Source organism: Vanessa atalanta, chromosome 9 (assembly GCF_905147765.1).
Source record: "Vanessa atalanta chromosome 9, ilVanAtal1.2, whole genome shotgun sequence".
In the NCBI taxonomy this organism is placed as follows: domain Eukaryota; kingdom Metazoa; phylum Arthropoda; class Insecta; order Lepidoptera; family Nymphalidae; genus Vanessa; species Vanessa atalanta.
Window position 1 is genome coordinate 10,466,718 of NC_061879.1, and position 288,358 is coordinate 10,755,075.

General features: G+C 32.4%; 3 protein-coding genes across 4 annotated transcripts; 2 read left to right on the forward strand and 1 right to left on the reverse strand.

The window, feature by feature from the left end:
* Positions 1-584: 584 nt before the first annotated feature.
* On the reverse strand, positions 585-125,681 carry LOC125066436. Its single transcript, XM_047674506.1, has 9 exons — positions 125,573-125,681; positions 98,709-98,859; positions 43,068-43,180; positions 35,470-35,565; positions 29,412-29,547; positions 20,970-21,103; positions 11,408-11,624; positions 8,989-9,081; positions 585-712 (listed from the first exon to the last, which is right to left on the reverse strand). Exons 2-9 carry the CDS (start codon positions 98,764-98,766, stop codon positions 585-587), a joined length of 975 nt encoding a protein of 324 aa, XP_047530462.1. The 5' UTR covers positions 98,767-98,859; positions 125,573-125,681.
* Positions 125,682-136,640: 10,959 nt separating this feature from the next.
* On the forward strand, positions 136,641-146,661 carry LOC125066410 (zinc finger protein 99-like). The gene is made up of 8 exons (XM_047674476.1): positions 136,641-136,861; positions 137,065-137,193; positions 137,342-137,675; positions 138,836-138,982; positions 141,115-141,241; positions 142,791-143,012; positions 145,014-145,122; positions 146,144-146,661. The coding sequence occupies exons 1-8, from the start codon at positions 136,721-136,723 to the stop codon at positions 146,615-146,617; spliced, it is 1,683 nt and encodes a 560-aa protein (XP_047530432.1). The 5' UTR covers positions 136,641-136,720; the 3' UTR covers positions 146,618-146,661.
* Positions 146,662-190,652: 43,991 nt separating this feature from the next.
* Positions 190,653-252,549, forward strand: LOC125066411. 2 transcript variants are annotated; one of them, XM_047674478.1, is made up of 8 exons: positions 190,653-190,726; positions 225,794-226,008; positions 241,870-242,081; positions 246,054-246,189; positions 248,035-248,168; positions 248,987-249,217; positions 250,046-250,217; positions 250,679-252,549. In XM_047674478.1, the coding sequence occupies exons 2-8, from the start codon at positions 225,945-225,947 to the stop codon at positions 250,822-250,824; spliced, it is 1,095 nt and encodes a 364-aa protein (XP_047530434.1). In that variant the 5' UTR covers positions 190,653-190,726; positions 225,794-225,944; the 3' UTR covers positions 250,825-252,549. The 2 variants fall into 2 exon arrangements, with proteins under 2 accessions (XP_047530434.1, XP_047530433.1); XM_047674477.1 differs by having other exon boundaries at positions 225,834-226,008.
* The last annotated feature ends 35,809 nt before the right edge of the window (positions 252,550-288,358 follow it).

The window sequence follows — 288,358 nt, forward strand, 5'->3', positions numbered from 1 at the left end:
AAAAAATGCTAAGCACGTTAGTAAATGTATGTACGTTATCACAACACGAGTAAATCGCAAAAACAAGCAGAGCGTGTAAGTTCACAATGAATAACAAGAATGATGCGGGCCGTAATGAGATTTTCGTCGGGACGCGCAGGATAGAAACAAAGAGGTCAATTTGTCCTCCAAACGCCTCAGTGATCCACGGGTTATCCCATGAAGCTGGAAATACGAGTGTCTATATCACTCGAAATCTGGTGGGACTGTATAAGATAAAGGTCGGATACTCGAGCGACGAAATATAGGCTTTTTGAATTCTTATATGTTTTCTCTTCACTTGTTTATTGGGTTAAGGTGAATTTATTTGAGTTTTATGTCGCACTTGGTTTAATAACAAGGTCGAATTATCTATCGGTAAGTGTGAAAACAGAACGGTTTCATTGTGAAATAAAAATAATATAGTATAAAAAATTAAACAGTCCTTTTATTTTGTCCCAGATTGAATAGGTTTTTGTAATGGCAAATAATGATCTGTATTCGATGGAAAACCAAAATTATTATATTTTTTGATACTTCATTATAGATACCTTTTTATGACAATGCTATCTTCGACAACGATCGGCGAGGCTGCGGGATCGACATACGCGTCCGTGGTCCCCATCCATGCCTATCTCCACTCGTGGAGCTTCCTTAGGAGAGTCCTTAGGCGTTACAGCATACTTAGTGCCATCTATGTAATTAAAACGAATCTAATGTACACATACACATCATATGTCTATACCAATACAGCGCTTGTCAATGAATTATACTTCTATACACTCGAATCCTCCCTCGCGGGGATGTCAGCAGTCATGTAATGAGATGATCGATAGGCTTTTAGAATGTTGATAACATATTTTTTTGAACTTGTCGGAATTGACTGATGCCTGAGCGTACAAAAAAATTGTCTTGTCTATGGTTTTAAGCTAATGCTTTTTGAATGATAGACAATAATTATGATGTCTTAATTAAACATTATCGTATTAATATTTGATACTTCAATCTTAACCTTTTTTTATATCTTATTATTATTTTATGTTTTAAGTTATTTGATTGTGATTTTAATAAATTTATGTTATAAATATAAGTAGTATTGAGGTAATGAAAGTCTTCCATCAACTATTTAAAAGTGATGCATATATTGTTTTACATAAGTTATAATAATGTAATTAACCTTTTAGGTTACTGTATTTTATATAGTAAGCGGTTAAACTACAATTAAAATACAATAAGAGAAATACAGTACATAAAATATATTAAAATACTATTGCAATTTAAAAAAAATTGTAATATTCCATTATAATTATACATTTGTGTATATGTAATTATGAAGTGGGTATAAAAAATAAAACCTTTTTTTTAAATCCTAATAAAATATTATTTTATCTGTGATTAAATATTGCTTAATAAGTTCCATATTAATTTCTGCTTTCTTTTAACTCAAATTACGTCAAATTTCAGTAGCTTTGTAGGAAAAGTATAAATATTAAAATAAATACTTATTTTGCAGACGTTACGATTCCAAGTAGAAATTGTAACGTCTGCAGAATAAAAAAGATGAAATAAAACACATTGTCTTGTGTAAATTGAACGTGTAATACATTTATATTATAAAGAGATAAAATTTCACATTTTGTAAATATTAGACATTTTCGTACAAACACAGCTGACGCACACGAATGAATAATGTCGTAAACATTCATTACTAATGCTATCCAAGTGTCGTGTCACTTACATGATATTTAATATTAACATCGATTTACATGCTCCATAAAACGAATTTCTCCTATACTTTAGTACATTTATTGAGGAGCTTTGTTTAAAAAGGTACAGTCAGCTACTTTTACTTTTAAATAAATCTTACGTTGTTTCTTATAAAAAAATCTGACAGTTGCTTCAATGAACGGATATAAAATGATGTATCTGTTCATACAAGATACTGAAAATAAGTTAATATGTATACATGTATATAAGGCAACTGTAACAAAACATAACCTGAGGCCTTCACGAGTCTTAAGAATAAGTTAATTTTTTGACAACAAGAATCACACACAGAATCTTATTAAATATACTTAATGATCATTATAATGTCCTTTTATATGTTTTTTTGCATTCGCAAAGACATTTATATACATTTAATTAATTGTTTATATATAATACATTTAGTTCACAAGTACAAGCAATGTGATTGACTTTGTAATGCCTTAATTGACGTACAAGAGCAATACATACAAAAGAGCAAAAAATAAATTCTCATGACCACAAACATGGTGAGAAAACTCAGGACTGAGAGTAAATTAGAAATGGTATCAATCATAATTTGTCAAGACGTTAAGATATTAGTCTCGTTCATTTTTAATTTAGCACAGTTTTATTTAACACTTTTGGAGTATGTGGTGACTGGTGAGTGATGAAGCTATTGATATATATATCGCACGAAATTATATTAATAATTTCGTGCGATAGACCCGATCGAACCTATCCACAATTATATATCTTTAAAAATAATGTTTTTTTTATTCGACAACATATATCCGAACAATTCGTATAATTGTGATAGTTCAATATTAAATCTATAAAATTCAATGACATGACAGTTCAACTGGCGGCCATGTTTGACGTTTACAGGTGACGTTTTAGATGTTTAACTATCACACCGTTTAAGAAAAAGTTATATGTTATATGAAAAGTAAATGATAAACCGTATTTGTTTCGTCCTATTTATTTTACCCGAGCAAGGCCGGGTTTTCATCTAGTTTACAATATTTAGCAGCAAAATTATACTTGCGCTAAACCGTATGCCATTTCTATAGTACTTTCGGTTCTGAGCAACTAGTAACCAACTATAGTCTAACTTACAATAAGGTTTATATAAGAGTGTATAGCAATAAGGAAGACATCGATAGCCTGCATGAATTTTCTCACAATAAAGATATGTAATTCTATATTTATATTTTATTTTAATACAAAATATTCACGAACTATTAATGGATAGATATGCCAGGGAATTATGTTAGGTTGGAAACACACAATATTTGCTAAATTTAAACAATTTCAAGCTGAATTTTTACATAATATTTTTTCAAAAATATAATTTTGCATCTCTCATCAGAGAAGAAAGTTAAATAATATTTTCTTGTTTGGATATTCTGTAAGTTAATCGATCTCTGGAGTCCGTAAAAAATGTGTTACATTCATATAGTTAAATCAAATTGTTTTCTTGTACTAAATATAATGTGATGCGTCCCATAACAAGGAAATACGTAACGGTATGTTTTGTAAATAATAAGTTAAAAACATATAAATATTTAACACATTATCTACACAGATTGAAAGAAATATTCCACATCTATTGTCCGCTGTAAAGCAAAGTGGAATAAACCACAAATCTCCAAATCTCATGAATAGTAAAGAAGGTCTTTGACCAGTTACTCCACTTTTTTATAATTATACACATGTCACGGGTATCAAAGCCGTGATATTATAATTCACTAGTTACGTTGTAGTCGCACGAAATTTTGACAATTGTCATAATATCATATTACGGATCAATTACTTCTGATTATAATAACAGCAATGTTACTTTTATATGACTACTGTGAAGGTGGCGATATAAAAAACAATATAATGTTAAAAATACATTAATATCCTGATAAAATAAGTAAGCGGAATTTATATATACATTATATGCTTAAGCTTTTAGTGGTATATATATGTCTGGATAGATTGTCAAAGCTGAGAATACATCGAAAAAAATAGTGGCCAACATTTGGACTTTGAGTACGCGCACACTATTAGTCGCATGACGTCTGACGTTTGACGTGTGACGTATGCCGTATGGCTTACTTGTATGTGAATGACGTTTAGTGAGTGTCAAGCGTATCACGCACACCAAGATATAAAAGTTGACTCGTTTGTTTTAGTTATTTTGAGCGACACTCTATTAGATATATAAATAGTCTAATATTTATTAATCATTTAATTATGTTGTTAATAATGATATGAGATTGAATAATTAACACACATTAAGATGAAGAAAAGTTTTTGTATCGAGTCTATTTTAAATGAATATATTAGTGATTCTTATAAATTAAGATTTATACGTAAATGGTTGAATAATATTTTTTACGTAATACTATAACCCGGATAATAGATGGACAGAATCAAATCTATTAGACTTACAGTCTTGAATCGAAATTTTAACAAGATAAATAAAATTTAAAACTAAGACACGAAATTTAAATTCATTTACAGAACCAGCAAGCACTATTTTTCATCAATAAATAAAAGAAAAAAAAAATTAGTGATGCAATATGTTAAATATTTTTAATAAAAAAACTACTTCAGTAGTTGACTATTTTAAGATTCACGAATGTTGTATTGACTGAAATATTTTAAGGTCTTGATAAAAAACAACTTCATTAAAAAAGGCCGGTGACCCGCTTTAAACTTTACAACCAAATTATCCGCCTCTGTTACATTTGGCATGTGTTTAATTAAAAGAAGAATTCACCAAATTAAAATGTACTGTCTCGTGATTCAGATTTTCAACAAACTTTATTTTGCTATAAACTAAAATTCCAACATTAATTATGCATGACGGAAGTTATAAGAAACATGACGGAAATAAAATTGTAGTAATTTAAAGCGAAGTCGTATTTTATGAAACTTTCCACCTCGGCCGTTTCTTAAAGTGTGATATTATTCTGAAAATATTTAGAAAAGCAAAGAGAAAAAAAAGAAGATGATTGAAAATGGTTATAATTATAAAAATCCATTAAACTATACTAACTATATATTTAGAGTAAAACTAAATAATAAAATATTTTTATATAATATGTTACCGGAAATGTATGAAATCTAGGAATTGTATATAATTCTAATATCGTATTAGGAAATAAATAAAAATTATGCTTTAACTTTGCTTTAACTTCAATTGTACTAATTTCCTAGGATTTGTATACAATTCCCAGATTTCTTACTTTTCCGGTAACATATACATTAAGTTTATATATACGCGCCACGCACAAGCAAGGGGTAAAAGAGCGACAGAAAAGAGGTACATTGTAGGCAAAAAAGAGCGTCATGCTGTTTGCCGTCATTTCACACGACTGACCCCTAACTCGCACTAATAGATGTCGATCGAAAACGAGTATGTTAATGACGGTGAAAGCGATTCATGAAACTATAGCTAAAATTTATGCAATTTATTTTATTCATTCAAGCTTGAAGCCATCTCGCACAACATTTATATATCCTTATAATTTTACTCACTTCCTAATATGATATGTTTTAGTTACGCCATTATACCTAAAATGATTTGCTATGCAACGACCATCAGTAGCGCCATGATTGGATAGACTTATTCAGTCTATCTCGCTGTTTCGCGTTTTATTTTATATCATTCGTTTCGCTCGCCAACATGAAAGAAAATAACGCAGTTAGAATTGAAGGACGCTAATTCTCTTTGAAGGAATACAACTTTGTGAAAGCATTTGAAAACGTGTCCGGGATTCCTTAAATGGAGTTTGTGTTACTTTGAGTGAACTCACAACCGTTTGGACATATCGATATTTAAATTTGCATGCAATGATAGAATTAATGAAGTGACAATGAAATGGTCAAATAATCCTCTAATTGACTTTATGTGATATTTTTCAATATCATAGTAAGTATATTGTAATCAAACAATATATCTATTTTACACCTATGTTTATATCTAAGTAATACATTCTGTGCTAGACTCTCTGGGGAAATCGCAAATATGAGTTATGAGACACTTAAATGACATAAAGGCTTAAGTGCCATGGTTGGCAGCAATTTTATGGTATAATTAAAGATTTGTGTTCCGCAATGCCTATGATTATTAGATGCAGAAACCACATTCGCTCAGGTAACTATTACTGCCTTCTTAAAAAAAAAAACATCACAGCAAAAATTTAAAGACATGATATATTAACTATACCCAAGTTAATAGTTATTACGATTCTCCAAAAAAAAGCACTGTAATGGAGTCTACACAATACCAGTCGACTCGTCAATAGCCGGCGGGCGTTATTTCAAGAGAATCATCCATATCGTCTGTACTATCCCTGCAGTCATATCGACTGATATTTCCACGACTTATAAGCGGAATGCGGAACTTAATACATATGTTCACGCCGCTGACAGTGTTTTCTTACGTCGACTCTTGACGGCGGATCGTTGAGTTTGTTGCGCTAAGATAATTTACGTCAAAAATGTACAAGTATATAAAATTTAAAAAAATTAAAGAAAAACTTACAAGGTCACCGGATGTCAGCTTTCATTTGCAATTAAAGACAAATATTTTTTACACAAAAAAAAGTAGATTGCGGCAAATATTTCATCTTTATCATACATAAAATTAAATATACATTAGTATTAAGATTTTCATAAAATTTAATTAACTTAGGTTAATGATTATTAAAATTATTTGAATATTTTAAGCTAAGAAATATATTATAACGGAAATTCAATTATACAAAACTTATTCGTGAAAGAACATTAATTGACAATGTATCTTTAATTTTTAGCCATACATGTTTTAAAGTATATACTAAATATTTCATGAAAATTTAAATCAACGATTTACGGGTGTATTATAGAAAACAATTCAATATCACTTACACGTCCTGTGACGTCATCTGTTAGAACGAATGAATGAATGAATGTGTTATCAATACTTTAATTTAATTATTATAACATATTAAAAAATGGAAATTAGGAAAAGTATTGTTACGCTGGCGCTACTCAACTAGTCATTTTTAATTATCAATAATATTTAAAGAGCCAACTATTAAGACGTCTAAAGGTATATCGCAATTGTAAAACATATATATATATATATACTATCTACAAAATAATTTTAAATAGAACACTCTAGTACAGTTACGTTATAATAATTTTTGATTTCAAGGGTATATATTTATATTGTAATATGATAGACTTTTGAATTGAGAAAACAGCTAAATTACTTAAAACATTTTATAAATACTCCAAAGTTATTTATTAATATTTTATACAAAGTATGTTAATATTTTAATTTTCGTTTAAAAAGAACTAATTTATGCCTACGCGTATAAAAAAATATAGCCGCTACAAGATTTGTATCTTTTTTTTTTAATTTAAAATGCTTAAGGACAGACTCAAAACAATTAAATATTCAATATTAATTGTTTGGATTCAAGTGCTTTCATGTGACTCGTGTGAAGTACCTACCTACGCGAACGCATTTATAGTATTTTGTTTTTTAATTTTAATTAAGAAGGTTATTTAACGATATATATTCAAAAGAGATTTGAAAGGCTCTTAAGTTTAAACGTAGTTTGCACTCCCTAGCAGCGGTAGTTAGTGGGTTAAACGACCCCTAACGTCCTAATTCAGTCTCATAATTGCGTACATAAGTAAGTGAAAAATTGAATATACAAAGGATCCAAAGAAGCTCCGCATTGTGTTAGGATGAAAAAATCAGGAGTAAAAAATCGTACTAATTTTTACATCAATATCAATCATGCTTCATGACTGTATGTTCGTTCAAAAATTGCCTATCAATTTATATCAGACATTACGACCTGCGCACACAATGATACGAATAGACGATCTATATTATATACTGTCAATGTAGGAGTTTTGCCACAGCAGCCAATCACAAGGACTAGATATATTACATTGCATGTGTGTGCGCCAACACAAGCGCATTATGTATGAACTCTACAAGTATACCTATCACAAAAATAATCATTTTAAGGTTTAGAATAAGTTTTGTTTTCTGAGAGAATTAATGGACCATGTTCAGGTAAGTTTCATTTACATATCTTTTCGTGTGTGATGAACGAAAACATGCTGCTTATTTTGGTAGTAATTCTAAAACATACAAAACTATGGTTATTTGTAGCCACTTAAATTGCCAGTATTTCTCTATCGTCGTTGGAACCTTATACGGGATATATACATATAAACTGTGGCACCTTTGTTGTTATTCTGTTCGTGTAGTATGCGCAGGTCTTATTACATACAATATCGACAAATAGATTCTTTTAAGCTCTATTGGACTATAATAAATTACAAACATTTATATTTGGTAACATTCTATACAAGTAGTTAATTTTATATTGACTTAGCTTATTCTATAAGTATAATATATTTTATAGAAAATCGTTACTATTATATATTTATTAAGGTTAAAGAAAATATATATACAGAATTTTCTGGAAATATTCTGATGTTAATAAAATGATATGTTCTACACAGTTGTTTCACATAAGCTGGATTGTTGGAAGTTTAATTATATACCTAAATATAGATTTAGAAAGTACAATTACATAAAAATCGATAAACATAATTATCTCTTGTGTAATAATTGACAAAATACTAAGTAAATTATATAAATGATTCTTCATTTATAAACAGAAAGAAAGAAAAGCTACGTCTTTACTGTCATTACTGACTTCTTTAATTAACATATACTATGTTTACGAATTGTATTTTTTTATACAATCAAAATTTTTACAATGTTTTTTCCAGTGCTAACTCACCTTAATCGTAAAGACGAACAAAAATACGAACGTTGATTTTAAACAAATGCCGGTTACACGAGTATTAGTTCGTTCGTAAAATTATCAAATTATGTAATATATTCATATATTATAACATATATTTTAACATACAGTTGGAATTTCTATTAACTTTTATCCGTTGAGTATACTTTTTCAGTAAACACTGAAAAGTTATTCACAGTATAAATTAACTCTTTACGTTAAATTATATAAAATATCAGAACACGAGTATATTATAATATAATCTCGATCTACGATAAAAATACAACGTCGAATTTTATAAAAACATTTATAGCAACAAAATAATCGTGGCATATAATATGTACACGGCTCTACATATAGTTTCTCATCCCATTTAATACAGCGGTAATCAATATTATAATAATACTACGGCTTATTATTAAATCGTTTGAGTGATTATGTTCTAGAGTAATTATCTTAACAGGTAGCTGTGTCGGCGCGGGTTCCATTCGTATAACGTTCACTGTGAAATAAAAATAACGTATTAATAATTAATATTAGTTAACATAAGTTGTATGTATCGTACACGTAATTATGACTAACATAGAAAATGAAAGAATAAAGGGCTTAATTATATTGTTCCTGTACAAATAACAACCAATATGAACCAGCCCTCTTATTAAGTGTTTTTTTTTTTTAAATCAATAAAATTTGATTCGATAAGTTTGAATAGAATTGGGTCTGCCTATGGTTAGTACTGTAAGACGTTGTCTATATTTATACTTTTTTTAAAGCATTACGACAAGCAAAAGGGCCAACTAAAACTTTGGTCCCGTAGACATTGGCGCCTTGAAAAATTTTATTAATTCTTTACATCGCCACCAATCTAAGGTGCTGCGGTTATATGTCTCTTATATCTATAGTTTCACTTGCTCCCTCACCCTTCAAACCGGAACACAACAGTACCAGGGCCGATTCACGCCGGAACGGCAGAGGCCGTCAACGACCGGTAGGATATGACGAGGCAATAAAATCAGTTCCGGGCAATACCGCTCACAAGACGCGTGCAGCCGCGCGCCCTTTTCAAACTTCACAAGCGATTTTGGTCTCTTAGTTATGTAGATAAAGTGAACTGACACACTGAAAATGCTCGCCGCGCTGCTGCTCTCCCGGTATTAATTGAGCCCTAAGCATTGCGTTTTAGCTGTAGAACATATGATGAGTGGATGGTACCTACCCAGTTGGGTTTGCACAAAGCCCTACCAAGTTCTCGTTACAAATTTTAGCAAACTAAACATATTCACTAAATAACTTTGATTGACTGGGTCCTTTTACATGTATCATACTTTTAAAATAATTATGTAGATGATCAAATTTAATTTGAAATGAGATTGCTTAATTTTAAACTCTACCTCTTTGTAATGACAGGCCAAAGTACTCAATTATTATGCGAAGTAAATTAAAATAGGCATTGAAACATAAAACTTTGTTAAACAAAATTGATGAGAAGTACTAATAGCAGCAGTTCTTTGAATCATGACACTAGTTCCTTTTATCGTTTACTTAGTCCATTTATATATACCTATAGATAGATTGCCGCACTACAAAAGAACTACATAAGAACGTCATACTATAAATATTATATTAGTGTGCGTGACTTAGTGGCCAGTCGATGGTCACTTTTTTTTTGACGCGTCTTCTGCTTTGACCGTCTATCATATAAATAAAGTTTACTCATTCTTTTTAAAACTATTTGAAAACTAAATTACCGTATGGCAATAAATATTGTTTTCGATTTTTTCACTAACATAATAATGTTCAATGCAATGCCATTGAGACAATTAAAATGTCCATAATATGACATAACTGCAAAATGTATTAACATATTTTGATTCATTGATTCGATATTATAAAAACGAAATCATACGAATTCATAATAGCTGTGTCTCTTACATAATTATATATGTACATCTCGACACGCGTTCGGCAGCTGCGGACGTCATCAGTACTAATTCTAAAATATATATTTAACTAAAATATTTTTAAGTTAATTTAATAATATTAAAAACGTTTTTATTTTAAATAATAATCTTGTATAATATTATGATCTTGCAGTTTATATTCATAAAATTTTCATTGCGTTCAATGTCCAATTGTGTATCGTCATCACGAATAAATTCAGTTTGAACGCGATTGTGATTGCAAGTTATTAAATTTTGGAAAAGTATTTTCAACACAGCGAGAGTTTTATAGTATAACATAATATAGTAGGGCCTTTTGCAAGTCCGTCTGGGAGGGTACACTCACACTACCACACTCACCACCTACAAACAATCTCAGCAGACATTCTATCGCTAAACAGCACTAATAATTGTTTTTGTGTTCCGACTTGAACTTAAACTCCTTAGTTCTCGTTGTCTTAGTTCCTAGAATTGTGGTACATTGGCGATATAAGGAATTGTTAATACTCTAAAAACACCAATGTCTAGGCAATATAAATTGGTGCTGGCGACCACTTACCTTATGGCAACATTCAGGTGAAATCATACATCAGATAAGAAATAAAATATATACAGAATAAAACGAAACGAAAACATACGTTATGATTTCGTTTCGCGAGTCTCGGAACTCCGACTTTTATATATATGTATACATGTGGCTGCTCGTCATTTATAATAAATATTTAAAAGAACAGTTAAAATAAAGGCAAAATATTATGCAGGAAAAAGAATATCAAGATTCATTTCATTATTATTCTAGCCTGTATTTAGAAAAAGTATAAGCAATAGATAATAATGGGTGTACAGTGATAAAAAAATCAAAGGCAAAAAATATTTGCACTAACTTACCCGTAACTGTATGGTTTTGCACATCCGCAAACCCGTCGTTGAGGTTTGCGTAACTGGGTATGGTGCTGAGACAGGTGATTTCAACCGTCTGATTCGGGAACAGTTGCAGGTTAGTGAGGGGAAACCGTAACGAGGAGTTGGTTAAGGAGAGCGGCATACCGTGATGATGGCGGTGGACGTTAACCGTCCCGTGAGGAATGGTCAGCCTTTCATCAACCTGGTGGAAATAAAAAAAAACCATTTAAGTGGACCCCTTAATAATAAACAAAATAAACAACGAGACAAAATGTTGGTCAAAATTATCTCACAGAAAATGTAAGTAGTGGTTATCCAATTTTTTTTCTATCCTCCCTTTTTTTAGGAAATTCAATAAGGATTATCCATAAAAAATACTCATTTAACTTATTTAACTAAGATGTAAAATAAAATAAAAAATAAATAATATAAGCAAATTATTACGACAATTCACAACTAGATGGCGTTAGTTGTACTTTAAATCGCGCTATCGTTTGGTATAAACCGATCCATATAGTGTCTGCGATGCTTCGTATCTGTCCTCACGATTAAGTTTTCCTTCACCGAAGAGTACGGTATTTACATACCGATAGAATTTTTGTTCGTCTAGTACTTAGGTACGAAGACGTCTATAATGAATAAAAACCGAATTCAATATATCTATATATTTATGTATATATATATATATTAATGGTATGAATATTTATTATAATGGTGTATGAAGTTATGAATATGAATAATTGGAGTGGCTAGTATCTGCAACTCTAATAATAAATATTCATTACCCTCTCTGCAACTAATTTTTGAGATGTGATGCTCTTTTTTTAGGGCTCTTGGACTTGGAAGGTTTCCATTGGAACCGTAATTGATCTGAACGCTTTCTTCCAAATTGAAATTTATTGTTGACGAGTTTTTAAATAATATGATATACTGATTACTTCACACAAAACTGTCAAACAGAGATTAATTAAATATTATAAAGCTAAATCCGTCACGGCATATAATAGATGTTTCACCAAAAGTAAAATTAATTTGATTTAATTACCCTTTAACGCAATGTTTTCGTATAATATTAAGTTACACATCACAATATAAGGCGATATACCTTATATTGTGATGTCTTCATTTAAATTACTGTAGAATCAAATATGACTACACTAGAAATAAACTATTTACGATGATTAGTTATTTTGATTTTTTTGGCAATAAATCAAAATGATTGCATAATATGGTGTTCAAAAATGAATTGGTAATTTTATTTAATAGTTTTATTTGACGAAATAAATTTGAGCTAACTTAAATTTGTTTTAGAGTAATTTTTTTATTAGACAATACAAACCGGTATGTCCCTGCATTTTGAAACCTGTAATATTTTTGTAAGTATCCATTTAAATTACATGCTGTAAAGGGTCATATTGACCTATATTAAATGCATGATGTACCTAAGGCATTTAATTGGATAGACATATACCATCATGGACTTTTTTGAAGACCTTTGTAAAGTGTACTATACTGTAGTACATTATCTTGATAAATCTTGTAGGGTCCAGCCAGTGTTTGCAATGTAAGCTCAAAAAAAGTGTTTACGTACGATATCACAGTAGAAACCTCTAAAATTATCAATTTTCTCTACTATACTTAAAAAAAACCGCATCAAAATCGATTGTGTGATTTGAAAGATCTAAGGATACACAGGGACAGACAGATAGTGGTAAGTGAAAATATGGGTTATCTATAAATATTCAATCTATAAACTTCGACGTATAGAATTCTAAATATAAAAATGTCTGCGGATTCTTGTTACAGAATTGTAAAGCAAGTTGCTGAAATGTATTGACTTTGCGAAGTCGGAAAATAGAAGGTCTTGATTAAAAATATAAAAAGCACCATAACAACTCCTTAAATTTAACAATTTAATAAGATTGCCCTGAATTAATGATTAAAAAATTTACAGCGAGTGTCACTCGGCATCATTTAGAGATCTAATGATACCCAATAAACCCAAACCTGTTTGTGCATTTAAAAGTCATGTTATGATATACATACTCATAGCTCTCATACTGATAGGGCTCATCATTAGGGAAAAAACATCTTCTAATTGTTTACGTGAAAAATTTGTAACTTATCACGTTGTTAATTGTGCATCCCTTTCATTATTTATATGTCTAGACAGACTGTCAAAGCTGAGGACGCGGATTATCTAAGGTGTTTTTTTTTAACTTGTAACCTAAATGGATATGAAGTATAAGTTTCATTAGGATTTAAGTCCTTTGTTTACTACGTTTTATTAAATTAATGAGCATAAATTAAAGGTTGTTTGTAATACAAGGGTATTTTCAAAATTGGAATAATAAGAGGAGGTCACAATAAATAACGTAAATCTATTCGCTATCGAACAAATCACAATAACGTAAATGGGTTCATTAAAATTGTCCGTCGCGTCCCGCCTCACACCACCTCCACCTGTTATTAGCCGCAAGACGTTCACGACACCCAATATTATACCGCTGTTGTGGTACAGTGTTGAGTGAATGTCAAATCCAAACAAGTACAGTACTAAATTTTTTAAAACGGTTGTACTTGTATCGCCAAGATGTAACTTTCTAGTTTGGCTGCACATATAAAAACAACTATATGTACATATGTTTGCGTGGGTCGAATTATTCAACCATTTTGTACGTGGTCCAATCTCGAGTAGTTCCGGAGTATGCATTAAGTTTTGTTATAAAAATACTTGGTCTATATTTTAAATTCATTATTTCCCAATAGAAATGGTTCGTCAATTTTACGACAGTAATTGTGTAAGCAAATGAATGCCGCTTGATTCATAGTCCATTGCGGTATTGTTTCAAAGCAATAGACGCGTTGTGTTTTGTTAACACGGAACGTAAATGAACGCAATCGATATTGTTGTGTGTATTTTGAACATTTCGCGGTACGGATGATTTTGTCATTTCCTTGTCAAATGGAGCATTATATTATTTTAGCTTTTGTTTGTCTTTATTTTAAGATTGTTAAGGATATTTTCTGGTGGATTAAATTTAGATATTATTCTTTGTTGTTTTTAATAAAGTAGTTCAACCCAAAATCGTCTTAATGATAAAGATCATTTATTTTAATATATTTTCTGCGATATTATTACGCATAACTTAAACTAATTTTAACATAAATTGCGAACTCTGTATATTTTGACAATGCAATCAACGTTACGAATGTGTTAAAAGCTCGATTTCCATTTATGTGGTCATTTATTAATCTATAAAATTTTTATGGTCGTACACCGCTGGAACAGTGGTAGGCTGTATAATTTTAACAACCTTGATATCTGACGTTTTGTTTGAATAAATCAAGAACTGAAGGGATGTAAAAATTTAATAGTTTCCGGCTTTGTTCGTAAAACAGCTTACTGGGATCGGATCTCATTACTTACATAATACTCGGCTGTTGCCCTCTGCTAACGAAAAATTAAGATTTATTCATTAGGATAAGTAAAATGTACAATATAAAATGTTCAAAGCTATTCTTATAGTATTTTGTTACGAATTAGTAACAATGAGGACGTAAATAAATATTTACAGATAATATAACATATAAATTTAAAATACCTTCCATATAAATCAAACCCGTGGGGACTGTGCCAATAATACTAGCAGCATTTCCCTGTTGAATCGCAATTACGATTTTCGGGGCGAAAAATGATCCAAACCCTCCTGTCACCAGTGAATACGTTGGGGGTGGAACCGGTATATGTTTTAGAAATATTGATATTTTATTAAAGAAACACATGAGAGAAATGTTTAACTTTATTTTTTTTTTTATATATATAACTTTAATGCTTTAATTTTTCTTCTACTAAATAAAATAAGCATAAAAATATATGATTTGAAAATGGACGACACAAACAGCTAAGTAATATTTTATTTATTCAAATACATGGAAGACTCCGATATCGGTATCTAGTTGTGCGTGAGCGAAGAATCTAGACTGTTCCATATCGATTATCAAAATTGGTTTAATAATTACGTATTTAGACGATATGAGTGTCATACACACTAAATTGTCACTATTAACAATTTCGATTTATGGATAATTTTTAGTGATATTTTAGTTTATTTTAATAGTATTCTTATATTAATGATTGGTGGCGATGTAAGGAACTGTTATCAAAAACCAAAATATACTTTAATCAAGTAAGCAGTAAAAACCCCTTTTTAATCGTTATTTTATAGTTACCATCAAAAGTTAATATTTATTACAGCGCCATTGCAGAGGTGACCACATACCAACAGGTTGCATTTGCCTGTCCGCCTTATTATATCATAAAAAAAGTATCTCGGGTTAGGTACCTTTCCTAAAGATAATACTACTGTTATTATTGCATCAATTGTATTATAACGAAGTAATATGCGTTAAAACACATGTTCATGTAAAATTATAGCAAACACGCAAGATTAAATAAACATTTCATGATTTTAGGATATGAGCCGGAAATGCAAAGCGACGAAATCATTAAACGGACAACAGTAATGAACGGCCGATTGATTTCAAATTAAAACAGTTGGTTTCAGCTATAAAGTACAGCAATTACTGCGTTGCTCGTGTTATTTTTATATAACAGCTTTATATAAAATTTAATTCATTTAATACTGTTTGGTTCTTGTCATTTTAAATGCGTTAAATTTGTATTATACGTCAAATAAATACGTAAACTTCAGTTGTTTAAGTTTTGATAGACTTTATCGATTTTTATGAAAAAATACAGAACGGTTATTTGGTTTCACTTACAAGCAGATAAATAATAAATTGAAGGAGTCATTAATTTTGAAACCACAAACGGAAATTTCAGTGTTATTTGTATAGATCAATGTTAGTCGATGAGAGGTAATGAAATGATCAGAAACGATGCAAAATTAGATCCGAGCCAAGATAGTAAACGAATTAATTAATAAAATCTTACCCCAAAAATCATTTCATTGAAACGTAAAAAACGAGAAAAACAAATGTATTATTTTTTTTAAATTTTAATTATAAGAAAATGGCAATATTAGCAATTTAGTTAGCAACAACAATATATGGGAAGTAGCATACATACAAACATTAGCAGCCTGTAAATTTCCCACTTGGAGCATATTCCACCACGCTGCTCCAATGCAGTTTGGCGGAAATATGGGAAGTAAGAGTTAACTGATTCCAGCGAGTTAACACTTATTATTCGTTTTAAATAATTATTTAAAAAAAAAAAAAGTTATTGAAATTTTTTTTGAATATAGCAAAGCAGACTTTGGACACAAGTCATAGAAGCTAACTTAAATCGATTATATAACTAATTAGTATAGCTTTAAAGTCTATTTATTAATAGATTATATTAAAGATTGTTTTTTAATTATTGTGTAAATACATTTAGTATTTACACAATAATTATTTACATTAAGGCATTGCATAATTGTGTACAAATAAAAAATATTATTATTATTGCATAAATTATGACCACTGTGAATGGTGGCAAGATATACTATGTATATAAATATATAGCATCGTTTATTTTTTATACTTAATTAAAAGACAATTTAAATAAAATTATGTTGCGATCAGTTGCCTTAAACTGACTGCCTGACCTGACTGACTAACTGCCTGAGAGGAAGATAATTATTTGCATGTATACAATACATACAATATACATAAGCTATTCTCAGAAAACATTGAAATGATAATATTTTTTATAATATTAAATGGCGGACGGTAATAGGCGACACTTAATCACCCGATGGTAAGTCGTCACCACTACGTACACATTGACGCTGTAAGAAATATTAACCATTCCTTATCCCCAATGATTTTCTAAACCATGTGCACTACTAATACTAAGATGTTATGTCCCTTGTGCATGTATCACTGGCTTACTCACCCGTCAAAATACAATATATACAGAAAACAAAGTATACTTTCAAAATAATACATTTATAAAATAAAATGATTAGTATGTATGTATTTTTTAACTTGACTTAAAGTTATAAATGTCATATTGCTTAATTGCTCAAAAAATGCCTAGGGACCGTTTTAATTTCAAGGTAAAAATAAGTGCGGAAGAAATATAAAATAAAAAAGTTCCTATCGTCCTCGAAAGTTAAGTTACTTACTTAATTGAACCCCTTAAGAGGTAAGAGAAATCTCCTAGGGGTATTTAACGATACTTGTATAAATAATAAACAAGTAATATATACTAATAGAGCCGAGATGGCCCAGTGGTTAGAACGCGTGCATTTTAACCGATGATTGCGGGTTCAGACTCAGGCAAGCATCTCTCATCTCAGGCAACACTCATGCGCTTAAATTGTGATAATTCATCTCGTGCTCGGCGATGAAGGAAAACATTGCGAGGAAACCAGCATCTTCTAATATCGACGAAATTCTGCCACATGTGTAACCACCAACCCGCATTGGAGCAGCGTGGTGGAATATGCTCCGAACCTTCTCCTCAAAGGGAGATGAGGCCTTAGCCCAGCGGTGGGAAATTTAAAGGCTGTTAATGTAAAAATGTAATATACTAATATTATATGCGAATATAACGCCTGTCTGTTACTTCTTAACGCTTAAACCGCTGAACTGATTTAGATGAAATTTCGTACGGAGATAGTTTGAGTTTCGGGGAAGGCCATTGGCTAGTTTTTCCTTTTTTTAATTCAACCAAAGATTGTGGGTGACAATAGGTAAAGTTTTTTAGAACTCGCGCAGGTATAGCCGCAGGCTCATCTAGTGATCAAATATAATATAATAAGCAGTCCTATCAAAATACACACAATATTCAAGTAGGATTTTACAAGCACGTTTGATTCTACATTTCACATAATTATATTAAATATAAAGTCCATCGGGTACCATCGGTTCGGAAGAAGATTCTATCGAAAAAACCGACTAGAATTACGGTAGGCACAATATTCCAAAATCTAAATTAAAAAATTATGTCATAGAAATGGAATTAAAATATATATACCGCCTGATTTTCACCAAATACTAACTCCACGTTTTTACATTATTAAATATAAACAGACGTTTTAAATTTAAATATAAATAAATATAGCAACATTCAAAATATCCACGATCTTTTTTACATAAGAATTGTTTCCATTAAGTCCAATTAATTAATTCCTAACGTAAATTACTTTATTTGATTTTATTATTAATATAAAATAATTCACATTTCTATATACTATTTCGCTTAAGTAAGCACGATGCACAACATCATTACACCGAGAAAAGTTACGATACGTTTCATCACAATCTTCGTATTGTTGCCCATTTAACCTAAATGCAGTTTAAAACGAAGCCGTGTTCGAGAACTCGTTTATTAAGACAACCTAATTTAATGTTTAATCCGTTGTTGGATTCAAGTTACCTGCTAAAATGCGAGTAACTTTATTACCTTTGTTTATTATCAAATTTTAGGTTTGTTAATGCATTTACTGTAAGCGTCAAGAACTGGTTGTAATTTCAATAGTATACCCCAATATGAGTTGTTTAGGAATAAAAATAGCATAAAGAGGTAAAAAACTTATAAATGTATATCTATTAATATCTTAAGGCATACCAACAATGATTTCATAAACCTATTTATAAGTTTAAAGACAGGCGAAATATTTCGTTCTGTGTGAACATCATTTACAGGTACAGATATAAAGTTTAAACTATTATAATGTATTACATAAAATAGTGCAGCTCATTCATATACTTCCAAGCTGGTTGACCGAACTGCGCTTCCACTGGGATTATTTGTTACGATCGATTTATCATCTCACAAGAAATATACCATAATAGTATACCACTTATAGAAATCTTTAAGCGGTTCAGAAAAAATAAAATATATTTATTTATAAATATTATCTCCGAAATAGATTAGTAAACAGTGTGATGAATGATGACAGATGAACGTGAATATTAACGGAAGATTCCGGATTCAAACCAGGGCAAGAACCAATGACGTTTTCATGTTAAGTACATGTAAACATTTACGTTAATAATTCATCTCGTACTTAGAAGTGAAGTAGTGAAGTGAAGAACATGAGGAAAATAGCATCTGTTGGATGAAATTACGCCAACCTGCGTTGAAATATCGTGATTGAATAAACTGAATATATATATACTATATATACTCTTCAAGACGAAAAGGAAGTATTTGACAAGATTTTATTTACTGTTTGATAATTACTTAATGATGTACTAATTTCGTTCAAAACATGATTGATTATGTCGTCCTGTCCAATTTTGGTTACAGAGTCTAATCTCAAGGGAAACCAGCTAACTAAGCAGGGTATTAAATACTTAAGTGTGTGCGCAAACACAGAAGAACTTTCTATTCTCTCACTCTAATAGGTTAGTTTAGGATAGGATGGCAATCCGACACGACCGGGTAGAGTGAACAAATCCAACTTCCAGACTTTGGGCTATTACTGAGAACTTTTCGACTGAAAAACCCAATAACTTTTTAATAGTCTGACTTAGGGTTTGAACTTCGGGATCTTTGTCTTTATATCTAGTCACTAGACCAATGAGGCAGTTGATCATAATGGTATCACTGTAACCTGTATCAGGGTATCAGGGTTAAAAATTTAACAGATCATACAACATTGGTTTTATACATCAAATAACATAAATAATAAAAGCAAATCACTTCAAGCGTTCAAATGCACCATGGACGTCAGGCCGATGATGCAAAAGGCTGGTTAAATTTCGCACATAGAATCGAAATTTCAATCGAAATTTCATGATGTCACCACTCCACGCGTTAAAATTTGTAAAGTTACTAAATTAACATTTAGTTAAGTTTCAGGTACAATAATTATAATTGATGTATTTAGTAATAGCGGGACCAATCACAGATTAGACCATATCATATCTACTAATATGTATAAAATCGTTTTGTCTTCACTGTCTATCAATGAACAGACAAAACTATTGAGTTTAGAAAGCTGAAATTTAAAACATAGGTTTATTACGAAAATAATTTTTATTTGAAAATTTTAAGTTTAGGTAGATATATGTTGTTGAAATTGCGGTTGAGCGTTACCGATAAACATGCCTTGCGAAAACCTTCCACCCCCTTTGCTCTGTATTAGCGGGGAAAAGTGTCATAAGTCGATAGGTTCATTTATTAGGCGAAGGAGGGATTGCATCGTGATTTACGCGCATCGATTACGTTTTTTTTTTTTTAATAATAAAAAAATATATTCTGCAAATATAAGACGAAGGTTCCCTTTGTAATTATTGTGTTATTGAAAATATAAATGTAAAAGAATCCTATATTAGAAAAATAGCCAATAATAACAAATCCACAAGTTACTTTGTGTAGTTCTTTCTATTACTTCTAATTATTTTTTTAAGAAATAAAGAGGAAATGCTACATATGATGTAAGGATTACTGAAAAATTAATAATCAATATAACTAAAATGATGGCACAGATATCCACGTCTTAAAGGAGTAATGGGTATGAATTTTATTCCTACGAAATTGGGACAGCCGGCTAGTAGGTAATATTGTATACATTATACTTACTTTTACATTATTGATGAGCCACGTTAGGTGTGGCGCGGGATGCGCCGGTGAGCTCTGACAGATAGCCTCTAGATCGTCATTGGACGAAAGTTTTTTATGTTTAATCTTGATTTTTGGACGGTATTTTTGCCGAACTGAAATCAGACAAGAATAAAATACAGTTAAAACAACAACAAAATCATATACAATATTGATATATCTATTATAATAATTCTGATATAGAGCATAACATAATACCAAACAACGGAATCCTAAGGTTTTGCGTAATAAACATTTTCTTTGTTTAAGTTGGTTCATTAGCTATGCTATGAAAAAAAAAGACGAGTCAATACATGAACAAACGTAGTCTTTTAAAGAGCGACTCATAGTAAATACTAGAAGCATAGTGTAAAATAGCACAAAGGCTATCACTGGACCATGCAAAACTCAAAGCCGATTTTACGATCGCGCACTTTTATTCCACTTCTATCGTTAAAAACGTACACATTCTATTCACAATAAAGAGATTTAAAAGCTTTCAATTTTTTATTCAGTATTGACAAGTGGACCTGATCATGACTAACAGCGGTATTGTGATAAGTAATCATTCATTAATTGTCAATCTTCCAACTCCTATGCAAATATGTATATAAAACACACGTATTGTAATGACTACTCAGTTCTCTGTGGCTCACTTAATAAATGGACGTGTATTTGTTATAAGTTCTCATTTTACTTGCGAACTGTCCCTCATAATACAATCTCTAAAATGTTATTTCAACGATATGAATCTTAATACGTGAACATTAACAATTCAATCGTATTTGATAACTTTGGTTTATTCACAAATCGTAAGGCGATATCCGTGTATTGGATGAATTTCAAATACATGGAAATAGACAAATCAACTGTAAACTATTTGCGTGTGGAATAAGTTCTGGTTTTCGAACATTTACAGGATGGTATTAGTAATAGTAAAGGTAATTCCGATATTTTATTCTAATGTAAATAAATGATACATTTAAAAAATAATCGAATCGATCAATCGTTTCAATTAATATTTTTGTAATCGAATATTTTCAACAATTTTAAATTAAAAGTTTTAGACAATCTATCTTTCTAAGTAGCATTTTTTTATTAATTAATGGCTTTATATTGTTTAAGGAGTCATTATTTTAACGTTATGTCTTTTTCTGAGTATCAAATCTAGATGACACAATGAGTGAAATAGGTTTAAATAGAACAGAAATTTACTTGGTGGTAGGGCTTTGTGCAAGCCCGTCTGAGTACCACCCACTCATCAGATATTCTACCGCCAAATAACAGTACACTGTATTTTTGTGTTCCGGTAAGAAGGGTGAGTGAGCCAGTGTAATCACAGGCACAAGGGACATAACATCTTAGTTCCCAAGGTTGGTGGCGCATAGGTGATGTAAGGAATGGTTAATATTTCTTACAGCGGCTTTGTCTATGGGCAGTGGTGACCACTTACCATCAGGTGGCCCATATGCTCGTCCGCCAACCAATGCCATAAAAAAAAACATTATAAGTAAAGCCGTTAACTAATATAATAAATACTTTGTTCCTCTGAGAAATAAGTTTACTTCATGAAATAATGTGTGGGCTCAGATAAGAACATATTTTCCTTTAGTATTTTTCTGTTTCAGTGTAAGTAAAATTAAAATTCAAACGATAGTGTCCGATTCAGAAATGAATACCAGTATCTCGTTAGTTTTCGTTTTCCGTGTGGAGCTAAAATACCGTTTACATACATATGTCTACATAAAGAATTCTAAATGAACTTCGAACAAGACTAGCGCAAACATTGTGCAGTGGAACGCACGATATTTACGACTATAATACCCAATTAAAGCGGACATGTATTGAAAATACATGCATCAGATTAAAACAGTTGAGACAGTTCTCATTTAATTTACATTTCCAATATCCTGATAAAACGGCCAATCAAAATGCGACGAACACCGTCACGGTATAAAAATAAGCTTCCCTATTACGATAAAATCAAAATACTAACAAACAGTACAGAGTCGAGATTCAAGCGAGACTGGTCCACCTGCTTGTACCGTCACTTTTTTTAAAGTAATTACGGTTGTCTACGGCTTATTACGAAGTTTCCTAATTCAGATGACGTCATCCAGTCCCATGATCTCGACTCTTTTCTAATTGTTAAGAAACAAACTGACAGCGAACAATGTGAAAATATACAGTCAAGCATTAGATTCGTAATTTAGAAATGTGAGGCGCAGTCGACGGGATGAGGTAGCTCTCCAGGCTGATTAGTCTTGGAAGAAAAAGAAACGCGTGATGTCGGCGGCTGCACCTTACATTTTTAAATCATGACTCTAAAGCTTGTTGCTCTTTTAACCTACTTCAAGAAACGTAGAATGTTATATTTTATACGTATGTTTTTCGCAACGAAGTTCTTTTACGCGCCTTACAGTAAAGTGAACTGATAGCCCCTTTCTTTATATTTTTCTTTCTCTCTCTTTCTATTTATTATTATCTCTTTCTCTTTATCTCTTTATCTATCGATTTATTATATACGTTTTAATATAACATTATTTAAACTTATTTTTTGTTGCTGTACTTGACTCTTAATTACGACTAGTAGCTCGCCCGAAAAACTTTGCGTTTATTCAACAGATTACTAGGAAATTCGATACCCACGACATTTAATTTAATTTTAAACTGACGACGTCTGTTCGCACGTTTTATATATTTTTTATTCCGCCATAGCGCCGCTTTCTACCCGGAGAGTAACTTCGTCCGCTCTCTAAAATCATAATAATTTAGTAAATTGCAAATAAGAATCCTCTATATTTTTCTGCACATCTACGGCTGGCGCTCTTCAATATAAGCTCGCTCTTCATAACAATTTATTATGTGCAGCTCGATAGCTGATTGCAATTTACTAAATAACAGATACAATGGAATAAATAAACAACGGTTTTGTCCGAGTGATTATGGGACGATTCCCATAATCACTCGGACAAAACCGGCTTACGCTATTAGTATATAAGACATTGTTCCTTATCATTTAATTATTCTCAAACGTTGTTTTTTTATTCCATTGCATCTTAATAGATTTTTAATACATAATATATAGGAAAAGCAACTTCGTTCTAATTGGGTGAACACAACCTCTATTTTCTTAATGTATTTTCACCGACTATTTAAGAACGATTTATAATTTTCATTTGAGGTAGATCCTCAAGTTAAAAGATACATTTAACACGTACAATAAACATAACTATACCGTACTTTGTTATTTAGTACTTTCGGATATATTTAGTTTAATAAAACGTTTACAAAATTACGTGATGCATGATTATGGTATTTGTACTAAAATTTAAAATATACGAATCCTATCAATTCGATATTTATGTCAGTATTCGTGTTATTGAGTGTTAATGGTATTTTTATACAAGAACAGAATACGCCTTCAGTCAAATGTTATAATACAATTGCACTGTTATTATTTTAAACTGCTTTCTTAGACAATACGACTTCACATCGTTTACAAAGTATTACAGGCTTTTAAAAATAATCTTGCAATTTTTGTTTTTAGAAGTTACCAATGTTATCTTTGAATTAATGTTAGTTTAATAGGGACATAGATACATACATCCGTGATATCCCAGTGGTTAGAACACGTTAATCTTAACCGATTATTGCGGGTTCAAGCCTCGGCAAGCACCACTGAATTTTCATGTGTTTAATTTGAGTTTATAATTCATCTCATGCTCGCCGGTGAAGGAGAACATCGTGAGGAAACCCGCATGTGTCTAATTTCAACGAAAATCTGCCACATGTGTATGTAACAACCTGCATTGGAGCAGCGTGGTGGAATATACTCCAAGCCTTCTTCTCAAAGGGAGAGGAGGCCTTAGGCCAGCAGTGGGAAATTTACAGGCTGTTAATGTAATGTTAGCGGGGACAGGATGGGATAGTCAGGATTTAACTTGCTGGATATTATAAATTAGCATTATATGTACTTTATAAGCCTAGATGACCTATTGTAAAAGTACGTAGACCTATGACGTGTAGGACAAACCAGTCATTATTAATAAATCACGCAGGCTTATAACTCAATGATATATACATTATTTTAAGGTGGTTATCCACTCCAGTCAAACAGCTCTCTGCTGTACAACACACGTTATTATCTTGTGATTTGCAAAGCCTTGACGTCTTATGGTATGGTATATCCGATTGGGTTATATTATTAACTGTGTCGGTATCTACGGACAATGACCTAAAACTAATTAAAACAAAATTAAAACGTTTCAAAGATTTTCTTCGTTCAACAACAAATTAGTGAGGATGGTCGTTCGTGCTTAAGTTCCGCAGTCAGGAGATTGTCTAGTTTCTAAGAAATAGTGACTCGGCGAACTACTTTGATCAATGTGTAGTGGTCTATAACTTTGTAATTTAAGTGCAATTTGTTTGAAGATATCAAGTGTTACATAATAGGTTTGAATAAGTCTGAGGTACTTTCTGATTCTTGTGAAAATGGTCACATTATTATCACCCTTTTTCAAAATGGCGGGTTTAAATAGTGTCCATTCTTCTCCGCCGGAATTTAAACAACTGAATATCAAACATGATGGTGCAAACAAAATTATCGTATCGCAATGTTATTATTATGTTATGAAGAAGGAAACTTGGGGTAGAAAATAGTTGAATGTTTTCGTTACGAAGGAAGCTATATAGGAAGGGCAAGTGAAGGTCTCAAAAATGTGTTACTGGTCTTTATGTAGAACTAATAACCTCTCTTGTCGTCACGCAAGTAAGATGTGATCTTTATTAAAAATACATTTTTAAAGAAAATAAATCGAAACAAATTTACTTCAAAGAAATCTTTGATCTAAGCTGTACTGTGCGAGTACAACCGACATCTTTTTTGATATGTTTATACTAAAAAGAGTGAGCCTTACAGTAATCGCATATGACATAGTGTAATGGTGACATAGTATCCTGATAATTGACAAACTTTGAGACTATCCTTTCGGAAAATGGTATCGTACCATCTGACGTCCAACTCTTGAGCGTTTATTGGTCAAATCAAATAGCGCGCGCTTTCCCAGCTTCCTGTAATAAACTTCAGTCCCTTTTTACGAAATCACACTTATAAAATAAATCACTTTTTCTTATTATTAAAAAAGTAAAGCTATTCTATAGTAACAACCTCGAATCTCACAGCACCTTGAATTGTCAGAAAATGATATGCGACATTAACTATAAACTAATACAATTAGATATAATATTTCTCCAAAATATAGAATGACGTAAGTCGATTTCCAGTATTTCACGAATCAGAAACAAGTGAGTTTGAAATTGACGATATTGACCTAGCATCAGCAATGCTATTATTAGTATCCTCAAATTGCAAGGAATAAACTACAATTTTGACAGAACGGTTAAAATGGATTTGTAATAATATATATGGCAAATAAATTAAAAATAAAAAAAAGACCGAAATTATTTATGAAGTCTTTATTCTAAAACGCAGCGATTAGGAACGGGAAAATTGCTGGATATTTGCATTGTTTACTCTTGTATTATTATTATTAGTATACAGTTATACTAGTAGTTACAATAGTATTATACAATTGATCTGAACTTTAATCCTAATGATATGATCATGAACAAATAATACACCGAAATATTCACAACTTCATGAACTTTATCTAATATTTCTGTATGTATATTTGCTACGAATTATGACACCGTTTCATTTCTATAAATCGGGGTCGCTTCTTGCACCTGACGCCTTCCTAGGCACGTGATATCTTAGTATGCATCAAATGCGCTCACCTGTTAACTAGTACGTTTGTTGTGATAATATTCAAGTTTTAATTGAAAATTAAATATTAATGATCATGTGCCTTGCTATATAAAGTTATTCAAATTTTAAAAATACTTTAAAATAATCAAGTCCATAAAAAAGACATTAAAAAAAAAGAGAGACACGTGTTTTTATTTTGTATTGTAATATAACTAGGACTAAACAGGAAATATAACGTCCTAACCAAATAATATTTTGACAAAACGGGTCATAAATGACGGAGTCCTAAGGTAATAAACATGATAAAGAAATTACAACCGAATTGAGAACCCCCTTATTCTACAGTCACCAAGTCAGTTAACAACATTTTATAAATGAGATACGGAGTGAGTTCTCAGAGAATAGCACGGGTGTAGAGAAATTGTAATCTTGACATAAACATTATACAGACAATGAGATTTTAACAAAGGAATTTATGTTATAACAAATTTTACGACCTCCGTGGTCGAGTAGTGTGTATGCCGGTTTTCATGGGTACGCCACTCTGAGGTCCCGGGTTCGATTCCCGGCCGAGTCGATGTAGAGAAAGTTCATTAATTTTCTATGTTGTCTTGGGTCTGGGGGTTGGTGGTACCGTCGTTACTTCTGATTTTCCATAACACAAGTGCTTTAGCTACTTACATTGGAATCAGAGTAATGTATGTGATGTTGTCCAATATTTAAAAAAAAAAAAAAGACTCCGTTTGGGATTCCTTGCATCAAAACCGAAATTATGTCAGTGTGACATGAGTCTTTTAGCTAACGAATACGTAACAGAATTTTAAAACTAAAACTAAAATTAACATGATGCTACATTTGTCTATTTACGTATTTATCATGTCCGTTTGACCGATTTTTGCTACGGCGGCTAATATCAAAGATACCAACATCATATATCAAGACGACTGGCAACTACGTAGGACATATAGTACACATGTACGTAAACACATGTGCATTCTCTATTCCGAACCCGTAATCCGATGTAACGGTAAATCGCACACGACCGGAAAGAGTTCAGGCACCAGGGACGTAATTTCTTTGTTCTTTATTCCCAAGATTGGTGACGCATTGGCGATGTTAGGAATGACTAGTACTTCATACAATGTGTATGGTAATGACCACTTATCATCAGTTCCTTCGAAAGTCCAACTTTCTATTATAAATGTAAATATATGCAAAAGAAAGTTATTTGTTAATTAATTGCTGCTAATTATTTGTACGGTGTATTTATATGAGATGTATTTTTTTTTTCGAAATTAATTAATAACGTTTTTCTTTATTGGTTAAGTTAAGCAATTAATGTAAAACAATACAGTAATGTAAAGTAATGTTATTACAACATTCCAGCGTATCCAGAAGAGAGCTTAACTTTCCCGCCAATGTTTTCTTTTTTTTTTAATGTTGCCTGCTTCAAAAATCATGGCGACAACATATATATGTTAGTATTATGAATAACAGCACCTATGGAGTCAAATAAATAAACAAGCTAATCTTATATACATTAATAGCGTAAGTTGTTTTTGTTCAGTGATTATGGGACGATAGCTGCTAAAAAATTTGTTATAGATTTTCAATAGCCTTAGACGTGCGAAAAATAAAGAGGATTCTTGATTGCATTTTATTAAACTGTTATGATTTAGAAAAAAAATAATTTTAGAGGATGATGAAAGTTTCTGGCCACGCAGAGAGCGGCGCTATGGCTGTATATAAAAAAAATCAAATGTAAATCGTGCGAACAGACGTTGTCAGTTTACAATGAAATTAAATAAAAAAAAAATCCTGTCGTAAGTTTCGATATTTGTAAAAATCTCTTAAATAAACGAAGAAGTTTGCACTACTAAAAATAATCGTTGTAATATATTTGCATTATGAGATGCACTGGCTTTACATACGATGTCAACACTATGCCTTATATTTAAATTTCGCATATGAAAAATGACTAAAATATGAAAGATATTTGACAGATACCGATTTATAAATAACTATCTACCCCGATGATTCACCCCCTTTTGTTTAATACGTGTCCACGTCATACCATTTCTCGTGTTGGTTAATGTTTAATTATAGTTCTAATGATCGTAACGTGAAGATTAATAGCTCTCTTCATTCACCATCCAGACTTGTTTTACGTAATTGTTAATGCCTTAAGGCGCGCTCCTCCACGTGAAAATATGTACGTTTTAATAAAATAAACTTAAACGATATAATCTAATTTGTATTTTTTGTTCATTACTCTTAGTCGTCTCACGGGCACTAAGACATCTCGTAAGCACGCCGATAATTATTTTATTATTTTATTAAAATAATTAATATACGCGATTAAATCTATTAAAAACTAGTTTTATTTCAATGTGTAATAATCGCGAAAATCTAAGTAAACAACGTACTAGTCTATAAAATATTTAATATCTTAACAAATAAAATAGAATCGTATATCTTAAATTAAACTATTGTGTATTTGCCTACTTGAGTTTCATTGTACCTTACCAACCGTACGTTAAGAGGTCTATATAAATAAAATGGGTGCTTAGTAACTCAGAAAATAACACATCACTCGAGATCCTTATATAGCTTTCCGAGGCAAATAGCCCGAAATAAAAGTAAGTTTTACTCACCAATAACGCTCACTTCATGTATTTTGGACGCCTTTGAATATAGAGGTATTTCCAAGGCGATTTCGCACGCGTAAGGACCGGACGCCGGAAAATCCATTCTCTCCAACGTTAGGGATGTTGGAGTCATTTTTACTAACTAGAACAAAAAAGAATTGTTAATTAAGAATTACGAATACTTAGGCGACACTGCTGCAAACATTAAGATACACTTTTATTCCAATTCTTCAGTAGTACTCCTTTAAACAGGAACAGTCTCATCGATTTGGACGTTACGTCAAAGATACTTACAGGAATGTTTTTGTTCTTTTTACTTGGTAGTTGGCTTTATACAAAGCTCGTCTGGGTAGGTACCACGTGAGCCCGTGTAAATACAGGCACAGGAGACATAACGTCTTAATTCCCAATGTTGGCGGTGCATTGGCGATGTAAGCAATGGTTAATATTTTTTACAGCACCAATGTCTTTGAATGATGGTGATCACTATCTACCAGGTGTTACTATTGCCTTCCTATATCATATAAAAATACTATTGTAAAGTAAGTCATAGTTAAATTGATCAAGATTGAAAAAATCAAGTGATCCCTTCTTTCCCAAGATACGCTATCATCTATGGACTGACTTATTAAATCTTAAAATAAAATACATTAAAATTATCTTATATCTGGCATCTTAGAATCTATTATTTTATCTGATTCGATTTCCGCTAAAATATTCACCGTGCTCAATTGTATAAAATACGTTTTATATTCTAAAATCTCCGAAGCGCGCTGCATTTACAGGCATAAGTCTTATGTATATATTGTCTGAAAACAGAATCAATTTGAATTTCGGGCCTTTAAACAACTCTGTCTTTGCTCTGGTCCGTGACATTGACACGCGAGTGTTAATTTAAACCTAAATACTGAAATAAAAGACCTTTTATTGCTAAACACAAATTTATTATTATAATTTAAAATTTTAATTTATAGAAAGCAGGATTTAGAAACGATCTTTCCAACAAAATATTAATTGATGCGTTTAATTATTTGAACATTGTCAAGTATGATATTGCAAAAGTAATTATTATTTATTTTGAACTTGGAACGCAGATACATGTGAAACACGTCTGTGCATTGTGTTTTAGTTATATCACACTCAATTCTAATGGAATTTCATTGTAGTTCGAAACATCTTATTTGTATTCCCGTATTCAGCGTATTTCGTAACACATTCAGCATTTCTCCAACTGTTTAACATTCGTTCTTTAGATATTAATTCATATCTGTGCAACAATATTTTTCTCTTAATAATAATTAATAGATTGCGCGCGGTCGTTTTTTCATTCATTAATGTTTCCGATTTTAGTTATTTTTGGTTGAAAATGTATTTGAATGTAAATTCTGTAAAGTGACGATTAAAATAAAATGTGTTTGTGTGTTAAAAATAGCGGTTCCAATAATTATAAAACATAAATAAAAGTATTAAGTAATTAAAACTTTATTATTAGCATAAATAAGCATAAGCAGCCCGTAAATGTCCCACTGCTGGGATAAAGGCCTCCTCTCCCTTTGAGGAGAAGGTTTGGAGCATATTCCACCACGCTGCTCCAATGCGGGTTGGCGGAATACACATGTGGCTGAATTTCGTTGAAATTAGACACATGCAGGTTTCCTCACGATGTTTTCCTTCACCGCCGAACACGAGATGAATTATAAACACAAATTAAGCACATGAAATTTCAGTGGTGCCTGCCTGGGTTTGAACCCGAAATCATCGGTTAAGATGCACGCGTTCTAACCACTGGGCCATCTCGGCTCTATTAATAATAATAATAGTTAATTTGTTTTGTAACTTTTCAAATATCAATAATCAAAGTTAATACTTTGTAAAATCGTTTATAAATTTGAACATTCTTGAATGTATCGGAATGAATGAAAACTCGTTATAAGATAACAGTTCTTTGTTAATGTTCCAAGTTTGGTCAAAGCGAAGTGTAGCTGTATTCGGTAAATCGGCTAAGTTGTTTTACACTCAACCGAATTCGTCCTTTCGTCTTTTGAAATTGTATCATTTAAATTATTTAAGATCTTAGCTGGATGAATATATAACTCAGCAATTTTGCCCATTTTTGGGGAAATTAGACAACTTCCGTGGGTACTTCTATTTACCTTTTATATTTAATACTAATTGTCACTCTAAGCTCTGCTCACGTTTGAAGGTTTGATCATCAGATGTTCGGAATAGAACAGTATCCTATGCCTTTTCTTGTAGATCAAGCTTCCTTCATACAAAATTTCATTAAATTCGGTTCAGTAGTTTAACCTTGTAGTAAAAGCTAAACGGACAGACAGAGATAGAGAGATAAGTTTTATTGTTATATTTTTGTTATAAGTAACAATAAAACGTAAACTTTCAATTCAGGTATTATACATATTTTTGAAGAAGTGTTCTTGGCCTTGGATAACGCTTGATGTTTGGGTATCTTTTTAAATTATATTCCTTAACGCATTATCCCCATCAATTAGCAATCGTTATTATATTATAACAATACACTCGATCGGTCAATGACTAGCCTGTTTGGCCACGGGTCTTATTCCGAGTCATGCCATTAACAAATGAATGAGTTTTTCTGTCGAATTCTTAGTGACAGCTTAGCTTCGAAGTGTTATACTAAGTAATACTAATTTTCCAGTTGCGTGTCTTGGTAATGCACGTGATCATTAAAACGTATAGTCATCTCATCGGAGTTCGAGAGTAATGGAAAAATCATTGCATACATCTCACGCACAGAATGGCTTCCTGCGTATTTGTCCCTTAATAAATCGTTCATGAAGACATATACTACCTACCGATACCTGACAACACAATACTTTAAAAATCTTCTATATATATAATACTGCCAACATAGACGCGAGGTGAACATATTAAGAACAAAACATAGATCAGTGTGGCTGTAGCGATCTCAGTTGATTCGCTATCTGTATGTTGTTTCCGAGAAGTGTTTCAATTTTCATTTTTGAAATTGCGACAAAAATAATCATATCGACTGAACTAACAAAAGATTTTTTATTCGATCGCACATTTTTCTCGAAATAATTTTTATTTACAATTTGTAATAAAATATAATAAATGTGAATCTTTTATGCTGTCTTCAATGAAATATTTTAATATATATATGTGTTATTGCATTTTATTTATATCTTATTTTATTGACTTATGTTATAGCATTAAATATTTATCATTTTATATTTATATAGTCAAACTTACATATGTGTATATTTAAAACAGAGACGGTAAGAGAAATGTAATGAGAGAGAATAAGTATCTATTGAGTTTCCTACGGTTACATAGAATACAATTCGAGACCGGTAACAATACGTCTGACCAATGATTCAAAGCTTCGATTCAATAGTGTTTTGACGAGCAATGTAGACTTAAATATTAATACGAGCATATGGGCCACCTGATGGTAATTGGTCACCACCGCCCATAGACAAAGGCGCTGTAAGATATATTAACCATTCCTTACATCACCTATGCGCCACCAACCTTGGGAACTAAGATGTTATGTCCCTTGTGCCTGTTATTACACTGGCTCACTTCCTTCCTTCCAACCGGAACACAACAATACAGTACTGTTATTTGGCGGTAGAATATCTGATGAGTGGGTGGTACCTACCCAGACGGGCTTGCATAAAGCCCTACCACCAAGTAAAGATAATATTTTATTATAATATAATTTATAATTTTAAAATGCCATAGATATATATAATTTAGAATTTTTTTTTTATTTATTTACTGATGAGCGTTGTAAAATTGTGAATTTTGATTTTTTATCACTAATTTTATTAATACTAATTATAAAAGTTAGTATTAGGTAATTAAAAAATTAAGAAGTTTCCAAAACTCCTTGGATAACTGAATATATTTGCAAACGTTGGAAAAACTATAAAATATAGTATAAATATGTATTTAATAGTCTATGGGATTTGTTGATGTTTCAAATTTGATTAGGATAGAAGTTTAAGTGGGGAAATAAGAATAAACCCGTTTTTCAGCTCTATTTTGGCTCGTCCATCTCGTGCATGTAAGCCTCAACCAAACAAACAAATTTCCCTTTGAAACCATTTTCAAAGATATACCATTAGATAGGTCGGAAAAGTCTTGCAAATCATTTAGTATCAGAGTAATGCACTGGGCATTGCTCTGATACTAAATAAACTCTGTATTTAGGCGTTTATAAGAGTAATGTAATTAATAAAAAAGTTAATAAAATTAAGGACAGAATTAAAGAAAGTATAATACCATCACTGTTTTATTCTTAACTTATAACCTTTGAATATATTTTATATAGAAGATAATTCTATTCATTTGTAAATTGTAATATGTACGGTAATATTTTTTTTTCATTCTTAGAGTTCATTTTTATAGTTCTGTCACTTTGGTAAATGATGACAGAAACTTATCATTAAAACTGCATTCAGTTAAACCATTGCTGTATATATATCAATATACTTATGTATATGTAAAAGGTAATTACTATCACCCGTAATAGACATTTTGTATCAGCTACATTAATTAGGTCCAAACGTTATATATAGTTATATCTTCATAATAAATTATGAAAGGGACTTTTGAAGGTGATGCAAACGATTTGACATTTCATAAATCGCGGTAACTTAAGACGCGTTCACACAAAACCTTTAGATAATAAGACAAAAATAACATCTCTAATAGTAAAAGGATATCTTATTTTGCGATGTCTAACTGAATAAAAAAAGGTAGTAATTTTATTTCAAACTTATATAAAAAGATGCAGCGCTTTTCGGAGAAGGTTTATATAAAAATAAAAAGCGTTATATGTTAAACGATTGCTTATACTACAACATATAGAGCTGATATATAGAAGATTCCGTCGTATTTTTGTACAGTTAGCGCACCTCGAATATATTTTGTGACATTTTGATTTTAAGAATTGCGATGGACGACTATAATCGTATGTAAGATCATTATCTTTAGCAACTCGCATTAAAGCATCGCTATGTCCTCTGTCTGATATTTACGAGTTCATAGATTACTATTGAAATTATATTTTTAAACCTTATATTAATTTTATGACACGTTTTTTAATGCCTTAGAATGTATATACTAATTATAATAGACATTTTATTTATACCTGCATTATTTCATATGTTAAATTACTGTGTAAATATAATGAAAGAGCAACAGACAGAGTTACTTTAACAATATTAGCATAGAAGTATTTATTATTTATTTAATTTAAATTTATATGAATACAACTGTTAAGTCTCTAATAAAAGTCACTATTTTTTACAACACAGAGCTCACTACTTATAAATATTCACTAAAAATAATGATGTGTAACGTATCATTTGAATTCCTTTAAATATCTTATTTCGCGATATGATCGAGCCCTTACAAATTGTTTTCGAATATAGCCTTTATGTCAAGAGTGATAAAAGCTACAAGCGCTTACAATGTATTAGGTAAAGGCAATTTTCGATCCGTGACGGTTATGGGTCACGGATAACGTGATACTCCTAAGACCTGGCTTTTTCATGTTAGGTATAAATAGGTTGATATTAAAAACAAATTGGTTTATAAAAACTTTTCCTTCAACTCCATACTAAGAAGAATATGATTATATATTATTATTATATTATGTATGGATCCCAATTGGATTTTATGTTTAATAAGACACATATATTAATTATGATGAGATGAGCACGTTGAAATAGGATCCAAGTCTTTTTCTTAAGAGAAGAAGAGCCTTTACCTCGTGTGACATTTAAGGGAGATATTATTTATTCTAACAGATAAAAGTAAAATTTTTAATACGTATACATGTGATTAATTAATCAAACTATCAATACAAAGAAGCTTGTAATTTTATTTTATTTAAATAAATACATTATTGCTGTTTACGATTTCTATGTGGTTGTGTCATTTGAAGGGTTATTGATCCCAGCGGGATTTCGGATTTCTAGAATGATCTGGATAGTATTTACACTGTTTGGAAGATGTATTAATTTATTTGTATAGATATATATTTACTTACACTTATATCAGCCCCTGTGAAGTTGTACAGCTCGAAGGGCGGATCTCGACCCTGTACGTACTGCATGATACGTTGTCCGTTCTTGAAAAACACCACCTGCGTTGAAAATAGATTTTAAATACGTAATCATTAATTATGTATTTATTCATTGATTTGTGATGTCATCAACTTGTAAAGTGAATTGTTTCAATTGTTTGAAATCCACTATTTTTGTTTGTTTATTTAAATGCTTGTTTATTTATTGAAAAAAAAATATATATTTTTGAATGAAACTTAACAGTCATGATATACAAATTGTAGGAAATAACCCGCCGTCTAAAAGATAGTCCAGTAGCATTTGCAACCACTTGGGTCACCAGAAGCGTGGACTAGTTATTTAGAATGCTCTTTTATATTTTGAAGTACTTATTTGCTACATTGTTTTTATTTGTTCAGACAAATAAAATTAACATTCTATATCTACGATTCCTCAATAAATAAACATATACATATTGTATACGAATTAAATGTTTTATTAGGATCACTTTTAGTTTAATTGATCTGGAAATATTAAGTAAATATAATAGAATGTATTCGTTTTTCTTGATCTAATTTTATATATTTTTTATTTTTATCACCTTCGATATTCACCAAACACAAATGCTATATAGATTATTTACTGCTATATAGATTATATACAGATTGGTGAATATTTAAGTCTTGGTCCGATGATTAGCAACCTGTGAAATCAAGTGTTCGGGTCCCACGATACAGGTCTCCTAGTGTGGGGTCCAAAGATAATCAAAATTTTTAAATTGCTAAAACCATAATGCAGCTCAACCAATGGAAAACATTGTAATAGTTTAAGTTAAGTTTAAGACGGTTAATAGTGTCATATGTTAATCTATTATGTAAGCATTGTGTTTTTTCAACAAAGTTTTATTATTATTATATTATTATTATTATTCTTCAACTCACTTCTCAACTCAATATAGGGGGATTATAACGGGAGAATATTTAATTACTAATGTGTTAAAAGAATAAAGTAAAGTAACAGCTTGTAATGGTCTCCTGGGCTAAAGCCTCCTGTCCCTTTGAGGAGTTGGTGTAAAGTTAATTTCACCTACGCTGCTCCAATCGAGATTGGAATGGATACACACGTGACAGAATTTCACCGGAATGAGATAAGATGAGAAGAACCGTTAAGAAACTTAATAGTAACTCTTTTACACAGTAATAGTTCTCCACAATTTTAATTTATATTTACAGTTTATGGCAATTCAATATAATTAAATGTATGTATTCTCGTGTCTGGAAATCGACAAATACTAATTCCACGAAATTTAATACACGCTTGTATTGATTAATATGCTTCATTTTTTAATGTGTTTTTGTCGTTATACATATTGACGTAACTGAATAATGATTGTTGATTTCTTTGTAAATGTTTAAATAGATATTTTATTATCGGTTCTATGATAACCAATATATTGACGACCTCCGTGGTCGAGTAGTGTGTACACCGGTTTTCATGGGTACGCCACTCCGAGGTCCCGGGTTCGATTCCCGGCCGAGTCGATGTAGAAAAAATTCATTACTTTTCTATGTTGCCTTGGGTCTGGGTGTTTGTGGTACCGTCGTTACTTCTGATTTCCATAACACAAGTGCTTTAGCTACTTACATTGGGATCAGAGTAATGTATGTGATGTTGTCCAATATTTAAGGTTTACTTATATGTCTTGATGCAGTTGTTTTTGCAGTAATGCTGGTATTATCGTATCCTTCATTGGCTTGGAAAAGGGGAATTAAAAGTTATATTGGAGGTTCAGACGTGAAAACACGCGTACAAATGTACTAGTATATACATGGAACTGTGGTTTCTAGAATCGCGTTAATTGAAGTTGGTAGCTAAAAATAAAGCTGAATATTCATTGCGGTTTTATTTCGTTGTTTATAAGGCCATATAACATTTCATATAGTGAAAATAGTGATTCCACAATATCCACATGCTTGGCCACCTTTGATACGATACGGACATAATATTTTAGTGTGCTATATAGTATGTGAGTAAGCTATATATTATACGATACGAACATAACATTTTACTGAGTAAGCTATATAGTATGTTTTTATATGAAAAACGATATATTATTCCTTTACCGATAAGTGGACTAAGTCCACAAATAAAAACAATAAATAATTATAATATACTTAAAAAAATACTTTAAGGTCAATCTGTATAGTGCGAATGAAATACGTACGTACATACGAAACATAGTTAATATATATTTTTTCTGATATAGCGAGGCCGTCGTACAAATAGCCCACTTGACGCCCACACCACCATACATCGCCAATGCGCCACCAACCTTGGTAACTAAAATTTGATATAATTTGTACCTGTAGTTACGTTAGTTTTATTGAGCTGCTTCTTATTTATTCGAAATGTGTTTTTTTTCTTTTAAATAAATAAATCAATTCAACGTCTCGAATAAATGGGCTAATTCATAGTGCCTTCTTTAAATCGGTTTGATAGTTCCTGCTATAAGAGTTCAAACAATGAACAAACTCCAGCTCCACAATAATATTGATAAATATATAAAGTAAATAGAAGGCAATCAGGCTAAAATCATCTGAGCACAGGGCTACGACTGCAAGGAGCTGAATCTGACAGGCGATATACCTCGCGTTCCGTTTATCTCGGTCCACTAGCCTCTTTCACCGTATAATACTCAGCTTGTTTCGCTTCATGATGTTCAAAGGAATTAATACTATATTAATACTATATTAAGGAATTAATACTATTCTGTTTGGATTCAATTCAAATTTCATTTTAACCACCCAAAGTGATAATTATTATTATTATTTGATTTAATAATTTTTGGTTAAATAATCCGTAAAGGTAGATGAGGAAATTGGTTATTTCATGATAATTGGTATTGTACGAATTTAAAAACATTCCATGCACTGTCAAATCGCTACCCCCATGCAAACTATATTGATTTCATATTGTATATTTTACGAATATAGCAAATTATGTCCAGCCGGAAAGTATTACTCCAGGCGCTTTAGCAAACGCAAACAAAGTAGCTGAACCTCGGAAAATTAAGGGATATGTATTTTTTTTTTAAACTGTATGTGGAAATGTCTTAAACATATTTCAAACTTTAAGAAATAAGTCACAGTAATTATATATATACAAAAATGAATTAAATTTTACGGTTAATTTAATTCGATATTTAAATTGTGTGTTACGGTTTGAACGGTGAGTGGATCAGTGTAACTACAGGCCCAAGGGATATAAAATCTCAGTTGGTCCCAAGGTTGGTGGTGCATTGGCTAAGTAAGTAATGATTAAAATTTTTCACGGTGCCAATCTATGAGCACTGGTGACCTCTAGTCAGGTAACCCTTTTACCCGTCAGGCGAGATATACATATATTTCTTATAAAATTATATTGTTCGTACAAATTAGGAATACAGTAGAAAAATCGTCTGGGTACGTACAATACGTATTCTTGGAGTTTAAAAGCGAACAGATTATGCGCGGTCGTAATTGTATTATAATAGGTATTATGTTTAGATCTCTTTTTCATTCGTTCGAGGTCATGCGAGGTAAGCCAAATATATCTTCGCCTGTGCAGAGTCAACGATCCACGCCTACGCCACAACGTCAGACCTCAGAAGGTGGTTATATTATGATTTTGATTTTCCTATCGTTTTTTTCTTTTGACATACATAACTCTAATTGTATTTCCAGAAAATTACGGTAATCAGTGGCCATTTAAAATATACATCTGGTTTTACACTGCGTTTGTATGAGTTAATTTTACTTGCAATTTGAACCGCCTGTTCAAAATTTCAACCGAGTTGAGCAAAAAGTATTGATTCAACATAATTATGTTTCCGTTTTTCATGTTACGTTGGACTATTTCATATTTTAATTTTAAATTTTTACGAACCACTAAATTTAAATAATTTTCGGCTATCTATAAACTGCAGAGTGAAAACTGGCCATTTCGAGTTACTTTAAATGAAAACAAACAACGTGTTCTCTTTACAATAATATATATAAATTTTATTACAGCATAATTCAATCTTATCATAAGAAATAATAATAATAATAAAAAAATTGACAAGACGTTCGAATTTTGATTTATTTTTAATATAAATATGTTCTCAATTTCATACTGAATGATGACATTGTTAAACCGAGATTTTTCCATTTATTATCCATCTCGTGGTCGGCGTTAAAGGAGAACATCGTTAGAGAACTTACATGACGTGTCGGATAAAGTTCTGACATAATACGTGTATTCTGTAACATGGATTCGAGCGGTATGGTGGAATGAGCTCCAGGCCGTCTCGATAGGAGATGAGGCCGTTGTTGAGTAATATTAATAAATCAATACAGCAACGAATCTTTTTAATATTATTAAATGCAAAGAATATTAAAACATTTATATATTGATTTTTAAAAGTAATAAAAAATAAGTAACTGTCTGTTAGTGTCTGACTAAACTCAGGCCTTCGCCTGGAGCTTATTTCCTTTTGAGGAGATAAAAAATCAGCAAAGTTTAAAGGGATGATGAAGTTTGACTGACAAATAATTATTTTCAGTTTGATTAGATTTTTATTTTAATTAACATCTGACTTAATGCTAATAGTGTATATATACCGACTAACTGCCCGTCTCGACTTCGTACTGAAATTTCCAAAAATCCATTCTTGGTGAGTCTATATCTTGTAGGGAGTAATTATGCTAAATTTCATGTCAATCGTAGATCTCATTATGTGTGATATTTTGCTTATATATATCACCGTAGAATTATTAATTCCGTTAGATTATAGTATATCTCGCGAGATTGTAAACTGTCGAAATATTGTGAACGGTGATTTAACTCAAAATTTCGGTTAGGTTAGAGTTTTTATAATGTAACATTAATTAGTTTCGGCAGATTTTAATCTACCGAAAAGTAATGCGTTAAATTGTAAGCAGTATGTTACGATTCACAATCTTTCGACAGTTCACAATTTCGCGAGATAGATTATTATCTAACGGTATTTACAATTGTACGGTGACATATATATATAAGAATATAAAAATAGACATATACATATACATATAAATATTATGGTAATCGCTAGCTACAATGTCGAAATCTATTATTATCGAACAGATCATCGGTATCAACATATATTTTTATTCTCTCCTGTTTGAATAATACTATTTTTAATATCTTTTAGTATGCTATATATCTCTGTAACTCACTGTGCTCTTTGTTAAAGCTACATATTTATAAACATAATGTATATGTCTGTAATAGTTTGCCGTTATTTTTATCTATAAAATAATATACTCGTTGCCTTTTCAATTTAAGTAATGCGTAGTGTGAAGGTTATCTGACAGCGGGTTTTTATCTCGCGTTTCATTTTCTACCTCGTTATATTAGATTATCTCAACTTTTATGCTTCACTAGCAATAAACGCGTCTTCGTCTATTCTGATATCAACTAGGGCGATCTTTGTATATATACAGTTGATCTGGAGTCTGGCTGGAGATAAGGCGATCCTAGGTTCCCGTGTCAGACTAACAAAAGATATACGGTTTTTCTGTTAAGAAATATCATTGCCTATTTACCCAATGACTACTGAGAAAATAATGGCAATAATATATTCTTAGATAGCACGTAAAGTCACTGACTCTTTTGCTTTTTGGTCGGGTTAGTTACCGTTTTATTGCACTGAGTGTTAACGCACAACCGATATACACTAAAATGGTAAACAAATATTATCGATTTAAAAAAATATATCGAATTATTGAAATATTTATAGCAATTAAAAAAAATTTTTAACAGTTGATTTTCTGTTAGTCATGTACGAACGGATCTACGGAATCCAGTTTTTGAATCGGTTACAGTTCCACGTACAGTTATTAAAAAAAAAAAGATTTTATATTCTATTTTATTACATTATCTAAAAAAAGACGATATGGTTAGAAAGAATGTTACTTGTGAGATGACGTCTGACAGAGAAGTATGGAAGAAGAAGACATGCTGCGCCGACCCCAAGTAAAATTGGGATAGGGGCAGGAGGATGATATGATTTTATTACATTATCTATTTTTGCGACTTCAGCTATCAGACTTGTTGCGTCGTCAAACATCCAAATGTAATATTTCTACACGTCTCTCTCAATCGGATAGGTGATTTTGCTGAGATAGGCGTGCAAAATACACTCTGATATCTGTTAAAATTATATATTATTTGTGCTGACCGCTATGAATAAATTTATGCTTAAACGTTATTATACTAATGGCTTTTGTCCAATTATTTATATTTTTTTAGAATCAGATTAATTATTTATGTCTGTTTGTAAATAATCACGGAGGCTATTGGCTTTCACCAGGATTTTTATATTTTATGTAACTAATAACACCTCGTTAATGGTCAAACGCAAAGACTTCTTTCTCTACCTGAGCAGAAGATGTGAATATTTTATCCGATTCATGTAGGTTTCCTCACGATGTTTTCTCCACTCTTGAGCATGATATATTTTTAAGGACAAACATGAAAACTCAGTGCAGTTAGAACCTGCAAAATTAGTTTAAAATTCATGTACTTTATAATATTCTGAATAATTTGTCCACAAAATATTTATGAAAGCGTTTTCAGTTTTCGTGTAAAATAGAGGAGTTTTATGTTCTTGTGTAGCTTTAAAACATTTTGAGAGTCCCACACACAAAACTACGTTTTATGCAAAATAATTTACAGTTTACGCTATGCGCGTTTGGTTCACTATCTGAAGTATTATTTAAGAGCGATCTTTTATACTTATGAAGAATATAAAAAAAAATAAGCAAGAAGCACTAAACAGTTTTGAATTTAAATTTATACTACGACTTTGTATGTATATATAGAAGAATACATTTCAATAATTAATGTTACTTTTTCTTCTATTCTTCGTACTCCCACTAGTACTCCCACGGTTGTTAGAAAATATTTCTTAAAGGTGCTACGCTAACATTTATACAAACGTTTTCAGTATTAATAAAAGAAACTTTGTCAAATTAATGAATACATAAATATAAAATAAACTTCTCCATTCGCTCAATATAATATCTAGACACGCGGTAGCGTGTCAAGCCAAGTTCAAGTAAAAGAACTGGCGAGCATCACTGCGAACTGAAATGTGAATATAACCTAATTAAAATCAACAACGTATCACTTTTAATCGTTGAAGTCAACAATCAAGGCCTATATCATAATATATAACTTGGCTCTCATTTCACATTTATGTTTTGATGGGATAACCTCTTCTTCTTCTTTATCATAATTTTCCCATTACGTACAGTGATACGTTGTTGATTTTATTTAGGTGATATTCAAATTTCAGTTCTCTGTCAAGTTCTGATTCAGCGCTTGCGGTTGTCACTTCTGTAGACGAGACTTAGCGCACGGGCTTGTTACGTCACTTCTGTAGACAAGACGAAACGTACGGGATTGCTACGGCGAGATTGTAACTGTATTGTATGTAGCGGTTGGTTCTGCGGTATCCCTTACCGCATGGTTAATCCTGTCAGATTATTTTGTTAAAATTAATTAAAAAAGAGAAGCTTACCTTATACAAAGTTTGGGGGTCGACATTGTGTTCGCAGCGCATCACAGCGCTGTGGCCGTGCACCACAAACCGTGGCGCTCGGAGCTCTACCCAAACGTCTTCCATACTCTCAACTGAGGACAAAAATGTTATCATTTTTAACGATTTCAAATATAGAACAGTTCTATTTTCATAAACAAAACAATTTATCGGCGTAGACATTGTTATGAATACAATAGATATAATTATTTTTTTAAATACAATGAATGTTGTTTTCATTTACATTGTGTCGTGTTAACACAAATTTGAAACATATATTACTAGTATTATCAAATAAAATTGGAAAAAAACCTTAACTAGAACATATTTTGTACAGACTAAATGCCGATTTGTGAATATAACATAATTTCTTTGCAAAGATAACTAAAACCATAGCATAATATAAGTTAAGGTCACGCGTAGCATATTATCACCGGCATCATAAAGAACACTACAAACTTTCTACTACGACTTTGAAAATAATAAACATACCTTTAAGTAATTATTTATTAATGTTGATGTACACTTATATAAAAAAAATAATTGGAATATAGTAAGTATGTTAAAAACATTATTATTATTTATTTATGGCATTGATTGGCCTGATGGTAAGTGGTCACCACCGCCCATAGACAAAGGCGCTATCAGAAATATTAACATTTCCTTACATCACCTATGCGCCACCAACCTTGGGAAGTAAGATGTTATGTCCCTTGTGCCTGTGATTACACTGGCTCACGCTTACTGACAGACTCCATCAGTGTTGATATAATTCATTATATTAAAAAGTGCATAAAACACATTCTCGTAAATGTTAAAGTGAATAAATTTTAAACAGTATTTTGACTTATTAATTGAATAGACATTTTAAAAATAATAAAATACCATAGAAAGTGTTTATAAAAAGCCTGTTTTATTTGAAGACTTTTTTGTATTAGCGGTGTTTAATGGGTTAGTTAGTTAGTTAGTTAGTTAGTTAGTAGCTATGGTATGTTATTATGGTGATGATGATGAGCCCCAAGACCGATTTAGCCAATCGCTGGAATCTAGTGCAGGTCATAATTATATGGTACGTTACGAAAATTATTATAGTACGCTTGTAAGTAACTGTATTATTTCACTTTTTAATTCTATGAGATGGCAAACCCGATACAATCGAAGAGTTTAGGCACAGGAGCAACAATTCTATAGCTTAAGAAAACCCAATAACTTGTATCCGCCCGTCCCGTAAATTTGCAGCGAATCTCTCATTTAATGTAAATTTTTTTGTCACTATTTCGGAAAGGCTATTCAATTATAGACTAAACTTACTTTCAAATGTGAAATCTAGCCCATCAGTATTTCCGCTCATTGATTTGTCTGTTGCCATAGTAGCTTTCGTATCAACGTTGAATAAAGCAAGTTTTAATGGTAGATAATATGTATATACATATGTATATTAAAATACTTTAGTTACAATTTGAAATTTAATCGAAGGAAGAAGTAACTGCATTGGATTTTTTTATATTATAAATTACATTGTATATTTTTATTATATTTAAATTAGGAACCCATTCAAGTAAATTTACCACTTTGCAAATAATAAGAAAATACGAAATTTATATGAATACTATTTGTATTATCTTAATGACTGTCTTGTTGGTCTAGTGGTAGTGGTAGATGATATAAGCCGTATTTAGCGAGGTTCTGGGTTCTAAAACCTGGGATGATGAAATGTTATTGGATCTTTTAGTCGAAAATCTGTCAAAAGCAGCCCGGAGTCTGAAAGTTGCACGTTAAGCACTTGGTGTTGCGCCTAAACTCTTTCCGTACTATTGGTCGTGCTTTGTACATATAATAAGTCCCGCCTAATTCGCCAGTTTCCCTTGAGTTTGACCACCAAGACCAAAATGTATGAAATTATCATCATCATTATATTCGTCATAATCATATTCTTCATCATTATATTTATCATTATCAAAGTAGACATATGACTCCACTCCACCTGATGGATCTGATATAATTATAATAATCATCATCATATTCATCATAATCATATTGCACATGCACATGAGATTGCGCCCACACTTGTGCACTACAACATGACTTGCATAATTGGCTAGTCTCCCTTAAGATTGGCCGCCGTATCTGAAATCGGTAAGGAAGACAATATGATCGACGTCCACATTAGTCCCTTAGAGATTATTGGAGCACATTGTAATTGTATTACATACATTCGATAAACCGTAAATTCTGAAATTTACAAAAAGACTCATTGTTTAAGTTTAACCTTGACACCCTAAATATATTTTAATTTAATTCTAAATAGGTGTAGTCTAGCCAGACTGGCAAATGTCCCCTTCGTCAACAGACCTTGACACTAAAGAATAACTAATTCCTTTTGTTTTGTGATATGTTGTATTCCATAGTATCTGTAATACCATACTGCTGGGCTGAGGTTTCCTCTCTGTTTGAGGAGAAGGTTCCACCACGCTGTTCCAATTCGGGTTGGTGGATATACTTGCGACAGGATTTCATTGAAATCAGATACATGTAGGTTTCACAAGATGTTTTCCTTCACCTCAGAAAATGATATGAATTATAAACACAAATTAAGCACACGAAAATTATTTTTCGATGTGAATAAAAGTTTCATTTTTGTTTAACTTTTAGAAATTATATTTTAAATTAAAATTAAGAACATAAATTTTATAGATAATTAAAAAGGTAATTGGTAATAAGTGCCAACAAATGGAAGAAGGCTCATTATTCACTCTTAAGGAAAATTCTTTAACAACTCCTTTTAAATATAATTTAAAAGTAAAGTAAATAATCTTTGAAATAAAACTAGTTTTTAACGGATTTAATCGCGTATATTAATTATTTTAACATCCCGACGTTTCGAGCACTTTGCAGTCTGCCCGTGACCACGAACACTGCAAAGTGCTCGAAACGTCGGAATGTTAAAATAATTAATATACGCGATTAAATCCGTTGAAAACTAGTTTTATTTCAATGTGTAATAATCGCGAAAATCTAAGACAACATAAATAATCTTATTATTGATTTAGAGGTTACAGTTTTTTTTTTATATAAAGCCTATTTGGAATTGAACGACTTAATTCGATAATTGGGTTTTACCCTATAACGTAATGGGATGACGTAATGGCATACCTTTCATATGTTTTTTTTTAGAATATATATTTACATTAAAGCTGTAATTATATAAATACAAATTAATTAATAGTAAAAAATACAAAACAGTAACTAAAAACGAACCATCCCTCCTGTCACCAGTGGGGACAATAAAACGAGGTACCCATTATACTTAGATCACGCAAAAACTGATGAATATTTTGGTATTAAATTAATACCATTATATTCATTGTGTTTCAGAGAAGACTAAACATTTACGTATAATGTAACTAGATGCTAACATTACTAATTCATGAATTCAGATCATTTGTAAAAAATACATTAGTAAAAAAGCATATACAAGATTATATATACTTGTTGACTTCAAGGCAGGATATATTATGTACATATATAATTGTATTGAAGTAAAATAACTTGTATTTTAAATTTTGGAAAAGAGTAACTACTGAGTTTCTTGCCGGTTCTTCTCGGTAGAATATACATTCCTAAACGTTTGTAAAATGACGATTCAAATGTGTTTGTAAAAGCCTACTTGAATAAAGTATATTTTGGTTTTGATTTTGATTTTGACAGCAACACTAATGATAAATTGTTTACTCTCTCCTATTATTAGTAAAGGAATTGTGTGACTTATTCTTGAGTAATACAATACACACAGTTTTTTTCTTTAAATATCTTTAAATATTGGACAACATCACATACATTACTCTGATCCCAATGTAAGTAGCTAAAGCACTTGTGTTATGGAAAATCAAAAGTAACGACGGTACCACAAACACCCAGACCCAAGACAACATAGAAAACTAATGAACTTTTTTTAATTTATTATTTATTTATTTATTCATGTACCGAAAACAAGTAACACAGAAAAAAAAAGAATAACAAAGAAAGAAAGTGATACATAGGAAAGCTTATCTCTATGAGAGATCTCTTCCAGCCACCCTGGAGTGTGAGTAATATTATGTCAAATTACAGATAAGGTAGGTACATCTTTAATTTTGGTGACAAAGAGAATAATTAAATTGCGTTTTATTTATTACTTTACATAAACATACTTAAATATACATAAAACTATTATAAACTACATATTAATTTAGATAAATACAAATAATATATACATACATACATATACAAAATAAAATACACACATATATATATAATATCTAATGTTGTGATGAAATTGTAAGATAACATTTTTTTAATCTGAATTTAAATGTATGTACTGAATTACAATTTTTTATAATATAGCCCGGAAGAGAATTTCAAAGTTGAGCAGCAACCACCGTAAAGGATTTTTTGTAGAAAATACCATTATAATATATATAGTAGTAGTAGTAATATATAGGGTATATCAAAAACTTTATTCAAGACACAAGATCGAAGTGGTCTTTCACGCGGTGCAGAAAACTTGAATCGTTCGGAAAGATAGGGTGGAGTTGAATGATTTAATATATTAAAAAGTGTGGTCAAAACATGTACATTACGGCGAAAACGAATCGGAAGCCACTTTAACTGACGTCTGAAATGGGAGAAATGATCAAATTTGCGCAGTCCAAATATAAATCGAATGCATAATTTCTGAAGTCGTTCGAGTTTGTCGTCGTTTTACATCGAACCCGGGACCTCGGAGAGGCGTACCCATGAAAACCGGTGTACACATTACTCAACTACGGTCGTCAGGACGTCAGAGTCGTCGTAAGTTGTTAAGTAGGTAAAAGTTTAAACATTTTTACAAGTTGCATGTTAACTATAAAAAACCAAGCTCTAATATAATTTACACCTCGTAAAAATATTTTTCCTATTACAGGCAACATCGAATCGCGTGATCGTAATAGCTCGTACAACATAATACGAATACTGGTATAATTTGTACAAAAAATATCTGTACTTAATATATTTTTGGACATTATATATAGTGTTTTTTTTTGGATAAGTGATATAAAGACAACGAAAAATATTTACGACTTATACGAAATAAATACATACTAAGTTATTATGTATACTGAAGATGCTTTAAATCTGGTATCGATTCCAGTTGAAGTATATTGTATATAAATATTTTTATAAACTCCAAGTACCGGCCATGTTTTGGAAGCTGGGTGTGTTAAAGTCGACGTGCCTCGGAAAACACGTAAAATCCAATAAAATGCACATCGATCCTATCTCTCAACGTGTCAAATAGTCATGTTGAGTAGCGAGTGAAGTTGAGTTCTCATAGACATGTGCAATATAATAATAATCTCCTAAGTAGATATAATATATATCTCCCAAGTTATCTAATCACACATAATAGTTATTATATGTGTTATTAGATAACTTGGACGAAAATTCCTTAGAAGGGAATTAAAAATATCATATGCATTTTACTTAAAATTGGAATATTTTATTCAGGTGGACACTGTCAAGAAAAACATTTTTCCAAAAATGCGAATATCTCAAAGAGAGTATTTAATAGCGTTACGAGTTTTTTAAATCCCAAAATCTTTATTCTAAGAAGAATTTCTTGACTTAAATGACCATTAGCATAGCCAAAAATATTTATTTGTCTATGTTGAAAATAAATTTAAAGTGCTAGTGACGTATGGTGACCACGTATTGATCAGGTGACTCATATAGGCTATGAAAAATTCTACACTCGATATAAAACTTCATCGTGATAAGTCAGAAAATGATACAATTAAGGTAGGTAGTATATACGTCGATCCCGTGGCGCCCACCGATGAGACGGAGAGGGTTCCGCTGGTTTTTTAGTGGGTATTCCGGTGTGCCGCTAACATCTTGGGCACCGGCGAGTTCCACATACCACTCCACTTCCACGTGGGGGAAACGCGTAACGCGTTTTTCCAGCGAAAATAAAAAGGAAGTATATACGCACTCATCGTAATATCATATAATCCTAAGTCAGTTTTTATCATTTAACGAAGACTTACATTTAATTTTTAGAGGACCGTTAAATTTCGAATGTTCTTTCTATTCTTATATCGGAATGACGTCGCAAGTATAAGCTGCCGCTAGTGTAAAGTTTGTTCTCATATCATGTACCCCGAATTATCGTGTCGTATCGTTATCATATCGTCGACATAATCAATAAATATCTTTAAGCTGTGGCTTGGATGAATTAGTGTCAAGTATTACCAAAAGTTCATTTTTATTTCCTTCAAAGACTAATTAATTACTAAGATCTGTGAGGTGTGAGATCTGAGGAGATCTGCGTGTACTGAAGTCTATTGTAAAGTTAAAGTAAAACTTTTTTTACTTACCAAATAAAACGAAACTAAAGACAACGAGTCCATTAAATTTTTATATTTGTACAAATTACAATGAATACTTCATTATAAGTTCTCATTATAAAGAACCAATTATTTTTATTTTTGAACTAGATAAAGACCAAAATATTTAACATTTACCACCAGAAGTAACAGAAGTGCAGAAATATAACAGATTTTTGATAGTAGAAATGTAAATTAGTTGCAAACCAAACGGAGACTAGCAAATCCTATCCACAGGGAACGTATTGAATATCGAGGCAATAAATTTCAATGTTTTCAAATTTAGCACATTCTTGAAATTTTCAAGCTGGTATATACGTTCTCAGAGTTAAAGAAATTGCTGCCACAGTTCTTATGCTACCGTTTGTTATGATCAAGGTATAAATGATTTTCCGGAATAAATAAAATATAAATATATAAAACGCGCTAGATAAAAGCGACTGTTGCATACTATATTTAAGCTAATTTTGTTGCAGAGGAATCAAAATTACTTTTTCTTTTAATTTCTTGACGTGTTTTGTCTTGTAATTTCTTACTTAGGTTTTGCTATTGAAACACTTGGACCTTCGAGTAGTAGTGCTAAAAGCTTAATTAAAAGTATAAAACCTCGCCTTGTTGCCTCTACTGGTGATAGAAGAGCTGGTTCATTTTATGTCCAGAGGATCCGAATTCGATTCAATGTAGAAATACTGCTGGCATTATTGCCACCACTCCACGCAGTCAAGATTTATACAGTAACTATTTTAAATTTATATTGTTATACAGTAATGGACTTAATGTTATTAATTCTAATGTAACCATAAATATTTCTATCTATGTAATTATTGAAAGGTTTTTTTTCGTTCTCTGTTTTACTTGACTGTGACTTGTCACAAAGAACTGCGTTGAACTTTAAACGTTTCTGTTGTGAAGGAAATATCAGGTCTTTAACAGAACAATTTTATTTTATATAGCTCACATAAACTGGCGACTAAATTTGAACTGGACTGGACTGGAAAATGTAATTCTTAACAAGCAAAGAAGCCTTACGAGTAAACGTATAACTTTAGCTTTGTAAACATCAAGAGCAAAGTTTTAACAAACAACTTGTTTACTTGTACTAGAAAACTTTATGAAGTTTTTTTTTTCAGTTTTATAATAAATTGTTTTTTAAGTACCAGACATTTTTTTTCAGTAATATATAAAACTACGTTCTAGATTGAAGGTGAGTCGGTTCCTATAATAGGTGTCATATTGGCAATTGATAACATCATCAACCACGTCTTTCAGATCATTCACATCCAAAAAGATCTGGTGGAATAGAATCCTTTTTTGGACATACAAATACAAATAAGCCTACTGAAGGTAAGTGGTCATCGGTGCCCTTAACCCTTCAGAAACATTTACCATTCCTTACATCGCCAATGTACCACCAACTTTTAGGAACCGTTATGAGAGATTTTTTGTCCCATATTTAGTTCCGAACCTGTGCTGACTTTAAATTAACTTTAAGCGTGTGGCTTCAATGTTGCAATGCTTTTTCCCGGATATAAGGCAGATTTTCATTATTCCTTCTTTTTTAGCCACTGATTCCTATATACAGATAGATTATAAACACAAATTACGTACATGAAGTATCAGTCATAGATAGTCCTACATTTGAGCCCAATCTTAGGGGTTGAACTCTGTTCACTTGTTCTAACCGTTGGGTTTGCAAAATCACTAGTCATGTTACTTAAATTTCATGCCTTTTATAATAAATATAAATAAATTTATAAGAAGGGTTCGAATTCTGGGTCGGTCCAATAAAAAAAAATATTGGGTTTTCTGAAAAGGATTTCTTAATAGAATCTCTCTTTCTCTATGTTCGTGAGTGTGAGTAGCGAGGGAATAGTGAATAATATCTCGTACACGGATGGCTTATAATTTATTTTCTGTTGTAGGGTCAAATGTGCAAGAGATCCACCTGATGGACTATCCCGCCGATGAACATCTCCATCACCGAAAGTCAGACATTTGCTTTGCCGGCCTTTGTGGTTAGTAGTAATATTATAATTTACAAATTTGTTGTTTAACGATATAATAATTGCAGTACCTATTCCGACAATCACGCGATGCTAAAATGCAATGTTCAAGTAATTATCGAATGTCTAAAAATGTTTGTGTCGTTACCACAACACACTATATTAGTTGAGGGTATGATGTTATTCGGTTCGGATTTGTTTATAAGAGATAGGGACCAGACCCTACGTCTCAGGACCGCCATAAATTAAGAGATAAGTGTATATTACGGATCCCGAATAAGCAATGCGGGCAAAATTATAATCCAATATAAATACGCAAACGTCATACAAAGTTTCAAACGGAATCGTTTTAGTTGCAACTTATACTAAAAACTTAATTGATAGTGAAAACTCGGGATTGTGTTAAACTAATATATAATCCTGCTAAGAGCGAAAAATAGTGTTGTATATCTTTTCTCGTGTATCTATGCGTAAACTGCTGGATTAGGCTATTGATTTTTAAATTTTGAAATAGCCCAAAGTAACATAAATAACCTTCACTTTATCTGATAAATATAATTAATTCGATTGAAGATTTATTAAACAGATACGAATAAATATTTTTGGATTGACTTATTACGTTTAAAATATTGAGTGATAATATTAAAGGGGATTTGAATGATAAAGACACTGTAAATGAAATATTTTTCAATATCAACATCGTTTCAGCATGACTACTGTGGGTTTTCCTATCTGCCCTAGGTTAGGCCTCCCGAAAAGAGCAAAGTCAATTTAGCCTAGAGTTCTGAATCATGCATATATGTATTTTTATTTACCTATATAGTTTAGAACAGCACAATAAATAACTTCGATCATATCCGTTGGCGTCCTATTCACGTCCTACACGATTCTGTCGACAGACTTACGTTCGACAATATTAATCTGTTAGGAAACACACACAACACACATCGACCCAGCCGGCAGGGTCGAGGTACCTCATTCGTTACGACTTGTCAAGGACGTGGCGTATGAAGATGTACAATGCACACGTGATTCCTTCCGACTTCGACATCGTCATTGGCCTCACTGGAGGCACTCACCTCTTCACCAGGTGATGCTGGAAAGGTACTACACAGGAACCGCAATACACAGTCCCAAAAAAAGTCATGATAAATAACAATTGTCTTTATGATTGGTCTCATGCTACGTAATTGATTCATATTTGATAATAATTTTCGTTGAAGAGATAACTGAGGTTGAATTAATACTATTTTATAATAACGCTCGAAGTTGCAAATAAATATGAGCAGGTTCTAACAGGTCTAAATGCCAATAAGAAATTTTGTTAGTAACAATATTTACAATATGTTTTAATGTAACTTTGGAAAATATTATATAACATGGCGCGAGACACCTGCGAAACTGTTCTCTAGTTCGTAGTAGTAAGAACCGGTGCAAACTGGTTATTACTTTCATCGAGTGTACGGAGCTGTCAAATCTGTCGCTCTCGGATACATAAACACACATACATAAACACTATATATTTACGTATTTGTCTCGATGCGATTGTACAGGCAGAGCGATTCTTCCGGTTCTTCCGCGTTTCTTACGCGTCGAATATTGGCGTCTTTATTTTGGAAAATTATTTTTCCTAAATCAAGCATATTTTAAATGATAAATAAGAGAAGAAGAATAATATACGGGCATACGACTTGCATTTCAGAAGAGGCTTTGCAAAATTCGTTTTGTATATTTCTGAATATACACAAAACTAGTAATCAGAGTAATGCACCGATTCGGGTTCTTTTCAGGGAAAGATATTGAAACATAATAAGAACTATACTTACATTAAACGTAAAATATGTTGATTTTTTTAAAGCTATAAATAGACACGACGCTATTCACGAGGGAGAGGTACCTAGCTTAGCGCACATTATTTATGTGCAAGTGAACTCTGATTTAAGAGCTGAGATGGCTCAGTGGTTAGATCTTAACCGACGATTGCGGGTTCAAACCCAGGCAAACACCATTGAATTTACATGTGCTTAATTTGTGTTTTTAATTTATCTCGTGCTTGGCGGTGAAGGAAAACATCGTGAGGAAACCTGCATGTGTCTAATTTCAACGAAATTCTGCCACATGCTTCAAACCGTCTCTTTGGAGGGAGAGGAGGCCTTAGTTCAGCATTGGGAAAATTACAGGCTGTTAACGATACCGATAGAACGGCAAATGTGACCAGACTTGAAAGAGGACTTCGCGTATTTTCCAAGGCACATATAAGCACTACAAACTGCCGAGCTCCGGCTGTTACTAAGAATTACTCGTCTGAAAAACCCAATAACTTTTTATTGACCTGACCCGGGGCTTAACCCTAAGACCAGGGGATCGGTGACGTTATAAGATAGCTATTAGACTAATGAGGCAGTGCGTCTGTCTTTCAATCTGTCAGTTTCAGTGTATAGATAACGGGAAAAGTAGAACTGACTTCTGATACTGTAATTTACTTCTGACGCATAATCTATTGTAATCCATAACAAAGGAATAATAATATTTTTATTTGTATAATATTTTGATCTATATTTATAAAAATGTATGTTTTAGGTTTATTTATAAAAATGCAGGTTCCGTAACTGTAAAGAGACAAATGAAACCCTAATAAGATCACTTCGTTGTCCGTCCGTCCGTGCGTTTGTCTATCTGTCAGTATGTAAAACCTACCATGTCAATCTCTCTCGCAAGGGAATCAGACCCTATAGGGTACTTCCCCTTGATCTAGAATCGTTGAATTTGGCAAGAAGAAGTGTCTTATAGCACAAGTAATACGGTACGGAACCCTCAGAGCGCGAGTTCGACTCGCAATTACGCAAGCAGAATCGAATTGTTTTTTTTTTTATAAACGTTGCCGTCACTTGCTTAAAGGGTGCCATCTTGTTTATGTAGATAGTATTGTAGTATTGTAGGTATTGTAACGCTTGCATTGCTCATATAAGTGTAAAAAATTCTCTTAAATAAGAAAGCATATTATTATTTATAGGACCACTTTGACTGATACTCAATGTCTGCTTCTAAGAACTGGTGTTGAGGGCTACTCATCGTATCTAAAGACGAGAGGTAATTCCTTTTGTGACAGTTCTCCCTTACAAATCATTTTTGTTGTCTTAGTTTAAACGTTTTTTTTCTATGTTACATGATTTATTTATTTTGGACTTAAGGGATTTCTATATATTGTTAGTTACAAATATCTTAGCATAATTTAAAACAATATTGATATTTTACTAATATAAAATGTTTTAGAACCGTTTAGGAAAATAGAACAACTGATAAATTTATTTCTACGTTATACGCTTAAAACAACATAAAGGATTTGTTTATTCGTGTATGTCCAAAAATTCGCATTTAAAGACGCTAACATAAGTGGTCTCAAAAATGGGCCACCTGATATCATGTGGTCACCACTGCCAAACGTTGGTACTGAAATATTAATAATTTTTGCCTGTTTTTCTGTGTCACTCGTCCTTCAAACCCGAACAGAATACTAAGTATTACTGTTTGGCGGTAGAATATGTATATGACAGTATATGACATACATTTGTTTTTTTATTGTACACAATCCAAACAATTAACCAATAAGTATAATTATTTTACTTTAATCATTCTATTTGCAATTTAATTGCGGGTTCAAATCCGATCAGGAGGAAAATTACCACTGAATTTTAATGTGCTTGATCTGTGTTCAAAATTGATTTCGTATTTGGCGGTGAAGGAAAATTTCGGATGATACCACATGTGTTTTAACTAAGCCGTATTGGAAAAGCTTGGCTGAACCATTCCAACAGTTCATCATCATCTATACCTTAAAACAAATTCTATAATAAGATCTAAAGAATCAGAATCAAACCTGTTAACCTAATATATAGCTTAATGGTACCGTTTAGCGTTGAACTATTGAGATTAGAGTTTTGCTTAAAACTTATCTCACGTACTGTTCAAAGTAAGTTCGATTGCTACTAAACTTCTTTATACGTCGAAACTTGAAATATCTTTTTGTAGCACAAACATATTGCACTATGTAAGAATACTCTTAAACATATTGAAATAAAACTAAAATAACTGGTCACGGGCAGACTCAATCTGCCCGTGACCACGAACACTGCAAAGTGCTCGAAACGTCGGGATGTTAAAATAAAATAATTAATATACGCGATTAAATCCGTTAAAAAACTAGTTTTATTTCAATGTGTAATAATCGCGAAAATCTAAGACAACATTACTCTTAAACATATCGACGTGTAATTAATATCACTTATATTATTTAAAAGCTGTTGCGTCCCGCTATCTAAGCCTTGTCTAACTTTGTATTGCGAAAACGATAACGAATGAAATACTTTACGAATATATACATAGTTACGTAAATACTCGTAATTAGTCAAAATATCTGAAAATATTTATATTTTAATATATATTGCATGAGACTATTAAACCGAAAATGAAAACTAATCAAATTATTCTTTTTGTTATAAAATCGAGATAAGCGATTACAAGACATTTTTCAACGAATACGTATTGCTGTTATGACTTTTTGATTTTAAAACTACTGCAGTCCTTAATCGGATTAAACAACTATATATACTATACATTTTATATAGTAAAATCTTGTAAACTACAATATAAGAGAAGATAGCCGATGCATCCGAAACTTTAATGATTACTGTTCCTTTTTAAATATATACACACTGTATATATTACACACTGTTGATTAAAAGTAAGTTTTATTTAAGCTGTATACAAAACAAATTAAATGCAATATATTACATTGAGACCAGCTCCCGAAATTTGGCTTCAATCTGTTTGGAACTGGCTTAAAATTCAGTTATGAAATTTTGACAGTTACAAATCAAATCAAATAAATTTTATTCAAGTAAACTTCACAACGAAGCGTTTTTGAATCATCGATATTAAAATACTAACACCGTTTCGGAAAGCAGCCTCCAGCGAGAAGAAACGGCAAGAAACTTGCCTTAAGCAGGCGCATACATTAAGCGGGAGTTATATATTTTAACTTATTAATAAAATAAATATTACGTGCTATTGTATATATAACACACGCTATATTAATAGTTTATGTAGAAATAAAATTAGATTTGAAGGACGATTAATATACACTAAAATTAGGTAGCCCGTTTGCCAATCTGCCTACCTATTATACTAAATATGATATAAAAAAAATAATCGGGACCGCAAAAACCATCGATGAAATAAAATTATTAATTAAAATATTCGCCGAATGTTTTAACAACTAGTAACTTTAGCAATTATTTACTTCGAAACTAGATTTAGCTTTAACTAATAAGTTTAAATATTTGCAATTATCGAGTACGTTTCGAGGAAATTAACTTCTCGCTGAGTCTCAAAGATTAAATACACATTTTAAATCCTGAAAAACAAACGAACAATATTTACCTCATTATAATGTCAGTGGGATAATTTATCAACGTCTCAGTGCGATTAACAAACTGTTTACTTAACTAGGAAAAAATAGCCTTAATTATACTAAGATTACGAAGAAAGCACCATTAAATTTTCATTTGATAAATTTGTTTTTAGTAGTGTTTTGTGCAAGCCTTTCTGGATTGGTACCACCGACTCTTACATTCTACCGCGTAGCAGGATACTTGTGAAGAGAGTGTTGTTGTTTCGTTTTGAAGAGTGAGTGAGCCAGTGTAATTACAGGCACAAGGGACATTGGCATTGGCGATGTAAGCAATGGTCAATGTTCTTTATAACGCTAATATCTAAAGGAGGTAGTGATCAATTTCCATCAGGTTAGGTAATATACACGTATGCTCATCTCTATATTATAAAAAAAATATATCACGTTCCGCGGTGACTAAGCGTTTTGCAATGGGACATAAATACTATACATGGTGTTACTTAACTATGTATATTAAATTGTATTAATATTAAATATTAATACAATTTAAAAGTGACTTACTGACATACGCCGTACAGCCTAAATCGATGATCTAATACAGTAGTTCCCAAACTTATTTATCTCGTGGACCACCTATTGGCATGTGTCCGTAACCACAGTTTGAGAGAAACACTAAAATATGAACTAAATTTGAATTTGTTTAATATTGGTGCTTTTAATTCTACCCTTAGTAACCCTACGAGTATTTCAGCAATTAAAATCTTATGAATTTGTTAGTGATTGTCTCAAACTGATGAAGAAAAAAAAAGGTACCTTTGGCATCAAGTATTTATAGTGGTGATCAAGTTCATGTCTGAACAAGCATTAAGCATTGTCGGGCGGATAGCGCTTTGCAAGTCTGTACACGAAATTGTACGTAATATAGAATACGCAAGTTTGGACAAGTAACAGTCGTTTGCCTTATTAAAATATTATCTGCTTAGTTAGGTACTTAAAACAATGTAGGTAGGCCCTTATAAAAACTATGCTTACATTTTTGCTCTTTACTATCAAAAGCAGATAAATTTTCGTGGACCCCCATTAACATCTTATGGACCCCCATTTTTTATTCACGCCTACGTAGATCCCCAGCAAGTCTCCCGTGGAACCCTGGGGGTCCACCTGGACCTCTTTGGGAATCACTGATCTAATAGGATGATTTTTTACACAGGAATTCCTGGTAGAACGTAGGTAAGCATTAAGAAAGGATTTTTCATATTTGATATTCTTAAGGGGTTAAATGAGGGATGAAAGTTTCTAATTTTTGAAATAAATAATCGATGTATAGACTTATGTCAATGACATAAAGACAGTTCAAGCTTTTTTGAAAATTCATCACCTAAGTTCGTCATTTCGATTAATGGTGCAATAATGATTTGAGTGCAAAACATTGTTTTTTATAGTTATTTTACTGCAGACTTGTTAGTGATATAGGTAAAAGATGGGTTTGGGGTAATTCCGATTACCAAAAATAACTACTACCGCGGGTAGGTGGCCTTATAAGCCATTGTACATTATAATATTCGATAATAAACAAAGATTAATAACATTGTTTTGATTGTCTTCAACATTGTTTAAGTTATCTCCGCGTAATGTTTACTTGATATATTCAGTTTGGACATTTACCCAACCCATGTATACCCCGTTTATATGTGTCATGTTTCGGATTGAATTTAGCCTCATGTGTATGTATGTCTTAACACTAAACCTCTATACACAGTTAACCCTAAACATTTTGTTTAATAGCATTATTTTGCAGTCGGGGAATTTCGAGACTAAACCATGATTTAATGGAATCTAGGATTAAATCATTTTTATGTCATCAGTTAAATTAAAACATTTGTAAAATTATCATATAAACAAGACGCACATCTTACATGTTGGTAATATTCCTTATTAGGGGTTCGCTATTAGGAGGGTTGGCTGACTTAATATTTATACTCAGCCTGGGGACCGGAATAGTTGCTTTATGAAGTAATCTCCATATTACAGCCGTAATAAATTCCGCCTTAAGATAAAGCACTCCTTCTAGAACAATGCGATGATACTTAATTTTGACAAATTCATGAACATTAAAATGGGAGGATGTGTTCAGCTGTGCATGTGTGTTGATATCGATTTTTGTATATCTTCACACACATTTAAACAGTTAATCTATATGAGTAAAATACAATTACTTTTACAGGGAAATCCAGATCTGAAATTGTAGAATATTGGTTCTCGATTAACGAGAGGCAATTATCATAAATCATGACATGATATATACAATGAGCCGAGATGGCCCAGTGGTTAGAACGCGTGCGTTTTCGGGTTCAAACCCAGTCAAGCACCACTGAATTTTCATGCGTTTATTTTGTGTTTATAATTCATCTTGTGCTCGGCGGTTAAGGAAAACATCGTGAGGAAACCTGCATGTGTCTAGTTTCAACGAAATTCTGCCTTACGTGTATTAGCGTGGTGGAATATGCTCCAAACCTTCTCCTCAAAGGAAGAGGAGACCTTAGCTCAGCAGTGGGAAATTTAAAGGCTGTTAATTTTATTTTTATCTACAATACATGATATGTTAACAGACATTGTTATTATTAGAACTTGCGTGTTTAACGTAATTTTTGGTAAAATGTTCTTGTAATGAAATAATAAGAAAATATGTTGAAAATTTAATAATGACTTTACTCGTACAATCTTCACCCGCAACAGTCCTTTAGAAATTTACTTTGAAGGTTTTCGGAGTACATTTATCGAGATTGCAAAGGTGTTTAGCTACATTCTTATCGTTTCATTTAATTAAATTCGACGCCGTGATTTTAATATTGTATTATGGATGTTTTCATTCCCATAGAATTATAGACGAAATTGTAATTTATTTGCGCATTTTTAAAGTACACAGATATTTTTTTTTATGTCAAAAGATGGCAAACGAGCGGGAAGCTCACCAGATGGAAAGTGACTACCACCGCCCATGGACATCTGCAACACCGGGGGGCTTGCAAGTTCGTTGCCTGCCTTTCAGGAAAGAGTACGCTCTTTTCTTGAAGGTTCCCAAGTCGTATCGGTTCGGAAAAACCGCCGGCGGAAGCTGGTTCCACAGAGTGGTTGTGCGAGGCAGAAAATGTCTTAAAAATCGCGCTGTTGTGGATTTTCGGACATCTAGGTGGTGCGGTTGATATTTGGAATTTTGACGAGATATCTGAAGGTGAAATTCAGCAGCCAGGATTAATCCGAACAATTCCTCGGAACATTCGCCGTGATAAATTCTGTAGAAGATGCAGAGCGATCCAACATCTCTACGCAAAGCCAAAGGATCAAGCAGATCGGAAAGGGCTTGATCGTCGATAATTCGATCCGCTCTACGTTGGATACGGTCAAATGGAAGTAGCTGGTACTGGGGAGCACCCGCCCAGAAGTGAGAGCAGTATTCCATGTGAGGCCGAATTTGCGCCTTGTATAGTCTTAGACGATGGTCCGACGTGAAATACGGTCTTGCCTTGCTGAGCACACCGAGCTTTTCTGATGCCAATTTGGCTTTGCCTTCCAATTGACCGCGGAACTGAACGAGGCTCGATACATCGACTCCAAGTATTCCGATACTAGCTATGGCAGCTAACGGAATGTTCTCGAATCGTGGAGATACGACAAATGGTGTTTTTTTAGCAGTTAACGCGCAAACTTGCGTCTTTTTGGGGTTGAAATCAACTAGGTTTAGCCGACCCCAGTTCGAGACTTTGTTTAACGAAGACTCGATTTCAGACACAAGTTTGTTCCGGTTTTCTTCGACGTTTTCCCGAGAAATATTAGCACGGCCGGTGTATGAGGTGTCTACGGTGCTGTCGTCTGCATAGCAGTGAATATTACTGATTTGCAACAAGTCATTGATATGCAGAAGAAACAGAGTGGGTGATAGAACGCAGCCTTGTGGAATTGCAGCATTGACGAATTTTAAGTCAGAGAATGCACCGTCGACAACGACCTTCATGCTCCGATCTGCCAAAAAAACACAAAACACTTCGCTATGTCCAGACTGGCTGCTAACGCCTCCCCCTTGCTCTCAACTGCTTCCGCCCATCTATGAGTAAGGTAAACTAGAAGATCACCGGCTGAGCGACCCCGACGGAAACCGTACTGGCGGTCGCTAAACAACTGGTACTCCTCTAGGTACCGCAGGAGCTGGCAGTTTATAATGGACTCCATTATCTTGGAGAACAAGGAGGTGATGGCTATAGGCCTATAATTGGACCGGTCTGAGCGGTTGCCCTTATTAGGGATCGGATGCACAAATGCAGTCTTCCAGGAGTTCGGGACGACGCCGAATGCATAGGACTGCCGGAAAAGACGCGTTAAGACCGGCACCAACTCGGGAGACAAGTCCGTAGCACGATTGGAAGGATGCCATCGGGTCCACTCGACTTATGAATATCCAAGGAAAGAAGTGCTTTACGAACTGCACTTTGCCGGAATTTAACCTCCGGCATCGTGGTATCACACCGCGAAAATTTACATAAAGGAAATTTGGAAGGTTTAAAGATTTTAGAGATACATGTATTTGTTTGGCATCATACATGCCAGTAGTTGAGAGAATTATTGGGACTATTGTAACTTTCTGCAACTAGCACATACGTGCTATTTCTTCTTTTAGTTCCGTGTATATTATAAGTTTTTCATTTATGGTGCTTTGGAGATTGTGTGTGTTAGGTATGGCAATGTAAATTATAAAAGCTGTTTTTTGTATCTTGTCGACTGTTGTTATATGCGGTCTATTGTAGTGAACTGTTCGATCTGTAAGTATTGCTCTGTCGTAGTATAATTTGTGAGTAGTGTTCTCTAGTACAGTATCGAGTTATTATTATATATGGATGAAAATGTTATACCTGCGTATTATATGTGTAAGTAAATCAGAAACACACAAGAATGGTCCAATTATTATTACTTTTTAATTTAATTTACATGTATAGATCAACCAATTACAGCCCAAATAAAAACGATCTCAATTAATATATTAGTTATTTTAAATAAATAAATAAAAATTTAGTATCTAATTACATCTTGCTTATATAATAGATAACTACTGCATTAATTGAATAGTTATTTCACTAAAACTTTTTTTATCAAAATCTTGTAAGTTATTTCTTAGTTATGTAAAGATTTTGCATCTTATAAAATTTTAGTGCAATTATTTATAATCAATATTGTGAAATATAACAGTCTTATTAATTATTAGGCTATTAATTAAAACAGGTTATTTAAAAAAAAACTTCAAAAACAAATTATCGATTACACATAACAATGTTGACTAGTACTTTCGGCTATATTACTTTAGACAGTTTTAATGTACGTTTAAAATTATTTACATGCTAGCTGAAACCGCGGTTTCATCCTCGTCAATTTGGCTTGTCACGAAAATTCATCGTTGTCGTGCTATTTTAACAAGGTAAATTTTATATAAGTGGATATATATTTATACCCCTAGAAGGGTTAATTAAAAAAAAATCGATGTCCGTCGTAGGGTTCAAGCTTGTTTTGTATCTCTCCAAAATCAGGTCCGTGGCTTAGCCGTGAAATCGCAATAGATATGTATCGTGTCTGTTTGAAGTATTTTTTTTTTTTATATAATTTATGACTTTAATAATATTGTGCAATAAATAATAATAAAAAAAAACAGTTGCATATATTACATAATAATGATCTTTTAAAATAATCAACGCTTAAGAAAAGCGTCTTTCAAGCATTACGAATAAATACGGAACACTTGAAAGCATATCATTTTCAATGTAATGGCGAAACTCGAAGTCAATTTAAAATCAAAGTACATCTGATAAATAAAAGACGTTGGGAGTGTCCTGAAGCAATATCCGTTTCCGTAAGATCGAATTCTATCTTGTTCCTAGGAAGCAAGGCGACCTGAATTTGCATTCCTTCGGTTTAACCCCTCCATTGTCTTCCCTTTGAACAAACAACCCGTTGAATGCCGACTACAGAGATAAAACACGGAATGTGTTTTTGTATTCAAATCGCAAATAAATATTATTTATTAAATTATATTCTAATTTTCGGTTATAGAGATGAATGTTTTGTTTGTTCGTTTTTTAAATATTCTAGTTTATGGATATGGCGTTTTTACATTTTTCGTTTGTTTATTTCACAATATATTTGCAACAATGTTATGTATGTGCATAATAATTTTGATTATTTTGATAGAAACAGTGGCAGAAGTAAAAACTTGCAACTACTGGTTTCCGAATCCGCAAAGTCAATTCATGCTTCTTTGGTCAAGATGTTCGCTTCTGTAATAAAATTCGTCAGATACTTTTAGCTTTGCCAAACATAAAAAGGCGAATTACTCGATAAAGTATTATGTATAATATAGATGATAAAAACGTGTACAGTATTCGTTCATTTCGATGTTTGATAAGTAATCATTAATTTTTGGTATATTTTTTATCCTACAGGTGGCAAACGCGCAAAAGGCTCAAGTGACTACCGCCTCCCATGTCTATGTCCGAAAGTGAAATTCAGCAACCGGGATTAATCCAAAAAAAGTCCTCAGAACATTCCGTGCAAAGTACGATAGAAGAGTGATAAAAAATCTCTTTGTCAAAGAATCAAGCAGATTAGAAAGAACTTAACCGTATAATTCGAGCCTATGCGTTCAATTTAATAATTTATATAAATAAATGTCGGAAAAGAGTAGCTCAGTAGTTAGTAGTAAGAAGTTTTGCTGTTTCTTCTCGGTAGAAACTGCATTCCAAAACAATGGTAGTTTCAAATTTAATTTTATCATAATGATTCAAACTATTTGCTTAAAGGATATTTTGACACACATATACTATACCATCTTTATCACCAATTCATGTAATTATATCTCCGTTTATGGGGACGCAGCTTTACAATAATAATAATTATATATACAATACAACTACTAATATAATATAATCATTAAATGAGCGATATATACATATACAAATTACTTGGAAACTTCAATTTGAAATTAAAGTTGGTAAAAACAAAATGATTTAGGAACAAATTCAAAATATTCTAACACCAGTAATCCTACCCCTATTATATCATAAAACCATTTAGGTAATTAATAAGGGTGCTAAGGTTGACTTAAATTTATAACTAATTTTTCCTCTCGCAATTACGTGCCACATCAATTACCGCTATTGTACGTAACCAGTATGACAAAATTAGTAATTTAATAATTATTAAATATTTATGAAATTTGAGCGAATATCGTTTCAAGCGTTTAATACGATGTATAAATAATTGCTTATATAATTTATCACACACTTTAATCGAATTGAATTAAACGTACGACGGTTACATAAAACCTTACGACTTAAATATTACAACTTTTTTTGATAATTTCGTTTAGTATTATTTTGAAATATTGTAAGTAGTTCAATCTCTTGGAACTTGGAGTAATAGAGAAGAATTAAAAAAAGAAAGTTTTTTTTTTTTTAAAGACACGGTCTTATTACCTCCCCCGGTGAGAAGAGGGTTAGTTCATTTTGTTCAGAGGCGAGATTGCGATAGAACTTAGAAATGCTGCTAGGATCTTTGCTCTGATTCTTTGCGGTTACGATTTGTGAAGCAAATTATTTTAAATTCTTACCTTTAGATATTTAAATAGCTGTATCCTGCGTTTTTATCTCTGAGAGATTTGGGTGATAGCTTGTTTCAAACAAATGATGAGTATTTGTTACTAAGTTTGTCGTATTGGTTGCCTCGGGTTGTGTAAGTTCCGTACTTTTTGTTTTTCATACTAATTTATAGCCAAAAAAATATCTACCAAAGAGGCCATTTCTTTTTATATTTTTATTTGAATAGTGTCTGAAAATGTTTTATGTATACATTCGAAATAAACATCCAAAAATTAGAATTTAGATTTTTTTAACATACATCTATCATAGAGTCTCTAGCTACAAATGAATATCAATTTCCAACTAACTCCTTCCAGTGGATTCGGAGAATATAGGCTGCAATTGTCGGTCCGTCTGTCTGTCCGAGAGACACGAGATTGATTCCACAAGGGTTCTGTGTGTTCATTGAATGGACTATACTAACTAACAAGGGTTCTGATTGTTCACTATGTGGGTAACAATAAAAATAAAAGATATTGTCAAATGTATTTAAATATTGAAAAAAAAAACAAATGCCGATCGTTCGGTGAGATTTATTCACTCTGTGATGGATTGGCAGTGTGTGGACGTAAGTTTAATTTCTATTGTGGAAACTGAATATATATTTACATTTATTCTTACAATATAGTATTTATTGGAGCTCCAAATTAATCTCATGGTGGTTTGGTGATGGTTTTTTTATTATACCTTATTGTTCTTTGCTCAACAATTTTAAAGATAATTTACAACATAGTCGATTGTAACTTGCATCAAAACATATATTAAAACATAACGTTTTCTAAAACGATGGAAAATGTTTCCTAATTCAACATAATAGATCACACACGTATACGTTCCTTTTAACTTTTCCGTGTAAATGTTCTGATCACAATGTTTTATCATTGAAGCATCGATTTCCAATTCGGTGTCCTCACGGCAAGGGGCCATTAATTCTCACCCGACCAGTTTACCAGAGCATAATCCGTTGTGAGTAGCGCCATGTTTCCTGCCTTAATGGAATGTGTTTGAATGATGTACAAGCCTTAAGCATCACGGAGATTATAGTTGTGGTATATATACTATACGTAATTTACTATCTTAAAATGTGATTTTTGCCAGTTTGTATAATATAATGTTTGAGATAATACTCCATATAATAAAGTTAAGCTCTGATTAAGGTCCAGCTGGGTAGGTACCACCCACTTATCATATATTGTACCGTCAAGCAGTAACACTATATTGTTGTGTTCTAGTTTGAAGGGTGAGTGAGTCAGTGTAACTACAGGCACAAGAGACATCATAACTTAGTTCTCCAGGTGGTAGTGGTACATTTTAGATGTAAGGAATTATTAAAATTTCTAAAGGCGCTAATGGCCGATGACGACCACTTACCATCAGGTGATACACCTATTTAATTAAAAAAACTAATATAAATACAATACTTATTATAAAAGAATATTTATTTCTACCGCATCTTAAACCGTTCATTTGACTCACATGGAGTACAATTTTTGTGGTCATATGTATGAAGTTTTATGGTATAGTACCACCACGTGCACGTTAAGTTTAACGTAGAATTGCAACGCTTGCCGACATAGGAAGTGGATATTAAAAATGAGAATTAAAACGTTATTAGAGGAAAATATAAATAAGATCATATACATAGTATCCGAGTGATCTCATCACTCATCACAGTGATGAGATCACTTAGAATCATTCAATAAAAATTTGGTAAATGTATTATGATTGACTGTAAAATAATTTTCTTATTAAAACATTAACAAAGGCGAATATTGATTTTATAAAGCGGACTTAGGAAGACAAAACAAATTAAATTAAATATGACGTCGAACGGAAAACGTAACTCAAAGCGGGTATATCGCTCGACCAAATAATATCATAAATATACGTAGATATTTAGAGAATATTCTTAAGCGTTGTATCCATAAAATTTTCTACCTTCTAACACGTTCTAGGTAAACTATTTTCAATTTCAATGATGGTTTGATGTCATTCTCGTGTATGTATGTATGTATTGTATTATATATATGTGTGTATGTATTTGCAACTGTGTTTGTGCACACGGCTTCCGACAAGACCGGAAAGAGTTCAGGCGCAGGAGCAACGGCTTGTGCACACTTTTCGACACAAATAAATAAGTTGTTTTTGGGGTTTAAACCAATAACATAGGGATCTGCGGTCTTAGAGAGACCAACGAGGCAGTCAACGAGTCAAGGAGTGAGTCAATTTCAATAATATAATACAACTATTACATACCAGTATAGTAAGTCCATTTTAATAATATGCAGCCATTTGTAAGGTATCATAAAAATAACTACTAGTACTAGTGGTTATTTTGACTATGACTTTAACAATGATTATAGTATTGAAAAAGTTACGTAACTGTATTTGACAGTTTCGTAAAGTGATATCCAAATGAATGACAAAATTCATTATCACCAGATTTTAACATCTTTTTTTTTATGGCATTGGTTGGCGAACGAGCACATGGGCCACCTGATGGTAAGTGGTCACAACCGCCCATAGACAAAGGCGCTGTAAGAAATATTAACCATTCCTTACATCACCTATGCGCCACCAACCTTGGGAACCAAGATGTTATGTCCCTTGTGCCTGTGATTACACTGGCTCACTCAATCTTGCAAGTATTTCATAATTTATTTCGTATTTATCTAATATTCTGTGATTTTTGGAAAGCGTGCGATTATGTGGCACTCTAAGCATAGGACATTAATTTATAAACGGTATCCATACCTAAAAACCGGGCAAGTGTGAGTCGAACTCGCGCACTGATGTTTCCGTTCCAACCAATAGACAAACAAACTGATACTGATGCTAATAAAAAAAATACGGTTTTTTGCTTGCTGACAAATTTTATGATTTTAGGTGAACGGGAAGTTCCCTATAGGCTTGACTCCGTATTTGAATGTATGGGGAATGCGACAAAACCGCCATATCTTTTGATTGCGTAGATTTTTTCACAGCTCCAAGGGACCGCAGAACTCAGTATTTGGTATCAATTTTATACCTCTACGTGTTCCTGATAAAAAGTGTCTGCGCTGGATAGACAAACAGATACACGGATAACGAAGTAGTCTTATAAGTGTTCCTTGTTTTCCTTCAGAGGTACGGAACCCTAAAAACAAACTGCTCAGGCAATTTATAATTTTCGGGAAAGATTGTTTCTGGAATTTTCCGAAATAAGTAGTGATACTTACGGTAACGTCACAATATAATGTATATCCACATAAACAAGATTCAATTATTTTGATAGAAACAGCGACATTGTGTAAACACGAGTAGATGAACTTGGTGTAACAAGTTTATCTTTCGCAATGTCAATACATCCTTCCTTTGGCAGTGTGTTCGATTCTACAGTGGAATTCTCTACATAATTTGACATTTACCAATATATAAATTTACAGCCATGTTAAGGAAATATCAAGTAATTAGGCTAAACTTTATACAGATAATAAAAAAAAATTAGTTTTATTCGTTGATTTTTATATTTTATATATAAATTTGTAGTACTAAAGTATTAAAATACTATTACATGTATATGATTATAACAAGATCTAAATGTCTCATTTCTGAGTTAAGATCTACTCTTCCTTTGAGGAACAGATATGTAGCTTCCACTACGCTACGGTGGAGAATCCATCAACCCACATTGGCGTTCTTCAGCTTCAGCTTCTGTTATTTAAATTTTTCTTGCTTTTATTTTATTTGTGATTTCATTTTGATCCATCAAATGTCTTCTTTAATAAAAAATCCAATATTTCTTAAAGCTGAATAAAAATACGAAAAATAGATTATTTTTTGGCCTTGGATTCATAAAATTCTCGAGCGTTCTAGATAAACTTGGTAAAACGAGATCAAATAATGTTGTTTTCGAGATTAAATAAAAAGTTAATCATCAAATCTTGTTAATCTTTGTACTTAAAATTTATTGGAATACTGGCTTCGTTAAATAAACCTTTCACCTTGGAAGCATTAAGCTGCGAACAAACTTCGAAAACATCAATAAAATTACTAAAGACGATATCTTTAATTACAAATTATCGTGTGTGTTAAATTAAAGATATTTAATGTATTAAAAAGCTGCTGTGAGCAAGATTTCTATTGTCTCGTTTCTGATATCTGGAACAATATCACATACCTTATCAGTGTGTTAAATCACATTAAGTCTTTGTTGTAATTTGAATCTTGACGACAGGCAAATAAAATTCTCTGACATTGACACAGGCCTTGAGATCATTGGTGACATATTCCCTCCCTTATTATAATATAAATAAGCAAGCATATCAAAGGCGTGTTTGTTTTTTCTATGATTTTTTAAGGTACGGCAAGTAACCCACCTGATGGCATCGCTCATAGATATTAGCACCGTATTAAACATTCCTTAAAACACCAATGCGCCACCTCCCATGGAAACTAAGATATTATTACCCTTGTACCGACACAACTATAGTAGTAGAATACCTAATGAGTGAGCTACTGTAACTACTACACATGAGACATAACACCTTACTTCCCGAGGTTAATGGCGCATTTGTGATTTAAGGAATGGTTAATATTTCTTACAGCGCTCTTGTCTATTGGCAGTGGTGACTACTTACGATCAGGTAGCCCATTTGCTCGTCCAATAACTTGCCTTGTTTTTTATTTTATAATTAGGCACCTTTAAGGTGACAAGCTATTGGATCATTTGAGGGTAAATGGTATAAGTCACTTGTCCCTTTAATTACATTGACATTCATCTTCTCAGATTGGTATACAAAAATTCAAGGTAAAATAAACAAAAAAAAAACCTTTTCAATTATTTTATTCCTCACAACTTTGATTACGTTCATTTATTGATTAGTTTAATAATAACTTAACTAGGACATAAGCGGAGGAATACCAAAGTTACTTTAACTAAATATTACTTTACAATCACGATTTGAGAAACCAAAGCGTAGTAACAAAACAAACAAACTGTATAAACGCAATTTTCATTAAAATTTACTATGAAAATGTTATGCAAACTATGGTTTCGAATTTGTTTTGTTTCCAAGATTATGATTCGATATGATCACATATTTGTATCACCTCAGTACTAGTGCAGAAATATTACAGACGAACAATGCAATTGAAATTTACGTAATTCAATTTTTATTAACACTAACTGCAGTGCGATTCTGTAAGAAGTCACTTCGTATCTCACTCGTGAAATATTGTCAGCCGACGTAATGTCGTACGCCATTTTGATACATGTATTATATAAATTTTATAATTATTTTACTAATTTTTATGTAAATAATTTACGAGTAATAAAATTAAGCTGTATATAAATGGTTTTGTGTTTGTTCTTATATGCTATGTTAATAACTATATATATATATATCTAATTATTTATTATTGTTTTGTTTTAAGGTATTTAAAGTCTACTACATGCATAAGGTTATGGGTTCACTTGAAGTCTACTACTATTATGCATTCAAAATTAAATTGATCTTGTAATTTCGACCGTACCATTCAATCTTCATTGTGTCTTCTCTATTTACGAACTCCTTGGTCGAATAGTGTGTACACCGGTTTTCATGGGTACGTCCCGGGTTCGATTCCCGGCCGAGTGGATATAGAAAAAGTTCATTAGTTTTCTATGTTGTCTCGGGTCTGGGTGTTTGTCGTACCGTCGTTACTTCTGATTTCCATAACACAAGTGCTTTAGCTACTTACATCGGGATCAGAGTAATGTATGTGATGTTGTCCAATATTTATATATTTATTTATTATTTATCGCACGTGACATTGGCAAAATAATCTGTACACTCTCGGCAAAACTAAATGCCACAATAAAAAAAAAAATTACTCATTGTCATATATCACATTCTAACATTTCAAACTCGTGTTCTGCAGTGAGTATCGAGTTTTATGTTACAGAATAGCCTACCTCGTCTTAAAACAATATTCGATTGTTTTTATATTTAGCCTTAGAGATGCAATTGTGACTACTGCAAAGAGTTTGTCTGTTTTACGAGGCATACGATTTTAAACACAATACAATTTTACTTTGACAATAATTCTAGCATCACAGCCGCTCAAAGGGATCATAATCCGAATAAAAAGACTTAACAACAGTTTTTTACTTTAGCCTTACGTTTCTTATTTTAGTAAAAATATTTCAAAGACCTTGACTAGACGTTTATATATATAAAACAAATACGTTTTTATTGCCTTTATCAATATTGTATTATATTTTCATTGTTTCGTATCAAAAGATATTTTTTTTCTGGACCAAAAATCTATTTGACTTTACCTTTAAAGAGCTCACATTCGGCTCTTGGACACTGGCATTGTAAGATATAAAAACAACTCCTAACGGGCTTACATGTTACGGGCATATTCTACCGCCATAAAGTAATAGTTCGTATTTATGTCCTTCGGTATGAAGGGCAAATAAGTTACAAGGGACTTAAAGATGATGACCACTTACCGTCCGGTGAAAAAATTCCAGTTAGCCTGATCTTTACCTCGAATGTGTTTAAGTAAGTACAACCCGTATATCAACGTAACACGTAAATAATAATGAAATTCTGTAAATGTGAGCTGAAGTAATGATTACAGGTGAAATGGGTTTCCAATGTTAGCCCGCACTGCGTGCCCGTCTGATCAGGAACCGCACCCTCATCAGGTATTCTGCTGCCAAATAGCTATACTAAGTATCGTTGTGTTCCTTGTTTGGTGAGTAAGCCAGTATAACTACAGACACAAGGGACATAGCATCTTAGTTACCGAGGTTATATCTATGACAACTTACCATCTGGTGGCCCTTTTTACCCGTCCGCGTACTTATACCTACTATAACCATACCGTTTTAATAATGCCAATATCATAAACAGAGACGACATCCTTGCATTGGTATCATGTATGGCCTAAGCATTATCCACACAGAAAAACAATATACTGGCCAATTTTGAAAATAAATTAAAATGGAAAGTATAAAATATTTACTATGAACCAAAAACTTTTAATATCATTTTTGTACTCTTGTTTTTCTTGTTCTCTGAAGATATGGGTGGTATACATTACCGGAGCCATATTGAGCCAAGATAGTTCAGTAACAACAAAAGTAAATCCTAAAAGAAAATAATGGAGGACAAAACGTTACCTATCGCATATATACTTTTCGATCGATGGGATTGGCTTACATTTATGTATATAAACATTCAAAACAAAATCATCTAATAGGTATTTTTATCTTAATCTGAGTAAATCCACGGTTAGTAGTACTATTTTTATATTTTTTTATTTGAATAGGCTTCAATATATTTGATTACTTCATATCGTGTCAACGTGACAAGCGTACGGTATTGAAGAATACGTTTCAAGTCTATTGTGTTTGAACACAATACATCATAATTATGAGAATTTTACAGATGTGTAAAACTTCTTACATAGACAAAATACGTACAAAATATTAATTAAATGACGTATTCGACATAGATACAATTATAGTTTTTTAATGAAAGACGTTTCGCAAAATGTTTTCTTGCGTCCATATTCAGTCTACTCTGAAGACTGTATTTACTAATATTTACTTCCATTCGAGTGTCAAAAGGATTATAGCTCTTAAAGTCTATACATTTCACGCTGCAAGAAAACCTATAAATCTGTTGAGACATTGGAACCTTAGAATTATTAACGGAAACAATAGTAAATTTACAATAAATTATACTTGTAATTGATACTTACGACTACAGAAGCAATGATAATTTGATTATCGGCTAAGTAGAAGACTTGGTCTAGATAAATAATAAGTAGTATTATCCCGGTTTAAGCCCGTAATCTTCTCTCCTTCTTCTTCTTCTAGATCTTTAAGTATATAATGTTGACGTATAATAACTACACCTCTTTAAATCTCTTTCACTGTTCTTAAAGAGAGCGCTGATTAATTACAAAGAATTAAAATTACAATTCAGCGCGAAAAGGCTACTTGCGTTCCTACCAGTATTCCACAAGAACATAATTCACACTGCAATTATTACTTGGAACACTTCGTTTGAATTTAAATTTATAATTAAACTAGCTGTTACTTGCCCGTTTATTGGGCGTAAATTTGAATAATTTAATAAAATCTCGTGGGATAACATTTTTATCATTACTTAATCGAGGGATTATAATATAATTATTATAGTTGAAGCTCGTATCATATGACGTCACAATTTTTTTCTAAGGTCACTCTCGACCTTGTTCTTATGGTTCTACTGCGTCATATTTTAAATAACAACTGTTCATGGCAGGAAGAGGCCATGAAAATTTATAGGCATGTCTTTAACGTACAAAAATGGCATGTCCTTTGCTAGGGTACCGGGCGTGCGTTTTTTAATGCGTTACTAACTAAGGGATTTTATAGAACATGACAATACGAAGTTTTGATGTTCGCTATAGGATAAATGATTAGTCCGTTTTAACACCTCCCCCAGACGCAGAAATACCTATTAAAGAAATACATAAAATAGCTATAATTTTCATTTCAATGTCACATAATCTATACAAATTAAGTTTCCGAAACTGCCCGTATTATAATCTCGTATATATAAAGACAAATGTCCTAAGCATTCATCTGATTGGAATGGAACTTTGGTTTGTTGTTTTGCGTACGCCCAAAGGGTGTAGGGCCAAATGCAAACAATTTTTTTCTTTCAATATTTGTCCTTCAATAAACATATTTTTTATAGACCTTTATTTATCTGTGCAAGACCGGGGCTTGTAGTCTATATTCGTATCGTATAAATGTAAAATTCAGACTTTGAATATTATATCAAAAGTCAAATATAGCAATATTCAAAAATCATGGTACGATTCTCATATTTGAGCAGCATACTCGTATATCAATTCAAGCTAAACTAAACATAGTTTAGCTTGAATAGCACAAGGGATGCGATTCCCGGGGGAATGCGGGCTGTTCGAACTTCAATATCGTTCGAAATTTTGATATTATATTCAAATTTTAAATTTATTTTCAGCATATATTATGTTTTATCAACATTTTAATACATGGAAGTAAATTTATGTAATTTTAGGGTAAAGTAAATACACACATAAAATAGAACTTTTAAAATTAATGCCCCGCTTTGAAACGACGAAGTTCCGTGATTTATACCTACAGACAGAATAAATATGATTTCTTTCATATACCTTATCACAGGAGTTAAAGAACGACCACCGAAAGTCAATTGTTTGTTTAATTAGTATCTAAAATGACAATCACGATAGACGATTGCATATTCTTAAAACGATGGCCCAGTGACTAGACAAAATTGCTCCTAACTGAAAGTGAGTTCAACCTCAAGCCAGCACCATCGAATATTCACGTGTTTCATTTGTGTTTATAATTCATATCGTGCTCGGTGAAGGCAGCATTACATGATTTTGTAACTTGGTCTATTAACAAATTTAATTGATTAAAAAGTCATATTACTCAATACGAGATTAGTATTCATTGATTTCTAGGCAATATATATAAGAATTTAATTGAACTTTACTGACATACTCTGTAATTAAAATGGCGGAAAAGACTACTGAGTTTCTTGCTTAACTACTACTTTGCGAACCGGTGGTAGATTACATTTAATTCAACACTGCAACATGACGATTCAAGAGTGCTTTTATGAGCATACATGAATAAACAACATTTTCATTTGATTTAGATTTAGATTTTGTTCACTGTGAAGAAAGGTGCTGTATTTATGTGTGAATCCACCAATCCGTAATATAACTGTATGATGGAATCATCTTCAAACAAAACCTTATGAAAAGTTCTTATCCCAGCTTTCTGATATTTTTAGACTGTTACTTTTATATTTGGGACAATACTAGGCGGGTATCATTTGCATTATAACCTTTACCAGTGGTAGAGCTTTTGCAGATCCACCAGGATAGGTAACGTCTACTCATCAGATATTCTACCGCCAAATAGCATTTGTGAGCAATTGTGTTCCAGTTTGTAGGATGAGTGAGCCAGTGTAACTATAAGCACGTAGCATATACCTATAAGCTTCCTAGGTTGGTGGCGCGTTAGCGATGCAAGGTGTGGTTGGTGGATTTAGGACAATAGGCCTGTGACCTGTAAGAAATATTATATACATTGGTGGATGAGACACCTACATATATTATAAAGATATTTTTGCTTTTGATCTGTATTTACCTACTTAAACGCAGCAACAGAGGAAGGAAAAGGATTATTTGTTGCATTAGGAGTGTTTATGGACCGCAAAGCGACGTACGTTTATTTATATCCCGGAAAATTGCGAGGAAACGAAGCTGTGGATGAAGTTAGCGTGATAAAATACATATATACTTTCGTTATATGATGTTAATATTACAATTATTATACATTTTTATTTGGTGGTAGAGCTTTGTGCAAGCCCGTCTGCGTAGCTACCAACCAATCATCATATACTTTAAAGACGTATCACTTTGTATGTTACCCAAGTCAGATATTAATTTTAAGTGCTTAGCGATAAGTTGATGGTGTAACTTTTCCAATAAATAAATAAAAATATATTCTACCACCAAACAGCAGTACTTAGTATTGTTGTGTTCTGGCTTAGAAGGGTGAGTGAGTCAGTGTAACTACAGGCACGAGGGACATAACGTCTTCATTCTCGAGGTTGGTGGTGCATTGGCGATGTAAGAATTGGTTAATATTTCTTACACCGCCATTGTCTATGGGCGGTGATGACCGCTTACCATCAGGTGGTCCATATGCATATAGCATAAAAAAGAAGTAATCACAACGTGCAATGATAAAAAGTAATACAATCCTGTTTTTCTTAAATTTAAAAAGACGAAAATAAAACATATATCCTTTATCGGTTAGGTCATGAATCATTTATCATTATTTATATTGTTGTTTAGCCGTGATAGCCTAACATACAGACAGAGCTAGTACATATTTTGAAATATCAGTGTTTTAAGTTAGCCCATTTGCTCGTCCGCACTTATATCATAAAAATAATAATAATAATATTATAACTGGGAATGGAGTTTCATATTAATAAATGCGGAGATATTTTTTGCCTTCCCTGACTGAATAGAAATATTAAACCGAATTATACAACTTATACTAGAAGATGCAGCGCAATTTCGGAACAGGTTTAATTGCATTATATTACTATGTAAAAGCTTTTCGCAGCTCCATCTGCTTTGAATTTAGACTATTGACGTGACAAGCGTGAAATTAATGTTCTCGGGGCTTGTGGAAACCATGTAAATTTGAGACTATGCGCTTTCACTCCCTAAAGTCGTGCCGGCCGTCCCATCAGATTATGGCTGAGGGAATAGAGGGTGCGCTTGAGTATGCGAACATACTTATGAACTAGAATTAATATGTCCTGCGCTATTGACTACTGGCTTTTTTGATCGTTATCTATTTTATCGATGATAATAATAATGATGAATATGGTGGTGATGAATATGATGATGACCTATAAGATGATGATGAAAGTAAAAATGACGAAAATGATGATGATGATGAATATGACGATAACGAATAAAATGTCGATGATAATTTCCTACTAACCCATTTTGGTCATGGTCAATTTCAAGCTAGCCAACTGCGCATGACTTATTATATGTACAAGAATGTGTGCAACACACAGGTACACTCTCTATGCCCTCAATCTTATAATCTATGGTGATAAGATTGGAACATAGAGCTCAATCTTATGACCGACGGAATCCGATACGACTCCAGTTCAGGCGAAGCCCACAACTCTACGTGTTTTCCGAGGCAAAGAAGTGTACACACTTGCAATTTCCAGACCCTAAACATCTACTTAGTGTTTTTAACAGAAAATATCAATAACTTCTTATCCGCTGGGGTTTGCTCTCAAGTCCTCGGGGTCTGCAGATTTATACCAGACCACCAGAAGCAGTCAGTTAATTATTCGATGTGTGAATCATTAATTTGGATCGTGGATTAATTTTTATTTGTAACCGTAATTTGACGTTTGTTTACGGTGGTCTTCGCAAAAATAATATATCTGTATATTATAGGGCTATATGGGCAGACAAAAAAAAAAACGCTGATTTGAGAGCATGCGGGGTATCTTCTTTTCCTAATCGATGTTAGTCTATAATTTGACAATCAATAACTAAAAGCTTCTATATTCAATAAAGGATGAACTTGGATTTAACCTAACATGTTTAGTCCAGCAAAAAATATTATTAATGTAGATTACAAGAAAGCCTTGAAATACAGCATGGATTAAATTATGACAAGATTGTTTCTCGAATGGAAAACTTTACGTTAGTTCCCTCAAAGTGAGTTATTCGAGGAGCTCAGTCATTCTTGCTCTAGGTGAAAGGGCTTCCAATGTCTTATATAATGAAGTTCTCGTATAATTTAACTTCAAAAGTTTGCAAGGTTTTTCATCTTTAGTGATACGAGATTATCATGTTACTAAATTTTTTTTTTAAATTTACAATTGATTACTAGAGATACTTAAGACGAGTACCATAAAAGTCTAAAAACAACTTTAAGATTGAAGAACAAACATAAAAAGTATTTTGTTTTTTGGGCAGTAAAGTCGAAATTATTTTCTACTATAATATACATGTATACTATGCAGTCACAAATAACACTTTTCCCATTTACAAATGACCAAATTATTTATCACTGTTTGATTTTGTTTACAGAATAAATATCAATTTTATTGTCATAAGGTTTGAAAATAGTTAGCCAATTATGACGCTCGTAATAGACAAAGTCTGTTTAGTTCAAGATAAGAATTCATTCTATAAATTTCCGATTTAATAAAAGCAAAAGATACTTATAAGAGCAGTAGCCTTAACCAAGTAAGTCAGGATATACGACATTTTTGAACGGCGGCAATAACTTGTCATTGTTCCTTTAATAAATATTAATAAAAGTATATTAAAGAAATATTGAACACGGAAATAAAACTCCTTATAACTTTGTATTGTTTCTTATATATTCGCTAATAACTTCCTTATCCGTTATATTTAACTAATGTTTTTATTTCACCAACGAATTTCAGTCAACATAATGGTTATATTACAATTGATTTTGACGTTTTATGTCGATTGTGTTTTGATGCGAGTTTGTTTGAACACCACTGTCTGAGATGTTTTAGAATCAATTATAATGATATTATTACTATGTTTTTATTTCGTACTAGTTGATCGGTGTTAGGCATTTAATGATATTATTACTATATTTTTATTTCGTACTAGTTGATCGGTGTTAGGCATAAAAAGGTTTTTTAAATCAAATTTGCTTCATGGGTTTGGCCGTGAAAGAGCAACAGACAGACGGACAGACATAGAGATAGACTGTCAGAGAGATAGGACTGTCAAGACTTCAAGAATTATATATAATACTAGTATAGATAATTCCAAATTTCTTTATCTCAACGTTTTTTTTTAACCTGGTGTTTGTTTTTAATTGTAGCTGCAGTTAACTTTTATAGTGTAACATTTAAGCACCTTTGTTTATTATTCAGTAAATTGAATGCGAAGTGATTAAATAATTTAGTGGGCAGTTTTACTATGACAAGTAATCTTACAAGTAAGGTCGCGAAATATCGCGTGTGGCTGTAACATTACCCATATATTACGAACCCATATCAAATTCTCAAGTAGCTTAAATCTTATCAAGGCTTAAAGGCCTCGAACCGGTGATTTTATGTAAATTTAACACAATTTGGAATTCGTTTACAAAGTCGTTGAGGATAAAATATTAAGTGTTTCCATTGAAATCATTTAAAAGGAAAATACTCACGCTGGAAGTTAGGCTTTTACGGTCTCTTAAAATTTTGAAACTAACCGTAAAAATAATTATTTTATGGAATGTATAGTATGAATATGTGGATTAAGAAAGTTAAGTTTTTTATTTTGACTTAATTTTTTTTTTGATCAATAATATTCACGAATACAGCTCAATTTGTGCTCAAATGCGGAACCAACCACAACGCTTTGTCATAGTTTCGAAATGTATATTAATTATATAAAGAGTAAATGGGATCCTTATTTGTGTTTTTGACATTACATAATTAGTTCAAACAAATTAATTTTATGTATACAGTGACGGTCCAAAATCAACGTCAATATATTTTTCAATTATCTTTTCAAAGAGCGAAATCACAATATAAATGTGCAATACTGGCTTCCTGTGTCTACTTATACCCTTATGTGGTAATTACAAACAAAGCTGTATTCAATACAATATAAGAACATCTTACGCTAAATATTGCTAGGTTTAACAATATTCATGCATTATTTGACAAAGAGTTTGACTTATAATTTTGATATCTTTCGCTCGCTTTGTCGGTTTGTCATTACTGTCCGTGATTGTTGGTTTGTCATTAACGAACCAGTGATCACACATCAACAAAGCCTAGTGTTTTTTTTATTTAAATGGATAGGTAGACTTACAAACTAGCCACATGATGGTAAAGTAAAGTGGTCATTGCCATAGGCATTGGCAGTATAAGAAATATTAGCCATCCCTAGTGTCTGTAATACCACTGACTTACTCACCTTTCAAAATGGATTACAACAATATTGAATATTGTTGTTTTGTTGATTCTTGATTGTAAGCTATCCTACAAACAAATATAATTGCGTACAGACCTACTTCTCAAGTTTTCCATTGCTTCCTTTCCATTGCATCCTTTAATCTATTTTACATATACATAAGAAACAAGTCCTGATTCTTCGTATTGGAAATGCATTTTATTTCGACACAGTTCCGCACCACTTGCGATCTTTGAGTACCTTTTGACGCGAAACGATGTCGATATTTTTCGCTATGATTGCTGTTCGAATGACATTTTCGCCTTTCACTACCTGCTCTCTCATTTTAAATGACAGTAAGTAGAGTAACAGCTTGTAAATGTCCTGCTGGACTACCTTTCCTTTGAGGACAAGGTGTAATAAGAATTAGTGTATATGTTACTGTAAAAGCTCGAACTAATTCAAATCTTAAGATTTTCCAGTAAAACCTAAGATTTACCGACATTAGTTGGTAAATGTAAGTATTTATTCTAAAGGGACGACTTTTTCGGACTTTTATTTTTCGGACTTTTACCATTCCAACCTAACCTAACATGTAAATCCTAAGATTTACCAAGTGAATGATGGTAAAAGTTCGAATCCGAAAGTTTTACGGACATTTACCATTCATAATCGGTAAATCTTAGGTTTTACTGGAAAATATTAAGATTTACCGTAGTTCGAGCTTTTACAGTAACATATACATATGTTGCAGAATTTAAGTGAAATCAGATACATGCAGTTTTCCTCACAATGTTTGACTACTTCGCTGAGCCTAGATAGATTATTAATTTAAATTAAAATTAAGTTCATGATTCAATTAAAACAGTCTTAATGGCATTGACACCTGTAAAACGATCCGCTTAATTTATCGAAGCAGATTTTTAGAGATTATCTATTATTTGGATTATAAGTCAACTTAATGTCAACGCCTTTAAACTAATCTAAGATGTAATCCTAATTCAAGGAAAAGCGACGAAAGTCGATTGTAACACAAGTACAGATGAGTAAAACAATTCTTTAGAAAATATATATAATAAAAAAAATTATTTACATGACAATAATTCTTATGTAAATAAATTTTGTTCATTAACTATGATTCTAATTTATTCAACTTGTAAATCATAGAACAATAATAACAAAACAAATATTTACGAATTTATTTAAATTTTAACATAATTGTACGAAATATGTTGATGTTTTCGTAATCTACACGATTTTAGAGCTAGCCGTAATTGTCTGTAATTAAAAGTGTAATTAGTATATTATTGCAAAGAATTGTAATAGTTCATGTTTTATCGTGCTGTTTGTTTTTTAAACGTATTTTTTTTTCAATACTGTCGTTCGTTTATTAATTTATATAACGTTAAAACAATGGTTTCGTATAACATTCAGCTTCGTATCTATGAATAAACCCGGTTCAGATAATATGCTCTTAATAAATCGTACGTTACATAAAATATAATTATCGTCATAGTATTATATGTTGTAATTTTAAAAACTGCAATAGACTCAGCGTAGTCGTGAAGAAACTCACCGCTCCCTAAGCTTTTGTGAAAATAAAACTTCAACGATTAAACAAATATACGTATACAAAAAATATTTTCTATGGAAAACAGTTTATCTACAAAATTCAATACAGAAAAATTCATGGTAATTTATGTACTGATGGGAAAATCTTGGGTGGGGTTCCACCGACCGCTACGAAAATAAATTTAGTTTTCTATTGCCGGTCGAATATACCGACGAGCTGTGTTGTTTTATGTATGACGTATTTAATATAAAACTGTATGTCGGTATATACATTTGTCGGAAATCTACAGAGTTCTATAAAAACATGGAGATGGTTTTTATGCTATCTACTTTGTTGTAATTTACCGCTAGATGGCGCTGAACTACGTCGATAGCCGAAACAATAGGTATTTATACAAAACAACTCTTGGGATTTTTTATATACGAAATAATTTTACTTCGTAGATTGCTTCTAGTATTAAATCCTGGAACTCGTCTACAAAGTTTGTAGATCACATATATATTCATTTTGATTTTTTAAATACTCCAGAGTTCTCTGTTTGGTACTTATGAATTTTTCACATATATTTTTATGGCAACGCCACCGCACGTTCAAGAAAGTTCTTCAAGTTGGTACAAAAGTTTGCCGTCGTTTGGTCAAACGATATCCCAATAAGTAAGAGGGAGACGAAAAATATATAAAATTGTATAAGTAAGAAAGAGCGAATATTACGAATTAAACAAGCACAGTGAACATATATTTTTAGTTAAATTAAAGTTACGACTATAATATAAATGTTGTAGGTAATTAAAAATATATTTTTCGTAAATCGGAATTTTGATCTAACCGGGAAACGCATAGTCTTGCCAATATTCCGTGGTCATGATTTGTGTAGTCATCTCTAATTCTCTTGAACATAAACCTTTATATTTAAGACTTCACAGTTTTTATATATATGATGTATATATTAACTATGATAGTTAGTGACTCACTCGTACATACTTCGAAGGAGAGAGTGTTAGAGCTCTGCTATTATCAATATAAAATAAAAACCTCGCTTCGCTCAGCGTTTTCTTTTACTACTAATTCGAAAATACGACAAAGAGAAAGCTCATAAGTATTTTTTTACACCAGCATTATTCTTCAGTGTAACAAATAGTTTGGATAGACGCCAAACTTAGCGGAATATTTAATATAAAATTACTAATTACGAGCAGTGCGCCGCGCTTCCTGATACAAAGGGTCGGCTTATCTGTAGACATTTTCCTTTGCTGTTGTTTTTTCTTATTACTGAAACCATGTGTTCGCGACTTTGATAAAAGTTTTATTAAATTGCGTGGCAACTCGTTTCGGATGCAATGTATCGTAGTTGACTCATCGTTTCGCAATATTTCGTTTTATTAAAAAATATCCAGTAGTTTGAGTGGAATGGATGTATTGTAGTTTCATTATATTCTTGCTGAAATATTTTAAACAGTTATTAAAGTGTTAACAATTACATACTTGTTTCAATAATTTGCTAATTCATACGTGATTAAGTTTGTGTGTCTATGCCAAATATCTAAATAATGGCGCAATTTTTTGGCTTAAATCTAACATAATTTGCGGTAAAACAGCATTGTAGTCAAATGTTCAGATTTCTTCCGAATATGGGCGAAAGTCACCGATTACCATAAGGCTCAATTATCTGGACGGCTTTTGTAAATAGAATAAATAAATAATAAAAATATTAACAGCTTGTAAATTTCCCATAGGGCTGGGCTAAGGCCTCCTCACCCTTTTTAAGGAAGGTTAGGAGCATATTCCACCACGCTGCTGCCACGGGTTGGTAGAGAGTCCCGTGCTACTAGAGATACCAGTCTTTGCCTAGAGCCGGGTTAAGCCTCCGGAGTCTGAATATGTCCTTTATCTTTAAGACGTCATATTGTATGGACTTCAAAGTAACGAAAAGAAGGTGATAAGAAAATAAATAAATAATTGTCATCAAATAATCGAACGATAAATGAGAGTAAAGTTTTGCAATAGTGTACAGCGAGTTTTAATTTAAACATAGCTGTTTTGTACTTTCATTTAAAGTTTGCCTCGCGGCAAACAACCGCGGCTGTTGCTGTGAAAAACAATAGGCGATTTTTGCGAAGTTTACGCTCCAACGCGGATTAATAATACGTAATTTTGAGTATGTTCTCAATAACAAAAACTTTATGAGACTTTCGGGACACAGTTTATATTATATAAAACGCTTTGTTGATAATTCTTAAATTATGCATAAATTATTTATTTTTAAAGTTATATTATTTCATATACGATTTAGACAAGACTGTCTACTGACATACATAACATACATTTACATTAACAGCCTGTAAATTTCCCACTGCTGGGCTAAGGTCTCCTCTCCCTTTGAGAAGAAGATTTGGAACATATTTCACCACGCTGTTCCAATGCGTGTTGGTGGAATACACATGTGGCAGAATTTCCTTGAAATTAGGCACATGCAGGTTTCCTCACGATATTTAGAGCACGAGATAAATTATAAACACAAATTTATACTGACATATGTTTACAATTTATCATTGTAACAACCCTAGATTAGAGTTTTTTTAGTTGTAATTATTTCTTTAAGGAGCTGACGATAAAATTCTGCTAAAAACTTCATACAAAACATAAAAAAACCTAATTTTATAAAATATAAAATAAAAAGTAAAAAAAAAAATCTTTATTAAGTTAAGTTATTTATAAAATTCGAATAATAATCCTCACTCCATTATATCTCAAGTATCTTAAATTGAGTGTAAAGCACTCGTAACGAGAATTATATGAAAGCGTCTCATGAGCGCGCCCATATGTAGAACTATTCTTTAAGAACAAACTGATACTAGCCGCAAAATCTGATCGCGAAATTTCGGAAAACGTTAACCGGCATTGGCCATAATAATTAATTATAATATTTAAAGATACAGACTACTAGCGCAATCGCCATAAGTACGTTTTCAGCATATTTCAACCGAGATACGAACTGAAGTCTAAATTTATGGTGTTCTATCAAAATATAGCAAGCGACTCCGGAAAGTCACACCTGCAACTCGCTATGTTGTTTTTACATAGCGTGCTATTTATATAGTGACAATGAGAAATGGTTCACTCTTCCGACACAAAATTTATAGCCGAAATTAAAACGGTATTTAAAATAGGATTCGTGCGATGAGTCCCACAGTACTAAAAGTATTGAAAATAACGATTAAGAAAAATCCATAAGAGAACGTCTCTCGCGAAGAGTGGTTGAAAAATCGGTTCGAAGTAGAAGAACAACAGATTATTTTTTGTTCGCTTTAATTTTTGCTTTTTCAATAATATCGACAGTAAAATTAATTTCGGTAATGGAAGTATTTAGCTTGTTTGGAGATTCTGGATATAATGGTTAGTGCTAACAAATACGCTGCGGGCGCTTGTTATCTCATGAAATATATTAAATTTTGTTTAATAACTTGAGCAAAAGAGGCTCCTCCATTATTATTTTTTTAGGTTACGTGTAGGCGGACGAGCAAATAAGACACCTGATGGTACGTGATCACCATCGCCCATAGACAATGCCGCTGAAATAAATATTAACCATTCCTTACATCGCCAATACGCCACTAACCTTGGGAACTAAGATGTTATGTCCCTTGTGCCTGAACACAAAACTTACACAAATAAATAAGTAAATAAATATTGGACAACATCACATACATTACGCTGATCCCAATGTAAGTAGCTAAAGCACTTGTGTTATGGAAAATCAGAAGTAACGACGGTACCACATACACCCAGACTCTCCTCGGAGGGTCCTCGGAGTGGCGTACCCATGATAACCGGTGTACACACTACTCGAAAACGAAGGTCGTCACACAATACTAAGTATTGCTATTTCGCGGTAGAATATCTGATGAGTGGGTGATACCAACCCAGACGGGCCTGCTCAAAGCCCTACCATGTAAATATTCTCCATTAAAAATACCAGTAGCTTAAACACAAAAACCTATCAAATTATTGTCGTAAAAGTATCAAAAAAGAAAGAAAAAGTATGTCGATAAGTAGCACGAAGCACACTCTTGCGATTAGATTAGCTGTTAGCATTACATCGGGCAGTGACGTCATCCTAATGTAAATAAAGACCGGTTCATATTATCAAAAAGCTTAACGCTTTTGTATAATTAATGGCACTCTCGAAATTGAACTAAAGGAATTTATTTTCTTTCCTGATTTTTTTTAACGATTTATATATTGAAAAAAAAACCTTGGGTGCTTTTCATATCGTGTCCTAATAGAAAAACTTTTTTTCAAAAACACGAGCAAAAATATTCTTATGTTAAAAACCAGACGTTCAAAACAGTCACTAAACTAAAAAAAAAAAACAAGTTACAACAACATTCGGTCATCGATCCGAAAACTTTTCACTCACGTATTCTTTCCTAAAAAGTTGACGTACGCGAGGTTTTAATGAAATTTATTCGTACGTCTCGACCATTAGCGACTTTATCTTAACAAACATAATCTCTTTAATTCGCGGTACAAAACTTCGTGACTGAATTTCAACAGCAGATTATGGTTGTCGAATTACATTTGAAAGATTACCTTAAATACCTTCTTGTTACTAAACTTTGTGACAGATTATAATTGCCATACCATCATGAGTAGATTATGCGTTTAAAGATAATTGGTTGGTAATTTTTATGCTCTTCAGATCCAAGAAGTTCAAAGAGTTATTGGGTTTTTCTGTTGACAAATTCTCCATAGCAGCCCAGATTTTGGAAGTTGACAGAGTTTACACTGCCTCGGAAAGCATGTATAGGTACATCATTTCCTTTTTTTTTGGTTTGCCCATGAACTCTTCTCGGTCGTGTTGTGTTCGTTTGGATAAACAGAATGAGGGAAAAAGGCCGGCACTTATGTCTGCGCACATACTTCTGCACAGTTAGCTAGCCTCCTTGGAAAAAGGAGGTTAGTTTTTTAGGGTATTTCGGCGTTTGTGAGTCCTACAGACTCCACTTACTCGGTCCATTATTTTCTTACTACTACTTTTCGTCATAAGCTAACTATTTTGACGTTATCCTTTACTTTTGAACAAATTAGTACCAATGAAATTTAGAACAAAAGAAAAATTAATATTTGTCACGGATCGATTAGCGAAAATAAAAATGCAAGTATTCTTTTCTTCCACACTAAGATAGAAAAATTGCAAATTAAAGCATTTGCGTTTCTCCGATGTTTTAGTATGAGAAAAATGAAGACTAATAGGTTTGACAAAGTGCCATTCACAAAACAGAGAAAAAAGTCTTAAATGCGTTTATTATACCGAATGAAATTTAGGTTTGCTTGGTAAGTAGGAGAAATCTTTTACATTCTCGTGTTTAATTGACAAATTAAAATAACTATTGCTCTAAAACATTTTGCTGAATTCCATGAATTCATTAATTTATTCCTTTGTATTCTTTTAAATTTAATTTATTATTGACTTCTAATTTAATACCAATAAATTTTACGAATTTAAATTATTTCGAGTGGGTTCTTCTAGACTTTCTGGGTAGCACTAGTGACTAAGATTCCTATTTATAGCCTATTGTTAAAAGTTTTCAAAAGAAAATTATAAAAGTTTTCAAAATAAAATACGTGATGTGGGTACTTTGTAAGTTTATTAAGAAAAATATTACTCAAAACTGTTTTAACTTAGAAGTAGGTAATCTTAAATTTAAAACATAACACATGTTCTCTCTATCTATTGGGTTTCTATTTAAAAGCTTTTGTAATGTGTCTGATTTTACGGATTAGGTATTTGATTATTGGTATATTAAATAATATATGTCCTGAAATTCTACTGATAAAATTCATAAAAAGTTTACTGACTTAAGAAAAGTGTACAAGAGAATGAAAAAGTCAGTGTCTTCAAATATTTGCCACCGTGTTTGGCAATGCATGGCAATTTTGATCCATGTATCCAAAACACAGACAGCTTATTACGGTACCACAAATTATCATAATATAGTTCATCCAAACTACAATTTAAGTACATATTAGAAAATGTGCTAAAAAAACTTTTGATATATTTAAAAAGCGGTAATAACCAGTACCGTAATTTGACACGAGATACCGTATTTTCAGTATTGAATAGACTAATTCTATTTATTTATTATATTACGTTATGTTATAGCCGTCAGTAATATCTCACAGCTGGGCACATGTCTCCTTAACAGCTTAAAATAATCTTTAGGTGTTACGACACATGTGCAGGTTTTTTTTTGATGAAGTTTTATTTTACCATTGTCCGAAATAAATATAAACACAACAGAATCAATGTTGTTGCAATCTACGTTTTCCATTATTACCTACCAAGACGTCCCCGTGGAGAGATCACGAACCAAAAGGTGTTGTTTGCAAATATTTAGTCGTTAATTCGAAGTACCCGAAGACGTGGTCACAGTAATATCCAGATATTATCTTTGATCGCACCAGTCGTGCATCAAGAAATGTTTGTTCAGGAAGTGATGGCTAATAAAATTACGTCCAATTTATTTCCTACTGCCCATTTCGAAAACCTGGCGTCGACTGAAACAGGAAAATCTTTCGAAACTTAGCTCTTTAGCACCGTCTGAAAGTATTTTAACTTTTATAGTGGAATTAATGGCTTTAAATTCTTTTTATTTTTTGAATTCTAAATTCGACGTATATAATATAAAATATAATCAATGTTATATAATGAAATATATAATAAGTACCAATCGATAGCATTTAATATGGATGAAAATTTTGAATATTTGTACTGCTATTATTTAACTAAGTCAAAATAATGTGTTTGTTTTTGTACTACCTATTTCGGTAGGTAGCAACTACGAATATTTTAATATTCACATTATTTGCCATAATATCATATACAAAAATGAGTTGCAAATAGTACATATATAAAAAAGCTTATATACCTAGTCATTACAACAGAAATTATAACTAAAGATCGTTGATTCAAATCCAATTTTGGAACAAGATTTTTTCAATATATTTGTTTATGCTTTTAAATATTTATGTATGGGAAGAAATTAGGACATTATCTCAATTTATTTATTATAGCCAGACGGGTCACGTTATGGTAAGTGATACAAATGATTGCTTTTTAGTGGTAAAATAGTGGAAAAGTAGGTGGTACTTAAATAGATTCCGTGACGTGCACGGGACGGTGAGGATACCGCTGGTTTTTTTATTGGTTATTCCGGTGTACTAGGCGTCCTGGGTACCGGAGAGTCCCTCATAATATCCCACTTCAAGTGGGGGCTTTTTTTCAGCGACAATAAGGTGGTACTTAAATAGCTCTTTAAATAAGCTCCTTACCGTACTCTTAATACTAGCAACAATTAAAATAGTTGCTATATTGCTACTTTTCTTAAGTATTATACATTAACATAGCTTTAACAGAGATTAATTAATTTATGTTCCTTGTGCATAGTGTTCACACTAAGAGCTAGACTAGACCGACGACTGGTCATCTGCAATTTTAGTGTGTTTTATTTCAACTTTTTGCAAGCTCGTCTGGGTAGTTCCTACCCACCCATAAGATATTCTACCGCCAAACAACAATACTTAGTATTGTTGTGTTCCGGTTTGAAGGGTGTGTGAACCAGTGTTACTAGGCACTTAGGACATAACATGTTAGTTCCTAAGGTTGGTGGCTTATGGGCATATATAGATTGGTAAATATTTATTACAGCGCCTATGTATATGGATAGTGGTGACCATTAACTATCTGGTGGTCTATTTTCTTGTCTGTGTATCGTTATAATTCTTGAATACGTTGTCTTACAATTATAATTGTACTGAATTTATGATAAAATTACTAGATAAATATGATTAATGGGGATTTACTCTGAGCTTAAAATCACCATGGTTAAGTTCTGTAACCGTAACCTGACATAATTTTTTCTATTGTATATGTCAAAAAAATTATATAAAAACTGTTGAATAAATAAATGTATATAGTAGATCATATGTATCTTTGAAAATGTATTTATGTTTGAAGTTTAAGTTTTCTACCACTATGGCTTTATTGTTCCTCAGAGATATAGCACACTTAGCCTGTGGACACGTAGTATCATTTTATAATCTGTAATATACATAATTATACCAATAATCAATCAAAACTTTATTTAATGTTAATAAAAATGAGCCGAGATGACACAGTGGTTAGAAACAATCATCCTAACCGATACTTAATTCGTGTTTATAATCTTGAGCTCGGCGGCGAAGCAAAATATCGGAGGAAACCTGCTTGTGTCTTATTTCGATAAAATTTGGCCACATGTGTATCAACCAACACGCATTGGAGCGTGGTGGAATAAGCTCCAAACTTTCCTCAAAGAAAGACGACAGCAGTGGGGCATTTACAGGCAATTTCTATACTTTACTTTAAGCTGTTTAAACATTTTTTTAAAGAAATTAATATTGTTAGGGATACAAAAGTCTCTTCTCAAATTACCCATCCTATATAACGACCAAATTTTAGACGTCCATGCCGATGTAATCGGTCATTTGTGTATCAGTATTTAATTTGCCCTCCATCAAGTTTCGTAAACTTTCTTCCCTCTTTGTCGGAAGGGTCGAGCGAACCCTTTCACTTTGGGAATGATAAATGACTCTTTATTATATTAGTACATCTCCTGTTGTTAAATAAGGTCTATATATTATCACATAACATTTTTATTAATACTATGTAACTATAATGTACTTTAAGTCTTTTCGTACTAGAAATAAAATTAGTTAAATTGAAAAAAGGGTCTTTGAAATATTTAGTTGGCTGTTCCGTACTGTACACACAAACAGAGAGATATGAGGGATGTATGTGTAGGTGTGATAAGCCAGTAAGAAAGCAATAATACTTTATATATTAAGTATATTCATATATATAAGCGCTGTTGAAACATAGCCGGGATAAAACGTAAAGATTTATACTATTTGTGGAGGAAGAGAAAGACATTTTTTATCGTTTTATTAAGCAGATTCTAGTCTCGAGCAGAGTTCTCGGTGTACATAAATCAAAACTGTCTGCGCTACTTCGTCTATGAGAAAAGTTTACATTTAATAACCGCCTAATCAATGAAAGTTTTAATTTAAAACAACAAACATTTCCTCAATTTATAATACTTCTACAGAGATAATAAATACACTCTTTTTAATAACCAATATTTTAGTAATTTCATAATCTGTGGAGAATTTGAATTTTTTGGGATGGTCACACCACTAAATACCGCTAATATAGAAATAAATATATGTGCCAAAGCATGTCCGATTCAAAAAAGTAAAAAAGTATTTTTATTTAGTAAATATATTAAGTGGGTAGACACCGAGGTACCTAATGAATCTCTACCGCAGGTAAATTATCCATGAAAAATTGTAATATAAATTGTCTGGAGAACCAAAAAAAAAGTGTGACACCCGGTTGAAACGAAGTTGCTTCCACACACAATGAAATAAATTGACGATATTTGAAAATAATTCAACGAAAATGTCTTTTTTAAAAAGGAGCAAAAGAGATAACGCTTTTCCCTATATACCGGTTTCTGCCAGTTTACTCTAGTGTAAACCGCGTAACAGAACTTTGTTCCATAAAAGTAATGTAAACGTAATTATTCTTAATACTTTTATTAACTATACTGACTCGACTCACGCTATTATATCGATACATTCCCTTCTATTTGTTGATTTCTATACAGGACATGTCATATATTTATTTTTAGAGGTATTACATTTAAAAAAAAGAGTACTCAGAAGTAATTTAGTAGCTATTTATATTATTTTGTAACAACACGATCATTTTTCAACATAAAGACAACAATGATCTCGTAGGAAAATGTATATTAACTGCTAAAAAGTAAATATTACATTGTGTATAATCGTTACTCGTTTGTATACTATTATTATTTAATTCTATTTTATTTAACCATAGAGTTGCTCAGTAGGGTAAGAAGTTAGTCTTAACTCGGAATAAAAAAAAATGTTTATTAGGTTTACTTACATAATTTGATAAGAATTTTAAATAATTTTTACTCGATACGCAGTTAAAAGTGTATATTCGGGAATCAATTTTCCCGCCATAACGAGTATCTGTCAATGTTCATGTCAACAGATTAAAAATATATATTAAAATGTTTAATAGACGAAGTGACAGATACTCTTCTGTAATTTACAGATAATAATAATTCATTTAATATTTAATATAAGGTAATACATTATAATTGAATCTTACAGTAGTTACTAAGTCACACGTAATGAGTAATTAGTTAAAGCTTAGTAAATATATATAGTACTAACTGAGTATTAACTAAGTATAACGACAACGAGCAACATGTTCAAAGAAATTCTATGTAAATAATGACGTAAGGAGGTAGTCGTAAAGCTGACAATAATTTCATGGCTGGAACTTATAATCTTGGTAGATTATACGAGTTTAAACCGGTACGAGCTATCTTGTTAGCTTAGATGCGTTGCAACTTGCAAGCCATTGGATTATCTTCTAGTGAATTTCTGACATATGGCTCTTGCTGGTTGTATTTTTATTTATTTTACAAGAGCTTTTGTTTCTTAACGGTTGTTTGGGCTTTGTGCAAGTTCCTCTGGGTATGTACCACCTAATCGTCATATATTCTACTGCCAAGCCATTATTCTGGTTTGAAGGGTGAGTGAGCCAGTGAGGTCAAAATAAATAAACGAATAGACATTTTGGTATAATTCAAACGTAGTATTTTTAGGGATTACTTTAAATTAATAGCTCTATTGATAATATCAATTTTAATCATTTACAGTTAGACATATATGCTACAATATATAAAGTCATTTAGTTGTCCGAGTGGGAGTTTGATTAATGAATGTAATAAAATAATATATCTTGACAAATTTACACCAATTTAACTTCTACTACATACACTAACACTAATTCTTTACTTTAGCGAATGACTTTAAAACATTTCGGAATATACATAAAATATACACAAAATCGAAATATTCTTTATTTAAGTAGGCTCATAAAAGCTCCCATGAATCGTCATGTAATAGTGTTAATTTTAGTTAGTTAATTAAATGTAAATATTTCACCGGTTCGGAAAATGGATTCTACCGAGGAGAACCGGCGAGAAACTCAGTAGTTACTCTTACAATTAAATATTTATATATTCTGTCTAGAAATCAATAAATACTAAGTCAATACTTTTTATCTTTAATAAAATTTCAATTGCAAAAAAAACGATTGCACGATATTTTATCTTTGCTAGGTCTAAAAAAAAAAATTAATATAAAGAAAAAACGTAATTTATGAATCGAAGAATAATGGTTTATGGTAATCCTTAAATATTTCCAACAGATGACAGTAATCGAAGTAGAGAGACATACGTGCTTTCTCCGACACGCAGAGGATCAAAGAGTAAATATAAATTATTCAGGAAACTGTTTACAGCCTTCATCATTGTAACTAAACAATCTTCGTATCTTATGTTTATAGAGTAACTACATGACACAAAATAATTTAATATTTGCATAAGTTCTGTATTCTTGACAGGATTTGATATGTTATAGATATAGAGGCGTTTCTTTTGTATTTTTTTTTATATCGGTAGGCGGACGAGCTAATGGGCACTTGATGGTAGGTGGTCACCACCGCCCATAGACAATGGCGTTGTAAGAAGTATTAACTATTCCTTCCTTCCTAACTAACCTTGGGAACCAAGATGTTACGTTCCTTATGCCTGTAGTTACACTGGCTCACTCACTCTTCAAACCGGAACACAAAAATGCTGTTTGGCGGTAGAATATCTGATAAGTGGGTGGTACCTACCCAGACGGGCTTGCACAAAGCCCTACCACCAAGAAACTGAACTCTGATTTCCAGATACATTTGAGGATCTCTGAGGTATAGTGATCGCTTTTAATTCATTGCGTTGCATGGTCTTTTCTCTAATATTTGACCTTATTGTTTGTATTCATATAATATCAGAAACTATTTTTGGTTAAGTTTTAATGTTTTCTATTCTATTGAATAATATTAACACCGGCAAGTCCTACATACCCCCCCCCCCCCACCTCAATAAAATAATGAAGTTAATGCGGTTGTTGTTGGTAAATAAATAAATTTAACGATTGGAAATTATTGTAAAAAGAAAAAAAAATAACCAGTTTCTATTTATATTTGTATGTATTTATGTTACGATATCACCCAAAAAGTTTCATATATGAAATAGCATAAGAATCTCATAAATATGTATTTATAAAATTGGGTTACAAAGACAATTTAAACTGTAAATTAAACCAGGCTCGTGTTATTTTTATATAACAGTTTACTTTGTACTACCCGATTCATACATACTTGGTGGTAGGACTTTGTGCAAGCCCGTCGAGGTAGATACCACCCACTCATCATACGAGTGTATTCTATTGCCAAACATCAGTGCTCAGTATTGTTGTGTTCCGGTTTGAAGGGTGAGTGAGCCAGTGTAAAAGGCACAAGGAACACAACATTTTAGTTTCGAAGGTTGGCGGCGCATTGCGATGTAAGAAACGGATAATATTTCTTACATTGTCTATGGGCAGTGGTGACCACTTACCATCAGGTGGTCCAATTGCTCGTTTGTTTACAACATCATATGAAAAAAATGTGTATACATATGTACATACATAAGATAGGATAGGTAATGAAGGCTTAGTGTTTAATATGTAAGTCAGTCGGAACATTTCCATTTGTATCTGCCATCGGGTTATTTTCAAAGCCACGAAACTATAGTTCGGTGACATTACATTTGTACGGAACTTCGAAGACATGATTAATTTTCTTACACGTCGTAGATTAATTGTAATTTCATTGGACGGATTTAGCGCTAGTATTATTCTGAGTATTATTATTCCAAGTTTTTGTTAATTTCACTAAATGTACAATACAATGGGAAATAATGCAGTTTTAGCAATCAAATTTAATATTAAAAAGTCTATTTATTTTACTTGAGAGGGTTTTGTGCAAGCCCGTCCGGGTATGTACCACTAGTATTGTTGTGTTCTGGTTTGAAGGTTGAATGAACCAGTGTAATTACAGGCACACCGGGCATAACACCTTAGCTTAGTTGGTGGCACATTAGCGATGTGCACATTTGCATGTCACCTATGTATATCATTAAAAAAAACAGTCAAAAGGTTAATGACCTTCGTTGAATGAATTATATTGAAATTTAAACTTTTCTAGAATCGACCAATCAAACAGCTTTGATTGTTTGTATGCCTAAATAGACTGTTTAAGCGCCTCCGCTTTGAAAGTCTACCGTCGCGTCGAAAAACATAGTGACCATTAGTTGTCCAGTAAGTACACGCACACTTGTAAAGTAGTATGACGTCTGTTGTGTGTGAGTTGTGTTGCTTCTATTGATGAATATGATTAGAATTATTTATAATGTCACTGAAATGGTGATATTACGAGTATATTATCAAGTTAAAATTGAAGACGGATGGCTTCGTTATATATATGTCACCGTAAGATTACAAACACCGTTAGATTACAATCTATCTCGTCAGATTGTAAACTGTCGAAATATGAGTGCAATTTAACGCATTATTTTTCGCTTCTTTTTAGATTACAATGTAGATTATAGATTTGACGAGATAGATTGTAATCTAACGATATTTGTAATCTTACGGTAACATATAGATTGAATCAATTAAGTCAAATTAGGAGAAACGATTACGAAAATGTCGGCGCTAATTTTAATTCGGTTAGACTAAGTCTCGCCTTTAAGGTACTGCTTAGATAATATGCAGATGCTAAGACGGTAAGCAGGATAAATGATATACAAGTAGGTATAGTATGTTCTTGAGAGATTCCGCACATATACACATTAATTAACGGATTCTACCGTTCCCTGTTAACAAACACTTCAATTAAGAAACTTATACGTAGAATAAATTTTGTAAAGTTATATTAACGGAGCGGTTTTATCAGCTTCAACATTTAACTTGATAACGAAACAAAACGAAAACGAATAAGAAAGATATTGATGTTTTGAATATTTATAAATAAATAATTTATTATTTAAATAATATTCATATTCCAATTATTTGAAAAAATATATTATATGAAGTCAAATTTACAAATGCAAACATACGAATAATGAACATGACGAATTTATGAGTCTATTAGAACTTTGAAAAATGTTTGCTCCGAATCCGAATGTAAAACTATAAAAAAAAAAAAAAATACTCCAACAAGTAATAGCAGCGGCTGCAACAGGCCCTCGAGCTGTAACAATTACTCGTCAGGGAATCCAAGCGGTATAAAAACATAGTCGACCTGCTTTTATCCTCATTTCCTTATAGTAAAAGGGTTTATTTAATTTCAAACTGACGACTGCGTCAAAGGAACGATATTACAGTTATGTAATTACTTGTTTTATTTAACAAGGCAATTAAACTAACCAGTCGTTTTGCGTCTACTTATTTTTATAACTTTATTTTGTACTATGTGTAGCCTGCGGCTTTGCTCTTAGCATAAAAAAGTAGCATTTATTTTTCCTTAGGGCTTCAAGCTTGCTTTATACAATTCCATCAATTTAAGTTCAGTTGGTTGGTCATAAAAGCGTAACAGACAGATAGACAGGCAGAGTAACTTTCGCATTTATAATATTAATATCGATAAATGAAATTATATAATTTATTTTGATTGACTAAGTATACAATTTGGTGGTAGGGCTTTGTGCAAACCCGTCTGGGTAGGTACCACTTACTCATCAGATATTCTACCGCCAACAAACAACAGTAGGTACTCAGTATTGTTGTGATCCCGTTTGAAGGGTGAGTGAGCCAGTGTAACTACAGGCACAAGGGACATAGCATCTTATTTCCCAAGATTTGTGGCGTATTGGCGATGTAAGGAATGGTTAGTTTACAGCGCCATATGTGTGTGTTGTGTGGCGGTGGTGACCATAAGTGGTCCATATGCATATAACATAAAAATAAAATAAAAACAGAAGCAATCACAACCTGCACTGGTAACACTAAAAAGTAATGCAATCTTGCTTTACTTAAATTTAAAAAGACGAAAATAAAGCATATATCTTTTATCGGTTAGGTCATGAATCATGTATCATTATTTATATTGTTGTTTAGCCGCGATAGCCTAACATACAGTCAGACAGAGCTAGTATATATATTTTAAAAATATCAATGTATTTTGTACAGCTACAAATAGATACCAGTGAGATAAGCTTGATGTGTCTAAAAATGTTACCGGTACGTTTAATTCTTATGACCCAATAAAATTAATGTATTCAATCGATTCTCGTTTTCGTATAGTAGACATTCTATTAAAAACATTTAATACTTGTGGTATTTTAGGTATTTTATATACCAACTACACATCTAAGTATTATTCCATTTTCACTTAATATTTGGTCGAAACGAGTATCTCTTGAGTTTCTTGTCAGTCCGTGCCGGTAGGTTCTACATTTCGAACTAGTTTTTCGTTCAATTTAATTCCGTTATATCAATAGAAATGTTTATAAGAGCTTACGGGAACAAACTTTTCGATCCAAATTATATTATTATATTAATGAAACGGTATTTTGTATAATTATTGAAACAAACATTCAAGATTAAGATTATTCGGTTGAAGGTTGAATATTGAACGAAATATATAACTTTTATTGGTTAGAATTTCTTTGAATTACGTAATGTAATGATTTAAAAATAATTTTGTGAGAAATGTTTTGAGAATGGATGTGGATGGATAAAGAGGTAGGGGACGACCAAAGAAACGATGGATGGATTGTGTGAAAGACGATATGGTTAGAAAGAATGTTACTTGTGAGATGACGTCCGACAGAGAAGTATGGAAGAAGAAGACATGCTGCGCCAACCCCAAGTAAATTGCGATAAGGGCAGGAGGATGATGAATGATTTAAAAGTAATTACGAGAGTCTAATTGAATAAATAATGTTTAGTTTTTTTTTCTTTTGTAATATTAATATCAATTCCCATAAATGCTTGTATTGATGTTGTAACTGTATTTTTATTGTACAGAGACATGAAAGGAATAAATTTAACTAAATAAAACAAGATAGAAATCACAAAGATACGCCTTATCACAATAAGATAATTCTTCAAAAAACCTTTGAGGTACTGAGAGTACAATAAATTAAAGCGGTAGAAAGAAAATGTAACCTAAAGTAAACGAAACAAGTAATAAAAAAATAATGATAAAAAATCTAGAACGTCATTAACTAATAATAATACTTCTTGTATTACGATAGAAGTAGATCTTATATATGAATAAATTGTATTAATTTAGGTGAGCCAAGGTAAAATGACAAAAACAGACTTTCATGACTCCTATTTCCTACCGCTGTCCTACCTATCATCCAATATAAGTTTAGATGATTTTACATTTTTAATTTGATGCCAAAAGAATACTTTTAGTACCAATTAAATTGGATTCGAAAACTTTCTTGCTTCGCGATTACTGTAAGAGAACTTTGTCAATTATTTATATCTATGATGTTGATAGCAATTTATTTATCTTTGAATATTTTTGAGTCACAACTTTTTATTTAATTTCCGGTATTGGGTCGTGACAAGTCTTTTTTGCAATTATTATAATCTGTTAATTAAAAAAAAAAAAGGAAATTGAGATGTCACATTGCAATTTTATGGATTTCATTCTCGTTGTACAAGTACGCCAGTCTAAGCAGTTGTTCGTTAATCTTACTATATTGTAATATTTTTTTTTATTTTTATTTATTTACACTAGCTGATCTTGCGGCTTTACACGCACGAAATCTATAAAACTTACATTCGGGATGAATAAAAAAGTAGCCTATGACATTTTTCGAGATACAAATTATCTCTATACCAAATTTAATCTAAATCGATTAAAGCGCGAAGAGGTAACAGCCAGAATTACTTTCTCATTTCTAATATTAGTATAGATTTTTATATTTAATTGTCGGTAGGTATACAATAAATTAAATTTTCATTAAATTCGTATAAAATTTTAAAAGAAAAAGTATTATTTTGATGTCTTTATAACTAAGTTGGTGTCGAGGTAAAATTATCAATTTGGTCAGGTTAATATTTAAAGATATTCAGTAGCTCTGCTGAGATATTTTGTATTATATGATTGACAGCGCTGTCATGTATCATTTCTTTTATATCTTTATTAGATAATATGTTAACAGATACTTCAAACGATGTTCAACCTCTAAAACCGATAAAATATGCATACAATAGTTAAGGTGCATACAGGCGAACCTTTGAACTTAACTTTACATTTCTGTGAGTATATAAAAGTATATTCATAATTTATACATGATCTTGTTAGTATTTTACTAACAACATTGTCGCTGTAACTGAAGTATGGTATTTTAATTTTATGCTCTATATAATATATTTTTAATTGAACTATGTAAATATCAGCCGAGATGGCCCAGTGGTTAGAACGCGTGCATCTTAACCGATGATTTCGGGTTCCAACCCAGGCAGGCACCACTGAAATTTCATGTGCTTAATTTGTGTTTATAATTCATCTCGTGCTCGGCGGTGAAGGAAAACATCGTGAGGAAACCTGCATGTGTCTAATTTCAACGAAATTCAGCCACATGTGTATTCCGCCAACCCGCATTGGAGCAGCGTGGTGGAATATGCTCCAAACCTTCTCCTCGAAGGGAGAGGAGGCCTTTATCCCAGCAGTGGGACATTTACGGGCTGCTTATGTATGTATGTTATGTATGTAAATATACTAGATCAACCAATTAAAGTAGCGTGGGGGAAATAAGCTCCAATGGAGGTTCTTCTCAAAAGGGTGATGTTTGCCCAGCAGTGGGACATCTACAGGCGGCTACTTTATTTTTTACATTCTCAAATGCAGATCTCACAGTTCAAGATTACTATTTTTATTAAAATCTGCCACAGTAAATAATTATTGCAAATAAAAAAAGACAAATTCGTCATCATAAAACATTATAAAAAATAAAATATTATAAACTATGAAATAAGATTAAATGAAATAACTTACCTGAGACGAGTCCGCAGGAAAGAAACAGAAGGAGCCACTTGAAAGCACGTAACCTCATTTCGAACGGATTTCACAAACGGCTCACAGGAAGCGACAGTCAAATATGATCACTATTATGCTAAAATAGCACATACTTCTACTCAACGACGACCTGAAAAGATGAAAAGATTTTATTAGAACAATTTGTTAAGTTGCCAATTCTATCCTGACGTAGGTTTTAGTTTTAGTTATTACATCAATTTGTGAACTTGCCAAGTCTAACCTTATGTAGGCTTATAGCTTTACTTATTGCAAAAGATTAATTTACGTTAGTTAATTTTAAGAATGATACATTTAGTAAACAGTTTAGAATTATTAGAGGGTTTAAGGAGATAGAGATTTTTTTTAAATAGCTAACACGGACGATTGTACCGTTGATCGTAAGTTGCCAATACAATATAATTAAATTAAAAAGAATTATATTTAAAGTTACTTGGATATATAGAAATTATTTAGTATAATACGGACGAACTTCAGCTATTCGAGCAGCGTAGTTGTTACGCTTGTAGTACCAAGAAGTCAAGACTGAGGATACTAGACAAACACAAAGCTAAACTCATGCCATTAGCGGCTATTTACGTTACATTACATAATTATAAAACTACGTACCATACTGAGTACTAACTATTTACATATAAGTTTAAAAGTTAATTTCTATAGCTAGAATTTTAATATGAATGTACTCGCACATTGAACCTTATACAACGTCTTAACGTTTTAATGTACTTTTATCTGAAAATTCTTAATGTAAGTATAAAAAAAACATCGATAAGCCATTATTTTAATTCAAACGAGAGGAAGGTATGAGGCCAATTATGAAATCGATAGGATTTCCCGAAAAAATAAGTAAATTTCCATTGAAAGGGCAGAGTCCATATCTTCTCCATATCTTTTTCCTCATATAGTTATTTAATCATAAGTTAATCAAGTAGTGTAGTATTTAAAGATTACTTTACTTAAAATAAGCATTCAAGATAAAATTGTGAAATTAATCAAAATGCCTAAAAATCAGAATATTGGCGAGTAACTTTCGGCTATTCATCTCGTATGCTCTTTTTAAATAAAAGTATATCACGGAAGCCAACAAATAAACAAGCGAATGATATTATATTTTCTTTATTAATTTGTTAAAAACTAAATTTGACATTTGTTAACTTTTTTTTACTTTTGACATTGACAAATGCTGCGTGAGGGGCAACAGGCAGCGTTTGGGCTGTATGAGAAGACTGGTTGTAAAATAAATGTGGGAAGGGGTAGAATTATATTAAATTGCAAATAAGTAATGTAATGCATATAAAATGCAATATTTATTAAACTATATAGACAATTATTAGTTTGAAATTTACAGTCTGCAACTTGTACTCAATAAATTTATCATCTACTAAAGTATCTTCATTTATAATACGACGTAATTATACGATTAAGGTATAGTTCACTTGTGATAACACCACAGTAATCAATCTTGTATTTGTATCGATCGACTGAAATGACCCTATTTCAGTCGATCGATACAAATACAATTACACAAACAGTAATTAGTATCACTTTTGGCAGTTCAGAAATTATAAGAATATCCGCTTCAGAATGTGAATAAGATTTTCTTAAGAACCTTTTTATTTTTCTTGATTTTCTTCTTTTTTTTAAGTCTGTTTATTTGATTAACAATATATGGTACTATGACAGGATGAAAGTTATACTAAAATTTATATAATCCGCCAATAATACATAAGAACTTAGAGTCTAGAATAGAGTCAGCTCCAAACTTCCTTGAAAGTATTGGGGTTTTAACTAGTTGTTAATTTATTTCATTTATAATTAAATTAATTTTACTAACTAAATTTGTAAAACGACTTTAACAATTATGCCTTGATGAAGAACGTAAACTGCATGAACTAAAAAGTTAAAAATACTATTTTAATATTATATTTCCAATATCGAATCTGGTATTTTTAGGGAGGCTTGATTTAGTTAACACCGACGCTTAGGAAAACGTAGTTTTCTCTTAGTGATTGAATTTGTCGTCCATTTGATATTTCCATTTTTAAAATTACATATTTACAATTACATATCCACTACTTATCAGGCACATTTTACGGAACCAATTTCACTAATAATTTTCATATTATACTGAAGGAAGACCTTTATAATTAGATACTAGGTATGTAATATTATTTTTTAGTTTCCATTTCTGTTTTTTTTTTCATTGGATTCGAAAACGGCCCCTATTGCAAATACGGGTTAAAATAGCATCAATAAATTATTCAATCCGCGCAGACTACTCGCAAAAAGGAACGATACCCTTAGTTGTAAACCTTAGGGTTTAAATTATTTTTTATATAACGTGGCCCCATTTAAGCCGATTATATAAAAAGTCATAGTATTAAAATTGGTTCACAAAAATACAGAGAAGAATGAGAGCAGAATTGATAAACACATCCATGCTGAAGTCGGCTTTATAAAAATATTTTCATCGTTTTATTTACTTGACCCACTTGAACACGCTATAATATATTTAAAATTAAATTAAATTGACGAGTAGGTACTATTTAATTCATAGCTAAGTTTTTGGTATATTTAAATACACAATCGATTTAAACAAAACGGTATGGTAAGTAAATAGTCCACCTGATGTTATGTGGTCGCCAAAGCACATAAACATTGGCGTCGTAGGAAATTTTAACAATTTCTGACATCGCCAACGTACTACCAACTTTGTGAACCAAAATTTTTACTTGCCCTTCAAAATGAACCACAATAATACTAAGTATTGCTACTTGGCTGTAAAATGTCTGTTGAGTGGGGTTGCGTTGCATTTATATTAGTTTAATTGTGTTCAAAAAATTTATATTCCAAATAAACTAGGTACTCGATACCGATAGTATATTAGAACTGATTTTGATAAAATTTTATATGAGGCAAGCTAGAAACCCAAAGAAGGCTTTGTACCTAACACCGGGCGACCAGCCTCTAAAAGAACCCAAGAACTAGAACAAGTTATAAATATTGAAAAATAACTCAAAGGTGAAATGTAACTTAAGCTATAATTATATTATATTTACTCAATAAATTATCATTATAACACAGCCTCAGTTTACATCTACACACACGCTCGCCCCCTCGCAACATACATGGATCTTATAAATATGCAAGAAGGTAGTAATTATAAGCGTTTTTAAAAAACAAACGCTTTCCATTTCTCATTTAGATTTGTATATGTGTCTCGTTGGTATTAACAGGAATTATAATATATATATATTAACAGGAAAATTAAAAAAAAAACTCAAGAAAAACCTCTTTATTTTTCTTCGTGAAGACTGTTTGTAAAATACAAAAGGAGATAAAAGAGAAAATCAGGTAAGGAGATATTCAAATTGGAGTTGTATGAACAAACTTCGAGGTGGATTTGGTGATCTTGGATTCAGGAATTATGTAAATCGTCGGGGCGCCACTAGCTCGTTCAACGCATTAGCTGTTGTATATGAAGAAGAATTGATTTCAGTTTTAAAATATTTTTCATAAAAGGAACACGAAATCAACCTAATTTATTCTTTTCCATAACCGACTACCTGGAAAAGGTCACTGTGGCTGATAAGACAACCTCTATACTGTATTTTAGAAAGTGTGGGTACCCGGTCTTTTTATGATCTCACTAAATGGATTATATGTTTTAGTATCACAAAAGGACATGAATACAATGAAACTTACACACTCATACAACCAGAAACATACGCATAAACACACATTTACAATATTACGTTAAGAAGTAATGTTAAACTTAAATACACGCATTTCATTCAACGATAAAATTATAAATTGATAGTTTTGCATATTTATCGCGTGTAATACGAGTTTTCACATAGTTCATAATAGTTTTAATTGTATCCATTGGCATTAAAGCTATTGACGTGTGTGTTATTCATAAAAAAAAAAAAAAACATTTAAAAAAAGAATGCTGTGTTCGAGACAATTAAATTAAATTTTAGAAAATATTTTTACATTTCACGTTCATGATTATGAGTTTTTTCTTATATTTTATAATATAGGTACCACCTAGATAGACTACCTGATTGTACGTGGTCACCACTTCACATAGACATCGGCATTGTAACATGTGAGCTAAGATGGTACGTATAAGTCCATTGTGCCTGTTGTTACTGAGTCACCCACCCTTTCAACCAGACCATTGCTGTTTGGTAATAAAATATCTAATGAGTGTGTACCTACCACCACCTACTATTCTATTTTTGTAATAAATTCTAGTAGTGGATTTAACAGATAACAATTTTAGAACTATATTTAAGTACTTAAAACATGATATAGTTGTAAATATGTTGTTTGAATAAGTTTTACGTCCTTATTATATTTGTATAGCTATTTTTTAGAAAATAAAGTAGATTAAATGTGTTGTTGTTTTGATACGTACTGAATATCAAAATGTATGTATATATAATTACTTATCCCGAGACTTGTTGCCATGGAATCAGTGTTGCCCAGTACAATAAATGTAATTACAAAACAGAATCCTTTGTGAGTGATATCAACTCACTCGAATAAAGACCCTTTTATACTAGGGCTTTGAGGGCGAGTTCGACACAACCTCGACTAAAAATTTACATACAACATTGACGTTATCTTTCAGTCTAATAATGTTACCAAAACAAAATAATTACGACTGACACTAATTAATAATAAAATTACATTGTCAATTTCTGTAGGATATAACATTAAATGTATAATGCGGTAAAAATTGGAAGAAAAACGTTTCCAATGTTTATCATCTTATAAATGACTTTTTAACTTGTCAGCATTCTTAATTTGTTTTGGTATACAGATTAGTTCATAACGATCAAATCGATGCAATACTTTTTAGTCATTGTGTATCGCTTGCGCGCCATGTGTCGTTCAAGTAATTTATAGCTTTGCTTAATTACACTCTCACAAAACGCTAGTGTGAAAAGACCGTAAAATTTAATTTCGCGGTCGCACGCCTGACTTTGACAAAATAGTTATTATAAGCTAGTATACAAACTTGTATAACCTCTTTAGATACTTTGTTGCTGTTTCATATAAAGCAATTTAATATTTGTTAATCTTCATTTTATTTCTAACATTCATATCTCTTATCCTGTGTATTATGTAAATGAAAGTAGACTGTATTAAATATCTATTGTGTTTTTTATAATAACATTATTTTTATTCAGTATTTAATTTAAATCATTATATAGATAAATTTAATAAAAAAAAATAATACTACAATTCATTACATAATATGAAAATGCCGCAAAAAATCATCTACGTCGCCATTTTTGTTTTTTTGTATGGTGATTGTTGCCAGCGTCCTGCGTTCGAAATATAAACAAACTTTAAAATATTTTATATGCCATTTTTTAACGTATATTTTTAATACGCTTTGGTATAAATATTAAATAGGCACTATTTAGTATTAAACTCTTATATAAAGCTAAAATTAGTAAATAAATTAAACTTCCGATTTCGACAAAGTTTAGAATATCGTATAATTTCAGCTTCATCTTAATATTGAAGGCATAACGTTAATATATTTGATTGTTATATATTATAAGCCTATATCACACCCAGTACTATCATAAATTCTTGTCAAAAACACATTTAGAGGATTTGTCATCAAATATTGGTCGTTAATAACTTTACATGACATTCTATATAATATCTACGATTTAAGTTAAAATTATTCATTATAATTCAACATGTATTTCATTAACTTCAGATTCATTTTATTTTATTATTTTCTCATTATTTTGAAGTACATGACATTTAACCTTTTTTTTGCTATTGATATTATTTCATGATTTATTATCATTTTATTTAATGACATGATTTTATTTATATATTACGTACAGATTTACACATACATTTTATCAAAATTTATTTGCATACCTGAAAAGTTAAAAAGTTCGAAGCAAAGCAATAATTACCCTTTATTACATGTAGGAATATGTTATATATTTGTAATTATTATTTAATATAGGCATTAGGGTTAACAGCGTCTTAATTAAAGGACAATAATGTCCCGTGATCCTGGGAGCGATTACCGGGTCCGTCCAGTCAAAGCTATTGGGCTTACTGTGAATATTATTTTAGCAACAGCACGGAGCTAGTAATATTAATCCCATCAAAAACATAAATGTAAAAATGAGAGCCAAGTTAAATATTATGATAATATACCTTGGTTGTTGACTTCAACGACAAAAGAAGTGAGATCTAAATTTGTGCCAAGTTAAATAGTCCTTTCTGAAATTTATTTATAACTACATCAAATATCATTTCTTCTTATAACTTGGGATAATATATTGTTGCCTAAGGTCTGACATGGCTAGTTCTTATATGTTTATAAACACAACTTGTAGTTTGTATTTAGAATAACAAATTATAACTCAGAACATCTAAGAAGAATGGAGGACAGCTCAGTATTGCTTAGTTAGGATTAACGTACATTAAGAGCTGCGATGGTCCAGTCACTAGAAAACATGAAAACATCTTAACCAGATATTGCGAGTTCATATCTAGACAAGTACCATTGAATATTTGCGTGCTTAATTTGTGTTTATAATTCATTTGTAAAGGCTTAGAACTTACGAAGGCTATAATATAATTCGTATATGAGAACTAGCCAAGTCAGACCTTAGGCAACAATATATTATCCCAAGTTATAAGAAGAAATGTTATTTTATGTAGTTATAAATAAATTTCAGAAAGGACTATTTAACTTGGCACAAATTTAGATCTCACTTCTTTTGTCGTTGAAGTCAACAACCAAGGTATATTATCATAATATTTAACTTGGCTCTCATTTTTACATTTATGTTTTTGATGGGATATCACTACTTTTTGTATATAAATTATTAGTAGGTACTTATTAATAACAAAATTAATACCAAATGGTTTTTGTTAAGCTATTCTATTTTCCTACGTTTACGGGGTATAATTGTCTTTTTTTTTTACGTTCTTATTTTTCTTGTAGGTACCTCTGAAATGTTCGAGTGAATTGCCCATTCAGTGTCCGGATTTTTTTACGCGTTTTCTGTTTATACTTAATTTGGCCAAGTCGGGGCGATATAACGTGCGCAGACGGTTGTACTCTACAATAGAGCTCCCTTGTGTCTTGATTTGACTTGGACCTAAATTGATAAGATGTACTCTATCTAATGTTTTAATTCTGGAGAGGCCAACGTAAGCCTGCTCTTTACTTAATATAGAGAAGCCTATGTCTAAAAGAGCACCGTCAAGGCGAAGGCGTTGTAATTTGTGTATAGTAGTAGAATATGCTAATAAGCAAATAGAGAATTGTTTCCTTTGAACATATATGTACATTACTTAATATCTGTAACTTGGTTTTGACTTCTAGTTCGCAAATTAAATAATGTTTAAATTGAATTGTAATTTTACGTGCACTATTGCTGTTGTCAACGTCCCCAATGTACCTTCTCTATTTTTCCATTGGACCCATTCACCAGCCCTTTGCTGACATCAGCATGCTTGCTCGATACTGTTCTTCCAAGCAATAAGGATCCCCGTTTGTAGCGCTAGAGTACAAACTTAAATCATTCCAGTTACGATATACATACTCTACTACAGTCTCACGAAACCTATTTTATTGTTGTATACTAGTATACTCAAACAAAAAATATGCAGTCGAATAGACTAGGCAGCTTCCATCGGAAGGCATTAAAATAATTCTTATGAGCGCGGTTGCCACTCGCTCAGACACGTCCGCGTTAAGGTTTAATCGCAACGCTCCTTTCCCGCTGCTCCGGCGTCGCGTTGCGCGCCGTGTACCGAAATGCCTATTATTATTATTTTATGTTGGCTATGTATGGCTGTCATAAGTTTTGATTGCTGGTTCTTACATAATTTTTTTTTATTAAAGTTATTATTACAGGAACCATAAGTATATAAATGTTCCTAATAGACCCAATAAAATGAAAAATTATAATAAAATGATAAAAAATTACCAGTTTCAGATTTTTTCCTTTATATTGGCCTAATTATCTACCTGCATGCCAAATTTGAACTTTCTAGGTGACCTGGAAGTAGGATATAGTTTTGATCTATAGGTCAGTCAGTGATAAAAATGACGATTTTTAGACGTTAATATCTAAATAACCATTTGAGGTGCGTTTATGAAATTTGGAACACATATGTATCTCGCGAGTCTCAATATATGAGCCAAATTTGACACATTTATGTCAAATAGTTTTTGAGTTATGAGGAGGTCAAAAGTAGCTCCAAATGGTTCGTGTAATATTACACACGGTGCTGCTAGCCAGTTCTGTTACTAGAACTTGGCTGACACGCTACCGCGTGTCTAGATGTTATACTGCAAATATCTTGACGGGAAGCATGTAAAATAGTTACTCTTACGTCGATAGTGTCGAGTTGTTGTCCTATCAGGTTATAAAATTTAGTAACGAATGTGCTCCTTAGTGTTGTTTGAGAATTAGCGTCATTCATTGTGTATAAAGAGTTTCGATTCGCTCAGGAGAACATTAATGAATCATTATATATTAAAGGTCAGCTATATTCCTTATGTAACAAAAAAGGATAAAAATATTTAATATATACATCTATAAGAATAATAAATAATATTTAAAAATAATGTGAAACTCGTAAGGCTAATATTAGTACAATATTTGCATATTTCTATTTAATATTGAATTTATTCAAAAACATAGAATTTACAAGTATGCATAAAAATATGTATACTTACGAGAAATGAGTAAATTAATTAATACAAAATGGCGTGTGTAAACTTTAGTTATTGAATGGCCGGTCGACTATTTCTATTTTTGAAACAACATTTTTCTGTAATAATATCGTTGTACAATTTACAGAGAAAATAAGCTTTAAAATGACGACAAAGAAGGTACAATCTTTAATATTGTCTTGTGCACAAAATATATGGCATTTAAGAAATATTTTATTAAAATAAGTTATTTACAAACATTTACCATAGTAAACGTAAATAACTTATTATAATATAATAATTAAAATAATATATTTAAAAGTTATACATATGTACATACATGCACCCTGAAAATATCACACTACTTTTTGGGCAGTCGTGTAAAAACAAATGTAAAAATGTTCAGGTAGATTTGATTAAGTATGAAATTAACTGTGAAATAATACAATTAAAACATCTGTTGAAAAAAAAACTATCCATTTCCGAACAACCTATTAGTATAAAATAACATAACATGACGTCATGTAAAACGTAAGTTTATACGTCATGTAAATGTTACGTGCGAAAACTTAATGCTTCACTTTTTCAACAGTAAGTAGTTGTATAACTAGCTGCCCACCAGTCTTTATACGAGTAAAATTCATACAAAGCGACCCGTCATATTGCCAAAATTTAAAGCTGAAATTTCGAAAAAATCTCTTGTTAGCGAAGACTACTACTTTATAAGCAAACATATATTATAATCTCAGCTTTATATTCTACTAGTACTATCAAGACTAGTTGATTATCTAGTAGCTTTGGTTGTGCATTGATGGCAGACAGGAGATATATTTTATAAATATAGATAAGAGTATGCTTGCGTGATCCGTGTAGTATAAGTTATTATCTATACATATAATAAAATTGGAGTGTCTGTTTGTAATATTAAAATAACCCATTTTTACTAAATGCATATGTATGTATACACGGTACATATACCAAAATAATATTTTTTAGAATTTTTGTTTGTCTGTCTGTCTGTCTGCTTGTTCCGGCTAATCTCTGGAACGGCTGAACCGATTTCAACGGGACTTTCACTGGCAGATAGCGGATGTAATAAGGAGTAACTTAGGCTTTATTTACTTTTATTTTAGAATTATATATAGAATAAAAATAAAATCACGCTACAATATCCAAATAACTTAAATTCTTTTTGAAGCGTGCACAAGTCGCGGGCACAGCTAGTATATCAATAAAGAGAAACCGACGATGAATTGTAACGAATTTCGGCACATTGATAGCATTTATAAGATTTGACGATTCATCTTTTATTTACGAACAACGTGACGCTTATGTTATCGTACAATTTATTGTACGGTAAATATTATACGGTAATCATTATGTATGTACTGTTGTTAAGTAGGAATTTCTCGTATGTATTGTTAGCACTATACCATACCTAACTAGAAAGACACGAGAAATTCCGGACGATGTACTATTTGTTTTTTAATTGTAACTCTTTCATCTGATGTCTAATATACGCATTATTTTACAAAAACATTAAAAGTTGTTATTAATTCAGTCTTCTATATATATATTTATATAAAATGAAAATAAGTAAGCTACTAAGCTAACTATCTATAATATAACAATCATAATCAGCGGTTTAAGCGTGAAGAGGTAACAGACAGACGTTATTTCCTCATTTATAATATATTAGTGTAGTTTAGATTAATTTTTGAATAAAATACGATTTTTTATAAAAAAAAAAATCTTATTTATTATGTTGCACACTCTCGTCTTGTAAAACATACACCACTTGTGGGATTTATAATTATGTGACTATTATGGAATCCGGACTGAATTGAAATGTCCGGTTTTATGTCTGGAATTTTCATATTTGGAATCGTTATTGTTACCAAAATACACTTATACCTATACTATGACTGCTCATAATAGCTCTTTAATTAAATTTTCACGTCATTAAACTAACGATATTGGTACAATAATTATTCATTGCGTCGTTCCAGTCTCGTGCACATATGTTACAATGCAGGACTTAACAAAATGCCATTTATCAACTTAATTAAATCCGTAAAACTTAGCACAACTATTTTATAGAATAATTATTCTGAAGAAGCATGTAATGGGTTAATTTTACATGCGCTTAGTGAAATAGTTTTGTGAAAGATGCTTTTCAGGGTTCTATACCCAAAGGGTAAAACTGGATCTTATTCCTATCCGTAGTCCGTCCGTCCGTTTGTCACAAGGTTCATGAACCGTGATTGCTAGACACTTGAATTTTTTACAGATGATGTATGATTTATGATTTTACAGATGCCGTTTTTATAGACAATGGTACGTAACTACGTGCGCAAGTCCGAATCGCACTTGGCCGGTATTTAATTATTATTAAGCTACTATTAATAATGTAGATATTATTATAGGAATAAGAGAAATACGAACTTATTTCACAAATCTGGTGCATTGGTGATTTAAGAAGTGGATAATACATTAAACGCCAATGTTCAAGGGTGGTGGTGATCATTTACCGTCAGCCAGTTTACCAGCCCATTTACTAGTCAGCCTAAAGAAAAAATAAAGAATAATATGACGACATTTTTATGTTCAACGATTATGTAACGAGATTTCTTGTTTGTTGATCACAATGGGATTTCGTAAATTTAATATCGCGATACTTTTCTGCTAAACTTACTTTTTATTTATGTATAAACTTTATCTTTATTGTATTTATATATAATTATTTCTAAAATGTCTTCATGGTGTTTTTATTATTAATTTTTATTTTATTGATGAAATGTTTCTAAAATCTCAATGACTAATATAAAAATGTGATAAATTTTCACTCACGAATACGTATTTTAAGTACGTGATAAGTATTTTCAAATGTAGGTATCTATTAAAGTAATTTTATAATGTTCAAGTAAGTATAAGACAATTCATTAATGGTCATATAATTTTAATGATTAGTAAATACGACTACTGTTTACCGAAATGCTTTGATCATTGTCATTATTGATTTTTTTTGGACAACACTATACAGCTACCAAACATTAAAAAATAGAAAATTAATCTATTATGTATTAAGAAAAACATACTTCGTTTAAATCATAAAGTACAATTAATTTGTTTTTACACTATATATTATGATTGATGAGACTTGGACTGAAGTTAAATTAAATTTAAATTGCTCTGTGTGTAAATTTAATAGATTACGCTCTGGATAAATTATATTGCTAGAGAATATACAAAATCCTGTCGAAATATATGACTAATGATGTTTGCCGAGATCTGAGCCCCGATTGTCTTCTTTGCATTTATTCCTATGTATTTAAACAAACGAAAGAAAACCTATAACAAACAAATAAACATCGTACAATTGTCAAATATTTTACTGTAGGTGTCACATTGCTGAGCTAAGGCCTTCTCCATTTGATTTTGGATCTAATTCCATCACGCAGTTCTACACATGTGGCAGAATACCAATGGTTTCCTCACGATGTTTCCCTTTACAGGCGGGCATGAGATGAATCTACTGAAAGGGCCACAAAAAAAGTAAAATTTTGAAATCAATATAATAGTTTACTAGCATGTTTTAATTATTACAAAGTTAAATTGACTGTAAAGCACCTGTCTTTCCGGCAAGAACATAATTATAAGTAACACAATTCGACCAAAACAAAAGAGTATATAAATAAAAAAGCAACATTCGGTATTCTACCTTACGCAAACTATGCGATCGTCAAAAATAAAACTATTCTAAAATGTCGTTTGACTACTGTTTGTGATACAATGTTTGTCATAGCTCGGTGTGAACTTTTAGTACATAAAATACAAACCATCGCGTCATTTTAGCTGTTCCACGTGTTTTATTAGGAAATAAAACATATAAATTATTATCTAATCCTGCTTATAAACTTGCTTTATTAACTTTTCCAGCAGTTAATAGTAATTTTCTTCGTTTTACATACAACATTACATTACCGGATGATCGAATATCCGCTCATTCTCCACGTCTAAACGTTTTACCCGCTTAACGTTATGGAAGTTCTTTAGGCGCGTTGAGTATTGTTAGAGGAAAATCTTATGGGGTCGTCACCGACTTGATGCTGTTAACAGAATATATGTATTTGTAGTTATGAACATGACGTGATGAACTGGGCTAGTAGTGAAAACTTAGTTAAAAAAAATCGTAATTGTCAAATTAGTCTGGCTGAAAATAGTCTTATAGACTACTAGACAGGCTATTTAAAAAAATTGTAATTTTCCAAAAAAAGCAGTAAACCTTTATTGTATTATAGTTAAGTTTTCATTTCTGGTGGAAATGAAAAACATGGCAGGAATCCAATTTTTTTTTGTGTTATGTACTTGTTCCTTTTATAAGGCCAACAATACTAGTAAGGTACAAACAATACCGGTTATTTCTAACCAATCATTGTCAGGCAAAGTATACGTTTCACTAATGAATGTAGGCGGCGTTTACTGGGCGTTCATTTTATTGTTTTATTTTGTTCGCTTTAAATTGTCGACCTTATTATTAGAAATGGTGGTCACAGATATTTATGTAAACGGTACCGAATCTCATTCTACATAATCATTGTATAACAGTTATAACTAAAGGACGATTTTGCAATGGAATAAAATCATATAATATCAAAACATTTCTTTTGGACAAAAGTCATCCAGCAAATGTAAATAAATTCAATAAAATACAGCAACATTTCACGACATCGCATTGTGCGTAATAATAAATGTATTTTCTTGGAAAATATGCAAATCCGAACATAAACTTAGCCTTATGTTTTAGCCTTAGCTCAGAGTGTACTTTAACAAATTTTCACAAGTACAATATTAGTCGAGTGGCTTATGCAGACAAGGATTGATCCACCTCGTTTCAACCAGCGGGAGTTGTTAAAGCCGAAGTCCGGGCACAGTATTCAAGAAACGATTTGTTGTGCTTACAGTTAGTAAGTATTGACTCCGAGGTGTAATTCAAGAGTCTGCTGCAGCGTCCCAATAGAAAAACGCAAGTTACGAAATCGCATGTATGTCGTATAAACTTATAGGAATCGTTACTGAGGTACAACAACTATATAAAAAATTGTCGTTTTTTTAATTTACTTAATATGTAGACATTTTTTTTATTACACCAATTTAGCGTGTTTCAAAGAATTTATTTCGATAAAAAATATCATACAGTCTAATTCAACGTATAACGTAGCCATCGCAACGCGTGACAGGGCTGCTAATATATAAATACATAAAAAAGAGTGTTGGGATTCTTAACAAACACATCTGATTGAGTAAATATCACCTCTTCCAGTAAGGTCCAGGAGACACTCCATGAATGTAAGTAGGTGTGCCAAGGAAAAATCACGCAAATCCTTTTCAAACAATTTATTTACACGTCGATTTAAATTTTATTGTTAACTTATAACTTATTTTGAAACAAGAACGTGGATTTAACGCTTGTCAAATATAAAGCGAGTGAAATTACGAAGCCAATTTACTTATATAATATATGATGTACTAAAAGCCTTCTCCAAAAAGTCCTGCATTTTCTGGTATAAGTTTTATAAATATTGGTTTGCATTTAGTTAGGCATGACCAGAGAAGTCTTTTCTCATTAGTATAAGGCTTTTGTTCATTATTCCATAATGAAAATGCAAAGTAATCAGACAAAAACTATGTCAACTATTTCAATATTACATAAAATAAAACCTTGAATTTTATCCGTCTTTAAAACTATCAATATACCTAATTTAAAAAAAAAACTGCATTAAGTTAATCGAACCGCTTTCGTTCGGCCGCCATTTTGAACTATTGTTCTGTCCACTCCCCGTGAAAGCATTTGACGATAAAGAGTTATTGGACGTTGTGGTGAAAAAAAAATTTTCAAACAGCAATAAGTAATAAATAATTAGGTCAATGAACTTTTAATTGATTTGACGTCACTCGAAATTTGTGTGCTCTTATTGAGCCTAGTAGAATTCGTAATGATGGCTGGAGACCTGATGGTCTGACTTTGGTTTTCCTTGACCGAGATTGGGACGTAGTGTGGATCGCTAGATGCATTGATACGCTAACCCCATCTCATAACAGAGAAACAGTGTTAAAAGCCGAAATCGCCTCGAAAAAAGCAGCGAACAAACAATCCAAATATTCGTCTTTTATTTTAAATTATGTCTTTGTATTTTTTTTTTTTAATTATATAAGTACTACAATACTTTGATTTTAAAAATTCCATATCTCAAAATAGAAGAATAATCTTTCTAAATTTAAATGTTACATTAATTGATCTCAAACTTAGGATTTAAATCAATAGCGTTTCAGGTCATAATTCTAAGCCACAATATTTTCATTAGCCACCCCTGACACCTGATCAGAATTAAATTAGTTACTAAATACATTATAATGAATAGAATAACCAATAATTTTATTAATGTGATTAATTGTCTTATCTTCGTGTTCTGAAACAAGATCGATGCTGTTGTCGCTAACTGGTAAATACTCTCACAACACCTGAGGTTGTTTGACAGGAGCCTTCTCTTATTAGTTTAGTTCTACAGCTCTACAAGTTGATCGGATTTGTGATTCAACGGGAAAATTCTGCTGGTATTCTTGCCACCGCTCCATATTTCCATTTGTACAGTAGCTATTTTTATTTTTTTATTATGTATATAATTAAGGAGCCGAGATGGCCCAGTGGTTAGAACGCGTGCATCTTAACCGATGATTTCGGGTTCAAGCCCAGGCAGGCATCACTGAATTTTCATGTGCTTAATTTGTGTTTATAATTCATCTCGTGCTCGACGATGAAGGAAAACATCGTGAGGAAACCTGCATGTGTCTAATTTCAACGAATTTCTGCTACATGTGTATTCCACCAACCCGCATTGGAGCAGCGTAGTGGAATATGCTCCAAACCTTCTCCTCAAAGGGAAAGGAGCCCTTAGCCCAGCAGTGGGAAATTTACAGGCTGCTAATGTAAAAATGAAAAATATAACTAAGACCTTAAGGTTAATAATTATTTTGTTAAATACATATTTGGGATTCACAAGTCCTTGGAGTTTAATGTTAGAGGCAATATTCTGTTTTTCATATGTATCACAAGTATTACTGGATTTTATACTTAGCTTACTTTAAAGAGTATACGTAAAAATGAAAAATCATATTTTATAAGAATCAATTCAGCTATAGTAGATATTGAAAAGTTGATGAGGTGCGTAATGTATAACTCTACCGCTCTATCCAATTGGCATACCGTATGAATTACATCATCGACTTAACAAGATCGCTATTTCGTTTAATAATGTGTAGAAGATTATTTGTGTGTGTTTTCGGGAGTAAATAGTAAATTGCGTTTATCATGTTTCTTTTTAGAATGGAAGTTCGTGGGCAATATTATGAAACATTACCAGACGAGATGTCTAAATAATATAGAATCATGTTTAGTTCAATATTGCAAAAGTCTCGCTCATTTTCTTTGAATGGCGTTATATAACACTGAAATAGAATACATACAAAAAAATTGGTCACTTATGTGCATTTTGTCTTATGCAAAATATCACTTAAAGCTTAAACAAAAATGCATTGTTATGTTTTGACTGTTTGATCATATAATTAGTTTTTTTTTGTTTTTTAATATTCTACAAATTTAAATACATATTTCGATAAGCGCTGTGTCATGATACTTGCTAATAATAATAGCTTTCAGCGAACTATTTGTTTGACGTTGTTGCCTGACACTAATGTCATATCGATGTTACGTGTTTGTTTCAGGGCGTGGGCAGAAATAGGTCGATACGAGGGCGCAACAAGTAGTAAAAAGAGAGGTCCAAGGATTCCGAACAAAACACCTGTGACACCCTAAAGAAGATTTGTAGCTAAACCCGCAATGATTGATAGGCGACGCTACGACATTTGAGGAGCGCTGGACGATAACAATTTTATATTTTGGTAAGCTTATTGTTATTTAAGAATAAAAGATTTTTTAAATTGTATATATACCTTTCAAAAGATTCTAAAAAAATATATACTTTATACAAGAATTATAGCCGACGTAAGTAATTACATCGCAAACATTAATAAAAAAAACTTAAATATTGACTTGTTGTTGACTTTCTTTATGAATATTTGATTAAAAATTTTATATAAATATTTTTCACGCCGATATTCATCATGAAATCCAATCGCACGCTAATCTAAAACAAAATTCCATTTATAATTAATATTATAAAATCGCAAGTAATTCAAACAAGAAAATAGTTGCTTACAAGCATTTTTATTTTTTCAGTTTTGTTATGGCGTCGAACACGAAATATTCTGCCACAACCCATAACAGATGGTATTTTTGACATTCTCACTCTTCAGTATTTACAATTACAAGTCTCGTTTAATATTTCTCAGTTTGCTATCTCGGATTTTTTTAAAAGCTTAAAATAAAATTATAAATGGATGAGTAAATTAAAAGCCTGTATATGTCCCAGTGCTCAGCTGCTCCAATGCAGATTGGATACACATGTGGCAGACTTTCAATCTAAACACGCAGGTTTCCTCGCGATGTTTTCCTTCGCCGACGAGCACGAGATGAATAATAAACACAAATTAAGCACTTCTAAATTCAATGATGCTTCCCCCGGGTTTCAAACCGCTATCTACGTATCGTATTCGGTTTGTTAAAAAAAAATGGTTTTGCGAATAGAACAAATAAACCAGGTCAATCAGACGTTTTGAATATTTTCCGTATTGTCTGAGTATAATGCAAATTCAGCCTACAATTTGGACTAACACGATTGATTGAGAATTGAAATACCAATCCTAGGGGGATGAGTGTTGTCAACAAAGAAAACCTCAACCTCACCACAATATAGAATAATTGCTTAGAAGAAATAAGGGAAAATATGTACCAATACAATTAAACTTGAATATTTTGTAAATCTTTGTAGATTGTAGGTATTCCACAATTTATTGTTTATTATATTGTGTATTTTATTTTAGATTTTACTATATAACACAAAATACAAAATTTAGTTCGGATATTCTAGAATTTAATGATACGAGAGCGATCCTAAAAGGATTTTCATTTGATATACGAAATATTAGAACAATAGTTTTTGTTATTTATAATATTAATACCACTAACCTGAACATTCTAATAAAAAGCGATTCAACCGTTTTAAACATTCTCTTTTTTTAAGTTGTGAAATCCGAATAATAGCGAATAGAAAAATAGAACTAAGGAGGATAAGTGCTGTCAAACAAGGAAGAGGCCTCAGCAAAACAGGATAGACTCAAAAAGGAAAAATATTTGCTAAAACAATTAACTTTTGATAACACTTATAAGAATGGGCGTATCCTTCTTCCATTATCATTTTTGTAATCTTGTTAAGTGAATTAATAATTTTTATTTTGCAAACAGTCCTACGAATATTCTAGAAGCATTTGTCTTATCTTATTTTAATCATAATCTTTATATGTGTAATTATTTCAAAACAGCATCGTCGTAAGATCTCAAACATAGTCTAAATATTTATGCAAAAAAAAATATTGGAAAATTTCGTGCAAAAGTAAACGGATAATATGAAGTAGTAGGATAACTACAACTAGGAGAACATTTAAAAAAGCTAACGTGAATTTACTGAAACGTAATTTTGGACGATTACTATAAAATCGACAACGAAAACGTAAACTGCTGTATAAATCGACATCATCTTAAAATAATAATAACCAATGAATAATTCTATCCTGTCATCCGTAGAAATAGGGGCGCATTTAAAGATTTTTATAATAATGGTTTATATATACGAGTTTAATAATAATCAAGCAAAAGGCGCATTTGATAGTAACTTTGCCAACGATCTTCCATTCTTGAAATACACAATTGTCTTAAAGGACACAACTGACATATTTCCTCGAAATGTCAAGTTGAAAAAGCACTTCGACGTACTGCGTAGTTTTGAATAAAATATTTGCATCTGAACACACAATTTGTTTCAATAACTATTGAAAAGCTCTTACGTCATATTGAATGAAATAGACGTGCAGTACAGGGTAGGCATTTGCCTCCAGTTCAACTGATGTAGTCCAAACGCGGAGACTGTTAGTACAGTCAGGGAGAATATGGCTAAGTTGGTAGTGCAATCAAGAGAACAGGATGATTATGATGATATCATTTTTATAACCTTTGATTGTACATTTTAGTAGCAGTGGTATCAGAAGTTTTAGTTTTAGCGCCTACGGAAAAACGTAATGTTGTCGCAAGTACCAAAGGAATTGTGAATTTATAGAAGTAAACGTGGAATAACTAATCGTTGTATGAACATTTACCAGTTAGCGACAACAGTATCGATCTTGTTTCATAATATGATTAGACAAGTAATTAAGTATTAATGATATATGTTTAAGTAAAATTTCGATAAAATATAAGTGACAGATCACTCACTCACTTGTTTCGGAAAGCACGTAAAGGTGGTCTTGAGCCCGAACTTCTTCCTTGTAAGATTTGCTGTCCCGTCCAAAATAGTTGTACATTAATGACATTCAAAAAGCAAGAGTACCGCTATTATTTATACGTATTAAATAAAGATTTTCAATTTTGATCACGTGTTTCCTTTATCGCTCCAAACGCCGAATATTTATTGATAAATTTTCTCATAAATTCCATTCAATACATTTTAAGCAATTTATATAAAAGCAATTATATAATTTCCATACTTTTTTAACATATATTTCATATTTTAAAGCTTCTAATGTAAACTTTATTATTATAACTGAAACAGAATAGGTCAGAAGTGCGAATTCCGACAAACATACGTTTCCATGACTCCAGAATGATATTCTCCGTTTTAGATACATTTTTATGTATTTGAATATTTGTTTGTTGTAACTGTACGTGTGTTGCTGTACGTGTGTCGTTTGAGTAAACGTTTATACGACGTGTGTAATATTTTGAATGACGCAATAATATTTACGTTTTTTCGTGTAGAAACTAGTCAAATAAAGGAGATAAACCATACCCACAAATATATTTTTATCCGTAAGCAGTGTGCATCATGTTGTTATTGATTTTTCTTTATATTATCTTGGGTACGTATGACAAATATGATATATAACCTAGCTAAATGAAGGAGTCCTTAAGGACTGGCTCGTATAACCCGTCTTGAATATCGAAAAACGTCTTGAATATCATCATGATATTCAAGATCAATATTTTGAAACAAGAGTTGTAAACTTTAGAGTAGCTATATTTTAAGAAATTTTTAAGCTATTTTTATTTAATAAATATAATTATCATCGGTTTATTAATTTAAAAAAAAAAAAAAAACATTTATATAACAAAGTAATATTTTTTCACATGACCTTAAAATAAAAACGCTTTTAAAAGATAAATATAAATAAAACACTCTATAAATAAACAAATAAAACTTCTATTTATATCCATGCTTTTATGGACTTAAAGAAATCTTCAATATGAAATGTCAAAGTAACTTTTTAATAATTCATGGTCAGCGGTACGTGGGTTTTAATATGAATACATTTACAAAGGACGATCTGTTTCCGTGACTTTGTACTGTGGTCTTTGAACATGGGATGTACTAACCCCTGGGAACCTTTTGATTTCCCGAGGTAAAACTACTTCGTGTATGTACACCCTAATCATATCAAGCTTCGTATAAAAGTATCTAGTTGTTCGGCGTCATCCATCCACTTCAATGGATAGCGTATAAAAACTGGAAAAATATTTACAACCAAACACGTTTTTCGTGGAACTAATATGATTACTTATATATATATATATATATATATATAATACTACTTAGTAGGCACTCGTTACTCTATGTTATATATATAACACAGAGTCATGAAGCCTACTACGAGGCAACTAAAATTATCGGAACCAAAAAAGGGGTATTAAGGATATGTTTCGATCCTAGCAATTTAAATAAAAATCACCACCTGGTTTTAGATGGTCACCACCGCCCATAGACATTAGCACTGTAAGAAATATCAACCATGCCTTACATCGCCAATGCGCCACCAAGTTGGGAAGTAAGGTGTCGCAATCAAACAACAAAATTTAAGTATTGTCTATTTTAGCTTTAGAATATCCAATAAGTAGATGGTACCTACCCAGGCGGATTTGGACAAAGCCGAGACCAAAGACCAAGTGCAACAATTTTCTGTTTTCTGACTAAAACAGATCCGTACAGTTTTTATTGATGTTGAACAGGATTTTATATCGAACACAACTAATTGGTAGTTTGGTCTTTATACTATCGAAATGAATATACGGTTGAATTTAACGCGCTCCTTGGCCTTTTATTATGCCATTCGGGTTGCGGTAAAACATTGACACCTGTTTTTGCTTCCCGCAAAATAAAGAGTGTTCTTCATGCTGTTACTTAAATAGAGACAAAAAACACTTTCCCTGAAGGAACCAGGAAGTGACGTCACTTTATGTATATAATGTAGAAAGATAAAGAGAGGTAGCAATTTTATACACAGTATATAAACAGACACAACACATAATTATATAAACAGTTTTATAAGAGCGCATAATTTCAATCGGTCAATTTGAAAGTTGGTGAAAAAAGAAAAAATGGTATGTGGTATAGTGTGACGCTGATGGTATGTATATATATATGTATGGTATAGAGTTTCTATTCAAATCAGGAAGTACTCAAACTCATTCCGAAATAAAAATGGAAATTAGAATTAAGAAATACCTACCATAATTACAATTTGTAAAAATATGTATAGTGCAGTGTATATACCGGTTTGGAAGTCAGTCATTCTTTTGAAAGGTCAAGAATTTATTTCAGCTTCGATTTACATTCGGCAAATATCCGGAATTTTAGTGAAATAGTCGGCCGAATACGAATCTGCGGTAAACCAATCAAAAATTCCGACAATCGTACGTAAAAATCGACTGTTTCGAACACCTTTAAGATATTTATAACTGAATGTTCTTCCAAGTTTTCATTATATATCATGTGTGATACGCATATTATGTTTTATAACAAAATATATTAATATATTTTATTTTCCATAGTTACGTCTAGCGAGCGAACCGTTAAAACAACTTTACCGATAAATGAGTGAACTTTGTACAGACGCTTTGGGCATAGTTCCCAAACATCGATTATATTATTATAATATTAGCGAGTTCTATTCGCCACAGTAAATAATCAATAGTATCAAAAAAGTAGTTGGTTATCATATTATTTTATTATAACGAGCTATTACCAGTTTAAATTGGATTTAAGCAGTTTTAATTTGCTTACATATTAATTTATCTATACATATAATAAAATTGGAGTGTCTGTTTGTAATATTAAAATAACCCATTTTTACTAAATGCATAATGTATGTATACACGGTACTTATACCAAAATAACCATTTTTTACAATTTTTGTGTCTGTCTGTCTGTTTGTTCCGGCTAATCTCTGAAACGTCTGAACCGATTTCGACGGGACTTTCACTGGCATATAGCGGATGTAATCAGGAGTAATTTAGGCTTATTTACTTTTATTTTAGAATTATATATAGAATCAAAATAAAATCACGCTACAATATCCAAATAACTTAAATTCAAACAACGCGCACGAAGTCGCGGGCACAGCTAGTTTTTCAATATAAAGATACTCTACTTAAGTTTGCAATGAAGTATTTTCCGATTGGACCCAACAAAAGAGTCCCTGGGCGAAAAATGAACAAGCCCTTACGTCACCAGTGGAAGCAATAAGTCGGTGAAATTAAGAAGAACTGCTTAATCGAATTCAATGAAACCTACACCTGATGTTTATTATGCTATTACTCGTCGAATGTAATTCGTTCTCACGATATGCGAGACCTAATACGCGTAACGAACATGTGTAGTTACTAGTTAGTGAGCGAGCGTGTCGGTATATGCTCATGTTTCATAGTAACCACCATTCGAGTTGAGAACAATATAAATCAACTCAATCAATAAAGGTTCTATGTTCCTGCATTTTGGCGTTACAGCGCTCACAAATATGAAGATGATTTTTTTTTTATTAATAAATAAGGAGACGTTTTTGTTGTGTTAAAAAAATACTGAACTTATATATATAAAACTTATACTAGAATACTGGCCGCCTCCTTGATTTATATATCAGGGCGTAGAGCCTGAGGATTTTTATTTTTTTTGTCGAAAAATTTTGTGTATCAACCCGAAGTCTAGCAGTTTGAAGTGCGTACAGTCTCGCGCGTCGAAAAGCAAGTAAAGCCGTTGTTTATTCACCTGTACTTTTTCCGACCGTGTCCGATTTGCCGTCTCGACGGATTATAAACGTGAGGGAATAGAGAGTAGAAACTTGTGCACAATAATATGTCCTGCTTAGTTTGGTAGTCTCCCTTGAGTTTTTCTGCCGTGGCTGAAATCGACATCACAACCAGAATGACATCACAAGAAAAGGCAGTGCGTTTAAAACGGTTTAGTATAAATAATACATGACAAACGTCTACCGACGGTTTTGCTTGTATGATATAATTGTATGAGTACGTATAATGAAAATAAATGTAGTTAATATTACGGTACAAACGTAATTATTGAAATAATGAGCGTTCATAAGTTGTTGTAGGTATACCTTACAATAACAGCTTGTAATAGCTGTATCAAATTTAAATTGCTACCGTAATGAATAATGTATAAGGAAACATTAGAATTTGTATCGTATTATTAATTCACTTTAACCTTTTGTAGCAACTTGCCCCCATTTTGCTCTCAAGATTTGACATTATTTATTTAAAAAAGTAAGCTGTCTCCACACTTCGTTACCTAATCCAGTCGTATAGCTGTTCCTTAAAAATAAACGATATCAACCACAAGTCCCATGAGCCTGATATATAATTTAATTTATTTACTTTTAATATTATTAAATAAATTTACATTTTGTAATTGCTCTGTACGTTTTATCTTATATATAAAATTGAATGTTTGTTTTTTTTTTTTAATTCCGTGTATTAACTAGTACTTTATAATTATAATAATTAATGTCGATTAATTGATAACAGAGTTTCATCAAACAAAGATAATAAACTGAAATTAATAGTCTAGAATTTATTTTAGAACAATAATAATTATTTTAAATAGGAATCTCGGTGGCGGTGTCATCGATATTGACGTTTATTGATATAAAGTATAGTTAAAGAAAAACTATAAATATTTAATAAAAAAGTAATAATAATAAACACAGTGTACGTACGTTAATGTCACGTACTGTGCGGTATATACTCCTTGTACAGTGCGGTGGCAAAGAGAGGATATGACAAGACTGCATAAGAGAGTATCTTGTCCGTTTGCTGTCGCGGAATGAGAGTCGGTCTTATCCCTGGTGTCCTTTTTTTGGAAGGATACTGATCAAATGAGCCATCTAATGATCAACCATCAACTATTTCTGCTGGTATTGCAAGAAGTGAAATACCCTCACTCTTGTTCACTCAATCTTTAAACCAGAACAACATTACTAAGTACAAATTGATGTTTAGCGTTGAAATAATTTATGAGCAGCTGGTATCCACTCTGGCCTAAACAAAGCCATACGACAGATTCCCTTTATTCCTTAGCACCTTTCCAGTAATCTTTTAACTCCTGTAAAGCTACTACTTCCTACTGCCTAAGTTAAGGTAATCTCATTTTTATTTTAAAGTTTTTATAACGATACGTTATTGGTAATTTAGCTAATATGATTTAATTATTCCTTTCGTTTATTTAAAAATATAGATATTTAACGTCGCTCCATAGTCATGTTGTTCGTGTCTCTGTCTGTGTATCTTTCTTTTATTTTGAACGAGTTCATTAGTTTGATATATTTGCGTGACTTCAGTTCAAGGCAGAATCACTTTTAAAATTTCAAGATTACAATTTTAATTGTCAGCTGTGATTTTTTTTTTGTTTGCGACCTTTTTGCTTTTATTACTATATACCAGTTATATTGTTAATTGTGAATTAAACAATATTGAGATTGTTACTATTATATCAAATTTGAGTTTCCTATTGTTCATATAAAATGAATATTTTTATACAGCTAATATCCTGATGTATGTATCTGTTGAAATATAGTCGCTGTTATCGCACGCAAACGAAATTTTAGACTGCTTAGTACTTTAAGTTAAACTATGTCTCAAATACATACATATATATACTATGTGCCCAGAATTGCTATTCTAAAAGACTCTCATTGTATTTCACTTGTAAAATGTCGTAACGACTTCCTTTGCTTCGCCATTTTGATGCATGGCGTATTTTTAGTATAGGTGATGTCACGTGTTACTTCAAGTTTCTGTCATTTCAAGCTCGTCAATTGACATTTAAAAAAAGAAGACTAGCATGTATTTTTTTTATCTCAGAACTTATTGTTTTTCAATCGCATTTTTTTTCTTTGTGCTATAAATTCCGTTTGATCTCATTTAAATTTAAAGTCAGTTGATATTTCGTTAACATTTTCTGTCATTTTTTTTTCAGCATTTGAATAAATACACTATGTCTTATTTCACGGGATAAACGATTTTTATTCCAAATGTCTTCACAATAAAACCTTTCGAGTATGGGGGACAAACAGAAATATACCCTAACTCAGAAATTATCAAGAGAAATTCGATAACTAATGTGTAATGACATAATGTTAAAGTTCAGTTACTTGATATGAAAGTAGAAATATAACAATAGTTAGGTAATATAACTGTTCTCTTTTCGTATTGCAATCTGTTATCTATGACTGAGTCCATTTTTTCCCTATAAAACCCGTAATTTTTTCGCCTGTCTTTTTCCAGGTCACAGATTACCACACTGTCAATTTCCATTACGATCGGTTCAGTGACTCAGTTATGGTGACGTGCAAACAGACAGATGGATCAAGTTTTAATATTACTATAAATATTAACAAATGCGGTTCCACCGCGACAATTTTAAAAGAACATTATGTTTTTATTCTATAGGTAGCAAACGAGCAGGAGGCTCACCTGACGGAAAGTGACTACCACCGCCCTAGGATATCTGAAACACCGGAGGCTTACAGGTGCGTTGCCGGCCTTTATTAAGTTTGTAGAGCTTGCTATCTCAAACATTAAAATGATTCTAAAAAGAATTACACCTTGTATGGATCAATTGGAGAAAGTTACGAAATGAATTCAATATTTTAAATTGTAAGACGTGTAATAAAAATATCTTAAACCTTATAGTGATAGTCAACTTCCCAGTACGTAGGTTTTTATATAAAGATCAAGGTGTTATATTGGTGAAACATGATTGTGGAAAAAAATGGTTTCATTTTCACGTAACGGACTTCTGCCATCGTTACATGATAACATTTAAAAAAGTTTTTAAGTGTAATCATGAGCTTATCAGCAAAAATGTTTTATCGAAATAGGTCTACTGCTTTTTGAAAGACTGAAAATGTTCTATTTATAGTACTAACGTTATTTGTTAATTAGTTTTTCTGTTCAAAATCACAGGTAGACGACATTTCATAGATAGATAAACTCGTACAACAAATTCAAATTTTTGTGATTTTCTCAACCGAACCCAAATAAAAATTAACTTCGTTGTCTTAAACGTGTGTTGCGTGATAACTAAAATGAATGAGTGACAGTTGTATTAGCCCTCACGAATTTTATAACTTCGTTACATTACCACAGAAAATATTTCTAAAAATACCTTGAAATAAATCGATAAATTTATAAAAAACTTGTATAGAAATGTACATATTAATGATTTGACGAGCATTAATCGACCTGTAATTTCAAATAATATCCTAAATCAAGTCTAAATTTATAATTTTGATCAAACATATTATTAAAATTCAGTGGACGATGTTTATGTTCAAGTTTCGAAGTTACACTACATGATTATAACTTGTAAATAATCTGAAATGTTCGTCATCGTTATAGGCGTACGTAGCACAAAAACCATAAAAAGCTCCACAAACCACACCACTTAAGAGTTGATAAACATTCACGCAAATAAATACGTATACAACGTAGCGTGCAAGTAAAAAAACTTTGAACGAGCTATAAAATAAAGAGCTGAAGTGAGAATTATTACACGATATCACCATTTAGTGGAGTAACAATAACGACCTGTTGAAAACTGGGTTGCTGTCCTGCTCTAGCGTTATCGGTCACGTATGTGCGTCTCGTTTTGTCTTTACGGGGTAAGCGCGACGCGTCCGCACGAGCCGGCACTTCGGGTCTCACTGAGCGCCCTCCGATCTATAAGAGAGCGCTCCGCCCGCCCACGGAATACGAGTCCTGAATAAGGGGAACGGTAAATAGAATCGGTCACCTGCCACAATGACACGCATCAACAATATTGTTTCAAAAAATATATTACGTATTCCTATACAGGAATTAAAAAATCGAAATCAAGTCGGTTCTACCATTCTCTATATTGTTCAATATAATTTCATGATTTAATGAATAAATAATAATATAAAAATAATAAAACATTAATTTTCTATAAATTAAAAGTTTGTTTTTATGTATACTTTACTTTACCAGTAATATTATAATATTATGTTTCATAGTAAACATTACTTGTTTAATGGCAAACAATATTAACTCCAATCGAAATGCTTAGCGTAAAATTAGCGCAAATTTTGAATTACTTTCAAGTGATGTCGGCACCGAATGACAAGGATCGACGAAGGTAGGTTGGTACGATTGAAACGCAAAAGCAATATTTTTAAGGGCAGCAATCACTTCTACCGGCACAAAGCAAGTAGCGTTTAAAATATTCATCTAAAGATATGAAACAAATCGACAACTCAACGGATGTTCTTTTTTTTTAATATATATTACGTGACCATAGATAATGTATGTTATCGTTTACAATGTTGTTGATTTAAAATAAAAAAAAAATTGTATACATTTGGTTCTTATAAAAATCTAAATCGACTTTATTCGCGCGAATTTATAAAACTACCTAAACACACAAACCGTCACCACACATTTTACCACCTCGAGGGGTGAATAATAGAAAAGTCCCCCAGGACTCAAACTATCTCCACATTAAATTTCATCGAAATCGGTTCAGTAGTTTAAGCGTGAAGAGGCAGCAGACTGAGTTTCTTTCGAATTTATAATATTTGTATAGATTTTCAGTTGCCAATGATACCAAAAATGTTTTAAAACTTTAAATATATTCCCTTTAAAAATCTAAGTACCTTATATTTTCATTTATATAAAAAAAGAGACGCAATTCAAGTAGAAAATATTTTTTTCAACTTATCATAAAATAACTAAGTAATGAAATTAGAATGAATAGAATCATTAACAATATTAAATATGGAAAAAAGGATATTATAATAAGATTTAAGAGGTTAATATTTCTAGAGTATTAACTGATTATGAAATTTCCACGAAGTAGTACTGAGGTCGACGCTAAGTGGCGCTTAATCGGCGCTTTTAAATTGACCATTCAAGAGAATTGGCACCGAGTAAACCGGAATAGAAATAAAGCAATAAGATTAGAAAACGAGCTATGATTTGATTGATATTAATTTGTGTAAAAAATCCCTTTAGCGCTACTTTTGTTTATTTATTTATTTCCTAGTCAGGAAGAATGGCTAATGTGCCACCTGATCGTAACTGGCGACTCATATACATTTTAAGTATTAACAATATTAGCACCAAAATTCGAAATTAAGATAATATTATGACCCTTATGTCTGGCTCTTCCTTCAAACCGAAACATACCATTGTTAAATATTGCTGTTTGGCAATAGAATATTATGACGATTGTATGAAAGTACAGTAATACACTAAATTAAGTTATGAGAAGTAAGAATGACCGTCACTGTGTGTGTAAATATAAAATTCTTTGTCCTCCGTACGCTCAGTCCGAGTCTATTGAAATTAGCAAGATAAAGATTAGGCACCCACGACCGGCTATAGGTTCTTTTCGGTATAGACACTACGAACATCTTAATTCGAGATGATATGTTTGACTAGATTGAGAAATAATATTTTAATTTTCTTAGCCTAGATCTGAGTCCCATATTGTACAATCGGTAGCTGTATATATTATTTTACAATTACGACGGGAAAAAGCTGGGATCGGACAACATATTTATATTCAAAGAACAGACTAGATCAATCTTATATGGTTAAGTTGTTGGGATTGTAAAAATTATCAGTAATATTTATATATATATAATTGTAAGTGTGTGCTGTTGAATAAAGGCCACTTCTTCTCCTGAGAACATGGTACGGAAGCTTATTCAAACACGCTAGTCGAATGGGAATTGGTGGACGCACATATGCCAGAATTTTATTTGTCACATACAGGTTTCCCCTTCACGATGTTTATTGACATTCTTTTCGACGGCGCATGAAATTGTTTATGAAAACAGACGTGCTTAACATAAAAACCTCGAATTTTTTTTGGATCATCAGAAAGTATTAGAGGTTCATAATGTTTATTGTTTTGCTACGGAGCGGTAAGATAATTACCATACTGAGACCTTAGCGTGTATTGAGTAAAAGCTATTCTTCCAGCAATAAGCAACACAAATACGATAGCTGCATAACGTTTTGCAATTTTACAGGAGAAGAACTTAGTAAGGAGTGTCCATAGGACATGACATAAGCTATGCCCAACCTGAAATGAAAATTTCATTAAACTTTTTAATTAATTTATGGTATTGAATAAGTCACAATCTTTAAAGATAAATACTGATGTTTTCTAAGCATCACCATGATAAGACGATAAACTTGCGCGTAAGATTTGCCGGAAAGTGCAGGAGAGATCACTTGGTACCATTCTTATCTGGTCGTATAACAATATATTTTATTTTTCATAATCAGTGAATCTGTCTGCCGATTTGTTACCTTATTGCGACTAAATCACTGAACCGATCGTAATTAAGTTTAACGTAAAGGTAGCGTTGGAATCTGAGTAACAACATATGCATATAAATTACGGATCTTACGGGAAAATACATGTGAAAGAGAAATACGTCGGCAGAGTCCCTGGATAATATTCTTAATATTAACTACATAAATTGTGAGCTTTACAATAATTAGTAACAGAGACTTGATTGTTTAGTCTACTAGTAATTATATGAAATAGTTAAAAGTACCAAGTTGCTTCAACTCTTAAGCTCAATATATAAATGTACGCAAAATTGTTCTACCAATCCGCTTAAATACCCCGCCGTAATATTGAGCTGTATTAAATACAGCTGAGAGTAAATACGATCTTAGGAGTTGTTTCGAAGCCGATCATGCTCGCCATTCCTTCCTTTGCTTATTTTCTATGAAGCTATAGAGGTCATAAATTGTACGAATAGCCCTCTCCGGTAGAGTTGCAACGATTTATATAGGTATATAAATTACACCGTGAACCGGATGAAATGAAAATATCCTGAAATATAATTGAGTGTAAAACAGGAATAGTCAGAAAACAAGATTTTTAAATAACAATAAAATATCGTTAACTGTGGTTAATTTCGGATTTCGAATAATATACATGACATCAACGTCAAAGTAATTACGATAATATTTAGAAATAATTGTCACTACCAAGTTATTATAACATTTAAACATTACTATATCATTATGATTAATACTTAGATACGTAGTTTTATTTAAAGGAAACTATATATTGATGTTTAAATAGTCCTAGTTAATAGTAGAAGATATCCGTAATGCTGTATGTATCTATAATTGATTATAACAAGACAGTATTCATAATACAATATTTATATTTGGTACGAAGCAAGCTCGAACACCAAGTTTTTTTAAAATTAAAGTTGGCAAACGAGCTGGGGCTAATGTGATGAAAAGTGACCGGTTGGCTTTCAGGTGAGTTGTTGGCCTTTCAGAAATGTGTACACTCTTTTCTTGAATGTTTCAAAGTCGTATCGGTTCGGAAAAACCGCCGCCCAAAAGTTGGTTCCGCAGAATGGTTGTGCGAGGCCGAAAATACCTTAAAAATCGTGTGACGCGATGTCCGAAAGTGAAATTCAATAGCAGGGAATAATCCAAACAATTACTCGGAATATTCCCCGTGATAAATGCAACGGAATATATGCGGAGATATGCGGAGTAATCTAAGATCTCTACGCAAAGCCAAAGCATCAAGCTGGTCGGAAAGTGCTTGCGAGCTACTCTGCGTTGAATTCGGTGAAATACAAGAAGTTCACGAAGCGAGGCCATGAGAAGCGTGCAACCGGCACTGTAACCCGGACGAGACAGTGGTCCGACGATCCCAGAGAGGGATCGAAGGCAATCCAATTAGCCGTCCGAATGAAAATCGACAGAAGACCAACAAGGTAGGTGTATGATCCTCCGCATATGGTATTCACATAGGCAAGGTGACCAATTGTGTCAAATTATATACTAAAGCGAGTCAAAAACAAATCATTTGTAGCTTCTGACGTGCTCAACCTGTCGGTTGGTTTCGGCATTACCGCTTTGGAAAATCCGAGGTGGGGTATGGGAGGTCTACATATAGACGCGGACACGTAGATGGTCCGATGGTCATCGCAGTCTACATGTAGCGCGCCTTTCAGGGCTGCTGAGGCGACGAAAAGAGATATCAACGCCCCAAATTAATAAAGGAATTACTAATATTCATATTTACCCCTCCTTTTAAGCTTATCACTTGTGTTAGGAGTGAGGACGACAATAGCCCAAGGGGTCAGGATCGATCCTGCGACTTTTGAAATCGCAAGGCGGCCCGTAATCCATTGCGCTATTAACGCTTAATCAGACATCATCTCTGACGTAAGCGCAAATCTAGGTCTCGATTAGAAAGAGCAAGGCCGGCTTCAAGGTGAAAATGAACGGCGTTCAAGTTGGAGTTCAGCCCTCTTATGTTACAGAAGTTGACAGTGAGGGTGGAAAAGGGTTCTTTATTATGCTTGCTCCACTTGTCCCGGACAGTAACGAGATCAAAATTGCCCAAACCCAGAATTAGGAGCGTAGCCTGAGCATAGATGCCCAGAGAGGTATTCTCCGCTGCAATCGCGGATGGTACCCTCCGGTTGGGTTTTATTACCCCAGGAGGGTCCTGGGGTAATAATAATAAAACCAAATACTGCTCAATACTTCAGTTTTAGGGCGATTGGGTTACCGGCAATCTCACATACCGAACGAAACGCGGCTTAGCTGCCACTTTACGCCGATTTTTTGTAAGAAAGTGGTATTCCTCCGGGCCCATTCGACTGCAACACGAAGATATGCAGCGTGGCACTACCCCTAATAAACAATACCCAAGTACAGATATATTCAACTTTTTCACCCTTCAAATGTTGGGATAAAGAAATAAGTTCTTGAAGCATTTTTGTTACAAACTGAATTCGTAGCAGGCGAAGCCGCTGGTTTAACCAGTAAATAATGAAATAAATAAAGAAACGATACGACATTATGAGGTATTAGTGATTTTATTAAATTTTCATGAATATTCGCGAGTTTTTCAACTCAAACTGTAACTTTTAGCTCTTTTATATGTGCATAAAAAGTGATCTGATATTTTTAGTGCCTATCGGTTTTAAGTTTTCAGATATGTTAAAACGTTGTTTTTAACCTGCTAAATCGATGTTATCAATACCATAATGTTTAACTTATGGCTTGTTGATGTCTGTCGTACGTCAATATGTATCGTCATTGTATTAACCTACTTTCACCTCAGATAAAGGTCGTATTGATATCGACTGCATTCAGTACACTAAATTAGAATGTCATAGTAAAATATAGACATTATATATCAAATACTGTACTACTGATTTTTTAGTATTTAACAGTTACCTATAACACTCATCTATGTATTTATATCTGTGTAGGTATATTATTGTATATTGTTTTAGGAAGAGCAATGATGATAAATTCATTGAAGTCGTTCTATTTTATAATATTAACAAATTAAGCGGACAAAAATGTGTGACTGAAAACATTAAAGACCAAAAAACTGTTGGGAAATTTGCTGAAAACATGTTTGATATCACTTTTCTGTTTTAGAATTGAATTTAAAAATTATATGAAATGCTACAACTATTATTTTGTCAACGGTACAAATCTTTAAGCATTTGTATACTTGCATTTATATTTTTTTAACACTCTCAGCTGTATTTAATACAGCTGAGAGTAAATACGATCTTAGGAGTTGTTTCGAAGCCGATCATGCTCGCCATTCCTTCCTTTGCTTATTTTCCGTCCGTAATTTCTGCGAAAATTACATGCCGACTGGTTTTCGTGACAACCTAGGACCAGTCTATACCCAGAATAGCCATTGGCGTGTCTTTTTTGGAGCGCTGAGACACAGTTTTGTCATCCATTGTCATCCCTCACGAACAATTTTGAAGATATCAAGAGTACACAATTTTTGTATTTATATACAAAAATTGTATATAATAATTAATAGAACATTATACGTCTTTTTATCATGTTAACCCAATTATTGTGTTACAGACCCAGTCGATATTACTTAGTGATTGAGGCTTCGTATCTCATAGTATAATTTGAGTTGATTTTATTGAGCAAAGTGTGACTCTAGATATTTTTATGTAAAGGAGATTGTATTAATATTTTTTAAGTGTTAAAAAAATATAAATGCAAGTATACAAATGCTTAAAGATTTGTACCGTTGACAAAATAATAGTTGTAGCATTTCATATAATTTTTAAATTCAATTCTAAAACAGAAAAGTGATATCAAACATGTTTTCAGCAAATTTCCCAACAGTTTTTTGGTCTTTAATGTTTTCAGTCACACATTTTTGTCCGCTTAATTTGTTAATATTATAAAATAGAACGACTTCAATGAATTTATCATCATTGCTCTTCCTAAAACAATATACAATAATATACCTACACAGATATAAATACATAGATGAGTGTTATAGGTAACTGTTAAATACTAAAAAATCAGTAGTACAGTATTTGATATATAATGTCTATATTTTACTATGACATTCTAATTTAGTGTACTGAATGCAGTCGATATCAATACGACCTTTATCTGAGGTGAAAGTAGGTTAATACAATGACGATACATATTGACGTACGACAGACATCAACAAGCCATAAGTTAAACATTATGGTATTGATAACATCGATTTAGCAGGTTAAAAACAACGTTTTAACATATCTGAAAACTTAAAACCGATAGGCACTAAAAATATCAGATCACTTTTTATGCACATATAAAAGAGCTAAAAGTTACAGTTTGAGTTGAAAAACTCGCGAATATTCATGAAAATTTAATAAAATCACTAATACCTCATAATGTCGTATCGTTTCTTTATTTATTTCATTATTTACTGGTTAAACCAGCGGCTTCGCCTGCTACGAATTCAGTTTGTAACAAAAATGCTTCAAGAACTTATTTCTTTATCCCAACATTTGAAGGGTGAAAAAGTTGAATATATCTGTACTTGGGTATTGTTTATTAGGGGTAGTGCCACGCTGCATATCTTCGTGTTGCAGTCGAATGGGCCCGGAGGAATACCACTTTCTTACAAAAAATCGGCGTAAAGTGGCAGCTAAGCCGCGTTTCGTTCGGTATGTGAGATTGCCGGTAACCCAATCGCCCTAAAACTGAAGTATTGAGCAGTATTTGGTTTTATTATTATTACCCCAGGACCCTCCTGGGGTAATAAAACCCAACCGGAGGGTACCATCCGCGATTGCAGCGGAGAATACCTCTCTGGGCATCTATGCTCAGGCTACGCTCCTAATTCTGGGTTTGGGCAATTTTGATCTCGTTACTGTCCGGGACAAGTGGAGCAAGCATAATAAAGAACCCTTTTCCACCCTCACTGTCAACTTCTGTAACATAAGAGGGCTGAACTCCAACTTGAACGCCGTTCATTTTCACCTTGAAGCCGGCCTTGCTCTTTCTAATCGAGACCTAGATTTGCGCTTACGTCAGAGATGATGTCTGATTAAGCGTTAATAGCGCAATGGATTACGGGCCGCCTTGCGATTTCAAAAGTCGCAGGATCGATCCTGACCCCTTGGGCTATTGTCGTCCTCACTCCTAACACAAGTGATAAGCTTAAAAGGAGGGGTAAATATGAATATTAGTAATTCCTTTATTAATTTGGGGCGTTGATATCTCTTTTCGTCGCCTCAGCAGCCCTGAAAGGCGCGCTACATGTAGACTGCGATGACCATCGGACCATCTACGTGTCCGCGTCTATATGTAGACCTCCCATACCCCACCTCGGATTTTCCAAAGCGGTAATGCCGAAACCAACCGACAGGTTGAGCACGTCAGAAGCTACAAATGATTTGTTTTTGACTCGCTTTAGTATATAATTTGACACAATTGGTCACCTTGCCTATGTGAATACCATATGCGGAGGATCATACACCTACCTTGTTGGTCTTCTGTCGATTTTCATTCGGACGGCTAATTGGATTGCCTTCGATCCCTCTCTGGGATCGTCGGACCACTGTCTCGTCCGGGTTACAGTGCCGGTTGCACGCTTCTCATGGCCTCGCTTCGTGAACTTCTTGTATTTCACCGAATTCAACGCAGAGTAGCTCGCAAGCACTTTCCGACCAGCTTGATGCTTTGGCTTTGCGTAGAGATCTTAGATTACTCCGCATATCTCCGCATATATTCCGTTGCATTTATCACGGGGAATATTCCGAGTAATTGTTTGGATTATTCCCTGCTATTGAATTTCACTTTCGGACATCGCGTCACACGATTTTTAAGGTATTTTCGGCCTCGCACAACCATTCTGCGGAACCAACTTTTGGGCGGCGGTTTTTCCGAACCGATACGACTTTGAAACATTCAAGAAAAGAGTGTACACATTTCTGAAAGGCCAACAACTCACCTGAAAGCCAACCGGTCACTTTTCATCACATTAGCCCCAGCTCGTTTGCCAACTTTAATTTTAAAAAAACTTGGTGTTCGAGCTTGCTTCGTACCAAATATAAATATTGTATTATGAATACTGTCTTGTTATAATCAATTATAGATACATACAGCATTACGGATATCTTCTACTATTAACTAGGACTATTTAAACATCAATATATAGTTTCCTTTAAATAAAACTACGTATCTAAGTATTAATCATAATGATATAGTAATGTTTAAATGTTATAATAACTTGGTAGTGACAATTATTTCTAAATATTATCGTAATTACTTTGACGTTGATGTCATGTATATTATTCGAAATCCGAAATTAACCACAGTTAACGATATTTTATTGTTATTTAAAAATCTTGTTTTCTGACTATTCCTGTTTTACACTCAATTATATTTCAGGATATTTTCATTTCATCCGGTTCACGGTGTAATTTATATACCTATATAAATCGTTGCAACTCTACCGGAGAGGGCTATTCGTACAATTTATGACCTCTATAGCTTCATTTAGAAATAAATAATATAAATAAAAACTCGGTGCACACGATACACGGGATATTCACACGCTTTGTGTGTGGCCCACAAAATATGATTCTCCACTGCGAGCATCAGTTCGATGAAAAATCGATCGAGAGTCTGAAAATATATAGAAACTAAAAAAAAATATCGTGTAATTTATGCCTAAACTTGCAAAATACAATTGATAATAATATGTGTTAAGGAAATTAAATAAAAATATTAAATGGTTTGTATGAAATTGGAAAATCCAAAGGGAACCGACTAATAAAGCTCATTGAATAAAAAAAATGCAAATATATATTTATATATTTCTTGCCCATATCTCAAAGTTAAACGATATAGATATTTGAAGATGTACAATACAATACTTTGCTTTTTTTTTAATAATTATAGGTAATTAAAAAATTAAAAGATTTTTTCCGTTCATATCTCTTCATAAATGCTTTATATCATTGATTGTGATATATTAGTAAAATAATAATAATTATGTAACACCGTTTAACCATGACATGCAAGTGTTATATTATATTATGATAGGAACATTCGGCGTCAGAAGCGTTGACTATAAATAGACTGTCAAATAAAGATATAGGTAAGTACATTATTAAAACTTTTGTGTTAGGGGTTCGCCAATTTTGTGTAAATATTACTGCAAAAATGCGGCATTTCCAAATAAGAACGTAAGTTCTACCTAGGTCACTTAGTACCTACCCATAAAATAAGTGTAATATTAAATCAGGAGAATATATCTTTTTGCTAAAAGTCTCCAGAAATTATACTGTAACGGATCAATCACTATCTTTTTGAATTTCATATTAGGTTTAATTAAGCAGATTGGCAAAGCGGCCGTTTGATGCTTGTTTGCTAAGTAGTAACAACTAATAGACATTGGAACTGTAAAAAATATTAACCCAATATGGTTATGCAAGCCAGACTGACTTGCATAGAGCCGTACGAAATAAAAATATTATGAATAAATATTTTATTGCTAAGTGTTTGTTAATGAATATTAATTATATAGCAAATATCGGAAAACTACATCTTAAATGAAAAATAAATATACAAAAATAGTGTTTGTTTTTGTGATACTTACGGTAGCAATATAATACTTTTGTTCATTTTATTTTACAATCATTCTGTACTTACAGATTTATTTTTTAAATTTTATAAATAGTCAAGTGTTAAATATTTTAAGTGGTAAAGATTGAGGTTGAAAACCAATTTAGGGATAATATTATGTTATATTTTACAAACAAAAATAAAACATATAGTAAACATAATTATACTTAAAAATAAAGTCACACTTCCTCCAAAAAATAAAATTATATATCTTAAAATTATCTATCTGTCTTCCATAATATCAATTTAGTAGGTACTTGAATCGGCAAGCGTAGTGTAGGACGCCCTGAGGCACGACGAAGCGACGATATACAGAAGGTGGCCGGTAGAACATGGATGAGAAGGAATGAAGATCGGGCTCAGTGGCGCGCCTTGGGGGAGGTCTACGTCCAGCAGTGGAATAACACAGGCTGATCATGATGGTGATGAGGTACTTGAAATAAGCGCTTGTTATTATTAGTATTATTAAATAATGCTTAATAAATTAAAAGATGGCACACTTTGTAATGAATATAATAGCATACAATCGTAGTACCTATTAAGTATTAAGTACTTTATGTCGTTAGCGACTTACAACATTGTTTCTAATATAATCTGTAACGATTTGTATGAACTCAGTGACGTATATAAATGACAGCACCGAAGTTGTTAATTGACATTTGACAACGACTTTAAAACTGCGAATGATAAAAGTTTGTTTACATACATACATTAATAATATTGAAATTTAAAATATTTATGTAAAAAAATAAAAAAATGTCGATATTATTTGATCACAAACCATCAATTTGTGCTGACTCATGTCGTATATGCTTGGATAATGACTCAATTGGAGGTATAGATCTTACTAAAGATCAAAAAATACTACAGTGGTTTGAATATTGTGTTGGTATATCTGTAAGTATTATTCATTTTAAAACTATACAAACTTCTAGAACATTATTTTTATTTATAGACTACAATATTCTTTCAATATTCAATTCAAAAATCAGTAATGAAAGAGATACTTGTTGGATAGTAAAATTTGTTTTATAGTTTACAATAATAAATACCTTCACTAAAACGGAGATTGTGATAAATATAATTAATGTAATTTGTAGATTAACATCCAATGTCCACCAAAAAGGTTATGTTTTAAGTGCGCAGATAATATAAACAATTATGTAAAATTTAAACAAAAATGTCTGGAATCCGAAGAACATTGGAAATCATTGAATGAAGATGTTCAGGTAAGTTTGAATTAAATAATAATCGGTGTTATTTATATGGTGCTTAAGGTTGGTAGGTATGGTGAGAACTTTAACAAGAAAATATGAAAAGTCTGTATGGGCGTTATTCATTATTTTAGTGGAGTACAAATAGCAATGACTGTTTTAGAAATACAATGTAGTTGTAAAAGAAGAAGTTATAAAATGCGAGAATTCAGAAAATATATTTCACGAAGAAAAACATTTTAATGGACAATTTGAGCATGACAACAAAAATACTAAACATGATATAAATGGTATAAATATTATAACTAACATGAATAATGCTAAGACTCTAGTTGAAAATGATAATAATAATGACCAAAGAACAAATGTTGAAAATTATATAAATGATGAAAAAGGAAATTTAGAATTGAATGAAAACTTATTTCACATAGACAGTAATGATATTTTGAACAAAATACCAAAAAGATACCAATGTGAGAAATGTAAGAAGGAATACAGTAAGTTATATTATCTTTTATATATATATATATATTATAATTCTTATTTGTGTATCTCACTGAATTCGATTATGATGATTTTTTGTGTGAGCCTCTGTAGGGTTTACGACCCTGTGTATCTATCCTGTGACACTCTATTCCATAAAGTAGTACAGCAGTATTTGTTAAAATGGTTTAATAAATGTATGCCAAAACAAATAAACCTAATTTAAAAAAAACTTATAGTTTTTGCTTTTATAAAGTTCTGTTTTTTATAAATTTATATATGGCTATAATCTTCCCACTGAATTGTAAAACAGTTCCACCCGGTTCATAGATAATAAATAGTTTTGATACTCATTACAGTTATATAAGATTTTAAATTAACATGGTTATTTTTTATTACTAACAGTATTTAAAACGGGATATTTACCATGTTTTTTATTTTTATTTGTTGGAGCTCGATATTTCGAAATTATCTACGAATGTCTTGTTCATTACAGTTGTATTTAAAAAGTTTCATTGAATATGAGTAAACATGTTACCGTCTATTAAGAGGTTTAAGGACTTTTTAATTAAAAAAGATTTAATGGTCCATGGGATCTGTCATAGGTTGTATTATATGATTAAATATTCCAATGAAAAGCATCTATATAAGATAAAAGTAAAATATGTCACATAACCTTTAAAATAGAATATGAATTATCAATAACACAACAATGTTCTATTTTTTTATTTAATAATTACAATTTTACATCAACTCTCAATATTATAATATTTAGTAATGTGTTTTTTTTTTTTTTGTATTTTTTTTTTGTAAATAGGAGTTATGTAAACAAACAATTTGTTTACATAACATATTCTAAAATACATTCAGATAAATTTTAACATATTTTTAACACATACACTGTAGAACTTAGTAGATACTTTATTATAAGTGCATGCTTATTATATTGTATATATGTATGTTCAATAAGACCTTAAGGAACTGCCGAATGACGTCAACTATGACGTCACAACGCCTTTTAGTACCGTTAGCAACACCATTAAAATTATTTTAGTATTGTTTTGTTTAATAGTAGAATTTGCTATGGAATGCAAATTTATGAGTGGACAGTCTAGTTAATCTTGTTGTTGTGGGTGGTGTAAGGTGTTGTAATTAATAGTAAAGTAATTTTTAGGGAATCACAAATGGCTAGTGACACATATGATGAATCTATGTTATAAAAAAGATATCAAAAGTATAAGTATAGAAGTCGATAAAAATAAAGCAACAAAATTAGAAGATTCTAAAACTAAAACGAAACAAATATCATTGACCACGTGTGGTAAGTTTTGACACATTCATATATTATATATTTTAATTTATACTCATCGCGGTTATATCTGAATACAAGTTATCTGACATCTGACCATCACAAAACATCTGACAATGTAAAATTACTGCCTCTTACGGAATCTGGTAAACTGGCTGTTTGTTAAATGTCATATTTACTAAGTATTCTTCCCTCTTGGATTTAGTAATACTAAGTATTACTGTTCGAAGTATAGTTTTGGAGGGGCCTGGAGTGTTTTATATGAGGATGATCCCGTAACATCTTTTATCTTTGTAGAGGACGGCATTGCAGAGGTTTTAGTGTGTAAGAATCTCACTCAACGTATACGCCCATACCATACCCATGGAATTTTGAAAGTTTTTCTCGTAATAATAAAAACTTATGTTATAGATACCGATTATGTTTTCTATAAAATATATAGTTATTAAAAATTTTCACACGTCGTATATTTTTCCGTTACATTTTTTTTTCTCATGCGTCATGAAAGTATAATACTCTGACCAATTTTTCCAATCTTCTTTTACGTGTAGCTATAAATAAATGCCTCCATATTTTTTGCGATTCATGCAGTTTCTCACGATGTTCGTAAATATATAATGAGTTGCTGTGATAAAGTGCTTATTAAAAAAACTGCTGATAAAGTGAAAAATTCAGTAAAACACCTGTTTTGAAATCTGAAAATTGTGGGTTCAAACCTAAGCAAGCATGTGCTTAGTTTGGGTATATAATTCACCTTGATCTCGGCGTTAAAGGATAATTTCTTGAGTAAACCAAACATGAAATAAACATGTGTCAATGAAATTCTGCCAAATGTTTATTCACCAACCACCATATGAGTGTAGTGCAATTAGCTCCAAAACTCTTCCTATAAGACTGTGTAGGCCTTCGCTTAGCTATGAAACATTTGCAGGCTTTTGCAGTCGTAATTCCACAACTTCTGGGAAGCCTTTCCTAGCTCATGAGCTAGGAGAAGTTGAACATATATTTTGTTCAATCTACGTAAAGTTTAAGCCCAATGCGAACGACCGCTGTAATCAATAATCACATTGTAATGTTCACATGTAAAGTCGATCTACCAATAAAATAAAATAAAATAAATACATATTATATTTAAATATCAGCTCGCTGTGCACACACACCGTCTTCACCGCGCGCCCATTTTGTATATCCTCTTTTCCCGCGCTTTTGCGATGTGTGTCACTCGAGATGACAGATGCATAAATACACAGATAATATATATTTATATAAAATATAAATCTAATGCTAATGAATATATTATTATAGATCTCTGTACACTACACACATAATAATCAGCTGAGCTAAATAAATTATAATATAGTAGAGAAGATTATATTTTTACATAAAAAATAAAAAACCCAAACGATTTTATTTAAATAAAAGTATTATAGATATAAAAGGTACTAATTCACAAAGAAAAACCATAGTGGCGTGACAGCGGTATTTTTTTTATTCGTTGACAGGATAATGCCGGGTAAAACCTCTTTTTGCTTTTAACAATATTAATAAGTACACGAACATCAGAAATTGTTGTACATTTTTTTTGTGTTTTGTGTTTGTGTTTTGCTGGTTTGAAAAAAAAAACAACTTGGTCGAACTTTGTCCAAAAGCGGACTAACTTTGCCTAGAACAACATTAGTAGGCATTTAATTATGGCAAAACTGGACTAAAAATTATGTTAACATATTGATTAAAAATAAATTTTAATGACTCTCAAACACTTGCTTTTTCATCATACTCTTCTTTTTTTGCTTTTTCTCATTCGTTTTGAAGTGAATAGTTGGTAAATTATTATTTCTTACCTCACAGATTTTCATATATACATTTTGGAATTTATTTTTGGACGTTTTGATCTTTTATTGCTCATTCGTGCGTTTTACTCGCGCGGCAAGTGGCTTGTATCTCTAAATCTGTTAAGCTCTGCGTCGTCATGGCCCAGGCTTGAGTCGGACTGATTTTAACGGATGCCTCTATTTTTAAAGAAATAAGGTCTCTACAATCTCTAATAGCGTTGCCATGAGCAGTCCTTTCAGGATGAAGAGGGCAGTTGAGTCATCACAGGTATATGTAACACATAGTCAATAATATTCATGGTAATGTTTTAGGTTTATGCAATACGCCCTTTACCTGTGACATCGCGAAACACATGGATGATCATTGGTCAAACAATGATTTACAATGTCAATTGTGCAATTATTGTGGCCGAGATTTTGCAGATATGATAACACATAGGTATAGTATGTTAGATTTTTAATAGTTATATGTCAATGTGATCGTTTTGAATAAAATTAATAGTGTATAGCTAAAGTCACGTGTGATGCCTACCAAAATAAAATCACTGAATACTTCAGTTTCTAGATATAGAAATATCTTACACATTTTGTTCGTCGAACCAACAGCGATAAAATTACCATTTTTATTTTGCATTCCGCTCAACGTAGATTATGCAAAAAGTACTTACTGGATTTAAAAAAGGATTTGCTGTAAAACATGTTCAAGTTGGTCGAAGTGTTGGGAAATAGTAATTTGTAGGTATTGTAAATAAATATTTCGCTACATATCCACACGATTTCAGAATCATTTTATATTTTTCTTAAATCATGTAATAATGTAAATATTTATTTAATAGTTTAAATGAACTTGAACGATTCGTATTCTATGTTCTTGAATTTTTTTTCTTAATTCAAAATAGTTCTTTTTTTCATGTTAAGGGTAATAATTTACAAAATAAGTTAATTATAATTTTACGAGGGGAGGTCAAAAGTTCGCAAAATGGAGAGAAAGGACTTGGTGAAAAAGGTACCATTTAATTTGGAATTCATTTAAATCATATATTAAGTTTTGAATTTTTGACGTTATTTGTCTACGATTTTGGCGTGAAATATGACTAGGGCGAGATTCATATCTTATCTCAGCCTAAAGTGATAAACCCATGTTCATTAGTTTGGGCCATTGTCAAAGCAAACGTCCATGCACAGACATGTGGTTTAATACCACTAAATAAGAAGTTAAGTTATTGAAATCGGCAGAAAAGATTTTTAGGTCATGTAAATATTTTATTAAATGATTATAAAGAAAAGCTAACATCAATGATCCGTAGTAGTACGTAGTAATACGTTTCTATATTAGCGAGACTTAAATCATTTTAACAAGGCAAGTAAACGAGGACTATTTATTAAAGGAGTGTTGCTTTTAGCAAGACAAAACCACGATTCTCAAGAGTTGCATTGGTTGCTTTACACAAATACGGGTTCGAACCGCTCTTTTATCCAAATGTATCTGTGTATTTTTTTTTTAAATGTATACATTTTTTCAATTATTTTTTTCGGTTCAAAATGGATCCAACGGTCTATTCAACAAAATCTGAAAGCAAAGACAAAAATAAATTGAAGGATTACAAAAGCTATTCTCCCAATGTACAAAGTATAATTGAAAGTAGTTTTGTCATTTTATTTTATTGACATCGATTCTTAACCCTTTCTGTCCGCGTCCTTATTGGACTTCCCATCGTACCAAAACATATGAATAATTATGATTGGTCCCAAACTACATTGACCATTTAGTTTATTCTTAAATAATCTATTTATGTATAGCTGTTATTGTTAAATCAATATTCGAACCAGGTGGAGCTTGTTGATTCCAAAAATTAAGACTAAATTATACATCGAATAACAAAAGATTAAATAATGTTTCCTTATTGTTTGTTTTAATAAGTTACAATATTTCTTCTTATGTATTCAATTGTTGTGAATAACTTTATTACACGAATTTTTATTTTCAGTTTTGAACACTCACCCAAAATGAAATTATTCTGTCATGCTTGTAAAAAGAAGAAGGCTTCGGTTCCATCCCTTCAGTTTCATTTCAGATCGGTACATTTACAAAAAGCGGGTGGTCTTTGTTCTATATGCAATAAAACTTTTAGAAAATTCAATACTTGGAGGAAACACGAACGACTACACAACGAAAATAGTTTGTTTATTTGCGACCACTGCGGAAGGAAGTAAGTAACTGTGTCGATTGGTTGTATCTATATTCTCATTTATAGAAACCTCTTGCAATTCTAAGTTAAAACTTATATTCAGTAGAGCTATTAGTAGCCCGACTCTAGGAACTACCATGGATCTACCCATGGTGAGCTAGTCTAACTTCAGACAAAAGGGACATAACACATCTTAGTTGCGAAGGTTGATGGTGAGGTGAGGGTACTTCTTACAGTGTTAATATCTTTTAGTGGTGGTGACCACTTACCATCAGGTGGCTTATTGTCCGTCCGCCTGTCCTCATATAAAAAAATGAGTTAGAGTTATAAAAATGAGTTAGAGTCTTTTCATTTGATCGGCATCTCTCCAGTTTCTAAAATACTATTAAATAACTATTTTTTGCTTACCCATTTACAATAAAAACGGGTATTTTCGTTTGATTTTTTACATGAAGGAAGTCCATCATTAACTCAAATGTTTTCAACGAATACAGCATTATATACGGTTATATCGCTTCACTCTGGTTTTGACGGGATAAAAATATAATTTACATCTCTTCACATCAATTCTGAACCTTATCTACTACGTAGTAAAGTCTAAACGAATATTCGTGGGTAATTTACCTAAGTTGCACGTTACAAGATGATCAATTGAGAAAAATTGTTGGGGAGAAAATAAGTCGTAAATAATTTATGTCATAAACACTACACTGTACAATTCATAAGAACTATACGGTCCAAAAAAACTATGAATATGAAAAATTGGGTTGGTTCCTAGATGTTTGATACGTAAAACAGTGGTGAGTTTTCTTATTTGGAAATACAGAAATTATAAAACGAAACTAATTTATATTATTATTATTATTAAGTGGTAGGGCTTTGTGCAAGACCGTCTGGATAGGTAATACCCACTCATCAGATATTCTACCGCCAAACAACAGTTTTTAGTATTGTTTTGTTCCAGTTTGAAGGGTCAGTGAGCCAGTGTAACTAAGGCACAAGGGACATAACATCTTAGTTCCCAAAGTTGGTGGCTCATTGGCGGTGTAAGAATTGGTTAATATTTCTTACAGTGCCATTGTCTCTGGCCTATATGCTCGTCCGCCAAACTATACCGTAAAAAAAATATAAAATGGTATGATATTTTAAATAATATATTATATGCCCTTAAAATTACTCTTACCAATACTTTTTTTCATCCAAACTTTGCCTCCTTTGGACACATTTTGCTGTGCAATTTATAGTCACCTCGAGACTGCTTGTATATTACGACAAAAATACGACTGTTTAGTAATGAATGAAAAGCAAACGAAATGTTATCTATGCATATATTTTTGTGTTACCCAAATTCCCCTCAAAGTCTATCAAATATTGTTTGAGATTTTATTGAATATTTCTCACATATTCCGTGGTTATTACTGCGAAACTAAATCGTAAATTTTATTAGTACTTCGTCTGTTATGATATCATTCGGATGTTCTGGGCGTTCAACATCACTCATGCTCTTACGACCGCAACGTCATTCGGTAACCGTTCGTAGGTTTAGTTCGTTCGTATCTACGTGAAGGAGCAGTGTTGCCATAATATTTTTTCAGCCAATCTTTTAAGATTTTTCTATTTAAAATTGAAGCGTCTTTCTCAAAATGTGGAATTCATATTTATTAAACATTTTCAAAAATCACCTTTTTTAACACTACCAAAATGTTTATGGTGTTAATAAATAATCTTTAATTAAGATAAGATTTTATAACTGTATTAAAAAAAAAAAAATAGTAAACATTAATTTTGAAAATATGTATGTCGTAATTGAATCGTTGCTTTGCTTTAAAATTACTCAATATGGTTAACATTTTGACTTAAGTAAGAATATTATCCTCTAAAATAATTAACAGGTAACTCTAATCATATCAGAGTCTACGATCGACCTTAATACCTAATTAATTCTGATAGGTCATGACCTACTTTATCTCCAGCTTTGATATTATTGAATTTAGAGCACACCGCCAAAATTCTTGTTCGCAGATTTTTATACAAAAATGAAATCAAATCACATCTAATTTACCACACGGATGTGAGGCTATTCGTTTGCGAAACATGTGGGAAAGGTTTCAGGAGAATGTCCGGTTTAAAGGTACGTTCCATTTTTATTTTAAGTGGTTTTCCTCAACTCAATATTTTATTGTTCAAAGCAGGCATTTATTATTTTAGCTCTCGTTTATCTTGTGGTTTTAGAATGTGGTTTAAAATAATGCCTTTGAATGTTGACTTACTGTTTTATTTTGTTACGACGATTTTTTTTTTATTAAATATTGGTGCAAGCCGAATTTTTAGTAGACAGAATTACTTAGCATTCTTGTGTTCCGGTTTAAGGGTAGGCGATAAAGGACATAACCTTTTATTTCGAAAGGTTGGTGGCGCATTCGAGATGTGAATGCTGGTTAATATTTCTTACGAATTGCCAATGTCTATGGGGGGTTACCACTTACCATCAGATGACATATTATAAAATGATACTTCTATCATTGCATTCTATCGTAAAAATATATTTTAATGTCTGTCTTTCACGTTGTTCAAAATCTTTCTTGATTGATGTAGCTATGGTTGTTGTAAAACCATTGATAAATGGGCTTGCTGTTGGAGTAATTTACTTTAACGGGTCGGTGTTAATCGAGTTCATACCGAATCAATTTAAAACCTTCCTCTACATTTAGATATAAAATGGATTTAATTGATACAATTATTGAAGCTATAAACTTATTAATTAGCGTTTCGTGTTCGGTATATTGTTCTTTAATTTATTGGCATTTACAATGGCATTTATTGGCATGGAAAATAAATATTGTTTTATTTATAAGTAATACTATTCTCATGTTCTAATAAATAAGTAACAATCTGGAAATGTCCCACTATTGGGATAAGGCCTCGCTCAGATAAGACCTGATGTATTCAGATTTCCTTATGATGTTTTCCTTCAACGCCATGAGTGAGATGAATTATAAACACAGTTTGAGTACCGAAAATTCAAAACTACTCACGGGGTTCAAGCCGCATTTTTCGGTTAAGATTTATGTGTTCCCAATTGGCCATGTTGGCTCAGCTCTTAAATATTAATGATACGTAAAATCGATTATTCACGCTATATCTATTTTTAGGACCATATAAAGAATTTACATACCGTAATTCATCCAGTGAAATGTAACCATTGCGATAAAACTTACAAAAGTCAGACGAAGTTAGATCTTCATTTAAGGAATCTCGCAAAAGACAAACCATTCACATGTGAAGTGTGCTCCAAGACTTTTGTATCGCAGAAAGTATTAAAAAAACATATGTTCTGGCACACCGGCGAGAGGCCTCATACTTGTGAAGTTTGCGGGTCGAGATATAAAGCCAAAGGGCAGTTGAATCTACACATGCGAAGCCACACGGGTTTTATGCCCCATAAATGTGTTGATTGTGGCAAAGGTTTTCCAACGTCGACGCAGTTGAGGAGACACCGCAGCGTTCACACGGGTGTCCGAGCGTATAAATGTGTGCACTGCGAACGATCTTTTCATCAAAAGAAGACTTTGTTGGAACACGCAACGCAACACAAAAGCACTCACGGTGCAGAACCGGAAAACTAGATGCGTGTTCATATTTTTAAATGTCAGTTTTTGTATGAATATTGTTGAATAATATGGTAAGAAATGATTAAATAAATTCATTTTAAATGCGTAGTTTATTTTATTTTTCGTTTCTAACAATATCCCATATACATTTGTATTTATTTATATACTTAATGTATTAATACATGTACTGAATTATATTTTCAGTCGTAAGTCTAAAGTTAAAACTTTCATTAATCGATTTGTTTATGATTACAATTCGTAATCTTATTTAATAAAACGACCATTTTTTTAAATCCTAATTTATTGCTCTAATCTTCTCCTGAATTAAGAAATAAGCGAATTTAAAACAAAACATCAAATATGTCTTTAGAAAAAGTTTATTAATATTATTTATAACAAGTATTTTATTTGAACCACAAAATTTTTCATCTCTCAGACGACAAAATTCCTAATTGAACAACATTAGTCTAAATTAATTACGTCACTTAGTTGGAGCCAACGATAATATTAAAAGAGCCGTATGATTTATAAAATTTTCAAATTAGTTTCATTAAGAGATAAAAGTACCAAAGTGTTTAATTGATGTGTTTCCTAAAAACATCACTTTTGATAAAGAAAATTAGAGGTGTTTCGTGTTTTATTTAGTAAGTGATTCAATATCTAAGTACTTATCCAGTGACCTCCCACATAATTAAGCTGGCTTTGTAGTTGATTACGCATATATCCTATTTTAATGTTATGTTTCGTTAAAAGAGTGCTTAGTTTATGGGGATAGATGTCGGTATGCGTGACTATTTCTTCCAAACATTTTCCCAATTAAACCTTCCCTGTGCGACAATCTTTGCTCGACCGGAGGCAATGCCCTAGGCACTCTGGAGGCTGCTCGTTTAGAAATTACTTTGTAACGTACATTTTAGTCAAGTTCGATACGATATTCCATTAATGAAATCCTACTTTTTGCTTATACCGCATAACAGAACGGATATAAAAATAAATGCCAGCGAAGAAAAACATAGAACTTTTACTAATGAGCAATTTGAAGAAATGGGTATCGTAATATTTGAACGACGACGAAAAAACGAGGATAGATTTTGCTCTTCAATTCAAGGCAGTGTGACCAATTTGTCAGATCGATGTTTATTAAAAACAATAATAATATTTGTTTTCGGCACTGATATGAATTAGTATAAATTTATTTGACTATCATGGATTTTTTTTTGAAATAATATTGCTTCAAAAGGTGATATTTCGGTGCAATTATTTAATATGTTTTGAGTTCTCTTTGAAGCAAACAATTTAATAAAAGTCATAAAGTAGATCGTCCGCAGATATTATCATTAAAAACCTTGGTTATATTTTGAAGTATATTTATAGATGAATAAATGTTTAACAACTTATTCAACATCCAGCAAATATTTTCTGAACAAGAGTCGCTCATCGCACATTTAAAACAAATTGGAGTTATATTTCATTTTACACCTCCGTAATGGTAGACAACTTTCGAGTCTTATTTCTTAGCAATCATACAATTTATTGTTCTATTTTTACTCTAAGATCATTTGTATCCTAGCTAAAAGTCTACTATTTCATTTATTTATATTAACTTTAACTAATAAAAATAATTATTAGTTAAAATTAATATTATTATTTATAGTTAACATCTTAGCTCCCGAGGTTGGTGGCACATTGGTGATGTAAGGAATGGTTAATATTTCTTACAGCGCCATTGTCTATGGGTGGTAGTGACCACTTACCATCAGGTCACCAAGTTTCCCGCATTATTTTCTAACTTAAATTAACAACTTACACATGTATGTTAGCAAATTTGATTTATGCTCATTATTGCCGTGAAAATTTACTTAATTCACCCCATTTATTGTACTTTCCTATATTATAATATAAATTATTAACGTCTATTAAAAAATTTAAGTATGGGATAGATAGATATTGACATTTTGCCATAAATTTATTACAAGAAACATTAATTTAGTTTCGTTATGTAATATTCAAGTAGGTTCTCTTAAGCTATATTTCGTACAGCACGTTTATTGCAAGGAAATTATTTGGAGTGGCAATATTTTGGCGGTATGACAAATTTCAAGGTCGAATTTAACCGCAACGTTCATTGTGGCGTTTTTACGCAAATAAGTTACACTTCAGACTGGACATGTTCAGTACATATATTTGATGGATAAAAATAGGCGTGTATGTATAAAAGGCAATACCCTAACTGACTAATTATTTCAAGGCACGCTATAAACTATAATTAAGATACTGACTTGAAATTAAAAGACCATTTACCTGTTCTCCGGCAATGCAGCGGTATATTACTGCTACAACATATTTTATTTTTAGGTAAGGTACACAAACACATTTATTTATTTAGGTTTACAGAATTGTTGCCATTAAATAAAACAGCTCTTCAGAATAATATTTGAATACCTATAGTGTAATAATTACAAATTAAAATTTGATGGACTTTTACTGAAAAAACCATCTCTATCATTTATACTTCGATTCTATCAAATATATACCAGACAGCTCCTTTGGAGACTTTAATATAATAATAAAAAGGTAGAAAACTATTAGAAATCTGTTTATTTTAAGATTTATGTATGCAATTCTAAAGAATTCGAAATTTTCTCTATTTAATTTTCAGTTCACCTATTTCAAGATGATACCTCCATAATATTGAAATAAAATTGCTCCATCCTCCATAATATTGCTGCGTGGTCACGGGCAGTCTGCCCGTGACCACGAACACTGCAAAGTGCTCGAAACGTCGGGATGTTAAAATAATTAATATACGCGATTAAATCCGTTAAAAACTAGTTTTATTTCAATGTGTAATAATCGCGAAAATCTAAGACAACATTACCTCCATAATATTCTGACACTAATGCTTAGCACTAACTTATTCATTATAATTGAATACATAGTGATGTTTTTATGTTGTTTAAACAATAATACATTTTCTAATATTACAATAAATTATAACAGTAGTGAGCTCGGCCATAGTGTGTACAGATCTATAATATAATATCAATGAATACTAGCTTAATATTTTGTATGAATATATATTATCTATGTGTTTATGCATCTGTCACCTAGAGTGACACATATCGCAAAGCGCGGGAAAATAAATGATATATAACTTGGCGCGCAGAATCGATCTTATATGTGAACATTACAGCGACTATCCTGAGAGATGAACTAACGAACTGTAAGGAATACAACAATTAGTAAGAAGTATTAAAATTGTCTATGTCTAAATCTCATTATCTCTGATTAGCTTAGCATATTTGAGAATATTTCAGAAGGCTAGGTAAAATTATCTATGCCATGGAATTTGTTAATACACAGTGGAATTAGTAGTTAAACATAGAAAAAAAACACATGATAAAACACATACATATGGCCTTTAACCAAATACCCTCGGTGGTCTGTTTAAAAGTAATTAAATAATATAATATAAAAAATAATCGTGATATAAGTATTTGGACGAGCATATGCGTCACCTGATGGCAAGTGGTTTCCACCGCCCATAGACAATGGCTCTAAAAATATTAACCATTCATTTCATCGCCATTGCGCCATTAAGCTTGGGAACTAAGATGTTATGTCCCTTGTACTTGTAGTTACACTGGCTCACTCATCCTTCAAACCAGAACTATAATGCTAAATGCTTAATATACAATACAATAATACTAATAATAATTTGACGGTAGAATATCTGATGAGTGGATGGTATCGAACCAGACGGATTTTCAAAAAGCCCAAAGTAAAAATTTGTTAATAGTTTGTACAATAAATTATTCAAAAATAACCCTATTCATGGTCTATTATACCGATATTACCACAAATTCAGTTTTGACGTATCTATACAGAAACCGAGCAATTAATTCGATCGCTTAGACATTACACCCGAGTGATGATCGTAATAATTGTTCTAACCGATATCCTTGCGTAATATAAGTACCATATACACAACATCGTTAGGTATCACGTTTGATTACTGTGGTTTAATGTTCACGAAATTTATGAATTTAAAACGATTCATGTGTTTTGGTGAAATATATGTTTTTTTTTTTCAATTGTTTTCGGCTATCGTTAATATGAATGCTTATTATGGTTTTGAAGTGAGTTCTGTAATATTCTTATTTTGATTTATTTGTCTTTGTATAAATTCTTATTAAAATAAAAATATATGTTAATTAAAAGTGTTTACTGTAAATCGTTATCGTTTTAAAATTATTTTTTTAAAGACCTAACCTGAAAATAAACGTCTGAAATAATATTAGTCGTGAAATATCTCAGTAGATACTAATATTGCAAAATTATTAAAAAAATATATTAACGTGCCTTAATTTTTGAAACTTGTGGTGATCGTTAAATAAAAATTGAGCCCCCATTAAAATCCCAGTTCCAATAAATTATTTCTTTGTTCATATACAATAACAATATCAAGTGGTTTTTGTAAAGAACAACCTCTTTATATGTAAAGTTTAAAACAAGACAAAAAACGAAATCATCCATCCATCCACCCATCCAAATTGGATCAGTAGTTTTTGTATCATACAAACTAACACACACGCATACATTCGTCCATACATACATACGGGAAGAAACGCAGAACCTCCACTTTTGAAGTCGGTTTATCACCCTTGAAATAACTTTATTCCACGTATTTTAGTGGGTTGGTATTTGGAATCGGTCGCGAATAGCGTCGAGACTGTTATATGAAAATTTTAAATTAAAATTCGTTCATCTAAGTTTAATTAAAAATACTTTTTAAATTCTCCGAGTGCTTTTTTTAAAGTAATTAAGAGGTGGAAAACTAACACTTCTATTATAATGTTAATTGAAATTGTTTGAGCATTTATTATGTAAAGACTAAAGTACAATGTCTTCATACCTATAATTTGATCTAATGCATTTTTATATAAAATCCTAATCCAATTCGAATCGTCTCCAATTTTGAGATAGTATTTATTCATTGTTTTTTTAAATATATTATAGGGGGCAAACTAGCAGGAGGCTCACCTGATGGAAAGTGATTACCACCGCCCATGGACATCTGCAACACCAGGGGGGTTGCAGGTGAGTTGCCGGCCTTTAAGGAATAAGTACGCTCTTTTCTTGAAGGTTCCCAAGTCGTATCGGTTCGGAAAAACCGCCGGCGAAAGCTGGTTTCACAGAGTGGTTGGGCGAGGCAGAAAATGCCTTAAGAATCGCGCTGTTGTGGATTTAATGGGGTTTATAAACGATAAAAGTGATTTGAGAGGAGCAAATATGCCACGTGATAGGTACACATAATTACGGCAAAAAATTTAAACCACGCCGTAAATCTAGCACCAATTATTGGATCTAAGATATGTTCCTAATGAACTTAACCATTTTTTAGGTCACTTAACGTTTTTTGTTGGTAGAACTACCAATTTAAAATGCCTTATCACCGGCGAAATCGCATGTTGCTTGTTAAAGCGATCATAATTATACACTTAAATAATTCACAAGCAATTTTTGATGACGTTGATGACGTAAGTTTACGAAAAAGCCTTCTCACTAATAGGATTGGGAGATCAAACGACAACAACGCTCCGTTGTTAATAGTCGGATATACTTACATTGTATATATTTGATTTGCTTTAGTATTTTTAATGGAAATCAAATGATGTCCTGCTTTACGATATTTAATTTGTCAATTAGATAATACGTTTTATTTTAGAGGTTTTTTGCTGGCTATTTAGTCAAACAAACGACATTTTACCGTATGCTATAATTATTTTTTCCTTCCAACATGTAATATTTTTAATATATTGTGTTTTGTACATATAAAAACGAGATTGTTTTTTCTTCGCAAAATGGGCACTCGAACCATCATGTTTGAGTCCAAAACCAACGTGGTCTACGTGTTTCAAAGATTGCGTCATATTGGCAATTTAATTGAGGTATTCGAAAGCAATTGTATTAAATTTTTAATTTTTTTTTTATCACAAACCTATTCCTTTCCTTTTCCATTTTGAAATTCGGTTAACTGATCCACTTTATTATGTACGAAGGTTCATGATATCCGGTTACGTCTAAACGTAATTGGTTAATATAGCTGCAAGGTGTGGGGTCTATTTCAGATTATCATTAATCAATTGAACTGTTTTTGTTGTTGGGGAAAATCTGTTTTGGGGGAACATTTTGATGGACTTTGAAAACTCGTTAATAAAACATTTTCTCGATAAAAAACATATATATTTCGAACCAGTGCGGTAATTTAAATGTTGTTAGTAAAATTAACGATTGAACATACTTGTACTCTTACAAGTAACTCCCTTAATGGGTATACATTCGTTTTCATTTCAATAAACAAAATACAACATTCAACAGCAGTAAAAACACTTATTTTTAAGAAATAAATAACTTTTGTGTGTTTTCTATGCGTTCCTGAAGTAAAATTCCGATTGTCATAAAACTTCGGTAACTTGTTCTGCGTAAACCAGCTGTTCTTTGTTGTTCCTGTTCCAAAGAAAGATCAGATGATATAATCTTTTTTATGTTCGTATTGTACCTTTGCCCAACCACGTAGCTATTTTTAAATAAAAGAGTCACCTATTATATACCAAAATATATAAGTATATTCTTCAAAGATAGGAAGAATTCCTTATCGCTTAAAGATATCGGGTAAGGTAAAAAAAGGTTTGGAAAGTTACATAATGATGACATACGAATTAAATTATCTACATTATTTATTAAAAACACACAGAAACTAAAATAATTCAATTATTTTTTTTCAATAATAATATATAAATAGAAAAATTTAGGGTTTGGTTAGTAAATACGTATCGGATTGAAGTTTTTAAATAAAGAATGAAGGCGACTGATAAGTACATAACATGCAATTTAGACGAAGCCAATTGCTTACACTAAATACAAAATAAATATAAAAAAAATATATTACGAGTATTTTATTAACACAAATGACTGCAACATTATTCGTGAGAAAACAAGGACTGTATCACAAAAATATGCTCTAACTCTCCTTAACAAGGTGCCGTGTATGTTTTATCTTGATAATGAATTCTTAACTAAAATAACTGTCCTTATTTTGAATTCCGCCTTCAATAATACGAAAAACATGAACCATAAACCACTTTACTCCCACACGTACGCATACAAAGTATTCAACGGTATGCCTCCTTTTATTGCGATACTTTTGGAAGCCTAAATAAATATATAAGTAAATTATCCACCGTTTTTTTAAATATTCTTCTCTCAATCTTCTAATTAATGATTCTGTAATTGGGTAACTTTTGTTACCCAATTACAGAATCATTAATTAACTAATAAGGCATTAAATTGAGATGGTACAAGAAATATTAACCTCGCAGGATAATATTTGTAACTTATATTATATAAATATGTATGTAAGTTACGAATTCACCGCTTACTCAGATTATGTTTTTAAAATTTTCTTTCGTTCTAAGATTTCTGTATATCAGGACCGGACCGTAAGCTTAGGGGGCCCTTAGACATATCTGAACGTAGACTTGAATTAAATTAATTGAATCGGTTTGATTAATTTCAGGACTCGCAGGGCTGCAAACCATACGATCTGTTTAGTTTAATAAAGTTATGGATTCTTTGGCATTATCGTCTATTTTTGACTTTGACTTGACTTAGCTTAGGGTCCCCTTGAATCCACGGGGCCCTGGGCTGAAGCCCAAAAAGCCATATGGTAGATCCGATAATATATAAATATAAATATACTAAGATAAACATTAATATTAAATCTTATATTACCGAGCTCAATTTTGTGTTATAAGGCTTTTCTACTTGTTCTCTTGTCCCATATTACGTCAAAAGGAGTAATCTATCACTGCCGACCGCAGTGTCTCGTTAACATAATGAATTAGCTGTTGACGTGTGATCATTAAACAAACTTGTTCCGCTGATTCCTAGACACTGTCTTTGTCAGACATTGTCCGCATTTTATTTCGCCATTAATTTAAATCCAGACTAAAACGATATAGCCAGAGTACCTCAGTCGCGATCGAAGGTATTATTGCCGATAGACGCAATTTTAAAATATTTTCATTCCGATGTTTGTTTTTATCTTTAGTTTAACATAAGTTGGTACTCAGTATTGATTATTATTTCTAAGTTATCTAATTTCTGTAACTGTGATTTATGTTAAATTATCACAGATTTAGAGCGAGGCAGATACTAAACGTCGTTCGACCAAGAGTACGCGAAGATTGTGCTATGCACAAACTTGACGCGGTACTTTAGTTTGTGTTCCTACAATTGTTATGTAATAAAGTGTAAAAACTATTCTAGAGTAGAAAATAGAGTCAATACCCTCATTGGTAAGTAATTTGGCGCTAAAATATCTGAAAATCAATTTCAAATATTATTATGATGTTCAAGTATAGCTGAGATGATGTCACCGTATAAAAAAGATAACACGATGATTTAATATAGAATGAACATACAGTCACTCTCTCTACATCAATAAAATATGTCGCTTAATCTACATAAATCTGTAAAAATTATAAAGTTATTATTGATTTGATATAAATCTCCCCGGAAAAACCTTTGAAAGTAACTTAACTCTGAAAAACATCTTCTGTTATAATCGCATCGTCATGAATATAAACAGATTAAGCCCGGAATGCGAATGTGAAATTCCAACGTTATTTGACATGAAGGAAAATGTATGTGTCTTGTGGTAAGTGTAAGAGTAACACGTTTCTGCCAGTTTGATTTGAACTTATGTCCTTTTATTTTTTCAGATAAAGAGAGAAATACGAAACTTGCGGTGCGGTATTTGAACTTATTTTTATTTTCAGAGACAGATCAAGTTTATTTTTACGATGTAAGGAATTGAAAGCATTGTATTTGTACAATTTTCTTTCGAAAGAAAGGTAATGACGAATTCAATTTTTGGTAAATGAAGTCGAAAATTATATTAGTATTCTAGTGTCGAACATTGACTTATAGTCAAACTCCTGTCAACACTACGATTGATGCGTTAAATTTTGATAGTTTATATTAAGTCTAGATTGATTGTCAAAGCTGAGATTTTGAGGCCACCAATTACACGCACTCATCTATTCCTCAGTTCATTTGTATTTCTCGGCCTGTTTTTTGTATATAATGACTGGGCTATTTAGTTGTGGTGTTCTCCATCTAAATATATATACATATACTCGTATATATATAAGCTTACAATAAAGTTACATGAGCTGAGATGGTCCGATGGGACGCACGATCAAAGCCGAAGATTAAGAATTCAAACTCTAGCAAGCATCACGGAATTTTCAGTCGCGAAACTTGTGTGTGTAATTCATTTGTTTCACGGATGTGAAGGAATTAATCTTGAGGAAACCTGCATTTATCGAAAGAAATTCTGCCACATCTGTATCTACCAATCCGCACGGTACAGCGTAATGGAACAAGCTCCAAATCTTCTATTCCAGAGGAGAGATGGCTCTAACCAGTGAGACCTTTACAGTATAACGTTATGTATACTTTCGAATATCTTGATATCAAATATTGACATCGACTGCGGCGTAATTGCACATTGAAAACCTGATAAAAATTGCATTAAATATGAATTTGGTTTTTTTTAAGAGTAAGTTACTCTATCTGTACTAAATGGAAATTTGATAGTGTAAGCAGTTACTCTCACAGACTGATATATTTGAATAATATATTATACATAACAAAGTTTTTTTTGTTGAATTATTAAATTTTGATATGAATATGTGATGTGAATGTTTAGAAAAACGTGATGATATTTTGAGAAGAAGGTACTAAGGTCTGATAACGTGAGGGTACGGAAGGGATGAGCAGGTAAACGCATGGATTGTAGACTTTCATCACGTGTGATACAATTTTATCTTATTTATAGATGTACTAGCTACCTAGCCCGGCTTTGCAAGGAATATGGGTCTACATAAAACGTCTATAAAGTAATATGTATGTATATGTATCAGGATATTCTACGACATTCTCGATTCATAGTCAATGTTCCCAGTCGTTTTTTTTTCTGATATTTTCAAATCATTTAAACAAAACACCGTCCACATGAAAATGCGTTTGGTTTTGATGAGTTCAACACGCTTAGACAGACAACGTGGTAGGGACGACTTTTGTATTCAGAGAAAGTAATCTAGTTAGAAAAACTTTATTAAAATCGTGCAAAAACGGCGAGGATCGTTAGTATACTGTAATTATTACTGACGCTATAGCATTGCCGTCAGGTTGGCCCCGCCCATGTACCAGCTGCTATTCTATCGCAATGGATTATATAGCTCAGGAATGAAGGTTGAGTCACGGTAATTACTGGCATTAATGGCAGGTCCTGCGGTTGGCAAACGACTGATGTTCTTATAACCGGTGTCTATAGTACTTATCATTAGATGAATAATTTGCCTTATTCGCTTTTATGACTCGTAAAATTAATGTTCATATTTGAATAATCCTTAGTAGAAAACTATTTATCGTCTAACCTTAATACATATCTTTTAATTGTAGTTTAAATATTTCTATTAAAATCTCTCAATAAGGCTACTTTTCCGAGGTACTACATACAAATTTGGGGGCGGTCTAGAAAAAAATTACTTCCTTTAAATCTACAGTTGCTATATAAGTAAATAATTGCAAAGCTTGGAACCAATTGTCTTAGCTGATTGCTAGATTGGTTGAACAGTTAAGAAGTTGGATATAACATCCATCAGTGCGTTACTAAATAGGTCAAAAATCGGTGTCAGGCTATAAATCTCAAATACACTTACATTCGAACACCTAAAATCCATTTATTTATGAAATTAAATGTCACGAGATTTCAATTCATAGCTATAATAGACTAATACTTTGAACGGTGTCCAGAGCTTCTGCCCTCGGGATAACTTTGAACAGGATACGTATTCCCACGACATGTTGCTTGAACAATGCTAATGTTCATGATATAGATTAATTCCTCAATGGGAGACAGCTTTGTAATAATTCATTGCTTGACTGTTTTAATTGTAATATTGTTACGTAATGTATTTATAAGTAAGTATATAAGTATGTATCTATTTTTAGCTGTATGAATATAATATTATAACATTTATATTTTTGAAAATGTTCAAACTAAAACCTCTTTACTAAAACCTCTGGGATAGATCACTTTTCATTACATTATTAACCATCTCTGCCGAGATGGCCCAGTGGTTAGAACGCGCGCATCTTAACCGATGATTTCGGGCTCAAACCCAGGCAGGCACAGGAACTTTCATGTGCCTAATTTGTGTTTTTAATTCATCTCGTGTTCGGTGGTGAAGGAAATCATCGTGAGGAAACCTGCATGTGTCTAATTTCAACGAAATTCTGCCACATGTGTATTCCACCAACCCGCATTGGAGCAGCGTGGTGGAATATACTCCAAACCTTCTTCTCAAAGGGAGAGGAGGCCTTAGGTCAGCTGTGGGAAATTTACAGGCTGCTAATGTACTAATGCTAATATAAAAACCATCTCTGCATCTTGTCTATGTATATATAAACATCTCTTGATGTTGAAATTTCCAAAAAAAAAAAATCTTGGTAATCGTCTACGTCGCAAAAAGAATGATACTAAAGTTCAAATCAATTTGACCTACAGTTTCGTATATCTCATGATGACTTACCAGTCATCATTCTGCTTACATAACAGACGCGAAGATTATATATTTTTGCTTACAACGGTATGTTTTTCTTTGGTACACTATTTTTATTCTATTAAATGCAACATTGAATTCATTCCGAGTTCAGAAATTAAATGAAAATGATAATGCCATTATAACCATTTCTATATTTGTAGCAAATGCCAAGTGTAAGTCACCGTCTCCTGGGGATGACTAAGCATTCCAATTGTAAAACATATTAATTATTTCTCACACTGTCAAAGTGCCATCAACCTTGAGAACTAAGATGTTAAGTCCCTTGTGCCTGTAATTAAGCTGGTTCACTCACCTTTCTAATGGGAACACAGACATGCAAATTACTACGTTTTAGAGCAATTTGTTTGGTGGCAGAATTACTGATAGGTCGACAAAAACAATTAAAAGCCCATCCCTGTTCTACGAGAACCAGTAATATAAGTCAGTTTTTTTTAGCACAACTAATTCCAGAGGCTTCAAAAAGAGTAGGATCGTATTATTGCATTTCTGTAATAAAACATTGTATGTATGTAATATTGATTCTAATAATTAACTTAAAAAAAAAACATAAATTATTGTTTATCTAACGCAATGTTAATTGTTAAACTCAATTATTTATTACACAAACAAAACAAGATTTACAATTAGATTATTTAAATATAGAATGTCGCACTGCAAGAGAACTAAAACAGACGAGCCATCTTGTTTTATTTTGGTGTGCGTGACAGCTACGCTTCACACTCGATAAACTTCACACTAGTATGTGTGTGTGTGTGTGTGTTTGTTTGTACGTACTTCGTACTATACTTTTGCCACATTCTCCGCTTTAAAAATAGTTATTCATATGAGTAATCCTTTACTGAGGTGAAGCCTTCACCTAACAATAACGTGATTCGTTCGTTAGTCGTACCGATATAGCTCTTTGAAAGGATAATCAAATACGCGTGCATGGCATTGGTATGATGGCGTACGTCCATATAGCGTGCTTGAGTGTCCCTCTGTGTGTATTATTTTGAGTATTTCTTTCTCATACAACTTTTGAACTCCCTAAGAATTATAACCGTGTTAAGTGTTTGCTCTTCAGAGGGCGCCCCCTCAGCACCCATTTAGAATCTACCCTGTTGCCAAACAGTATTATACTTTGTATATTTCACTTTGAAAAGAATGTGAGTCTAAATTAATCAAAATTAAGCTTACTACCTCATCAAATCGGCAGTTATGTACAATAAAAAAAAAAAATAGAACATTAATTTTGTCGATAAGTACTTAATGGGAAATTTGTGGAGTTCAAAAATCAGATCCGTCCTCAAGTTTAAAATTGTATAATTAGCGCCTCAATCAGATGAATTTAACAGTCATTTACGGCTTGTCTGTGGCTTGTTAAGTCTTCGTATAAAAATGTATACATTAAATTCATACTTATTAACAAACGAATATTGCAAAAATTGCAAGGTACAAACTCACTAATGATGCGGTTTCACTCTAAAAATTCAGATAAGTCTGAGTTGCTCAAAACTGTGCGATAACTCTTTATGACGGATATGTCATTTTATGAACGTCATTCTATAGAGGATTCATATTTTACGATAGGAAAATAAATGAATACGGATCAAAAACAAAAATATTTACTGCGTAACATAAGCTCGTAAAAACGGTGGAACGGAAGTTACAGTTCGACTGCCTAAATTATAAAAAAATATACCGTGGAGAATATGTTATCATCCTTTAGCCGTTTGAAACAAGCGTAGCAAGGTCAATAGCCAAGCCACTCAACATTTTTCTTTCATACGTAACGCAAATTGTAAGTAGCTAAATAATTGATAAGTAATTATTTATTCCAGTTTTGAAATCTCACTTAAAATTACCATTTCTAAATTGCTACTTTTTGATTTAATAAATAATCATTATTTTTCAAGTAAACATTATTTCCTGAATTAAATATTATTTTTAAAAGCTTTGTCGAGACTATCTTGCCGTCGCTCAATAATCTGAAACTAAATACATTTTATTGATTACACAAATGGTACGGTGGTAGAATCTACATTGCGAACCGGTGGTAGCTTTGCTTTAAATAGTTTGTTAAATGACGATTCAAAAGTGCTTGTAAAAGCCTACTTGAATAAAGTATATTTTGATTTGATTTGATTTGTACAGTTTTATGTAATTTGACTATTCTGTGTATCGGCCCATATTTAAATTAATTTGGTAGGCATTTTATTTATATGGACATTTTGGAAACTTGCTCATCTTCCGAAATAGTAGTTTGAACATAAACGTAATCATGAATGTTTCTGTTAGGGCTGGCAATGACTCAGACTCATGTGAGCAAGAACAACTGACAGTCATAACGTTGGCTTTTAATTTATATATCCTGGAACGCTATTACTACGTTGTTATAACCAAGTTTGGTGAACTAGGTCTTGGGATAGCTTCTTCTAAGACTGATGATCGAACAAAGTGCTTAACTTTGCTTACTTGGTACCTGCTCTAGGTAGGGTTTCGATGAGCACTTCGAGTTATCCGGATTGAGAATGCAGTGGATGCCATGCAGCCGAATCTCGGTTAACGCAGGAGTTTACCACATTTACGTTTGTGTCGTGAGATCAATGGCCGTTGGACTTTTCAGACTTCCGCCGTGCAGTTAAACTCAGTTCTAGTTTCAGATAAATATTCAGATAGAATTAAATAAAGAACGACTTCAATTAAGTGAGATAAAAATTTATAATAAAACCTTCTTACGCAATTGATAAAAATAAAATAACATTGAAAAATAATTTTAACTAAACAGTAGTTGAATCTGTTCTCATAGCAGAAACGTGTGAAATTGACTGACTATCGATAAAATAGACAAAAGATTGATCAAAAACAGAATTTTCTAAACATGGGTGCGAATAAAAACTATATGAAATATTTATTTTTTGCCCAAGAATCATCCTCACACTATACTCATCTCGCGGTAGTAAGAAATCTTTAAATGCGAACATTTAGATGCATTGGATCAAGTTGGTTATTTTTATTCGAATCGGACGTGTCCCGAGTTTCAACCTACGTATCTACACATTGATAATCTTTTCGCTCTATGTACATCGTCGTAAACTCTTACGATAATCGGTATTAAAGGTTAAGCGGCTCTTTTACGATTACAACGAAACTGGTCTATTTATGGATTAGTATTTACCTATTCAATTTGGTATTGAAAATAAATTTAAACGAATGTGAATGTAACTAATTTAAACATTATAGAAATATAGAAATAACCCGCCGTCCAAAAAATTTCAATTATTTACGTGTATATTTTGGATGTTAATATTTTATTTTTACCTACATGAATATTAAGATACGTTATGTATTGATGGGATGAAAATCTTAGTTTTTAATGTGTTACTTTCAACATTTCTAATAAAATTGAATACTTTCAGTAATCATAATCACAATTCTTCTGTGAAAGATTTAAAAGATTAATATTTTTAACTTCCGCTAGCAATTCATAAGTTGGTATCTCGAGTAGCGTTTGAAATGCGAGCAAAAGGTACTCACAGAATCTTGGGATTGTTCATCTTGATCTTGGGATTTTAAATCTTTAATAAGTAGATTCCAGGTGTAAGAATGACTCCAAGTACCTTTGTGTGATGTTTGGTTCTTTTTGTATTTCAATACTCTATGATTTTATTTTAGGTATGACAGAATTTAAGAGACGTGCCTATTTTTTTAAATCTACTTAACCCCATTTTTTGACTGAACCCCCCCCCCCCTCCTTTAGATTTTATACAATTCAGTGCTACAATCTGTACCACTGAATTGTCTAATTATCTAGTTTCCTAATTGCTTCAGCAATTCGAAGTCTAAAACCAGCTTAAAACAAGCGTGTAGTAGGATTTGAACTTCTATCTTTCGTTTTGTCCAAAAAAAGCCGCCCAATTAGCTCATGTTTTTAAAGGATAGAGTATGCCGTGCTAATGATGTTTTATACAGTTTTAGACTACTTAAGAAATCTTGGCAATTAATGAATATACTATATTATAGGCAACAGCTTATAAAAGAAAGATCAAAGAATATTTAGAAATTAGTGAGTATATATTTTATATATAGGTACAATCTGTACAAAGAGTAGTTCGTAAATGGTCCTCTACTGGCCAAAGGCTCCCTTGCTTGTAAGGAAGGAAAGGTTGAAAAGAGAAATATACTCTAGATGAGTACATCATGGTATATTATAATATTATATACTTAAATACTTATATATACTTAAAAATCGTTTGTGTTGATCATATATATAACGCGCAGCATAAACTACTGAGTACAGAAAGCTGATATTTGCAACATCGGCTTATTATATAACTTTAAGGGTTAGGTTAGGTTAGGTAAGTTTATATGAATTCTTACCTTATAAAGTCTAGACAGCTAGTGTAGTATAGAAGGAAACGATAAATGTGTTTTTACATGTTTTCAGCTTATCCCAAACGCTGACTGTTTTAACCAAAAAAAAAACTATGATATAGTACCATACACTTATCGCAACAATAATTGTGAATTGAATATTGTTATGACTTCAATCCATTGACAAATATTATTTACTTTTTTAACTCTTTGTCATTGAGATGACGGTAAGACACGTAATTGGTCTTTGTGAACTGTTGATTTGGTACCATTGCAATCCCCAAAACATCCACTGAATTAGTTCTTGTTAGACTAGTCTGCTCTCAATTTATTTAGTATTATATGAATAGAACAACACTTAACTAGAATTCAATGTTCGTGTGGAGTATAACACTGGTTAAATTCGGAATACGAACTTCAATTAATCTTGAACCAAGCTTGTTTCGAATAACGTACTACAAATTTAATAATCTAACTCCGCATACTACGATCACGTATAGCCAGTCTACTTAGATTAAGTTTCATCGGCAAATAATATGAATGAAATTAAATCAAATTATACTTAAAATATTAATTTATTAAGTCATGATTCTACAATCACTTTGGAGTAGTTATTTTACTTATATTTGGAAACCAGCCATGACGAGCACGTGCATGTATTCGATAGGGAACATTTTAGTCAAAATTCATCCTCCTTTATTTTTATCTTCACTTACGTGATGTTCGTATATAATATACGTCAGTAAGTATGTTCATCTCCCACATAATTCTTAAACTACTTGTCATTATTCGACAAATGACGTATCGTTAGAAGCGCCTTGATCATTCACTGGTTATATATAAGCTTTGTGACGTATTCAATACATGTGCCGTGAAATTAATTAACCGATGAACTAAATAATTAAAAATCACGTCATACTTTTCAGTCCCGATTGGCAAGTTGGGTTACAGTTTTTAAGTTTTACGTGTTTAAAAACTAGTTATTTCCAGAGATACAAATATCCGGAATGAAAATCGAGGAATACTACTTTATTTTACACACGGAGCCTAGTCCCACAATTTACTTGTGGCTTCGTGCAAGTCCGTATTGTTAACTAATCATTAAATATTCTACCGCTAAGACGCAATATTTAGTAAGGTATTGCTGTATTCCGGTTTGAAGGTTGAGGTAGTTATACTGGGTCACCAGTGTAACTAAAGGCCCAAGTGGCATACCATATTTGTTTTCAAGGTTGGCAGCGTATTGGTGATGTAAGAGATCGTTGATATTTCATACAGCGACGATGCCGATTGGTTCAGGTGATCACTTACAATGTCAGTCTGCTTATCTAATTGAAATACATACATAAAAACTTGAAGGATGCAAAAATCCTGACAGACAGAACTGACAGCATCGCCATTATGTATGTAATTTTTGCCTCCGATTTCAGAAATACCCGCTTATTACCAATTTAAGCTTGGCAGGTAAATCTTTGCAATTTCTTCGTTTTTCGGACGTTGTTTTTTAATCACGTGTGTTTATACAAATGTCAAATTTGTTTGATGTAGCAGTAACAAGGATATCAATTGATACATTTTTTGAAAGAACTGACAGCTTTATTTCAGACTCCGCCAACTTATAAGTTCAAAATAATAATATTAAAATCTAAATCTCTTTTCTTAATTGAGGTACTTTATAATCCTGCTTAATCGCTTCAAAGATTGTTTATTATCTTTCCACGATGAAACGGAGTACTGACCAATCTTCTCAGAACAAAATTTCGCTTCCACAAACGGTTGATTTTTTCTCAAAGAATAATATTCAATGAAAATTAAATGTTATATTTAGGACCGAGATAGCCTCGGGAAAAAGACAAGATCATCATCAAAATCCGAGCATACACCACTGAGTTTTTATGTGAATTTAATTTTTAGAGCTTTTTTGGTTTTGCTTAGGTATAATTTATTTATCAGCGGTGAAGGTAAACCTCTCGAAGAAACCTTGCGGATTGTTATGACGGCCAGATGGGCCACTTGATGGTGAACGATATATAAAAATTAACGAGATATAAAAATTACTCCTCACATCGCCAATCAACACCATCAACCTTGGGAGATGTCCCTTGTGCCTGTAGTTACACCGGCTTGCTCACCCTTCAAACTGAGACACAAAAATACTACGTATTGCTGTTTGGCGGAAAAATATCTGATCCTTACCCAGACGAGCTACTTGATCGTATGATATTCTACCAATACTTAGTGTCACGAAAGGCACGTGAGATGATTTTTTACAGTGTCCACATTGGCAGTAGTGTAATATAAATAGTAGCAAAATAAATAAATAACAGAAGGCCAGTTGAGTAGCAGTTCAAGTTAAATTGTTCACTTTAGAAGCGTTGAATCAAAGACTAATAAAAAGAACTTAATACTTGATCTCGAACTAGGTTTAAAATAAATAGAATACTTCCATTCGATATATAAAATGACTTTGTGTTTTATGTTTGAGGATGCTACAAACTATATTGAACTTTAATCCAGGAAATAAGTGTTATCTACTTGTGGCATTTGTATCATTTTATTTGTGTTAAAAACAAAACGTCAGTCTTAAACGAAAAGTATGGGTAAAAACGTTCAAAAATGTGTGTTTATTATTAATTTCGTGCTCTATGGTAAGTCTCAACCCGTCTTGAGAGAGAAGAAGGTTCATTCATAGGTTTTATTGATTTGAAATATTTAAATAAATAATTATGCTTGTACATTTCGTTACACAAAAAGGATTTGATATGTTTCTGTTATGGTAAGTGCCTCGTTAATTCTCAAACTAGTTTATGTGGATCTCAAGGTCCTAGGATTAATACCTTGTCAGGACATTTCAATTTATTGGGTTTTTCTGTCAAGAAATTTTGAGGTGTAGGATGGAGTTAGAACGCTAGCATTTTTACAATCAAATAATTTAATAATTATTTAAAATAATTCTGTCGGTTTATGATATTAAGAGGTTTTCTTATATGATTTAAAATATTTACATAATCTATTTATGAGTATACAGTCGTTTGTATAATCCTATTGGTTTATGAGACAAAGAGGTTTTGTTTTTAGTTTACAATATTTATATTATATTAATAATTAAAAACTATCAATTTAAAAACAAATTGAAACTCACCGCGGATTACGATAGTGAAATTTCAAAAACTGATACGTGACATTGAATGAAATAAAACACTTAAAGGATACGTGCATCAAAATATTTCCTCCGTAACTACCTTGCCATAATTTCACTCATGAGATAAGAAGTGAGTTCTTATAAAATAGCTCTACAAAAGTGCTAGAAAACTCGAAACTCACCGCAATTGTCAGAATGCGATATGCGACATTATAACGACTATGATAATTATGAAATGTATAGAATATGGATATCAAAATGGCATGTCACTGTATGTCGGTCTTCAACATTTAACGAGTTAAATACAAAGTAAATTCTACAGAATTCTTACAGAATGGCACTGCTGATGTTAAATTGTCATCCTTCTGAGCTTTTGAGACGTAATAAGACCCTTTAGACATTTCTATGTCGCAGTAGTTTGTGGCATTAAATTGCACAGAGTTTTGTCAATCTTCTGCATATAAAAAAATATGACTATTTTGTTAAAATTTCATTTCACTGGATCTATAGAATTTTTACAATTTCACCAAATAAATATTACCATCCGATAGTGTAACAGGCCTAAATGGTTCGCTTTAGTAAAATTTTGATGCAGAATTTATACCACAGACATTGGAAATGGCATTTCATGAATACATTTTTAATTCATGTTATGAATAAATTTTAGTTATGGTTTTCACCAGCTTAAGATAGTTATTTGTCTAAATAATTCAGAAACACCACGTGTAGTTAGACGTTCAAACAAATGGGTTACCCGATAGTGAGTGGTCACCACTTCCCATAGATAATGGCACCGTATGAAATTTTAACTATTTCTTACATAACCAATGCTCCACCAACCTTGGAAGGAACTGAGATGATATGTCCCTTGTTCCTGCCCCACTCACACTTCAAACCACACCATAATAATAAGTACCTATTGCTGCTTGGCGGTAGATTGTGATATGATGACTGGGTGGTAGCTACCCAGTAAGGCTTGCATACAGCCCTACGATCAAGCAATTCCTGAAATCTCTGAACTATTGTCATCCTCACTTCTAGTGAGCAAGAAAGTCATAAGATAATAGGAGGAATTTATAAGATTCACAATAAAAAAACACAGCACAGATATAAGAACACAATCATAAGCTGAATATATTGTCATTATTTTATAGTAAAAGTTTATAACGCTCCAACTAAAAGTATATATTAAAAGTCACTTTATAAGAGATGTATAGAATTATTATTATTAACCGTACTTTCTAAGAATATGTTAATTTTCTTTTTATTTTATTAAAATTAAAATAACATTTAATGTTATTTTAATTTTAATTTAATTTTAATTAACGACCTCCGTGGTTGATTAGAGTGTACACCGGTTTTCACGATTCCCGGCCGAGTCGATGTAGAAAAAGTTCATTAGTTATATTTATTTATTTATATTTATTTTAATAGATGATTATACAGTTTGTTTTTATAATTAAAAAACGATCCGTCAAATTAAATAGAAGAAAACTTAACCGACTTAAAAATATAATCTCATCTAAATCACTAACTATTAATATTTCATTACATTTATCAGGAATTAGTTTTAAATGAAGTAACTTAATATAAATTTGATTAAATGGTTCCTTGATTAAAATCCAATAACATAACATTCTTGATACGGAAATAACTCGTTTCCTGGATCTAGCGTCAGCTTAAATATTTTCGAAAGTAATTCAAGCATAAAATAATCCTTTAAATTATATTTACTAGTTTGTGTGTGTGTATTACAAGCTTTTATTTAACTTGCAGTGTTTGGATAACTTTGTTCCACAACAACTATATCCTACGGATTTCATATTTTACACGTTCAGTTGACAATGCATAATTATTTATATCATTTTCTGTAAATAATACATTTACGTACATTTAAATGTATAAAACAAATAAAAAATACAATTAAAAACACTTAGGAAGAAGTCCATTAGATCAATAAGAAAAAAAAAAAACATCAAACATCGCCTTTTTCTAAACCCTCGTCTGGATACAGACGAAGGAATTCATCTACAGTATAGAGGTTTTTTTTAAGTGATAATTTATTTTATTAAATTATTATTTGTTTTTCTCTCGAATTAATTCTCGACGCTCTGCTTAAATGATACGAAATTTTCGTGATACTCGTAGTTACTGTGAAGGTAGACATGTGGCTTACGTTTCTATGTTTTTAGCCGAGTTTAAATAGTTTTATTCTAAATTTCTGCACTTCTTTCTAGATCATTTCATTGATTGAGAACATGGCAAAATGTTTTGCGTTTGAATAGGCTACAAATAAATCAGTGCTTGACTAGTAACTATAGGCAAAAGGTGGCGATTGGCGATGTAAGGAATGAAAAAAAAACAAAAAAAAATATCCCGCTGAGTTTCTTTCGCCGGTTCTTCTCAGGTCCGAGGTGTTAAATTCCGAACCGGTAGTAGATTTTTGACAATCAATAAACAAGTGTAAACACTTCTATATTGAATAAAGATTTTTGACTTTGACTTTGTTAATATTACATACAGCGCCATTGTCTATGGTGGTGGTGACCACTTACCATCATGATCACTTACCTCGTCGACCAACCTATAACATAAAAAATAAAATGAAATAATAAAATAACATACATACTTTATTAATTACATAAGTATTAAAAAATATAGCTTTAATCAAACTCGTGCAGGTAGTATCAATACACTACTTAGCTTTACGCAGAATTTGACTATTCATCCGGTTTCTGTCTAGGAAAGCACGTTCTTCCATAAGCTTGTAAGAGTAAACGTGGTAAAAGTCTCTTGACTTTTATATAATACTCACCTACGATAATTAGCATAGGTTAGCATAGCATATTATATGAGATAAAAGTAATCTCTATCTAGTTTTTAGACTATATTGTATCTTTTATATTAAATATTTTTTTTGCACAATTTTTCGGTCGTGACGTTTCATTTTGTTTTTTACTATGTTTTATGTTATAAACTATACATATAATAAAATTGAAATGTCTGTTTGTAATATTCAAATAACCGTTTTATCCTAAATGGATATGTATGTTTACACGTCTCTCTCTGGAATGGCTGGACCAATTTTAACGGGACTTTCACTGGCAGATAGTTGATGTAATAAGGACTAACTTAAGCTACTACAATAACTTTTTTGTAAAATTCAAACGCGCACGAAGTCGCAGGTACAGCTAGTATTGACAACCAACCTCTAAAGAGCGAGCAAAGCCGCAGGTGACAACTATTCTCTAATAAATTACATAGCTACCTATGTATATACAATAGAAATAATTCTTTATTGGAAACAGCCATTCTTGTAGAACCGAATTATTTATGATTATATTTTGTGTGTATATAATTTATTGAATACTTTATTACGTAATATGTTGCCGACAAACATATATAGTATGTTTATTTGGTTAAGATTTAAAAAAGATTTAAAGAAAGTATGTAGTTTAAAAATTATATTATTAATCCCTGAAAATATATAAAATGTTAACCGAAGTCATAACAGATTGGATTCTAAAGCCGATTCCTAGAAACCTTATCGTATGAACGGACTTAGTCCAATAATATATTATCCGACTGTGTGCACTTTACTTATCAACTTCTAGGAATCAAGATAGCGTATGACCATTACCGATAATGTAATCTTAGCAATAAAATTGAAAAACTAACATTAGGAATAAAATGAAACCTACATTAGGTTTAACTTTTCCAAGTACATAGTACATCAATTTGTAAAGTTCTTACAAAAAAATTCCAAATAAAAAATATTCATCTCGAATTTAAATTTAAATTCAAATATGAATTTAATAGTTTCTTCAGATTCATATACATTAAAATCTCATTAGTGTTTTACCGCCAAATAACAGTACTCTGTATTGTTGTATTCCGGTTAGAAGGTGAGTTAGCCAGTGTAATCACAGACACAAGGGACATGACGTCTTAGTTCCCAAGGTTGGTGGCGCATAGGTGATGTAATGAATGGTTAATATTTCTTACAGCGCTTTTGTCCATGGGCGGTGGTGACAACTTACCATCAGGTGGCAATATGCTCGTCCGCGAATCAATGCCATAAAATAATATTATATTTAATAATCCTCAATTTTAAACACATAAGGTATAAAGTGTAAATTACAGCGACATACTGGGTCAGCTATTAAGTTAGAATTGAATCGACTGAAATTCTAATAGCCTACCAAGAATCAATTTCTCCGACCCTAGTAAATCCTTTCCAAACTAGTATTTATGGGCGTCAAGTTAAACGTTCGTTGTTTGAAGTCAGAAACTTTCGCAAACGGCCAAAGCCTCAGGGTGCTATCAATAAGAGATAACCGAACATTATACATCGACAAATCGATACCTATTTTACAATTTAATATTTTGTTCGTATAATCATAACAAAATATTCAAGTAGGCTCTTTCTAACCCTAAAACATCACCACAATAAATCATCGGATTAGGTTAATTTAAAATTCCTATAAAATCAGCAAATTACAACTCCGTTCCATTTATAAATAAATATCGGTATTTAATATCTAATTGAATAACAAGCATTAAATTATATATATATATTCGTTTGATTAATTATAAAAATTAAAATTTTATAGAATAACCATAAAATGTTAGCTTTGAAAATAACTTAAAAGTAATCATGCCTGGCAGGAAGTTAAAAGCAGCGAAGTTTTAAACTATCTACAAACTATCTGGTAATTAAATAATGAGCGAGCGGAGCTCCTTTTAATAATAAAAAAATTTCAAGCGCGAGACAAAGTAGAAACAGCGAGGGGATTACGATTTAATTTCAGTTTTGAATTTGATGGTTAAAACGACTCGTTCTTGATACTTCATCCATACTAATATTATAAATGCGGAAGTAGCTCTGTCTGTCTGTATGTCTCGCTTTCACGCCAAAACTACTGGACCGATTTAAATTAAATTTGGTACACAAACAGTCTAGGGCCTGAGATAGGCTACTTTTTATTTGGAAAAAGTGCTGTAGAGGGTTGAAAAGGGGGATGAAAGGTTGAAAGTCTTGTAATTTGGGCTACCGATTGAAAATGAGTTGATTCGCATTTAAGCTTTTTTGGATATTCTACCCTAAGGGCTGAAATACATACCAATGTGGTATACAATAGGTCTTACATGAAGTAATTTAGTAATATTTTAAGTTAATTTGTAAATATTTTATATTATACACGAGCAAAGCCGCGGGTAACAGCTAGTATATAAAAAACTGGTTACCTGACGACGTTGACGTAAAACCCAGATTTTCATCAAACATTATATTTAAATAATAAAGGTAATTGTCTGTAAATAATCCCATTGCTGTAAAAGCCTATTCTCCTCTTGATATGTTTGAGAATATTACGCAAAGCTGCTCGAGTCGTGGTCCCGCGGTCGAAGGTCGTGGCAGAATTATGTCCAACCGAATTGTTGACAAAAATTAAGTGTTTGGCCGGGTTTGAACCTGAAAGTTTCTTCAGTTAAGACAGACGTGTAAGTTTGTGCTAAAAATATTATGTATAGTTCCAAGCGATCTCTCCCGCCTATACTTCATGTCGATACATTTTACGGCTGACATTTTCTTTCTCATATGTTTATTCAATAGTTCTTTATCGCACGACTCATGATGCGAAACATCAGAGACTGTTTTACGATCAAAGATACTTTTTCGTCTCATATCGCCAACAATTTTATTATTATACTCTTGTTCACGGAATCAAGATAGCTTGCATACCGTTATAAAGAAATTTTAAATAGAGATCAATTCTGTAATTTAAAAAAAAGTAGTTTGTTGTTATATAAAGGTACAAAAAAAAAACTCCAAAATAGTAGTCATCAAAACAATTTCCCATCAGTCATGTTTAGAATGCTTATTGATGCTAGTATAAACTTTGCGATAGTCTAGTCTAACTGTCTTTCGAATGTAAATAAATAAAGTAATATACTTTTAATAAAAAAATAAAGAATATTTTTACTAAAAAAGCAGAAATTATATCAAAGCTCAATTATAAATTGTACAGGGAAAACATGTTTCGTATAATTTAAACGCATAAATTTTCAAAGATAATATTTTTTTTCAAGCATCAAGTGCTTCATGACTTGTTCATCGTCACAGTTGAAGTGAATAAAATGTTCATGTTTTAATTTATTATGTGTGCCTCAATATTTTAAATGTATTTATAAATGAGGTGTTTTGCACCTATGTCAAAATAGAAGGACATAATCAATTACTCTATTTATTTGTGAGTTTGTTTCGTATCTTATAAACGAATTTCAAAATACTTGTCTCGGTAAATATTTTTTTGAAATTGAACTCATTTTTGGGGCTCCGTAGCCAAATAGCAAAAAACGGAACCATTATAGATTCGTCATGTCTGTCTGTCTGTCTGTCTGTCTGTCTGTCCGTCCGTATGTCACAGCTACTTTTTTACGAAACTATAAGAACTATACTGTTGTAAGTAGATATATGGTATATGGATATGGTAAGTAGATATAAATAAAAAATTGAAGTTCATAAACATAAACCTTGTTACTTGCTGTTACGGAACCGAGCACGGGCGAGTCCGACTCGCACTTGGCCGCTTTTTTTCTTATTAAGCGATTCAAAAATTTGACTCTTATACAAAATTGTTTTTTTTTTGTCCCATTTTTAGTTTGAAACACTTGGACGTTAAAGCTGAAGCACAATGCAAAAACCTTCATTAAAAGTATAACACCTCGCTCTAATGCCTCCACTCGTGACGGTATGGTTAATTTTTTGCCCAGAGGTTCGGAATTGCGATTCAACAGAGAAATGCTGCAAGCATCATCGCCACCATTCCACGCGGTCATGATTTATACAGTAACTATTCTGAATTCCTATTTGTACATAGTTAAGGTCTTAATTGTGATGAAAAAATAAATATTTTTAAAGCAAATTCTAGATTTTTTAACTAGACTGTGAAAAAATAGTGACAATGATCATATTATGGAAAGCAGAGCAAACATTATTTTACGAGGATCGTCTAATAATAATAATACTTGGCAAAACGTGTCATTTCGTAACTTGAGTTACAATGGGTGATACGCCGACAAGAAATTCGCGTTCACGTATTATTCGATTTGGTTGAAACTTTTTATTATACAGAAGGTTTTTTTTAAACGAAAATACCGCATTCACAGTTCACAAAGCCATCTCCTAAGTTTCATATACATCGTTTATTTAAATATATGTTTAAAAATACCATTAACTAATTTCTGTAAAGCTTGCGTTAGATCTGATATAGGTATGATTTGCGAGAAACTTTGTATAGTTTGTGAGATAGTGCTTTCAACGTATAATAGATGGCGTACTAATCGTATTATATAGTTAAACGTTCACAACTCTTACAAAACTAGATTATTGAAAGTTAATACGTAATTTTATTAAGATAATATCGGAATACTTTCTCGTTTGCGACATCTATGAAATTATCGAAAATTAATGACGTGGATGATATTGAAACCGACGCGCTTCGATGTTACATGAATATCAATAAGCTTTCTACAAAATGAGCTTACTTTTGGTAAGCTATTATGATAAAGTGTGATTAAAATATATTATGCTTTTAACATTGTTCAAAATGTTTAATCACATTGAACACTTAAAAACAGACAAGGCGGGCTTAAAGCTGAAAGCTTTTTCTACCAGCTTAGCATCTAGGATATACAAGAAAGTACATTTGTATGTGTTCAATAAAAAATAAAAATAAAACACACAATAAAACAGTCGTTGTTATTTCTATGTAAATAATTTAGCTTCGCCTTTCGCAAGCTGTTTATTCATTTGAATATAGAATGTAAAAGCTCGAACTACGGTAAATCCTAAGATTTTCCAGTAAAACCTAAGATTTACCAATTCTTAATGGTAAATGCCCAATTCGGTTTGCGACTCGAATTTTTGCCACCATTCGATTAGTAAATGTTAGGGTTTACATTTAAGGCACGGTAAACGTTGAAAAAATCATGTCATAACGTGTTATAAAATAATAACCGAAATGAAAATAATTTAAATAGGTTATTTTAGTTATTTAATTACTATCGTTGGATACCTAAGGTTTTTACTAATAGTTAATTGAAATAAGTGATTAAGAATTACCCATTGTTTTATTCGTAAAACCAACATCTACCAGCTGACAGCGGTAAAACCTAGCATATACTGAATTCGAATGGTAAAAGCCCAAAAAAACCGTCCCTTTTTCAGAAGTACTTACATTTATTATCTCATGTCGGTAAACCCTAAGACTTACTCTTAAATCTTAGGATTTACCGTAGTTCGAGCTTACAGTAACAGGGACTACTAAATAATTTTCACCATCATAGAAAACTAGGTTACTTTTGGATTTCATTATGTCATGTATATCTTGTTTATGGCTGTTTAGTTATGACTGCCTAAAATTTAATTCTGTATGTCTGCCTACTTAAGAGTTAGCAGGACCTAATCTTATTCGAGTTAAAATGTAGGGCTGTTAATGACCATAGGAGTTACGGTTTCGCTAGTATTGTAGGACTCAGTGTAACATCCAAGTCGTAATAAATTCGTAAGGTAACGTTATCGCATAAATGTAACTGGGTGTTAAGTAAAAATATAATGGATTATTTAGGTTTTCTTGTGATCAATATAATATATATATGGATACTATTTTTTAGGGATGGAGTATAATAGAAAAAATTTTGGAAATATTTTGGTGGAAGTGATTTGACATAAACCGAATTATAGTCCAAGCTTACATTTGCATTTGATTTGAATAAGAAAATATGTGATTGTGAACTTTTGTCCATATTAGGGAGAGATGCATAATATGATACAATAAGATAAATCCCATCGTAACAGACTAAAAAAGTTGGAAATACGTAAAGTCACTTATATTTATCATATCAAATGTTGCCATTACGAGATCTATTTGATTAAAATTTTAACCAAAAAATGTTTATTCTGAAGGCATCTTCCTTTGAATCGTTGCTATCGGAACTGCTACATCGGTCGATGCTTTACTCTCCACATGCCCTTTCTTTGTGTATTTTAAAATTAGACATCGTTGACATTAAAGTTTGCTTTGAACCAAAAGCCTCTGGTTAATTTTACATTCCCCTTTACATTCCATATTTAGCGTTCAATAGTTCGAAATGATTACCGTATATGCATTTTATAAATTTATATAAAAGTCATTTTTTTTTAATATAAATTATGATATACACTTATAAATTGTGGTATTTTCATAACTATTTTCAGGTTTAATTATCCAGGATACTTCATTTTTAATTTTATTTTAGACACGACCTGACTGGCATCTACGATTTCTATCGCACATTTTTTTTCTTTCTACAAAAACACAAAATTCAATTCATTAATTTCTTCTTTGGACTTATTAATGTTGCTGAATAATCCCAAAAAAACTTAGGCATCAATATAAATCAAACTAAGTAAGAATCACGACGTCTAACAAAGTCGACCTTGTAATTTGATGTACTTGTACAGCAGCGTACAATCAGTATTCGGTGATAATCTAATTTCCTACGAACGTTATATTTGAGCTCTGCAAATATTGCATAATTACATTGTAGATAACAAGTCACTAATTGATTAATTTATACTAATATAATAATACTATAAAACTGACGAGTTTGTTTGTTTGAACAATTCCGTCCAATTTCAAAACAATCTTTTTGTTTTTTATAGTCCATTTATTGATAAAAAATTACATTACATAAGTACGTCATAGGTTATAGAGAGAAGATGAGCAGTAACGTTTATCGTGAGTAAAACCGCGTGGAGCAGCTATCTATACTAGTACATATGACTGAAGAGTTTTATTTGAACAAGCTTATGTCGAAATCTATTAGTCCAATGTGTGTGTTTTTTTTTTAAATATATGTATATTTAACACAGATAGACCATTTATTGCAAAAGATTACACTCAACATAATATCAGGCCACAACTCAGGGTAATTACATACACATATCAGTTTGCATGATGGAATGCGCTAATCAAATAATTATGTATTATTGATAGTTTGATTTGAAAATTAATGCGAGATAGATAGCCCATTTATTGAGAAAGATTATCGGCTATATCTTCACACGATGTTGATGTCTTACAAGTGTAATGGACTGTAGTAATAATAAACGGAAAAAATGAATCAGGCATGTTTGATAATTCAGCTGTTAAGCTTTTTTTATTATATAGGTAAGTGGACGAGCAAATGGCCCACCTGATGGTATGTGGTCACCACCACACTTACACACTCTAGTTTATTACGTAGTTACACTGACTCACTCACCCTTCAAGCCCGAGAATATCTGATGAGTGGGTAGCAAAACTAGTAATTAACAAAAGTTAACAGCTTGAAATAACATTATTGATATCGGTTCAATCAAGATAATAGGACAGATATCTTTCAAACAATAGGCTGAAGTTTCCATCAGTATTGATTATGCAAATGTACAAACAGATGATCATTCATTGTTGTTGTTACATTAGGCGCAATTATATTGACGTGTATTCATGTGCTTTACATAAAGACAATGTATATGTTATACATATGTAGAAGCTTCGAGTTATTATAGATAAATAAAAATATTTAAACGAAGTAACATAGAACATGTCATCCAATAGTCCTATAGTTATAGCCCTATAGTCCTTATTGGACTGTAGTCTTATCATCCCATTGAAATATTGTACTCCAAACTAATTGTACTTTTTTTATGTAGTACCTAGGCGTACAGGCAAATAGGCCAGACATTGACGCTGTAAGAAATAATATCTATACCTTACATCACAATGCGCCACCAACCTTGGGAGCTAAGATGTTATATATCTTATACACCGCCGCACCCACGCTTCAAACGGGAATACAATAATACTAAGTATTACTGTTTGGCGGTAGAAAATCTGATAAATGGTCAATACCCGTTTTAATAAAGTATTTTCTGAAGTGTCATTAAATAATAATTTGATGTTAGTGATAAAATTTTATTAAATACACGTAATAATATTTAAACTAGCATTAATTTATAGCTTAGCAAATTAATATGTACTACACTTAAGGAACTGTTGCACAGCGATCAATCAATCGTTGTCACTCTTCGTGAACGTTTAGTCCATATTATCCGACCCTGATAAATTTCTATATGTATAGCATAGTAACAGCCTGTTAACGTGTCTTTTTGAGATTTCGGCTTATAATTACCAAGCTTCTTCTATGCGGATTTACATATGTCAGATTTTTATCAGACACACACACAAGTTTTGATGTAAAATTACTTATACAAGTACAAATAAAACTAAGTCTTGCTTTGTCGGGTATGAACACCAAATATTCGTTTAAATTCACGTGTTCTATTGGACCATCTGGCTCCCTTATTTTTTTTCCTTTTACCTTTAGGTCGATTGTGACGTAATCGATTTGTGAAACATCATTAAGATCACCAAATGTCCATCACACCTAAATTTTTCTATAACCTTTATAAATAGTATTATCTTCATTTCATAATCATAAATTATGTAATGTATAATAATTACGGTAAATTTTGAAGCTATAGTTACAATTTTTTGTATCTACTGGCAGCCTAGCGTACGGGCGCAGTTAATTATAAATGAGAATTATACGACATCAATTTAATTTATGCCTTATAGCACTCGGGCTATAATGTAGCTTTCTAAAAGTAAAAACATTTATGAAAAAAAATGGTTATATTCGTATAGATAATTTATTATCAATGTTTGATTTCAAAACTTTAGTAATAATCCCAGGATCTCCTTGAAATTGTGCTAAGAGGACACAACAATTACTACGCCTAAATGATCCAGATTTAAAGAAACAATTTGATAAAGTTTTAGTACACAACGTATCAGCGTAAGGGTCACCAGTAATTACATATTTTATAACGTCTAGATTTAATAATAACTAGTATATATTCCATTTTATTACTCTGTGGCTTATATTATAAAATAATGTACACGTTGTATCGCAGTCTGTGGTTTAATTGTATAAAATGTAAACATCGTATTAGATAGCTCGGATTTTGATCAATCAATCTGTGTAACATTAATTTGTCGGCTTAATACACATCAACTACCACAGTACCACTTGACGAAAGAGACGAGCCTTAGTAAAATAGTTCATATGTTTATGGAGTAAGAAACAATTGTTAGAAAACCAGTTCAATACTAAAAGCTTTAATATATATGAGTTACGTATAGTTTATTAAATTTTTTTAATGATATAAGTAGGTATTGTTATATATTGTTAATTCATTTTTAATTACCGCCTTATGGTGTTCTGTTTGACCTAAAGGTTGACTGGCAGAGAATGCCTTCAGGCATTAAGTCCGCCTTTTGTCCCATTAACTTTGTGGTGGTCAATAAAGTATTTAAATAAAAAAATAAAATAAACGGATGGGCAAATAGGTTGCATGCAATATTTATGGTAAGTGGTCACCACTCCCCATAGACATTGGAGCTGTAAGATATTCTAATCATTCCGTACACCTCCAAAGCGCCACCAACTTGGAAATTATGTTATGTGACTCAATCATCAAAACGGAAGCCGGAGCCCAACATTGGAGAAGAAGGCGTGCATCTTAACCGTTGATTGCATGAACATGTTCAAACCCAGGCAAGCAACACTGACTTTGAGTTTATAATTCATCTCGTGCATTGTGAGGAAACCTGCAAGTGTCGAACGTGTACGAAAGAATATTGCCGAATGGTAACACTGGTAAAAATAGCATGATTAAACACTTCATTTTAATACAATATTAGGACGGTACAAATAAGTACATTAAGAATAACATTATTAGTAATGTATCCAAAACAAAGAATAAAATTATTTACAAGTTACATGATATATTTATATAAGATTACGTATATTTAAACTTACTAATATCGGTATTATAAACGAGCAAATTGTAAGCCAATCAATCAGCCGAGGCAATGACAAACACCTGTTACCGTAAGGTTGTTTCAAATTGAATCTTCGACTTTATTTCTCTCTTAGATTTATGATTTCTAATTTAATTAATATAATTCATATTTAATTTAATAAATAACTTGCATCTTCAAAATTTTATGTAAATTTTTAAGGTATAAAATGCCCTTTCTCTATTATGAATACTACATACAAGTCCGAACAAAATGCTCTGAGAAAAATTGGATACGTTCACGTATTCGATGTACGATTTTATACAGTATTCTATCAAGATTTTTATAATTAATATTTTTCACTTATAATTACAGATTCTGTTAAAAAGGTTTTAATGATTAGCGTGCTTTTACGCTGAATTTTAAAATAGTATGTCGCTGTAATGTTGGAAACAGGACTCAGTGAGCAAGTATTCACATTAGGATTATATTGAATAACCCTCGGGGCAATGAAATCGCTATAATAAACAAAATAATTACAATTTATAATTGTGCCTTGTTTGCTGCCTTGCTTTGCTAACGGTAAAAAAACATTTCTATTATTTTCCTTAAGCTTTCAAAATAATCCGCCATTTCTTTTTATTTGCTTTTATGAGGAAAGTATTTTTAATAAATAAAAAAGTATAACGTGTATTTTTCCTTGTAAATATATTCTTAATTACCTACTAGGCAATGTCTGGCAAACTTTACAATGGCTCCAAAGTTTATAACTTATCTGTTTAGTCTCTTCACCTAGTGTACATTGACCATGACATAATTTTACTTGGTTGTAGGGCTTTGTGCAAGGCCGTCTAAGTAGTAACTACCATCATCAGATATTCTACCGACAAACAGCAGTACACAGAAAAGGGGAGTTGATCACCCTTCAAACCGGACCGCAATAATACCAGTGTCTTAGGTTATATTGGCGATTTAAGAAATGTTTAATACTTATTACAGCACCATAATTATCTATGGGCGGTGGTGACCACTTACCATCAATAAAAAAATATACAAAAACATACGATATCAACAGAAGGGCTGATTTGTTTGGCCACAGTAGCATTTTTAGGGAGACTATACGATTTTCGTAGGACTTAATACATATGCACTATGTATGTGTGTAAATACGGAGGACCTTTTTTTTACCTCACTCACACAATCCTACGAGACGGCAAATTCGAAACGATCAGAACGAGTTCAGGCGCAAGATGCACGGGAGTGTAAACACACTTCCAGACTCCAGTCTGCTATTGAGACTTATTTGCCGACAGTAAAGCCCCTAGAACTTTTTTAATTGGCTTGTATTTGAACCCGGTTTTACGGAGTCTATAGGCATATAAGATAGCCACAAGACTAACGAAGTTAGCATTGATGGTACTCTACTAGACACCTTTTTTTGTAATACTGGTAAGCGGACGGAAGAAAGGAGCACTAGGTAGGAAGTGGTCACCACTTCCCATAAATATTGGCTCCATAATTTTTTTAACTTTATATATATCACAAATGCATCATCAGAAATAAGTTGCTAAGTCCCTAGTGCTTATGATTACATTGGCTCACTCAGTTTTTAAACCGGAATATAACAACTTAGTATAGCTGCTGCCCTACCCAGAAGGGCTTGCGCCTTTATGCAAGTACTAAAAAAATGGTTATAATATTCCTAATGAACACTATTAACACAACACACCCATCATAGTATTTTATAAAGCGAACAAAATCAACCATTACTTTTATTAAGACCATATTAAATAATATATTATGAAAGCTATATATATATTTATATTGAGAACTAAAATCCCTATTATTCTGTCTGTTACCTCTTCACGCTGAAACCGCTACACCGATTTAGATGAAGTTTAATATAAAGATAGTTTTTATCACGGAAATCAATAAGAGTATGAAAAGGGGTTTGGAATTTTGATTCCCCGTCAATCATTTTTAAATAAGAAATATGAAACTCATTCGAATTTATATTTTCGTTAACTTAAATAAAGTTTGTACACTTTTGACCAATCAGTAGCTTTGATTTAAAGATAATTTCATTTTATCAACGATTTTTGTATACGTGCAGCCTGTCTCTACTTATCACTGAGAGATTGAATTTTAAAGTAAATCTGTCTGTCTGTTACGCTTTCACGACTAAGCCATTTAACATATTTTGATGAATTTTAGTAAGAGGAGTAAGCCGCAAGAAAGGTGGTATAATACTTTTTTTTTTATTCATCCAATTTTTTTTATTCAAGGTTTGTATGCTATAAGCACTTATATATATATATATATATATATATATATATATATATATATATATATATGTAAAGTTTTATACGTTTCACTCGGGTAAGGCCGCAGGCTTAGCTAGTGAGTATGTATAAATTGAAATTAAAAAATAGCTGCTGTACAGATCGTGACCGCGTGGAATGGTTGCAAGAATGCAATGCCGTTGCATGGCGTTGAACATAATATATTAAATTTAGATAAAATTAAACACGCCATTCAATTATGTTATGATATAATATGAAAATATTTGCAAATTTATTAAGTATGCGTTTATGTTTATTATTATATAAGTAATTCTTAGTGTTTATATGAACATTATTATTTCTCATTGTAAGCCTATTAATTATTTTAAATAAAATATTTATAAATAATTATTAAAGGTTGTATAGCTTTTAGTTATTGATTTATATTCAATCACAGAATTATATAAATGTAATGAATACTTTTTGGTTTGACGTTTTTATAATAAAAGTAGAAGAAGAATATTTTTGAATTTGATATGGGAATTGTTAATCTGGGTTGAAAAGCGGAAGATAATGGATGATTGTAACAAATACTGGAAAAATAAATATGTTAAACTATATTAAATATTGTTAATTATTTGACGTTCCTATTCACTTGAAGCTGGGTCTTCGTTATATAGAACGCAAATAGAAATAAATTCCATCATATCTAGGACAACATTGCTATACATCGACATCTATAGCTATGTTATCCTAGTAATCAAGTAAAAATTTAGATATATGTCACGATAGCCGCCCTCAGTTCAATCGAAAAATAAAGAATTTTATTTGTGCTCATTACTTGGTGGTAGGGCATTGTGTAAGCCCGTCTGGGTAGGTACCACCCACTCATAAGATATTCTACCGCCAAATAACAGTACTCTGTATTGTTGTGTTCCGGTTAGAAGGGTGAGTGAGCCAGTGTAATCACAGGCACAAGGGACATAACGTCTTAGTTCCCAAGGTTGGTGGCGCATAGGGGATGTAAGGAATGGTTAATATTTCTTACAGCGCCTTTGTCTATGGGCGGTGGTGACCACTTACCATCAGGTGGCCCATATGCTCGTCCGCCAACAATTGCCATTAAAAAAAAAAAAACTAATTTTATAGTATATCTTATTGGTTTTATTAATTATTATATATTATATTATATAACATAGGTACATAGTTCTTCACAAAATTACACCCTTATAAAGTAGAGATGGGCAGGCAGTAGACAATTTTTTTTTTTTTTAAACTTTATTTATGAATAGAATAGAATTAAAATAGAAATTCATTCGACAAATAATTAAAGTCAAAAGGGCTAAGGGTCTCGAATGATTAATTCGAATCCGACTTGTTCTAATATTGAAGCTTAAATCTGAGAAAGATAAAATCTTTTATTCCGAAAGGGTTCGAAGTCAATGTTATTGTTTAATTTATTTATCGTTTGCTCTGATAATAGCATAATTGTTAAAATAAGTATTATTGATTTTACAAGTGCATGGCTAATCCTCTAATAATCCATCCTCTAATAAAAAAACAATAGAATTGATTTTTTATAAAAAAAAGTTCTGTCGCCCTTTTATTAAATAGTTATATATAATAAATACAAGTCATATTTCTTTCCTTTATTCTTGTTTTATATTTTCGCTTATAAGCAGATCCTAATCTTCTGTGTTCAATTCCAATCTTGGGCCTCAGATAGTTATAGGATTCTTCTGTCAATAAATTAGAAGGTAAGAAGTTGGTATATTAACAGACCCGTTAAGCTATACCTATATAAATATATGTTATATTAATTAAAAGCAAGAAATTCGGTAAAAAGTTGATTTTTTCATATTTACTTGGTGGTAAGGCTTTCCAGCCAGCCAGTTGATTCCACCCATTTATACTTATTCTATCGCTAAACAGCAGTACTTTATATTGTTCTTCTGGTTTCAAGGGGGAGTGAGCCAGTGACATTCTTCTTAATTTTTTTGTCTCGGTTGAGAGATTTCATCGATGTTATTACAGACACAAGGAACGTAATCTCTTAGTTTCCAAAGTTGGTGGCACAATGGCTATTTAAGCAATGGTCAAAGTTTATGGGCATTGATAACAATAACTTATAATCAGATTTCCCATATGCTGGTCTGGCCTGTCTATTTAATAAAACTTAGCGTTGTTCAAAGCACTTCTCTGAATGCGTGGTATAGCAAAATTTAGTATACCACATAATTAATGTCTCAGACCCGTTCAAATCGATGGCTCTTTTTCGTTTCTGAGCTTAGTGAGTACAAACATACAAAATCTCTAGCGTCATAATACAAGTACAGATTAAATAGACGTATGACAATAAAGTCATTATACGGAACAGTTATTAAATGTTCCATTGTCGGTATGATAACCGCTATTGTGATGCGATCAGGTTATTCCAATTAGCAATTGAAATCGATTTGAAATACCTCACAAATCGAGACGAAAACCAGGTAATTCGTATTGAATCTCTCGCTAACTTCGTGAAATTCGTTATCCTCTTGGAAAAGTGCCAGCGCTCGTATTAAACGTTAATTCTGTTGACTTAAAAATTTAGGACGCCTTATCACATATATTAAGACTTCTAAATACTTTACATTGAAGTTAATAAGCAAGTTTGTTTTAATTCCGTAGTAGGAATTATTTTTATAGCGTTAAAATACAATTGAAATAATTTAATTATCCAACTTATCGTTAAGTATCGAACATATCTGGCTGAATAAATATATACGGAAAGCGTCTCAATAGTAAATTATCTGTAAAGTATCGGTTACACTAAGCGAAATATCTAATACAAAGATACTTTGTGGTCATAAAGCTGTTTGAGGTTGCAAAGTTCTGGCTGTAGCTTGATTTCGTCATGCTTCAATTTCTGAGTAATTCGACCCTTAAAGTTTGCACCGAAGTTGGCGAGGTAGTGAGTTGTAACTTTTGCATTCTTAGCCGTTCATTCTGCTTCAGCTCTTACAGAATAAATTAAGATATTCGTAGCATTACTTGAGTTGTGATCTCTCTGATCATATTTACCTATTTCATAACAGATGTCTCGATAATGCTTAGTACATATTTATCCTGTCCATAAAACTAACTTCTATGTGATATCCGCGTGATATATGCACAAAACTAAGCCTGTTACTTATCACTTAGATATTTAGGTATATAATTAATTTTGATTGAATCGTTTTCTCAAAGAGTATTTATACAATGCCTTCGAAAGCACAAATGTCTCTGTCAGGTAAATCTACGTCAATATTTAAATTGCTAAGATGGATAAACCGAGGCCTCCATTGTTAGAAATCACAAATCAAGACTACCGTCATCTTATTTGCTTCATTAGTGTTCGCTTAAAATATATTTCAGATTTTTGTTGACACAAACCTTGGCCTTCGCTTCTGGGTAGGATCGTCGTCAATATAAAAGTGGTTGAGACGCTTACTTGTTCTACTTAAAAGAAATAATGCCTTTGTTGGCTGTTACGATACCCAAGTAAAAATCTTACAGTCCTACATCTGGGAACTTATTCTATAACTCTGCTTCAATGTGGTTTGGTTGATAAACGCGAAGGTTTGGTTTTCATCTGACATCTGGAGGTTTCTTTACTATGTATTCCACTTTATTTGTGTTTGAAACTGCCGGGGCAATTGTAGCACTTTACATTTATAATATATTTATTTCCTATGGTATTGGATTTTTTCGAATCCATATCTAAACAGTGCAAATTTTATTACAATATTATGCTGAGGATTTTTAAAATGATTTAATACGTAATGGTCACAAAAAAAATATATTTTAGGTTAATAAAGGTGTCGTAGTAATTTTTCGATTTTTCGATTTTATAGTTTTATATGAAATTAGATGAATATACACATCTGATAGAGTCCGCCTTCTATACTATTACTGGCACTTCGAGACATCAATTCAATCAGTCAGTCAATGGAAACTCTGGGAGCTAAGATGTTATTCACTTGCCCGTAATTACTCTGGCTCAAACAAAACTCCGTCTCTCCGGTGAGTGTCACAGGATTGTTTTCGCATTGATACGGTGATCCCGTACACCTTGACTGGTGTACGGTAAAACGAAAGTGCATGCTAACGTTTCTGGATTCTTTTCTATTTTCAAATTCAAACGGAGATCGTTTTTCTTTTCTCGCCACTAATACACTTCATTTGTACACTTCGCTTACGAAAACGTTTTAAGCTCCAATTACTTATAACGTTTCCTTCAAACGTCAGCTTTGTAAAACTACCTATTACGTCACGCTGATATATCGTATATTTAATTTCGTGTTTTTGTTTATCTCCAATAGATGTGATTTTCGTTGAATGTAAATGTAGCTGGTTTTTACTTATAAGGTTTTACTTGGTCACAGGTCGGTATTTAAATTATGATGACACATCGATACTGTAAAGTAAAAGGTCGCGTTTATGATGCCATTTAATAAATATGACTCAAATTTGTTGATTTGCAAACAGAAAAATAATTATTTAATTGTATTAATATGTAAATTATTTAGTGATAAAGAGTGACAACTGTTTAGTTGAATCTATATATATCTCAAACGTAACTAAAATTTTATTTAAACAGATCTAGTGGTTTAAAAAGCAGTTCATTGATAATGCAATTTTGTTTGTACAATTACTCTATTTCTGATTTTTTGTAATTGATTTCAGCATTTTTTAACTAATCAGGAGGTTAAACTAAATTTATTGGACTAAGAGCATTTATAGTTACACTTCTGTCCCTCCAAGAAGTTCTAACTAAATGACTTCAACGCACATCTTAAACTGAAACACATAGAGACTTAAAATGTAGAGGGAACCTTCGTTTTGCAATATTAGGGACACACAATAAATATTTATGGCGGACCGTAAACTTCCTCAGTTTTCATCTTGATAGACCACAATAACTTTTTATAGGCCCGACCTGGTACCTCGTGGTCTGCAGCCGCTATATGCTAGCCACTAAGCCAACAATTATCCTCCAACTAAGTATCAAATTTGCATGCAAGGGATATAACTCAAGGCGTCAGGCTCGGGATCAATAATTATTGATTGCTATCAATAACAGAAATATAAATATGAAAGTGTCCGATCATAACACCCGTAATTCGTAAGAAATATACACATGACTGCTTAAAAAAATGTCTACTATAGTAGCAAATCTCGGCAGACCCATTCTTGGCTTTGCATATACAAATTTCCATGGTAATCGGATGCTCGGTAGAAATGTAAATAGTAAAGAACCTACTCCAAAACCATATGTATACACACTGGTACCTACGTGCAAACCTTCATGATAGTTGGTCAGAAGATGTGGAAGGCTATAAACTCAAAAACATTATATATATAATCAAAGAATAATAATAATAAAGATAATCAAAATCGGTTCAGTCATTTACGAGGAATTCAAGGTATATCACATGCAAAGTCCTACACCTTGCTCGAAGAATTCCGTGAACAAATTTATGCATGAAAAACGACGATTCAAATATTATAATGACATCCTCATTTAATATTACATGTCAAATATAATAATAATAATAATTTATTCGCGGTCGGCGGTCAGTCGACCGCTAACATGTTTTTAACTTACCGTGTTAATTGAAAGCTTCCATTTTACAAATACCAACATAGTTTATTTTTATTAGCGCTATTGTGTATGATGTTACTGATTATATTAATTTCGATCAGAGTATTTGTTTTACAATACTTTGTAATAACAATTGCAACGATTCCAGTAAAATACATTAGTGATGTCATCCTGACCGATTTCAGTTACGGCTGCAGTGCTTACCTCAAGGAAGAGCAGCCAACTACCCAGGAAATTAGTTGTATTACACAAGTGTGTGCGCAAATATAGGTACACTATCTTCTCTCATAGGCTAATTTGACACAAATTTCAGGCGCAGAACCAACAGCTTCACGTGCTCTCAGAAGCACGAAGATGTACACTCTTCCAGACTTCAGGCTGTTACGCAAAATATTTCGACAGTAAACCCAAAAAAAAATTATCAGTGCGACCTAAGGTTTGAACTCAGAACCTCGAAATATATGGCATTATATCAAATAACTAGACCAACGAAGCAGTCACATTCGAAATCATCTAATTTTTTATGTATGAAAACTCCACCGATTGACCGTTGTATTTCGACCTATAAGCGACTAGTTAATTTAATTTTGGTAAGCAAATACCTACCAATTTATATTCCGCTCTTGTTTAAACGATCATATTTTACGAAGATTCGTTTATTGTGATGCGTAATTGTTTGTCTATTTTTTTTAAATGTATTATAAAATTTTGTATTTAGGTATGCATTGATATTGATAAGTGAAGATCTAAAAGATCATAGTCAGATCTGCTGTTCTATATGTATAAGAGTGTTGGTCTACAAAAGGGATGACTAAAAGACAACTGCATGTGGCGGAAATGAGAATGTTAGGAGGAATGTGTGGCGTTACGCGAATGGATAGAGTAAGGAATGAGTACATAAGAGGAAGTTTGAAAGTGGCACCAGTAACCGAGAAGCTATGTGGAAACCGGCTGTCACAATATGGGCATGTTATGCGGAGAAATGAGGACCATGCTGTGAGGAAGGAGCATGGATGTGGATGGATATAGTGGAAGGGGACGACCAAAGAAACGATGGATGGATTGTGTGAAAGACGATATGGTTAGAAATAATGTTACTTGTGTGATGATGTCCGACAGAGAAGTTGGAAGACGAAGACATGCTGGGGCGACCACAAGTAGAATTGGTATAAGGGTAGGAGGATGATGATGATGAGGTATGCATTGATACAAAATATTCGAAATTTTCAGTGCATTGTTTTAGAATTGATAATAAATAATTCATAATAACAATACATAATACGTCTTTGCTTCATTCGATGCAATAATGCGGTTATGGAAAAGTAATAAATATATTATATGTTTATAGAAAAAAATAATGACACAAAAAATAATATCTTTCTTAAATGAAAATTGCACTTCCGTGTTAGTAACATATTGTGATATACGACAAATATCGTAAGTGCAATTATGATTTTTATTTTAATATTTTATAACGTGGAAATTATCGTAACGCTTGTCCTAGTTTTTCTAATAGTCTTCGAAAGGTTATAACACTATTTATGGTAAGAGAATGATATCGAAGGCCACGTAACTTCACGTGCGTCATTCTAGACCCAGTGGAATATATTTGTGGATGCGCTATAGTTGTCAATAATAATGCAAGCAAAGTAAAGTAACAGCCCATATATCCCACAGTTGGGAAAGACTTTCTGTAATAGATAGGATTTTATCAATCTGAGAGTTGGTAAGGGTTCAATGCGGGGCAGTTAATACTGGATTTTTTTTCATGGTATATATAGACGGAGGAGCAGATAGGGCACTTGATAGTCAGTAGTCAACACCACCCATAGACAATGATGCTATAAGAAATATTAACCATTCCTTATATCAACATAAGTTGTTATGTGCCTGTTACACTGACTCACTCACCCTTCAACAACAGTACTGGGTACTGCTTTTTGGCAGTAGAATATCTGATGCGTGGGTGGTTAGCACAAAGCTAACCAAGCACCAAGTAAATGTATATTAGATAGACATTATCCGACCCTGACAGGTTTCCTTTTGTTTCCATGTTTTTCTTGACAGCCATGAGAACGAGTTGAATTGATTGATTGGTTGATTAACAGAAATGGAGGCCATGCTTTTAAACGTGATGATATCCGAGCCTTTATCTATTGTATATTATTAACTACTTGAATACTTTTATTTTTATGTATCTGTATTTATATTATAAATGCGAAACTAATTCTGTCTGTCTGTTGCTGTTTTTTGACCAAACCAAAACCGATTTGAATTTCGAATTTTTATGAAGCAAACTTCACATTTAAGGAAGGAAATCGGCTACTTTTTTATATCTACTACTTGTCCACCAACATCTAACTAAAACGCGAGTGTAGCTGCATGTAATAACTAGTATTATATGTACTATTAGTTAGCAGCCAAAAAATTAGTTTTACTAATTGCTATATTCTTAACAACTTTGAATTTTATTGTATAAGGTGTTCTATCAGATATACTTTTTTATGCCTTACACCTACGGCAATTTTTGGTTGATTAATTCACTTATAATTATTATCATGAGTTTATTTGTCACATACTTTGAATGTTAATATTATATTTATAAAATTATTTTTAGTTTCTTTATAAATCATTCTATTTTATAACATATTTTTTCTTTTATAAGTCTGAAAACTGAAAACAGAGAACGAAGATTTTACTACGAAATTAGTTCAATTAACATTTTAAACATTTAGGATAATATTAATAATATGTATGTAACAAGTATGTTCTCTTATAAATTAAACAGCGTTTAATTGGCGATAATCCTTTTTCACGTGCTGTTTTTTCTTAAACAAGTGTGTATTAGGCTTACCATCAGTCGTCACGTCCGCAACGATTATAAGTCTTTATTATTTCCAGCTGCTGCGATAATCTTTTGCTTTCAACTATCAGACATATACATTGATTAATTTAGAGGTAGACAGTGTTAATTTTCGTTTGTTGTTATAATTTAATCTCTCTATCTATTTCATTTATCAATGTGTACGCTTTAAAATAACTTTTTTATCATCAGTATACCAAAAAATAATAAAGAGTAAACTATAACATACATTAAGATAATAACTAAATAGATGTATATATATACATAACAAAATGCATAATATTAATGCGAATTTAAAATAGTCTCAGAGTAATATTATTATGTCACAAAAATACTGTTCGAGGACTGCTTTAAGTTTGCGTTTCGTAACAATACGAAGACGAAGTTTCTATTCAAAGAGATTTTTCTACACTATCCTTTAATATTTTCTGTTCTATTAGATGTTGGAGCCCAGTTGGTTTGGTGGTTAAAACGCGTGCATCTTAAACGATGATTCCGAGTTCAAGCACTACTAAATTTTCAATTTGTGTTTATAATTCTTCTCGAGTTTGGCGGTAAAGGAAAACATCGTGTAAAACAGCATATGTTTAATTTCTTTAAAATTCTGCCACATATCCAGTAACCATAACCCTTAAAGGTATTAGCCCAGCAGCGGGATATTAACAGGCCGTTACATTACTTTTATTTTTTGAAGTCTTGTGTCCAATAGATGTAATAATAAATACTAATGTACATCCATTTAATACTCGGAAACCACTAAAATACACATCTAGGTAGATTTTGATAAAACTACGCGTATACTTGATAAGCCAACGGGTAAGAATACACTTTCAGTTTACTATTATCACTTTAGACACCGTAATGAAACTTATTTCACACTTAAAATTGCCACGAAAATTGTTAACAATTAAAAAAAAATAATAGAAAAAGTACCTCGCTATGTATATGTGTGTTAACCCGTGGTCGATTTTACGTTTACTTTCAATAACGACTTTACTTTTGTTTCGAATGAAAAAAATCTACAAGATAAAATAATTAGCGTTACGTGGGAATCAAATCTGTGATCTCTCATCTCGTTATAGTTTAGTTGCGACGATAACCAAGCAGTCTTTACAGTATTTTAGACAATTTCACTACGCCCGGAGCGCCGCGGGTCGATGCGAGGCGGGCGGGGTGTTTCAGACTTCAGTACTTCGACGGATCGTAAGCGAACCGCTCGCTCGGTGTTATCTACCCCTCTCGCGAGTGTAAAAAAGATAGACGCTACAGGTACCCTCTTCCAATGATACATGACAGTAATTTTGCGCCGACTAACATTTGAATATACAACAGGTTTCGGTAATAGAAAACTTGTTTTAGGATGTTATATTTAGTTTATTAGCTTTCATTTATATTAAAGTACATATTTTTGTATTTCTTCAAAATATAATTAAATTTAATTTTTTAATTTTTATCGTGCTCAAATATTTTAATATGACGGATTTGAATTAAATTATTAAAACTTTATAAAAGTTAAGTGTGATTGCTTTTTTGCGCGCTTTCTTGTTGCGCATGATCAACGCACGAAAAACTAAAAGCTAATAAAAGCCTTTAAAAATGATGACCATTATTTAATTGCGTCAATTTCGTCAAACTTTATTAGTACACCTTTTAAAATAAACTTATATTTCGATTTAAATAGAAGCTTCGAGCTTTCAAGGTGAATTATCACTGTAAAAACCATCGTAAGTAAATTATTACTAAACATTTTTTTAAGTAAAAGCGAAATATATAAGATTCATTAATAATTTCATGTTTCAATGATATATACATAATCTTACGAGATCCGTTGGGATTTGGTATATCATGTTATGTTATCGAAATTGAATGCAAGACTCTCCGATTTGAATTTTCAATTTAGGCGTATCTACGACAGCCCTTAAGGATACCTCGATATATCTATGTACGTATATAATGTGCATGTCGGTAAGGTCGAAATTTCCTGTGACCTAGATTTTATTTAGCTAAAATGGATGCTTCGGAAGAGAGTCGTTCGATAGATAGGGCGAACTTCGTGCCTGGGGCTATTATCGCTATCTAAGTACAGTTGCTTCACTAACTCCCCATTTTGTATTATGGTTTCTACGTAAATGTATATCGGTAGAATTTGATTAATTGATTAGCGATCTTATTCATAAATAATTTTAAACGTATTCTAAATTTAAATATTCAGAAGTTCTTTAACATTATTTTGTTGATATGAAAAATAAAATTAAGACAGATTATAAATATTTTTTACAACCGATTAAAAAAAAATTAAAAAAAAATTTTTTATGAATAATAATCTTCCGTCCGATAGATATTTGTTCGTTATTTAAAATTAAATTCAATAATGATTATTATTTGGATTTTTTAAATTCTAATACAGCATTATTTGTAAAAGTGAATAATATTACGCCATACATCGATACGTTATTTGTATATTAAGATATATATATTTAAGGTTTACATAATAACAGATATTTGAGCTAATTTTTAAGTGACTATGTTACCCTTAAACTTGGATAGCCGTGAGCGTGACAGTTACGAAATTTAAGCGATTATAGTGAGCGTGACCTTTACGAAATTTAATATAATTATACGTTTCTATAGTTGGGGAAAACTCATTCATGATTATAATTATAAATAAATATTTTCAGAAAATACATTTTTGCAAAATATTCAAAGATATTGAATATTAACATGATTTTTTTTTTACTATAATTTATATATAATATTCACACGCAATAATGATGTAAAAATCACAGCCTTCATATGTCCTAGGCACCTCTTGATGCATATTCGACCTCGACGCTCCAACGAGGGTTGGTGGTCTTTCGAAATTTCACTCCAAACACAAATTTCTTAACGATATTTATTTTCGCCAATTACGAGATGAATCATTATGAACACAAATTAATCACCACTGTGATAACACCTAATATTCACGTTTAAGCCTCTGTTCAAAGTCGTGTTTAATTAAATTACATGTCAGTAAAGACATCAAGTTAAACGATTCGATAGATTGATACGCATAATAATTACGGCACGACTTCGTATTACACATACACACACATTATCGTCAAATACAAACTTATGTTTGTAGAAAAGATTTTTTTGTATATATGAAGTAGGACGAGCAGATGAACTATTTGATGGTAAGTGGTCACCACCGTTTTAGAAAATATTAAACATTTCTTGCATCACTTTTGCGCCTCTGTTGCTTGTTCCTCTAGCTGCACTGCCTCACCCTTTAAATCGGAACACAACAATACTGAGTACTGTTGTTTGGAAGTAGAATATCTGATGAGTGGGTGGTACCTACCCAGACTTGCACAAAGCCCTACCACCAAGTTAACGATTTGTGAATTACAATTCGTATTAAACGGAATACAGAGAATTTGAGTACAGTTACCTAACATTTAAATTCAATTGATATATAAATTATTTTCAAATATTTTTTTTAACAACGTTTTAGATATTTCACAACATTTTTACTTGGTAGTAGGGATTTTTAGGTAAGTAAGTAATAAATATTATTGTGGTATTCCGGTTGAAGCATGAATGAGCCCGTGTATTACAGACACAAATAACTCATCTTCTTAGTACCTAAGGAACGGGTAGTATAACTCGAAATGCTAATGTATATCGATAGTGTCGAACGATGGTGACCATTTACACTTACATCTGATGGGCGAGCCTATTTTAAATTAATTTAAAAATAGAATGAAGTATGTCGCAGTTTGGCTGCCAAATTAAATAGAATGTTATCGTAATTTAAGTGGTGCTTAAACTTTGTGGGGGAATCTCGAGGTAATATCCCAGTAGGCGTTTATGATAAGACATTTCAGTTAGAAGACGTCGGTTGATTTAAGTAAATAATCATTCTAATGGCGTTTGGGATTTATTGTTTCTAGAGAGGTAGTAATGAAAAAATTAAGTATCTTGTCAGTGAATTCAAACTAGCAACACCAAGTTACCGATTTCGAAAAGACAATAAATCCTTCCCGGTTCGAGTATTTTAATAACATAATAAAATCGCTCAGACTATTTTACATTTATCACTATATGTATTAATAATAACTGCTTTCATGTTATTAATTATTAAATAATACTTAATATTATTGAAACGAAAATTTGGATGGATAGGTGTTTGTTACTCAATCATGTCAGAACCTTGAACTAATCTCAATGAAATTTGGAACAGAGAAAGATTTAGAAACAGTCTTGAATAGCACATAGATTTTGGAATGGTGAAAATCAAAATCAAAATCAAAATATTATGTATACTTTATTCAATCTGCTTATACTTATGAATCTATACATATGAATCGTCATTTTACAAACTATATTGAGTGAAGGTACCACCGGTTCGGAATGTAGAGAAGAACCGGAAAGAAACTCAGTAGTTTGATAGAAAAATTCCAGCATTTAAAATAAAATATCCTGCCTGGTAGTCGACAAGTATTAGTTCCACGCTTTTTTATCATCTTACTTTTATCCTTTTTCCGAGATAAAATCTGCCATACCTTCCTCCTCCCATCTGCGGACACACACACACACACACACACACGAAGCCACGGGCGGAAACTAGTAAATAATAAATGAGTCTGGAGTAAGTTTGTTGATTTTGATGTTGATAAGTGTATATATAATATTTCATGTCTACGTTTGTAAAAAAAGGTTAACTACTGAACATCTTGCTCTTTTTGGTAGAATATCTATATTCTCAACCGGTTGTACCATTACATTAAGCTTAATCTTGAAAAAGGCGAGTCTAAAATGTTTCGATTTGACGTCAAAATGTTTGGGAGAATAAAGGTAGACGAATTTCAGTAGGCACCAGGTAATGAGATTTTATTTTGTGTAAAATTACAAAAAAATAAATAAACTAAATTTATTATTTATTAAATTGGTAAGTGGGGAAATGTGCTACCGGATGGTAAGCGGTCACCGTCACCATCGCTATTGGCGCATTAAATCCATTTCATAAAATAACAATGCGTCAGCATCCTTGGGAAATCAGATGTAATGTCCCCTGTGTCTGTAGTTACATTGGCTGTCTCACCCTTCAAACCGGAACACAACAATGTATTGTTGTTGGGCAGTTAGGCATATCTATTGGGGGTGCTGGTCGTACCAATTTTTTTTTTTTTTTAATTATCGCGAGACTGCTGACTGTGATACCTACAGATGGAAGGATTTCGTATTATTACGGTACGAAGGCTTAACGAGCTGAGCCTGTGTATTTACGATACAAGGGGCATAAGTTAGATTTTACAGTAGACAGCACATTATGTTCTACTTACCTCTTAAGTTATTCTTTGAATGTTAATTATAAATATCTTATAATATGTTTATTTACAAAAGTTTACATTTACGACTTAAAGTGTATACGAATCAAAATTAAAACTAGCTTGGTTTTATATCGTGAATGCGTAAAAGGGTGGCGAGAATGCAAGCGACATTTCCAAGTTGAATCGCAATTCCGATTCTCTGGGCGAAAAATGAACAAATCTCCTGTCACTGGTGGATGCAATAAGACGGGGCATCCCGACTAATATTACGAACGCGAAAGAGAGTTTGTTTATTAGTTACGCTTTCACGTCTTAACCACTCGACCGATCAACATGAAATATTTGCATGGCTACGAGAACGTTCATAAAGTTACCTCACATCCGCCCTGATTATACGCTGGTAAAGCAACGGCTGGAAGTTAGTACGTTTTGTAAACGTTTTTGTACTCGAAGGTCCAAGTGTTACTGCATGCGGCACAAAGATATAATTTTCAATTAGAGACGAATATTTGCATCGTTTGTTCGCTTCAGCATTTCCGCTGCGACTCCGGCCTTTGAAATTGTGTTTCTGATTTGAGACCAATGTGTCAACGCTTGTTCCTAAGCACGTGGTACGTTAGGCACTGTCTTCCAATTCCAAAGAGAATTATAATTAAAACAGGCTATCTACCAATATTATAAAGAAATCTGTTACCAAATTTTACAAAAAATGTTAAGGAACGATTGTGTGCGAAATGTTATAATACAATTAATGAGTTTATGATTGATAACACAACTTGGCAATGAAACGACCGCCTCTGTAAAATGTTAATAGCAAAATTGACAAAAAAAAAAAATTGTTGAGATTCTTTCGCCGGTTTTTCTCAGGTCAGGGTATTTTCTTTTCCGAACCGGTTGTAGTGTTTAATTTCACAATCAATAAGTACGTGTAATGCTTCTATATTGAATAAAGGAATTTGAGTTTGAGTATGTTTGTATGTAGAGGTTTTACTGGTAGAAAGTTACATTATTCTTGAGTGCTATGGGGTACAAATTATATCATAACATTTTCTTTATTATCAAATTGAATCCGTGCGTAGTTGAGGTGGGAGGCTAGTAATTTATAAAGTATTCTTAGTAAATTAATTTTCTTATGTTTTATTTAAGTCTTGTCTCGTATAAAATAATATCTCCATTTCTTATTTTATACTCAATGAGATTTTCTAGAATTTTATCTTTTGTTTCAGGTGACTCTTGAATCTAAAGTATCTCGAACAGTTTAGAATTCCTTTAGAAATTCCTTTAATTTTTCGTATTAACAGGGCATTATGAGTATAATCGTGTGTTGTGTTCATTTTGTCAAAGATTTCAAACTGTGAGGCCTAATCTATGTACTTCCTAAGGGGTACCAAATGTTTACAAGCCAAACAGTATTATATTATATGTATGCCAGTGAAGTGTGAGTGAGCCAGTGTTGCAAGCACAAGAAAAATAACATTGGTACCGCGTTTTTTAGAGTTTAAATGTACAAAATATGTTTAAAATTCTTCACATGTACTCTGGATAACTGCTTTAAGCTTGTAATTTTTTTTTACTTTTAATTTGTTTTTTTTTTTTTAAATCAACTTAATTTGTATTTCAATATTATGCCACCTTATGTTTTAAAGGTGCGCTGCGTCCCCTCTGTTTTCAACTTCAACGCTCGACCAATTCAAAGTAATATTCTGTTTATCAAACCAAGAAAATGAATATTATCAATGAGGCAAACGTGTCGCTTTGAAAATGAATAACACGGTAAAACCTCCCGAGGGTGATGTTATGCCAGTTAGTGCTAGTAATTCAATAATTGTATATAAAAATAACGACCACATTGTATGACTTTTAAATTATTACATTTGTAAATAAAACTTTCACAGTAAAGTTAATATCTGCATGTGTTTATTGCTTAACGGGAATACTCGGGATATGTTAAAATGCGAAACTTTTATACCGAAGAAAAATCTTCAAAGGGTAAAAAAAAAAACAAAATGCGACGTTTGAGATTGGAACAACCCTCATGGCGGCATAATTTACATTTATATGGACATAGAAATAGAATATGCCGCTGAGGCGGCGAACATCAAAGTTTTTACACGCTTCAATGAGAATATTATAACAAGGCATATTATATCATTACATGCTGTGTGCGTACTTTTTTTAGGCATATTAAAAATAAAAGGATGAGGAATTATAATTCATTCAACTCGTATGTATTTTGTGCATGTTCAATGATTACTTGAAAACGGCTTGATCGATTTGGATGATTAATATTTAATCCAATGTGGTCCCTTTGAGGTCGCATACATTTTATCTTAAAGTATAAAATATAGTTAGGTATTTTTTGTAGCAATGCCCCAAATTAATTAAGGAATTACTAATATTCACATTTACGGCACTTTTTAAGCTTATTACTTGTATTAGGAGTGGGGATAACAATAGCCTAGAGTCAGGATCGATCCTGCGACTTTTTACATCATATCTATCATATAGTCATATCATATCATGATATTGTCGATTCACATTAATTGTATTTATTTTATTTGTAAATAACCTGAATATTTATAACACTTAGAAATCGAATCAGTTCGAGTTATTTCATGAAACGTAAACGATCGTTTTACCAAACTAATGAATCGTTAATATTTGTTTTAGAAACGTGTTATGAAATTAATAATATTAGTTTGCGTCTGTAATTTCAATCTCGGGATATTAAAACATGGCGCGAATAATTAAAACCCTTATCCAAATGAGGTCAGCGCTCCCTAGGTCATATACGCATTTAGTGATATTTAAGGTCTATATGATAACAATATTATAAGATCAGTTTAGTTCGTCTTATCCCGAATTTATACAAAAACTACTAAACATTTTATATTATATTTCAATTAGCATTAGCAGCCTGTAAATTTTCCCACTGCTGGGCTAAAGGCCTCCTCTCCCTTTGAGGAGAAGGTTTGGAGCATATTCCACCCCGCTGCTCCAATGCGGGTTGGCGGAATACACATGTGGCAGAATTTCGTTGAAATTGGACAGATGCAGGTTTCCTCACGATGTTTTCCTTCACCGCCGAGCACGAGATGAATTATAAACACAAATTAAGCACATGAAAATCCAGTGGTGCCTGCCTGGGTTTGAACCCGAAATCATCGGTTAAGATGCACGCGTTCTAACCACTGGGCCATGTCGGCATGTTTATCTTATTTATATTATTTTAGACAACAAATTGATGTCGCTGTTCTGGCAAATGATGTGAGTAGTGCCTACAGCAGTGTTTGTGAAAGAGCATCTGAGTAGGTTAGAAAATAAACGATATATTTATTAGATATAATACCAGTATTTCTCCTGAACAGATAGGAAAACGCAAAAAAACAAATTTTCGCATTTATAATATTTGTATACATAGAGTATTATATAGCCTCTTAACCAATTTTTCTTCTTAAATCCAATAAGTTTTCCTTCAAATTTTAACAATGTTTATACATATAAATGAAGAAGATTTCTTTTAACAAGATAAATAAATTACCAATAAATAATATCGAAAAATGTAGAATATCAATGGAATATTTTTTACAAAAACATTACGTGTGAAATCCACGATTGACACTTGGTGCAAGGCTTGGCTTGGCGTTGTACGAGCCCATTAGAGTGAGTACTACCTACTTATAAATAATTCAACCGTCAAACGGTATTATCTGTTGGAAGAGTGAGCGAATCAGAGGCACAAGAGACATTTTACTTCCAAAAATTTGACGCATGTAGAAAGATGGTCGTGAGTCGTGACCATTCAGTAGAACACTAGTGGGTTACCCACGAATATTCATTACATTAATAGGAATTTCGAAACCTATGATAGGTTATTTTTTATTTAATTTAATGTAAGCTGACGACGTCTGTTCGCGCGTTTTAAATTTGTTTTTTTTTTTTTTATAATCTATACTCTCTACCCGGCCAGTCACTTGTTTCCGCTCTCTAAAATTAATTATTTATTAAATCGTGACAATCTTTTAAATTGCAATTAAGAATCCTCTTTAATTTTCTGCACATCTACGACTCTACAACCGATCTTCTACGTCTTCTACTCCTACTTCTACGAATGTTTGTTATTAATTCGAGCCTCTATTAGCTGTAGCTTATTCTGAATGTTAGGAAATAGAATTTAGGAAAGCGTTATTCTAGTGAACCTACACATTTGGGAATATTGATTTTCTCGGAAACGGAAAGTGTTTCCGTAAATAGTAACAGATGAGACCGCACCGAAGGTATTAGCAGCTCACGGAGATATTTTTAGCGGTATAACTACAAGTAATACCCATAACTTTTGTGTATATTGGCTTAGTAGATATAATGCAATATATATTGCATAAATTAGTAACCACTTAGTATAATCATCGTAACCTCTTAAAAAACAAGCTTGTACTTCTTTTTTATGATATAGGTAGGCAGACGAACAAATGGTCCACCTGAAGGTAAATGGTTATTGCCCATAGATTTTGGCGATGTACGATGGTCGCTATCGCACAGACATTGGGGCAGTAGGTAATATTAACCTCAGCCCTGGTTCATTCAATGGTAACAGTTACTGTAGCTAAATTATCATCAATCAAACATCTTAGTACGCAATTTGATAAAAAAATTATTGCATTGTTCCCATCATTCCACGCGGTCTTTAATTGTAAAATGGCTTAAGTCAGAACGTCGATAAAAGAAATTCGTGGAAATTAATGTATACAAGTATCTTACAGAAATGAATAGAAAACCTCTATTAAATTATGCCAGACTCTTTCCGTCGTCTTCAACTTTAAAGCTTCTGCTGTTTTGATTATTTTAATGATAGTTTTAAATCAATTTGTCGAAGGGCAGACCGTTATGAAGTGCCTACCATCCGATAAAAGGTTCGCTGTTAGTATGACCGCGAGGATATTATTTATGCTTATGGGTGGGAAGTAGATTATTATACATTACGTGGCTAAGTTAGATAACTGTATGAAATATATAAATTTTTTAGAACAAACGTTGGACAAGCATGTGCCACTAGTTGGTGTGGTCGCCACCGCCAATTAGTACCGTAAGAAATTTAACCTTTCCTTAAATCGCCAATGCGCCACCAACCTTGATCCTGGGTTCTAAACCCGATTCCAGCCAATAAAAAGTTCTTATATACGTTTCTGTAGAGAAATTCTTAGTCGCAATCTGGAATATGGAATTTCGAAATAATTATAATTCCGTACCTTGTCTCAGTTTTGCCGTTCCATCGGATTATTAAAATGACGGAATAGAGTGTGCATTTGTTTTTTCGAAAACAATTGCACTATTATGCTTTATTATTATATCCCAATTGTCTAGTCTTCCTTGACAAAAGATGAAATCGCACAGACAGACATCACTGTCTTTATCTCTAGCATTTTGTAATAAACTTAGTTTATCCAATATAAATACATTCTTAATAGTAAAGTAGAACCACTTTATGTCCCACTACTGGGCAAAGGCGTCCTGTCTCTTTGAGGAGATGGCTTGGAGCTTAATTCACAACGCTGCTCCAGTGCGGCTTAGAAGATACACATGTGCCAGAATTTAATTGAAACTGTACTCCTTCACACAAATTAAGGGTATTAATAATCAGTAGTTCTTGTCTGGGCTTGAACCCACAGTCATGGTAACAGGCACGCGTTCGCACTACTGGTCCATATCTTAAAAGTAACGGTATAAATAGTATTTTAAAATAAATTAATCCCTAATTATAAAAGTATATGTACATAATAATGTGATTAAATGTACATATGTAGCCCATATTCATCGTATACAATACCAGATGCAAAAGAAGAATTCACCCTTAAAATCGTGAATAACTTTAACGTAATCTACGAACAGTTCCTTGCAGAAGTGAACTACTCCAGAAATTCTGTCGAGCAAATTATATTGCGAGTATCTGGAACCTGACGTCTAGCAATAAATAATGTTGGTTTTTAATAAGTTTCTGTGAAGCATAGTAAATTAATCTCAGCATTACTAAAATTACGCAGATCTTGGAGCTCTAGGAATTTAGACCATGAGAATCATTTCAACGTTACTTTTCAATAAGCTTAAATTTTTTTGAGTTTTTTTTTTAATTCACCCAAAACTTATAATAAGATATACATACATTTCAAGGTAAGGTATTATTTAACTTCAAGACTACCTCAGGATACAGAAAAAATATGCTATTTATATTAATACATAACAATGTAATAAGATATATAAGTATCAAGTCAAAGAGAACTGTTTAGATTCTGGGATTTTGAGCAAACTTTTTTTACTTTTAATTAATTTCACCTGATGCTCACCTGATGGTACCACCATCCACATTAACCTTTGTAATGTAACGTGTATTAATCATTCCTTATATCACAAATGCACCACATTTGGCTTTCAATAGAATGCATATTGGGTATGTAATCATGTAATAAATTAAGAAATATGAGTACATAGTCGAAAAGACTTAGTTTCCGTGGCTTTTGTGTCATTAATGTCGTGAAACATCAACAAATTTACCGAAACATAGTACCAACTATTTCCATATACAAAAATACATACAGTGCTAATTATACTATTTCATATTTAAATGTAAGTAAGGCTTACATATTTATAAATGATATGTTTTGTAATAATTTATATTTTATGTTAATAATAAAGCCAGCGTGTAAACAAATCTAGGAATTCGATTTTAACGTAGTTCCGATTGTCGTTTATATTCAAGCTTTAGTAGACAAATTCGAATTCGAATCGATTCGAATTATTCGAATTATTTAATTTATATAAATCAAAAGACGCGTGAAATTTTTTGAGAAACCGCTGCCACATCCTAATCTGATTAAATACTAATACTCAATATTACTGTCGCTCATTGGTCGCTTATTACGTCATCGGCTACCATCAACCAATTACCGTTCAGATTTCAGTTACAGAAATTCAAGAACTAGAAGTCAATATAGCGACTGTTACGCGAATGAATTATTTTCCATCTTCTAAAACTATAATATCATCTATGCGGCAAGGGAAAATCTTTGAGATAAAACCTTAAATATATATGTGAAGTCGGATCATATGTATTAGAAAAAGGATATTGAATAAAGATTATTTTGACCTTATAAGTATAACTTTATTTTAGTAATAGTATTTTTGCACCGATTGGAAAACAGAATTTAGTCTCAGAATAAGATCTCCATAAAGGAATCTAACCCTATTTTTATAGATTATCTTTTGTCATCCCGAATTACGACTTCATTTTCTTTGCCACGTACTGGCATTAAAGGTTTTGATTATACATTTATTTCAGTAACTGATAAAACCAAAATCAAAGAATTCATTGTTCAAGTGACCTCTTAAAAGCACTTTTGAATTGTCATGTAACAGTGTTGAATTTAATGTAAAGCTATCATCACTTCGGAAAGTAGATTCTGACAACAAGAACCTGAATTGATTACGTCATCGCTTCATCAAATACATAATGCCGTTCGTAATTTGAAATTGGCATATTTTATCGAATGTCTGCAAAGTTTTATTCTTATTTTAAATTCATTTATGTATCTCCATAGACGGGGTATCTGTGCTATTATTTTAAATAAATAAATAATAAATATTGGACAACATCACATACATTACTCTGATCCCAATGTAAGTAGCTAAAGCACTTGTGTTATGGAAATCAGAAGTAACGACGGTACCACAGACACTCAGACCCAAGACAACATAGAAAACTAATGAACTTTTTCTACGTCGACTCGGCCGGGAATCGAACCCGGGACCTCAGAGTGGCGTACCCATGAAAACCGGTGTACAAACTACTCGACCACGGAGGTCGTCAAAAAAATATTTTATATTGCGTAATTATTTTTTTTGCATTATTTTAATGTGTCTCCATTTTTATAGCCAGGCAGTATCAAAATCTAATTTTGAGGATTATCAAAATGGTATTTATATCCTAATTGTGATAATGTTTGCACAGGACGACGAAAACTTTTTTATTAATTCGGAATGTGTGGCATTTTTTTACTTCGGCTTATTCGTTTTCATGATGAATATACAATATTTTGGAAAACTGATAATTTTTATTTTGTTACACATACTAGCGAAAATATTATCGATATTTACCTTCTTATATTCATCAAAAATTGATAAATTATTTATCAATAGTTGGTGACTTTCCCAAGAATTGGAAATTGTTAGCTATATTAGATACAGCTATAAAAACCAACTTGAAAAAACAACCTTGATTTTGTATTTATTACATACCTATAAATCTAATAATCCTCTTCGTTTTTATTCAGTAGATGTATAAGAAAATATCTATCAGCGATCTCTTTTGGTTCTGTTATCGTTGCGGACCAAAGTATGGTTGCTTTGATCTATTTTCCAGGTCACATGTATCGTAAGTTCACTCCGTCCAATCTCATTTTATTTTCTAATCTTGCTTTTAATTTACGAACCCGGTTTTATTTATACTTTCATTGCGTTGTATGAATTAAATAATAAAAAATATACCTGGCTTAATTGAAACAGTGCATGAATTAACCAACGAACCCTTCTCTGCAATTGGATTTTCCAAAAGAGAAAAAAATTGACAATAACATTCCTTTTTACGTTTTATACTTACATTTTTTCAGATAGAAATTCAGCTACAGTGGCCTATTGCATGCATTCTATATTACCTTACTCCATAATTTGATAGGACAGCAATCCCATACGACCGAAGAAACAGGAAATAGGCACGGCTTATCTTATTTTTCAAAGATCAGGAATGTAACATTGGTTACTTCCTAATTCTGAGCTGCTAGTGATTTTTCTTTAATCAAATAATCTTGGAAACTCAAATTTATAAGCTGGCCGCTATAATAACGAAGCAGTTAGTCCAGTGTACCATACTCATGATGATGGTTGTTGACGTTCTTCATAATACAATCTTTGGGAATAATTTTTAATCGACACAATTTTTAAATTATTTCAAATATTATAAGCATCTCAGAGTCCTATTTAGTTTGGAACGTAATTTATGTAAAATAATACCTAAATATCTTCACGCTCAAACTATATTGAGATTATATTAATACTACATATCATTTTGGGTCTTACATAATGCTTAAAATAAATAAATAACTCACCTCAGTGCATCAACTCATTGTTACCATAAGTAACTAAATAACTCTTTTAAATCTGGAAATTTTCACATTCAAGTGTTCATTTTAAGTGCGTATATATAAAAATAGACTGACAGTTATTAACATAGCTCAACGAATAAGCAACTTAATGCTGCAATGGTGAGCCATATACTGCAGAACCGATGGCCGTTGGGGCATACTGGTTCTTGAGTTGAGGAGTCCTGTAGCCAGGTCGATGGCTTTTGTAAGGCAGTGAGATGGGGTTTGAAGAGGAGAGCTGAAGATCGAATGGTATGCCATGTCTATGTCCAGCAGTGTACTGACTGACTATGAAACCTATCACCAAAAGTATCTTCATAGGGTGTTTTGTGTCAGGTTGTCAGGCTGTTAGAGCTGTCATAAAAGCTATCCCAATTATTTCCATGCAGGTTTTACACTCCGTTGTTCCCAAATATATAAATAAATTGAATGATGTGCGGTTGACTTTTAAATATTAATAAATATTTTAATATATATTAATAATATATTATATATTAATATGTGTTAATAAATATTTTAAATCTATGTTACGCATTATAGCTAAAATATATTAGTTACTAAATTGCACTTGTGTCTTTTTTATATAAATAAAAAAAGTTATACAACCTATTATATATATATGTATATAACGTGCCATTTCACCATTTACTAAATCAATAAAGAAATTCTCATAAATACATTCCGTCCATAATTAGCTCGGCTTCGGCAACCCTTCCTCAGCCCTCATAAATGAACCATGCGATGAAATTTATAATGAGTACAGATCCTTTTCGAAATAAATACGCAGGAAATTATTAATTCATAATAATGTGACTAATATAAATTGACGTTCACGAAGACGCAATGCTTAAATCATTTTTTAGGAAGTAAATAATCAAATAAAATAAGCGAGATTTCAAAAATATGACTTATTCTATGATCCAAGAGTTGATATGCAGATTCAATCCTGACCCCGTAAAAGAAGAAAAAATTAAAATACCTAGAATATACATTGATATTCATGGCTGTAGCTAGGAATTTCTTTACGGCGAATTATTTTAAAACTTGGATGGGATTCAAAATCAATAACACATCAAAACATCGAAGCAAGGCATCATTTACTTTGAAATAGCCAGTTGACACATGCAGTTTTCGCTCGCGTTTTAGTGGTTGATAATCAGGAGTTACGTATAAAAAGTTAATATATGTCCTTCCTAGGGGTTCAAGCTTTCTCATATTAAATTTCATCTAATTCAATTCAGTGGTTTGAGCGTGAAAACGTAACAACAGGAGGAGTAACTGACGTATTTGTAATATTAGTACAGAAGTAACCTTCAAATCCTTACCATCTAGACACGCGGTAAGAACAGGCTTAGAACTTACGAAGGCTATATATATATATATATAATATAATTTGTATGTGAGAACTAGCCAAGTCAGACCTTAGGCAACAATATATTACCCCAAGTTATGTCATTTATGTAGTTATAAATAAATTTCAGAAAGGACTATTTAACTTGGCACAAATTTAGATCTCACTTCTTTTGTCGTTGAAGACAACAACCAAGGTATATATCATAATATTTAACTTGGCTCTCATTTTTACATTTATGTTTTTGATGGGATAGTCAAATATCACAAACACAACTAAAAATCCTACGAAAAATACATTTAATATTATATAATTTATTTAATCAGATTAAATACACCAATCCACGAATTCTATCAGATTTCATGATAAAATCAGATTTAATGATAAAATTTGATTATATAGAGGTCCTAGCAAAGTACAACTGAGCGAAGTAATTTTAACCCATATCCACTAATCGACAACGTAAGATCTCCAACCACTTGTATAGTGGTTGAGAATCATACCACCAGCACAAATATTTTCAAGGAGGGTTGGCGTCAAACAGGTAGGCGGCCGTCCGCGAAATCCCTTTTTCATGCAGCTCACTCAACTCGCTGACCCTTATTAAATCGGATAAGGGCAGTGACTTGATTTATATAGATATTTTATAGATATCGAATAGAAATACTTTGTATTGAAGTGAAGTGATCCGGTTGGAATAGTAAGTGAGCGAGTGTAATTTCAGGCACGAGGTAAATAACCATCAGGTATTTCTTTTTTTATATTGAACTTTTGTAAATAATCACAAATTGATAAAAAAAATCATCCCGTTGTCTTTCGCCGGTTCTTCTCAGGTCAGGGTATTTCCTTATCCTAACCGGTAGTAGTGTTTAATTTGACAATCAATAAGTAAGTGTTATGTTTCTATATTGAATAAAGGAATTTGATTTGAATAACATTTCAGATCCCGTGGTTGGTGACCGCATTCATTTCTTACAGTGACTGTAGGTCTCCGTTTTCTTGAATACCTTCGCAAATAAAAAAAAAACTGCAATTACAAGAAAATGAACGTAGCATTTTCTTAACTTTTAGATTCAGAATATTACATTAAATACATAATCACCACAAATGTTTGTAGTTTAAGGTCATTGACCTCCAAATGTATGCTTCATAGATAATAACTGTATATTTAATCAAAAATGGATCTTCTTGCAACGCTATACGAACTAAAATTTAATTTCTTAACAATATACATGTCTAGTTTTTATTTCTATATCAAAATCAAAACATTTCATATTTCGTAGAATATTTAATGAATCAATCTGCCCTTAATGAGGAGACGTGAGCGACCCGATTGCTTTTATATTACGTCGTTTGCAACATCTCGGGGAACGCGTAACTGTGTATGTTCGTTTCATTTCCGTCCCGAGACGTCGACAAGAAATGACAATATCTCACGAAGGTAAAACACTGGAATTCTTCTGTACGCCTTCTAAAAATGTGAACACACTTTTGAGACGTTGATTAATATATAAATTATTTAAACTTATTGCATTAATAACTTATCTTTGTTTTCCGTTAGTTTTTCGGTTGTAACTTTTCACGCATATCGTGTGTGTGGGAATTATTCGATGTTTTGGAATAGCCCCTAAATTGACAGTTCATTTCCATTAACAGTTCTTTTCCATTGACTGCCTCATTGGCTTAGTGGCTAGCTTATGCGATCACATCAAGTCCTGGGTTCAAAGCATCTATATCCATGTCGATAAATTCTTAGCAGCAACCTAAAGTTTCGGAGTTGAAATTTTTGATTTCCGTACCTCGGATAGCACATAAAGCAACCGTAACGTTTGTTGTGTTTGCGCACATAATTATACTCCATAATATGTCCTGCACATTTGGCACAAATATTAATTTTGATCACAACGGATCAAAATCAGTTAGGAATTCATTTTTTATTGAAGCTATCTATACTAATATTATAAATGCAAAAGATGCTCTGTCTGTCGTTTTGTCTGTTGCTTTTTCACGACCAAACCACGGAACCGAATTTTATCAAATTTGGTTCGAAGCAAGCTTAAACTCCAGAGGATATGATACTCTTTTATGCTCAACTTCTTCACGACCAAGCCCTAAAACATGAGAACAACAACATCTCATTTATTATTACATATTTGTTCAAATTTTATTAGTGTTTTTAAAGTAACACAAACGAAACGCTCTAATTTAAATAAGGATCCGAAACAATTCAATGGCGTAACCACCTATAAGTCTATAGTTTAAAATTGTGTAATCAATTACACGAGATACAAAACATTCGCATGACATTAAGAAGCTTGAAGCTGCTTTTAACTACTAGTAAAATAAAGTATTTCTATTTAAAGTCTGTTGTAGAAAGTAATCTTACCACACAGTAAATTGTTATATAAGTTTAGTCCATACTATTTTTATAGACTCTAAGAAGATTAAACTGAACGTCTAGTTTAGTTAAATTCATGTTTTCTACAGCGCTTTATTGCCACAAATGAAGCTAAAGCTGTTGGGATTGGATTGAATCTGTGAAGTGTCTATTGAAATCGAAGACGAAGTGATTTCAGCTTTGGATTAAAACCGACTTAAAGATCAATGAATCTTCAGACACAGTTCAAATAGTTTCGTCATGATTTTTATTTTATAACGGACAAAGTAATTTAAAAATTATTATTAATGATCGTTGTAATTATAAATAATGAAATGATAATTACTTTTTAATAACTCAACTATGGTTAAAATTGATTAAAATGAAAAGTTTTGGTTATTCAAGAAATTAATTTGGACAAATTATTATGAAGCTGTGATGGCCCAGTGGTTACAATGCGTGTATCTTAACCGATGATTACGAGTTCAAACCCAGGCAAAAACCACTGAATTTTCATGTGCTTAATTTGTGATATTATTATAAATTTAGTATAGAAACATTATACCCATTGAGTGGGGATGACGTTCATATATTATTCCTCTTGTCTAACTCTTGTCTTCATTATTATAATTAATTCAATTTCAACCTTATTTATATAGTGGAACTCAATCTTTAAATACACAAAATAAATTAGATTAAAGAGAGGTAAGTATATACACTCTTAAAGGGTATTAAAGGGGGAAACATCTTTACGTTGCCTGTAAGATTATCGTTACCATCCAATTTCAACCTTAACAGCTTCGAAACTAGGACGGAGTTTGCTTGTATGTACTTATTATTTTTAGATGTTAAACAAACCTGACCTAAGAACAGATAAGAAAAGGAATTACGCCTTTAGAATAACATGTTGCATAACGAATGTCAGTTAAGACCTTATTAATGTTTGGTAACGAAGTATTTTATGAAATGATATCGCTAATGTCGTGGTTATTTTGAAATTACGCATATTATGTAGAATACAATTATAAAAATAATTATAATTAGTATTCAAAATTTATCACGGAGAATGTTCTGAGGAATTGTTCGGATTAATCCCGGTTGCTGAATTTCACCTTCGGACATCTCGTCAAAATTCCAAATATCACCCGCACCACCTAGATGTCCAAAAATCCACAACAGCGCGATTTTTAAGACATTTTCTGCCCCGCAAAACCACTCTGTGGAACCAGCTTTCGCCGGCGGTTTTTGGCGGTGGTAGTCACTTTCCATCAGGTGAGCCTCCTGCTTGTTTGCCACCTCTTATATAAAAAAAAAACTTAACAGTTTATAACAAGATAGGCGGTTATTAATTTAAAAAAAATATATAATTCTTTATATAATTATAATAAAACACGATTTAAGGGGAGATTGACCCTTAAGACTTGGGTTTTCCTAGTTTAGGGGCCAGGTTTCCAATGAATTTTGTAAAACTGAGTTTTATTAATAAATATTTCTTTCTTCCTTGTTATTGTAATTTCGGAACTCGCTTATATTCAGTTTATCTACCGGCTGTTACTGTTTCACTCCAATCATTTTTAACTCAACCAAGATTCAATTAATTCCGGGCGAAAATGCATTTAGATTTTTTTATGAATTTATTTTTGAAACGTATGTCAAAGTCTGATTCACTAATTTCGCTTACTGGAATGATCATTGGTCGGTGGCAGCGGATGACGTAATAGGCGACCAATGGGCTTTTAGAATAAAACCCAATTTATTTATTTAATTGATATAATTATATCAATACAGGTAAAAAATATGGTAGGTAGATTAATATGTTTTTTTAAGAACATGCCATCAAAAGAATTTTCTTTCAATAAAATGATTTATTTGCTTAAAATATACATGCATTATACGTAAGTATCTTGTAAATGTTTGTATGTTGTTGTTTGTAAATGTTTTGGCTTCTCAGATTAAATGATTTTTTTATTAAATGTGAGATATTATTCTTATTGTATAAACTCTGTATATGTAAACTTATATATGTAGTGTCTGGGTTTCGAGCTCCTAAGCTCCAACCGTAGGGTCAAAACCAATGAATAGTTATCAGGTTTTTGTGACAAAAATTCTCAATAAGTGCCGAGCGTCTGGATTTAACCAGTGTATCAAGCCGTTTGTACCGCTTCTGAACTCAGGTCGAACAAGATTGCCGTTCAGTTTGTCTTGTTTGTTTTTCAGTGCAATAATAGATATTTTTTTAATGGTAAAGGAACGTGGGCGAGCATAATATGGCAAGTGGTCACCAAATAAAAAATGGCACGACAAAAAATATTATCCATTTCCTACATCACCAATGTGCTACCAACATTGAGAACTAAGATGTTATGTCCCTTGTCCTTGTAGTTACACTGGCTCACTCACCCTTTAAGTTGGAACACAACAATACTGAGTAGTATCTAAGAATGCGCCTATTTATGTGATTACGCTTGTGCAAAATTCTCATCTGTGAGGCCGAATTTGGTCACGACGATAATACCTAAGGCAAATTATAAGCGTGCGATTAATTTTATATTTACACCCATTATTTCTTCTTGGTAAAAATATTTCGATACGTTTATTAATTTGTATCAATTTTGGGTTTTATATGTTGAAAACGGGACTTCTATTACATTTCAATGCTCTCAGGAAGCGACGGTGTTTAATGGCGGTACGGGTGGACAAATGAGTTGGGCAGGTTATTAGTTAAAAGCACGCTTGCGTACAGCGCTTCGATGTATCTTCTGATCTCGCATTTTTCACGAAACACTCACAATCAATCGCAAATCGGTGCACGGAATAGTTGATTAGAAGTAATTTGTATTAACAGAATCGATTTTTTAATTTATATAACCAGTCGAAATAGTGGCAGGGTTGGAAGTTAAGACCGTAAATATCCGACTTATGGGTAAAGGTTTGTTGTTCTCTTAGGGATAAAGGCTGGGGCCAATTCTATTACACGGTTTCAGTGCGAGTTGGTGGGTGTAGTAGAATTTTATTCGTGTTGTTGATTTCCGTATCATTTTTTCTATCTTCGCCGAACATATTTTGAAGCAGAGCAGATTTTTTTATAAAAAAAGTAAATCATTCTTATCTAAAAACGACGGTAAAGATTGTTTTTAACGCGCTAATTTCAAGCTTTGTTATTGCGATTCGAGTTAAACGTATTTCAAATAAATAGCCCGTTTATTGATGATAGTTATGGGCTATATAACTTCAAGGAGCTCATTAGCAGCCTGTAAATTTAAAACTGTTGGGCTAAAGGCCTCCTCTCCCTTTGAGGAGAAGGTTTGGAGCATATCCCACCACGCTGCTCCAATGCGGGTTGGTGGAATACACATGTGGCAGAATTTCGTTGAAATTAGACACATGCAGGTTTCCTCACGATGTTTTCCTTCACCGGCGGTGAAGCAAAACATGAGAGCATGAGATGAATTATAAATACAAATTAAGCACATGAAAATTCAGTCGTGCCTGCCTGGGTTTGAGCCAGAAATCATCGGTTAAGATGCACGCGTTCTAACCACTGGGCCATCTCGGCTCAAGGAGCTCATGGACCATAAAATATGGCAACCAATCTGACAAATTGTCCGTTAATTTAGCGAGTGAGATGCACATGCAGACGTTGATAACGTATTTGTGTGTTATGAGTAATTAATGAAAGTGCAACTGCGGGATCACTTTGTACGAAATTGATAACATCCGACTACGTGCAATCTATAGGTATATTGTTAAAATATAATTCCAATGATTTAATATTATTTGATTCTTAATTCGTAATAAGTTCTGTCTCTCGCAGCATTTATGTACGAATTATATATTTTTGTTAAAACTGATAGTATGTTTTGGTTCGAAATTATGGAATAATTGCAAATTCCCAAACATTATTTATATTTAATAAATTTTTATATTTATAAAAATATATAACCGGATATGATTAAAATAGTATTATTTCAAATATAATTCAAATGTTATCTGATATTTGTTACATATTGAATAGAAATCAAAAAAAAGTAAGACTGTTAACATTGCTGGACAATTTTTTTTCTGTTTCGTACTTATTCGGACGGGTTATGGAAGCCTATTCTGATTTGAACGGTGACTTAGACTTAGGCGTCAATGTTTGTAGGGGGTGGTGACCACTTACTATGATCTATTTGTCAGTTCGTGTTCCAACATATGACGTACCCGGTACAATTCCTCAAAAGTATCATATAAAAATAACTATAAATTATGTCTAAGTTGATGTATCCTTTCTCATATTTTATTATATAGTTTTTATAATATAATTTCTTTTTTTTTTTTAAATTGTTTTTAAGTTGTTCTAAAATTAAAAACCTATTTTAGTTTAAGACGTTGATTTGTTTTCTTTTTATGCACGCTGTGTTCTTCTTTAAGTAATGGTGACACTTAGAATAGAACTTTACTTTTGTTATATTATATTATATGAATCGGTGTACACATTGTTGAAGAAAAAATTAAAAAAAAAAAATGTTACAAAGCGTTAGAATGAATTGTATCATATTAATCTTATCATCATGAAAAATTTTACTGCCAAGTAGTTGGTTTTAGTTTGAAGGGAGAGTGACCCAATGCTACTACAGATACAAGTGATATTTAAATACCATGATTGGTGACACATTGGCATGAGGAATGGTAAAAATTTATTTCAGTGCCAATATCGACGGGTAGGGATGACCACTTACAATCAGGTGTCCAATGGATTCGCAAACCGATGCTATTCAAATGCTATTAATAAATACCATTCGATTCGCACATTTTATCGTGTATAAGAAATAACATAACATAAATTTATGTCGCGATAAGTCTATCGGGAGAGATATAACATATCTGTTTTTGGCAGACATATAATTCAACAGACATATTCCGTGACGATTTGTATTTACGAAATAAAAATCCGTCAACGAGAAATGTTAAATAAGTATGGAAAAATTGAAAATAGTTTTGTATGAATAAATGTAAAAGATCCACATAACGGGCACCCTCGTCGATGTCTCTATGATAAATTGCGGTCGTATGGTAAATTTATTATATCTATTGACGGTTTATTATAAATTTTATTTGCTAAACGATTATATATCAATTTAAAGATCATAAAATAAAAAAAGTAATTTCATTTTATTTCAATAACAGCATTTTTATTTATTTTTTATTTTATTATTAAGGACAACTTACAAAACATACACCATTTATAGGTTAAGAATAAAGGTAATTACATTTTTAGCTAAGTGTTGTTTCGACTAAAAGTTATCATGGCATGAAAAAGGTCAGTTTTATCTATTAACTTAACACTACTTTTTTTACTATGTTATACAAAAAGGGGGAGAAAAAAAAATACTAACAATAATAATTCAATGTAAAAAATGCAAATTGCAAAAGACAATACAGTTACAAATTACCAACTAATTACTAAACAATTAAAAAAATAAAATATAAATGTAGCTTTCTTAAACTTAATGTCACGCAGAATAAAAATATATAAATACTTATTTTTATTAAACATCGCGCACCACAACAATAGTACTTTAATGATACGTATTATATTGGTTGCAGTGTGATTGTAAGGTTTCATTTCGTATCTCACTTGTGATATTTTGACAACTGACTTAAGGTGATATGTCATTTTGATATGTGTATACTATAAATTTTATAATTATTATAGTGAATGTCGAATATCACATTCTGCCATTTGACGCTCGTGTTCTGCGGTGAGTTTCGACTTTCTTCTTAGAGAATCCACCCATTAATACAAGAAATCACTTCGTAACTCACTCGTGAAATGTATAAAAATCGACTTGCTATGACTATTTTGACACATGTATGATGAAATACAAATGTTATTAATTATATCTAGTCTATGGCGCATATTACTTTTTGATATTTTGCAATGATGTTCTGCTTATATAAGCATTATAAGTCTGTTTCGGGGCTCGTGAATTTTATAGTATTAATGTTAAAGTTTATCTATGGATTTTGCGTCAATTGTATACGTACATATAATTTGAATGGAACAAATCTAAGCTTTTATGGAATCCGCGTTAGTACATATTATGTGCAAAAATTTTGTATTTAAAATGAAACCCCTTTTTATTACCTTCACCGGTGACAGGAGAGCCGGCTCATTTTTTGTCACCCCGAGATAATTAAAAATGCTTAGAATCACAAGGGCAAATGTTCAGGAGACCATCATTTCAAACGGAACGGATTATACGCTTTGTTCTCATTTTACGCACAATTAAACACACGTGTGACACATCCTACTGCACGTCCGATGCTACAAATTAAAAAATATCAAACAAACTTCCGATAAAGATTTTCTCATAGTAAAAAATATAACTGTTTCCTATTTTATCACTATCAGTACTGTATGATAAATAAACTGATCAAATCAAATTTAAACTTCGATTCTATCGTGAAGAACCGGCAAGAAAATCAGTAGTTATTCTTTTCCAACATTTGTAATACATGTTTCTGTCAATTGAATACAATTGTGTAATATATCCAGCCTGGAAATCAACAAGTATTCAACAAATATATTATTTATTTTTCCCAATTCAAATATCGGATACAATTTTGGCAACGTTCCTTTGAAAAACAACTTACCGACTATTCCTCAATGTTTATGTCGACAAAATAAGCTTTATCTACTATTATAATAACGATACTATTGTTCTCTATAAAAAATAAACAACATATACATATATATGGCAATATTGTTTGGTTCGGGGTTACCATATTCGTTATATATGTTCACAAATAATACAACAAATCGATAGGTTTATCGTATATTGATTTTTACAATATTTTATTGGCCGCCACCACATCTGTCTTATCATTCTTGACAACTGACATTTTATGTTTTTCTAACGTGACAAAGAGTGATTGACTTCACTGGCCATCCAGAATCAAATCTCAAAACTAAGAGATTACAATCAAAGTATTTAATTATCTGACGCTGCGACATATATATATATATATATATATATATACTATGTATCCTATATTTATCTTGAAAATATCGTCATTAATACTTTGAAAGTTTAACTTAATCAGATAAATGTTATTTATTGGGAATAAAACAACTTACTTGCTGGTAGGGCTTTGCGCAAGCCCGTCTGGATAAACGGAGGCCCTCCTGTTCCACGGTCCACGGCAAGGACCCCCACGAGGGGCGAGTATCACCGTCCGGGGGACGGTGATCAAGGTGCAGGCCCAGATGAAGTATCTGGGCCTCATCCTGGACGGTCGATGGAGCTTCGGGCAGCATTTTGTCCATCTCGGCCCGAGGCTCATCAACGCCGCCGCCGCTCTCGGCCGCCTCCTTCCGAATGTGGGGGGGCCGGGATCGCTATGCCGGCGTCTATATTCCGGTGTAGTGAGGTCGATGGCGCTGTACGGTGCCCCGATCTGGGTCGACGCCCTCACCGCTGACAACCGGGCCCTGCTGCGTAAGCCGCAGAGGGTCATAGCGGTGAGAGGCATCAGAGGGTACCGTACGGTGTCGTGGGCTGCGGCGACACTTCTCGCGGGCGATCCGCCCTGGGAGCTCCAGGCGGAGGTGCTCGCGGAAGTGTACCGGTTCCGGGTCGAGGCGAGGAACCGCGGCGACCGTCCAGGGTCGGCGGAGGTCGGGCGGATCAGGGCTCTAGCCCAGCGAGCCCTGATCGCCCGATGGCAGGAGGATCTGGGGTCACCCACGGCGGGCCTGGCGACAGTGGAGGCGATCCGGCCCCACTTGAGTCGCTGGGTCGAGAGGAAGAAGGGCACACTCACCTTCAGGATGACGCAGGTACTTACCGGGCACGGATGCTTCGGTAAGTACCTGCACGGGATAGCGCGGCGGGAGGTGTCACCCTCCTGCCACGAGTGTGGTGCGCCAGTCGACACGGCGCACCACACCCTGAGTGAGTGTGCTGCGTGGGGGCCCCAGAGGCACACCCTTGCGGCGACTATGGGCGGAGACCTCTCGCTGCCGAGCATCGTCAACGAAATGCTCGGTAGTGAGACGTGTTGGTCGGAGATGCGCTCCTTCTGCGAAAGCGTGATGTCGCAGAAGGAAGCCGCGGAGCGGGAGCGGGAAGAGGATGCCGCTGCAGACCCGCTCCGCCGAAGACGACCGGGGAGGAGGAAGAAGCGCTACGCGCACCTTCTCCCCCCGCCTCAATAGGCGTCGCAGGGACTAGGGGGGGTCTCAGTACCCCGAGAACCCCCTCTAGGTGTTGGAGGCCCGCATAGGCGGGCCGACCGTCAGGGCGTCACGGTAGCATGCGCAAGCGATCCCGTGGCGCCCGCCGAAAGACGGAGAGGGTACCGCTGGTTTTTTAGTGGGTAAACCCGGCGTACCTGGGCACACTCGGCGTCCAGGGCTCCGGGGAGTCCCACACACCCCCCCACCTTCCATCACGTGGGGGAAGCGCGTAACGCGTTTTTCCAGCGAGAAAAAAAAAAAAAAAAAAAGCCCGTCTGGATAGGTATCACCCACTCATCAGATACTCTACCGCCAAACAACAGTACTCAGTATTGTTGTGTTCCGGTATGAAGGGTGAGTGAGCCAGTGTAGCTACAGGCACAAGGGACGTAACATTTAAGTTCCCAAGGTTGGTGGCGCATTGGTGATGTAAGGAATGGTTAATATATCTAACAACGCCATTGTCTATGGGCGGTGGTGATCACGTACCATCAGGTGGCCCAATTTCTCGTCCGTCTACCGAAATAACAAAAAAAAATACAGCTTTATCCTTACTAATATTTAGTTAAGTTTGTATGTATGAATGTTTGTTACTCTTTCACACTAAAATTATTGAATGGATTTTAATGAAACTTTACAATACAGCTTATACATCAGAATAACTCATACAATATAATTTATGAACATATTGCGAGAATAATACCGCGGACGAAAACTAGAAATGTATAAATATGATTTTATTGCTAAAATGTATTAACACTTGGTACATTGAATAAGCTCGGAGAAACCCGGCTACTATAATATTTTATACTGATTATTTTGTAATATTTGTTTACACCGAGGGATAAAACCTTAATCGTACCCTTGCCAAGTTGGGTCGGATAACTCTTAAATTTATATTTACGTGGAGTTACGCCGTGGAAATATTATCAGATATTTTTTTTATTATTTCAACAAGTTTTTTCTATTTCTAGGCCATATTTAATGGTATTTATATTGTATCCATGCGTAATTTATATGTCTTTACTGCTATATATTAAGCGAGAATGGAACAGCACTGTAATTCTTTCGTGTATAAGTATTATTACAACGGTACTTACCAATCGAAATTTGTATATATCGCTAAGAAAGTTAAATATATATATATTAAGGTTCGTTTGTGTGCTAAGATTCATAAAAATACATTTTACATTACATTAACAGCCTGTAAATTTCCCACTGCTGGGCTAAGACGTCCTCTCCTTTTGAGGAGAAGGTATAAAGCATATTCCACCACGCTGCTCCAATGCGAGTTGGTGGAATACACTTGTGGCAGAACTTCGTTAAAATTAGACACCTGCAGGATTCCTTACGATGTTTTCCTTCACCGCCGAGATGAATTATAAACACCAATTAAGTACAGGAAAATTCACATGAAGCACGCGTTCTAACCAGTGGGCCATCTCGGCTCATAAAAATAACGAAGTTTTAAATAATATAACGCCTTAAGAATTCAACAATCCTCTCGATAGATCAACAATAAACAATACAATTGTAAAACGCTTATGTGCTTCTTTCTTTTAAGTTCGGTAGATATGTGACAGCAAGTTCAATTATCGTAATTGGTCAAGATATCATTGCAAAAATAATCATAAACAAAAAAGTTAATCTCATACCTAGAAATAAATCTATTTAACGTAAAGAGGATTTAATAACTTCAACCTTTTTAGACGTCGGTTAAAATGTAATTAACATGAAGTTAAACGTTTGATATTTTTGAGTCGAAAATTATATTCATATTAATTAGAGCCATGATGCTACGCTAATCGGGTAATATATTAATAATAATAAAATTTATTAACATAGGAAACAATAACATTAAATGCTTTAATATATACCAATATGAATTAAAAATAGTTACTGTATAAATCTTGACCGCGTGGAATGGTGGCAAGTATGCTGGCCAGCACTTCCTCGTTGAATCGTAATTCCGATCCTCTGGGCTAAAAACGAACCAGCCCTCCTGTTATACTTTACTTATAAGGCGAGGTGTTATACTTTTGATGTATATTGATTATGTTGAGACATTTTTTCTGTGGTTCATTTTAAGCTCCGATGTTATGGAATCGAAAGATCTGCGCTAAAGAACCTTTCCTAGTTCTGAGACGGCAGTGTACGGTCGCAGTAAATCTACGTTAATTGAAAAAAAAACTCGCTGAGTTTCTTTTACTGGTTTCTTTCAGATATATTTCTTTATCGAAGTGATAGATTTAATTAAGATTACATTTCATATAACAAAGTCAGTTTAGTGCCTTTGTCTAAATCATCTCTATCTTCCTCCAAACCACTCGAAGGATTTTGACGCGGTTTTCACTAATGGAAAGAGAAAACTAACCACTAACGAGAAAATAATATTTACTTATATAAATAAATTTTAATTTACGTTTACCAAATTCAATTTCAAACGACGAACGCATAAAATATACAAGATCGACATTAAATTAATGTAAATGATATCAGAAATACATAGACTATAACGAATACTTTTATCCGATTAATTTAAAAGGATTTAAAGAAAACACAAAGGCGATCTGTTACAATGCCCAGTGGAACATTCTTTGCGAATTATTTCTGTAATAAAACAGAACTTTTCAAAGAAACTAAGCTATTGTAGTCAATTGTATATAATAACTCTACATAGAGAAGGTTGACTATTCAAACTTCTCTACATAGTTATTAGTTCTATAAGATAAGAAAGAAATAACACTTAATCTTCCCACCGCGGGGGCAAGAGGTTAAAAGGTTTTGAATATTAATCCGCCACGCTACTTCAGTACGGGTTAGTGGACACATACGAGAATATCACGGAATTTTATTCGATGCAAGTGTCCACACAATGTATGAATAATAAATGTGACCGGCGTGGAACGGCCGCAACATGTGAAACATCGAAATTGATGGCAATATTGAAAGAATTTATGATTAACGTAAACCATTAAAAAAATAACCAAAAAAAATAATAAAATACTTTCGTAAATGTAATATTAAATATCATATCATAATAATATAAATATAATATATAAATATAAATATAAATATTTGACAACGTCACATACATTACTCTGATCCCATTGTAAGTAGCTAAAGCACTTGTGTTATAGAAAATCAGAAGTAACGACGGTACCACAAACACTCAGACCCAAGATAACATAGAAAACTAATGAACTTTTTCTACATCGACTCGGCCTGGAATCGAACCCGGGATCTCGGAGTGGCGTACCCATGAAAACCGGTGTACACACTACTCGACCACGGAGGTCGTCGTAATATAGTAACGAAGTGTATATTCCCCTTTACGAGTTAATTTGATCTTTCTGACAGATGTAAATTTTTCTGATCGACATAACTTTACAATGACGAACATATAATTTTCTTAATTTAATTATTTTAAAAATTGTAAAAATATTAAAAAAAAAAATTTAAATAGGAACACTGAAAATAATAGACGCTTGTACAATGTTACATCGGTCGGACGGATGGCACACGAATAACAGGCAATAACTGTTACAAATATCGATTACAAAAAAACATTATTAAAGATCACTGTTAAGCTATTGTTACGAACGGGGGTCCTTTTGGTTGGGGTCTCTTTCGCTGGTATAACTCTTTTTAAAAAAATAAAATCTCGTCACAGTTACAAGTATTTTGAAACGTTATTTTTTGAACTACTAATTATTTTCTGTTTCCCATCACTAGCCCGTCTGTCAAAAAGATCAAGCTAACTTGTACAGGGTATAGTGAACGCATCACGGATGCCCAATAGATTACAGAGCAGCACGGAGATGGGAGGAGGGGGGCAATGAATACGTCATGACGTTTGCCGTCACGACACAAGTCACTCTTACTTCTAGCATTATTACATGTTTTACATCAACAAAACCAGCACGAGCAATGTATGCTAACAATTTATTGTTTAAATTAATTAATAAGACTGACAGGAATGAAGTAGTCACTTACATTAATTAAAACGTAGACAATTCTATTGTTTTAGAAATCTTGTATTCAAGATGGATTTCAATTTAAACACAATTGCGAACAAGCTCTGGGTTATATTTATATAGTTAATTGTTACATATTGAGACTAACATGATAGCTATTTTATGAGTTCAATCTCTATGGTTATAGTGGTGATGATATTTCTGGCCAATTTCGGCTACGGGAGGTATTTTCGAAAAACTTATTTTCTTTTTTTTTCTTGGTAGTACGTCCGCCTGGATAGGTATCATCCACTAATCAGACACTTTTCCACCAAACAGCAATACTTAGTATGGTTGTGATCTGGTTTGACGGGTGAATGAGCCAGTGTAATAATCGGCTCAAGGGATATTCATAATTCGATAGAACGCCAATCTAACTAGGATTGAAAATAATTCAGACGCAAGACATTATTGATCGTGTATTGCAAAATTTATTTAGTTATGTATAATAATTAACGTAACATAATAAAAATTGACAAAGAATCTACTCTGTTAATCCGGTCTATATGCGGTCTTGTCGGTCTTATCTCATCAGTGCTTTGAAATCGTAGCCACAGGGGATATGCACCCAGTCGAAAGGCAGTGCTTTCCAAAGCGCTAGAGGCATTACGTTACAAAATTATTGATAAATAACTAACTTTGAATGTAGAAATTCGAGATGTTTATTGCTGTATCTCAGGACTGCTACAAAACGGAAGAAGTAGTAAGATAGATAACAGAGAACAGACTCACCTTATGACTCCCTCCCGCTCACCCCACCTTTCGTGAGCCAGGGCTCTGAAACTATAGTATGTTTGTAGATATACTCGTCTGTGCAAGAAAATAACTTTCAAAATTCGATATCTCGAAAAATGCATCATAAATCCTTTGGAGCGAAGTCTTATAATATCAAATCGAAGCTGAGTGCTATATCTCATGATGGAATTCGGTTTCCGCATACACTCGGCCGGGCAAGAAAATGACATTTAAAATTATACTTCTCGCAAAATATTGGGAGTCACCCAAATTTCCTTATAATAAGACTCTTACCATAACGACATTTGTTAACCAATAATCGGAAGCATATTCAGAATAATTAGTAAATATTATTATAACAATATAAATAAAAAAATAAATTTTGCATAATGACCATAATTAACAATTGGTTGTAAAAACATTTGAGCGTCGAATTAATTTCCATAAACTCATTTCAGCACAGCTTGATATAATATTATTATTTTAGGTATTTTGTATAAATATTTATTGATAATTAATTAAATTTTAATGTCATATCACTATCTGCATTTCAACTAGTAATATTGATGTCATTTGAAAAGTTGCAACTAATTTAGAACTGGGTAGGACGTATTATAATTTCAGATTATCTTTGGGACCAAATTGCAACCAAAAATACTCCGTCGTCATCTCATAAGCTTTTATTGGCTCAGTCTGGAGATTGCACCTAGGAACTCGGTATCTGTATCCTTATATATCTATATATATCTACCCAATTTATTTTTTTCACTTAGTTGAAACCTTCAGAAAAGTACCCGGACCCCTGGGCAATCGGTTATGTGGGATTCCTACCAACTAAAACCATTGCCGTCTTACCCCTACTATACCTAGCCACTAGACCAACTAGACCACTAGACCAATTCAAAGTACTGTATGCGTCCGCATTAGAAGCATACACCATACTATTTATGGGATATTTATTCATCTATATAACTTGATAAATTTCTTAAAAGTATATCAAATTTGCAGTTTTAGATGTCGGTTCAGTAAAACTTAATTAATTAAAGAAGCAGGTGTGCCGTGACACTCACCTTGCAGGTAAATGACCTCCTTTAATTAAAAATTCTTCACCCTAAATATTTCAAGCGGATTCAAAGTTATTTTACTCGTATAAATAGTGTATGACTTTACAGGTCAGACGTCAAATCACATTCGATTCAAAAGTCTTTGTTGTTTTTTACATATTTTTCAGAATAGTGTATATTAATTATGTTTTTAATAAAATTGTCGGCATCTTGTAATTCATTTTATTTATTTAAAATAGGTAAGCAGACTGTCAAATGGGCAGACTAAGGATAAGTGATCACCACCTCACTTAGACATCGGCAGTGTTAGAAATTTTGTCCATACATGGTCAAGGCGCCATCAACTTTGGAAAGTAACATGCAAATTCTCTCTAATCCAGGCGTTTGGTTCACTTGTCCTTTAAACCAGAACATGACCATACTAATACCTTTGGACGGTATATGTGCGGTATCCAAAGCCTTAACACCAGGTAACTTAATTCTCCCGAATCCCAACAATTCTATTGGTAAAATTATTATCAACTCTTGGTAAATAGTTACAGTAACCAACACATTTTGTAAAAAATATAGATTTACTTTTATTTACTTAAGACACCAGAAAAAATAATGAAAATTGTTTAATGTCCGGCTTGATCAATTTAGACATATATCAATTTTGTTAACATTAAAATGGACTTATATTACCAAAGTATTTATGTTTGGAAGCAAGTAATTTCTATTGTCGTCTGTCAACCCAACGAGATCGTGATAGCTATAAATTCTTCTTAGGCAGTTTTGGTTTGTGAACAAAAACTATTTCAACAAAAAATATTACCTGCCGACGTGATTTAATATTAAAAAGATGAAAGTGAGCCGAAATAATAATATTATTATTTTTGTCTTTGATGAAATTAGACACGTGTAGGTTTCCTCAGGATGTTTTCCATCACAGCTGAGCACGAGATAAATTATAAACACAAATTAAGTTCATGAAATTTCTGTAGTGCATGACTGGGAATGAACTGGGTGAACCTGCAGCTATAGATTAGAATACATACGTTCTTACCAACGGGAGATCTCTACTCTTAAGATTAATATAGCTTTAGCTTCAATTACCAATTCGGACCATTTAAATTAATATTACTAATAAACAAAAAAAAAACTGTATATGATATCTAAAAATATGTTATCTGTATATAAAGTCGCTGAATTTAACGACATCTCGCCGAAAACGGATATCCGCGTGCCCTTTATTGACTTGTAGGGACTGATGTGTTTTGATAAGGTGAGACATTTTAGGACTATTTTGACGTTTATTGCTTATAAATAAACCATATACATGCATTTGAAATCAAACGCGACTACTTAAGCATGTATATAAGGTATTAAAGGACAAACTTCAACTATATATAAATATATAATAATATATATATATATATAATTACTTAATAAAACGCTATTTTATTTGCTATACCGCCAAACATCTATATTTTGTAGTATCGACTGTTGTGTTCCGGTTCAAAGGTTGAGTCAGCTAGCTTAATGGCTATCATTAAGGAAATAACATTTTACTCCTAGTGGTTTAGCCCTTGGAGACGTAGTGAACAATTAAATATTTCTTACAGTTCCAAGATCAATGAACGGTGATCTTTAACGATGAGGTGGCGCGGTGGTCATTTGATCGTATGCTAATTTATTTAGTTCATCTAAAAACAAACCCCTGTTTTTTTTTCTTGTTTGTATAACACCATCATTATATATTGGAAGAGGAATATTTCATTAAAAGCAGTATTAAATAAATCACAATAATGAATTTCATTTTTAAGAATCAACAGGCTGTAAAAACATGCTTCTGTCCAGTTTCAACATCGTCAAGCATGTATCGAGACTGTTCAAGCGGGCAATTGCAATGTGACAGATAGGGGTATGACGCATAGTTTACAGTCACTTAGATAGCGACTCTAAATATGACCATCAGAAAATTAAAAATTAATAAAAATGGTGAAATAGAAGAATCTTTTGCTAAAATAATATAATAACTCATTCGACTAAATCTTAAATACTATCACGGACGAAGATATTATTTATTATTATTATTGAACATGTATGTACCCAACAAAACTCACACAAAGTCAAAGTCAAAAATCTTTATTCAATGTAGAAGTGCTTGCGCACTTGCTTGTACACTTGCTTATTGATAATCAAAAATCTATCACCGGTTCGGAAATTGACACCTCGGACCTGAGAAGAACCGGCGAAGGAAACTCAGCGGGAAATATATATTTAATTTCATTTTCACAAATACAGTATAGTTAACGTACAAAACAGTATAGTTCATATACACATGTACATACCTGGAGAGATATGCCCTGACGAACCAAGAACTTTTAGTCCCAAGAACTGTCTATTTCCTAACTGCTACTGAGAATTCGTCTTGAGAAAATCTTAACAGTTTGTTTGCTGGCAGTGTCGTGCATTTATTCATACACATAAGTATATAAAGTCTTCGTTTTCTTTACGTAAGAATTATCGTTCACTTGCTCTTATATTGTTTATTAGGGCGCAGTGCGTAATCAGCATATATATGGCATTATTTTACGACCGACTACCTACGAAAACCTTGGAAATGATTCTTGTCAGTGGGTTGATTGTGGGGGTTCGCATTCAATCAACTTTTTCGATAACCACGAAGTGCGATGTGTTTCTATTCTGTTCTAATAAAACCTTATTAGTGGAAGTATCAATCAAAAGCTAAAAATTGTTTAAAAACGAACTAAGGATAAAAAATCACAAGAAATGAATGGATAAAATTTACTAAATGTGAATAAAAAGTTGCTAGAGTTACAATTAAGGTTCACTCTGCGTAAAGATAACTATATTTTGAAGCCAGGAATATTTCATGACATTTTGTTCACGTTTCAAAAAACTAAAAATATGAAATATTTTACAACAAATTTAAAAGAACGTAAAGTGAACATAACGTAATAACAAACTCATTCAAAAATACGCTTACATTTGGAACGTAGAGTTTCATGAAAAAATAAATCGCAACATATAAAAACTAAAGACAAAAGAAATGGCAATTGTTAGAGATCACTTTTGGTTTTTATTTCTCTCACATTAAATTATATGGCTTGCCTTCAACTGGCAACTTTCCGTTTTCCGTCAACTGTGTAAAGGCTGTGTGAGGCTTCCATTGTGAATTTAATATTTCAGTTTTTTTTTTTTTTCGTAAATAATTGGAAACAATTACTATACTTGTAAAAAGTTCAAATATTTGTTAGAGTTGTCGTCTATTTCGAAATGCTCGTCGTTAGGTTCCGTCTCAAAATATCATACTGCTGTCTCCCATCCGGTATATTTATAAAAAACAAATGAAGATATTATTTTTAATGAATTCTATTTTTTCTAGCTATTTTATTAAAGTTTATTTTAGGTTTATATTATAGAATTACTTTTCAATTTACTATAGAACTTGCGTCATCTTCGGTTTTTGTAGTATGCATATGTGGGTGAAAACTAGACACAGACAGTATTAAACAACAGTATTATACATTTATTCCCAAATTAAAAAGTACAAAATAATGATAAGTTGAGATGGCTAATCTTTATTTGAATTGAACATATCAATATTAACCAAAGATTTGTGCAAAAACAATTGGCTTCTAGTGGGCGTAGCTTGTGTTCATAATTTATTTCACGCTTGGCATTCAAAAAAAAAAAACATGTAGGTATGTATTTACTAATGTGTGTTAGACCGAAATGACCTAAGGTTCAAAATTTCTCCTTAAAACGAAAGTTTTACCAAAATTACGACATTTACATCACTTTAAATAAATATCGATAATTTTAAATCTCAATATTGAGAGTGAGTTTTTTAAATGTTAAGTGTGTCTGAACTCTCAACCTACAATTTTTAAGGATAGAACATTGAATTTAATGTGAGACGATAATTATATGTATTACATATTTTATATTTTTAAAATCATTAACTACACAAAACACTTATGATTATTTTACAAATGTATTTAAATATTGAATGCATTAACTGAAACGATTAAAAGGGATTATTTAATATTTTATATAGAATAATTTTATTTCCATGAAAATATATTGTTGATTCATAGTAAGTGATGGTAAAGTTATGGTAAAGTTTATGTGTAAATATGACGGTTGAAGAGTGATTTCGAGTGATATAGAAAACAGTTATGGTGTAATCAGTGATAAAAGCGTGGGTGATGCTGCCTCTTCAGATGTTGTCATGGTGGTCAACACTGCTCCTGTTATCAACCCTAAGGCGAGGTAAGATTCTTTACAGGTAATTTATTTATGAGTGTTGTTGTTTAGTTCATCAGAAATATATTCAATAGGACTTCCCGGGTAGCAGAAAGAAATATGAGTTCCAAGCTTTTTGGCGTATAGTTTTAAGATAAAGTTCATATTTTCTGTACATGAATCGACAACTTATTACAACTTGTCATAACATAACATAACGTAACGTTAACTTTAAAGTTTTTGGGAAGTGTATCACAAAATACGACACATCCATAATTTTAACTTAGACCAGGCTAAATCGTGCATCCATATTATATGACGGAGTCTCTTTTCGTTCCTTCGAATTTGCGAATTTAATTTATAGAATACGTGCATACATCTACAGAATTTAGAATTAATGATATTATTATGATTTATTGAAAGATAACAAGATTAATAATTTTACATACAAGGTTACTTTAGGCAACAGTATCTTATATCAGAGGCAATGGGTGCCACTGCCAACTCTGTGGCTAATGAGAATTTATTGACCGCAGAACTCAAAAACTTGGGATACTTTTAAGACTTTCAGTATAAAAATTATGCTACTAGAACAACGATCAAACAAAAGTGTTTTGTAAAATTGGAATTGCCTTTCAATATGTCATCAAAATCATTATTTCAAACGGAAGTCATCCACTGCTGGATAAAAAGAAGCCTCTCGAAAGAATTTCAACGCTAATCTGTCTGGCGCTACCTGCATCCAACGGCTTTCCGCGACCCTTACAAGATCTTTTTTATATTTAATTATATTAAAAATTATCAATGATGTAAAATATCGCAAAGAACTTAGTGGTAGGTCTTTGTGCATGTGCATCTGGGTAGATACCACCCAATCATCAAATATTCTACCGCAAACAGCAATGATTAGTAATGTTGTTTTCCGGTTTGAAGACTGAGTGAGCTAGTGTAACTGCATGCATAAGAGACATAATAACTTAATCAGCTAAGCGTATTCGTTTAAAATTTATTTACGCCAATAAGAAGAATATTATACTTAGTTTGAACCTGAAATGTATAATGAAATGTCTAAAATTATTTTACATAAACGAATTGCGTTCCCTCTGCGTTGAATTCATATAACATTATGCTTCAGAAATTAATTTACGTAAGTGACACCTAAGCGTTTAACGTGATTAATTTGTGACATCAAATTAATTGCCCACAGTGCCAATATAATATATAATTTGCTCATTCAAATATTATGAAGTTAGTTATGAACTTCAAACCAAAATTAACAAAATGATGCATATTCAAGTGTGTCGGATAACTTTACGAATAGAATAGTTTACTATTATAGGTGAATGCGTTTACGTTGGTGATAGGTAGTTTATATCAATGCTTTAATTGAAGTATAAAAATGATTTCCTCCTGCTTGGTTACTAGTTGATATCGAACACGCGGCCTATCTACATGACAGACGAGTCAACTACAGTACTAGCCAAATCCGCGGCTTTACCTTTCTGACGTTTATAAATTATAGCACAAAACGTAAGTGAAGGCACTTCTATTTTAACATATTTCTAGTAAATAACACATAACACTACATAACACATTTCAACATAATTTCCACCTCCCTTTTCACACTCAACTCAACCCACGACTCGAGCTATCCTCATACCAAATTTCATCTAAATCGGTTCAATAGACTTATTAATTTTTAGTATAATTAATTTTATTTATTAATAGTTATTTTCGCATTTATAATATTAATAGGGACTATCTCTACACAAGTGTGTACGCAAACATAAATATAGGTACTCTTTATTTCCTCACTACTATAATTCGATGGGACGACAAAACCCACACGTCTGGAAAGAGTTCAGGCGCAGAAGCAAATGCATTTCGAAGCACGGGGTGTACATACTTGCAACTTTCAGAAAAAAATTAGACAGATAACCCCAATCATTTTTTTATCTGCCTGACGTGGCGTTGGAATTCAGGATCTTTGGAATTTTATATAATCACTGGAACAACGAGGAAGGTATGGAAATACTACTAGTATCATTAAAATTAAATACTTTTCGTAAAAGTGAAATAGGCACAGATTTAGAGATATTTGCACCAATAAATTCTATAGACAATATTGTATATGTGTGACATAAAATATATATATTGATAGTATCACAAACTAACCCAGTTGTTCTACAACGTCACCGTAGTATAAAGTATTAAGGTCTTGAATGCTGAAGTTCCAAACGTATCAATAATACAATAGTTGCGCAAATAATAAGTGCTACCATATCAAATAAAAGAGGTACCCATAAATTTGCTCGAGCGAAAGCACAGATTATAACTATATCACTGATTTATATAACCATATCACTGAACTGATAGAGATTATGACATAAATAAAAGAGGCGGGGAAAGAAAGCATATTTTTCTATGAAAAATAATATACTAAATAATTACACTTAAATAATAATATATTTAAGTGTATTTTTGTTAACTGCATGTCAAACTTACTTTTGATAAATTGCAGTAACTTACTTGAAAATAATGATGTTATTTCTCTACCTGTCACTTGCCATGGGCTTAGTGAACTATGCTCCTCATTGTTCGGCCTAAATCGAACGATAACATTTAAGAATAACAGAAATATTTTATACAGGAATAAATGTAAAGATTTATTGAAATATTAGACATTTTTATGAGATACACTCCATTAAAATGTCCTTTCAAAGGTTTCTTTGAAAATGTAATTATCTTTCAATGCAATTTGCAATTGCAAGAACTAACTGAAACATAACTGCTTATCCCGCCTTCCAAATTATTGACATCTTCGAAATGGGACTTTGCTAACAAGAAACTACGTAATATTTCATCTTAGGAAGATGTATTTGGTATGAGCTCTTGGCTTTGTTTGCGTAAACTTTGGACATTGAATTACTTTTTAATACGAGCAATAATTATTCTTTGTACAGATCGTTATATAAGCTACAGCTAATAGTATCTTTTATCGAATTGTTTCCGAATGAGCCGAACATAAATATTTGGACGTAAAAAACTTCTCTGACTAAGTATCAATATAATCCATTTAAATTTAACGTGTCATCTTTTTGCATAAATCTGTTGTAAGTAAAGGTAAATATCTAGACTGAAAATTGGTTGACATTTGACAAGAATCATATCTTCAATTCAATTTACTATTAACAGAAAGCTAAAGAATATCTATTAAGTATTAAGTAAATTATGTCTATATCTTATACCATATATTTCTTTGTGAATAAACGAGTATTTATAAAGGACGTACAGATAAAGAAAAATCTATAGCCCGCATATTTTTGTGTCCATTTTATTTTATATAAATGTTTCAAATATTCAGATCAGATCACATCAAACAATACAGACGATCCATGAAATATATACGTCACGATAACACTATACAGCGTGCATTTTTAATTACTGATTATGACAACACTATCGAGAAATACTCTATAATAAACACACACACACACACATCAGCCCGCATTCGTCCACTGCTGGACATAGGCCTCTCCAAATGCACGCCACTGTGGTCTTTCTTCGGCAACTCGCATCCAGCTCCTGCCAGCCGTCTTGCGCAAATCGTCACTCCACCGAGCCTGAGGTCGTCCTACACTACGTTTGCCGAGACGCGGTCTCCACTCTAGAACACGTTTTCCCCAACGGTTATCGGTTCTACGACAAATATGGCCAGCCCACTGCCACTTCAGCTTACTAATCCGGTGGGCTATGTCGATGACCTTGGTTCTCTGACGGATCACCTCATTTCTGATGCGATCCCTCAGAGATACTCCGAGCATAGCCCTTTCCATAGCACGCTGAGCGACTTTAACCCGGTGGACCAGCTTTGTCGTGAGTGTCCACGTTTCGGCTCCGTATGTCATGACGGGTAGGACGCACTGGTTGAAGACTTTCGTCTTAAGGCACTGTGGGATCAACGATGTGAAGATTCGTCGTAACTTCCCAAATGCTGCCCAACCTAGCTGAATTCTTCTATTCAACTCGTCCTCAAAGTTGTTTCTACCTAATCGCAATGTCTGCCCGAGGTAGACATATTTTTGAACAACTTCGAGGACGGTACCGTGTATCGCAATCGGTTCCGGTAGAACATGTTCATTGAACATGACCTTGGTTTTATCCAAGTTCATCCGTAGGCCGATGCGCATAGAAGAATCAGCCAGCTCATTCAGCATCTGTTGTAGGTCCTGCAGCGTTTCTGCCATGATGACGATGTCATCTGCGAATCTCAAGTGAGAGATGTACTCGCCATTGATGTTGATGCCACGCCCTTTCCAGTTCAGCGTCTTGAACATGTCCTCCATTGCATTAGTGAACAATTTGGGGGAAATAACGTCCCCTTGTCTCACTCCTCGATGCAATGGTATGGGATTCGTTTGCCGACTCTGTACTTGGACGGACATGGTGGCGGCCTTGTAGAGACATCTCATCACTTGGATGTATCGCCAATCAACTTGGCAACGCTGCAGGGACTCCAGAACAGCCCAGATTTCAACCGAGTCAAAGGCCTTCTCATAGTCCACGAATGCGAGACACAGGGGCCGATTATACTCATGGGACTTCTGTATAATCTGCCGCACTGTATGGATGTGGTCTATGGTGCCGTATCCGCTCCGAAATCCGGCCTGTTCCGGGGGTTGGAATTCGTCGAATCTTCGCGCAAGACGGTTCGTGATCACTCTTGAAAACAGCTTATAGATGTGGCTCATTAGGGATATGGGTCGATAGTTCTTCAGCAGGGTCTTGTCTCCCTTTTTGAAGAACAGGACGACCACACTCCTACTCCACGCCTCTGGAGTTCTCCCTTCGAAGAGGACAGAGTTATAAAGCTTCTGGAGCTCCCTCAGTACGGGTTTACCTCCTGCTTTCAATAGCTCTGTTGTAACGCCGTCCTCTCCTGGGGCTTTTCCATTTTTAAGCTGTTTAAGAGCAATCTCGATTTCGCCAATACTGACTTCTGGCAGGTCTTCGGTGAAATGGCGTGTTAATGTAGCTCTAGCATCCTCATTTTCGGGATCAGGTCGAGATGCATGCGATGCGTATAACCGGCCGTAGAAGTCCTCTACTTCCGAAAGAACTGCCGGCTTGGAAGAAACGACTTCTCCACTTGCTGTGGTCAACTTCGTCAGGTGGCTTCTTCCAAGAGATTGTACGAACACCTTAGACCCCCGATTCTGCTCGATGGCTCTTTCAATCGTAAGAGTATTGGAGCACCGGAGGTCGTGTCGTACGCGCTTGCTGATCTCTTGGTTTAGTTGCCGTTTCTCGGACGAAGTGACAGGTGGGTTTTCACGACGTTTCTTCATTAGCCCTAAAGTCTCTTCCGAAAGTTTGGACTTTCTGCCCTTACGCTGCATGCTACAAAATCTCGTGCCTTCTTCCCTGAGAATTCTCACTACATTTTTGAGGTTCTGGTTTACGTCTGTTGTGGTTTTCACGGCAGCGAATCGGTTCTCCAGGTTTGACTGGAACGTTTCAGATCCCGCAATGGTTTGGAGCAGGGATGGTCGGAGTGTAGACTTCATCAGACGGACGCGCTCGGCCTTAAAATTGATATTCAGAGAGCCTCGGACAAGTCGGTGATCACTACCGGTATTGAACCTGTTGATCACTGAGACGTCTCTGAATATGTGCCTTTTGTCCGTCATGATGAAATCGATCTCATTTTTGGTCATAGTGTCGGGGCTTTGCCACGTCCACTTCCTTTGGGGCTGCTTCTTGAAGAAGGAGTTCATCAAGAAGAGCCCCTCCCGTTCGAGAAAGTTGACAAGCATTTGCCCCCTATGATTTCTGCTTCCAAATCCATGGGGTCCTACTACCGATTCGCTACAATTCTGTACTCCCACTTTAGCGTTGAAGTCCCCCATGACAACGTTGTAGTGGGTTTTCGTGGTGGAGTGGAGGGCCCTCGATATATCATCGAACATTTCCTCCACTTCATCGTCCGAGTGTGTCGAGGTCGGTGCGTACGCTTGCACCACCTTGAGGCTGTACCTCTCGGTGAGCTTTACAATGAGGTACGCTACCCTGTTCGACACACTGGAGATTTCCACAACGTTGTCAACTAGGGACTTATTAACCAGAAACCCAACGCCTCCTTGGGATTGTTGGTCTCCCTCTCGGAAGTACATTAGGTGGCCCGATTCGAGGGTTACGGTGTCCTCTCCCTCTCTACGGACTTCACATAACCCTAATATGTGCCACCTAATTTTCCCAAGTTCCACCTCGAGTTGCGCTAGATGCGAGTCAAGCCGTAGCGTGCGTCCGTTGTACGTCGCCAGGGTCAGTCGGTTGTGGTGGCCTCCCGTAGCCCGGTGATTCTTAGCACCCCCCCATCCCGCCGTTACCACCGTCGCCACCATGACGAGGAATAGCGGGACCGCCGGGAACTGGGGGCCGTGGCTTACCTGTTTTTACCATTTGGAGGTATTGCCCATAATCGCCACGCTGGGCAGGCGGGTTGGCGATCGCAGGACGCAACTTTTCGCACCGGTGACGCTGCTGCCCGTTACCGGCCTGTGGTATTTAGCTACGCCTATTTTTTGATGGTTATACCGCCATCAGTCGGTCTCCAGAGCCTCGTTTGCTGATCGGCAGGATGCACCACGGGCAGGTGAGGTTGGCTTGGAGCGAGAACATAGAAATGTTAAATCATATTTTAGTTATTCAGGTTGAAAACAGACATAACGTCTCTACATTCTTATCAACTTGATACTCTGCGAGTCGTATTTACAGCCGGACCGGACGGATGATGAATGTCTTTGTCCGGAACAAGCGACGCGTGTCGGAAGTGCAAACAGGGTATTATCGTCATCGACGTGCCTTTTGTACCATCAAGTCCGGCACACGTTTGAGTATCTTTTTGCTCTTACTCGTGTAAGCCAATTTGCGCAATTAAGCACGTAGAGGACGGTTTATCTTTAGCTCGTGCAAATCAGCAAATCTATTATGAAATTTCATACTCGACGACCGGCACGATCTCAAACAATATAATATTTATTGCAGTTGATGCACTATCGATTTATCCGTCGAATTTAAATTTTGTTCTAATAACTAAACAACGAGGATGCTTATGTAAACATTTTATGTACGTTTTTAAACATTTTAATAAATCATTTTTATTTTAAGAGCCGAGATGGCCCAGTGGTTAGAACGCGTGCATCTTAACCGATGATTTCGGGTTCGAACCCAGGCAGGCACCACTGAATTTTCATGTGCTTAATTTGTGTTTATAATTCTTCTCGTGCTCGGCGGTGAAGGAAAACATCGTGAGGAAACCTGCATGTGTCTAATTTCAACGAAATTCTGCCACATGTGTATTCCGCCAACCCGCATTGGAGCAGCGTGGTGGAATATGCTCCGAACCTTCTCCTCAAAGGGAGAGGAGGCCTTTATCCCAGCAGTGGGACATTTAAGGGCTGCTAATGCTATGCTAATACTTTTATTTTAAGACCTGTAGCAATTAGCGAATAAGCGTCCATTTGCAGCAATTAAATTTGGCAAACTGAATTGCGGCAAAATGTTATTGTATATTTAATAGTATTTAATACTTAAAATATAAAAATCATCAATATATAATAAGCGTTTAGCGCTCTAGTATTTAGGGCTCTATTTATCAAACTAAGCGTTCGAGAAATGAAAGTATTTTATTCACCTTTTATTGTTTCACAAATAGACGAGGTTTCCTTCTATAGGTTTCTTTATAACTTACTAGGAGTTCTCAACTTTGTATATTATATTGTAAGAAAATTTCTTCATAAAATTATTACTAGCTATTATTATCTAACAAATTTCAGAATAATTTCGCTTTACTTACAAGTCATAGCGTGATGACTTCATCATAGATCTAAGTAATTTTCGTTTCCGTGAACTTCATCTGAATTAGTTCTATGGTGATCGTAATAGTTCTAGGTTTTAAAACTGTAAGTTCTCCTAGTAAACGGTTACGTTTAGAACGAAACTTTTGGATATTAATCCATTATTATACGACTTGCGTTAAAATGTTCTCAAATGTACGATGAACGCCTCAGTGGTCGAGTAGTGTGTACACCGGTTTTCATGGGTACGCGACTCCGAGATCCCGGGTTCGATTCCCGGTCGATTCGATGTAGAAAAAGTTCATTAGTTTTCTGTGTTGTCTTCGGGTCTGGGTGTTTGTGGTACCGTCGTTACTTATGCTTTTCCATAACACAAGTGCTTTAGCTACTTACATTGGAATCAGAGTAATGTATGTGATGTTGTAATAATGTATGTGATGTTCCAATATTTATTTATTATTATTATCATTTTATATACATATTCACATGGGTTGAATTGTATATAAAATGATATACGCTAATATAATAATTCGGGAACATATCAATCAATTTACCATGTAACATTTTTTTATTTATTAATTATAAAATCTTATTATTCATTAAGTGAATAATATTTAGATAAAGACGCCTAGATTTCGGCTCGTGTTTCACCGCAGGACTGATTAAACAATAATTATGAATACTTTTCATTGTAAATTTGGATATTTACAAAAGCAACTATACGAGTTTTTTGCCGTTTCTTCTCACTGGATACTGTTTTCCGAAACGGTGGTAGAAAACCTTTTTCATGAAAAATACATAATATACCGTGCAAAACGTGCAAAACTTCATGGTAATCTGTCAAAGAGTGTTAAAGTCACTTCTTTAAACAAGATAGATGTAATCTACGATCTGAATTATGATCGTTTGATTTCGCAGTTGAAGTTAGGACTGAGTTTAATAACGTAACATTGTTGACATCGCAAACAGCAGTTGGAAAAACAGTAAACAATACGTGGAAAATACAAATAAAATTGGATCTTTTATTAAAATTAATAGCTACGAAATTGACGAAAGCCAATTCGTATCACAAAATGTAAATGGAAAATGTTTTGTATTCGATAAATAATAATTAATATCAAATAATGACGTAATATTTTTAGCGTCGTATGTTAATATTAAATTATTATATTATAATTGAGTGGATTTAGTTATGTATTATCGTTTCATTCGAATCACTTTCGTTATTTCAGCGGCCGTGATGCATGCAGTAATTATTTTTAATGTTAATTTTTAATTAACAATAAATATACATTGAAGAATTTGTCATGGTTAAATATAAAGTTTTATATGAAAAATGCTGGCTTGAAAGAGAAACCAAAATTTTCGGTTCATGTCTTTTTGAACCATTTCTTACATCGCCAATACGCCACTATCCTTGGGGAATGAGATTTTATGTCCCTTTTTCCTGTAGTTACACTAACTCACTTACCCTTCAAATTGCAATACAAAAAGACACGCACACTAACATCCTGTAAATATCCAACTACTGGGCTAAGGCCTCTCCTCATTTTTGGGAGTTTGGTAATAGGTACCAAACTCCCTCTACGCTGCTTCAATGCGGGTTGTTGAAGACACATTTAACTGAAATTAGACACACATATGCAGGTTACTTGGCAATGTTTTCCTTCACAAACCACAAGATTTTTTACAAATACAAATTAAGCACATGATAATTCAATGATGCTGGTTTTAAATTTGCAATCATCGTTTAAGATGCACAAGCCAGTGCGTGCCAATACTGCTTAATTACATGCTAATTATTACTATATAATAATAAATAATAAATAAATATTGGACAACATCACATACTCTCTGATCCCAATGTAAGTAGCTAAAGCACTTGTGTTATGGAAAATCAGAAGTAACGACGGTACCACATACACCCAGACCCAAGACAACATAGAAAACTAATGAACTTTTTCTACATCGACTCGGCCGGGAATCGAACCGGAGACCTCGTAGGGGCATACCCATGAAAACCGGTGTACACACTACTCGACCACGGAGGTCGTATATTATATACAAATCTAGTGCAATCGCATCATTTTATATACTATAGAATATAATAATTATAAGATTTGTAAACTTCACTACATTAAATCCTGTGATAAAATATTTAAACGATTTTGTTTTGCCTTAATTTGGCTTACAAAAATTTATCAAAAGTATATTTCTTAATAATAAATGTTCACAAATAACTTGAATAATTTGAATTAATGACTCAATTTCAATATACAAACATACTTGTTATGGTTGTTTCGACATTGTTTTACCTGCCAACAACATGTTGACATCTACAAACAACTGTTTTGCGTCTATGTTGTTTTGGTTTGGAATGAAAAACATATTTCCAACCATAATTATTACCAGCAGATATTCCGTAAGAACAAACGTAATAAGTCAGGGATATGATAATTATAATATTTTATATTATATTGTGTGAATCCACACAGCGTTATACCGAAAGTTAGTTTTTAGAATTTTTCGAGTTAGCGCTACCCCACTTAAACACGTGGGGTAGCCACATAAACATTACGACATCGTGACGTGGCACGTTGCGACATCGTCTTCGATATTAACTGCGGTAAATCACTGGGTATAAAAAATACGTCATTCAGTGCAACGTGGCATGTTACGACGTCCTAATGCGAATTTTTACTATGTGCAACACTGATTTCCACGTAAGTTCGTCACAGCGTTACATAAAGACGCAACGTGCCACGTCACGACTTCGTAACGTGTTTATACGTGGTAACTTACAGAATAACACTGCCACTGAGATTTGTCACCAATTAAATACCTATCGCATATTATATTTCCGACAGATTTTAAAGCTATGTACATATAATACATATGTACCTATTTATTTGTACAGATAATATTAATTAAAATGAAGCGTATGTTGTTCTATGTTAATGCATTATTTATGTTAGTGAGTTTTGAAGTTCATGATTATTTATTTATTACTAGTAACACCGAAATAAAATACAACAGTATTACAAAGATAACATACATAATAATTAACAGACGTGGTAATTGTATTTAAATATCACAACTCGCATAAAATATAGCTTAAAATTAAATGTAATAATTCAAAATAAATGTTTGTTATTAATCACTATGTTTGATTATTTCTTTACTATATATCACGATCGTGATAGGAACACGTAAATATGTAATTAAACAACACGACTATAGTTGTATGCATAATTTGTTTCAGCGTATCGAAATCACCTATTTCTTTCCATAATATGTTTGTTGAATTAAAAGGCAATCTTCAGTGTCTAGTGATCTAATTTTATTCCAATCTCAACTTTGAATGAACCATTAGGGACAAAGCTAAGTAGCTAAAAGTAGGTGTAAAAAACTTGACTTCTGAACAAAGTCAAACGCTATTACATCCCGGAACATATTTTTAATCTTAATCATGTTTAAGTTACAGACGAGACAATTTATTTCTTGTACTAGGAAATCCATGGAGAACTAAAATGTGACCGGAGTAAAATCTTCTTAATATATGTATTTTAGTAAATACTTCTTTAGTTTATACCGAATTGTACACCACTAGAAAATAGTACAGAAGAATCTTAGAACTAATTATAGTGTAGTACTAGAGGCGTCTAATGGATGATTAGGCCACTTACTCTCAGGTGGCCCAATTGCCAGCCCTTTACTTACTTACTTTTTCTACTGCATAGGTGCCTACGTATGCAGTAAAAAAAGTATATTCCATAAACAATACAATATTATATATCATATAAAAACCGTTTTGGTACCTTTTCTCCATTTAACGATATCGATTTGTTTTTTTTTTTTATATAGGAATAAGTATTCCATAGTTTTAATTAACAGCAAAATACTGGTGATAAAATTTAACCTTAAGCATAAGGCTATCTGGACAAAAGTCAAAAGATATTCAAAACTTTTTTTCAAATAACAAGGTGCATAGGACTTTAATAGCACACAGTGTAGAAGAGGATGAATATGCAAGATCAGGTGACAGGTTCGGGTTATTAGAAAAAATATTTTGACATTACGCAAGATTATTTATATTTTTCATTTGAGACTGTCCGTATATTTGAGACGAGATAGGTCCAGTGTTCTTTGCTTTATTTATCACTATGTCTTGTTCTATATATTTTTTAATTAAATCATTATAATTGTATTATTTTATTATTTATTTATTATTATTGTTGGGCATTGTTTCTTCCCTTAAAAAAGCACGCAAAGGCATCGATTCTGTGTCTAATCTCAGGTCGTATAGTTCTAGCAATCATGCTGTTCCATCCGAGTATTCTGCTAAAGGGATAAAAAGAGCTCCTCGTGGCTTCGTAAATACTTGTGCAATATAAGATAAGAATATCGAAATTGTCCGTAGTGGACGAAATACGGATACAAATACAATATTTATTTGAGAAATAGAATCCATCAATACTTTTCTTATACCAGAAATAGACTCAAACCTATTTATATGTTCTTTTGTGGTCGTGCTTCAATCGTCTCGCGACATTTTTTGGGTAAGTGTTGTGACGGGTGCGTTCCGGTTTCATGAATACCAGACTGTATAACTTTGATACCACAGAAGGAATAAGTAACCTTATAATTTTGTTATTTTTATATGAATATCCAATTAGTTAACCTTAGTAATAAGGCTACTGTAAAGTACGCATATCCTCAGCTTCATCTAAGGATTGCGATATAGTGCCAGGTACTACTGAATACAGCTTTACGGTTTGTTTGTATAATAAAGCAATATACACTAAGTGTATAATTACAAATGATAGGGGAAAAAGTCTGCGGGAAAAGATGTATAAGTCACGAACGCAATAAAAAATTAATCGAATTTTTCGAACGATATTTACCAATTAAAAACAACTGTGTGTGCGTAATGACTGAGATATCGTAACATGATTTTTATATTATAAATTTAAAAAGTAAATGTGTTCTGAATAGTGGAACACGTTTTTAAAACCATCGATAGATTTTAAATTCCACTTTAACGTGTATAGTAATTTATACTTTGTTCGAGTTTAATTATACGTTAACGTTGAATTAAAAGTCAGTATACGAGTATAGGAAATGATTGAAAGTATATTTAATGCATTGCATTTACATTTTTTTACATTAGCCGCCTGTAAATTTCCCACTGCTGAGCTAAGGCTCTCCCTTTGAGGAGAAGGTTTGAATCATATTCCACCACGCTGCTCCAATTCGGGATGGTGGAATACACATGTGACAGAATTTCGTTGAAATTTAGACACGTGCAGGTTTCCTCACGATGTTTTCCTCTACCGCCGAGAACGAGATGAATTATAAACACAAATTGAGCCCATAAAAATTCAGTGGTGTGTGCCTGAATTTGAACCCGAAATCATCGGTTAAGATGCACGCGTTTTAACCACTGGGCCACTCAGAGCATAGCATTTGGAGTTTAATGATTAGATTAGTATTAGTGGAATCTTTTGTGAGATTTTCTACCCAAGATGTGTTTGTTGTTCAATGTTCAAAACAATGTCATTATTTAGTAAAATAGGACTGTTTGGGGTAGTACATTTTTAAAAGTGAAATGTTTTCAACGTGTTTTAATGTTCCTTATTTTTAAAGACAATAAAACAATGTGATAGCGATTTTACATTACAAAGGAAAAAAAAAACATCATCCCCTCACTCTTTGTTTGCAACTAACAATGAACAGGACTTTGGAAAACCAAATTTTTTCCAAATTAATATAATTAACAATTGGAATATTCCAGCGATCGATAATATAAATTCTTTTCTATATTCGATGCGTAAATTATTTGTATGTACACAGATTTTTTATATGTCTTATTCAGTCTTTACATTCGTATTATTTATATTGACTTCATTGGTCTAGTGGCTAGATATATGGCGGCAGATCTCAAGGTCTTAGGTTCCAACCCCAGGTCAATCCAAATAAAAGGTATTGGATTGTTCTACCAAAATTGTCAGTAACAACCTGGAGTCTAAAAGTTGGCGTGTATACTCCCGTGCCTCGGAAAGCACGTAAAATCTTTGGTCCTGAGCCTGAACTCATTCCGGTCGTGTTGGATTTAAATTCTTGAACAAGTAACATATCTAATATATTTAATATAAGTAAAGAATAAAAACAATTTCAAACTCGAAATGTAATAAGATTTGATGTTTTTTGCATGCTCGTTTCTTACACAAATAGTTAAGCGTTGCATTTTTCTCCTTGCATTTACGTCCCGGAATATTATAATTTAAAGGTCTTCGTGAAGAGAGAGAATTGGATTCTTCTCGGAATTTGCGCTTGCGTGACCGTTTTCCATTAACCAGGTCTGAGGTAATACGCTAGCCATTCTATTCTATAATATATAAAAAAGTCGACATGCGATGGGGAATACGGTAATTCTGATAATACGTCACAATACATACGGATCCCGTAAGGAATCGGGACATATGCTTATGTTTACTGAAATGGTAAATTTAAGGGTAAAAATTGTTGAATTGGTATTTTTCTTTACTTTTTCTACATTCAACTGGTGAATTTACTTCTATGTAATCTTTATGCGCACAAGAAAATTTGCAATTCGACGCTGTCTATTTCAACTCTTACGACACCAAAATACTTCTTCAATAATCCGTACTGCCATTTCTCATTCAGAATATTGCTGTATGTTTTGTTACTATTTGTTATAAATTTTGAATACTTCACTTAAGGTAATGTTTAATATTCGGTTTAAAATTTTTTGAAGCACCAGAAGGTTAATGCTTAACAAAAAAAGCATAATTTTTAAAGCTCTTACATTTTTGCGTTGTTCGGCAAAATATGCATGTTCCCAATTTGAATTTTACTCGGAAGTGCTTCAAAGCGTTTTTTGGTAGTATTTCATTCAATAGTACTGTAAATACGCGTCGGAACATTATTCGTATGAACTAAAAATGCGTTGTTAACACTTTTACGAATAACATACAGACTTTCGAATTAAACTACTTTTCTACAGACATTTCATCGTCAAATAAATACTACATGCATTCTAGGTGACGCCGTTTATTAAAAAACATTTACAACATGATGTCTAAGTATAAACCCAGAAATTTCCCAAAGCGCACATAATGACTCTGTTGCCAAATTAAAAAAAAAAAATAATGAACAAGATTTAGATATATGTCATTGATAGCCGCCCCCAGTTCAATCAAAAAATATATATTTTTTTTGTGCTTATTACTAATGGTATATCTTATTAGTTTTATTAATTATTATTCGTTATATAACAGTTAAAAAATGTTTTATAATTCTTATTTTAAATCATTGATTATGTTTAATTTATATTTTTAATACATATAGTGCATGGTGAGACTACCAAAATAAATAGTAGAACATTTACCAAGATAATTGTGAAATGTATTTTTTTTTTATTTTGATGTGATATTGTATCTACTGTTGGTTGTCCTATTGAAAATAAAAAAAACATCACACACATCTTAGAAATGAAACAATCGCCTTCTGGTTATTTCTTTTCAAATTGAATATTTTATGAAATTTATTATATATATTAAATATTAAGATCTAAGCGTATAGACGGCGGGAAGCGTTTTTTTAAACTTATAAGATTAAGTGATCGTATTAATTTTGACAGCCTCGTTAGTTTACTAAGTAGGTATTCTTCAAGGGTTCAAAGATATATAGATATCGTATGGGTTCTAAAGTGGTGCATGAATTGCCGACGGATCCTTGATATGCAAATAGAGAGTGCACATGTGTACTATAATAAGTGCACTTGGCTTGTTTTATAAAAAAAAAGCTATGGCCGTAAACGATTCGATTTTTAAATACGATAATTAAACTGTACATGTGAAAATGGTACGATTGTTGTTGTACGATTATACGAATTACCGTACAATTATACGAATGTTAATATATTTTGTACGATATTTATTCCATGAATTTAAATTAGATTGTGGTCGAACATTAAAGCCATGTCGCTAACACAACCATTTTACAGGAAGCGGTCAGGCGACGGAGGTCGATGTACGCATATCAGCGCCGAGCTGGGTCGCACGTGGTGGTTCGGCAACCCTTCGCTGTCTCCATCAAGTGCCACCGCAGCTGCTTTATAAGGTGGAATTTCTGAGGTCCGGTGCGAAGCTACTCCAGTATGTCAGGGAGAGGAAACCACCGTACACGAATTATACATTCCCTGGTGGGAAACTGAACGTTAGTATTATTTAATTTCTTTTGTATTTTGTTAACGTATATGTGTATATATATATATATATATATATATATATGTTAACTATTATGTTGGTAATTATTTTTATATTATTATTATTTTGTATGTCATATAAGCAGGCGGATTGGCAAATGGGCCACTTGGTAAATCACCACTGACCATAGTTACGTACTTTAAGAAATAATTATCACTTCTCAAGTCACCAATGAGATGTTATGTTTCTGGTACTTTTAGCAGAACTGACTTACTCACCCTTCAAAGCGAACCTCAAAAATACTAAATCTTGCTGTTTCGTGGTAGAATAAATGATGATAATATCAAGACGAAAACAGTTATAATGATTAAATAATTATAAGTCATTTTATAATTATTGGGTACCCTAAAATTACGCTCAAAAATTTTGACCGATTTTCATGGGTACGTCACTCCGAGGTCCCGGGTTCGATTCCCGGTCGAGTCGATGTAGAAAAAGTTCATTAATTTTCTATGTTGCCTTGGGTCTGGGCTTATGTGGTACCGTCGTTACTTCTGATTTTCCCTAACACAAGTGCTTTAGCTACTTACATTGGGATCAGAGTAATGTATGTGATGTTGTCCAATATTTATTATTTTATTAGTTATAAAATATTCTCGAGTAAGATTCAAATATTCTCCTTAACAGGAGACTTTGGCCTAGCAGTGGGATATCAACTAACTTTTACATTACTATATTTAAATATAAAAAATAAAATTTGTAGCTGTAGATATATATTTATCAATGAAAGATAAAAAGCAAAACAAGAAAATATCAAAAGAACAATACTTGGTGGTAGGGCTTTGTGCAAGCCCGTCTGGGTAGGTACCACCCACTTATCAGATATTCTACCGCCAAATAACAGTACACTGTACTGTGGTGTTCCGGTTAGAAGGGTGAGTAAGCCAGTGTAATCACAGGCACAAGGGACATAATCTTAGTTCCCAAGGTTGTTGGCGCATAGGTGATGTAAGGAATGGTTAATATTTCTTACAGCGCCTTTGTCTATGGGCGATGGTGACCACTTACCATCAGGTGGCCCATATACTCGTCTGCCAACCAATGCAATAAAAAAAAAAGAAAATAATATGAAATATTTCAGCATAAAATTGGCAAAATTTTCAAAGTACCTTTGACCTTCCCGTGGATCGTCTGAACTAGATCTACCTACATTTTACATATCATCGTTAAAAGCTTTTACCGGAAAATACGCTTATTATATAAGCCAGAGGTTTACTTTTAATTAATGCCTTTTACTACAAATGCGACGTAACCACAACACAATGATCACACCGCCAGCCGTATATTTCAAAATGTTTATTTGAAATATGTAAACTTTAGGAACGTATTTAACATTGTTTGGTTGCATTTAAATGTCAGGAGTTTTCAATGAGATAATATATATATCTATATTTTAATGTTTGTTTTATAATAAATAATACATTTTTAATGTTCAAAGTCTCGTGAATCGGATTGAGGAGGATCGTCAGGCATATATCAATATCAAATGTAGTCTTATGAGGAAGATACATTTTGTTAAATGCATCCATTAATATAATAAAAGCTGTATTTTCCCAGTAACTTGAACAAGTGAATTTCAACAAAATATTTAAAGCTTGAACGCAGGAAATACCGCAAAAAAAAGTCATTGTAAAACCTTCCATGTGTGTATTCTCTTACTCATATCGGAAAAGCGTGATGACACATCTTCCCCAATTTTCCCTTAATAGGAAAAGAGCCTCTAGTCCAAGAGTGGGACATTAATTGATTGTTACTTTTAACTATTATCTTTAAAAATGGTAGGAAAACCCCATTATTATTGTAAAGGAATTAGACTTCAAGACTTGCATTAAAGGAATTCTGGCCGGCTTATGAGCAAACGATCGATATCAATAGATGAATCAATGAAAATCAAAATATTCTTTATATAAGTTAGCCGTAGCCGTCTGGAATCGTAATATTTCAGAATTCAATTGAATGTGACTCGTTCGGAATGTTTGATGAATGATTCTGCTGAGGAGATACGACGAGAATCTGACTGGCTATTCTTTTTCTGAAATAAAATACTTACATTGTTTAATATGTACTGTACGAACAACAAATACGAGTTCCATGATGTTTTATCATATTTAAATTCAATATATTGTATTGTACTGAGAATGTTAAGAATAACGATTTTAATATATTATATTTTCATAGAATTTGTAAACATCATATCCAAGTACAGAAACGAAACGAAACAATTATAGGGTATACGAGTATTTTTTATTCTACTATTTAGGTAAGTAACTTAAGTAAGTAAGTAACAGACTTTAAATATCCCACTGCTGGGCTAAAGCCTCCTCTCACTTTAAAGAGAAGGTTTGGAGCCTTTTTCACCGCGCTGCTCTAATGTGGGTTGGTGGATATCCACCACTTACTTATATAATTTGAAATAATTACTACCACGTTAACTTCCAGGCAACTAAGTATACTAAGAGTTATACTAAGAACAGTATTCGTAAAACTTTCATTTATCAATATCGCTAAATTGTTTTTGTTTTCTGTAATAATAACTATTTAGTCATAATATTGGATTATTATGATTGTTCCATCAAATGAGAGATCGACGCACTTCAGTTTTTTTAAGAAATTACATTCGTTTTAAACATTCGTGACGTATGGTATTCAATTTATATTTATTACTTTGGTTTTAATCGCAATCTTATTTTTTATTATTTTGCTTGACATTTTAAGAGACATGTTGCCACATACAGAAACACCTGTCGCAGCCATTAGCTGACTGGGAGCACCGTATACTCTCTGACATCGACTGCACGAGTTTTCTTCGTCTACCTCCATTACAATTTAATTCTCTTTATTTCAACTACAATGCTACGAAAACAATACATTAACACAATTAGATTGCACGAACGTCTTAAAAAGTACTTTTATTTTAGGTAATTTGTATAGTACTGGGTTTTGTGTTCTCAAAAAACTTTATCCGGTTTCTGATTCAAAAGGTTAATGAACCAATGTAACTATAGGCGTAAGGGATAAACTTCTTAGTTCCTAGATTGGTGACGCTTTGGAGGTGTAAGGAATGGTTAATATTTTTACAATAGCGATGTTTTTAGGTAGCGCTGACCACTTACAATTAAATTACCCATTTGCTAGTCGACCTGCCTATTATGATTAAAAAAAATAAGTACCTTTACTGCCAATTCGTCCGTAGTACTTTAGAGAATACTCTACATTTAATTTAATACGAAAATAATATTCAAAATATAAAATTTATTAATTTCAATTCTTAGCTCTACGTTTGAAGGCTTTTAGTAAGTAGCTTAAACTAAACTGTGCCAGGTGGTCAAAATTGAACGGATCGAACTTGAGATATTCACCTCGGTAAGGGGTTCGTATAATGTTGAGTTAAAGCCTTAGGTTTTATTGGATATGTTTGGTTTGAAAAGTAAATCTATACATTTTAATGATAAAACTACTTCCATAATCAACTTTTGATTGAAGTAAATTGTTTTTAATCTTCGAAAGTTTGGAAAAAGCATCCACTTAAAGGATTAATTGAATAATAATCATGAATACATAAGCCTTAACGACTGCGGTTTCAAACCCGGGCCATTAAAAAATTATTTTCATTTCCTTAATATATGTTAATCATTCACTTGTGGCATCGAAGATAAAAATGCTGAAGATATCTGCATGTGTTGGGTTAAATTTTGTCATATATATAATCGCCGAACATTTTGTGGACTTTTTTTGTTAACATTGACAATTATCTTTTTTTTACATTTTAAGATTTTTTATTTGACATCTATATATACATAAATATATATACATAAATATATACATATAGATGAATGATAAATATCACAAATACTAAGGGATTATTTTACTTCATGTTGATTTATCAAACTGAGAGCTATGACATATACTTGAGCATTTTCAGATGTCTCTGGTGACTGAGAATTCTATTACACTTGATAATCTGGACCCGACCGCCTCCGGGCTCTACTGGTGTGAGGTGTCCCTGGAGACGCCCATATTCACGGCCGCCTCTCCGCCTCACCAGCTTACCGTCGTATGTAAGTAAAATACTATATTTGCTAGCCTTACTTGTAAATTTATTTTTCAGTTTTCAAGTTAAATTCCTAACTTAATATTACAAATGCGGAATAAAGTTTACTCTTTTGTTACGTTTTGTATTCTCATTTTAAGAAGTACAGGAAATGGACTTAGGGTACCCACTGAATTCACACACACTGAATTCAAACTAGTCAAATATGCATGAGTTTTTAATAAACTTATTATAAAAGTGTAAGTTAAAATTACTGTATTTATTGTCTGAAAAATTTAAGAGATATATAAACACATACTTATGGTTTTTATGTAACAACGTATTGCAATATGTGCTCAAACTAGAAAATATACATGTAAATTGATATTATATCAACATATTTAGTTATAATAAATAATTACCTCCTGACCGATGTCGGTCAAAAATTCCCAAGAGAGACCAGCTAATCGTGCAGGATATATTACAGAAAACTTAACCCAAACTTTAACCCATTTTATTCTATCATGACTGTCATAATCCAACATGACAAGTAATTTATATTAATTGGGCAATAAAGTTAATCATCTTGTCAAGTCGACTAAACTCCTGATATTATTGAAAATATCAATGACCTTGTACCTTAAATATTTTTAATGTATCTGAGTGTGGCTGAGACTTAATATTTATATCAGGAAATTAACGATCGATTTGTATCCTACACCTCGAAGTTCAAGTTTATTTCATACCAATTTTTTCATATATATATATATTGAACAATTGACATTTCTGATGTATAATATATTTTATTGTAAAATCCATTCAGTGACCTTGAGTAACAAACATACTTACGTACAAAATTTTTGCACGTATACTTATAATATTAGTATGGATGGAAGCATTAGACTTTCAAAATTCTATCACCGGTTCGGAAAGAAACACCTCAGACCTGATAATAACCGGTGAAAGAAACTCAGCGGGATATTTTTTTGTCCAAAATGTGTATTTACAGTGATAAATTTATTTTTGAAACGGCCTGGAGGCGATCGTTTCAATCCCAAGACTATATCATCTATAAATCCATTAATGTTATAAAAACCTGTAGCGAGTAAACGATTACTGACGGTTTTTTAAGCTTATCGAATGGTAACCATAGATAAATTTGTTACTCTTTGGTATAGACATGGCTAAGTGGATTAGTTATACCAGACTACTTTTTCAATTTAATTAAGTTTCTATTGGAAATTGCACTGACAAGTCTTGGAGATTTATTTATCGGTATTCAATTTCAAGGAATTTTAGCTTGTATCTTTTATGCTAAGTGATAATAATAATAGTATTATTAGTAGCCCATCCCCACCCATCTTGTAATATTTGCTATTGTTTCGGTTTGAAGGGTGACTGAGCCAATGCAACAATAGGCACGTGGGTCATAATATCTTAGCTCCAAGGTTGGTGGCGCATTGGATATGTAAGAAATGGTTGATATTTCTTAAAGTATTAATGTCTGTGGGTGATGGTAGTCTATGCTTCTAATGATGAGGGTGATGATATGTTGTTATATGTATGTATGTATAAATTTAAAAACAGTAATAAAAATTACATAAATGATCATACATTATAACAAATAGTATTTCTTTATAAATTTAGTAGTAGCTGTGGGAGTAATTTGGTTCGTGATGAGAAATCCTTTTGGAATTACATACATAATCTACAACTTTACCCCCTTTACCAAAATGTTGTTTTCATTATCATTATCGTTTTAATGATTTAACTGTTACAGCGTATCAGACAGACACACAAACAGATTTACTTTCGAGTTTATAATATATATAATATAGAATAGATATCTTCAAAATATTAATTAACTCAACAGACTCACAAAAACACCCTCCGATAATAACATTCGGAAAGCCTGATGTGGTAGTTGGCGGGTTGCTACGCGCCAATTGTACGAGCGCACCCGCTGCGCCCGCGCCGCGTCTCACTTGGTATATCGACAATGAAAAGGTAAAAACTATTTATAAACAAAAATAAATCTTTTTTTAAGCATGGTTCCGGTAAGCTAATGAAAATGATGAATTCGATTATTCGCAATGAAAAATCAAATGTTCAGACAAGATATAATATATATAATACAGATATAATAAGTATGTAAAGTACATTTATGAATACGAACCTATGTCGTAGATATTTGATAATTTTAGATCTGCTATTTACATATACATATATCTTATTAAGCGTAACAGAATTGAAACGTTTTTGCATCAGAAATATTCCTCTTGAACGCTGCATTCGGAAACGTTATCCTTAAATTTGACCATTTGACCCTCATCACTCAATATGTATTCAATAATGTCGGTCGAATCGATTTCTGCACGGCGGTCAATCTTAAGGGAGGCTGGTCAACTAGGCGGGATATATTTTAGTGCAGAAGTTGGTGCGCAAACATACATGCATCCACTATTCCCTCATTCTCATAATCAGATGGGTCAGCAAATCCGACGGGACTGGAAAAAGTTCAGGCGCAAGACCAATAGCGTTATAAGGTTCGCGAGTCTACAAACTTTCAAATGCTACTGACAAATTTCGAGTGACTTTTTTATCGGCCCGAACTGGGATTTTAAACGAGAATTTCGGGCTCTTATTTCTATCTTATATATATATATAATTTGAATATAGAATTGACTATCAAAAATCTCGGAAAAAGAAACTAGACTAGTTTCACTATTTCAGTTCCATTTAAGTTATACAAATGTTTAAAATTTGACAAAATTATACTACTCCACAATTCCTTCCCGTTTTATTTAATGTGAATAAATTTTCAGGTGCCCGACGAATCCATTAGATATTTCTCCTACCGTGTGTCAAGTTCAACGAGGACCAAGGGAGGAAGCGGTTACCGTCACCGGAAATACCAACATAGATATATTGCCCCCGAATTCAACTACACTGCCAAGTACTGGGCATTAGTGAGCGAAAGTACAACACAGTCGCCGGCTAACCTGACCAAGCAAAGTAAATGCGCCTTGAAGGATGGAAATGAGGACGTTGCTAAGGTTTGTTATAAAATGAGTTCAAGTTTCTCCAATACATTTAAAAAATATATATAATTTTTATTGATATTGTATAGGTTGGCGAACGAACAAATGGGCTGCTGATATAAGCTGATGATAAGTGGTCACCGTCGCCCATAGACAATGTCATTGTATAAAATATTAACCATTCCTTTTATCGCCGATGCGCAACCAACCTTAGGAACTAAGATATTATGTAGTTACATTGACTCGCTCACCCTTCAAACCGGAACACAACAATACTACGTACTGATTTTTGAATAACTGATGAGTGGATGGTATCTACCCAGACGAGCTTGCACAATGCCCAACCACGAAATATTAAAAATATACATCAGTTACATTATTTTTTGGAACATAAAGTACTTGAGTGTATTTTTGGATACAGAAAGACAAAATTTTTATGTCAATTAATTTAGTTTCATTATCGTCAATCATTATAATAAATTGAATAGTAAAATTAATTGGCCGGAAAATTAGGTGATCGGCCTGACAGGTAATCAATATAGCGTTCATTCGGATATAATTATTTTTATTTGAGCAAGCAAAATATAGTTAGGTAGTTATATTTGATGTACTATTTCTTGACTCTACAAAAACGCTGTTCAAATTTAAAGATATATACGCATATATTGTTAGTTTGATTGCGCTTATCTCAGGTTCTACGAGCTCGATGCAAAAAAAATCCTTTAGTTAGCTCATTTGTAGAGAAGGGTTATAAATAAATAAGATCAAGATGCAATTAGAACAGTAACAATAGTCTTAGGTGAAATTGCGCGGCGCAGCTAGCTTAAAATTTATTTTCGCCAGATTCGAAAAAGACCACGAGATCCATCCCCACCCCCAATATCTCTATGGGTATCGATAGCTGAACTACGGACACCAGCTCACGGAAGACTTCAACTTACATGTACTGCTACAATACCCGACGAAGTTGGCCCGGGGGAACGATATGCAGATATCAAGAAACAAACAGTCACAGGTACCAACTTTCAGGTTTCCCCTGGCTAAAGAATAAGAAAGGTCTCTTGGAAGATGTATCCGAAGGGATGTCACAAAGCCCCAAATTGAACTGGTTAAAGCCAGTCAGAAAATCAACCACTAATTATTAATTGAAATGCTATAATCTATTTTTTTATAACGATATATAAATTTTAACGTAAAGTAATATTTTACTTCAACTTTCATTTCATAGATGCAGACCATCATGCATAACTTACATAAATAAGTATTTATTTTAATAAAATGCTTCAGTAATGTTTGTTATTGATTTAAAGATACAATAAATTTATAACTAAAATAGTGCTAAAATTTTAATAGTTGAAAACTTTCCCCATCCATTTATTCTATTACACGTAAATTCCACTAAAACTTTTAAAACGAAAGTTACGTTTAAAATTTTGATACGAATAGTTGGGTTGAATACCTAAAATTTTATTTCAGTGGCCGTGAATGAGCTCAGTTTGAAGAGACCGCGAACCGACACGTCGTATGCTAATGCGACATCCACGCGTCTTCAAAATTACCACCCATTTCTACTGATTGGTTACGGCTTCCTAATAAATGAGCTTCGACAACCTTTATATTAAAAAAAAAAAAAAAACAAAGTTTGATATCCATAGAATATATAGCTTCATATAGTTAACTCGTGCGATATGTTTTCACACTAATTATATTATAGTTTCAGCTCGGTATAATTGTATTACCGGCTATAAAATAATAAAATACTGAAAAGCGAAATTTAATTTTAAAGCATTTAACAGCGCTATATATTATATGGATTAGGCTACCTGCATTGATCGATATCGCTTAAATTAATATAGATATAGTACATATTTAAACTTATTAGTGATCTCATAATATTTTCGCCCTAATTTAATTATTAACGGTAGTAAAATTATTTTTATAAAATAAAATTATTTTTCTAGTGTAGATATGAAACCTTTTGAAAATCTATTTGTAATATACTTCTAGTTCAACTTGTATGCTTTTTATCTGTGTAATATATTTTTAATCTGTTTTAATATACTATCATGATAAATATAAAAAAGTAATAAATCTTTGTGTTCGTATTTAAGCGTTAATATATTAAAGAATTTAATATTGTTTTTATAATAACGTTATTCAAAGATGTGTGTTTGTAATTTCTCATTAATTAAGAGCTTTCTCTGAGTCAATTAATCTCTCCTTACACAGCTTCTTTAACAGGGTTCGTAACAGTAATCATTTAATTCCTTAAATCGGTAATCAAATACAATATTATAAATTTAATCATTTAAAATATTCAAATATTAATTAAGCCATTAAAATTCAATTCGCTTTCATTTCAGTTAAATATTTAATAATATATTTAAAACGTTTTTTAACGATTATTTTTTAAAATTCAAATTGAATAGGAAGTTATCTCGGCATTTTTATATTAAATTTACTCTTTGACTAAAATAATAAATCTGTACATAGTTCTAAAAAACACTCTCACACTCCTTATACTGAGTTAATTACATTTTGCAAAAGATCATTATATATATTGTCAAGATAGAAAAACCTAATGCGTTTTTTTCCCCAAACTCTACCTACTACACTATCATATAGTTTGGGATTCAGGGTTAAAATAAAATTGTAATCACTGCTTGTTTTAATGATATATATAAATGCATACTTCCTTGTTGGCTCAAATGCTTGTACCGGAAAATTAGTGTTGAAACCAACATTATAAAGCAAAAATGAAGTAAAGTTTGGCTAAGTTAAATGAAGATTTTTATTATTTAATTGTGCCGAAACAACATCCAACGATTGTTTTTTTTTACTATGGTTTTATTAGTAAGCAAAGAAACAATTACTAATACATTTAATATTATAATTGTATATTTATCTCCAGATGCCATATTCGGTGTTGCCTGTTTTTAATATTAAAATTATAAACACTATCTAGACAAATATATCACTAAAATAAGTTCGATACTTAATAAAATATCGTTCCATTCTGTATCCACTAATAAATACCGTTGAATATAAAAAATAAAAAAATATGATGACAAACGTCAAAAATAAATAAGAAATTAACTTCAGCTTTAAATGTTGTCACTACTAAAATAAAAAGAACACGTAGATTTAAAAAATATATTTTAAAAATATATTCATAAATATCCGACAGACATTCAAACAATAGTCTGGTTTGGTCGAGTTCAATATTACTTTCTATTGAAAAATAGTCGATTCATATAGGCTACTGAAGCAATGTCTATTTCAATTTATGAAGACCTAGATATTATTTTGTCTATAGCAGAGAAATGTGTCTAAGATACAAAATATAAAGGGATAATATATATATATATAATACAAAATATAAGGGATTCCTTTAAAAATAATATCATTCTATATCAAGCTAAACTAACTACAATGGCACGTAATTGACACACACTTAAAAAACAATTACTCTACATAATTCTAAAAAAAATCAAAACAAAAAAAAATATCGATTATTTTGAAGTATAACAGTTATTTTCATTCGTTTGCAAGGAATTGGTAACGACGCGCTTCAAGTACAATATCGGGCCTAAGAACAAAATTGTTCTTTGTTAAAATTTGAAGTATTTTCAGGTCGCTTGAGTGTATAACTACAGAAGTGCTTTAGTTACTGTCTCGAGCACCTCTTTTACCGCTATTTTGTGTTTAACAATGAACTAGTTCAAAATGTTATTACTTATTAAAATAAATATAATTTATTTTCTATTCGATCAATGACCAGAGTTCTTAAAAATATTCTGCCAATGCGAGAGGAAAGGAAACGATAAAACTCGGTTAAGTTTTACTTTATCCCATTATAATTTCAAATACACAACGAGTTCTATTTTTAAGAATACCCAATTATATTTGTTTTTTTTTGCAAAAAACATTTTGTCTTGAGTAGAAAATAACAGGGTCTTAATTTGTTATTAGGATTTTTAAATGTTAATTTCGATCAATTTATATCTTTGTGTCAATTAATTATTGTAAAATAATTTATAATAAATTAATTCATTTTTTTTGTTTATTAAATTTCTACAAATATTTTATGTAATGTAATACTTCTATTTATAGTTTTAATATTAAACTAAATATAACCCAGTGTATTACTTTCATTAAGTATTACGAATGTATAGTTTAAAACGCTACTTATAAATATCATAATAAGTATTTATATTCCTTACCTCAATTTTCCATGACAGCATTCAATGTAAGTAATGTCTCAAAACATTTATAAATGTTTTGAACGAAACTTTTCAAATACAATAAACACATATGCAGGTATTAGCGCTCACGGGTTTGCCATACTCTTGTCCGTTTCATTACGAACCAAGCCCTAATATCATTATAATACAGAGTAAATACATTATTAATACATTTCCAAAATCATTTCCTTATTCAAAATAAACATATATAGCGTTATTTGAGTCTAATGATGTGTGTTGGTCCTACAGTTATGATTAAATTAGTAAAAGAATCTATTAGTATAGAACATTTCCTATCTTGAGCTTAACGGTGCCAGAACATACCATAACAAAGTTTGCCTTATTTCATTTATCCTATAAACTAAGCCTTTATATAGTATCTCCGGAATTTGTATGAAATTTCTGCCTTCTATAATGCACTATAGATTTAATTTCGAGCTGAGCGTTGTGTGAAAACATTATTTTAATAATAATTAATATAAATTATCTGTGTATTTCAAAAAGATATTTTCGATATAAATAGTGTTATGCTGTTAAATTAAATATACTTAATATAGTCATAATTGCCGATCTGGGATTGACTTTTACATGAGCAGTGTTAAGTCATTCACGTGGTCTGGTGTTATATGTCTTCCTGCAGCTCTATACACTGAATTGTAGAGAATTAATTTGTTTAGGCTAAATGATGTGATAAGTCAATGGATATAAGAGCGAAATATATTTTAAAAATAGAATGATATCGTAAATTTTATTTACTGCGTAGACTATAGATTAGTTGTAAATTTTAGAAAACATGAGACCAGTTAACTGATAATCGCCTCATCATTGTAAATGATTTAATATAGCATGTCAAAATATATTTACAACATTATTGAGTTTCAATATTACGCTGTTAATTAATTTAAAAAAAAAAACGAAACGAAAGTTTATTTAATCTGTGCAAAACGTCAATATAAAATATTAGTTGATGTATTTACTAGAAACAAAATTGGGTGTAAAATTACTCCGTAATTGCTGTAAATTGTTTAAAATTTTGACGTACACACATATTATTAGGTGAAGTTAACTAAAATTTCTTAAAAATGGCCGTAATTTGGTCAACTTATTAAACAATTCGTGTGTAAACTCCCAACGGAAATTATTACAACATAATATTGTATCATTTTATATTTAGTTATGTGGTGGAAAGCATTTGTTTTGTGAGCACGTTTAAGTTGTTAATAATGTTTAAATTAAATTTGTAATGCTTGAAGCGATTGTTAGTATAGTAAATATTTTTGTTAACACCCTCGGGCCATTGTAAAGTAAAAAAAATGAATTATAATAATTTTATTGTTGTACGTTATGTGGTGAAATAAAAGCTTTTAAAGAATAAACTGTTTTATCATTGTCTTATTCTTAAATAATATAACTACTCGAGAAAATAAGGTTTTTAATCTAGTTTAGAACTCATTTTTAATATTTTTAAACAATGAACTGTAGTTATATGAAATTGAGTGGGCGGTACTAACCTAGACGGTCGTGCATGAAGTCTTACCACCAATAGAACGTATATTCTTATAATATTACTATATTTATTTAACATTTTATAATCATGCGTTATTTGAAATTAAGTAGTGTACCCGTCTAAAGACTTTTGTTACTAAGAATTATGTCCGTTTAGCAATAATGTGCTATCAGTCACGAAATCTAAGGTGCTATTTTCCTTGTTCCTATATAAATACATATTTAATATGTTTTAGAAGGCACGTGGAGAAAATGGTACACCAGATGGTAAGTTATATTTACATTGACAGACAGAATCACAACTGTACTATCAATCCAGTGTAATTGCAGCGACTTATACAGTCAAAAAATAATGTGATAAGTATGTGTGAGTAGTTGGTGGCGATGAGGTCCTTCTGACTTTCGGTCACGTTGGTTTTCAACGATATATAGGCAATATTCTCTATACTTTTATTTTGTCACACACACACACACGAAACAAACTAGCGTGTACATAATAATAACTCCACTCACTTAAGGCATGATAAAGACACGATTAAGAGGTCTCAACCTAAGAGAGGCTGGTAATCTGTCACACAAGTCTTTGCACAAAGTATAGATATAGATTTATTGTCATTAATACTCTAATGGAGCGGAAATATGAATAGTAGTAACACTTTACGTGTTCACCGAAGCACGAAAGTGTTACCACTTTCTGTGTGTGTCAAGTGTTACCGAAATTCGGACTCCTTTACAAATATTCTTGTCCCTACCTTAGTACCTTGTACCTTGGTTCCGAATTCAAGGCTTCACGGTCTGCCGAAATTTGGACTCCTTCACAAATATTCTTGTCCCTACCTTGTACCTAAGTTCCCTATTCAAGTCTTCACGTTCAGCAGCCTAAAAAGTCAGCCGCTTAACCGACAAGGAAACAAAAACTGTCAGACATCGATCAGCCTAATCAAGTTTATTTCAAACGTCCGGCTACAGTACCATTTATCAGTCAAATTTCCCAACATAGCGTATCACGTCGGCTAAATGTTAATAAACTTACGTCATAGAAACTGCAAATGACGTTAATGATGAATTTATGCTGCAGCAGTACGTCATGTATATGATTCTGGTCTTGCTATATTTGTTTCTTATATGCATGCATCATTCAAATATGTCACATCGTTTCCGAACAACCGAGTAACAAATGGAGAACTACACTACGATTTATTATACCAGTATTGTTGTCATAAACAAACGTTATTTTGTCTGAGCAGTTTATTTTTCATCTGTTAATGTTTTTTTGTTAGACTTTTGTATTCGTGTCAATACGTCACAGAGTAAAGGAAATTAGGTATTTTAATGTTCATTGCACCTGAAGATGCATTCGCAAATTCGCCTTCCGTTCTTTCTTCGCTTAAGCACTATATATATATTTTTTAAAACGACCGATTTTTTAAATAGAATCGAAATATTTTATATTTGAATATCTCCAAAAGCTATGCATTCGAATATTCCAGATTCAAAATGCCTCGTTTCAAACGTTTGAAAACTTCGTTGTATAATTGAGTCTGATCACACGTACACATAAGTAACTTCATTGTTGGTCGCTTAGCTTTAACTGACCATTTTTAAAATGTAATAAATCGGAAATTTTGTTTATTAATCCAGTTTAATATAAAGATTATACTTTTGCCCAAAGTAAATTTGTCTGAATTAGTATTTTTGGGAATATGCTTTTTCTATTTATAATAATTATTTTATTTTTTCAAGTGAACATCGATCACTAAATTTCAATAAATTACTGACTTCTAATAGTAATTAAATAAACATTAATCAAATTTAAAGATAATTTTACATTAACAAATGGATTAATCTCCTACAACCACTTTTTATAGCGAGTTATAAGCGAGTATATATACAATAATACACAGTATACAGTTATATGGGCAAGGGCGTAAATCATTTTTGCATTATTGCGTAAAAACCGTCAATATTCGCTCGAGCAAAAATATTTTATTTTATTAATTAAATATACATTGTATTTTATATTCTACTATATTAAGAACGATGTAACAAGAATATTAAAGAATAAAAAAAAAACAGGTACATAGCAAATAAATAATGTTATAATTAATTGTTTATGTTTTTGACTATTCATCAACTGGCTTAGAACAATGTTTATTCTTTATTGCACTGAGAAATTTTACATAGTAATTTTACTCATGAAATTATTGTTCACAAAGGCGGGCTTATTTCTAAAAGAAATTTCTTCCAGCCAACCCACAGCTGTAAGAGATAGTGTTATGTAGCAGTTATAAGTAGTGCAACATTAGATACTCTTACAAATAATATATAAGAGAAACAATTTTAATATAATATAATATATATAATATAAAATAATTTTAATATAATATGTATTACGCTTACATAAATATCTATAATATAATAAATACATATATACTAAATTATTATACTTATACTACATCTAAATACACAAATATTATAAATATATCTACAATATAGATAAAAAGTAAAATAAAAGATAATAGTAAATTTGTCAAAATTTATGAAAGTAGTGAGAGAAAGTGCTCTTTTACTCTTTTTTTAAAGAGGTTGATGTTTGGACTCTTTTGAATATGTTTTGGGAGACTGTTCCAGAGATTTGCTGCACGTACCGTGAAGGAGTTAAGCAGAAACTTTGTATTACCTCTAGGCACTACTAACTCTGAAGTAATACAGGAACGTCTGGAACGTGTTGGAGGAGGAAGAAGGTTGAAACGGGAGCGAAGGTAAGCAGGAGAATTTGGATCATTAAGAATATTAAAAAGGACTGAAAGGATGTGCATATCACGGCGAAGGCGGATAGGGAGCCATTTAAGTTGATTACGAAATGCAGATATGTGGTCATATTTACGTAGGCCGTAAATGAACCGAATAGACAGGTTTTGAAGACGCTCTAATTTATTAAGTAGCTCCTCAGTCACATCCAAATAGCACACATCAGCGTAGTCGAGGATTGGTAGAAGAAGAGATTGCGCTAGCATAATTTTTGTGCTGAAAGGGAGAAAGTATTGGAGACGTTTAAGAGAGTGGTAAGTGTAGTGTATCCGCTTGCTTACATCATTGACTTGGGCTACCCAGGACATATTGCAGTCAATAATAAGACCCAAGTTCCTTACTGAATCGCAGTAAGAAATTGGAATCCCGTCATAAAGTAGTTTGGGGACTAGCCCCCAGTCTAGCTTGCTTCTAAGCCTGCTACTGCCTACAATTATAGCTTGTGATTTTTTGGGATTCACAAGAAGGCCAAATGATATAGCCCACGACTGAATAGCAGACAGGTCCATATTCAATAAATCAACAGCCCTGGGTAGCTCAGCCAAACTAAAATGTCGATAAAGCTGTAGATCATCTGCATACAGATGGAAGGGAGAAGTAATAAATTGGGAAATGTTATTAATAAAAACAGAAAACAGTAATGGTGAAAGTACGCCGCCTTGAGGGACACCAGCCGTGAGCTCTAACCAATCTGACGAGGAATCGTCGGTTTTTACACATTGCTGGCGTCCGAAGAGGTATGAATGAAACCAGTTAATAACAAGAGGAGAGACGTTGACTGCACGAAGAGTACCAAGAAGTATTTCAAAGTCAACGGAGTTGAAGGCGCTGCTAAAATCCAACAGAGCAATTGCAGTGAGCTTGGTGTTATCCATAGCCCACCGCACATCCTCCGTTATCTTCAGCAAGGCACCAACAGTGCTGTGGGATGGACGAAAGCCAGATTGGAAAGGACATAACAGGTTGTAAGTTGTAAGAAAGGAATAAAGTTGTTCGTGTACAATGGACTCAATTACCTTAGAGAGGATAGGGAGGATAGATATAGGACGATATTGGGACATAGAAGTAGGATTGCTGGTTTTGGGAAGAGGTATAACGATAGCCTTCTTCCAGAGTGTTGGGAAGACATTGCATGAAAGTGAATAATTTATAATGTGGGTGATCACTGGTGCAATGTCATTCAACACTGGTAGTATCATATTAAGGCTGAGGCTATCGCTACCAATGGCTTTGGTGGAAATAGAACGGACACACTTCTTGATAACATCTTCAGAAACCAACTGGAAATAGAAAGAGGGACAGTTTGGTGGTTCAAGAGAAGATAAATAAGAAAGAGTATCTGATTTCGTTATAGGATCTACAGTAGTGGGAGGTCTAGTGAAGAAAGAATTTAGTGCTTTAAGGTTAACGGAACTGTGGCAGGCTACAGGAGTTTTGCCCACACTCATTGACCTTAAAAAACTCCAAACTTGGGTTTGACAGAGATTTTTGATTGTTGAGTGAATGTAGCGACGTTTTGCGTCCCTACACATTCTGTTGCAGATGTTACGTAATCTTTTGTATGCTACAAAATTTTCTTCAGATGCATACTTTTTATATCGACTCTTGGCTTTATCGCGTTTTGCCATGGTGTTTCTGATTACTGGTGTTAACCAGGGAGCTGGTGCATGCTTCATCCGCACTGGTCGTGCAGGAGCATGGATGTCATATATACGAATCAGGTTTTTCATGTCGTATATATCTGAAGATTCTGACGCATTATAGAAGCGTCGCAGCGAGGCCGCCATCCATCTACCTATCAGCAAACTAACGGCTTTTTTAATGATTTATTATTATATTTTATCTTGTTTTTTTTTTTTATATATATACAAGTAAAAGTAAAAATACTATAGTTAAGTTACTAGACAAATTATGACAGCGTGGAATAGTAGCAAGAATGATCGGATCCTGTGGACAACAAAAAAAATAATCAGACCTACTGTCACCAGTGGAAAAAATAAGTTGAAGTGTTTGATTGTGATGAAGGTTTTTGTCACTACTACTCCAAGGGTAAATTGGTTCAACTTAAAATAGAACAAACACATAACTTGGAATAATAGAGGAATATTTGGATCGTTTATCCACTACAGCTTTTTTCGCGTGGCTTATGTTTTTACAAATTAGAAAAAAATAATTAATTACAGGGCGTTTAAATAAAGATGTGTTACCATCTGTAAGTCCTCTGCGTTGGATGATTATATAATCAAGCATACTCGTAGTATATTTATTTTTACTTTTTAATAATTAAATTCTCACAGATACATAGGCAAAGGAGATAGACGAGTCGTACTTGCGTATTTGATTCGGATGAGGAAAATTGTTTATTTATTACATAAAATCACACATCACATTTCGTAGGGAAGGAATGACAAAATATTATGTCGCTGATCATAAAAAATCATGAGAGATAACGACTCGGCGAAAACGTATGAATTATTCATAATTTACGTTTGTACTTACGCTTTACGTGTTTCCCTTTGGCGGGAAATATTTTTAAGTGCTCACATATTTTGTAAAGGATATACATAAAACAGTATAAGCTTATAAATGTACCACTGCTGGGCTAAGGCCTTCGCCCTTTGAGGGTAAGGTATGGAGCGAATTCGACCACGCTGCTCCAATGCAGGCTGTTGAATACACTAGTGGCAGAGTTTTAGACACAGGCAGGTTTCCTCACGATGTTTTCCTTCACCGCCGAGCTCGAAGTGAACTGCACTAATGAGGCACATAAAAATTCAGTGGCTTGGCTGGGGTTTTTGCTCCCACAGAGCACGAAATGAATTTAAACACAAATGGCTAGCGGGCTACTTGCTAACTACATTTGACGACATATACAATTAACGCTTTTGTGATACAATGTAATAATAATGTCGCCGTGACCGATTGAGGCCACAGATATCTGCAACACCTGGGAGATTGAGGGTTCTCAAGTATCGGTTTGGAAGAACCACCGGCGAAAGCTAGCTCCACAGATTGTGTGAGGTAGAAAATCTTTAAAATCGCGGTTGTGGATTTTCATAGATTTTTTTATCAATATTTGAAATATAACTACAGAACATTCACTAAAAATTAAAAGTGTAATAACAGCGATGAGGTCATTTAATAATCAATTACAACGAAACAACAGTATATTGGTCTACTAATTAAGTAATTCCAAACACCTACGCTCAACCGGTATGCGTATAATTCAATTCACCGTAGCCTTTTTAGGTATTTTAATACCTGGCAATAATGTTGAGTGAAATGTCTCGAATTTCGAAATTAAGATCATTAATAAATAATTACCTGAAGATTTCAAGTCGTTAATTGGAATTCTTGTAACTTGACAATTTTTCGTTAAGTTTCAAGAATCGTCGGAGTCTTCAGACAATGCATAAATTATATTTAATAAGCTTAGTTAAAATCAAATGACTTGTAATTATCGAATGTTATAGAGTTTATATAATTAATTACTTGACTTTTATTTTATTATATTTTTTTTTCTATAATATAATTTTATTCTTAAATATTCAAATTTAATTTGAGTTATAATTAATTATTCAAAAAATGTAATAAGGTGTTGGACTTAAGTTGTTAGTGAAACGTTCGTTATCACACGATTGAGTAACATTGTACTCGCGCATATAATTAAATATTATAGGAATACATAGGAATCGTAATCCTTGCATATATTTCATGAATAAATGAAGAATATTTTAAGAATGAGTTTATTTTAAATTTGGAACAGATTCAAGAGTACGCTTTAGTATTTTACGACTTATATTTTGTGTTTAACTGCGATAAGATCTTGTGTTCAGCTCATAATCATACCAGATATAAATCTGCCGAAACATCGCATTTAAAATTAATAAAGCGGTCGCTGCTTTAGCCGTTTGTATATTAAGTTATGTCAATGTTTATGTGTAAATACAGTGCGTAGTTTTGTGTACATCTCTATAACACAAACACTACAATACTTATATTTTATTATTACGTGATGATGATATCGCTGGCTAATCTCATGGGAGACCAACTAAGCAGAACATATTATCGTGCACAATTGTATGCACAAAAACAGGTGTACTTTATATTACGTCACTCTCATAAGCCTTTGGGACGGCAAATCCAATATAACCAAAGTTCAGGCGCACGACCAACGGCTTCACAAGATTTCCGAGGCACGAGAATGTACACATTCCCAACTTCCACACTTTTTTGACAGAAAAACCCATTATTTTTTTATCGGCCCGACCTGTTTGAACCCCTAAGCTCGAGATCTGTGGACTTCTATCACGCCACAAGACCAGCTAAGTAATCTATTACCTATATATGCACAACAAACCTGACTGAAAATTCAATTTGTTTCAAAGGAAAAAAAAAATAACTTAAGCTGTTGATAAATACTGTCTCTAAGGGCGTCAAATGGAAAATCGATACTTGCAGCAGACCGATTCTAGCACAATGGTTTTACATTTTCTTGTTTCTGCGCTACACGTAAAATAACAAGAATATAAGAAATCTTTTTTTATAAAAATAAAGTAGACGGACGAGCAACTGGGCCACCGAGGCCGGTAAATTGTCACTGCTGCTCATGGACTGGTGCTGTAAGAAATATTACCTATTCTTTACATCGCCAAAGTACCGCCATCCTTGACTAGACTGACCTTACCACTACTACAAAATACTTACCATTTCAACCGAAACACAACAAAACTTTGTATTGACGTTTCGATATGTAATAAGTGACGAGTTATCGAGATGGGCATGCAACAATTTCCACCAAGCATTCGAAATGCCGTTGTTTTTGATGAATTTTAAAAATCGTCAATGGCCTACATGCCACATAGCGATGTATGAACTCGCAGGCTTGATCCTGATCCCTTGGGCTAACAAGAAGAGGTAACCCATTAAACTAAACGATTAATGGAATTGTAATTCAATTGGACATAAAAGAGTCTGGATTTTGAGATTCAAATAAAATATAGGCTCTACGGAATAAATTAATACAAATGCGTGGGGACTACTAGTATTGTTACATGGAAACATATTCTGGAATACATTTATAACTAAAGTGAGCTAATTTCTTATATTTTTGTGGTGCGGTTAATAATGTTCAAATATAAATATCTATTATACTCGGGGCAGATACGGCCCTCCACGTCTTCTTTCTTTTGTTGTGTTGTTATGAAAATTAGCTTTGATAACAGAGTCTGGCTTTTAGGAAAAGTATATGTATAAATCGATGACTTTATATGTACACGAATGTTATCATTATCGACATTGTTACAACATATTATGTTTTATTCTCATATTTTGCGACGTCTATAAGCGTATATCTTTAAAACTACGTGACAAATTTTAATGTAATTTTCATTAATAATATAAATAAAAAAAATTTATGACGATGTAATTTCACATGTATAACATAGTAGAGAAAATTCGAGAATTTCAACATTCTTCGCCCCAAAAAAAAAATAAGGTTATTTCGTTTTATGTTTGTTCCTTAATGTAAAAGTTATAAATAGACCCTTATTGTATTCATGTGATACTGGGACGGGGAGCTAGTCTTATACATATTCAATACATAAAAACCCAAGTCTAGATTTTATTACATTACAATGGTCTTATAAAATAAAATTACGAGGAATTGAGAAATAATATCGTGTTCCATTTTTGAATATTGCTTTTTTATTTTGTTTTTGGCACTCCTATCTATTTCACTTAAAGTAAAAAGTAAAAATATAGCAACGAATGAAATGCAGTCTAAACTCTTTTTAGTTTTACAGCAATCTCGGAAATTAATTACATAATCTATACAACAAAATTGATGTTACTGTAGATAAACTGTTATACATATGTTTTAAATTAATATACTTCGTCATCGTTTTTACGAAAAATGTTTACAAGCGTTTTTATTGAAAATCGGTAGGTACTAAGTTAGGTATCACGTTAGGAATTTAGTTACGAATTGGAATGGGCGGGAATATGGGAGGCTACACGGGCTTATACATTGAGCCCGTCTCATATCATTGAAACAACATCGGAGTTCAGTGGGGCTATTACGGTTAGCATAGCAACTGTTGCTATCAATTTTTTGCGGATTGATATCCAAACAAATCAAATCATAGAATTATAAATCAGTATAATGGACCTGTGCAGTAGTATACTCCATAATACTGATATTTATTTTTACATTACATTAACAGAGTGTAAATTTCCCACTGCTGGGCTAAGGTCTCCTCTCCATTTGAGGAGAAGGTTGGGAGTATGTTCCACCACGCTGCTCCAATGCGGGTTGGTGGAATGTTCCAATGCGGGTTTATGAATAAATGAAGAATGTTATAAGAATGAATAAAATGCAAGAATAAAATTTGGAATAATATATATATTATTTTAAAAATAATGATTTATCGACTGCAAGATTTATCAATCTGAAACAAATATATGAAAAGATATACATTTAGCGCAAAAATTAATTTCTCAATTCCAAATGATTTACAAAATAATAATTCCAATTGAAAATAATTTACTCAAACATATCACGCGCGGGCTAATCAAACTTATTGCCTCAACCGTTGACAGGGCTTGGTTAATTTTTCGTCGAGAGAATCGCAGTTGGAATTTAACGGGGAAATCAATCACAATTGCAATCGTATTGAATTATCGTTCAGTCAGATTATTAGAGTATGAGAAATAAAATCGCGTCTGTCTTTGTGCTTACATTAGTATGAGACTCTCTAGAGAAAACACAGTGCGACCGAAATAAGTCATTGTCGCCTAGTACGTTTACTATGTCCGTTGCGATATGTAAATATTACAATAACCGTTTAACAAAGAATATAAACATGAAACTTTATTTATGGGATACCTATTAAAAATGAGTAAATATGTATTTAAGCGTTTTTTGATATTCTACCTCTGAGGGGGTGCAAGAAGGGATTAAAGTTTTTATCCGAAGTCCGTCAATTTTTAACTTAAAAACATGAAGCTCTTTTGGGATACTGATTAAAAATGAGTAGATACGTTTTTAAGCGTTTCTGTATATTTTACGCCTAAGGGGAGAAATAGAGTTTGACATTTTGTATACAGGTAAGTCTGGAAGTTCGTCATTTTGAAGTTATAAGCATGAAATTTTATTTTTGGGCTACCTATTAAAAATGAGTTTATTCGCATTTAAGCGTTTCTGGATATTCTACCCTAAGGGCTGAAATACACACCAATGTAGTATACAAAGAGGTCTTACATTAACGTGCTATTTTAAGATAATTTGTAAATAAATTCATATTCTACCCGAGCAAAGCCGCTGGTAACAGCTAGTTAATATTATAAAAGCGAAAATAGCTCAGTCTGTCTGTCACTCCTTCAAGGCTAAGCCACTGAACCGAATTTGATGATATTTGGTATGAAGCGTGAACCCCAAGGAATTACATACTTTTTATGTCTAACATCTGAGGACTAACCCATAGAACGCAGACAAAGTCTCGGGCTACAACCTATATACTATAACACTTTTAATACATCGTTTTTGTTATACAAAAAAAAAAAAACAAACAAAACTTATCTCTTTCCTCTATTACGATATATCATATGACGTAGTTTTAAAAGTTCAACAAAAGGTAAAATTCTCTCTTCTTAATTCTTAAAAAGACCCGTGATTGATGGGGTCTATACAATGACACAGTAATGACTTTCGTAAGGGAGTTAAAGGCTAATGTCTCGAGATAGGACGTCTACGACTCCATAAAACGCAATAGTCTCTATCTGGCTAACTTTAAATACAACATTTACTCGAGCAATCTTTTTTGTAGGGCCGAAGTTCATTCTTTGTGAATAAATTACTCTTTTAAAATATTCCTTCGAAAATCATTCCTTTAATTTGTTTTTTTTAGTCGTGTCGTTTTTTTGACAATTTATTTTTTTATACGAGTGAAATTATCTAACATTATCATTTATACTGCCTCGTTGGTTTAGTAGCTAACTTAGAATGCTGCAGGTCCTGAGGTCCTGGCTTCAAACGCCCAATCAGGTCAATAAAAAAAAATTGGATTTTCTGTTGAGAAATTCTCCATAGCAGCTCAGAGTCGAGAAGTTTAACTAGAATACAAATCGATGATAAGAGTGAGGGAGTGAGGAGTATATTTACGAACACGCTTGTGCAATATAATATAAACAGCGTAGTTGGTTTATATCTCTTGAGAATAATCGCCATGGCTGAAATCGGGCAGGAGTATATCATCTCCGTTTACTCATGTACAGATGGCAAATAATTTTATTGAAATCGTTCCAGCTATGCTTACATTATAATATCAAATAAATGAATATTGAAGCAACTGGTGAAGATAGTTTTTGTAAAAGGTTTAATTTTTAAAAATTCGACACATTACAATTGGGAAAATACTAATATTGGAAAACCATAAGATTTTTATAATCATGTATTGTATTGTATAGTTAGTTAATCTCTATAGATTATCATGATGATGATTATTATATTATATTACAAACTCTAAAAATATCTATATAGGCACTCTCTTACAATTTATTTCCAAAAAAATTGACGAAGACCCAAACAACAACTCAGTACTTTTTCTCCTCCGAAATTCAAACGACTCTCTTTCTAGAATAAAAAAGAAATGGAATTAATAGTAGAAAAAGTGTATGAAATATGGAAATCATTCCGCATAATTATGTTTTTCAAAAATTTTAAATAATTGTGGAATTTCGAAGTAATAATACTCATCTGATATTATCTAGCCAAAAGGTAATTTTTAGAATAGTTTTGTTCCAATTTGAAGGATAAGTGAGCCAATGTAACCACCTACCATTAGGTGGATAAGCCTATCCTACTCCCACCTTTATTAAAAAAATAAAATGAATTAAATTAACATCATGCCAACGGGGCCAGTTATAATATTTGCTGAAAACCTCTTTGATTGAAGAACTGAAAATATTTTTTGTTGTTTGTTAGAATGGACGCTTCTTATTCCACATCGCTATCAAAAGAAGCAAAATAAAGATACATAATCTTACTCAAATAAAAAATAACGTTCTTAGAGAAGTTAAAAGAGCGCTCGGTTTTTTATATAAATTCAATTTAATACTTTAAAAGATCAAAATTAAGATTAGTGTATATTCCCCATCTCTCTCACTCTTTCACTATAACGCGACCGGATTAAATTAAACTGTTCAATCGATTCACGACGACTAGATTTGATTCAGCCAACGTGATGTGGAGTCGTCTATTTATATACCCCCTTTTCACTGCCTAAATAAATTAAAGGGTTTGAATTATATTAAATGTAACCTACGTATTCTAAATACGAATACAATAATTTAATTGCTTATTTATTTTTTAATTTTTATTTATTGTATACATATGTATACAATACATATGTGAGCCGAGATGGCCCAGTGGTTAGAACGCGTGCATCTTAACCGATGATTTCGGGTTCAAACCCAGGCAGGCACCACTGAATTTTCATGTGCTTAATTTGTGTTTATAACTCATCTCGTGCTCGGCGGTGATGGAAAACATCGTGAGGAAACCTGCATGTGTCTAATTTCAACGAAATTCTGCCACATGTGTATTCCGCCAACCCGCATTGGAGCAGCGTGGTGGAATATGCTCCAAACCTTCTCCTCAAAGGGAGAGGAGGCCTTTATCCCAGCAGTGGGACATTTACGGGCTGCTAATGTATACAATACAATAATAGCTGAACCTGCGGCAAACCACAAAATTCCTAACCCCGTTTTACCCCCTTAGGGGTGGAGTTTCGTAAAATCCGTTCTTAGCGGATGTACACTACACAGATACTCACACACTACTACAGATCTACACTCTATAAGGAACTTACGTGCCATATTTCGAGTTTGTACGTGTTATAGTTTCTGAGATTTTGTAATTAATCAGTAAGTGGTATTTCACTTTTATTTATTATATTATAATTATTACAAATTTTCTATATTGAAAAATGTATATCCAAATATTTATTTACGTTTAATATTAGTTTGAAAAACTTTTGAATCTCTAGTGATTGCAGCCTTTGAGACGTGACCAAATAATGTTTTAAATTTTCTTTGTAATGTCTGTTGGTGCACTTCGCAGATACTACCAGACTTTTAATTAAGACTATACACGTGACCAGCGAGAACTTCATATTATTGTAAACAATAAACCGAGGCTGTTACGGATAGAGCAAGGCAACTGTTTTACTGTTTAAACAAATTCAAATAATTTGTCTATCGAATATATGTTACGGATTAATAAATGTCGCAGTCATAAAAAAACAAATCAGTTTTATGGATTATTATGCTACTGCAGTCCGCAGACATCTTTAACTATGCCGTTTCATAAATTCAAATAATTTATCAAAAATACATAGGTAAAAAAGGCATATAATTCGATACAAGATTATATAGATGATAAAAAAGCGTGGGGTTAATATTTGTTGACTTCCACATATATAATTGTATTTAACTAACATGACTATTTTTAGATGTAAAAAAGAGTAACTACTGAATTTCTTGCCGGTTCTTCTCGGCAATATCTAAATTCCGAACTGGTGGTTGCTTTACTTAATATAGTTTGTTAAATGACGATTCAAAAGTGCTTGTAAAAGCCTCCTTTAATAAAGTTTATTTTGATTTGCATGGTATTAAAATACTGATTTATATATTTTTTATTTTTTATTATCATTTATTTTAAAGAGGGTTTTTTCTGTAAAATGCCAATTTTATAATTTTTAGTTATGATTTGATAGCAACAGTTGCATTGCTCTAGCCGTAATAGCAACAGGTCAATAAATGCGACTATCTTCTTGACTTACGATACTAATTACAATACATGACTCATCAAAAATAAAAAATGCTTACTTCATACTTATTTCAGTCCCACGAGAGGTCCTCCACTAGGTTTCCTTTACAGATTACCCTTCTCAAGTTACCTGAGCTCCGTTGGATAAATTGCTTGACGGGTTACTGATTGTAGCATTAAAAGTGACATTAATAATTGTTTGTACTTAAAACTCGCTCTCGGGCAACCAATAAGAGATCAGCTCAATCTTAATAGATTCATATTACAATTTATTTAAAGCCTTGATATTTAATAGCTCTGCATCGCGGTTTAAAAACAAAAAGGACGAATAGGAAGTTAAATCCTTGGAATGAATGGGGAATGGGCTACCTTAGTGTAAGTGATCACTTTTTTTATTCATGAAATTGTTATGCGGACGCACAAGTGGCCCACTCAAAAAGTAATATTACATGTACATTCCGAGTGGATTGTATCCACCTAGAAAGAAGCACACAAAGTAAAAAAAAAACCATGTCTCATTACATAGCTGAAAGTTGTTACATAAGGCGGAACTAGGCAAATCGCCAATTCTCAAAAAAACGAACACACATCAAATTATAGACTTGTATAACTATTGACTGGACGAGAATATATCCGGCGTATATAAAGGTGGTGACAACGGGTCTGTGTTCATTTCGGTACTAACAACATCCGAAATTAACAAAGTTTATAGTATATAGTAATATTTTGATAAACAATTTCTTCATCAGATTAGATACTAATTGTTTGATTAACAATCAAACCAAGCACAATCAGAAGATGTTACTTTATTAAGCAATAAGAAATTAGTTCAAGTTATGTTTTACGTATAAGTTTTTCGCGCAATTCGCCTACTAGTCTACAGGTTGCCGGATTTGTTGACATTTACGGTTACTGCTCCGCTCCTTGGGGTCGTAGCATCGAGTTAAGTAGCTATAACCTTCTTCAATAAACTGGCTATCTAACGTAGAAAAGATTTTTCACATCAGACTGATAGTTCGTGAGATTAGCGCGAGATTATATACAAATTCTCCGCCTCTATAAAGGATATACATAAGGATATGTTCTCAAATATATAAATAACTGACTACATGCATCGCTTTCGATAATATTTTCGTGTACAGTAACAATAAAATAGCGTAACTTCATTATCTTACAAAGTTTTATTACATTATATAATCAAATCCCAGCAATCTGAATTTTCATGTGCTTAATTTATGTTTATAATTTACTAGCGATCCGTCCCGGCTTCAATGCTGCCACTAAATATACCAAAGAAAGTCTTACAACGTTCACAGTTTTTCAGTCGTTAGACAATACAAACCGCTATGTCTGTGCGTTTTCAATCCCTAATATCTTCGAAAATATTCATTTAAATTACATGCTGTAAAGGGCCATATTTACCTATAGCACAGTGTACTTAATGGGATAAGGATTAATGCTGTATTGCTTAAAATCGCTTCGAAAATAAGCCATTTTTCTCGTAAAAAGTAAAGGATAAAAAATTGTTATTGTGGGTTATCCGTAAGAGACAGACATATACCATCACGGACTTTTTAAGGTTTAAATTTTTTTTTATGGCATTGGTTGGCGGACGAGCATATGTGCCACCTGATGGTAAGTGGTCACCACCGCCTATAGACAAAGGCGCTGTAAGAAATATTAACCATTCCTTACATCACCTATGAGCCACCAACCTTGGGAACTAAGATGTTATGTCCCTTGTGCCTGTGATTACACTGGCTCACTCACCCTTCTAACCGGAACACAACAATACAGTTTACTGTTATTTGGCGGTAGAATATCAGATGAGTGGGTGGTACCTACCCAGACGGGCTTGCACAAAGCCTTACCACCAAGTAAAGTACTGTAGTACATTATTTTGATCTATCTCGTAGGGTTGAGCCAGCATTTGAAATGTAAGGGCAAAAAATGTGTTTATTTACGACATTACTCTGGAAACCTTTAAAATTTTCAGTGTTTCTCTACTATATTGTCTATGTAATATACATATAAACCTTCATCTTGAATCAATCTATCTATTAAAAAGAACCGCATCAAAATATGTTGTGTAATTTTAAAAGCATCTAGGCATACATAGGGACAGACAGCGGTAAGCGACTTTGTTTTTATACTGTGTAATGATGATGATTTTACGCTCGACGGTTAAGGAAAACATCTTTAGTAAACCAGTATATATGCGATGAAAACCTACCTGTTGGAATAAGTTCAAATTACGATTGTGAAATGTCAGATATAATATGCGAAATTGATAAATGATAATATATTAAGGATAAAAACTCATCAAAGTAGAGTATCACCGCAAGTCGGTTTCCCTAATTTCACGATTGAGATACCAGAGATTTAACTGCGGCTGTTTATAGTATGTGAGTTAATTGGCCATTTATGCTCATATAAATACGATTTTTTACAACTACACTGTCTTTATTAGATACTAGCTGTTACCCGCGGCTTTGCCCGCGTACAATATAAATATATTTACAAATTAACATCCAAAATTACGTTAATGTAAGACCTCTTTATATACCACATTGGTGTGTATTTTAGCCCTCAGGGTATAATATTCAGAAACGCTTAAATGCGTATCTACTCATTTTTAATGAGTAGCCCAAATATAAAGTTTCATGCTTCTAACTTCAAAAATTACGGACTTCCAGACTAACCTGTATACGAAATATCAACCTCTATTTCTCCCCTTAAGCGTAAAATATTCAGAAACGCTGAAATACGAATCTACTCATTTTTAATCAGTAGCCGAAAAATAGTTTCCTGCTTCTAACTTAAAAAATGACGGACTTCTAGACTAACCTGTATACGGAATGTCAACCCAATTTCCCTCCTTAGGCGTAAAATATCCAGAAACGCTTAAATGCGAATCAAGACATTTTTAATCGGTAGCCCAAAAATAAAATATCATGCTTCTAACTTCAAAATGACGGACTTCCAGGCTATCCTGTATACGAAATGTCAACCTCTATTTCTCCCCTTAGGCGTAAAATATCCAAAAACGCTTAAATGCGAATCAATTCATTTTTAATCGGTAGCCCAAAATTATAGTTTCCAACTTCTAACTTCAAAAATGACGGTCTTCCATACTAAACTATATAAAAAATGACAACTCTTATTAAACCCCTTATAGGTTGAATATGCAGAAATGCTTAAATACGTATCTACTCACTTTTAACCAGTATCCCAAAAATAAGGTTTCATATTTTTAATTGAAAAAATGACGGACTTTCATAAAAACATTTCATCCCTTATTTCAGCCCCTCAGAGGTAGAATATCAAGAAACGTTTTAAATACGTATTTACTCATTTTTAATTAGTAACATAAAAATAAAATTTCATGCTTCAAACTAAAAAAATGACGGACTTCCAGATTAATCTATATAAGAAATGTCAACCCCTATTAAACCCCTTAGAGGTAGAATATCGAGAAACCTTTTAATACGTATTTAATCATTTTAATAAGTATCCCAAAAAAAAACTTTCATGTTTTTAACTTAAAAAATGACGGACTTCCATAAAAACTTTCAATCCTTATTTCACCCCCTTTGTGGTAGAATATTAAAACACGCATAAATTCGTATTTACTCATTTTTAATTAGTATCCCAAAGTTTCATGTTTTTAACTTTAAAAAATGACTGACTTCCATAAAAAATTTCAACACTTTTTCACCCCCTTAGTGGTAGATTATCTAGAAACGCTTAAATACGTACCTTATCATTTTTAATCAGAATTCCAAAAATAGAATTTCATGTTTTTAACTTAATAAATTACGGACTATCATACATACTTTCATCCCTTATGTCACCCCCTTAAGAGTAGAATATGCAGAAACGCTTAAAAATTTATGTACTCATTTTTAATAAGTATCCTATAAATAAAGATACAGTTATTTAATATCCTATTATACTTTCTATTATATTTATTAATAATATTATATATTTTTTTTTTATTACATATACTATATAGATATATGTATGTATATATTATTTATTTATAAATATCTATAATCTGTTTTATATTTTATTTATTAGTATTTTTTGTATTTATGTATCTGCTATATTTATTGAGTTGTATTTGTTATTATTCCATAATGTAAATTTTTACTGCACCACCATATTGCCGTCTTCCATACACATTATTCCTCTAACCCAAAGGTTGTCTGGAAGAAATGGCTTATAAGCCATAAAACCGCCTTTTGCTTGGCCAACTTTGTTTTAAAGAATATATATTTTTTTATCTTTATGTATATTTGGTGTGCAATAAAGAGTAAAATAATAATAATAAAATAATAATAAAGTATTATGTTTCCAACTTAAAAAATGACGGACTTCCATACAAATGTTCAACCCCTTTCTCCCCCCTTTAGGGGTATAATTTCCAAAATTCTCTTCTTAGTGGGTGTCATGATATGTTAGTTTATAAATGTATAGCCTAAAATATAAGCTTTATGCTTCTAGTTCTAAAAATGGCAATACTTTCAACACCTTACAACCTTTCATCCCCCTTTTCAACCCTTTAAGGCATTTTTTCCAATTAAAACGTAGCCTATGTCCTTTTTCAGGCTCTAGACTATTTGTATACCAAATTTCATTTAAATCTATCCCTACTGGTCCGATTTTGGCGTAGAAGCAATAATATAGTATGGAAGTATGGATAGTATGGATTATTAGAAACAACATATTATCCTTAATACAAACAATACTATAAAGAAAACTATGACACCTAATCATAATTAATTTTATCTACATCAAAACTAAAAAAAAGTGTTAATAATTGTGAAATTATTAGAACAAAAATATTATCCTTTAAACAAAATTAAATAGTATTTAAAAAGTATTATTATACACGACGATATTATATCGCAAAAACAAATAACGCTGCATACAAACTTTCAGAAGGGAGCCGACCGCGCGTCGATTTCGGCCAAATTTGATTACCATAAAAACGGTTCTAGTGAGTTAATCTTAAAAGATAGACATATACTGTCGCCAACATTTTTTTAGATAATTTCAAGAGAAATAATTCTTTCATACATATATTTTTGATATCTTGAACCGTTTTCGCAGCGCACGCAACGAAAGCCCGCAAGGATGAATAATTTTCCCCGCTTTTTTCACATTTTCCATTATTTTTGTCACTCCTAATAATTGCAGCGTGATGTTATATAGCCTAAAGCCTTCCTCGATAAATGGTCTATTCAACACAAAAAGAATTTTTCAATTCGAACCAGTATTTCCTGAGATTATCGCGTTCAAACAAACAAACAAACAAACTCTTCAGCTTTATAATATTAGTATAGATATGTATAATCGTTTATTATTGATAGACACCGACCTGACCCAGTAGTCAGAATGCGTGCGTCTAGATCTTTGATTGCGGGTCAAGTCCAGGCTACTGAAACAATGGGCAATGATGACCACTTATTATCATACCGACTTTAACCGTGGTCGAGGCACATAGCTCAGGCAGGAAAGTACTCAAGTGCCGACCATGAAACGGAAAACGCAGCGTGGGCAGGCCTACAAGGTGGACTGACGTACTGGTGAGGGTTACGGGAAGCTACTGGAGCAACGCAAGACAGGGTTTTGTGGGGATTTTTGGGGGAGGCCTTTGTCCAGCAGAGGACGTCTACCAGCTAAGATCATGATGATTATGATGATGAATTAATAAGGAAGGAAGCGTGTTGTGTATACGTGTTATGTTCATAATAATATCCATTTAATATTTCATACAGAATAAATAAGAAAAAATTGAAAATGATTCTACAAATGGATACTATTAAAGTCAATACCTTTGTCGTTATTGTATGCAATTAAATTTCACAATTCCTGTCCTTCAAATTTCCTTCTTTGAAGTCACTTCAGTGCGAAAAGTATTTCTTTTAAAGTCCTCGTATATCGAGATTGTTCCAGATTTTTTAAAAGCATTGCAACCTTAAAATAAATGTATATTTGTTATTGTTATTATTATAGAGCCGAGAGGGCCAAGTGATTATAATGCGTGCATTTTAACCGATGATTGCGGGTACAAATCTAGGCAAACTTAATTTGTGCTTATGATCGAGATCGTGAAGAAGCCTGCAGGTAACTTATTTCAATGAAAAACCTACACCACTGTTGCAGGGTGGTGGAGCTCCAAACCTTCTCCTCAAAATGTAGAGGAGGCCCAGCAGTGGGACATTTATTGGTTGCTCACTCTTAATTTTTGTTATTATAAAATTAATTACATTACAGGTTATTATATGATACAAGGTATTTATTATAAAAATAAATGATTATTTTAAACTGAATGATGATATTGCAAAAAAGTATCCAGTAGACAATCTCAAAAAGATTTAAGTCCCCTTTTAAAAATGTATTTCTCGTCCTTCACTAAACGTTTTTTAATTTACTAGCAAAATAAAAAATATACATAACAAATTTCACGTATGTACATTGTACGTCTCGATCTCGTCATGTGAGTCAAGTCAATTGTTATTCGTCAAGATCCTCGTATTTTATGAATAAGAAAATTAATTAAAAAATGTTCAATGTAAGAAAAAATTTAAGATGAACCTTGGGGCCTGTAATTAAGCTGGCTGAACAGAGATTCATAGATATATGTATGAGATAGATAGATATATGTTTTTATCCTCATATGATATCACGATAATGTATATACCATAAAAGCGTAATATTTAAAATCGATATTTTCACGTATTGAACAAAATATTGATTCGTATTAGACATTCTGTCAATGAAGTCGAATATAAAATCGAGTGGAAGTTTCTGAAGATGATGAGTAAATGAAATACAAGTGAAAACCAGATACACGATTTTATTGAAAATCTTTGCCATGCAATCCCTACAGACGAACAGCTGTATTCAGACACAGCACTTTACGACGTTAATCTTTACGTCCATCAAGGAGAAAGATTCCATTTATAATAAATATGAATAATGATTTTGCTTCTGTAATTTAATCCTTATCTACATATTAATAAAATCGCTTTTGTGTTTGTCGTTGTATGCATCAGTCGAGTGTAGACATTAATTACTAAATGTTGTCATTTGGTACTTATTGCAATTATTATGAATAAAAATTCATATCTAGAGACACCTAGAGTTCTATACAGGATGATATAGAAGATGGCGGGGAGTTAATACTAGTTGACTTCCAAGCAGGATATCAAGACACGCGGTAGCGTGTCAGCCAAGTTCAAGTAACAGAATTGGCGAGCAGCACCGTGTGTAATATTACACGAACCATTTGGAGCCACTTTTGACCTCCTCATAACTCGAAAACTATTCGACATAAACATGTCAAATTTAATATTGAGACTCGCGAGAAATCGAAAATAATATTTTATGTACTTATAAATAAATTTCAGGAAGGACCATTGAACTTGGCACCCAATTGGTTCTCACTCATTTTGTCGTTGAAGTCAACAACCAAGGTATATATCATAATATTGGACTTGGCTCTCATTTTTACATTTATGTTTTTGATAGGATATTATATACATTAAACAAATATACATATACATATATAATTGTATTTGGTTAATATGACTGTGTATTTTAAAATGTTGAAAAGAGAAACTACTGAATTTCTTTTCGGTTCTTCTCGGTAGAATCTACATTCCGAACCGGTGTTAGCTTCACTTAATATCGTTTGTAAATTGACGATTCAAAAGAGCTTGTATGTGTCTTCTTGAATAAAGTATAATTTGATTTGATTTTGATTATTTTTAAAGGAAAGGAACAATAAATAAGTTTTTTCTTGTCTGTATGTACCTATGTAAACTATTTTATTTTTATTTTTTAAGATAAAGTAATCGAATTAGGATGAAGTTTAGTCTAAAAAGTCTGTCAAGCGAGATGAGATAGTTTATTGTTTATTGTAAGTTGATTCTAAAGTCCAGATAGGGAAATTTCATATTAAAAATCCGTATCAAACTCACTACATTGCCGGGTAACAATACCCTGATCAAGTTTCAAATAGATTATTTAATAGAGGTCTGGGGATCAGCAGCTAAAACTAATTTAGATTGAGTTCAAATAATACATACAAGCTTACTAAAACACTATTACAATTTGATTGCAAATACCAACCATTCCATATTTCTATATTAAAATATATACTTATTTTTATATTAAAATCATATTTAAATTTACTGACTGATAAATTTTACAATTATCTAATATATAAAAAATATAAAATTAAGCAAATGTTTTTTTTTTTTATTTATTTTTATAGTAATATCTTAAGCTCTATTGTTTAGTATATATTTGTAATGTCTTAATGGATAGAAGTTTCTTTTACGCGGCCTTCAGTGGAGTCAACTGGAATAATCAAAACCGTACAAAAATCAGTTTAATGGATTTTGAGTTTAGCGCGTACACACGCGGTGGGAGGACTTTATTCTTTATTTTTTTCTATATTAACCGGGGTAGGCATGTGACTCCACTTCACCTGATGTACAGTCAGGGAGTATGCACTGCACTAGTCGCCCTCGCCATGCAGGCCCGCAAGTTCCCTCTTCGCGATCTCTTTGTTTTAAATATGTATTCAATCAAGCAAGATATTACAGGCACTCTAGAATCGTGATTTTATCAGAATAATTTTAATATAAGGCTAATCTATCCAGCCATCCACCTGTTGTTGCAGTGCACTATTGTTTATAAGTTCTAAGTATTATTCTGTATTGTAACATTTTGACCAGCAGTAAAGAATATTAATAATAATAATGAATTTATACTCATTTTACTATAGTATACAATTAATTAACTTGCTAGTTTCTTATTATTATTAGTTTAGCGACCTCCGTGGTCGAGTTGTGTGTACACCGGTTTTCATGGGTACGCCACTCGGAGGCCCCGGATACGATTCCCGGCCGAGTTGATGTAGAAAAATTTCATTCGTTTTCTATGTGGTCTGGGTGTTTGTGGTACCGTCGTTACTTCTGATTATCCATAGCACAAGTGCTTTTGCTGCTTACATTGGGATCAGAGTAATGTATGTGACGTTGTCCAATATTTATTTATTATAAAGTTTCTATTTATTATTTTTAATAATATTCACATTTGATGATCTGGTTATGATTTGTCACCTTCCTTTATATGTTATGTATTAATTACTAAATGACTTAATGAATTAACAATTACTAAAGGACCTCTAAATTTATTTTTGCATGATAGACTACTTGATATATATTTGCGTCTGGACCCTCACATAAAACCCGTCGTGATTGGACTATACGCTGACTACGATGAAAACGGCAGCATTTCATACGCCCCGTCAGTTTTACGAGTCGGGTGTGCTGTGACTTGTGAATAACAAAAAAGATATTGATATAAAATTTCTCGAATGTTCTTCGACGTATATTAATATTTTCTTTATTAGGGTATAGTACCTCACCATAAAGACAAATATTTTGTCTGTATAAGGATAATAATAAGACACTTATATCTGGAAGCGCTCGCTTCTCTCTGACAAGATATTGTCAGCATTAATTAAGAGTAAAAGTTACTATCATATAATATTTTTGTAACATTTCTATGTTTTGTCAAGGGTGTTTCAAGAATAAGTTTAACTTTATTCGATGCAAGCTGGTCCCCCGCAATTCGACCCGCATTTTTGTATAATAAAGAATGTAACAATTTTATCTTATCCCGAAGGAATTTCAGAAATATCCTTAAAATATACTTTTTATATCAACTGCTTCAAATAATTTTGATGCAAAAAAGCACTAAACGCTGTCTTTCAATACTCTGTATAATATCCATTATTTAAGATTGTATCATTTAACACACATACACTTAAACTATATTTATTGGTTGCTGGAAAGAATAAATATTTAAACACACTGAATATATAATAGGCGCGGCTAAAATTAGTGTCACAGTTGCCTAGGCTTATTCGCTAAGACCTTAATATTTTAATCCCCATCATGATTACACTATTATTAATATTAAACATATACGTATATCTTAAATGATTCATCATCTCGGATCGCATCCAATAGTCGCACGTTCGATCCTCACCGATAAGGTTGGTATTGTCCCCACTCCTGTCACAAGCCTTATCCTTTATGGAATAAATAGTAAAAATACTAAAAATAAATAAATAATTAATTGAGTTAATACTTAAAACAAAACTTGCAAATTTTGTATCTTTACATAGTATAAAACAAAGTCACTTTCCCGCATTCGCACGCTTAGATATTTTTAATTACGCAACATATTTTGTGCCGAGATAGCCCAGTGGTTAGAACGCGTGCATCTTAACCGATGATTCAAACTCAGGCAGGCACTACTGTATTTTCATGTGCTTAATTTGTGTTTATAATTCATCTCGTGTTCGGTGGTGAAGGAAAACGTCGTGAGGAAACCTGCATGTGTCTAATTTCAACGAAATTCTGCCACATGTGTATTCCGCCAACCCGCATTGGAGCAGCGTGATGGAATATGCTCCTCAAAGGGAGAGCCCAGCAGTGGGAAATTTACAGGCTGCTAATGTAATGCTAATGTAAAAAAAAAACATATTTTAATTTAGTTTTTATCAATAAACAAAATGTTTCAAGCATGCATATAATATTAGAGGAAATCTAGGAATATCAACCATCGTAGCCTGAAAAAATAAAAAAATAAAAACCTTTTTATATTTGTTCTACAATCTAAAACTTGCATATCGACCTTTTTGTACCCGTGTGAAGCTGGAACGGGTACCTAGTATATTGTATATCACACAGTTTTAAAGGGAATAAACTCAAATTGAGGCATAAAAGGGGTATATCATGTTGATTTAACTAGTGTTGCGCCCTTTTTACTACTTGAATAGCTTTATTAAGCTAAGCTTTATAGCTCAGTTTTAAAATATTACACGGTACAAACTTGTACAGGTTAATATGTAATAAAACCTTAAGTATTAAGTATATATATTTGTTATAGAGTTAAGTTACTATGATGTAATTAAAGGTTAAAAAAAACTGAGAAACACTTACAAGTTCAAAAAATATATAGTAATTTACATTTATTTGACAATGTTGAGCAGAAATAACTTCAAGTATCTTATGACGACCTTTAGTGACAATAATTACTATACTATTATTAATATCAACATTAAGGTCTTAATTTTTTTTTATGGGATTGGTTATCGGACGAGCATATGGGCCACCTGATGGTAAGTGGTCACCACCGCCCATAGACAAAGGCCATCACCTATGCGTCACCAACCTTGGGAACTAAGATGTTATGTCCCTTGTGCCTGTGATTACACTGGCTCACTCACCCTTTTAACCGTAACACAACAATACAGTGTACTGTTATTTGGCGGTAGAATATCTGATGAGTGGGTGATACCTACCCAGACGGGCTTGCACAAAGCCCTACCACCAAGTAAACAATTAGGTACATACAAAGAAATATTAAATATTGATTGTAAAGATCAAGACTATTTGGAATGGTGGCAAGAATACTAACAGCATTTCCCTGTTGAATCGCAATTCATTTTTTGCCAAGATAATTAGAATTGCTATTCAATACGTCCTCATGAAGAACATTTAAAGGTACTATCAAAAAAAAAATATCATAATAGTTCATTTCCCACAGTGAAAGATTGAAAGACGATATGTATTCTAAGAATAAAACTAAACAATATTATTTGCAATAGATAGTATCTACGTAATCCAACTATAAATCCAAACAAAGAGGCGTAACTGCCATATTTCAAAAACTACGGATGCATAAAGTTGAAATATACTAACAGTATTTTAGTGGGTAGGAGACATGTTCCAAATACAGTTGTAACATAAGCTTTTATTTAAATTTAAATTTTAGTATCTTACACGAAACTATATGAATGAAACTTTTTTTTTATGGCATTGGTTGGCGGACGAGCATATGGGCCACCTGATGGTAAGTGGTCACCACCGCCCATAGACAAAGGCCATCACCTATGCGTCACCAACCTTGGGAACTAAGATGTTATGTCCCTTGTGCCTGTGTTTACACTGGCTCACTCACCCTTCTAACCGTAACACAACAATACTGAGTACTACATTGAGAGGTTGCTACAAGACCTAAAATCTTAGTTCCTAAGGTTGGTGGCCCATTAACAAGCCCCCCGGTGTTGCAGATGTCCATGGGCGGTGGTAGTCATTTTTCAAACTTAAAAAAATATTGTTATGGAAGGAATGATTAATATTTATTACAGAGCCAATCTTACCACCAGGTGGCATTTGCTCGTCCGCCTACCTATATCATAAAAAGGGTTCGAATTATTATTTAAAAATAAAAGTAAACGTCTGTAAATGGAAGAACCGTTTATTTTATTTTACAAATACAATTATTAAAATAACAAAGACACAACCTACATACTGTAACCGCCGCCATTATGAGAATTGTAGGAGTTAATTATGATACTGACCAATGAATTTCAGTTAAATTATAAAAGCAAATCTAACCGAAAGATTAGACGATATTTCATACGTTTTATTGTAAGTCGTACTCGATCTTCGACAGCTTACAATCTCGCTGTATTCTTGTAATATTATTAGTATTTACAATTTTACGGTGATATGTTATATAATACATACAATACAGATATATAATGTACAATAAACTAAACTCCGAATAGACAATACCGACGCCGGCTCAGGTGTACTCGCAATAGGCGACTAATGGGCGTCCCTTGATTTATGGAATCATTTGATTTACTGTTACCACTTCATTTGATTAAATGAAGACTATATACTAAATACGACTATATATATATTAAAATTTTAAAGGAAAACTTAAGATTATTATTATTACAAAACGATACCAAGTATATATTATTAATCAGTATATTAATAATTGTCTTTTATTATTAATAAACAGATGTTTTAATTAAAAATATTTTTCGCAATTAAAAAAAAAAAACAAATAAGATTACAAATGTGGCGGAATTTCACCCGATACGTACGGGTTTCTTCGAGAGGTTTTTTCCGAGTTTGAATCCGCAAACTTCGGTCAAAAATAGAGTTTTAATCACTTGATATATCTTAATTAATTAAAATAATAATTAAAAACGTAAAACAGGTGATTAATTAAATACCAACCTATTGGACTAATAAAGCTAATTGTAGGGTAATTTTAGATACATTTCATCAAACTTGTGTTCAATAAAGCTATTTGTGGATATAATTATACTCTACATTTAGACGCGTATAAATATTTATCTGCAAGCAACGTGATTCGGCGCCGTTATTCATTATTAATCAGGAAATCAATTCTTTAAGAAGTTAAAAATAATAATACACTTGGTTCGTTCGAAAAATGTCGATATACCTTTATTATATATATTTATGAATGCAATTAATCTTTAATTATAATTTCACGATCAATTCTACGCTCAGTTTCGAGTTCGTTGTATAATGGTGCAAAAACTAACATATAGAACTTAGTACATAGTTGCATAGATGTTATGTCCCTTGTGCCTGTAGTTACACTGGCAAGTACTCTTCCAAACGGAACACGACAATTATACTGGGAATTGTTGTTTAATGGTAGAACATGAGATGAGTTGCTGGTACTTTTCGACGAGACGAGTTTGCATAAAGCCCTACCCTGTAATATATATAGTACAACTACTGAACTAAGTTTTTATCATATAAGGTATAGTTTTGACGACCTCCGTGGTCGAGTAGTGTGTACACCTGTTTTCATGGGTACGCTACTCTGACGTCCCGGGTTCGATTCCCGGCCGAGTCGATGTAGAAAAAGTTCATTAATTTTCTATATTGTCTTGGGTCTGGTTGTTTGTGGTAACGTCGTTACTTTTGATTTTCCATAACACAAGTGCTTTAGCTACTTACATGGGATCAGAGTAATGTATGTGATGTTGTCTAATGTTGTTGTCTAATAGTTTAATTTTAATAGTTTCACAATCAGGCGTGCACCTAACGCTATTGGTCTTCGCGCCATTTGTTATAAGCAATAGCGTAAATTTTAATGAAAGGAGTTCAAATTTCGTTTTAATTTATGCGATGCAATCAATGAGAAGTTCTCGGCGTTTTGTAACGTATTCGTTTCAATGTTCAACTTTCGCTTTGAAATACAGTTATTTGGTTGAAGCGAATTGAATTATTCTGTGGGTTAGTTTGTGGATTGCGGACTGCGTGTATATTTCATAAAGTTGATAACAGGCGTGATTTTTTTTTCATTCTTCTATATATACTGCGAAATAGCTACGGTATCGTTTTTAAAAATAAAAATCACCTTTGACAAGTTATAACTCTGTTTGACAGATACACACACGTCTCTTTTTAAGGCTTTTAACATTATGTATAAAATATTTCGATCTGCATTTTTAATATCGTACTCGGTGATAAAGAAATTTTGTGAGAAAACTAACATCCACATACTTGAAGTTGAACATTTTTTTCTTTGACAAGGGATTTGCACTTTGACAAACTGTTAATATATGAAAAAGAAGTTATAGCCTATGTTAAAAAATTACAAAATGCAGCATTTAATACAGAATTAATAAGATATCCATACTTCCATACTAATATTATAAATGCGAAAGTAACTCTGTCTGTCTGTCTCGCTTTCACGCCAAAACTACTGGACTGATTTAAATGAAATTTGGCACACAAATAGTCTAGAGCCCGAGAAAGGACATAGGCATATTTTTATTCTACCCTAGATTAGATATTCTACCCTAAGGGCTGAACCACACCAATGTGGTATACAAAGAGGTACTTTAAGTTAATTTATAAATATATTCTTATTCTACGCGGGCAAATCCGCGGGTAACAGCTAGTAGTAAAATATACGAACTGAACAAGAACATTTTTGTTAAATTCAAACATTTTGTGTAGCAATATTTTACATATATGAGTTCAATACACTTTTCTAAGTGCCTATACAACTTAAATGTCATGTTCTATTGTCCCCTCGGAGGCAACGAACTAGAGATGGCTATTAGTTTTTGCAAATTATAAGAAAATACCTGCGAACTGCAGGTACTATTGGAGTTTAAGAAGTTATGTTGATGACAAAACCGAATATATAATAAAATTCAGCAAAAATTTCATTTCAAATACTTGTTAGATTGGAATGAAGTTTGAGGTCCGAATGAAAACCTATTCTGCATAAATTTTATTTACAACAAGTTTATGCTTTAACGTGTATGGTTAATGTTCAGTTTGACACATTGAACAATTTACGCAAACTTAAGTACCATAAAACATTATTCAGCTATTATGAATACCGCTTCTTAATATTTTATTAAACATTAACATTTATAGTAGATTTTGTTATTACCATTTGTCAAAGTTCTTTACGCCGCGACTCCTTACCCTCCCGTCGTTAACCCTTTACCGAAACAATTAAAATGATTTATAACAGAAATAAAAAGTCTTGAAGCCATTTAGCTGTGTTTTTTTCGATCGTCTGCGAATTAAATTTGATTTGTTGTATTAATAACGCTGGAAGAAAATTTTATTTATGATAATAAACACCTTGATAAGTAGTGTGATTATAATATACTTCGCCCTTCCTTTGGTCAACTTCCACTGTATGAAATCGAAAATATTTAAATAAAGATAACGTTGTTCAAGGACATCTAAACTCAGGATTAAAATTATCGTACATTTTGAATCAGGGTTTTGACGGTCTATAGAAATATTTCCATACAATGCTTGACCCGAAATAGCAGTTGTGACCTTCTGATATCGTAGATGATAAGCGTAATCGGGGTGGATTTACCATTTTAGTTCTTTCTCAGTTCTCTTAGAGCGATACGAAGTCGAGAACTCTAGGGTGGACGTTGGAAAAATTCAAAAGTTACGTTTTTCTTATCAATCAATAAAAATATAAAAATAAAAGTGTTGAGAATATACACGATAACTTTCTCTACTGGGAGAAGATATATTAAGATGAGTAGAGCCGACTAGAGAAAACAAACTCACGTCTCAATCAACGTCCTTGTTCCTACGACTTCAGTAGATACAAATCCTTTATTGTCCCAGACAGTCGAAGAGAAATCCCGTACAAAGATTTCTGTTGCTTTCAAACAAATGGAGAGTTACAGTTATCCAAATTTAATTAAAAAATCCCCCGTAAAGCGGTCGTTTCTATCTTTTAAAAATGATATCAAAGAATATGACGTATTTATGTGACCCCATTTTAGTACTACAATACGAATCATTTATATTTTTAACGTTAATTAATTCTGTACTACATTGATGGCCCAGTGGTTAGAACGCGTGCATCTTAACCGATGATTTCGGGTTCAAACCCAGGCAGGCACCACTGAAATTTCATGTGCTTAATTTGTGTTTATAATTCATCTCGTGCTCGGCGGTGAAGGAAAACATCGTGAGGAAACCTGCATGTATCTAATTTCAACGAAATTCTGCCACATGTGTATTCCGCCAACCGGCATTGGAGCAGCGTGGTGGAATATGCTCCAAACCTTCTCCTCAAAGGGAGAGGAGGCCTTTATCCCAGCAGTGGGACATTTACGGGCTGCTAATGCTAAAAAAAAAAAAGACTATTAAAACTGAGAACGTGTCGAAAATATTGCCTATCACTTGGTATATTTTGATGGCACTTGCAGTCTAAGATAAAAAAGTCGTTCACATAAAAGGAATAAATTACTAACATACCAGAATTCGAAAATTTGCTATTCCATTTTTGAAATGAATCATTTAACGTTACCTGTAGAACCGAGTATCGCTAATTACGCAGGGTCAAAGGTCACGGAATTTTCCACGGATAACTCGTGGGTGACGTACATTTCAACAATAGAGGCGTTATACGTAATATATCGATTTTAAAAGTTTAACCTTTCGCTTGTTTTGTGCTTGAGCTAACAACGATTCTCGATATTATAATTATTATATCGTGAGTATATTAAAAAAAAACTGTGTTTAATGTAAATACGAAAATACATACAGACAACTTGCACGAACATTTTTGTTAGTTAAATTGATGTAATTTGTGACATTTCCCAAAACATACAATATCATCCGGCAGACCTCATCCTGCCTGTTAATATTTATCGATCGCTTGAATGATATAGAATTTGTAGTACAACGCCATCTTGTGGCGATTAAAACAAAATAAAAAAATATATATGATTATGTATCCATTAAAATTAAACAGAGATATATCTATTATATATTATAATATATCCTCTAAAGGTGGGTATTGTTTTTCTACTACTCTAATATCCAATAACACAAATCCATTGAAATTATATTTGGTCTCTTTAGTGTTTCAAAAGTAGAAGTAAAATATTCCCTAAAGGAATACGCTCTTTGTAACAAGTCCAACTTAGTTTTAATTAGTTTCTTGCGCAATTTGTGAACATTGAATCATAAAGAGATATTTTTATCAGCTTTGTAACAATTCCAAAAAAGTAAGAAGCTTGGCATCACTTTTTCTATTGTGTCTTGATATTAATAATAATAATAAATATTGGACAACATCACATACATTACTCTGATCCCAATGTAAGTAGCTAAAACACTTGTGTTATGGAAAATCAGAAGTATCGACGATACCACATATACCCAGAACCAAGACAACATAGAAAACTAATAAACTTTTTCTACATCGACTCGGCCGGGAATCGAACCCAGTACTTCGGAGTGGCGTACGAATAAAAACCGGTGTCCACACTACACGGAGGTCGTCAAATCAAATTCGTTAAATAAAATAAAAATAATCTATAGTAATAAAATAAACATATATTAATAAGTTGATAAAAGCAGTAAATAAAAAGAAGGAAAATACCTGCCATGGTACTAAAACATGCGACGGAATTGACGCAATACGTCAAAGTTTTCTCATATAATATGTTAACTATGATTTTTCTTAGAAACCGCTCCAGACAGGTACTGAGTTCCAAGAATACATAACTGATTATGAATACATTATTGACTTTTATCATAAATTATAATCTACGGATGCTTTTAGAATATTTATCGGCCTGAAATAGTATTATACAGAAAATATTTTCTTACATATATTTCATGTGAATTTTCATGTTCATGAGTTCATTAAAACTATTATTCTACGTATAATCATGTGGTGCTCAAATTAAAAGGAGGTGGATTGTTTTCCGGGAGTTAAGAGCATTGGTGATCATAATAAAAACGACGTGCACGTTTTTAATTTTTACTTTTCCGATCGCATCGCCATTTTGGAAAAATGGCGCCCAAAAACAGACGTACAATAACAATTTTTATGTAATAAATGAAACTAGAAATCCTACAATTTACGTTGTTTTTGTAGAATAGTAAAGTGAAAAATCAAAATGAGCCCGTGATAATCTATAAAATCACCAATTTACAAAACTCCTAAAGACTTAAAACATATTTTTTTGAGTTCAAATTGAAATGTAGGCAATGCTATACTCGGTTATTTTTTTTTATATTTCAAATTTCAGCTCTTTGTATAAATAAATGTATAAGCTCTGTATATTAAATAATTAAATAGGTCTTTTAAGTTCGCTGCTCAAATAAGACAGCGCTGTGTAAATCAATAGGTATCTAATACGCACTTTTCGAACCTTATTTGGCCTTAACGTTGTTTCTTTATAAAATTTAATTAATACCTTGTGGTACATTCAATAAAATTTTCATGAATACCATTCAAATCAATCTAAAAATCTAACAAATCTCAAATAAAAATGTATTATTTAGGTTTTAATTACATGTTAGAAAATAATTATATTATATCAAGATAGAAGAATTTATAGTAGATAAATATTTGTCATAGCATTGACCACCGGAGCGAAATCACGGGACATTAATTAACAGAATTAATTTATCGGATAAATAACGAGTTCCAAGAGATTGGTCACATAAAATAAAAATCGTTTACCCCAATAGCCGATAAATACAAGGGGCAATAGGGAATTTCTAAGTAAAGTTATACCATTATATCACTTTTTTAATATATACATATAGTTTTTTATCGTAGGTTGTGACGGAATAAAGTACACTGTTTACATTTAAAATTTATTATCTTCATTTATTATTGTTAAAATCTTATTAATTCATTCAAAGTTATTAGTAGAGTAGTTATTTTAATAATGCATCCGATGTCACGACTAATCAGAGTATATTTTAGGCCTCGAGCGAGTACGAGGCGCCATCTTAACGTTTTTGGCAAGAATAACGCAGTGATTATGTATACTAAGGCGGGTAAGGCGAGTGATGGAATACTGGATGAAGGTGGATCATTGTTCAAGAATTAATAATAAATAATAATAATTATCATTGAGTGGAGTTAGATCCGAACGGAAGTGTCACGAGCGAAGTGAATTGTGAAATTTTATGCTACTGGTAATAAGTTCATTTTATGGTAAGGCTCTGTGCAAGCCCGTCTGGGTAGGTACCACCTACTCATTAGATATTATTACAGCAACATGGGCAGTGGTAACTATTTACCAAACAGGCCACTATTTGTCAGTCTACCTAAGACTAGAAAAAAGCGGGTTATCTCGTATTAAGAAAGTGATAACAAGATAGTTTTTAATTTTCTTTAGCTCTTATCTATATCTTCAATTAGTCCGCTTGAAACAGTCGTTGATTTCCATGCAGGATACATAAATTCAATCGTACTTCATTATCTTTGTAACTTAACTATCAGAAAAGAGTAACTATTGAGTGAGTGAGAGTCTTTGTTATTCTCGTTCTTCTCTACATTCCGAACCAGAGGTCACTTATTTTTTATTAA

Bases quoted from the DNA above. Each gene is read 5' to 3' on its own strand.
- LOC125066436 (XM_047674506.1), bottom strand. From the start codon at position 98,766: ATGAGGTTACGTGCTTTCAAGTGGCTCCTTCTGTTTCTTTCCTGCGGA. The intron at 11,625-20,969 runs GTAAGTATAATG...TATTTCCACCAG, and splicing joins GGCTCATCAATAATGTAAAA to GTTGATGAAAGGCTGACCAT. The intron at 9,082-11,407 runs GTAAGTTAGTGC...TTTATTTCACAG, and splicing joins GCAAAACCATACAGTTACGG to TGAACGTTATACGAATGGAA.
- LOC125066410 (XM_047674476.1), top strand. From the start codon at position 136,721: ATGTCGATATTATTTGATCACAAACCATCAATTTGTGCTGACTCATGT. The intron at 136,862-137,064 runs GTAAGTATTATT...TGTAATTTGTAG, and splicing joins AATATTGTGTTGGTATATCT to ATTAACATCCAATGTCCACC. The intron at 138,983-141,114 runs GTAAGTTTTGAC...GTAATGTTTTAG, and splicing joins AATATCATTGACCACGTGTG to GTTTATGCAATACGCCCTTT.
- LOC125066411 (XM_047674478.1), top strand. From the start codon at position 225,945: ATGCTGCCTCTTCAGATGTTGTCATGGTGGTCAACACTGCTCCTGTTA. The intron at 242,082-246,053 runs GTTAGTATTATT...GAGCATTTTCAG, and splicing joins TCCCTGGTGGGAAACTGAAC to ATGTCTCTGGTGACTGAGAA. The intron at 250,218-250,678 runs GTACCAACTTTC...ATTTTATTTCAG, and splicing joins CAAGAAACAAACAGTCACAG to TGGCCGTGAATGAGCTCAGT.